General features: G+C 40.8%; 2 protein-coding genes and 3 long non-coding RNA genes across 8 annotated transcripts; 4 read left to right on the top strand and 1 right to left on the bottom strand.

The window, feature by feature from the left end:
- Positions 1-13,849: 13,849 nt before the first annotated feature.
- Positions 13,850-23,247, bottom strand: C10H10orf143 (chromosome 10 C10orf143 homolog). 2 transcript variants are annotated; one of them, XM_052799008.1, is made up of 5 exons: positions 23,043-23,247; positions 18,416-18,556; positions 18,221-18,286; positions 16,559-16,603; positions 13,850-14,504 (listed from the first exon to the last, which is right to left on the bottom strand). In XM_052799008.1, the coding sequence occupies exons 1-4, from the start codon at positions 23,124-23,126 to the stop codon at positions 16,592-16,594; spliced, it is 303 nt and encodes a 100-aa protein (XP_052654968.1). In that variant the 5' UTR covers positions 23,127-23,247; the 3' UTR covers positions 13,850-14,504; positions 16,559-16,591. The 2 variants fall into 2 exon arrangements, with proteins under 2 accessions (XP_052654968.1, XP_052654967.1); XM_052799007.1 differs by lacking the exon at positions 16,559-16,603 and having other exon boundaries at positions 23,043-23,221.
- A 158-nt stretch (positions 23,248-23,405) lies between these two features.
- On the top strand, positions 23,406-27,422 carry LOC128146961 (uncharacterized). Its single transcript, XR_008236899.1, has 2 exons — positions 23,406-23,567; positions 24,051-27,422. It is a non-coding gene; the product is annotated as an uncharacterized LOC128146961 (long non-coding RNA).
- A 4,676-nt stretch (positions 27,423-32,098) lies between these two features.
- Positions 32,099-56,527, top strand: GLRX3 (glutaredoxin 3). Of its 3 annotated transcripts, XM_052798949.1 has the most exons (11): positions 32,099-32,212; positions 37,810-37,918; positions 40,909-40,983; positions 41,660-41,861; positions 48,431-48,603; positions 48,698-48,759; positions 51,492-51,549; positions 53,431-53,483; positions 54,587-54,626; positions 54,709-54,801; positions 56,253-56,527. In XM_052798949.1, the coding sequence occupies exons 1-11, from the start codon at positions 32,139-32,141 to the stop codon at positions 56,301-56,303; spliced, it is 990 nt and encodes a 329-aa protein (XP_052654909.1). In that variant the 5' UTR covers positions 32,099-32,138; the 3' UTR covers positions 56,304-56,527. The 3 variants fall into 3 exon arrangements, 2 of the variants coding, with proteins under 2 accessions (XP_052654909.1, XP_052654910.1); XR_008236894.1 differs by lacking the exon at positions 54,587-54,626 and having other exon boundaries at positions 32,124-32,212; XM_052798950.1 differs by lacking the exons at positions 54,587-54,626; positions 56,253-56,527 and having other exon boundaries at positions 32,124-32,212; positions 54,709-54,802.
- A 7,214-nt stretch (positions 56,528-63,741) lies between these two features.
- On the top strand, positions 63,742-164,335 carry LOC128146936 (uncharacterized). Its single transcript, XR_008236895.1, has 4 exons — positions 63,742-64,027; positions 128,199-128,238; positions 131,877-131,978; positions 163,893-164,335. It is a non-coding gene; the product is annotated as an uncharacterized LOC128146936 (long non-coding RNA).
- Positions 164,336-217,084: 52,749 nt separating this feature from the next.
- LOC128147284 (uncharacterized) lies at positions 217,085-222,468 on the top strand. The gene is made up of 2 exons (XR_008236987.1): positions 217,085-217,278; positions 221,927-222,468. It is a non-coding gene; the product is annotated as an uncharacterized LOC128147284 (long non-coding RNA).
- The last annotated feature ends 65,890 nt before the right edge of the window (positions 222,469-288,358 follow it).

A 288,358-nucleotide genomic window follows, 5' to 3' on the forward strand; every position in this document is an offset into this window, starting at 1 on the left:
TTTGAGCACCTGAGTTTCTTTGGTAGGTCGCAGCACTTTTATGTCTTGGTTTGATAGATTCGTACAGGTTAGTAAGTTTAATAGATTACAGTGACTTTAAGCCTTAGCCCAGGTATTTGTACTTTCAAGTGATCCTGACCAGCCTATGATGTATATAATGTACATTTTCTAAATTTATTTCTTATCAGCTCTGGAGAAGGAATGCAACCTGAATATAAATGTATTACGTAAATTGTGAGAGGACAGTACTGTGTACCGGCTGGGAGTTAGTGCGAGCGGCTGGAAACCCTTTCATTACCGGGCAGGAGAGCAGCGATGCTCAGCTCCACCTTTGCCACCAGACCCACCAGGTGGGGAACGTTGCAGATTTTATTCCCTCGCATGTTCTGCTGAATATTTATATGCAGCTCATTGGAAAAAATGTTGAAACTCTGTGGACTTAATTCCTGGCAAGGATAGATGCACGCTGTCATTCCTGACTCGTAATCAGCGGGCTGCCGCTGTCTGGCTGAGGAAGCCAGCATCAAATTGAGGAAACGCAGGTGGAAAGAAAATCCAGGAAAGACAGAGGTTATGCTGCTGGGGAAGCAGGAGAGCTTCCCCACAAAACGCTCTCTCCATTCATAAATTATCAACTTGGACCACTTTCTGGTTGTTTTTCTACTCCAGGTGCTCATCTCCCACATAATTGCATATCCAGGAGGGGTGCAGCACCACTGGCCTGGGATTTATTCACTCCTGCTAATGATGCACCGACATCAAATTTATGTGCATTTGCTGCCGCCTCACTGGCTTACTGGTTTATTGTGTTCGGAAACATCGGCTCTTAAAGAAAGGGTAACTGGGACGGGTGCAGCAGTGTGATCTCCCCGGGATCCAGGACCGGGAGCACATCACTCCTCTGGGCTGCTTTTCCTGGTGTCACACACCCTTATGTTCAAAGCTCTGAATTTAGGGGGTCTGGAGGAGCGGAGGTGCTGTCTCAGCCCCGGTGCCTGCTCCCCTGCCCGGGAGGAGCAGAGCCCCTCCACCGGTGCCCACCCTTGCTGGGAACCCCCTTCACAAACCATCCTGCTCCTCTGTGCAGCATTCAGGCCCCCAAAAGAGGGCAAAATGGGAAACTGTGAGCGATGGGGAGGGCAAGCAGGGGGGGACACCTTTGTAGCACCCAGAGATTGTTAATTTATCCACCCAAGTGCTTTACTGCTACGGTTTTCCACCGAGGCACCTGCCCTTCTGAGAAGGTTGCTCTGCCCGAGCTGGTGCTGGGATGGGTTTGGGTGGGCATCGTGGGTTTTGGGGCAATGATAAAAAAAGCTGTGTCAGCTCCCCTGGCACCCAGCTGTGGGTCTGCCGGGGTGGGGGGGTCCCGGGCAAGTGAGGGGGCTCTTTGCACGGAGCCCTGGGGCTGCCAGGCGAGAGGGGCCACGGACATTTGCCTTTGAATATTTGCACTGGTGAGTGGGTGGCCGAGTTATTGGTATGGCCCAAGGGTTGTTGCTAACTCGCAGGGGTTAGAGCTCATTCGGATCACACCGGTGCTGCTGTGCCTTCTCCGGCTGGTCCTCTGCTCCCTCTCCCGTGGCAGAGGTGCGGTTCCCACCCAACAGCGTGCCGGTGCTGCCTGCCGCGCAGCATCTCACCAGATGTCGGAGGAGACCGGTGATCAGGAGCCCTCGCTAGTTTTATGAAGGGCTGATCAATATTTGAGCCTATCTTTTGTTGCAGCTGACAGCGCCCGGCAAAGGTTACACTTTGCACTTTCCCTCTAGATAAAACAGAACATAATGTCTTCTTTGAACTCTTTTCAGAATTGCAAATCGCCCGCTCCTGGAAGTGAGATACAGTGAGGTACTTGTAGGCGGCTTTGCCGGCATCAGGCAGGGCTGGTTTCCAGCAGAAACGAGACTCGTACAAACCAAGGTTCCTCCCCAGCGGTCCCGACATGCGGCCCCGTAGCTTCCCCTCGCTGGAGCGAGGAGAGGACGGAGCTCAGCGGGAACCCGCCGGCTTCCTCGAGGACCCTCAGCTATGGGCAGTGTCTGAACTCCAGAGAGGCAGCGCTCAGGAGAAGAATTAAAACGGAATGGAGAAAATAGAGCTGTATACGCACAGGAGAGCCCAGGTAGCGGGGAGCACAGAGAGCGATGCTCCACGAGCGGTGCTTGAGCTCCTTCCTGTGGTGGCAACGATGAGTTACTTGTCGTGTACCACCAGCCTTGTCTCGGGAGGAGATGGTGGGCCTGAGCGTACATCTGCCAGCCCTTCCACCCTCCATCTCCTCCAGCCAGCCGGTTGGGAGGAGAAGAGCAGCCCTGCGATGATGCCCGGGGCTCTGCAGTAGGGGGGCAGAGAGGCAGGGCAACCCGCCCGCGGCTCTCTGCTCTCTTGGGCTACGTAGGCTAACCGGAGTGGAGTTGCACGGTAGTACCAACCGCTCGCGCGGTGGAGAAGCGCTTGGCCGGCCGTACGGTCACCCACGGTACGGCCTTTTTATAAGGCGACTTTATTACCGCAGCCGCACGTGTTTTCCCAAGCAGGAAGGGTCGAGTAGTTCGTGTTGGGTATGTAAAAATGGAGCGAGGGGAAGACGAAGCGGCGTACGTACCCCAGGCGTGCCTGGTGCTCGCTCCAGGCAGCGGCGAGGAGTTCTGGCCGCGGGAGAGCCTGCCCACCCGGGCAGCCCCCGGCAGCGGGAGGCGAAGGGCAGAGCCGCCGGTCCTGCCTGCTCTTCTCGCCACATGGAAAGCGGCAGTAATTTGCAAGTTGTGCATGCGGATCTTCAAAAGAACAGAATTTGGCCCTTAATGTTCTTTTGATGTATTTTTTTGTATGCAAATAAGGTTTAATTTCTGAACTTTGAACAGTTTGCAGATTAGTTTATTAGAGTGTTGTATTATTAAGTTGTATACTCCTGGGGTCAGAGCGAGGCATTTGGAAACCTCAGTGAACATTATTTATATTGTTAAACAAAGTCAAGAAATTCAGACATCTGGTATTCACCACAAAAGCAGACAATCAAAACAAAGACATATTTGTAATCATACTCAGTAGTCTTTTTATGTGAAGTAATTACTAAAATAATCTAAAGACATGGATCAGATTATTAATGAAAATTATAGCCTGCAAACTACTGTAATATACATCTCTACCTTTCATAAAAGCCTGCAAACTACTGTAATATACATCTCTACCTTTCATAAAACAGACGGGAAACTGTATAATGTAATGAATAGCCCTGGGGTTGTGCAATGCCAGAATTCATACTTTGAAATCTGTTGTCTCAGCTGATGAGCTCTAAGGGGAGTATTAGCAGACCTACTGCTGATTGGGCTGTAGATGGTAATTTTGAACTCTACTCTTTCTATCTGATGTACTGATTTTGCTCTTTTTGTACTAAAGAAACCAAGTATGAGTTATTAATGAATTCCTTTTAATATAAGCATTTATATGCATATAGCTGGGTAAAGTTCCAAATAAAGTAGAAAACATACAGGGCTAATTTGCCTGTATTAACATAGGAATGGGAAGGCGAACAGGGCTACGAGCGCTCCGGGCTGCCACTGTGACACTTGTGGTCCGGGCCGTGGGTGAGAGTCACCTGTGCTACGCTGCTCCGCAGAGCACGGTCTTGCCTAGACCCGACTGCCAAATTTAATTGAAGTATATACATCCATCTAGACATACACCAGGTGGGAACCTGGCCCTCCGAACGCGTTCGGGGCTGTGCGTCGCGCCGAGAGCAGAGGGGTGACTGCAAAACTGCGTGGAGGTGGAAGCAAACCTCTCCTGCGCTCCCGGGACGAGAGCATGATAGCCGAGCGGTGGGAATGAAATGCCACTTATTTTCTTGCACTAATGAATATCTTGCAGGGCAGAAATAGCTCTGCACTGATATGAAGTCTGGATTTTCAGCTGCTGTTTAAGTTTCTCCTCTTCTAAAAGTGATGGTGAGGCTCAGTCCTGTCATCCACTTCCTCTTACAACTGCCACCGACTTCAAAGGAAATCCTGCTGGCAAAATAGCTACAGAATTGTGTCAGTAGTTTATTTGCTCCCAAGATTAGATAATTAATGAAGACAGAATATTAAAATTACATTTACATAAAGCTAAGGGTAATCTTAAAGTGTTCTATTATTTTGTAAATGACCCGAAGTTTGTAACGCATTTATAATCACGAATCAGGAGACAAGTCCTTTCAAATAAGGAAGTACAATTTATAATCTCAGTTTCTTTCATTATTTATTCATACTGCTGTTGAATCATCTGCTCTTCAAAACCTCTAAAGCCACAGAGCTTGCTTTACCTGCCGATGCTATTCTACCAGAAAGTTAGACTAAGCTCTGCGTTTGCGTCAGTCCAAATTACATCAAGAGGTGAACTCCAAACAGATCATTTTGCTTGGACCTAGTTATTCTGAAATTCTACAGGGCTTCTGCTGTTTGGCTTTCCCTTCAGGTTTAGATGTGCGCTACACCTGAATTACTGAAGACTTAGTGACAGCAAAAGCAGACATTCACTATTTTCAGCATAAAACCATGAAAATACTGATTCCTTTCCACTCTAGTGCCATATTTGTGGCAGTACCCTGAATGATTGCTATCATATGAACCCATTCTTTTGCTTGTTTTGAAAAAAGCATCTCTCTCATATCAGAGTTTTATTTAAAGCCAATTGCCTGTTCCCAGGTGCAGTTCTTTTCCCACCCCTACAACACTGAGTGGTGTTTTCATCGTGCTTGTATCTTGTGCATGCACGGCCCTCGGTGGGCCATAAGGCTTCAGAAAGATCCACCCAAGTAAATCAGGTCTTTAACCCACAAGCTATTCCAGGAGCATACCCTCCGCAGCTGTGCCCAACGCAGTAATAACAAAAATCCCAAATTCCTCATCATAATGGCCGGCACTAAAACCGAATCTCCCCACTGCTTTTCAACCTAGATAGCAACATTTTTTGTCAAGAAATGGGAGAGAAAAACTTTTAGTTCCTTTTCTAAAATAACTGTCACAGTCTCTGATCGGGGAAAGTGATTTGCTGCACATAAAGACTGAGAAAGTGTCAGCTTATAAAGAGCAGGATTTTGTGACTCAGCTTTTAACAGAATTGGAATGCCTTCAACGTGATCATCAACAAAATTGTCAAATGGATGTAACCCTGGCAATTAAAAGCAGACAGAAAATTCGGATGTTTACTAAATTCTGTTATTTACTAATGATTCTAAATTATCTGATCTTCAATGAAATAGCACCTCTTTACTAAATAACTCAAAAGATCTAGTTCCCTTTTCTTACAAACCCTTTTAAAAATTACTCTTTTGAATTCTTTTCCTTCTTGGTTTTTGCTCAGAAGTTAACATTTTAAAAGCTTCATAGACTCCTTCCTTTGCGAGCTTCTCGAATCATGGACCCAAAACATCTTTCACTTACTGGGCATTTTCTAGACAGAGGTATTGGGTTCAGATAACTTCCTTTTATTTAAAGGCTTACCGTATTACATTGATAAAAAATACCTTTGTTCAAGACTTGAACAAAGCAGCATCCAGCAGGGTGCTGGAGGCAGCCCTGGGTGCCGCGAGCGCTGAGGAACTGGGGATGGATTCCCGACTCCTCTCCTCGTGGGTGTGAAGATGAGGGTGGTGGGGACGAAGGCCGATGCTCGGGAAGGTGTCTGCAAGCAGAGGGAGCCTTTCGGTTCGGGCTGGGAGGCGCTCGGAGGATTTTAGCTGTGCTCTGCCTTGCAGAGAGGCTGCCGCTGTCAGCCTTGTAAAATGTGGTGTAATACCCGCATTCCACTAAACTTGTGTCTTGTTTTTCCCAGGGCATGGACAAGCCTGGCTTAGGACACGAGTGAGAAGCGGAGAGATGGTGTTGACATCTCTTTATTAATTAAGGCCTAATTCATAACAGGGGGTGTTTAACCAAGCAACTCGGTGGATCCAAATCTCACGCTTGGGAAGTAACTTGCAGAATCAAGGTCTTAACTATTAACATTTTGGGTGATCTTTTTTTAATAGTTTCAGTTGAGAGGGTTCTGCTTTCTCACACAGCCGGCATTTTGTCCTTTGTAGCTGTGGAAACCTGAAAGCCAGTCCTGCAGTTTTCATTTTTCCGCTTTGAGCACTCTCTCTCAAACTTTCCGCCTGTTTCCTTGTTTTCTTAGATTTTTTTTGCTGCTGTCCTGCGGAGCAGCTCTGAGCACTGCTATTTCAGTTCGGAAATAGGGAAGATTACATAGAGATTTTCTCCCTCCTTCCCTTCATTTGTGCTTGACCAAGGGCGAAGCTCTGAGGCTGCTGGGGGGTATCACACCTTGCTGGCGTAGATGTGGGTACGCAGCAGGCAGGATTTTCCCGTACACCCGAGGAAGCCCGGGACCGCGCCGTACGTTACCAGTTTGCTTTTACTGCTGCAGCAGCAGAGGTGGGAGCAAGGGGACCTCTGGTGAAGTGCGAGGATATGAGAGGAGAGGGATTATACACAGTGCAAAGCTTTAGTCGCTCCACGTGTGGGTGCTTATGTTAACGTAATTAAGAGGTAAACGTTAATAGCACGGTTTCAGTCCGGAGGGGGAACACTTTCAGAAGGAGCTGGACGGACTCCAGCGCAGACGGACTTGCAGACCTTGAACAACTGGAAAGGGAAAGTACAACACCAACTGCGTGCTGCTGTTTTAATGTTCCGAGATAGACGATTTCGTTGTAATCGCTCTTAATATTTAACCGTCGTGCCTACTTGGAACCATTACTGGCCATCACTAGGTGGCAACACAGCTGGTGGAGAGATATCCCATGCCGAACACGCGCGGAGGGAAACCTCAGGCTGATTTCGCATTGCTGGCTCCGTAGATTAGGAAAAATCTTCTTGCTTCTGCAGGTCTGTATTCCATCTGCAGCCTTCCTGAAACTTCACAGGCCTCTCACTGTGCAATTACAGGAGGATTTTAGTCTGATTATACATGAAAAACTCCCCTCTATAAAGAAATTCAAAGATCAGAGACATTTTCTTTTAAGTATTACATTGAAATTTGAACACTCCTGCTGCTTATTACAAAATGTTTCTACAAGGCACTATGGAACTCTTAGACTTTATATTTTCATTGTAAGAATTTTTTTCTGTTCTCTATTTAAACATTAAATCCGAGCATTTCACTTCCATCCATTTTTTTTACTGAAATGTATGTTATGGAAGTTTTAATTACAGCCTGAACAGAATGCATAGTCACAAGTCATTGTTATGGATAGCATTAACAGGACTAAGAGAATCGAAACCAAACAAAAAATAAATGACATTTTTGTCCTTCAGATATGTGAAAATGTGAATGCAAATTCTATAGTCTTATTTTTTCTGATCCCCACTACTCTCTAATCTTATCAAATATACATTCCCATATTCTGAGTCAGTCTGATAAAGCAGCTTGCTATAAACAAGTTGCATTAGATTCTGTAGAGCACATTTTCCTAGTAAATCCAATTTCACAATCTTTTTCTGGTGACATATTAGCCATTCCTTAGTATATAAAACGTTCTTTGAATATTTTAACTACTGTGTTCTACAACAACATGTAGCATAATGCAGTTGTACTGTACGCTATCTTTCTTTAGACACCGTTCTTTACTGGAAATGCAATATCGTTTTACAGTACACTCCTTGTTTACCCTTTCAGGGCAGAGGTAAGTAACGCTCCCCAGTAAACATCTCGATTACCAGTACCTGCCTTGATGCAGTGTATCTGCACAGTTAGCTTTTGATATAACTGTTTGTCTGTGAATGGAGGTGCCTCAAGGTTCATAAATCTGTATGCAGTAGTATGGGTTCTCTAACAGCAATTCATTTTAATTATGTGAGACATAAAAAGACCACCTACAGATGAGACAATACAGCTGTAAGATTCTCAAGGTTACTATGGGGAATACTTCATAACTGAAGTATGTTTTCCCAAAGGAATTATACTACCATTTGATTTAATTTTTAATTTTTACATTTTAATCAAAAATAGATCAAATGGTGGTGTTATCTCCTGGGAAACATACTTCAGATATGAAGCAGTCCATGTTCCTTTTAAATATGTAAAGCTGCCATTTATGTATAACTCATGAATGACACCCTGTGTTGCAAGCAAATATCATGCAGTGATTTCTATATTGTTTCAGTAACAACACTATAATCATGCACAAATATCACTACACCTGATTCTACAAAGCAAATGGCATTAAATAGTATGGACTTCAGGCGCTAACACAATATATACCTAGTGCTAAATAAGAGCCGCCATGTATTGAACATGTGCGCATTAGTATTAGCAGGGACCATATCCCATGGGGCAGCCAAACACCAGGCAAGTTGTTGTTTAGCTTTCTGAAAGCTATTGTTCGAAAACTCAGATTCAGAAACACAGTGCGGTACATTACAGCAAAGAACAAAGCGTGATGTGTTCAGATCTGGAGGTCACAATTTAAAGACCTTAACACGTACGTTGTCATGGAATGGCAAATGGATTTTTTGAAGTTGGTGAGGACATATTGTTTGACAGAGGATGAGGTTCAGATCGATGAATGCCTATTTGATCTGCCTGGGTTTTTTTTTTTTTTCTTTTTGTATGTGTTTAAAAAGAAAACAAGATGGCCAATGTTTTTCTTGCTTACTTGTGAAAGAGTTGGGAACAACTCGGGAAGACAGAGCAACGGACGAGTCTCAGTGCCCCTTGACGCGGGACATTTCCCACTCTACCTGTGGACTTTAGTTTTCAGTAACAGCCACTTTAGTAAAATATCTGTCCCCCAGCAATGGAAGCCCTTGGTGCTTCTCAGAGCAATATGTACATTTTTGCATACATGGTGTTTATGGGCAGTTATCCTGTGTGGAAGTTTCATGTGTGATAAAATGTCAAGGTGTAACTCTGAATTTTATACTTACTGCCAGTAATCAAGGCAAAAAAAGCATTATTAATGTGTGACTATTAATCTGCTAATACAGGATATCATATTATTTTCCCAGGAAGCACCGTATGGGGTTCTCAGGAGGGCTGCTGAGGTTTTAATATGTATACAGTTTTCCCAACTAATTTAGACATAACCACCACTAATTTTAAATATATTATTTTCAACATGTATGTTGTATAAATTTCTTGTCTTCGTGGTTAGTCATATACAGACTGCCTTTAAAACCCACATACTAAACTCAAAATTTTGTTTTTCTGTCTTTTTTTGGCAGTCAAGATGACAAGTCGACATGTAATTATCATCAAATGAATAGTTAAGCGAATGCTAGTACCATAGTCTAAAGCAACTAAACCTAGTACAAAAATTTTACGTAACATAGATAATATATTTATTATTTTCATCAATATTACATTTATCCAACCCCTTTCACATTCGCTCTTGTGCTTCTTCCTACTCCAGACATCAAACCAGGATTAATTCTCGTCTTGTGCTTCATCTGCTTACCTTTATACAAAATGTACGTACAATGCTAACCAGCCAAAATCCTGTTCATCTCTATATAGACAAAGTTACTTCACCCGCAATACATGTAAGAATAGGTGACAAAAGAAGAAAAAAAAAAAGTAAGCAAAAAATGACGCCTTTATCCTCCCCCCGTCCTTTGTTTCAATACTGCTGTTCCTGAGGTCCATCGTTCCTGCTCCAGGACCATTAGCCTGTCCTGCGTGGCCCAGGTTAGACTTTTCCAAGGCAGACAGTTAAAACCCATTTTCTCCAGAAAGAAATCAATACAAGCAAGCAAGCAAGTTAACGTGTACTTACTTATCAAACAAGTTTCACTTTATTTTTTGAAGATTTTTGCAGAAATGGCAAGTTAAGGCAAGGGCTTTGAAGGGCAGCATGCACCCTGTCTGTGGTTTACCAGCCGTCCTCAGTCTCAGGAAGGGTTCGGGCAGTGATCGTCCTGTACCCTGCAACAGCAGACCTTCAGAGCACGAGGCAACGGACCCTCTTTTGGGTTAAGAAGAGGAGAACAACTGAGCTTAGGAGCACACCAGCACGCAGTTGGATCCGGTAGGTGAGCAGTCTATCGCAGCAGCTCCTGTTAAGGCCCCTACACCTACGCCACACATAGTTTGGAGGTTTTACGCTGGACTAAACTTAGGCTGCTGCACTGAGCAGGAGCTGCCCAAGGTTCAGACTCCCATGGGGAGAACCTGACGTGCAGCTGGAGCGGAGGTCCCAGGGCAGACTCCTTTTGAAAGAAACCATTTCGTGTGCACTGAAACTGCGCGACCAACTGTAGGGACGCGCAGCAAGTGGCAGCGGTCGGGGGATTCGCTTCAAAACCACACTGCTATGAAGCAAAATGATAATCTAAATAAAGCAATAGTTTAAGGACCTCACAGTTTAGATTCAGGAAGGTATCTAGACACCTACGTTTCTACTGAAATCCACAGGAACTCAGGTCTGATCCTCAGGTGTTCCAACTAGGTGAGGAAAAACAAAATCTGGAGACACAGATGGAGAGGGATCAGTTGAAAAATATTAATGTTTAACTCTCTATTAAACCAAACCTGTAGAGGAATTACTTTGTTTCAAAATATTGATTCTGCATATCATTCATACATCTGGCCCATGAGGGGGAAACACTGTGTGGGCTATACTGCACAAATGAAACTGTATGTAATACAAACTACAAACAGTTTTTATTTACCTTTATACCTCAGTGTCTGCAGAATGCAATTCAATTATTAATGGAATAACAAAACCAGTCAGTTTCATACTGTAGCCACAGTGGTGTTTAATGCTTCTGCTTTTGTAAGTAACAATTTACAAAATACAAAGTTAAAAATATTAGATTATATCATTTTAACCTGAATTAAAAACAGACCATATGCCTATTTTACTATATACATGTAGATACAGTATCACTCAGGTGATTTTGTGTACAAACCACAGCATTAGGAAATATAAAGAGTATATAATTTTTATCAATAGAACAAAATTTCATAGTTATACAAGGTGAAGAAAAGTCTTACAAAAATAATTTTGTGGTTCCACTGCAGATTTGACACAAATCTGCTTTAAAGAAATATTCACTTGTCCCAACCCGTACAGCATTCATCTGTACCTTTCACAATAGCTTTATGATTCTGACTGACAAATCCTGAAAAAAATTACAAACACAGTACATCTATTTAAAAGAATACTATTGTTATAAGCCTTCAATATATTAAACTATTAAACTACAATTTGTTTTCATACTGGCTGATTTATAAATGCATTCCTTACCCCATGAGAAAGCATGGAGTAAGGAATCACATCCTAGCTGAAAGAGTCACTTGAAAGTTTATCCAGAAATGTACGCATTCTCACTTGTGAAAAAATCAGGGATAACAATGATGTTCCTAAACAGCTAAACACGTTTCTAGTCAGCTGGCGAGGTCAGCTACCACTTCAGAACGAGTAAGACCAGCAGCCGTTTAGCAGGGAAGCAGGACAGCCACCCGCAGCAGGTGCTGCTTTGCCCCGCAAAGCAATGAACCCTTGGACATAAACCCCGGCTCACAAAGTGAGCAACACCAGTTATTTCACTTTGAGATCCTTTAGACAGAATATAACTGAAATGTAGGTCTAGCCAGAATACTTTATTTATCAGCAGTAGCATTACCAGAAATGTAAGTAAAAATCTGTTCAAGTTTTTGTTAGGACTTAATGGCCTCCCGCAACACGGAGGAATGTAGAACACTAATAAAAAGGTACAGGGGCAGTTACCCTTCTGCCTCCTGCCTTGAACTACAGCTCCCAAAGGTTTCTGTTTTTTTTTATATTGTAAGCCAACTCAAGAAAAACAGAAAGGAGGGAGCTGCTATTTTTGACAAATAGTAGGAAGAGTATCCCTACACTGTGCAAATTAAGTGTGAGTATACACACACACTTGAATTCTAGTCATACAGGAACGACTTCTTAAATATTGAAGATTCCAATGCTTAATAAAAAGAGCAGAGTCAAGTTTAACATTCTCCTGATAGCCAATACATTTTTTATATCAACAAACAATAGCAAAGAAAAAAATACTGTGGGAAACTATTGATGTTTTCATAATTTCTGTGAAATTTGATGTTCAAAGCTTAGCTATGAGGCAAGAAAGGACGCCCACAACAAAACCTGATATAAAACACTGGTTCTGTATTTGTAAAAAGTCTTTCCATGCAGCACATGTCCTGTTTCTTGGACTCTTCCCATGCATCTGCCTGCTACTAGTCACTAGAGCATATAGGATATCGAACTAGGTGTTCCCATTTGACCCGGTCTGGTGCTTTTGCAGTTAAATAACTAGGGAAGATTATCCTGGACACTGAAATGTTAGGGATGCAAAAATTAAAACACTTATCAACTCTGAAGGAATAGAAAGATACAGATGGGTTTTCATAGAAATAAACTTGATAAAGCATAACAGGTTTTGAGTTATTTTGCAGTAACTAAACTTTCAGATACCTTTTAGCCTTTTACTTTATTTCAACTTTTACAGAACAGGGACTGATGCTTAGCCATCTTTTTTTTGACTGCCATTGTTAGCAGGATTTTTAAAAAACAAGGGTTGGAAAATGTTGTAAAAATGAACTGCCCACAAAATATGATCTAGTTATCTTGGTAACAAATATGTAATTTCAGTCTTTAGAAAACATTTTTGTTTTTTATTTTGCACTATTTGATAAACTCTGATATCAGTATGCAGGAATTTGCTCATCGTACTGTCATTTCAAGTGAGGATATGTTCCTTTCTAGCTTGGATAGATACTATTGCTTGCATCAACCTGCATTGGGAGTGGGAGGATTCAAGATGAGTTTCAGATCTTCAAGGTGACAGGGACAATACAATTTTTAAAACCTCTGTGTTTCTTGGAGATTTGATCTTTTAAGGGATTGTACTGTTCTTGTGATTGAAGAAAATTTTGAAGTGTCCGAAAAATTTCTCTTTGAAAATACTTATTTTTGATGTAACTAAAATTTATATTGGCTTGGAGGAAACTTATTCTTTCCTAACCAAACAGTCTGTATGCCAATTTAGTGCAGGTCTGCTTTATAGACTTATTTCCTTATCTATTACTTAATTGAATTCAGTATTTATATGATAGTCATATATTTAGGAAGAATCTCCTTAATAGCAGTCAACTCAGTGCCAGCTACAACTCCACACACAATATGGGAAGCATTTTAGGACTCTGAAAAACCTTTGTCTAAGGATTTTGCAGTCTGATAAACCCCACTGGGAAACTAACCTTTAAAAGCCTGTCACTAGATTTTTGCAACTTCGGAGCTACCATTTTAATTTAAACTGGCTACTGGCTGCTCTCAGAACAGGAGAGGCCAAATGCCGTTATGCCTGCCGTATCTGTTTTGGGTTGAACTCTGCCTGAGAGCTGAGTGGCAGCAGGGCACAGTTATAGCTCAGCAGTTCTCCAGACAGTGGAGATTGCTTGCTTTGTGAACTTTGGCAGGTCACAGCAATTTCCCTCCAGTGCAGAGGGTTAACATGCTGCCATTCAGTTCTGAGCTTTCAGGACCCTTCTGCCTAAACCAGAGCAGCCAGTGAAGTGTTACACCCAAATAGCACAACTCAGCTACCTAAGAGTCTAAAAATCTGAATGCGTTTAAAAATTATATAGTCCTACATACTGGCAAAATGTAGATGAAATTATTTGTGACAAACCAATAAAATTATGTTGGATGACAACTTCAAGACTTTTTAAACAGATTTGTTCTAATATCACAATAACTGGAAAGACAGAGTCAGGGAGTGTCAGATGGTATCTTAACAACTTTTTGAGGACTCCACAGAGCTGAATTACTATTCATCTTCGCTTTATAGAGGGTTGTTCAAATAATACTCTTTTTTCTATTAGATACTTAAGTGCCACATTCACAAACTGCTTGTTATAAACAAACTAGAAGTATAACGTGTAAGATACCCGAATTGGATGCATATTTTGGATTTAAACATAAGTTTCAACAGGATTTTTACTGGCCTTTACAGCTGCAAAGCTGAATAGCCATCTAAAAATGAAGACACTTCTGTCCTCCCATTTCTGCCTGCATGTATAGGGCTGAGCTAAAACTGCAGGCCCTGTACACATGTAAATGCAAGGACTGTTTTCCAAGAGTATCAGAGAAAGTGCCCAAGAGAGATAGGAAAATCTCTTGTATCAACATGACCTTTGGCCCAGTCCAAGGTGAAGACTGGGCCAAAGGCCAGATCAACTTAACTAGCCTAAAACATTAAATCAAAATTTTTTTTAAACATATATTGAGCTACCTTAAAAGCAGAAGCATTTTTTCAAGTGTAAAAACAATGATATCCATCATTGTGCACTAAAAGAGTAACACATACAGCAAACTGCTGTATGCTGAATACTACACACAAATCCACGCCGTGAGTGAATGTACAGATATCCAGCTGTACAGGGTTCACAGGTGCATGTTTAGAATGTAAACAGAAAAGCAGTGCTGCTGACTTGCCGTCTCTCAATTTCTAGAAGCCCAGGATATGACTGAAGTGTCCCTGAAATGACAAAATTTCATGTCACTAAAAATTATCTCATCAAACACTGAAGTCTTTTCCTCAGTATATGTTTTCAAACTTTATTTTAAAAGAAACTGTCAGTTCCACTAACCGCATCACAAATCTTCCCCTTTTTCTTCCTGAAGGACGAGTAGACAACTAAAAAGTTTGGACAGTAAAGGGACCATTCAGTGTAATCTATATAAGGAGCATGACTGAGTTATGATACTAGTTTTGCACATGAAGGTAAAATATACCAATAGAGAATATAGACAATTTTAGCATCATACTTGTATACCTTATTCTATTCTACCATTAAATGTTTAAAGATTTTGAGCATAGAACAGAAATATACTTTCTGGTTGGCAACTTTTATTTTAAACTCAAGTCTGCATTTATTTATATCACATTGTATTTTTTTAAAGAATGTATTCACAGTAATACTTTAGAACAAAAAAAGCATTACCTCTAGTTATCATGTAACACAGAAAAATCTCAAGAATGATGGTGGTGTTCTTCCTGCCCTGAAATCCTACCTAATTTCCTTCTAGTTAACACCACTTCTTCCTCTTCTTCTAAGCCCCTGCCTAAATAGTCAATAACATATTAGTCCAAAGAAAGCTTACAAAAAATGCAGCTATAGTAGTACTCTTTTCTCAAATTGTGGTTTAATACACATCTATTATTCCTTCTGAAACATGTGGTAGTCATTAAATGTATCAAAAGAGCTCTAAAAGTTAAGAGAGCAAACCTAATAGTGATACTGCCTTCAAATACAATTTGAAGTTCACAGCACTTACAGTAGTGACACAGAATTAAATGTGTTCAGGAAGGCTGATGTTAGTCAAGTTCCTCACATGACTGATTAGCTTAAGTATTAGGACTTCCTGATGCAAAATACAATCCTGATAAGACTACCCACAGCAACGAAAAATTTTCTCAGTCCAATATGCTTTGTGTTTGACTTGTTCCAGTTTGGATGTTTTAATTTATTTGAATTTCCCTACCATCAGTAGAATAAAGCTTCTTATAGGAATTTAACATTATTATTGATTATGAAAAAAATTACAACATTCTTTATCTTGCTATCTGTAGGCTCCTCCTCTCTGTTCATTTCAGCTGTTCTGAAGGACTTCCATGATGCATGTTAATCACTGTGACAGTCTGGTTTTCCTGAAGTGAAATTTTAACTGAAGAAAGTTTTCTGAGCTCTTACTGGCTTACTAGACATTATACTCTTAGTATAAGCTTTTTATTATTTTAAGAATGAAGAAAATTTACTAATATAATTCCTACCAAATTTATTGAAATATAACTGTATTATCTGTTATGTTACTGGGCACAAATAACTGATTATCCAAAGAGGACACAGTTAACAAATCTATACAATCAGTGCATCATTGACAGGTAGAGAGGTTACACATGAATCGTGCTGTGAATGCAAGGACACTCACACAAGCCCGTTTACATCAGGGTGATTATGCTAGCTTAACACAACATAAATTCAGCTATACCAGAACACAATTCTGGCTGCTCTAGTCCTGTATTTGTGTGGCATTATGTCCAAACTAGCAAGCTCTCCTAACAGGAACTGGGAGCAGAAGAGTCCCTCCTCTCTGCAAGAGCAAGATACCTGTGTAAGAGTAGCCATATTTTTCTTTCATCCAGATTGTTCCAGCCCCATGACTCAAATAATGGAGAACTGAATATATACGCTAACTTCATGATTCCATTACCAAACATCGTATGTTACTCCTTAAACTTTAATATATATTTGACATTTTGCAACACACGAGTAAACTTTTCCCTCCACTACAGGGTACATCATGGAAATCAGAATCATGCTTCAAATCAGTCATATTTAAAATCACCCTGCCTTGAGCAAAGCGTTTTCCATTTCACCTCAACAATATGAGGCTAATTTAGCAAGAAGCCTACTAAGTAGCTCTGCAAGGACTCCAGATTTTTATAACACTACCTTGAGTTTCTATATTGAAAGCACAGAGGGACAGTCAAGTAGAAAAATTCTTTAGTTTTGAGATTCCGGTTCTCACCGAGTAAAGTTAGCAAGTTGTTTTCATTGTTTCTTACAGCTGTAGCTGAAAAGCATTTAAAAGTGAATAGGTCATCCATTATAACCAAACTTCAATACATAAATGTTTGTGGAAGAAATGAATGTTGACTCCTCAAGTTATCTGGCTTTTATCAAGTTCATTACTAGGCCGTAGGAAAAAAACATCAGGCTAATTTGACTTAAAACAGAAATGGTGTTATTTGGAATTACGGTATTTGTACTCAGTCATAATTTTCCAAAATTAAGTGGTCACTGATATAGAAGATTTTTATAAACTCTAATGTTGTCACTGTAGTTCTGGAATACAACAAAATTGACTTCCTAATGTGCCAATTTGGGTTTTAATCACAAGATGTTCTTTTCATTTTTGGTTTTTAATACCCGAGATGTTCTCCATGCCGCCAAAGACGGTAACATATCTGGAAAGTTCAAACTTGGTAATCCACATATGTAGTCATACTGGTTTCTGTATTCCTAAAGGCAGCCCTGGATCTGGTTTCTATTTTATTTTTAAAGATGAGCAGCAATAAGTTAACACAGTAAATGTCTTTTCAGTCTCAGCTCCTGACTTACGACAGCAACCTCAGCCTCATAGCATTCAATGGAAACTTTGCCATTAATTCTGTCAAATCAAAGATTTTGCTATAAACACTCAGCCTTTCTGAAGAAATGCATGGCATTCCCCCACACCTCTCCTCATTTTTGGCTTTGTAAGGAATCCTGTATGATGGTTCAAAGGGATGCAGAGGATGCAAACAGAAGTCAAGAGTAGCTCCCATACATTTAAGAAACTTCCTAAACTTTGGTTAGACAATTTGCGTGAAAAACTAAACTGTAGGAATACCATAACCTCTTTCACTATTACTAGCCGTTATCTCTTGAGGGTTTTGGCCTTCTATCCAGGGCTAAAAAGAGAGTGGTTAAGATCACAGTCATCTGTTAGTGGGAGATTCTACTGCTACTGCTGCAATATTATGGCATACTACACGGTGCCAAGTCACAGCTGTGACTACAGCCTACATAAAAAAAAAATACGGGTTTTAAACAGCTTGCTTTGGACACCAACAGAAGCCTATCTGAGTCAGCTCAGAAGTCAGCATTATTCAGCTGTCCAAATACTTGCGCTGTTTTTCAGAAAAGTCAAGTTGTCTATGCCGAGCTCCGATTGCTCCTGGTTCTTTAGCTAGCTTATTTAAAACTAGCTCTCGTATGTCTACAGTGTAATGTTTTTAGGCTGTGTCTACTCGTTGGAAAGGAAGTATCCAATTAGAGGAAAAAAATAGGAGATAGAATGGGATTCCTGAATATTTTAGTATGATCCAGTAAATCAAGGACAATATAAAAATGGGGTAGAGGAAGTTGTATGTTAGTGTTTGCTTCAGTTACTTCCTAAACTCTGCTTTTTAGAGTGAATTTGAAAAATGTGTTCACAGTCTCCATATTTTCCAACTGCTGCTGGAAACATATTAGTTTGTGCTCTGCTGCATACCTCAGAAATGCTAAATCAATCTGCCTTCTTTTATTTACATGCTTTATTCCTGAGAAATGTAATTGCGGTTTTTATTAACTTTATGTTTTATGGATCTAATACTTAAGAACAAGTCTATCTTTTATGTCACAGAAAGAAGGTTAATATACTTACAGATTCTCCAGCAATACATCTTGGGCAAGGCTGGGCAGTACCTCTGCTTCCATGGTTTTCAAAAATCTAATGAACAAAACCATATACAACGCCATCAAAAAAAAAGGAGGGGGGCAATTATTTGCAATTTTATTATAAAATGTATTTTAAATGTGTTCTTCTAAAAGATAGATGTTGTTGACAGTGTAAACATACCATTGAATTTTGCTTTGTCTTTGTAGCCCAGGGATCACAGTCAGCAGAGATTTTCTGTTTAGAATCCAGCTCCATGGCACAGTCAATGAGGCGAGCATCGGCCTCATTTGGAATGGTTTCTAACAGCTTGCATGCTCGCTTCTGAAAGAATCAAAAGCAATATTTACAGGTCTTCGCAAGGCATAGGCCATTGAATACCAGTTTTCAGGATTTTATTGTTTATGACTAATAGGGATCTCACATTCATTTGGAAGAACAGTAAGTTAGTAAAATGTGGACTACCAGACATGAGGCCAGAACACCAGAATTTTGTTCTTAACGCTGCATCTCATGCTGGATGAGCATGGAAATCTGCAGATCTCACTAAATGTCTCTGTGCCTCAGTTGCACGAACTGGGGATAAAATGCCACTGGGAAGAGAGCATACTTCACCCTCCATTAATGTATAATTTAAGATGGCATTTATCAAAGGAGCGGATCATGGGAAGTTGTGTGAAATGACTAATTACATCAAGGAAACGGAAGGAAAACCCTGAAGCCAAGTCAGACAGCTATGAAGACATATTTTGTAATGATTTTTGTATCTCTCTCTGAATAGTGTCATGTTTTTGCAGCTTTCCATTGCTATATAATCAATTAACTTCACGCTTTGAAGCTCTAACCTGAGCTGTTATCTAGTACCGAATGACATTTGGATGTCCTCCGAATCAAAGGCATCCACCTCCAGAGACAGTGCTGGCCTAACCAGGGATGTCTTTCTCACAGTGCCCAGCGACCCAACACAAGATCAGCGGTCCCCAGAAACACTGCTTTACTACTCTGTGGGAACCAGGTTAGGAACTGGTAAGGTTAAGATGCAAGTCTGTGGAAGACACCGATTGAAAACTTTAAGAGTATCCTTGGCCTGTGACTGCTATCCCATGCAATGGGAGGACTACCTAAATCCCAGGGGCTCCTTGAAATTGTAACAGCAAATTAACAGAATAATGGGAAATTTCAAAACTGACACAGATGTTTCAGGGTCTGACTCTCCAAAGAGATACAGATGCTTTTGAAATTTTTTCTGATGCCTTTCTGAACAAACTTTGTTTAAGGAATAACAATACTCGATCTCTTTCACAAGCATATGATTTCACAGGCAGAAGATGTGTTGCCACAGAACTAACAGGCTATTGAAGCATGGAAACTAAATTTAAAATTTGAATATGTTATGCAAAAATGGATCAATACAACAGGAACCTCAGTGGAAAACAGTTGAAACGAGAACACTATCAAGGAATACAGGATATTTGGACGGGAAGTAAATCAAAAAGTGAAATATGTGTTGTACTAAGAAAGTGAATAATATAATAACAAAAAGTCTGGGAAGGTCCTCTAAAGATAGACCGCCTTCCACTGGGAAAACATTCTCTTCTCTTTGTTGCTGAAGAACTCGTCCTTTATTAAAAGGTACAGCATAGTGGTACAGCAGCGTAAGTGGCAAGATGTGTGAGATGAAGGAGAAAAGGGAAAAAAATTACTTACTGCCATACATCAGAAGAAATTTGGCTTATTAAAAATAAATTCAAGGTATTGTTTTTTTGGGGGGGTTAAGATACTTAGCATCAGTGACAGGAATTCAGCATACAGAGTAGATGGCTGACAAACTTATCATACCAATGCCAAGACAATTTGTCGAAGTTTCTAGCAGAGGCTGGGTTCAGGGAAGACTTCACTCTCTGGAATTTTCTCTCTTAGGAAAGAAACAATCAATACATCAATCCTGCCTGCACACAGAACACAGCACAGGATTCAAAGAGCCCGTGATTAATAAGGACCAACAAGCTAAAAGGGCAAGCAAGGTTTTCATCAAAATGACTACTTTTTTTAGGGAATGATCATGCTACATCCAGCTTGGAAACGTAGTTTAAGACAAGCAACAGCAAATCACATACTGTCCTACAACAGGTAGAAAACAGGTCTCTGTAGAGAAGATACTCTGTAACTTTCTTTTCCAGCTGGAAAGTCCTGGAAACACACATGCATTTTCACTGATGCTGAAAGGATAAAGGCCTCACAGATGCTGCTTTTCATAAACAGTGAAATTAAACTGGTGCAAAAAACTAGCTACATTGCAATAACTAACTTAAATGCAATGGAGTACCACTTGCTTTGTTTTATTATTATTTTTTTAAATTTAGCTGTCAGATTTGAAAGATCTCCTACAAATTTGTTAATTACAAGCAGTTTCTGTTTTGTTTACCACATTTTTAAAAGCCAGGCTAGCTTCTGTTTTGTGTTTCACAAACAGCTGTCCTACAGGTATAAAACAGGTCTCCAGCCAGGCCAGCTTTTCTGAGTTTAGCTCCACTGCATACCTTTACGGAAACGACAATGATGGCCTTGTGTAGATGCTCCCTGTTATTAGGACCCAGCTCCCTACTGAAAGAGGTGCAGATGGCTCAGTTTGGGAAAGCAGAAGGAATGTGAAGTCCACGCAGGTCCTTGTTCTGGGAAATGTTGCTTGCAGTCCAGTTCAAACCAGAACATGCCATGTGAATAGCTCTAGCCTTGAAAACTTGTTATTCTTTACTAGCCTTTAAATCCAAATGCCTTAAAACCAGTACGACATCAATGAGCTCCATCCCAAAGCAAGTTTCTGAAATATACGCAAATAACTACGTCAAGGTACAAAAGGCAAAAGGAAATCATATGTACATATATATAATGTACAGTAGGAACTGAGGGAGAGCAGAAAATAACGTAGGGAATCTTCCCTGGTTACAACAGCCACTAGCACAGGACACTGCATGATAGCAGCATCAAATAAGGGGATGATTAAGACTCCAAAATAGTTGTCTCCCCAAACCCAGGGATCAGTCTGGCCCTGCTTGCTTCAGTTAGTAGAGCCGAGTTCTGAGCTCCCCTCTCTGAGCAGCTGATTCAGCGGTAACAGCTCTGCAAAGGCCGGCTACAGCTTTCGTAATGACTTCAAGCCCCAGTACTGGCAACAGCTTAAAACCCAAAAGGACAGAAACACAAGAAGAGTGACAAATGTTCTGATATTAGACCTTAAATGCACAAAACTGTGTACAGCATGACAACTGTATGAGTTACAAAGGAAAGCACTCTGTATGCATTGTCACTTGGGCTTATGCTGTTAAGCCAAAGTTGAAAACAGAAAATAGTTGTCAGTTATTTAGCTAAGAAACCCCTGCACCACAGTGAGCAGGTACTAGAAGATGGAAAGCACAATTTGATCAGTATGCATCGCCTCAACAGTCAGAAAGGTTAAGCTTAGGTGTTTCACCTTGTATCTGTGATAAAGCACGTGACTGCAGCAGCTCAACTGTTCACTTAAACGCATTAAGCCATGGTGACTCAGTTGTAATCTGGACCATAACAACTGCTGTTATAGAAAAAACCCCACCCTCTAATGTCTTGCCTAGGCTACTCCGTGTAGAAAATGTTCTGAACTCTGATAAGGAAAGTTCTCTTTTAAAACTACCTTGCAGAGCTTGACTCCTGTATTCTGCTATCTACAGAGGCGGCGAGAGCAATTCTGAGTTGCTCTCCGTCATAGGAGTTTCAGAAGAATTTTATCTGGCCTCCAGACCACTGGCTCATTAATGCCTGCCTTAGTGGACAAACTGCAATTCATGAACCAGAAGAAAGCTATCGTTTGCCTCTCTACCCTCAAAAAGAGGAGGAAGAGAAATTCCTTCTTTACCATGCAACCTTGTCAGTCACAGTCAGAAAGTTCACTGAACAGACGTTCCTCCTCTTCTCTGCAAATGGTCTTTCTCTGATAAACGCGGTTAGCCCCTAACTACGCAAGTTTTCGCTCGCGTCCCACGTGAGCAGGGATGGTCAAGTAACGGTGGGGGAGAGTGTGAACACCAGGATAAGTTTTTCTTGGAACTCCTGTTAACTTTTGCAGCTTGGCACTTACCAGGATGAAATACACGCGCACGAGCTTAGCTGAAATGGAAAAACTATTCCAGAAGCCCAATGCATGAGTGCTCAACACGCCGTTCTTGCGAGGCACGTCCTGGAGCCAGGACGGCAGAAAACAGATAGCGCCAATCACGCCACCTGGCAAAGAGGGTATCGGCCAGAAAGAAATAATAAAAATATAAAAGCTCGCTCAGTGAAATTCCACTTGAAGCGACGAGACCGCGCCTCGCGGAGCCGCTGTCTCCAGGCAGACCCACAGCTCGATGGCGCTCCCCCACCACCAACCGCCAGCAGCGGTACTCGGCCGCGCCCGGCCCCGTTAACGACGGGACGGGCTGGGGGAGGCCAAGGGGCTCCGCCGCCGCCCTCCGCTCCCGCCCGGCCCCGCTCTCCCGCTTCTCCGCCCGCTCCCGGCACCGCCGCCGCGCTGCCGCCAGAGGGCACCGGCCGCCTCACGGCCCCGGGCCCGACGGCCGCCTCACAGGCCCGGGCCCGCCGCGCCGCCTCACGGCTGCCGGCCCCGCTCTCCCTCCTCACGGCCGCCGCGCCAAGGCGGAGGGCTGACGGCGGGGCCTAGCCGAGCCCGCTGCTCCCCGCGGCCGGCGCTGCCCTGCCCTGCCCGCCGCTCCCCCCCCCCCCCTTTCCCCCGCCGTGAGGCAGGCCGACCCGACCCGCCGGTTCCCGAACTCACGGGCTCCGGCTCCCCCGGCTCCGGCTCGTGTGGTGCCCGCAACGCTCCTCGCCGACCCCGGGCGGGCAAGGGCAGCGCCGTCATGGCGCCCGGCCCGACCTCCCGTCCCCCGGGCGAGCCCCGCGGCCGCTCCGGGCGCTGCTGCCCGCCCGTGTGGGGCGGGCCCGGGGCGGGAGGCCGTCCCTCAGCCGCGCGTTTGCCATCTTAGGGGCCCTGCGGCGGGCGAGGGAACAAGTCTTTAATGAGGCAGCTGCTCCGCGTTTATTGCGCCGGACGTTTAGCGGGGTCCCGGGCAGCGGCGGCGGTTTTGCTCCGTCAGCCTCGCCGCCTCTCGAGGTGACCTGAGCTCGCAGGGAGGGCCATGGCGGTGGTGGGTCATCCCGATCGGCTTTAGGAGTTTGAGTTTTCTTAACCGAGCGCTCCCTAAATTGGTAAGGAAAGCGTGAAAAGCGAGGCAACAGTTGGAAGCGGTCTTCAAACAGCCGGTAACCTTACCTGCTCCCTGCTCTCCACGTCCTGCACCAGGTAGGAAGCGTGTTGAATGCACGACAGGCTTTATTTCTCACTTCGAATTTCTCCGGGGTTTGGTGGCATTAAAGCCAAAAAGAAAATATGCGTTTGTGACTTCGTGTAATTTACAGTCTAACTTCCGTGCCTGCAGGCTGTAGGAATGCCAAAACGTCAAAGAACAAAAGCCACCTGAAAGTACGACTGAGGCTGCACTAGGGTGTGGGCTGGAAATAGAGAGCTTTAAAGTTGACAAAGTAGATGGGGGGGGGGGGGGGGGGGGAAGGTACTTCCTAGGGAAGAGTAAAAAGGCTTGCTCTCTCTGTGTGCCACCTAAAGCAAGTGTCGGAAAAACCACCTCCTGACCTGGTTTTGTCCGTGAAATGTGTCAGTAACCTTTTTGTGAACAGCAGGAGCAGTTCATCCATTTAGGTAACAATGTGACCAGGGCTGTTGCCATCAGTGATTTCAGCTTATTTTGTAATTAGATCTTTCCTACAGAACTAAACCTCCTCTAGAGTCCCAGGAAAGATCTGAAGCCACGTGGAAATTACAACCTGAAAATGACATGTGCCCAGCATCGTGTGCATTACGAAAGCCAGGGAATAAGAAGTTCACTCCTCAAATACGACCCGCTGCGCTGAGGAGTAAGGACTGAACACAGAATTGACAAGAACACCTTGGTGTGGCTCCTACCTTTTTTGCAGAAGTTGTCCCTCTCTAAAAGAAACATTTAAATGCCATGCGATGGTGCACCAAAGAACTCTGTATTAGGGAGCAGTTGCAAATTTGAGCAGCACTGAGAATAATGATTATGACTTTTAGATTCAGGGTACCTCAGTCTACCTACAGACATTCAGGCGAGTGATTGACCATTACAGGGACTTGCGCTGACCTGGTGTCCTCCTGCCCTGGCTGCTGTGTGTTGTTCTATTACTGCCTACTACAAGTCACCCTTCCTGCTGGGATGACAGGCAATGAGCTGCTCATCATTATTTCAGATTCAGTCACAGGAACGTACCTGAGTTTCAACATAGCAATATCCAATTGCCAAACAGAATAATTCAGAAGCTTCCAAGGATCATCTGCAAATTCCCATCCATGGCAGCAGAAGACCAAAATCATTAGCGCCAGCTTGGACCCAAGAGCTGGCTGTGCAAACTGCATGGCAATCCAGAACGGGCAGATACTCATTTCAGATTCATTCTGAAAATCATCAACTGAGGATTCTGTTCTAGAGGATGACTCCCTTCTTTAATGAAGCAAAGGTGTCTTCTGCACCCCCTATCTCCTACCAAAAGGGAGAAAACAAAATGCAAGGGAGGAGGTGTGACTGAGCAGAATTCAACAGTGCTCGTCACTCACTGGCGCTGTATGTCACAGAATGAATCAGAGTCCTTCATTTTACTTTTGCTGGGTCTTGAGGCCAGCATGGGACGATATCCTCAGTCAGGAGGGTGTAATATACTGCTTGTCTTTTCTGCTCTGCTAAATCAAGCTATTTTGCAGGAGAGAACACGTATTGTCAAGCTATCGCTGGCATTCATTCCTTCTAGAGCTTATTCTTCACTAGGGATCCAGTTGTACTTACAGTATATGCTCTGTCATATTCTTTGAGCCTGAGGGTGTATCACAAAAAAATAATCCACAGATTCTTCTTTTTTTTTTTTAATTTAGCTTTTGATATGCCTGATAGAAAAATAACCCTAAATCTGGGTAATCCAGTTTGCAGAACATCTGAAGCATAAGTCATTTCAGAGTTTGAACCAAACCCAAATCCATTCACATCAAATCAATTTATTTAATTATTTCAAAACCACCTTCCAGTTCCACCCCCAGAGCCTATTTATGTGCCTTGCCAGTATAGCTAGCATTGTGGACTGGCTTCCCATTTATATTCACATGTAGAACAATAGGATGCACTATAAAAAACATGCATTTTGTGACACATCCATCTAAATGTGTCAGCGTATGGCAGGGGATCCTTTCCTGCAGGTGCAAGCTTTGCAAATGGCAGTTGCATTAGAAAAGTCTCATCTGACATACAAACTGTGGAGTTGTGGTACCTGTGTGAACAGAATGAGTATCGGTTCTCTCCATCCATGGATATTTTTCTGAGTAAGAAAAAGCTTAGCTTTGTAAAGAGTACAATAAAGAGTAGGAAAGATCACTTCAGTAAGTTGCAAAGAATAGTCGTGCAAATCCAAAAGGGTAATTTTGTGAAGTGATTAATTGCTTATGCTGTGAAGGCTGCATGGCCTGAAGTAAAAATGCACATGCTATCATCCCCAGATTTTTTAAGAGTTCAGTAATAAAGGTAGAGGATATATAATTTACAAACCTTTTCAGGACATCTTGGGAACTAAGAGGCTAGAAATAAAAGACATGCTGATGTTTACATGAATACACCTCCAAATGCAATGTCTTATGTTTTCAATTAGGGATGCACCTTGTCTTCTGCAGGTGAGACCCGACCAAAAAAAAAAAAACCCTCCAGCAAAAGAATGGAGATTTACTTTGGCTGTCAGAGGTAGCTTGTTGCCATCCACAGACTATCAACTCTGCTTGCACTGGCTAAATTCATAGACCTTTGCCTTTTGGGACTTTTCTGACTTTTATCTGAAGTAGCTTGCCCTTTTTTTGCAGAGAAATTACTTTGTACTGCCCCAAAATCCCACTCTTAGATTTGGTGTTCTTGTATCCTGAGAAACCGAGGACTCACAAGTCTCCTCATTCTTCTCTCCGTTTGCTCAATTTTTTCCCTTTCCTCCATTAAGCTCATTTGCTAAATGTTTCTCCATGCTTCCTCTGCTGTTAACTCCATCATTTCATGGAGTACCAGGTAATTTAAAAGGAGGACAATTTCACAGAATCATTTGGGTTGGAAGGGACCTCTTGAGATGATCTAGTCCAAGCCCCTGCTCAAGCAGGGTCCCTAGAGGCGGTTACCCAGGACTGTGTCCTATTGGGTTTTGAGCATCTCCAAGGATGGAGACTCCACAGCCTCTCTGGGCAGCCTGCTCCAGAGTTTGGCCACCCTCACAGTAAAAAACCCGTTTTTTGCTGTGTTCGTGTTTACCCTTAGTAAAGAGGTTTAGAAGTCACAAACCTGTCACACCTTCCAACCTGTTTCTTCGCACACCTTGTTGACTGCTGTTAGGGAAAGACTCGTGACTGTGGGAACTCTGCAATTACAGACATGTTCGTTCTTTTTTACATCCTTGGTCCAAAGCTAACTGATATCTTTATCTTCAATTGGGACCTTAATTTTACCATTTTCCTAGACGAAAATGTCAGTATTTCCATGTTTGCTGTATGTGATTCCCTGTTAAATTCCCTCTCATTTTGTTTTATTCTGTGTATACAACTCTTACTGACATTTAATCAAGAAAACTAGTGACCTGTCATAGCCTTTTCCCACTGCTATTATACTAAGACCTGACATGTCTTAAAGTGAATTCCTGTCTTGTTTCAGAATATTTGCTCTTTGTTTTGCAGTGTTCATACTACACAATCTCTTCACCTCCCAAACCTATACATTCTTCCAGACCAAAGTGTTTTTCGTTTTATCTTGTGTCTTGCATCCAAAAGTCAAAATATAATGCTGGACCATGTTTTTGCTTACCACGAAAGGTTTTTTTCAGAACTCTATTATGCATTCTTACCACTGTCAGTGCCCTCTTCCTGGCTCCTACCCTCTAATTGTTAGGAGTTTTCTATGCTCATCTTCTGAATCTGTCATTTTCACCCTTTATAATCATATCACACATTCTTATCACACCCAAGATTTTTTTTTCTCTTCATGTTCAAGGCTCTCTGAGCCCCCTACAATAAAAGGGGACAATAAAGACTCCTTCTACTAACCAACAAGAATGGTGTGAACATGCGGTTGCACACATGTGCTGAATCCCATCTTTGCTTCAGTGAAAGCAGGTTGTCACCCCTGGATATCTCTGGCTACACAGCAAACAATTCTGCTTTGATTTACAAAATACAAGAATTTTATCAATAAAAGTAATCTGGTTTAATACAAATTTTAATTTGACTTTGAATGCAGCCATTTCTTTAACCAGAGTTTTTTTCTAGGATCACTCTTAATTTGTACACTTGAGTAAATTTCACCAGTTCAGACACCCAAGAAGCTGTTTTTGCAAGAATCAATAAAAACATGATATTCTTAATCACTTTGTATAAATAAGACAACAAATTAGTGCATAGTAAGAAGGCTTTTGTAGCAAAGGACAGACTAAACTCCCAAAAGTATAGCCTATGATATATTAGAATAAAGAAAGGATGTAACCAGATAAAACAAGAAGAGGTGCTGCTTAGGCATAGTCTAAACGTGTTAGTTTTTATTTTACACTGTAATAAATACTATTTCTGTATCAGAACATAGCTTATATATATCCTGAATGCTTAGCAACTTCCAGCTACTTTAATTTCTTCAAATTGGAATTACATAGTCTCTCTACTGTTACGTCTTTGCCTAAGCACGTCTCAGGAAAATAGTATTAAGCACCAGTAACTTTTCTGCCACATATAAAGTCATAGGTTCAGAGACTGGCTAGAAAGAGAATTACATTAAACCACATCAATATTTTACGGGGGTTTCCCAGCTTGAATATAGCAGAATAAAACCTGTATCTGTAAGGAATATGCATTTCAGTACTTCAGCAGGGCAGTACAATAAGGTAATTAGCAAATGTAAAACCAAGACACAATTCTTTCGTAAACTGACTTATTCAGGCAGGGCTGGAAAACCGGAATGGCACTCGGGAGTGACCGCCCATGCCACTGCGGTGTGCAGTGTCTTCAGGTTTTCTTTCATCCCGATGTGGGTATCGCCTCTGCAATCAAGTTCTTTGCAACTTGAGGTGAGCAGTAGATCAACTGGGCACTATGGGAGGCTTGCCAGATTAATTTGGCCTGCTGCCTGTTGTTCAATCTGGAGTCATTGAAGCCCCGGGTTTCCCTGGGACCGTGCTGCCAAATACTCCATATGGGATGCCCAGAAATATAGCCTAATGTTAGGGAGATTTAGTTCTCCTGCGTCTCAATGGGCCTATACATTTTTAACAGCAATCCTTGTTTTTACCTTCCAAATGAACCTTGAAAAGGTCTTGTGAACCTTATTAAAGAATGAGGTTTTAAATTATGTGACATAGCTGTAGTTGACATAGGCTACAGAGGAAGACATTTATTTCCAGAAGTTACATCTGTCCTACAGCTGAAGCAGGGCGAGTCATTCCTAAAGTGTAATCGTGTCATTGAGCTTTGGCCCGCAGACTAGAGAGTACTCACAACCTCTGTCCCGTATTGCGTTGACCCGAACAGCGTATAGGCCATGGTATCTTGCGCTGAATTCCTTCGCAGCGGAAAAGTAGCTCCATTTGTAGAAAATGGGTCAGGCAATGGGACCAACAATAGGGACAATAAATAATAAACCAAGAGTTAATCAGACTGTAACAGCATGTTTTCTTATTGCAAAAATTACAGTCTTTTCCACAAATGTAAGCCTGTCTTTAATACAGCAGAAATGCTTAGATCAATCAGAATGCACATTTTGTATGGTACTAGGGAATTTAAAAGGCAAAAGAATTTACCATTAGAAAATAGATTTGTTTGTGGAATTACATATTTTAGTCTTATTAATGGCACAGCGCTCTGTCCTATGGCACTCTACACAGTCTAATGCTTTTCATTACTCATGAAAGAGCTGCACGAGCAGGTTATATGCTATTTGCTCAATGTTCTAGGTTATTTAATATGGGATTTTTTTTTTAATGATCTGAAATACTTGGCAGAGTCGGTGGAAATCCAGTGCTGTTCAGGGCTTTACTTCAGTGTTAGTCTGCAAGAGCATCCTGCAGGGTGCATGTTTTGGGAAGGAACGGCGATATGGACTTGGCAGTGTTAGGTTTATGGTTGGACTCAATCATCTTAAAGGTCTTTTCCAACCTAAATCATTCTGTGATTCTATCTAAAATAAAATTGGGCCATCTGTGGGACTTATTTATCTAGCACAAGAATTTGGAATTTAAGCAAAATTATTTTCTTTGAAACAAGTATTTCATGGGGAAAAAAAAATCACTGTTTTTTCCTTGTTTTGTGACTGAAAGGAACAGTAATTTTTAAAAGCACTGAAACTCGGCAAAACATGGTATAAAATCCCAAATATGCTTTCCCTAAAGATTTTCTATTCTTACAAATTTCTGATTATGCCACTGGTTTTCTGTCAGGCTAAAATGTCAGTGAAAATATATAGAATTAGACTTTCTTCCCTCCACTCATCCTAAATCATCCAGGAGATGCAGCAGTCGGTAAACAGAGCTGAGGTTCTCATACTTCTTACGGTGCCTGTGAAATCTTTTTGAATTGCTCTTAAGACGAACCTATAACTGTTAAGATGAATAAAATGTGTGATCTTGCTTCACGATCATACACTTTGTTTAGAATTTTGTTAAAATACCTCTAATTTATTCCAAAAGTTTGTTTCTAAACTATTTTTGCCCTCTGATAATGTAGTCAATTAATAAGCATTGAACAGATAAAGAGTGAAGAAGACTTTATCAAAACCTTCAAATACATCCTCCACTTGCTGCTTTTCAAAAGTAATCGAAAAACAACCATATTGTTGAACAATGAAGATTTAGGGTGGTCTGAGAACAACCTTAAAGTTGAATCTCTTTTTAGTTGGCCTGTGACTCTATTATGGTGTCACACACTGCCTTCAGGTCTTTCCCTTGCGTGGCTATTTGTGCAACGTGGTAGCAATTTAATTTACGTCAACTGGAATTTGTTTATAGAAAGCATGTAGTTTTACATCGTACTTTTCCTTTGTTTTCTTCAAAAGTACTTACATGCTTTTGTTTTCTTAGAAATATTCTTTGAGAAAAGACAGTAACTCAATAGACATATTAATATTCTATTTTGGATTAATTTCTGTTTTGCTTTTTGCGATTTCAGATAAAATGTTTTTGATGATTAATGTGTCAATAAGAACAGTAAACATTCTTCAGGATGCTTTATGACCATCTTTTCAACAGCACAGAGATAAGACAGTATTTTGGATTAATTTTTTTTTCTCTTTCCGCATCAAAAGGATCTAAGTATTACCAGACAACACAAAATAAAATATTCACTCTTGTTATCCTGTTCCATTTCTTCACAATGCGATTCCCTGTCACCAGTGGTAATCCTGGTTCCAGTGGCATGAGTTGTAACAGCTGCTTATTTATGGGCAGTGAGCTTGAGAAGTGAAAATCTAATTTTAGGTTGACATTATACCTGACTCTTTTCAATAGACTATCTTGGCAAATGTGAAGGAAAATGGTAATCTGTCGGTCCTGAACAGCAACCTGATACGAATGGTAAGAACTACATAAAACCTGCCCTATCATACCTTTTGTTTCTTTTTTAAGAGTTTAAGTGACCTGCTGTTACTTTGGTGTGACCATTCCTGTGTCAAGCTCCTTGGAAAAACTACTGCCTTGATGCTGCTGTTGAAGCAAAAGATTACATCGCAAGGAGAGGGCACACTGCCTGCCTTCCCATTCCATACACCGAATCCATTCTAGCGCTGAGTGTGGGTGCAAGCCTTTGAGTCCTCTTACGTCCAGATCAGCCTTTTTTCCAGCTTTGTGTGCTAATATATAAACTCTTACAAACTTCTGGATTTCTTTCTTTATTGTGCGAATTACATTGGACTGTAATCTTTAAGCCTTTTCTTCATTAGAAACAGAACCTGCATTATTTTGGTAATGCAAATGTTAACAATGGTGAAGATAAACCTGAGGCCTTGTTTGAACTGGCAGATTCTAGAAAACTAACAAAATTATTCAGGATACAGATTTTCTGTATGACACTAAAACCTTTTATGGATATCTTCTCGCAGAATTCAAGTGGGTCTTTGGTAATTGCATCATGAACCAGGGCCTTTTCTGAGTATCGGAGTTACCTCCGTATTTAGGTAGAGCCCCAGCTAGCCTTTTTGATTTTACTTAAAAATATACCTGAGACACGCAAATTCGGGGCTGTTCTCCTCGTTCACAGACGACAAAGCAGTCGAAGGTTTTGCTTTCCGCCGATGCCACCAGCAACAGGTCACGGCCGCGTAGAGCCATTACCGAGTGCAGCAGGTGTGGATAATGGAACCACCGGCCTCATTAACAAAACGCCTTCATTACTGCATACGAGCCTATTAACTTCAGATTTACGTTCACGAACCCGCACCGTTATTTCTCAGTGGGACCGAAGGCTGCGACGGGGTGGGGGAAGAGGCCTCCACAGCCTACAAAACACCCTCCCCTCAGAGGGCTGAATAGCAACCAGATGGAGTAAAACCGAACAGCGATTCCCTTCTTGCCGCCTCCTGCGCTGACCGGGGATTGCCCGGCCCGGCCCGGCCCGGCCCGGCCCAGCATGGCTGCCGCTTCCCGCCCGCCGCTCCCGGACCGCCGTTGCGCCTGCGCGGGCGGGCTGCGCATGCGCTGGAGGCGCGGCCGCTGTGGCGCATGCGCGGGGGCCTCCCCCACGTGACCCGGCGCCTTTCCCCCCCCACCTTCCTGTGGTGGCGGCGGCGGTCCGGTCATGGCGGCGGTGGGGGAGGTAGCGGCGGCGGGTTCCGTCGAGCAGTTCCAGCAGCTGCTGCAGCAGAAGGACAGGTGAGGGTGGGTGGGAGTGGACGGGGTACGGCCCGCCGGGCGCTGAGGGAGCGGGGCCCGCCGCCGGAGAGGCTTTTCCTGACTGGAAAGGCTGGCCTCGCCGCCTGCAGCGACTGCCTTCCCACTGCCCTGCTCCCCGAGAGAGCGTGGGCTTCCCGCCGGGTGACTGCAGCGGGTCCCGAAACCTCAGGCCCTGCGGGAAAAAGGGCGCTTTTGGATTTTTGTCCCGGTCTTCCCCCACCCCTCCCGACCCCCCCGCGGTCGGCTTCGGGCGTTTGGCGCGAGTTTCGTGAAAGGCCGGTGTCTGCTGAGGGAAACGGGCCCGGTGCTGCCTCAGGGCTGGGTAAAACCTTCGCGGGGACATAAAAAAAAAAAAACCCAACCACCCCGCAGGCCGGAGAAGGACTTGGGGTTTGCTTCTTGAGAGACTGCTTTTTAAGCACCCGTTTCCTCAGGTGCAGCTTATGAGGCCGTAGGGGAGCTTGGGCGTTCGGACGGGGAGGACTGCTGCAGCTGCAAAACCTTCTGTAGGGGACGGGAGGCCTAAATGGGCAGATTGGCAGGAAAATTATGCAAAACAGAATTTGCATGCAACCTAAGGATTTTATGTTTCTCCCGAGCCCTAAGGTGTCAACAGAACAAACAATTAGTGTGCAACATTTCCAGTGAAAACAGCAGCTTTAGGTTGTTTATTGAGAAACAGTGCGAAACTAAGTGGTTCATCTTTCGTGCAACAGGGCTGGTTTCTCATTAATCTGGTTTTACACGCTGCTAACACGTAACAGGGCTCTCTTTCCATTGGTGTATCTCAGCATGGACCACTGATTCTCTGTAGCCACTGGGCTGTGGCTTTTGGTCTGGTGTTGGAAGCCTTGGGTGCTGGTCGTGCAGGGGAAAATTGTGCATGTGTTCTGCTTTGGTAGGAAAGAGTTGCAATAGCTACTACTGTAATTAAAGGTGAACAGGTACTCAAGTGCCTTACTGAAGAGAGAGAGATTTGGTTATGAAATTTGCTTGTTTGTCTTGTTGAATCAGAGGTGTAGTAACTATTATTCTATCTTTTAATCCACTAGTTGAGTGTGTGTTTAACTAGGTCTTGTAAGGCACATTAAAATAAGGGGCTGGGTCAAAGACATTTCCACATTGTTTAACTGTTGCATTAGCAAGTGGCCCTTAAGTGAATAAGGAGAGAAAACTGATTAAATGAGTGCTTTAAAAAGGATGATGAAACTACCAGCTTCACATTCGTAAAGACAACATAAGGAAACATGGAAAAATTTTGATTATAGGAAGAAAAAATTAGATTCTTTGAAACTTGCTCCATGACTTTCAGTTTTCTCTTCTGGAATTATTCTTCAACTGAATTGTTGTGTGAGGACATCCCAGAGGAAAGTCACACTCTCACACTCCCTGAGGCGTACTGAAATGAAAATGGCTTCAGGAACAAATACAATATTTTGAAGTTATTTTCAACAAAACCCTCAGTAATTCTCTCATTCCCTTTGTCCACAGAACGTGATTCGGTTTTCTCTTTAATGGACTTGATTGTTTTATGCGTATTTTTTTGGTCCCAAGATGAATTGATAGCACAGATAACTCCCTTCCTCTACTTCATTTCAAAATGTTTGGCTTTGGGTTTTGTTACTGCTAAGAAACCAAACAAACGTGCACTCACAGAGCATAACAAATCCCTCAAATAATAGATTTTTTTTTTTCTTTTTTAATGATCTCCCTGTTTCTGGATGGTTGTAGAAGTTTAAAAATACCCATTGGCTGACTTCAGGTACCTTCTATATTTAGATTATCAAATGTATTTGAAAATCAATGATGTAAAAAAAAAAAAAAGTAGTTTTAAACATTCACTTAGTAAAGTGGGAAAGGAGAAAGTTTCTTCAAGGAAGTATTTTTCTCTTGAAAGATAAACCTTAAGAAAAAAAAAGTGCTGAATTTTTAAGGCTAGGCCTAATGCTATTTTACTGCTAATTTTATTTTTTCAAATGGGCTTCCTGATTTTTCCACACAGAATTACCACTAGTCAGCTGCAACTGCCAGCATTTTATGCTGACACTTAATTTCATAGTTCTTGTTTCAGAAAATGAATCTTTCTGACACCAAGTTATTAGTAAGCTTTGTGTTATAGAACAAGTGTAAATTTCAAGTTGGTTTTTTTTTTCAAAATGAACCTAGATTGTACAGTTGCAAAAGATGAACTGAGCCAATATCTTCATGCTTACAAAATACTTGTGTCTTGGCCCAAATGGAGGGTCATCTACAGAGTAATTATTTTCTGCATATCTCTAGCAGAGAATGTCTTGCTATTTGGTTCTACAGTCAATAGACTCTTTGTTTTAAAGGTCTACTTTGTGAGTCTGTCTCAACCAATTTTTTTTTTTTTAATACACTATAGAAACAAGACCTTGGGCTTTTAGTATCTCTGCAGAAATTGTATGATATGGCCTTCTGATGTTTTTTCTGCTACTAAAGTTTAAAAAAGTTGTATTAAAGAAAGTTAATTTTATTTTTGGGCCCAGAGCTTTTCCTCCAAAATGTGAAATATGATACAGGAAGAGAAACTTTGGGACTTGTCATAAGCTTTTTGTCACAATCCTCATTTATAGATAATAGTAGAGATTTTAGAAATATATTGGTTGAATGTAAGAAATACTTTCTTTAGAATCACTTATGTGCTTCATTTTACTGACTCTCTATTTTCTTAATGTTTTGAATTACTCTTGCTATTTTTCAAGCCTAATTTGAAGTGCTCAGATACCAACAGGGCAGTCTAATTGCAAAATTAGACTTGTTCTGTGAATGAATTTGTCAACCCCCCAACCCCCAAACCCTTGGTGCAAATTAAAGTATGTTCTTCATGAAGATAAAAATTAAGTGCATCGCAGCTATATGTTGGTAAGGAAAGAACAGGCTCTGATGGAATGAGGATTAAATAACCATGTGCTTATTCCTCCTCTACTTGTCATGAGCTGACATTCATGTGATCAGATGTGTCCCGCTATGCACACTAAATTAAATTGAGCACTTGTGAAATGCTTCTTGGTAGCAGGGGAAGAGTATGCATTCCTGCGTTCAGTTAATGGAAGGAAAGTGTATCAAGTTAGTTGTTAGTGCTTTGGCCTGATGGGTAGCCACTATACTACTTTTATGTTCTCTGTTCTCTTTTCTTCCACTATTTGTTTTTAGCCAGTGGAAGCATTCTCTTGTCCTACTTGTAGTCTAACAGATGTAAAAAAATATTTTTTTAAATATACAGGCATTGTGCAGTTGCAATGACAGCTTGACAACTTCATTCTCTTTAATTGCAAAAGCTGTAATAGGTCAAAGTAGAGTAGCCTGTTTTGTGAAGACTAAGGTAACATCACAAAACTTGATTTACAAAAAAAAAAAAATTTTGTTCATCCTTGATCCATTTGTAACAACTTCTTTGAGCTCTTAACAGTGTCAGTAAACAGTGCATATATAAAGAATGATATTGGAGGAGGTCTCAAAATTGATATTTCATGTGTAGGATGTGATGAACAAGTACCGGAAAACCAATCCTGGAGCAAAACTCTTGATTACTCTCTGCATCAGAGCTTGGTCTGTTTTCTGAAATATTGAACTGCTGCTGTTTTTTTCATTTTAGAATTTTCTGTCTGTTGTGACTGGGTGTTCTCATACATATAAATGACTTCCACGTCTCCCAACCTACCTAATTATTTTCACCTCATTACTTTGTGGCAAAAAATGTTGGTTGCAGCATGATGTGAAGTGCTTGTCCCCGTTGGCTCAGAAGTCATAATTAAAATGTATCTGCGTGAGCTGACAGCTGTAGTAAAGTTCGGAAGACCTATCTGCTATGAGGGCAGATAAAGCTCCTGCACGAAGCTACCTGTGCTGTAATCTGCCTCTTCATTTGCCCTGTAGCTGGGCTCCACAAAGAGCATTGCTATGAAAGTTTACGTGCTGAAACAGAGTTTTGCCATGACACGTGGTCTCAGGTTTCTCAAGGAGTCCATATCAAATCCCATCTATACGTAAAGAGTAAATCACTTAAATGGGCCTTTACCGGGGTTTAAATGCTGGTGTCAATTGTGAGCAGTGAAATGAGTCCAAAGAAGCCTTACAGCTATTTTGTTGTAATTAGAGAGATGGTTTGCCTTTGGGATCATTGCTGTTGATGACTTGTGTACAGGAGCGTTGGAAGAATCTATACAGGTGACAGCCCTGGAGAAGATGTCTTGAACTGTTCCTGAGCTCAGGTCTAAATTTGCAAGGCTGGCACTTGCAGAGCAGAACTGCCTTGTTGTTCTGTAATTTAAGTTTTTACTAGCCTGTAAACTTTGCCAGTTTTAATCGGCTTTTGAAGCAGAACCACACTCTGACTGATGGCATGATGAAAAATAAAAAGAGGTTATCCTATTATATTTCTACCAAAGCTTCCTATAATTGCTTTGGAAAATCAGGTTTATGAATTTTAAAGTTCTGTGTCTGAATTGAGTTTAGTGCTGTATTCAGCGTATGTGGTCAGATAACACAGCTGTTAACTGTTCCAATAGGAATGTCGTACTGCCCGCATAGCTATTAAAATTTATAATGAACTTCCATTATTTAGTACTAAAAGACACTAAATGGCTTCTGTGGTATGGTTGACTTGATTTCTGTATCTCTAAGTAGACAAAAGTAGTACATTATATGTCTTTTATTCTTTATCCCCTATTATCTAGTGGTTTTGACTTCAGCAAACCTGAAAAATGGAATGGAAAATCAGATGCAAATATCTTGTCACTGTTGTCATCACAGTGTGTGTGTTTAAGCTCAGGAGAACTATCTCATGGTACCCAGCTTGATGGGATTTCTGTTCACGTATGTGACTTCTCATCTTTAAATACTGTGTATAATCAATACCAAACCTTCAAGGGAACCTTATTGAAGCTGGAAGAAGTTGAAGCTAATAAAAGCAGAAAATAACGTTTCAGCATAAGAATACTGTATTTTTAGAAAAGTCCCAGTAGACTTGCAAAGTTGCTACCTTATTTCCTGCATAAGTAGTAAAGAGGCAATAGTGGCACTGAGAGGAGAAAAGCAATGGTGCAGCTTCTAGCATGAAGCTGCTGAGCTCTGTTGCTCCCAGAGCTTCTGAAGATAGAAGGCTTGCCTGGGAAGAAATGCGGGATGCCCAGGAGCGATTCTGACTGCTTGGCCTACAGGTGCTGCGAAATCTGCATCCTGTATTGTATGACTTGATCTTTAGTGTTTCTGCTTGTTCTGCTTCCTGTCCGACATTCATATGGGATGACCTTTTACTATCAAAATACAGGATGACGTTTTTCTTTGTATTGCATTACCTTAACAGTGCTGGTTGGGTTTTGGAATGTTTCCTGAAAAAGCATTGAAGTACTCCTCTGTGCAAGTCATAAGAAAGTGTTCCTGGTTTCACTTGTTTGATTTTCTTTTTTCTCAGGAATGTGGTGTGGGTGGTGGTGGTGGTTTTTGCGTATGTTTTTGTTTGTGGGGTTTTTTTTGGCATGGCGTATCAAACTTTTATATTGCATGATTCTTTTTTAAAAGTAAATGCTGTTACTTTTTTTTGTTTTTAATAGGTCCCTTGTAGTTGTCCACTTCTGGGCACCATGGGCTCCTCAGTGTGCTCAAATGAATGAAGTTATGGCAGCACTAGCAAAGGAACACACGCAGGTTACATTTGTGAAGGTAAGTCAAGCAGTTGAGCTTGTTTTAAACAGAGAAGAGCCATTATTACAAAATATGGGTAAAGTTATTTTTGAAATTCCTTTATGGCTTCATGTTTGAAGATGTGAGTTGAACATATGCAAAAGAGGCATCAAAAGTCTGTGGAATGAAAGTTCTAGGTTCATCTTTCCAAACTTGGTATTGCAAGCTTAAATAATACTTTAATTTTATCATGCTGTTTAAAGGAAAAAAAAAAAAATCAGTCTCCTAAGATAACAATGAAGGATTTTTTTCCACTAGCTACTCCACCTAGCAAATAGTCTTTTAAAATTCTCTGTGCTTGCAGTGTCTCAGTCCTTCAGTTCTGTAGATAGCGATATTTTTAAAGCGTGATTTTTATCGCTGGATTTGAGATTAATTTGGCAACACTGTTATTTTCAAGTGTGCTGGAGATTTCATTTGTTCCCGTGATGTTGTTTGTTAACTAAATAGATCTCAGAATTCATAGAGATTTTCTGTCTGATCTTAAAGATGAACAGTAATCTTCATCAAGTTTAAAGGAAGGTAAATTTAAGTCTGTGCAACATTGTCACTCTAAGATGACAGTCATATAGTGCTGGATGGTATAAACACAAATGAGATGCTATATATTTGTGAGATCAGCTTCACATCCTAGTAAGGGAGCCAGTGTGGAGGGAAAAATGAATGCATTTCATCAATGTGCTGTTCATTTTAAAACAACTTTCTCTTGTTAATGAGACACCTCTGTGATTATGAGGGCAGGGAGTAATGGAGCAGCCAGCTGTGTGTGAGTGTTTTAATTTGATTTCTTAACAGCCTTTAGGTTTTGTGTTTGTTTTTTTTTCAATGATTCCTCTCTCAGTTGGTATTTCTGTTAAACATAAGGGCAGAACTATGTTAATGGTAGTATTTTATTGCTTAGAGCTTCAAAAGACCAATTTTCAACGTTTTGAAAATTCAAGATGCTTGTATTTATATAGAGTTGCTATAGCTTTTAGTACACCCAAGAAAGTTTGAAAACTCTCAGTTGCCTCTTTATTATTCGTATTCATATATTACTTATTTATAAGGTTTATTATTCAGCTGTAACTTATTTTTTAATAACAAGGTTCCAAAGTGATCAAGTGTTGCAGAACTAAGATAATGGCACCTCATTTGCCCCACCCCCTCCTCCCAATATTACTGGTGTACTTGTTTAGAGAAAATAAGCTACTGAAAGACTTGGGTGAATTTTCCTGATAGAATTTTTTTTGGGGGGGGGGGGGGGGAAGATCCTCATGGGGAATGTATTTGATTTTGGAAGCTTCTTTGTGGGATTTTGGTCTGTATTCCAGCATAGGCAGTCTGGCTTTTAATTGGGAAGAACCTGTTAACTCATCAGATGGTTACAGAGGACTGACCAAGAGTAGTGTACTGCCTTGCAAATCATAAAGTTACATTCTAGAATAGATCTAAGTAATAATGAAATGAACTTCAAAACTGTCAATAAATCTTGAAGTCTTTCTGAATGTAGTTTCTCATTTTAGTTGTTGCATAGCCTAACTCTAAGATCCTTGGCTTGGTTAAAATGTGTCTGTATCCAGAAACAGCTAGAAACAATGTTTTGGAAAGTTGTACCAATAAGAGCAAGTTACTGAAATATGAAATTAAATCTGTTCAGTATGTGTGAACCTCACCAGAGTGGAACTTAAGTATCCAAGTAAGTAGGAAATTTTAGTGGAAAAGAAAATTAATATTATAGGGAGAAGTCATTTAATCATTTGCCACTTGAAAGAGAATAGGTAATTGGAATCTATTTACAGTTTTCAATTTATAGCTTTAGTTTCTCAGTTGATCCTGTTGGAGCGTTGATTTACAGAAGTAGAGGTGAAGCTTGGACTCTCAGTTTTAACTTAGTCTGCTGGGCTGCTTCTGTATTTAGTGAGTTCATTAAGAGCCTATATAGCTGGAGCAAATCAAAACATGCTGTAATACTACAGTATTCAGAGGTTCACTACATTTTGGTTAATAGTGAGAACAATCACGGTATTTTCTAAAATGCATAAGGATGGCCAGACACGGGCAGGAGCAAACTGTTAAGTAGCTCTCTCGATGCTTGTTCATTCACTGTATAGTTTGTGGAATAAGAATTTGAAAGGCTTTTTCTTCTGTGCACTGGATTGCAGTTTTCTGTTTGAAACACTTAGATCTATTACCACTTTTTTAACCATTAACTGCAGTTGTTGCAGAGCTAGTGTCTTAAACAGCCTTGTACTAGATCTTCTGTCACTCAAGTAAGCTTTTAGCCTATGCACAGAAAATAACAAATTTGAGTTAATTAAAAGATATATTTTCTTGACAAATTACTACACTATATAATTTCAAGGTATGCATTTGAATGCTGAATAAAATTAGAACCAATAGTCTCAACAAGCTTTCCACTCAATACTTGGTAGCCTTGCAGGAGTTAAAAATAAAATTTAGTAGACATCAATAGCTTATTGAAGAAACACTCCTTTTTTCTTCATAATTTGCAGAAGGCTGCAAATGTCAGTCATGATGTACTGCCCCTTGAAATTAGTCAATAGAGCAAACAGCAAGAATTGCTGTGGGCAGAAAATAAGCACTGTAATCATGACATAACTGGGGTCAATGATTTATGGATTTCAATATAGTAGTAGCTGCATATGATTGAAAATTTACTAGGTCACTAGTGCACCAAAAATTTTATTCGCAGCCTCCGGGCATCTTTTGAAATGTGCAACAAAATAAAAACCTCTGAACCTGTTTTGACACTGTGTAGGCTCAGTGGATGACACGCCAACCCAGTGAGTCTCATTTAAATGCAAATGTGTCACAAACTTCTGCGTCAAATCCTTTTTAAATGTATAAAATGCCTAGAAGAACATTCTAGACAGGATTTACATCCACAGTCAAACTTTAAAGAAGATTATGAAAATAATCTTTTTCTCTGGGTTTTTTTTGTTTGGTTTTTTTTTTGTTTTTTTTAGCTGGAAGCTGAAGCTGTGCCTGAAGTATCTGAAAAATACGGAATTAGTTCTGTTCCAACGTTCTTATTCTTTAAGGTAAGAGAAAATGGATTTAAGAGAAAATGGATTCCATGTGGACTCTTAATACGTATACTTTTTTAATACTGCTACCAGAAGAGCAGAACCTTAAGTACTTTCTCAGTGAAGAAACACTTATGTATCTGATTTAAGTCTATCCAGTGGAACCTAAAAAAGTAGATAGAAATGGTTCTTACATTTAAGTCTATCCAGTGGAACCTGAAAAAGTAGATAGAAATGGTTCTTACACTTTATACGTAATATTTCAGAGCTTCCTTAATTGCTTTGGGATCCTTACATAGTTTATATTTTAGTTGTCCTACCTTGTATTGGGTCAAAAAAATTTCAGTAATGTTTCCTTGTCTAGCCATAGTTCTACAACATGGCAAAACCCCAAGTAAATAATCTTTTGGTGGAAATGACAAGTCCGTCTGGGTCACGTTTGCCTGTGATAATAAAATTCAAAATATTTTCTTTAATAAATTCTTCTAATAGCAAATTTGCTAGCATTAATGGTAGCCAGCCAACAGAATGGTATGAGTCTTGGAACTAAAGACTGGCCAAAAGATCAATACGCTAATCCACCCTGCATCTGAAAATCTATACTTTATATGGTGGTTTTACTATTTTTTTTATTACAGTACAAATTCTGAATTTAATCCTGTAACACGAGCCTGTGTTTTGGTTTTCTTAGAATTCTCAGAAAGTTGACAGATTAGATGGTGCCCATGCCCCAGAGCTGACCAAAAAAGTGCAGCGCCATGCGTCCAGCAGTTCCGTTTCTGCTGGCTCTAATGACAGCGTAAAAGAAGATCTTAATGTGCGTCTAAAGAAACTTGTCAATGCTGCCCCTTGCATGCTATTTATGAAAGGGTCTCCAAAAGAACCTCGCTGTGGTAAGCATTTTCTGAAGTTCATGTTCAATGTGACAGCACTTGCTTTGGGCTAGTTGTCAGATTTACGCAATTTTGGGAAGATACATCCCAACAGTATCTTGTATACCTGGAAGTATCAATGAAAGTATTTTCATATTGCTTATAAGCAGCTAGAGAATTGCTGTTCTCTTAGTTAAATTTTGGAAATGGAATTGCAGAGATTAGGGGCTTTCTAAAGAATATGTGATGTGCAATGTTATCCTTGAACTAGGACACTTTTCCCGAGGTAGCTCAGTGTTTATTCCTGACATATTTTGTGCATCAAGTTACACACATTGAAAATGTAAAATGGTCTGAAGAGAATGTTTCAATTCAAGGAATAACAAGAATTGCCTAACATCTGGGATCACTGTTGCCATTTGGAAAAAGAAAATAAAACTATCCCAGCTGGTAAAATTTAAAGACCAAGTAGCATGTGTTTCTGCTACAGTGGAAATGCCTTTTCTTAAACCTAGTTCTCTTAACTCTTGCTCACTGTTTAGAGTGGTTGGTTCATAACTAACTTGAAGTGATGATCTATATGGAAAGCACATGAACAAATATTAAAAGGCAAAATTTGTAAGTACTATGAAGCTGCCATCCTTCTGCTCCTGCAGTCTCAAGAAGTTGCACTGATTTCTTTGCTAAGCAAACATGTATCCTGTGGGGCAAATCATATCAGCTACATTACTGGGCCAAAGAGATGAAGGAATTGTGAAACATAACAGGAGAATAAGAAAAGAACTAGCAATAGCTAACTCCTTACAGCCAAGCTCCTGAAGAAAGGCCCGTGGCATATATTTATGCAACCAGTAAAGAGAGAACTGCTCAAAAAGTTAAATTGTGATGCAAAACGTCAGTTATTTGTGTCTAAAAACAAATAATGAAAATACTTGTTTTGTCCATCTGTGCATGAATTACAGTAGCATGCACAGGCTTGAAAGATTCCTCATAAATGTTTCTCTATCGTGACAGAGATGCATGTGAACTAAATGTGTTTAAAACACTTTGAGGAAGGAAATGAGGACTTGTGGAACTATTCTTTTTGACCCCTTCTGGTAAGGGCTCAGCAGGTGCATCCCAGAGACAGAGCAGTGCTTCTCGTGTCTAGTCAGGAGTCCACAAATGCTTGGTTTGAACTGTTGGGTGTGGTGTGGTGATTTATTGATGCTATATTCACATAATTGCCAAATATCCTTGTGGTGTGCATGCACTGCTGATCTTCCAGCCGTGGAAGATCTTGCCACGGTTTTAAGTATTAAATCCAGTTAACAGTTTCAAGGGCAGACATCCCCATGTAGCTGCTTTTTGTGCTTTCTATTGAACTGTGTCCAGGAAGTTTCCAAAAGTAACTGAGTGCAGAACTATGTAAAGGAAAATGGATGAAATATTATAAAAGGACCTAAAAAAACCTGATTTTATGTGTTTTGCCCCTTTATGTTAACCTGGAAGGATTCAAATTGTCATATCACCATGTGCTGTTAAAAGGGGGGAAAGGGAAGGATAAAGATATGGAACACATTGATTTGGTGACGTGAGAATAATGCAGATTTGTGGTATGTGACTTGCCAAACAGCCTCTGCTAATTTGCATTTTATCTGGGAAGGCATACTATTACAGGAGAGCTATTTACGCAGTTCTATATAGTTCTGGTTATTGAAATTGAGGATTTGGGTCCATAGGGTAAATAAGAGTGTTTTCATTAACTTCAGGTGGTTTTGTGTCAGGACCAATGCTTGATAAATGAGGGAGCTGAGTGGAGTGGTAACAGTGGTGAAGCTGCTGGGTGGGCCTGTCTGGATTGAATTACAAATAGCAGCTTTGGACTGATATTGTGTATATGGGGCAGGAAGGGAGGAGAGTCTGCTGTCAAGTGCTGTTAATTGGAGGGAGTTTAGTATGTGCTGCCCTTTTCGAGAAGGAAGGTTTATATGTAAAAGTCATGAAACAATATTTGAAAGAGAAGCAGTGGTTAAAGCATGTCAAACATATATGTCAATCTGGGCCATTTGCTGTAGAGGGTAATCCTGCCTTGGCAGAGTGAGAGGAGTCTTGTAACTTGGTCCAGGCTACTTCAGGTTGCACTTGCTTACAGCTTGTGTGCAGCTTTTCTTATTGCCTCTGCCTTCTGTACCTAAGTGTACTTTCAGCTGCTTTTAAAATATTTGCATGCCATTTTACAATCTGCTTTTTCAGGTGTTGCTGTGAAAGGGTTACAGAAATACGAGAGGAAGTGCAAGATCCTGTATGTACTGAGGCTTCACATACTGTATTGGGCTTCTACTGTGTTGGTACCTGCACACTCTATTTTTCTCCTTCTTTTTCCCTTTCTAATTTCGAGGTGGCTGTTTCATTTCAATGCACTAACAGGTCCCAGAATCACTTTGGTAGAAATGGTTTCAGAAATAACCACAGATTTCAGAACTTCCACATTCATTGTGCTGTTGTGTATTAGGTTGGGATTCTAGCAGTTTGTGCATAGGCATTTGCTCCTACAAAGAGCTGATGAAGTTCCATTTATTTATGTATAGATAATTCTGTATTTGTATTATGTAATAGTACAGTTATAGGTGTGTGAAAGTTACATACCATCATAGGAATTTATAGATAATTTTGCAGGAATGGAAATTTTGGCTTATTCAGAAGTAGACTCGGCAAGTCTACCTGTATGTAATAGAGCACCACTCTGATGAGCTCCTGATATTTATGAGTGCATTTGAAGTGTCTACAGTTTAGGTTATTCAGATACATGTGCTTTAAGTTTAATTGTGTTGGATGCTAATGTGGCACTATTGTTAGTGAACCTGCTGTGCTTGCGCTGTGAGTTGTTTGGCAGGTGTGTGGCAAGCTGTAGGAGCAGAGCATGGTTCTTGCTATGTCTGTGGTGAGCTCAAAGGTGTTGTGCAGGCAGTGGTGAGTCTCCCCTGCACTGCTTGTGTGCCCAGGTTCTCTGTTACACCCGAGTCAGTCTCTGTGTCGGCGTGATCAGTTTATGGCACTGGCACACCGTTTCTCCTTTGGATTTCTGCAGGTGTTCAGTAGAGAGCTGGCTTTCTAAAGGGCATTGGGCAGAACACTGGGCAGATTTTAAAGTTACGTAGAGAAAAGACCCTTTACTGTTTCTTATGTGTTTGAATTTTTGATGGGAGAGCATTGTGAGGCTATTTGGAAAAAACAAACAAACAAACAAAAAAAACCCACAAAAAACACAAACAAAAAAAGACATCGAGGCATCAAGGTTTAGGATAGTTAGGTACTTCATCATAAGTTGCTTTCCATATTGAGTTTAAAAGTATAATACAGGTTCATTTGCATGTCTTAATAGATAAAGTAGATACTTCTTCAAGCTTTCAGTTCTTACAGTTGATCCTTGGTACCCCATGAAAAATGCACAGGAGGTACTTACCTAAATAGAGGTACGTTGGAAGTATTGAAATGTAGTGCAACACATGAAATAATCTGAACTTACAGCTTTTAATTTTGCAGTTAAATACTGTGCCTGCTTTAGACTGCTGTGGTAGTTTCTGGCAATAGTTGGGTGATGTTAGTAAGTTGGGTCCATTAAATTTCCTAGAATAGACAGTCTTTTTCAAGGTAGAGGTAATTTTAACATTTTGTCAAAGATGATATGGATCTGTTATAACAGTAGTAGGAGTAATAGAAATAAAATTAACTAAAAGGAGCCATGCTTGTTTAAAGGTGAAGATACTTTTGAATTGTACCTATTTTGATACAAATAATAGTCTTGCACTCAAGACTTCAGTGCAGTTGGCAAGTAGAGGGAACCCTATCCAGCAGTGTATTTTGGGATAATCTTGTAGTTCGTAATTTCTTCATTGGAAAAGCTAGCTAAGCATGTGTAAAGTAAGGTTTGTGCCCTTGGCTATGTGTTTACTGGCAATTGTATGTGGGTACTATGTACATTGTATTATTTCAGTGAATTCATTTGGACTGTGGCAGTATTTGTTTATTTGCTTCATCAATACCGTAATTTATTTAGGGTGTTTTTATTGGTGTAGAATCTGGAGTGGCATTTGTGATCATCTAGATAACTGCTTAAAACATTTTGTTAGCAGTTTAATTATTCCTTGTAATGCATATATGGCATTTCTTCAGAAATTCAACCTAAATCTTTTGTTATGAAAGTAAAGCTGTTCTGGCACTTTATCCCTAAGCATAACACTTCCAGACTGCTACCATAACCCTTCAAAATGAAACACAACCAATCAATCTTTCTAGTTTGCATGTAATTGCCTACAGCTAAAATAAAGCTTTTTTTTCCCCAGTTCCTTACAGTAGAAATGAGTTAATATATTGGTGATGGAATAACCATCAGCAATCAGCCTTTAGCTGTTTACTAATGAACTCCCAGATGTATGAAAAATTTCAGAATCTGTGTTTTACTTCAGGCTGTACATGAACTTAACACTTCAGTTGTAGAAAGAAAAGCAACTTAGATGCTGTACATATAAATACTGCTACTTCATATCTCAATAAATTGCAGGTCATGAAAAGCGCAGAAAGCTGTAGTAAAAATCCATATTTCAAAAACTAATAGGTGGTCTTGCAAGCTGAAATCAAAGGTTATTCTTCTATGGCACTTTGATTCTTTTTCCCATTTAAAGCGTCTTTATTTTTCTATTCCTTTATTAAAGCCTTTAAGCATTGTCTTTCCTTTTTTTTTTTTTTTATTTTTAATATTTGTATAGAGGTTTTCATTTGTCTGCACAGCATTTGTTGGAATTCTTTGAGGGAATTGGTAGGATTGCAAGGGCATTTGAATCCAAAACAGAATGAGTTGGCAATGATATAAAACGCACGTTATTATCACACTGATTTATGGACAAATTCTCATGGATCATTTTTGCAAACCATATGATAGTGTTGTCTAGGAGGCTTCTACTTCCTTAGAAGGGATGTGCATGCAAACAACAGTGGCAGGTGTTGAAATACTGTAGGATAAAGACCATGTGTTAGAAATGAAGCAAAACTCCAAAATCTTTCAAGGTGTTGCAACGTACTTAGTGTTTTTTCCTGATGAGCATAATTTTCATAGCAGAGCAAATAGCTTATGGAGGGACAGTGGAGTTGTGAATCAAGATTTGATCATCAGTCCTAAAGGTCAAGGCATTGGCTCCCTTGTGTCATAAGGTGCAGCAGACCTCATCTGTTTTCTTACGGAGTAAATATCTGGAACACACTGTGAAACATCCAGTAGGCTGATGTCTTCTCTGGAGGACTGTTTGTGCTTCCGCATCAGTGGCAGTGTTAAGTGAATGAAGATGACTTTGAACATCAGTCTAAGGTTTCCTTTCAAGTTACTCCATAAAGAATGGACTTGTTGACATAAAGGGTACAGCCTAGGTGTGGGTGGTGTGTATGTGTGTGTTTTGGTTTTTAAAGTGATTTTGAAGAGTTTCTGTAGAGACTAATGATTTAAAAAAACAATTTATCTTCTTTAAAAAAAAAAAACCAATGTTTCACTTTAATGAGAATGGTGAATTTAAAATAGAGTTGAAGGAGAATTGTTTGAAAGTGAAATTTCATGTGGGTTTCCCTCTAGTGTAAGAAGATTCAGGTGATTATGGACTGTAAATTCTATAATGTTAACATTTTCATACACGCAACTTTTTACAAATAATGTGACTATTTTCTTAGGAAAAAGGTGCTTAGTTACAGAAGGGAGAAGCTTTTCTTCGCAGCTTGGCCACATAATATACTTAGAAAATCTGGATGTTTACATCATAATATTCAGTGCTTAATATCCTGCTGAGAGAGTGTTGTCAGAGTAGGACATAATGAAGATCTGTCATAAAGGAAAACAAAACATGGTATGAAAGTGTCACAAGGGTAGTAAAATAATATTAAGTACTTATGTGAACATAAAGATTTTAAAAAATAAAAAGGAGTCTGCCTTTTACCATGAAGTAGGAAAGTACGTGATCTTAAAGCAAAAGTAGTAGAAAACATTATAAAAGCCAAGTTTCTAAGTTAAACTAGTGGCACAGTAGTGTGTTTAAAACCTGGTTGCCACTTGGTGTGTCAACTTTATCCATATTTGGTGTAGGATAAGTTCAGTAGTAGCTGGAGGAAGAAATGACAGGGGTAGAGAAAGTGATGTGCAATTAGAGGAATAAAATGAAAGCTACTGAAGATGCTGTTATGGTCATTAAGAAGCTTTTATTCTTTGTGAATGCTCAGTGAAGAAGAGCTGGAAAAGGCAGAATAAGGGAATGCATTTAACTTTGCTTTAATTGTGTGTTGGAACAACAGACTCTTATGTGAAGGTTACTTGCTGTGTAGCTCTCTAAATAGAGAAGCACCAGACTTGCCAAGCTGTCCATATACTTTGGTTTTGTAATCGTAGTAATAAATATGTTTTTTGCCTGTTTATAATATTTGAGGATTTTTACAGAGTAAAGAATAACACACTAGAGCTGTTTTGAACTTACCATCTAGAAGAATTGCATTTTTAAAATGAATAAGGTTTCATACAGACATGGGAATGCTTTGTTTAAGATTATATGTAATTCCTCTTTTTGTGTTTGCAGGTTTCAGCAAACAAATGGTGGAGATACTGAACAAACATGGTATTTCATTTAGCAGTTTTGACATTTTTTCTGATGAAGAAGTTCGTCAGGGTCTGAAAACATATTCTAATTGGCCGACTTACCCTCAGCTGTATGTAGCTGGAGAGCTTATAGGTGGACTTGATATTGTCAAGGTTAGAAACTGAGACATTTTTAATCTTGTTAGTTGTCAGAAGCATGTTTTTCTTGCTTTTTACATCTGATTTTTCTTCTCCCCAATCTCCCTAGGAGCTTGAGGCATCTGGAGAGCTGGACACAGTCTGTCCGAAGGCACAGAAGTTGGAGGACAGGTGTGATGTATTATGTCATTATTTTAAGGGTGTCTATTTTTGAGGTTTCCTGTATGTTCATTTATATAGGGGGAACCCCTATATAAATTCCTGTTCTTTGACTTTATCAGAAGTGTGCCAAGATTTTCTTTAATTACAGAACAGCTGCAGTTGTTTAATATGGTCTGTTTTCTATACAGTAAGCATCACTTAATATAAAGCTATACTGTTCCAGTAGGCTTTACTCTTATTGTATTTGTAGTTTTTTAATTTTTAATTATAGCAGGAATATATAGATTCCTTCTTGCCTCTCTTTTAAGAATTTATTCTTTAAAGATAACTGGGAAAATCATCTTTTAAATATTAGTAGCTTTTGTTACCTTCATTTAGTGTAGACTTCATAACTATGATGTCACTGGAGAAAACATCTAGGCTTGTCTCCTCATTTTTCTTGATTACTCATGTCCTTCAGTTCCTGTTTTCTTTCACCTTGGCAAAATGAATATATGCTGCAGCAGTAGGAAGTGTGTTGCTTCCTGAATCAGATGTAATATCTAGAAACCAATTTGTCGTCCTTTAACCTTCCCATTTGAAGATTCACTTGTTTGAAATTCTGATGCGCCCCAGGCAGTCAAGCTCCAGATATCTGACAAGTCGTTCTGTTTGAGAAGTTGCTAGTAGATGTGACTTTTTTTCTAGTTTTTATGTGAATAGTGCCATTAAGACATGCAAAGGGGGGCTGGTTTACCAAGAAGGTGGCCTGTACCTTGAAGGCAAATATGTTAGCATAGATTCCCACTTGCTGTCTGAGGATGGTAAGCGCAAGTTTTACAGTGCTCTAGATGTGACTGGTTCTGGTTCTTTGGCCTTCTCAGCACAGTGGAGAAATAATTTAATGCAAGCCATTTCAATATAGTGATAAAGTAGACGTACTTCTACAGCTGTGTATTTACTAATTCCTTTTTAATTTGTTCTGTGGGCTGACATTTATTTTTTGTTACTCTAGTAGGGTAACTTGTAAATTGTTTCACCAAGGCCACAAAAAACAATCACTACCTTTTGCAATTTGAGATTAAATTATAGGTAAAGATGTGATTGTCTCAGTATGGCCTTTGAAAACCTTATTTTAGAAAGTTTCCTCTCGTCCTTCCTTTTTGCAAGCTTGCATAAGCTGCAAATTTATTCAATGTATACATAGTTTTTTTGCTTTGCTTAATTATTTTGGGGAAAGAAGGTAATGGGAAATGTCCTCTGCTTACCTAATCTGTTTTAATAGATTAAAATTGTTGGTATAGCTAAATGTCTTCCTAAAGGAGCATCATCATCATCTTTTGAACAGGTGTGTGAAGTTTTTATTAATTTTATCAAATTTTGATGTAGAAGTGGCCTGAAGGAAAACTGGCTAAAAATTTACCAGATAAGTCACAAGTAGCTTCTTGTTGCCTTGTTTGTTCTTCGTCTTTCAGTAGGTGTTTGTTTCTTGGGTTAACACATGATGTTTAGCTGAGGTCTGTCATGTTTTTTCTGGTGACAAGTGGGAAGTTCTTTTTCCATGATACAGATTAGTTTTTCTTTGTAGCTAACCTCATACTTAACTTCTGAGCAACTGACATCTTTCAAACTATATTCACTCTTACCAGTCACTTGTAAGAAAAACCCTATGTGGTAGTTAGTCAAACATGCTAAGACTTAATAGAATGAAGGGATATCAGTAGTAGAATCTATTTAATGCTAAATTATGTTCCTTTACTCAATGTTTGATCTCTTTCCACCAATTAGCTGTGCGTCTTCACTTGAAAATACCCTTGAAAATGAACTCTGGAAATCAGCTTGGTTTCATGAAACAGATCTGACAGCTGGGGAACCAGCTCACATTACTGTAGCTCACCCTTGCTGTAGCTGTTAGTTTTGCTGTTGCTTTTTGCCCTAAAGACAACTTGTTTGCAAAAATTCTTTTGAGGCTTACACATGCAAAGGCTGTAGGTCACCAACAAAACTTCATTTAGTTTTATTTTGCAAAGACCCTGGATTCTCCAGTCTAGAGTCTTTTTGCATTGTGCGAATCATTCAAAGTGACCTTTTACAGAAAATGACCACCTGTTATGCATTTTATAGAGGGTAGTTTGCCCTCAGCAGGCAACTGTTGGACGGGAGTCTTTGCTAACTTTTTCCATTAATTGTCACAGAAAGCCTTTCCTAAAAGGAGAGAGAAAGAGGGGGAGTGTCTGAGGGTCGTGTGGGTAGACCAGAAGTGGGCAGGGCACAGTGAGGCAAAACAGACCTATTCCTGAATTTCAGTAGTCGTTAGTCCTTAGTCCATAAGTCCATAGATCTTATGACTGATGGACAATAGGTATGGCTCTTACTCTGCAAAAGGCATTCTCACATGGAGAATAAGAAATGGCAAGTATTATATTCAGTATGGGAAAAAAGCAGTATGTCACTAAATATAGGCATGGTATTTAAAATATCCTAAAATGATGTTTCTCTTTAAACTTATTGCTGCTTGATACTTAGAGGTCAATCTAGAAAAGTAAATTGTTGCTCTAAAAGTAACAGGATGGTTCAAATTCCTTCACTAGAGTTACTGTAAGCAATTTAAATGAATAGACTTGCTTATAATAATGCTTTAAATGTATTTGGTAAAGCTGTAAGGTGCTATCTTTCCACTTTTGCATTTTGTTTTCCTGTCGAAACAAAGGTTGGGATAATAACTGAGCTGTTTTATGTCTGTCTCTTTATGCCTTCTGTAGGCTTAAAATCTTGATAAACAAAGCTCCTGTGATGCTTTTTATGAAGGGAAGCAAACAGGTAAGATTAAATGTTGCAGAATACGTTATATTTAAACAGTTTTTTAAACACTGACAATTACCTTTTTTTCCTTGCTTTCCCTGCTTAATGAAAATTAATGGTGCTGGGAAGATTTGTCTTTTTCTTTGGTGCTTCTAGAAGCCAGAGAAGAGCAGTCCCTATTTTACCTGATGGATATATATTGCTAAAATGCTAATAGCTGTGTTATGGTAAAAATCAGGGAATTTGATGCCCTGCAGTGACATCTGTCAATTGATCTACAATTCAGGAATGAATGGAAGAACTGTTCACGTCCTTTTGGTTTTAGTTATTGATTGTCTTTGCAGATAATGGATTTTCTTCTGATGTTCTGAGTGCTTGCCCCGATGGCTAGCCTACTTGAGGAGTACAGTTTGAGTGTTGCCCAAAACTTTATCTCTGGATACGTGTTGCTTGAAATTTCCCTCTGTTGACCTAATTGGATTGGGTGTCCTATCCTTTTTAATTTCTCTCACTTTATGCTTTCACAACTGCATTTAAAAAAAGCTGCTAGATGTTTTTAAGGCTAAAGTATAATGCCACATACCATAAATAATCCACTTTTTCTCATGTGCGTGGAATGGTCTATGCCTGGTGTCTTTAAGCTGCACTTAATTATCTTGCTTGCTGAAATGAAGGTAGTGACTGAAGACAGACAACTGCTAACAGTTAGGATTAAAATAATAACAAATGACTGTAAACGAAAAGGTCAGTCTATTGCTTTGTGTTGCATACTCAAACAGAGTAGCCAAGGGAGAAATTATTCCCTTCTGAACAGCAAGGCACTGCAGTTCTTCCCGTCAAAACCACTTGAATGGCACCTAACTCAGACTTTTCATTGGAGTGGTGTACCCTAAACAATAATTGTTGTTAGTGACTGCATGTTATGAGAGTTGTTTATATGGTATTTTTTTAAAGGGTACAGAGGTTGGGGACTGAGCTCATTCATGTGACTTGTCTTTCCATTTCATTTTCTCATTAGTTGCCTAAGCCTTCTCTGTGTATTAACAACAGATACTTTTAAGAGTGTTGTAGGCTGTTTTACTAAGCCGTTTCATAGCCACTGGAACCCTGTGGGTCATGCTGACTCACTGAAACAGTGGTGATGAGCTAGATGGGCTTAGTCTTCTAAAGAGATGCACTTTATCTCTAATAAAACCCTGTGTCTTGCCTATAAAAAGCAAGACTTTGGGCAGGTTGCTTAACACGCGTTGATTTTGCTTGAGCTACTGGTGGAGTGAAATCACCAATAAGAAGATTAAAAATTCAATATCTAAAAAATGATGGGTGTTCTGTGTCCTTACACTGTCAATATGAAGAGTTTGCAGTAGATACTTTCAATTACTAATTTCAGTTGGGAGTTGCCATACATGCAACCTATTTATCAGTTGACTATAGGTTGCTACTCTCTCCAGAATGGAAAGTAAAGGGTAGCGTGTGTCTGAAAACAAAACATGTCTATTTTACAAATGCATATAAGCTATTTATACCCATCATACCTATAGCTTTGGCTTTTCGAATGTTCAGAAAATAATCAAGCCTAACTAGTTTACAAGATAGCATTGCCAAACGTGGAAAACAGATTCACCTTGTATCATTTCATACCACAGCTGAGGAAAGTGTTTAATATTCTCAATGTTTTCATCTATTTCAGCAGAGTATGTAAAGAAAGAGACATTCAGTACTGTTTAAAGCTCAAAGAATATAAAGAAGAATGAAAAAGGGATTAGCAGTATTGCTCATCCAGTAAGGTCATCACTAGCAATAAATTGGTAATAGCTTTGGTGTAGCTTGAGGACTGGGAATTTTGTGGATTAAATATAGCAGATATATGTTTTAACATATGTGTGTTTTGCATTCTAGATGGCAAAATGTGGATTCAGCAAGCAAATTATAGAAATCATAAATAGTACTGGGTACGTAAGTGTTTTGGCTGTTTTTTTTTTTTTTTTGTTTTAAATTGAATCTGGGAAGCCAGTTCTGTTTTAAAAACTACATTTTATAAATAAAGAGTTTGGAAAATACTAGTGGAAGACTTCCCCAAATATAATTTTCTTTGTTCAAGAGTATTTTAAAATATCTTTATGTAAAAGCGTATAGTGTAAATCACTACTACGCTTATTTGATACCAAGTCAAATGTGGCATGTCACATATTAACACTGCTTTAGCACTACCATGTAGTGATTGTCTTGCTCGGATTGAGGAGTTTATTGCAACAGTGAATTTTTTCTTTTTTTCTGTGATTGTTGACATGAAAGAAATCCTTCCACTCTGATAAGCAGCATGTCTTAGAGAGATCCCTCTTGATCTGTTTCCTTAATCTTGGAGTCTCTCATGTTATCTAGCCTCAGTTTTCCTCTTCAAAGCAGTTCTTTCTGTAGTGAGAGAGATTAGTATTATCTTCCTTTGAATAAACTCCTGTTTTATTTGTACTGCTAGTTAGAGGTTAAGCAGTTGTCTTGATTACTAGATGTTAGAATGGGCTTTTTGAGATAACTATATATCAATACACAACTCGGAAATCAGTAGCAGTTAACTCAAATCGTTGTTCCTTGTCACTGGCCCTAGTTCACTTGCAGGAATCTACATACTTGCTGGTTATTGAAGAGTGCTAGTTCTTAGAATACTAGGAATTGCATACCAAAACTCATACATGAATCAACCAGAAATCAAATTTGGTTATGTGTTTTTACGCAAGTGGTATATGAAGATGGTGAAATAGCTGCAGCTGGTTGATTCCAAACTTCCGAAGTATGTGTGTGTGGTGGGGTTTTTTTTGGTGTGGGGTTTTTTAATGTTTAAGCTAATAGGGAATGGAATTACTTTGAACACATTTTTGCCAATCAGAGCCTAAGGTATACATTTTAAATATGTGCATTATAAGGAGTTTCCCATGAAACTAGACATTTTTTATATTACAGTTCTTGGTACATAAGGTGTTGATTTTTGAGGGTCTTAGATTGCAAAACTCCACAGTAGATGATTTTGTTGTGTGTGTTTTTTTTTTTTTTCCCCTAGCGTTGATTATGAGACATTTGACATACTGGAAGATGAAGAGGTAATTAAGCTTCTCCATCATTGCGGATTTCATTGTTGCTTTTACTGAAGTTGAAGTTTACATATAAGATTATTTTTCTTAGGTGCGGCAAGGATTAAAAACCTATTCAAACTGGCCAACGTATCCTCAATTATATGTGAAAGGTGAACTTGTTGGAGGGGTGGACATTGTTAAGGTAGGAATGGGAGAATCTTGTTTGAGATGTAAATTGACTGTAGAAATGTGTTCTGCCCATAACATACAGAAATTCCTGTGTAGCGGCCCTAGATCTTGAAACCAAATGACTTGGTTGCTTTTACTGTGACTTCTATTAGCTCAACATACAGTTGAAAGGAGCTCTAAATCTCTAGCATTCTCATATGCCAAGATTTAGCAGTGAAATGTATTTTCTTGACAGCAGTCAGTTACTGCTACTGTAAAGACCATTTTTACCCCATGGGTGCATTTTTACAGGTTTCTCTTCCTAGTTTTACTTCTGACATTGCTTTTCTCAAATAAGGTGGGTGAGACATTTCTTCCTAGCAAACAGTCTCATTCCTGGAAGAAAGTAAGGTTTATTGTAGTTGTTTGAACAGACCCCGAAGCAACAAAAATAGATCTGCATCTGTAACTGTGGTTTTTGATTTTTGTAACAGAGCAGGCACAGTGTTCTAAACCCCAAATACTCTTGAGCCCATTCTTGTCTGAATGTTTTATAGCCAATTCCTCAGACATTGTAACTCCTGGGAAGATACAATCAATAAATCTCATTTAGTTCTAAAAATACTGGTATTACTTAAATTATATAGATTACTTTAATTTTATTTATTTAACAAGTGTGTGGGTTATTCCAGTGATCAGTAAGTATAGTCTTGGGCATTGCAGAGATGCTGTGAAATACTTCTCTCACTGGTATTTAAATGTAATTTGTCTGTTTGCATTGTTGGACTGTATTCACTTCACACTGACTAATTTGTATGGGCAGATGAATGTTGTCAGTATTTTAAAATGCATTCCATGATATAGCATAACATGTAATAAAATTGAGACAGTTGTTTCTCTTGAGATGTGGGAAAAGAATATATACTCCACAACATGTTATTTTAAAACTATTTCCTGGTGTTATCTAGCTCTTGAGTAAGTTAACAGCCTTATAATTTGAATTTAAGTCACCAAGATAATATGGGCAAGCACGTCTTATTTAGAACTCCTACAACTCTCTTACTGTCTCATTTTAATGTGTGGTAGTAACAATCTTATCAATGGATGGTCATTTTTTCATTTAGTGGAAGGCATTTTGGATGTTGTAAAATTTTGTGTATGCCTACAATGTATCCTAAATTACATCTAGAAGGAGATATACCATGGGATTTGCCGGGTAAAGTTGACAACAACCAATTCTTTTGAAGGTGTATCTTTTAACTAAGTAAGTTTCCTCTCTTATTAAATAGACACAAAATAGAATTTAAATACAACATTATGAACTTCAGTGTCTTGGTCAAGAGGGACCTCTAGTGGGTCATCTAGTGCATTCCCTTAATAGCCAGTGAATTGATTTCCTTATCCCTAAACTGTCCCTGTTGAAATCTTGTTAGCATAATCACAAAATGTACATAAAGAATAATTGCTGTATATATTTCTTTACAGGAACTAAAGGAAAGTGGTGAATTGTTGCCTATTCTGAAGGGAGAAAATTAATGGAAAAGGACATCAATGGGAACAGAAATACTTTGAACAATTACTCATTTATAGATTGTATTGGAGCAATATACAACTTAGCCTTGTGGAACTGATCAGGAGTAAATAAAGACAGCTTATGTACTCTGTATTTTGCAAGACCATGCTACATATGAAAATGTGTTTCCACTGAAGATACAAAAATGTCAAGATCTTCAAATTCAATTAAAATGTAATGCTAAAGAGCTTTGGGTTTGTTATTACACTCTTTCTGTGTATTCATTGCATCTAGATGTTTAAGAATTAGTAATGACAGCACTATCTGTTGCAGTGCTATATAGGACTAAATTACATCTTTTGGGGGGGGCTCAGCTCTCATTAGGAGAATATTAATGGGTATACCTCTGTGGTATGGAATAATTTTCTGTCACTGTTAATAATTGTTTTCATGTCTAGTGAGTGAGAAAAACACTATTGAAACCTTAATCGAATGCACCATTAGGAAGTTTTTATTAATGAGTTTCAGCTGTATACTATGCATCTTCATTATCTAAGTAGGTACAGTAATTGTTAATTTCAGATGTTCAACCTATTTTAACATAGCTTTTTGGACATATTTAAATTATGGTGGAAAGGAGCCAATAAACACAGTGATTAGGCCAGTCTTTGGTGTATTGTCAGCGCTCCTTCAGTTAGATGGAAAGGTTTACTTTCTGGGCTATGACTTTGGCAATTTAAATCATGTTAATATATTGAATCTTTCACTTCTCTATTCAGAGGATTGAATTTGTTTTTAATTCTTCTTTCAATACCTGTAATGCTCTGAAATATAATGGGCTCTAATAATGGGCTGACCATCAAACCAGCTACAGGAGAGGTGTACTTGCAAGTATGTGCAGGAGGGTATTTCTCTTCAAGAGAAACATTTTTTTACTTTCAGGTCTTTTGAGGTCTTGGCATGAGTGCTGAGACTAATGAGGTTTTTATTTTGGAAGGTGTTTTTGTGTCTGTGAAATACTGAAATATTTCTGGTTAACTACGTATATACTGTGGTGTGTGACAGCAATACCAGCTGCTACTGACTTCTAGCTGTGAAATACTAGTTAAAACTGTTTTGAGTGCATTGGCTATGCACAGTAAAGAGGACAAGGACACCATATTCTTAGAGAGGTCTAGAACCTGAAGAGGAGCAAGCTCCCTTTATGGAACCCAGCAAATGAAGTACTGGTGAGGAGAAAAGTGCCTGAACCTTACCAGTAATACATTTTGAGCAGAGAGGTATTGCCGAAAGCCTTTTCCTTGCTAATTTCTGTGTTGGTTGTGCTTGCAGAGAAACACCTGTGTCTGCTCAAGATTCGTGGCCAGAAACTTCTGAGGAGTTGCTTTCTTGTTAGGAGGGGTCAGGACTGACCGTGTGCTCTTCAAAATGTCCCTGGAAGAAGAGATGCCTGATGAGTTAGGTGGTGCGAAGTTTTAGGCAGCAGCTGAGAAGTAAGGTTTTGGAAGCACGTTTGGGGCTTTGTTGCTTAAATTCTAAATACAATCTAAATACACTGGAACCTGAAGCAAGACTGTTATGGGAATTAGTCCCAAACTGGTAAAGGTTGAAGAAGGCACTTATACATGTTGCAGAATTCTTAAAGTGACTGATATTTAATTCAGTCCAAGAATCAATTTTCTAGGAATAATTTTAGTAATTACTATAAAATACTTTATAACTTTAATTTTAATTGCTATAAAAAAATCTTGTCCCTCTCATGAAAACAAGCCTTAATTAATCTCTCAAAGTGAATTGCAAATGCATCCAGGCAGTTGTCAGTAGTAATCGTAACCTACTTCATTTAAAGAAAAATAAAAAAAAATTATACCAAAAAGTAACATCCCTGTGGTCAAATTAGGCGTTAGAAGCTTTAATTAAAACCAGACTAAATACAAAATGCTATTTCTTCTGCAATAGTTTTCCTTCAAAATTCACTATAGTGGAATTTAACTGCTTGAGGCTTATAGAGTCCTGCTAATATGTTTATAGAAGTGCAACAGACCACCAGTAAATAACAGTTGTTTCTCTGACAATTTATGTTTTTATATTCCGTGTATTCCAGTGCTACACTTCTTAAACCAGTATGGAATTTATTCTTGAAGTGAAAGTACTTGTGCTGCTGTTCGTGTTTGGTGACTGTTTCTTAACTTTTCATGGTGCTCAACTGGGGGTCTCCAGCTTTGGTAATTAGCAACATTTGGTATATTTTGTACTCGTTCTTTTGTCAGAATTCATTGTAAACCCACTCTGTGTAACTTAAAATGGCACTTCGGCGTTTCTTTGGACAAAACCAGGCCTTCTGGAAACAAGTACTTTTAAAAGTGGTTTGTCTGAGGAGCGCTTTTCTAACCCGTTCTGCCTCTGGCTGTGGGCGCAGCCTGCGGCTGCATTCGGAGCGCTTGGGGAATGCCCAAGCAACGCCGGGGAGGACCGCTCCAGATTGGGGTGTTTAACATGGCAACCAGCACATCAACCTCCAGCAGTTTAATGGCGTGAAGGGGGTGTCACGTCCGAATTTCACACTGGTGCTGGTGAAATGCTTCTGAAAGTGGCATATCTCTGCGCAGGGCTTGCACTGCTGCATGGTGTGGGGACAGCCCTGCAGCTCTGTAATTTAAGAATTTGTACTGAGTCTGTGTATGGGCTTTACTGTCCCGTAGCTGTAATTTTGGTTAGGTGTGTTTGTGTTTAAGGAGCTGCAGAGCTGTTAGTGCCGAGCTGCCTTGGCAAAGGGAAGAATGTGTGGGTGGAGGCTGCCTCTCCGTGGCAGGAGAGCGTACATTCCACCAGCACGGCTGGCCTGCAGTCCCCTCCTGGCTCAACAAGGGAGAGTCGGGATATCTGCAGCTACATAAAATGCGCTTGGAAACAATTTCAGCCATATGGCCAAAACCTTAATTCAAGGGACCGCTGGGGAGCGTGGCTTGTATGCTGCCTTGCAGGGCTAACTCTCACCCTTCCATAGGAATACGTGATCCCTCTGCCTCTGGAATAGACTGCTGCTACTGGGGAAAAAAGTTTGGCTTTACATGGAATGGAAGAGAGAGTGTGTAGTTTATTAGTACTTGTAATGAGATGAAGATGAGGTAGATTAATTCATTGAGGGATAAGAAGTGCTGGTGGAAGTTATGTGGTTGATACCTGTAACCAGTGTAGGTGCTGGTTCTTGTTTCAGCTTTCCACATGCACGCTCACGCACAGATGTTGCCTTCTACAAATGCATTTCTTCGTACTCTTCCCAAAGTCACTCCTCTTACCTACCAATACAAAAGTGCAGACTGAGCTCCTGAACTGTTTTTCTGTAAATTAGAATGATTTGGACACTACAGTCAGATGGTGTTCCCAGGCCTCTAAAGTTGAATGGGGGGAGGCCTGGGGTGCTGTGTTGGGAGACACCCAAGGAAAAATGTGTGTTTTGCACAGAAGGGAGAAAAGGCAATAAAGTGTTGGAGCTACAGTCCTCCAGGTGAAGAGGTAAGTGAGGTCTTGAGCTTTTATGGCTGCTAAAGACAGCATGTTACTTTTTACCGGTGGAGAAGTATTTGACATTGGTGTTCAGGTACAATTAACAATGTAACTTATATTCTGCTTATTTGTATTTTTCTCTTTCTTTTGCTTTCTTTTCCTTGCTTGTCCCAAGATTTCAGTTAGATTGGGTTTTTTTCCTGTACTTTAATATTAGGGTATAAGGAAAAAAAAATTAACCATGAGGATGGGCAAAAGGGGAACAGGGTGCCTTGAGAGGCTGGGGCTCTGCCCTCAGAGCTGTTCAGGACTCAATTAGATTAATCTCAGAGAAATCTGATCTGATTTGATCCGCTTTTAGCAGCAGGTTGGACTAGATGACATGCAGAGGTCTGTCCCAACCTGAATTAGTGTCTGCTTTTGAATGGCATGGTAGTGAAGTGTTAGTGGATAGTGAAAAGTGTTGGTGAATAGAATGCAGAACGGCACCTACGGCTCCCTTTGAGTGGCCAAAATGAGAGTCCTGCTGCAGTGATTAACTGTTGTATGGTATTAACTATATTTAATAGCTTTGCATAACAGATAACTGCCACCTCCCATCACCTCCTCTGGGCTTGAATAAGAAACACTTTCAAAATGCCATGAAGTATTCCGTTTTTTAAAGGCAAGTGTCATATAGCTGAGATAGGTAATGCAATATAATTTTTAAATTACAAATTAATCTGGCAATATGTGAACATTGGTTAAAGGCTTCTGACAGTCCAAGGAGAAATTTGATGCAGTTAATAATTTTAATAAGGGGAGTATTTAATGGAAAGTATTCAGAAAGATACAGTATCTCATTTCATAGCACTGAGGCAGAAGGTGAGGAAAGCAGTGATATTTTTTTTTTCTTTTTTTTTTTTTTTTCAAGTTGTTGTTCCAGGCAGCTGATTCAGATGAGACCATGGAGCTATTCAAAGTACAGTCAATGAACATGGGTTTAAAAAGCCTGGTCACTGTCTTCCTTTTCTCCTGATGTGTATGGTCAGGGGGAGCAGAGTCCCTTTCCAAGCAAGGGGAACACTGGGAAGTAGGCTAATAAAATTAAGGGGAGAGGAGACAGAGATGTTGATACAGTCCTTGCCTCCTCCTTTGTAGGAAAACTTGCATCCCACTGTTAATTCAGGGTCTGTAAGTCCTTCGGCCATGTGGTAAGTGTTTACCATTCTCTGTTGCAGTGTAGTTGTGATCTGTGTGTGTGTGTGAAGTATTTCTTCCTGTACAAGAACTATTTATGCCCAGCCGTACCTGCAGTCATACTAGTATTTCTACTGACTTTATTGCTTGTGTACAGAAACGTTTAAAAACTTGATTAAAGGGGTTCCTGGTGTGTACTGGAGAAAGAAAAGACCTCTCCTTTCTGCATGTGCTGAAGACCTTGCATGTAACAGGACCGATGCTTTGGTGGGACTCTGAGGTCCAGCTGAGCTTCTGGTTTCCTAAAAGCCTGAACAGGGAGGGCTGGCATCCAGCATGCAAAACCGCCTTGGGCTTATTAAAAGAAATACTGGCAGTGCCCCCTCATGTTGGGTCCCAGCAGACACTGTCCCTGTAAGGGCTCTTTGAGTGCCCAGTGCCTCTGTGTACTGATGAGCATCCTGGGCTCAGGTGGGCTCCTGGGCCTTGGCACAGGTGGCTGACATGCAGAGCAAGCTTTGGCTGGTTGCTCTGGTCACAGTAGCCTCAGGCAAAAGTGAGGTGTGAGCGAGAGGTGAAGGAATTGCTAGTGCTCTTGATCCGAGACAAGCAGAGGCTGGTAGGACAAGGCTCATGGTTCATCAGAGCAGATAAGCAGGTTGCTGAGCTTCATAGCCTTTTACTCTCAAAATGCTTCTCCCGCTGACCAATTTCCCATCTTATTTCCTATCTTAAATTGAGATCTGTTTAAGCTCTGGTCTTCCTTAGAAGATGTGAAGGGAAGGAGGAAGGATGGATCATGGACTGTTGCAGCCTTCTCTCTTTAAATCCACAAATTCACATGGTGAACTCATCTGCAGGTCGACCAGTTCTAACTGGTTAGGTTCGCCCACACGAAAGAAAAACTTGTTTCCAAGGGAAGATGCTTCCTCCATGTCCTGCATGAACACTGAACGTAAGGCGAGGCAGCAGCGGGTCTGGTTGTGTGGTCAGTCAGCTTTCCACAGTCCCTAGGGTGGGCTATGCCAGCGTCCCCCAGCATGGCTTACGGTGGCACAAAATGCTAAAGCTGACCCCAGCGAGGTGTGAGGATGGGGAATGTGCTGTCCCTGGGGCAGGCAGAGCCATGGTCCCCACGGCTGCCCTGTGCTGGAGCGGAGGGTCAGGCCCAGACCCCTGCTGCGGGCTGGGGGGCTGCTTCATCATCCATCACCTTCGTGCTGGTCTCTTGTGCTGCTGTGTCCATGGTAAATGCGGTAACTTCCACAGGTACGAGATGGTTTCTTGAGACAAATTTTCAAAAAAGCCACAAACTTTTGCCTCTTCCAAATAATTTCATTGAAAAGAGGCTATGGAAGTACAGCACCTTTCCTTGCCAGTGCTGTGCCTAGCTTAGAATTAGTTTGCAGTGTTATTTTTAGCAATAGTCAAGACGTACCTTGAAGACAAAATCTTTAGAAGCAGCTGCCAACATTGCTGGTTTTGTGACCTGATGGGGGGTGCACCTTCAGTCAGCACGTTCTTCTGCAGCATAGTCATCGAGAGATGAATATTTAAAACTAGTAAAACAGTGAATGGTTAAATGTACTTCAGGCATCGATGTGCTTCCCCAGTGCTCTGGCTGGAAAGCCGCCTTGTCTGTCTCCAGTTAGACCACTTGATAAAGGCGAATCTTTAGCCATGAATGCAAATGCTGAGCAGCCTGGTCAGTATATTGAAAAGCATGGAATTTGGGTAAAAAACCCCAACCAAACAAAAAAAACCCAAACAAAAAACCAAACAAAAAAAAAAAAACCCAAACCCCAGCCCTAAGGTGTTCTCCTACCGCGGGGCGGCGGTGCGCACCGCGGAGCGGCACCGGGGGGGTTTTGGGGGGGGGAATATAACGAAGTGCTCCGTGATGGGCTGCTGAAGTGCAGCTTGAGGGCGCTTGTTGTTCGGGAGCTGGTGGTTGCTGGCGCTCGGGAGTTTGTTAGCTCAGCACATCGTCTGGTACAGCTACCAGGTTCACAGCGAGCTCTCTCAAATGTTGCTATATTGGTGTTTTGTTTTGTTTTTTTGTTGTTGTTTTTTTAAAGTTTAAAGCTAAAACGGTAGGAAGGTGTTTACAAAGGCAAACTTGGGCTCTTTTCAGCTTTTTTTTAAGCTTACATGTTGGGTAGTAATAACAATAAAAGCTGCCCACGGTGACTGGTAAATCCCCCAAATGGCTGTCCTCGGGGAGTGCTGCACAATGCCCAGTTATATTGGAAATAAAGATGTAAATGATTAATGAGACAGTCTTAGCTCGAGGGGTGGCAGCGGATGAAGCAGCGATGTGCGGCAGAGTATGGAGGAATGCAGGTGGGGAAAGCTGGGGACAAGGGGGACAGAAAGGGGCATCTGCAGGGCTGGGGCAGACGGCTGCGTGGCCAAGGGGGCCAGGGAGCAGATGCAATGGAAACCGAGGCAGGGAATGAAATTGGGGGCCTCCGCTGAGCCTCCTGAGGGGGGGCTTCCTAGACCCCAAGCGTGGCCTGGGTGAGTGGTGACACCAGCCCCTGTGCAAGAGGTGTCACAGCTAACGGAGTGGCTCTGAAAGCCTGGCAGCGTCATCTGTGCTTCTGAAGGAAGGATGGGCAGACAAGGTTTTCTTACAACTTGGAAGTTTCAGTTGAAACTAAGAATCCTAACAGTAGGCTGACTGAAGCTGTCATGAAGACTGAAACTCTTAAATAAACCGAGGGATGTTCAGGCTCCCAGCAGAATCAGTCTGGCATTTCTGCCTGCTCAGCGCCTGGGATAATCCATCAGCTGAGCTGGCTTAACCCCTGGCCATGTTTTTTCAGGATGCCAGTCTGCCTGCCCAGCACTGCAGTCCAAGAACTTGGCTTTGTACAGAAACCTATTGTATTCAAAAACACTGCTGGTTACAGTGCAACTTTCAGTTTAACTAAGTGATGGCAACAGTGTTAATGGCATTACGTGCGAGTCAGGATGGAAGACCTGGTCCTCAGCTGGTTTGGTTTGGGCTGGAGATGCTGTGTTGCATTTTATCCATGATGTGACTTCCAGGTTCAAGGTACAGTATCCACTGTTAGCTGTCTCTGGATGGAGACCTGTGATCCTTAACACCCCCACAGCCCTAATATGTGATGAGAGAGAGAGAGCAGCCACAGCATGGCCATGCTGCCAAAATGGGTGAAAATCCAATTCCTGGCACCATTCCCACTTGGTGTAAATTTTAGTTCCTTTCCTGTTATTGTATGATTAAATGCAATTGTTTGTACATGTGTGAGGGGTTTAGGTAGGGGGCTGAAGAGCTCTGTGTAGTAAAGTCTGCTCCCTATTCTAACTTGTTTTCATTGCTTTTCAGTCTAGACTCTAAGCCTCCAGGTGGATAGCAAAGCAAGCATGGGAAAGCATGGGCAGGAAAGTCCAGTTATTTTGCCAGGACAACTTAAAAATCTATATCAATTATTATCAGCTGGCTTTTTTCCTCTCTCCTCCTTTTCCCCAGGATTATGTGTTTGTAACACTAGATGGAGCCTTCTGTGCACTGGAGGAGCAGAGAGGAGTTAGAAGAGTTCAGAGCAGCATTCTTCACTTCCAGCAGTGTCTTGTAAAATGTGTTAATGCAAGTATTTGCTGGCAATAAGGATGCCATTTAACGGGAAAAACATGGTAGGAAATTCTTTCTTATACCTACAGAGGGCAAAAATCATGTGGTGTTTCCCTTTGCATGAAAAATACATCACAACTAAGAATTAGAATGGTTACAGCATTGAAGATTATGTACACATCATTTTTAAAGCAGTTTTTGAAGGATGTGTAGAGGAAGGATTATATTTGTGGCTTTAAGACCATGTGCCTGCATCTAGATATACGTAGAATTGTTCCTGTCCTTCAAATGTCTGGCTTTCCACAACCATTTGCAACTATCTTTCTTAGGAAAATTATTCAAAATATGATGGGTTTTGACACTTTAAAATAAGCTGATTATTATTTCATAATATGGCTTTGGTGGTAGTGCTGTAGCACACTGGCTGCTGATCTTTCTGAATGACGTGACGGTGGTGGTGGTTACATTGGGGAGCTCTTTCCAATGTTATTCTTACAGAAGCAGAGCGGTGTCAGCATTCTGTGCACATATGCAGCCTCTGAAAGCAACCAAGAAAGCAGATTACAGAATACTAGTTTCCAAGAAGACAAAATTGCAACATCATTATGAAACGAACCATGTCATCTTAATTATTCTTTGCAAATTTTAGACTGCGTATAAACAACTAGTACATCTTGCTGACATCCAGGATGATTATAGGATACTGAGAAAATGCAAATATAAAACAAATTTTGGGCAAATTACATATGTTTGTACTGAGAATGATAACTGAAAGAGAAGCTCTTGTAGAAAACTCTCTCCAGAGGCATGCACGGTGCCACACAAAGAATAGAGCCTCTGGACCAAAAGATTGCCAACAATTTTCAAACCTTGCAGAAAGGGATCCTTGATGGGTTAATGACCTAGTTCTGCAAGTATTTATGCATACTGCTTTAATTTTGTGCTCAGCTGAATAGTTCCCAATGAATTTACTAGAATCACTTCATCATAGCCTCTTTAGTGGAAAAATGGAAAGATAATTAAGTCTTTCATACTCCTACACATAAGGACATGCTTTTAAAATTCTTATGTTTAAGCAAATAGGCATGTGCTGCTTAATTGTTTAGGAAAAAAAATATTTGTATTTTTAGAATTAAAGTTCTTTCCTACCTTCATATGCTTTGCTCATGCATTGTGTAGGACACTAGTTTAATTGCATTATTGCAGTAAGGGATGGAACAGGAGAGGCTTCCAATGGCTTTCCAATCAGTCGATGAAATGGGCTGATAGTCTCTTATCAGTGAGAAATAATCACTGCCTGTAATCTGCCTACTCACCAACCAACCGAAAAAGACTTTATAAAGTTTTGGTTGATGGATTCAATCTAGTAAAGTAACAGGAATAAGTTGAAAACGATGGCAAAATCATCCACAGTATAATATTTTGTCTTGTAAATTAAATGCGGTACCAACAGGATATCAAAGTTTCAGTTAATTTCTATAAGTAATTCAGAACAATGATATTTCTCCTAAACCACCTGAATTAACCTGTGCCTTTCTAAGTTTGCGTTGCATGGTATAAGTCATCAGATATGCAGGCCCCTTGTGTTGAGTAGCTTTCCCTTAATTTTCAGGTGAACATGGCTTTCACATGCTGCTCAGAGTTTGTCAGTGGCCTTTTAGAAGATTACTACAACCAATTGAAAAAGTAATCTGTCAAAGCTGACATTCATCCTCTCTCCCCTAAATTGCTACCGCTTTCTACTTCAGCCACGTATCGGTGTGCTGTGTAGCAAAGTAAAGAGGTGTTAGTAGGGCCAGCTCAGAAAATGTACTTTATCTTTGTATTAAAAACACTGTTACCCGTGATTGTGGTAGTGGTATGGGGTGTGTTGTTAATAACGGAAATGTTGCTGTCTCGGTCTCGATGCTGATAATGCTCCGACGCACCGTGCAGGGAGAGCAAGGGAGCAGTCATAGAGCTGATACTTGGCTGTTCTCACCTGGGGCTGCAGTGAGAGCGGTTTTAAGCCACCTACAAGCTGCAGATGGGGAGTTCCTTGAGGCATCTTAATATGTCATTTTGGGGATCTTTGCTTGAAATCCCTTGTTGTTGGGGGGGCCGGGCTGTCAGTCCAAGGCAGTGCTTGGCCGGCTGCAGGCGGCTCCGAGGCAGCAGTCATTTGTTGTCGCTTTAGGGCACAGGGATGTATAGTGGGATGTGGGTAATCCCAGCCGGAGGGATATCAAAATGGAGTGGCATTGCTCTAAGGATAAAGCAGAGATCCGGCTACTTGACCCTCAGTACCCTGTACTGGCTTGTTCACAACCGGCTTGGACAGCTCTGTAAAGCACTGAATTGCGTGAGCTGCATGGCTTTTAACTCCTGTGTGTATTTGAGTATCCGACTCCTTTCTTTAGGCACCTACTTCCCAACAAAATCTGTGTCTCTCTCTTATCTGTGATGATCATGTTTTGTTCCTCCTGTGTGTACTGAGGTACTCTGATAATATATTGAAGGTGGGTATGCAAGTGTTTTGAAGACATCAGTCACCCTGTGGGGATTAATAACAATAGTTCATTGGTCTGGCCACGTGCATGCATATTTTTGCAATGTTTCTTTCTTAGGAATGAAGATTTATTGAGAATGAACTGACCTCCTTTGCCCCCAACACCTAAGAGGCTCTTGCTGCAAATTACCTCCCTGGGTGAATACCCATTCTTGTACTAATTCCCACTAGTTTCTTGGGATATTTTTGTTCCCACTGTTTGTCCTGGGGGGTAGCTTCTTCCCTTGATCTAAGGCTTGGTGAGCAGCAATGAATCTCGGATCAAACTATAGTATTTTATCATCAAATATTCCTTGCACTTTCTATGCCTATGAATAATGTTCTGCCTTTATTTAATCAGAGTGATGCTACTAATGCAGATAAAGGAGAAAATGCCATGAGCTCTAAATGCTGGAAATGTGGGTGATTTCCAAGGACAACTTTTGGATATGCTGTAAGATGCTTGTAAGGACCAGAGAGGACCAAGTGGGCAAAAAAGGTCGAAGAGATGTTGAAGGGGTGATGGACTATTCTAAGGATATTGTGATATTTCAAAATAGTTTTGTTTCTGCTAGCTTTATTTTGTCATCTTATTAAAAAAAAATCTTAATGATAATAGGTTGGGGAGATGTTTTGTATAATGTTTTTGTGTGTCTAGAGTTTTTTCTTTTCACTGTTCATTTTGATTATTCCTGGACCTTAGCAGATGTTTGGCATTATATCAGGTATAGCATTAGGTGAGTTCTTACAGGACTTTTGGCTGCTTTTCTTGGGTGTTTACAACTATCTGGCAATACCAGGCGCTCTGATGTCTCCGTGCCATTTCCCCACCGCTGCACTTGGGGAGCAGGGCCTGGGTTGTTCAGTGTGCATTTGTGCACTGCTGGTTGCTCCTTCCCAGCCTCCCCACCTTGTGACTGACCTAAAACAATTTTGTTAGGCACGCTTGCTGCCTTGCTATTCACCACCTCTTGCAGGCTGTTAATGAATATTTTGAAAAACACCAGCCCGAAGACCGATCCCTAGGACACTACACTATTAACCTTTCTCCATGCTGAGAATTGGCCATTTATTCTTTTTCCTATCTCTTAACTTGTTTTAATCCATGACAAGACTTTATTGTTCACCCGGTGGTAACAGTGTTTCCTCTACAGCCTCTAACTAGGCAGGAACTTTATCAAATGCCTTTGGAGTATATGAACAGGTCATACCTCCCAGTCCTCCTGTAGGTTACCTCTCTTTTGCCTTGTGAAAGGCACCTGACAAACAAAGGAGATGCAGATCCCCTTCATTGCTGGTTTTGGGGTATCGTTTGAGAATTCTGCATTCTGGAAGTGCTGGCAAGGTACTCCTTTTAAAGCATTGCTGGGAAATTCATAAATATGAAGAGACTGTGTGATCCTAAAAGTCAGCTTCTCACTTGTTCTCATTCTGAATGTCCATGTTTAAAGGTATCTCATGGCTTCTGACCATCCTTATTTTAATTTAAGCAGAGGAAACATAGACTAATCCTATGGGAATGACAAGCTTTCTGTCACTGGGTCTTGATGGCTGTGGTCATGGATGAGGAGTCTGTCGTGGCAGGCACAGAACAAAGTGACCTGCAGCTCATGTCTGAGCCTTCGCTGAGTCCGTCTCAGCAAAGCAAGAAACCAAAGTCGAGATAATTAACACTTCACATTCTACCTGTAAGTCAGCGTGTTATCAGAGTGACCAAGACCATGGTCTTTCCTACCTTTTTATTCAGTAAGAAATCACCTGCATGCTCCACGCAGCCTGTCTGCTAGGTTTATCTTCTCGTGCGTGCTTGGGCTGCGAGGAGATAAAAGGGGTTATGAGCTGGTGGTGATCTTGTGGCTGAAACCTCATCTGTGATGTGAACTGCATTCACAGGATGAAATACTGCATACGGCTTTCTTCCATCCTGGAGGCTGCATTATACTGTTTTCTTGGCTGGGTTAAGTTACACATGTAGAAATTCAGAGAGTGTTCTCCTGCCTCTTTTCTTTTTTTTTTTTTTTTTTCTTTAATTTCCAGCTTTTCACATGCTGTACCAGTTTATGTTATTGGTCCAGGGTTTTCGCTTAGTTCTAGTATCAAACAAAATCCTGCTGATTTATTAAGGATGCAGAGGAACTGAAGAAATCACATCCATTAATTGGTTCATATCTCTTGTGATTAAAAATACATGGGTTTTACTGGAATTATGAGTCATCTGTGTTGGGGCAACAATGGATGTGGAGACTGCTTACAAGAAAACTTGTGAAGGGGGAAGTGGCTTAGAATAAGATGGGTGAACAAGGGCTACTGTTCCCTGTTAAAATGCTGTGGAAATGGAAGCATAGGAAGCTTTTTCGTGACATGATGGATACAGGGAAAGGAAAAGAGGAGCAAGTATGGGAGTGTGTGCGTGGAGGTTATGCAGAGGGAGGTGATGGAAGTCCCGATTTACCTTAGTCATCAGGAGCGTGACAAAGCACTGCTGAAGTCGCTGAAGATTACAAACTGGTAGATCATTGTTTTCTTTCAAATGTCCAACATATTTGATAATAAAATTCCTTTATTTTATAAAATGCCTTAATTTGATTTCCAAGAATTCAAAGTGCAACTAAAGAGAAGTTGGCCTGTGGACAGGGAAGGATTACTGTAATGTCTCTTAGTCCAACAGATCAATTACTTTTCCGTATGAAACAAGTCATAAGTTTAGAGTGTGACAAAAGCTCCTTCACTACTTAGCAGGCAATTCAGGCTCATGAGTGGCAGGGCTTTGCAAAGTCCCATCTGAAACTCCCGAAATGTGGGAGGTGACCAAAAGAATTGAGTAGAAATTTTGGCAATATTCCTGGTTTTGAACTGTGCAGTAATCATCTAAAACTAATACATAATTTTGCATGGTGTGCCGGTGCTGTGCCTTACCTACCTGAGGGTGGGAGCATGAACATGTGATGCATTTTTTTGGTCTCTGGAGTGTTTCAAAGGTGCTAATAGAAAACAAAGCAGTAACACTGTGTGCGGAGGTGTTTGTTTCTGAGAGGAATGGCTTGCAAAGCTATTTCAGGCTTGCAGTGGCTGATGTGCCGTTAGGGTAAATATCTAGTATGACAAGCATCTACCTGGGTTTTGACATCTCTTTTGTCCTCATCTTTGCTACGATAATGTAGCTGTTCAGTGAAGACGGTGCAAAGACAGAACTTGGTGAATAAGCTGTTGGTTTTGTTCAGGAGGACAGCCAAGTAACTGAGCAGACCTCATTAGTTTCAGATCAAATGCAACACAATTTCATTCCCTGAAATGGTAATTTTCAGAAAATGTTTTTTCTTAAAAGGTGTCTTTTTTTCCTCACTTAACTTTTATCCAGAATTCATTTCCAGTCGCTCTGAGAACAACTAAAATTTTGTATTTCAGGAAATGTTTTTGAATTCTTTAGCTAGAAACTATTTGAAAACCTAATTTGAATTTTTAAACAGGTTTGCCTGCCCTAAATAACTTTTGCCAAATGAAAGATCTTCACCTGAAAAGTTTTTCCCAGCTCCAGGGAAGAACTGGATCTGTGTGTTGAAGCATCTGATGAGCAGTGTGCGTCTGAGAACTGTGGGATGTGGCTTTCTGAAGTAGAACGGGTAAATAAAAAAAGAAAAAACCACTGTGGGAGGGGAAAAATGTGGTTTCACATTAGTGAAACCTTCACCTTAATTTTAAAAACATAAATAAAACACAATAGGCATTTGGGAGAATCAAAATGTGAAATACGAACATCAGGTTTAAACACAGAGAATCACTGTCGTACATTACCAGAATTCTTATTTCTTCTGTTCTTCTGAAATCTCAGATTAAATCATGTTTTTCTATCTGTGCAAAGTGTGCATCTATTTAATGAGACACTTAGGTACTATAGACCCTAATGGGCAGTGGTAATTTCTGTATTACCTTCGATTTTTCAGTGCTTTTAGTTGGAAAGCTGGTATTTTAGTACCTTGATTTCTCAAGTAAAAAAGATGTTGCTCTGTGTTGTTTTTTCCACTGAGTAATAGAGATCTGGATTTCACTAACCCACCACTTGGCTGAAATTTGATGGTGTCAGCTGCACTTGCAGATGCATACAGCACTGCAGTCATATCTGGGACTTTCAGGTGAAGCACAGGAATGAATTCAGATTTTAGGTTATTTGGAATACTTTAAAAAAAATGGTGCACATGCAACAAAATAATTGTGAACTAATTACAGTGCTGGAGCCTGTGTCACTGTCTGGCAGTTTGAGCCTTGTGCAGGGAAAAGGGCTGGTTCTTTGGCATGGAGAGTCTTTGCATTTGGGTAGTAGATGTCAGTGCTTTGGCCAACCACAAAACCAAAATAGGCCAGTTTGTTCCTCAACTCGAGAGCTGGGAGTTGGCTTCACCCTCTTGGGCTGTTCACTGTGTCAAAACAGACAGGGAAGGCAAAGGATATTTTGTTTGCATTTTTGAAACCTGATATTACTGTTGTTCATTAAGCAAAGTCAAAGTCTTTATTTCTGTGCTCCAAGCAAACACAGTAGGAAGAATTTATGAAAGGCCCAATTTAAATGTATTAAAAGAGTAGAAAGCTCGCACCCAGTGAAGTCCAGATCATGGGCAATGCGCTGTCTGCATCTCGCATAAGGATGGCATCCTCTGTCTGTCCCTTTCCACCTCAGCCTTTGTGGTTTCACCCTTTTCCTGAATTTCATGCCCAGACAGAACGTAATTTTGTGGCGACAGTTTTTAGCTTTTCATCTGAAAGCAAAATCTAGAGATTTCTGTGGAATTTATGAAACTGTATTTAATAGCTTTAAACAGGACAAAAAAATCCTCTATTTACTGGCTATTTGCTGCATTTAGCCCTAAACATTAAAAAGAATTGAACCAGAGAATTTAATGAAAATCCTATTTTAGATTGAACTATGTTTTTCCCAGTGCATCTTGATAAAAACAATAAAAATAATAAGAAAATTACTTAGGCAAAAAACCCACTTCCCAGTTGTTGCATTTGGTGTCATTATTACCCTCAATTTGTGGGTAAGGATATTTTGCATGCAAAACCCCAAGCCTTTTACTACCTAACCTCATGGTCCTGATGACTCCTCCTGATCTGAAGTCAGTTTAGTGCTTTTTTTTTTTTTTTTTTTTTTTTGACACAAACTGTTGCTGTGAAGCTTGCTGGGCCACAAGGAGATGGACACTCCTCTTTCACTAAATATTCTGTACTCTAACGAATAGCCCTGGTGATAGGAGCTGACACGGACATGTACCACAGCAATTGCCCCCTTTTAATTCAACCTCTAAATTTTATGAGACACAACTGATATTCCCCCCCCCCCCCCAAGTTTTAAGATCTCCTTTCCTATTACTTCCTTGCATCAAAATGAAAATTTTGTTTCTGTAATTCAGATAATTCTGTTTCTTTGTGAGGCATGTTGAACTTCTCAATAGTAGAAGATTATCTGTCATTAAATGCTGGCTTTGCGGGTGCCACGCGCATCCCACACCTCTGGTTGCACAAATAGCACTTGGCCCCTGGCAGGGACTTCCTGATGGGTTGCTGCTGGGGGGGCAGGTTCCCTGCAGCCGGAGGAAGGGGGGAAAGCTCTGGGAAGTTTTCTGGCTAAAGAGGTTTAAGTGGCTGGGAGCAGGGAACAGCATCGAGTTCTGCTGCTGGAAATGTGGTCAAATCCCATTTGTTTTGGAAAACTGTCTTTTATGAGTACTATGTAAAGACCTGATTTTTCAATAAATGAATTTCCCCCCCAAAGTGTTATCTTACCAAGGAGACGTAGAAGTACCAAAATGGGAAGGTGGGGATATATGTCCCACCCTGCTGGACCAGACTCGTGGGGCCTTTATCCTTCCCACAGCAGCAGCCATTGCCAGATGTTTCAGAGGAAAATGTAACTAACTTCTGGACTTGTCCTTGCTCACTTTTCTAAAATTGACTACGTGTTCTGAGAACAAAAGTTGTTTATTACATCTAACTTTTTATTTACCTACTTTCCTCAAAAGGATAAACTGTTATTAGGATGTATCCTTGTGTCACAAAAGGGTTTTTTTTCCCCCCTCTTATGAACGGCATTTTAAGTTACAGCATCTACCAGCCTTTTTCTTCCCAAGAGCTTTGCAAAATCCTGGTCACTATCTCTGTAATAAGATTTCTGGCCCTTTAGTCATCCAGAATGGGATGTGTCAGTCTGGACTGATCTTAGTGGTGAGAAGAAAATATCATTTTTAGACCTGGGGGTTTCTTTGTGTCTCTTGTGGTCTACAAGGATAAAGACACTTGTTTTTACTACAAGACTTTACAGGACCGCATGAATAAATTGGTACAGTAACCCCTTCTGTCCTTCTGTGCCATATTCTACCTCATTCTTCCTTTTCTTTGGAAAATGCTCTCTGAGAATGAGTTAAATGAGAGAGTATCTTTTCATCCTCAGCAGGCCAATGTCATCTCATCTTCCATCTCTTTTGAGGTTCCTCAGTCAAAGAGGTCTTTTATGCTACTTAACATAAATGGCAATGCTTTCAAACGCTCCTTGTCTTTACGTTTCTACGGGTTTTTAATTGATCAGTTTATTGTAGATTATAAAATGTTACTGGGCTGTTTACAGCAGAGTCATCTACAGGAATTTTTTTTATCTGCAGTGAATCAGTTTGAAATAGCCTGAGAGCAAATCCTAATGGCTGTCTCACTAACGCTTATCTACTGAGATTTTTATCTTCTTCTACTTGAAGCTCCTAGTGTCGGCTCGCTCATGCTTTGTGCCCATGTTGGGCAGTGTCCCCTCATCACCTGTTGGCACTTACTGGATCTGACTTGTTTCTGCCCTGTGCTCCTGCAAAATAGCATGTGATAGTTCTACTTCTCTGGATTTCATTTTACGCTTGTTAGTTCTTACAACATGCTTGAAGCTGACGTTTTTGGAAGCCCTAGACCTTCTCAAGTGAGATCTGTGTTGCATTTCAACTACAACAGGGTGTGATGTACTCTTCCAGCATCACTGCCCCATTGGTCATCCATGCCCAGCAAACACAGCCAGGTTGCTGTGCTGGTATGCTCCTCTTCTTAGGATTAAATGAACATTTCTTCCTAAAGGAAGATGCCATTGTTCCTTCTGCTGTCTTTCTAATTCATGTTACTGTTTAGATTTTTTTCACCCCTCTGCTGAGAAGTGATGATTTGGGCAGCCTGTGCATGTGGTCTGGCCTTGGTGTGCTTCAGGGTGGGGAAATGTCCACTTGGAGCATTTAGTGGCTGTTAAGTCATATCTCTTTCTTTCTGTTTTGTTTGACTTGTGTTAAAGGAGCTCCTGACAAGTGATGAGACCTAAAGGAAACTCTAAAACTGAGTGAGGTACCTGTGTTAAAACTGCATTAACCCTACAAGGGATGGGCACTAGTCACTTTTTTCATTGACACAGCCTGGCTTCCTCTCTGTCCTAATGAACAGTGACATTTTTCTTTATTCCTAAGCCAAAAAAAGGCTTCATATTAAGCCATGAACCTTGCCATGAAATGTAGATATGTAGTAGAGCAGATTGCTTAGAAGAAATAAACACTGAAGCCAGACAGGCTTGTGTCTCTGGTACCTGAGGCTGGGGGAGCTCTCTTTTCTAGTTCTAGACTTGGATTTTTAGACTTGGATCTTCACTGAGCATATGGGTGTGTGTGTCTGTGTATACATGTATATAGTGCACTATATAGTCCATAGCATATACGTGTAGATATAGTGTGAAGCAGATGCTAACTTGGACAAAATCAATTGCCATTGGTTATAATCAACTTGAGCACATTATATTAATTATATGTAATTCCAAACTTGGTAATAAAACCCTGAGGCTTATTTTTTCTTGCTTGGTTTGACAGTAAATGTTGTTAAACTAAAGCAGTTTGACTTAACATCCTCTTCCCCCACTGCAAAAGTAATAGTAGATAGTGAGTAATCATGATTATTTGTGAATCAAATCTCTGTCTGCTCTACTTCTCTTTAAGATTGCTGAGGATCTCTTACACCTGGCTCACCTACAGGCTAGCCTTATCTATTATTACTATTTTTAAGTTCATGCAAAAAAATTGTGACAGCTCTCCTTTTCATAGCAGCCTGCAGGACAAAATAGCAGAGTTCAAAGGGTGGGAAAACCGCCTCTACCTGTGCTATATCTTGCTTATTTATAGTAGCCTAGGGTTTCCTCATCCTGCAGCGGTCCAGGTGTAGCAGAAGTTTCACAGTGAGCCACCACAGTGAAATATTTCACTTTCTGTATTCAGCCATTCTGGTATTTATGTATTGAAGCCAGTCACTTCTGAGGCATTGGAGTACTGCGAACAGGTGACTGAGACATGATGCTCGTTAATAATTTAAAGCTGGCATGAATGACTAGACAATCAGTTAAAATTGAATCCTACTAACTTCTGGCATAAAATCAATAGTCAACAAAAATAAACAGCAGCCTGGGAAATGGAGGCTTTGATGCCGCTTTTGCCGGGATTGCACATGAGCAGAGACCTGCTCCTGAATGTGTCATGGAGCTGCCCGCTGTCCCAGGCATCTGAGCAAGCTCCTACCAGCTGTATTAGTCACCGGCAGCGTGTGGTACCCACTGTCCATCCACGTGGCTTTGCTGGTGGTCCCTGGGGCTGGGGGTCACCTTTGGTCCCATCACCGAACCCGTACCCAAGGTGCAGAGCATGCAGCCAACGAGGGCACATCTTCCCTCTGTGCCTGAAATGGAGCTGAGCAGTTTCAGATGATTGAAAAACACATAACTGTAGTAATTAGCTCATTATTTGCAAATGTGTTGTAAACATGTTAATAATTAAGCAGTATCTACATTGTATAGTGTGCCTATGGTTAATGTGGCAGTGGTTATTAAAATACATTAATGATTCCAAGAAAGCTCATGTAGATACTGCAAATCCTTTTTCCAAGTATAGCATATTTTTTGTGTATACACAGCAACTGCATGTTTTACAAAAAAAACTTATAAAGATAATTTTTCTGTAAACTACATTTTTAATGTGTCACTGTGCACTTTCTTAAAATCATTTTTTGGGACTAAAGATGTCTGGTAGCTAAATTATTTGTTATCAGACTCTACACTATGAAAAGTCTGATTAGACCTGCAGGTAATAAAATGAAAAATAAAATATTTAAAGCACACACTAACAGAATAGTCTGCTTCTATAAATGATCTTTATGGGATGTCTACAGCAAAAAAAACAAAAACAAAAAATCAAAAAACAATTGGGATGACAGTTTAAATATATTTTCACTTTACCCTGTGGTATGAGGAATAAAATAAAAAAATATATCACTATATTATGACTGTCTGTATATGCCAAAATTCTGCAAACAGCTGTGCATATTTTAAGCTATGTTCTTCTAAACAAGTGAACAAACTACAGATTTAATTTGGGCTTTTCACAAGTATGTCTGAATACCATGGAAAGATGTATAGGAAGAGGTTTATTTGGTTCAAATATTTGAGATTATGACCCTAGAAACTCATTCAGATGTGTAACTTTGTGATGAGGAATAACCACCCAAATCAATAGAGGTGTTTATTTGACTGAAGTTGCACATGTGCTTTAAAATTTATGTAATGAGATCAAAATTCAGATAAAAGAAGGGAAGAAAACACATGTACAACCTGATCTTGGCTGCAGTTAGGTGACCACATGTCTTCAAGTATTTGAGCTAACCACTGAGTTAAACAGGACTATTTGTGTTTATGGGTAGTTTATGGCCAGACTTCAGTGGTGGGAAGGTGATGCTTTGATCTGTGGCTGAACCTTTTTTTGTTGTTGTTTCTTTAGGATTTAGTTACAGTTTATATTATTTTTCTTCTTGTGTTTATTAATTTCCAGTACATGCCACTTTCTGGAGGGCATTGCTTGCTGGTGAACAATGTGGCTTATCTTCCCAGTTCGCTACGGATTTGTTTTAGCACTGGTTATTTATGTTTCAGTTTGCGTGAGGGCAAACACTGTTGTTTATGGATACAGCCCAGCTATTAACATCTCCCATTAAGTGATTTGCCCTGGAAGAGATAAACCTGATTTCCTACTACCTAAGCAAAATAAACCTGCATTTGTTTCCTTTGCCACCAAAAGGATAGGGGCAGTAGGAGCCACAGCAACATAATCTACAGGCTGTGTTCGTAGTCGGGGGGGGGTGGCCAGAGTCACCAGGTCCTCAGGGTCTTGCCTTGTTGAACTAGGGATGTCTTCAAGCATGGGGATTTCACAGGGTGTTGCAAGGGGAAGCCTGGTCCAGTGTTTATCCAGCCTCCCTGTGATGGGTTTTTTTCCCCTTCGGCCTCGGTGGAGCTTGCCTCATTGCACCTTGGCATTGCTACCACCTGCTCTTTTGCTGAGCACCTTTGGATGACTTTTCTCCATGACCGTCTTTTATAGGTAGCTGTTAGATCCCTCCTTCACCTCCTTTTCCCCAGGCTGTTTTAAAAGTGCTGGTGTAATTGAAATGAATGACATCCCTTGCTTATACCTTGCCACAGATCCTGTCATCTCATCCCAGCAGCTGATCAGCATTGGGCACAGTCTGTCCTTGGTAAAGTGATCCCAGTTCCCTTCTTGCCTTTCACAGATGCTGTTTCCAGGCATGTGAAGGTTTGAAGATCTACAGTCTTCCCAGAGGCTGGGGTGGTGTTTGCCCTGTTTGGGGTTGAAGCAATATCTGCTTTTCTCCAGCCACGGGGAACCTCCCCTGATCTCCGTGAGCTTGGAAAGACTGCTGAAAGCAGCCTCACAACAGTATCTCCTGCCTCCTTCAGCATCCTCGGAGTCCTCCTGTCCTCTGGTCCCACAGTGGTGGTAAGTCCCTTCTGGACAACAGTAAGCGTATCCGTTGATAAACGAATATACATTTATCCTACTTTCAGAGGACAGTCTTTCGTTGCGTTCTCCCCTTTCCAGTTCAGAGCCCGCTGGTTTGCATGGCTTTGCTCTGGGCTCTTGCTGGTGGCTTTGCCTCCTGGGGACAAAGCCCGATGTGTTTTCCTGTGAGAAAGAAGTACAGACTTGCTGGCACGCAGACCCTTTTGTTTCAGGGGTAGATTGAGGAGGTGAATGTGTAGTTTTTGCCTTTGTCTTTGACCATGGGCAGTATTGGTTGGACTGCTGTTCAGGTGAGTAACCCCAAATGTTTGTTCTTAGCACAATCAAAGTGGACATTTGCTTGTTCTGGCCTGGGTATAGAAACGACTGAGGGAGCAGTGTTTTTCTGTCCTCTGGGAATACCATACATGAGTTGTGGTGGGTTTGGGTTTGTTTGTTTGTTTGTTCGTTTGTTTTTTTCAATACAGAGCAGCATTATTTGTTAGGTACCTGATCCTGACCCATAAACCAGCCTTCCCATCCTTTGGTTTGCTGAAATTTTGTAAGGCTTAAACCATAAAACCCCAATCACTTAATAAGAGGATTATTATGAAGCACACAAGTACTGTAATTAAACATATGTCATAATACCTGATTAGACTATGGATTTAGAGTTGGAGCAGCATTATGCAAAGATACAATGTAACTGGGTTAATAACAATCAACTGATTAATGTAGAACATCTCATTCAAGCCTAAAGGAGAATAGACTGAGATGATTAGTGCAGTTGCAAATATGCAGAAGTGCACAAAGCAGAATGTATGCGACATGACTGAACAAATGAAAGGGAGTTTTATCAGTGTACCAAAATATAAAGATGTTTAAAGGAGAAACAATGTTGTTAGGCAACTCACTGAAACTAGCCTGGAAGATGCAATGATTCTTGGCATATTTGTGTTACTGTGTATTTATGTTTGCAGTGAGCTAATATTCATAATGGAAGTAAACAGAAGATACTGTACTGAAATAATATTGGGCATTAGGGTTTTTTTATCTGCAGAAGGAAACTGAACTGAGTGGATACCCTGTTCTTAATGCTTGCCTAGGTAAAAATCTTACTGAAAAGCAAAATCCAACAGAATCCTTTAAAGGCGGCAAGCACTTGGCTTTACTTGCCATGTCCAAGGTGAGCAGAGAGGAGCTGTGAGCCTTTCTAAAGGCCAATGTTAACACGTTTTCCATCTGTAGGTGTGGGTGCATCACAAATGCACTAGGATCCTAGAAGAGGTTAAGGCTGTCTTAAGTTTCTTGCAATGTTCAAGTTTTTTGTATATTCTTAGTTCTAGAAGTTCTGTTGAAATAAATGAAATAGTAATAAAGAAGTAATCCTTCATTGACAGCAATAGGATCAATAGAAAGCTTTTTTTGCATTTGGCAAGAATCACCTCCAAGATTAAACTTCCTTATTTTGAGAAACTCTTCTGTTTCCAAGAAACAAAGCCAGTTGCCTACCATTTGAATAACCAAGACACAAAATCTCCCTAAAAATGAGGTAGGAGAGATAAGGTCCCCCTTGTAAGCTTGCTGTGTGTTTTCTGTTTTGCAGTAATGCGTGATTCCTTTCTCCTTTCAGCACTGAGCGGTGAGGGTTGTGGCAAGCCTGGCTGCAGGGCTCTGGATCTGGTAATTGTTGAGATCAGGCCACAAGAAACTGAACACTAGTACTTTTGGAAAACCAGAGCTAAGTATAAGCAGTTTTTTTTCCTTCCTCAGAAATGTAGAGGCAGCTGGAGTCAGATGTAACATTTGGGACTATGGAGAGCATTTCTCAGCTTGTTTTACTTTTTTGGACAACTGCTGTCAAACCTTTAGATGGGGTAGTTCCTATGTAGATCACCTCCTTGAGAAAGAGCCATTTTATTTGCTTTAGGCCTGCACTGGTGCTGATCAGGGAGGGCCAACCCCCATGAAAGTGCTTGGCCCCAATGGCAGGCAGCAGATGCAGCCATTCGTGCAGGAGGGGTTAGAAACCATGGTCTGATCATCGCAGTCCAATGCTGCTGCTTTCGGAGCTGACGGCTGCTACAGTCAGCAAGAATTAACTGTCATTGTGTGGGGACTGAAGGTGCACTGCCAAAAAAGATTTGTGTTGTTTCTGGATGCAGAATTCTCTTCCGTGGTTCAATGATTTGTTTTACTGGCATGAAAATTGACATATTGCGAGGCAGTGCTCTAGAGATAAGCAATGTATAAACAGCCGGAGTTCTCCCTGGTCTTTCTAGTGGTAAAACACCACATTAATGCGGGATAGGGATTATGGCATCGGCTGTAATCCATTTACCTCCGGGACTCCCCAGCACACCTGCGTGGCATAAAAAAGGATCTGTCATCTCGTGTGATGCCATTCTGCAAATGGAGCTGAAGATGCTGCGGAAGTTATCCCAAATTCTGGACTTTGATATCGGAATACTGCCCATCTACTCTCTGTGATTAAAGACATTTGAGGAAGCTCACTAAAATGCAGTTTTCTAAAACATGATTGGGGAGGGAAAAGTTACTAAATACAATGGCATAATCAAAACTTTATTAAATAGATGAATATAGGATGTATATGAGAAGGCTTCACCTGCAACAATAAATGAACAACAAAGCACAGTCAATGAAAGGAAGGAGACAGTTAAAAGAAGTGTATAGGTTTTAAAACTATAAATAGAACTTAGGATGTTAAATTGCCATAGCAAACATCACTCCAATCACCTATAGGGAACAAGTAAAGAAGAGTCAGCTTGTGCCCGAATTGGGGGTAGAGGGAGGGAAACCATCAGTTTGCAGTTATGGTCCAAAACTGGAAGTGTTATTATAAGGGAAAGAGAAAATACATGTTTACCTGAGATGTAGAAAAAAATATTACTGTGATGCTGTGATTTGGACTAGGTGATCTCCGCAAGTCCCTTTCAACCTCATCCGCTCTGTGGTTTGAGCACGGGCAGCCCCGTTTCTCATTTCCACTGTCACTTCCTATCTTTAAAGGCATTAGAAAGAAATTTGAGCAAACTATTTTTAGTCAGGCTTGAAAGCCACCTATTCTTTTCCATTCCATACTATATATACAGCCCGTTGAGGCCAGATTCTTGAGAGGCAGCTTTGATTCTGTTTCCTTTTATTTTTGCTCTCAATTGTTGCTCCCTTGATATGCAGCCTTACTTTGACCAGTAATGTCCTGCTCATGCCTTCCCCTATGCAGAGGGACCCTTGCCTTGGCACGGACCCCTGCTGGTATTTGCAGTTTCAGGCACAGATGGGATTCAAAGGTATTTTTTACCTTGCAGGAACAGGCATAGGCAATAGTTTGTTTTCAACTGCAAGCAAAATGGTAGAATAAAGGACAAACTATAGCAAAAAAAAAAGAAAAAAAAATCTAAAAAGAATCCTAATCTCATAAATTCTGAACAGAATACAAATGTTGGTTAGTTACTAGAAGGAGTAGTTTTACCTCTGGCTTTTGAAGGGCCCTGAGTTCACCTTCTTTGATTGGATTCATGCTGTATAGGTGGGTGAATAAAGGCATCTAGGCATGTGAGTGCCAACCTTGCTCTGCCTGTGCTTGTAACTGGTACCACTGGTTGAACTGGGTGTTCCCTATGGAGCAGGTGATCTCTTGTCACTGAGTGCTTGATCCTGGTCTGTTTGGATTTCATCTCTCTCTTTCTGTTTTGCATTTTATTCCCATCCTTTTTTCTTAGATGGTGGGACATGTCATCCATATCAAAGACTCTTTAGGTATTCCCAATCATTAGAGGACAGGAAAATTAAATTAAATTCATCCTAACTAGACGTGTCTTCATTTCATGGCTTAACTTTCTTCTTTTGCCTTACAGTCGTATCATTTTATAAATCATGAAGTCTCTTTATAATTCTTTTCAACTTGGTGAACCTACTCCACGTGTTCTTTGGTTATATATAGCTCTGTTCATTTCACATCTCCCAGGGCTTTTGTAATAGGATACAAGACACCATTATGAGTAATCTGTCGTCTTTCTCCAATAGAGAGAGAAGTAGATCTGATTTTAGAGGTAGACTGATGAACAGTTTCTTATTTAGAAGAAAGATGTATTGTGGGAACAACATAGATTATCTATGGTAGCTCTGATTCGTAAAGCTGACAAATGTATAATTTCTCATTTGGGTTGAAAACATGTGAATAGACCTCATGGTAGAGTACAGAAGTCCTAGGAATATTGCAAGCTAGACCTAACCAGCCTAACTGCCCAGCTTCGCCTCTCTGTTGCTTCAGGTTCATTCTGAGCAGTGGGGACTTTGCATCAGGTATGCAAGGTGTGCTGCTGTATTTAACAGTACTTGATGAAAGGCCAGAAAAGCTGACAGCAGAGAAAGAATTTTCATTTGTCTAATAGTCTGAGAGATTTAATTCCAATTCTATTTATTCTTCATTTCTGCTCAGAGGGACTAAGTCCTCTAACTTCAAGAAAACACAAAAATACTTCATGCACTGCTGTCCATTAATTGATTTTAATTTCTAGTGAACAATTACATAGCTTCTGTGTTGAGGAAAAGTGACATACGGAGCTACTGCAATTCCTGAGATCCATGCACATTTGCACTTAATTCCTGATATAAGGCTTGGAATAGAGAAGTGAAGGAATTGAGTGTCAGGTACGGACGATGACCAAATCATGTAGCAGTGAGTTCAGAGCTTTTTGGTATTTGATCCCTGCTCATTTATTACTGCTCTGTGTGTCTCCCTTGGAGACTTCTGAAGACCCTCAGGGGCTTTAGGGATAAGGCATTTTACTTACCTGGATGGAGAAGGGCAGAGTAACAAGAAACACAGTTGTCCTTACGTGCACATATATCCTCATCATTCTCACCAGGGGAGTTCAGAAGGGGCTGTAGGAGGAGAGAGTAGCTTTAAGTTGTCCACAGGGCCAGGCAGGAGGGGCTGGTGACTTGTCAGAAAGGGTTTGCCTCTTCTGCATCAATTCTGCTCAGAAACACTCAGCAAAGAGCAGAGGGAAACGTATGTGCAGGGGAATACCTGCTGGACTGTAAATCCTTGGGTGGGAGCTGACTAGCTCTTAGCAATTCTAAGCCCTGGGATGGCAACAGCGATACAGAGGCGATATCCCTCCTGTCAGCCTGAGATCTGGGGCTCTTCAGTGGCCTCTGATGTGCTGCACAGCAGCAGGAAAGACTCGGGAAAAAAATGGAAATGGGAGAGAAATAGAAACAGAAACAGGAGGAAAGTCCTGAGAAACCGTAATGAAAAAGCTGTATCAGATCAAGTTAATTGGCAAGATGTTGTGTTAGTATGTAAAGAAGATGGGACTTTAATGCATGGTTGCTAATTGTCATTCAAAAAGCCAACATTTTGGTGATGTGGGTACCCTTTTTTTCCCCCACAATTAGATTTTATGAACTTTATAGGAGCAAAATTATTACTCTTGAAGCAAGAAAACAGGGAAGCGAGCTGAGCTGATTTATGTGCATTTCAAAGGGCCGCAGGGAGTCACTGTGGGTGTAGTGTAAATCATGCCACATGCACCAATTTCTAGAAAAAGGGCTGCACGCAAGGAGGAGATTCAGAGCTCGTTGGTTATGATGGGCGGAGAGAGAGCTTGCTTTGGAGCAGTGTATGTAATTAGGTTTCCTACAGAGCACAGAGTGAATTGCTAATGGCATGATTTTTTTCTGTAGTCTCTCTGAAGGGTAGGTTGATCAGAAGTGCAGATAGTCTGGTTGATCCTTTATACAACACTTTTTTTTTTTTTCTTCCTAAAACTACCACAAAGGAAATCTGATCAGTCACTTCCCTCAGTTTCTCTCTCACGTGGCCTTCACTCTTCTCTCACCTCTTCTTTTACCTTTCTAACTTATTTTTCTTCACTACTTCTGTTTGTGGGGTTTTTTTGGTGGTTTGTTGTTTCTTTGCTGCCTTTTGTGGTTTTTATCTTTTTCTTTTAGATACTTACTACATAGTAACCAGAGATTAGAACATCAAACAAGAAAGGCAATGGGAAAGCAGCAGAAGAAAATCTTACCATTTTCTGATTTTTTTGCAATTATCTGCAAGCTTTTCAGTGTCTTCCAGAACCTCAATATTGTCCCAAACTAGAGGATCTGCTTTTGCTGTATGTTGTGTCTTGGTACTCATACCGTGTCCTAGTTGACAGTAGACTTGCTCTCATCAAAGAGCTTTGCAAGTAATTTCCTGATTTGGCACATGTACCTAATATTCAATTTCCTGCTTTGTTAATGTACATAGTAATTCTGCAAAATACCACAATAATAAAGCTATCTTTGACCATGTTGCTAAGCACCCATCAAAATATCCAGCATGTGATACATTTTTTGCCACAGTGCTGATAAGCGAGTTGCCTGAACAAAACTTTAGCACTGTGGTGTCCTAGGAATGCTCTGATGTACATTAAAAAAGGATTTAAAAAAGCTGCAAAGATGAAAAATGAGTCATTTCCTATCAATTATTTACCTCTCTAAGGGTCTGGAATACATTGCATCATGCAGATGCTGAAGTGCTTGTATGATAATGCAGTCTCCAACGAGATCACTTTATATTGGTATTTAATATAGTGGAATAATTCCTGAGCACATAATAAATCTAACTTTTCCTACGTCAGATTCTGTAGCGTGGGAGGCTGTGAAGTAATAAACTGAAAAGCACCTGTTTCTTTTTAGAATAAAAGCTAATTATACTTGATTCATAGGTCTATGGATAGTGTCAAGATGTGTGGAACAAAAAGCTTTGGTAAGTAATACTGCTATGAAAGGCAGATGTGATTTGGGGACTGTGTTACTTTAAAAATGGGGTTTACATATTTTTTTTAAAACATTTCAAAGGATTATTTAAAAAAAAAAAAACACCCATAGAAAAGCTGATAGAGAGGAGTATGGTACTTGCCAGCTGGCACCTGACCGAGGTTAGTGTCCTCAAAATAAAAGGGGAACTGCTGTGGTTGGGATCAGGCACTTTTCCATGTGCTGTCATTCTAATGCATTGATAATATCAACATGAACTACACATGCAGGTCTTGCTGCCACTGAGCCTGCTTGCAGAAAAGAGGTGTTATTACTACTGAGCAGGATGTCTTCTCGGTGAGGAGAGGCCAGATGCCACATCTCTTACTGTTTCACCTCAATCCTTATTTTATACATTACTGAATTCTGTATGACCACAGTATCTTGGTTCTTTTAATGATTATCTGTATATGCAGGTGTAAGACATAACCATCCTCAGAACATGCTGTGCCCAAGTATGTAAAATCACTTTTAATTTGCTTTAGACTTTGTAGGTTCTGGAGTACCTCCAGGGACTATTGAGTCATCTTTGAATGCTTTTCTTTCCTATTAAACTGAGTAAAACTGTAGAAATTCTGGTGAAGTACTACAGAGTACATGTCTGCTGACATCTGATCATTTTTATTGTTCCTACCATAAAGACAGTTGGGAAAGATGCATCACTCAGCTGGACAGATTTACTTGAGAAGGAAGGTTTGAATCGAGAAGAATTTGGTTTGAATTGACAGTGCTTCTGACCAGCAGCTTCACTTGAATCTCTGGGGAAAAAGTATCTGTAGAGAAAGCAGCAATTAAATGAATTTGCTAAAAAGTAGAGGACTGTGATTGAGGCACTCTTCTCCCAGTAGATGTGAGCAAGGGACTGAAATTGTGTTGCTAGTGCTCTACTGCTGGGGGACACCTTCAGCCATAAAACTGCTGCCATGTTGGCAAATGCTTAACGTTGGCCTTGATAGGGTTGATCAGGCACTTTGAGGTGTCTGTGGTTTGTGATTGGTTATCTAGAGTCTCTTTGTAATGACTTGAATTTACCTTAGAGAACTGAAAGGCTATTTATGTGCAGAATATATCTTGTTTCTCAGGGCACATGAGGTCAACAGGACATGTATAATTGTCAGGAGCAATTGTCAGTAACATGAGTAAGTCACAGAGAGAATTAAGGACTTTAATGAGGAGTTTGTGCAAAAAAGATACACGTCTGATCCCTTCTGTGAGATATTTACACTGTGAAGAAGAGGAACGTGTCAGGCTGTGGGCAGTAATTGCCAATATTGATATCCCAGATCTATCACTTGTTGACTGAACAACAGAAGTTTGGAAATTGGTCCTCTCCTAAAAGAAGGTGAGGTGACTTTGGGGAATTTCCATTAGAGGTTTAGTCTGGACAGTTTTCTACTTTAAAAGCCAAGCAAGGGTGTTTTTAAAAATCTAATCTTTGTAGCTGATTCTGCAGTTCTTGCTAAGATGGGTAGTACTTAGGCAAGTATTCAACTTATCATTGCTTCATAATTGCCAATAAGATTTACTGAAGGGATCTTTGAATGTTGTAGTACTTCATTCTTTAACCTAGATTTTTTTAAAACCAAGATGTGTATCACAGGGAGTTGTGATAACACAGGTGCTATGATAAAAAGAAAGAAAAAAGTACAAAAGACAAGTAGAAAGATGAAAACACCCCACTGAATGAATAGACCGAGAAGATGCTTTGGATCATTGTGCATTCCGTTATTGCAGCAGCAATTAAATGTGTTTCCTCCCTGTCGAGTCCATTTCATGTGATACTCTTTCTTCCTTTGTATCTCCTTAAATGCTTTATAGCTAGTCTTTATAAACATTTTTCTGCATACCATTTCAAAAACGTAGCATCATTTCGTTAAGGTATTTAAATGACACTGTTTCTTGTGTCTTGGCCTTTTATTTTCTGTGGCACGTCAGCTGCTTCTGGGATGTCTGTTTGTCTTGTTCCCTGCAAAAACAGGTTTTGGAATATGCTGTTGGTTTTTCACAAAGCTCACTGATGGCCTTCTGACATTTTGCTTTTTCTAACATTGGCCTCTACCATCGAGTTTCATGGAAGTGCATTGCATCATTAGCATTGCAAGGCTGGGAAGGTGCTGGATGAGAAGACCAGATTGGTGGATCATGTGTTGACCTAGCTGTGTCCTAACAGACTGTAGTAGTAGTAAAAGGGAAAGTAAGTTTTCATGTAGTGCAAAAAGTTAGCGTCTTTTAAGCTATTTCGTTAGTGTTTAGTAATGGATGTGTGCAAGAGTGGACCTCTGCTCTACTCCACAATCAAGCCCTTTAAGGTGATAATACACAATAAGTCTGAGTGGCAGGTCTTCAGGCATTGCAAGCTGCCAGTGATATGGGTATGAATCCAAAAAAACCAAGGAATAAGTTACTGACTCAGAGCCAACCAAAGTATTACCAGAAGGCTCGTCCTGTTCATCCACCTTTAACTCATGGCAACTTTTTTCATCAGAGCTAACGGTGCCTAGCTAAGTTCTGTTTCCTTTGTACTGCTCCAACTTCAACTTTTGGGCTTCGAGCTAGTTTTAAGTTATCAAAGATACTATCAATAGTGGCTCTATATGCTCTTGGGCAAAGATGCTTGGGGAACGCTTAGTTTTTAACAAGTCTTTGGTAAGTGGATAAGATGACAGTAGTATTAAGAAACTTGCTTTCAGTCGTCTTCTGTTAGTGCTTTTGGAGAAGAGCATTTACTTCAGCTGAGGAAAGCTGTAAGATAATAGAAAATGCTGGGAGTAAGGAAGCAATGGCCCTGCCACTCATGCCTTGAAATACAAGTAGTAAATTTGTCACTTGTCTCTCGTGCACTTCTAAGTCACTCAGCAAATAATGTAGCCTTAGTTGTTCCACATTGTTGATCTGGCCTTTTCAGCTCGCCAGTGCTGCTGTGCCTTTTTGTGGAATCAAACACTGCGGCATAATTGTTCCCAGTGAGTAACTTCCCCTTTGAGGCCTGGTTTTATTGAAATTTGCAAGAAAGTCAGCTCTACCTTTCATGCTATTTCTCCAAGTGTTTGGCTTTCTCTGAAGTCAGGGGTGATTACTTTGGTTAGCAGGAATTTATTTCAGACTGCTGAGGGATAGTCTCTGTATCAGCTGGCGTTTGTGCTATTTAATTATGGAGATACCACCTTCTTTCTTCATATTCTGCAAGGGTTAGAAACTTTCTATCACAAAGGAATTAGTTCTTCCCAGCCTAGCCCATGAAAAAGTAACATCATCTTTATGTTCCTGTTGGCCTCTTTGGAGAATTGATTTCATGCAATGCTCTCTGAGGCTGTTTAAAAAATCATGATGCACTGGATATCAAGAAAAAGCTATGACTGTTTTCTGATGGAACATGCTAACTAGACTCTGGGTTCAAAAGTTGATGGCAAATTTAGATCACGTTGCTCTGCTAGCATTTATCTCGAGTAGCTCTATTTAAATAGTAAGGTGAAAACCAATGCAGGGGAAGGCAATGAGATACAGCAAGAAGGTGACTATGATAGTACACCTCTAATGAAGACACAGTGAGCTGAGCATTGGGGACAGCAGAAGAACGGACAGTGGTTCACACGAAGTCATCTCTTTGCCTTAAGTGACAGGGCTTAAAAAGATGGAAGGCAATTGATAATTTCTCTGTGTTGCAATGAAATGCCTTAAGTGTACTCAAGAAAGAGGAGTGCAGGGCCTGTATTGCCATTCTGAATTTAAAACAAAAATATTTATAAACTAACTGTTTAAAAAAAAAAAAAAGAGGAAGATATGAAACACAGTATCTTAACATGTCCAGTTCTGAAAGGTGGTAAAATGAGGTGGCATCAAACTAAAAAGATGACCAAAAAAAGTGCTTCTGGTCTGGTACACTGTTCACCTTTAAAAAATGATGTTGAGTAGCTATGGGCTGAGCAAAGTTGATCAAAGGGTCAGCACAGCTCTGGATTCTTACTGTCCATTTGAAATTCTGTTTCTTGTATCTACTCAAACCCAGCATATAGAAATACCTAATGAAGCACACTAAGCAGCAAGTGGAGCATTCTGAACATTCACTCAACCATGTCTTTTTCTCTTGGTTGCAAACTTAAATTGCTGTTATTGATTTTTCTGTTTCTGGTTAACATATTAAAGTACGATTCATTTTTAACCATATATATATTTTATCACAGTGTGCCCTTTGAGACACTTTTCTACATAATTTTGAAATGCTTTCCTTCTGGTCAAGTAGTGTATTTTATATTAATGCCTCTGTTATTTTCCCTGAGTGAGATGCTGGGGTTGCTAGAGAATGAAAACATTAATTTCAAGAGTAGCAGGGGTTTTCTCCTTGTTGACGCTGGAACAATCTTGGAGTGCTAAAAATCTAATTTCATTCTTTCTGTTTTGGAAGGTTTTGATGTAGATTAAGAAAATAAATTGCTACTGATATTTCTTACTCTGATGGCAGCACTAACTGAGAGATTAGCTCCAAAGGAGCTGCAGCACAGGGTAGCGTAACTTCTGTCCTGCCCCATGGTGAAAGGTGTTAACGTGGCAGAGAATGGGGCTATTACCTTTAGGGAGCACCAAAGAAATACAGGCTAAAACCCCTCCAGTGACTGCCTACCTGGAATTATTGTGTAGATTATCTAACCAGTTGATTAGAAAAAGTACGTAAGTAATAATTATTACTTGGCATAGAGTGACTTGGGAAAACCAAAACAAATTTGAGAAATACATCAATATTCTAAACCATAGTTTCTTTTAATTTAAAAACAAATTACCAGAGCGTAGGGAATCTCTAGCATCAGTAAGAACAAGTATTGGTTTCTCGCAAGGGCAAGTTTCCTTCTATCTAAAACAGCAAAATCACAGAAAATGGGGGTATAAGGACAAGATGTGCTTGATCACTGAAAGATCTGACTATATCTTAGGAATCTAGAAATCTTGGTGAAAATCTGTGTGAGACGGAAGAATGTCAGGGACCTTCTCCTGTGATGGAGGACTCAGGAAAACATGGGACAGGAAAGACCAGACTTTTTGGCTTTCTTCGCTCTCCCTTGGTCTTTTTACATTATTAGGATAGACTGCTCACCTATGGGCCAAACTAGCTGAAGAAGTTTGAACCAAAATTAGATTTGATGGGTTTGGCCATTAAATATTTGCGTTTTAAACTATGCGCTAGTACCAACGTATGGAAAAATGGCCTCACCAAAATGCAGTCCTCGGCAGCATGCAGCAGGAGGGATGGGTCCCACGAGGCAGGAACCCCGAAGCTGGGGGTCCGTATCGGCTGCCCAGGGTAGGTCTGCAGACGATGCAGTCTCCGGAGGAGGTCCAGTTCATAACTCTGCAGATGATGTGGCCTCCAGATGAGGGTTCGGCTCCCTTGTGTCTGCCAAGGTTCCTGGTATACCCTAAGTGCAGATAATGAGACAAAGCTAAATGGTTGTTTTATGTTACTTGATGTTTCCTCTGGCCTGTGCTGTTCTAATGGCTCACTTGTGAACAAGTGTTTTTTCATTAACAGAGCCCTTCCTAGCAGTTTCTCTTTCCATACTAATTTTTATGTGCTAAATGTTGCCATTGTGATGCTGTCTTGGTCCTTTTTATTCATTAAATTTACTGTGTCCAATTAAATGCTGAGACTGATCTGCAATTTTAGTCCCGCCGGTTTGGTTCCATACAGCATGTAAATACATTTCATGCCATGTAATTGTAGCCTGCAAAAATGTTGACAAATTATAATTTGCATACTAACCATCTTGATGATAGAATGGAAAATTCAGAAAATGCTTTGCCATCCAGGGCAAATTTTGATTTTCCTGTATTTAAGGCTAGTGGCTTACACTGCTCCTGCGCTGCATACTGTGCCTGGAAAAGCAACTGAGGCCAGTGCCCTGTGATGCAGTTGGCTATAATAAAAATAAATAATGGTTTGACATTCTTTAATGTTAAAGTGGATAAAAGCTGTTATTCTCTGCAGGAAGTATTTTGAGGAGATTTCTTTTGTACAGCCAAGGAATCGGGTTGGACCTGATGACCTGTAGTGTTCCCTTCCAACTTCAACCAGCCTGTGAGTCTGTGACAAGTGATGCTCCTTCAGTGTTCAGGCTGACTGCTGCATTCCCGGGTGGTAACCTGGCCTGTGGTCGATGCTTTCTTACTCATTCCGATAAGACTTGTAGAGGGAGGAGAGAATCAGCTCCACTGTGGCTGGGAGTTTAAAAAGCTGAAAGTTAGTGGCAAGCAATTCCTTCTCAGATCACGTGAAAATCCAAAATCTGGAAGTCAGAATGCTTTTCAGGAAAAGGGTTTTTCAGGAGGTTTGCCTGTTCCACCTTAGGTTGCAACTGGAATGATGTTAGATGTGACTTCTTACCTAGACTTTTCTTCCAAAGGGATAGGAGGAAAAAAATGGAATTATTGCAAAGTCTTGAAGAGAAAACAGAACTGAGATGTGAACTGGAGAGGAGCTTGCCTGGGGCTGCCCTTCCCAAAGCCATTTTCTCTTCAGGATACTGAAGGAAATGCTTATTATAGGGTTGGTTGTCTTTTGGTTTTGTTTTGTTTTGTTTTTAATCCTTTGGACAAACTCTTCCATGTCTTCTAGAGGTTCTCCCAGGGAGCTGCCCATGCCGTCAAACCAGCCCTCAAACTCGTGTGGGTTTAACATAGCACTCGCAGTGCAACCGCTCAAGTATCTGAGATGTTTCCAAATTTTGCATTTTGCAGAGGGAGCCGAGAGCTTGCCTTCTTCCTTAAGTCTAGGTGCTGGGAAGGAGGGAGAAATATGGGCTGAACTTGCTGTCAACTCTCTTAAAAGCTTTTTATTGTAGCTAAAATGTGTGATAATGGTACCCAGAACTATCATTGCAGTTAATTAAAGGTCTGTTTCTTTTTATAATGTGAAGGTTTTATTTTCTGGAGTTGATAACAAGGCAATAAAACCTTGCTTCAGGCAAAATCTTGGTATTCAAGGTCACAATTTAGAAGTAATTTTAAAATTGAAGGGAAAACCCTAAACCAGCATATGGTTCCTGTTATTTCCGAGTTGTGGAAGTATGGAGGGAATGATATAGATTTTTAAAAAAAAAAAAAAAAAAAAAAGGAACACCAGTGCCTGTGCACTGATGAAATGTTCAGTATCGATCACTGGAAAGAGATGCATGGAGGACAGACAGGTTGGGGTAAGCATCTACTGAGCAGAGGGAGCCATGCTCCGGGAGCCAAGTACTTGTCAAATCTTTGTTTAGTTTGGGTTGAAAATGCAAAGCCTGGTTCCAGGGACAGGACAAAGGCTGGGTGTAGGCACAGAAATGTGAGGATTTCCAAATACTATTTCCAAAAATGGAGATTTGCAATCTATTAGGAATGGAGCTTAATGCACCGCTGATGTGGGAGTGTGATATCCTGGGGCAGTGCCACATCCCACTATTTGCTCTTTAGGGTGAATCCATTCAGTACTTGGAAACACCTGTGATTTCTTTGAGGATCTTCAGCTCTCAGAACAGGGATGGGTATTGAGAGATTGTGGGGTCTCCATCCATGGAGATGCTCAAACCCGCCTGGGCATGTCCCTGAGTGACCAGTTGTGGGGACCTGCTGGGAGCTGGGTGGGACAGAGCCCCCTGAGCTCCTGCCAGCCCCAGCCCCCCTGGGGGTCTGTGCCTTGTTCCAATGTTTTGCTAAAACTTGTAGTGATTTATGTCTTTGTGCTTACAGGAGAAGATAAATAAAAAGAATAAAATATTGCTTAAATACTTTAATCAGTATAGCACTGCTGATCATGACCATTTGGTAAGTTTTTTAAAATTGTGATTCTGCTTGCTGTTTTTATAATTCTGATGTATATATTTTTTCAGTATTACTAAATTTGAAAAATACAATCTCAGTAAATAATCAACGTAGTTTATAGTTTATTACTTTATCATTTAAACAGTATTTGTTCACTTTCATTATAGGGCCATCTGATAAGACAGCAGGTGCTGTATTGGTCAAAAAAGACATTTCCTTAGGTAAGAAATGTAAAATAAGTGCCAGTGTTAAGAGATTTAATTGCTGCAAATCTGTTGAGTAAAAGCTGAGCTTTCCGTTATCAAAAATAATCTCTATTGAGATGACATGGGGTGCTGTTGGCATGAAAGTATAAATTAATAACAGAAGAATATTTAAATTGTAATGTCTTTGGGCACTGCCATGCCATCTGCTTTCACGCACGTAAAGTGTATGTGTTGGGCACCCTGTCTCTTGTGTGTGGTTGGGTGGGGGGGGTTAACTAGCCAAATATCCTTGTATCCCTCCTGCATCTGCGCATCGGGGTCCAGAGCTTGTAGGCGTGGAGGAGGGCATGGCTGAGGGGAAGGGACAGCCCTCCCGTGGAGGTTTCGTCAGCCGGGTGCCTTCTCCCCACGAGGGACTGGTGGTGGGAGGTGGGCATGTCCAGGCTTCTGACCAGCGGGTCTCTGGTTTAGGTGCCTTCAGGTTTTTAGCAAATTAACTGGTGAATATGTTAATCATCTGGATAATCATGGCTGAGATGTTCTGTTACTCGTATTTTCTGCGGCTGGTATGGAGTACTAATGCACCTCACCCCAAAACTACAAGGACCTAAGGAAAACGAATCTTACAGTGAGCTTATGCTGTGTTAAAGTTCATGCGCTTAAAAACCTGCATGAGATGAGAATTTCCATTTAGCCAACAGGAGGTCTGAAAGGATGAAAGCAGATGTAGATTTGGGGCTGGAGAAGTGAAAAGCATGAGATGGGAAGGGTTTGCTCTGACGTGGTGGCCCACAGCGGTGGAAGGGGCGAGAGACATGGACTGGTGCCACAGTGGTGCAAGGGGCGCACCCATGGTGCACCCCAAAATGTGTGATATTACACTGCCACTCTAAATGCCATGAGAAACTAATCCTGGAAAACACCAACAAAAAGAAAAAAAAGCATAGAAATGTGTGTCATCTGGTGATAGAAAAAAATGTAATAGCAATTAATAGTGAATCATATTAAAATTTCAAATGGCTTTTTGAATTCATAAAGCAAGAGTAAACAAAAATATAGGCAAATCCCCAGAACATAATCCTTACAAGCAGAGCTCTACATCTGTATGAGACGTTGCCAGTGAGGCTGGACCCTGGGCCAGGACTGGAAAACAAACTCCCCACCCGCCTTCTGCAGAGCAGGGTGCTGTAAAAGCTTCCTCTGTGCCACTAATGAATCTCCCAGGACCACGTCTGTATGGCTTTGAACGAAAAGCAAAATTAAATTCCGAAGCTCTTTGAAGAAAGTAAGTGTATATAAACAAGATGTGTTTCTGGGATACTGGCTCAGTTGTGTGTCTTTGAGCAGGTGTTGAGAAATGTAGACGAAAATCCTAGTTCCTGGGGAACTGAAGATATGTTGGGTGGTAATGTCAGAGACTTTGCTGTCTCTGAAACCTGGCGTGTCAGGGGCTGCTGGCATCACTTACCAGCCCTGGCTGGTCCGTTCAATGTGCAGCAGCATCTCTGGGCTGCTGCAGATGCCCTCATCCTGCACTGCGGCATTGGGTCCAGGGCGTCTGGGTGGGATTGTGGGAAAAGGGACCCTGGCACAAATCTCTCCGTACCTCTGCCAGGGACACCCCTTCTGCTCTGCCCCTGAACCGGGGCTCCCTGACCGCTTGGGTGGCTCCAGCAACGGGTACTTAATAAAAGGATCACAGCAGTGATTTGGAAAAAGAGAGGGCTTTGTTCTGTAGTTGTGTGGTGTACACTGACCTCCTTCGCTGTCTGTTGTGGGAAGCAGGGACCGAGTTTGCCTCTTATCTGCAGTGCTGTCTTTGCAGTGATTACTAAAGCTGTGCTAGTTAACGAGCTAGTGTAGGGCAGAGTCTTGAAAGTACAAGGAAAAGTACTCCTCATTGTACAAATGAAAGTTCTTAGCTATGTATTCCTAATTACTATCAGCTGCAAAAGTGAGAAAAACCCTTTCAGGGAAATCTTTGTCAGAGAAATTCAGCTGAGTGAATACGTGGCTTGCCAATACATTTCTACACTGCTTTTTTTCTCTTTATTGTGATGATGCAGGCTAGAATTCAGACCTCTCTCAAAGGATTCATGCAGATACTCTTACTACGTTGGAAAATTAGATACTGGAGAAATAAATGAATAAACTGTGCATCTTTGGCTATAAAAGGATGCTCCTGTACTTCTAAGGAAACCTTGTTGCTCTTCAATTCTTTAGGGTGATCAAAATGTAATTCTTTTGCAGAAGATGGTGCCCTGGTATTTCATCAGGAGCCTTTACAAAAAGAAGTGTGTAATAATTATGAGATAACAACAGGAATGATCATCTTTCCAATTACTCCTTACAAATCACAAAGCTGTTTATATGCACAAAAGGAAAATGCAAGTTATACACACTTGCATGGCAGACTGCACAATCAGAAGTGGAATATTTCTGCTCCTAGTACAGGACAAAATAAGAGGATTGTTATATACACGTTAGGTCAAAAAAACCAGTGCTGTGAGTCAATACAAGTTGAATCTTAAAGAAACAGGACTTCTGGCAGAAATGTTCTTAGCTCTGTAGCTGTTCCAGGGAAGTGAAATCAGCAGAAAGAAGCTTCTTGTTGTAATTGGAAAAATTACTTTTGGGTTAAGGATAAGCCAACTGGAAAATTGTTTTTCTGTCTTTTTTTTTTTTTTTTAACAATTGTTAGCTTTTACATTGCTTAAATTAATACATAATAAAAGATGGTAACTCCTGAATCTTTTAAATACTAGTTATTTTGGATCATCTTCAAAAAGGTAAATTAACTACCTACTGTACTGAAGTCCTTCTTGGAGAAGAAACCCCACTATGCTTTAGTCTTCAGCATCCTCTCATCTCTAAAGGTTTACTGTGCATGCAAAGGTGGATGGATTCAGTCTAACATGGCTTACTACAAATGACATTGAAACCAAGGCATATTTAAACCTATCCAACTAGCACAAATAGAAACAGTATAACTAATACATGCATTTTATGATGAATATATGATGAAATATATGATGAATATATGATGAAACTATAGCAGGATTCACATTAAAAAAATCAAGTGTAACCTTGATACTGCTATCTGCACCAAAACCCAGTCCCATATCTCCAAATTTCTATTGCAAGACCTTTCCTGCTAAAATTTTGTGTCTATCTTGAAGCCATACCAACCCTGAATAGAATTGACTATTCCTTTTTGATATAGAGGTTCATAAGAGAATGTAAGATGTAGAGGTAATTGTGTAAGTTTCTGACCTCAAGGGTGATTTTAAAATGCAGGAGTTCTGGGACTGTATGGCCAGTTTAATGTGATATTTATCTCCCTTAGAGAACTTTTTGATAGAAATCTCGAAGTTATAATAGCCTGCAATAATAAGATTGCTTCCCTATCCATGAAAAGATAAAGTTCTTATTTTTTTGCTTACTTTTTCTATAAAGGAATCTGTTTACTTAGGGCAGAGTGGTCCTAATTTCAGGAAAATTTATAGAAAAAGTTATTAGCTTTCCAACAACAGAAGTCCAGTTCGAGCCCATTTTTGCTATAAGATCTCACGCAGTCCCTGCCAGGCCAGCCCCTGGTGATGTCCCCCCATGGCACCCACACCTGGGATGTGCCCACGCTGGCCCTGCTCCGTGAGTGTCAGGGGAATTTGGTGTGAGATCAGAGATTCCCGCAGCCTTACGCAGGGTCTCTGTCTCGACGCTTATGTTTAGGTGGAAAGCCCAGGAGAGCCGAAGGGCGTCCAGCGGGGGAATGGCCGTCCCAGTGGAGAAGCCTTGTCCTTGGATGTGTTGAAGGGCAGCTGGGTGACACAGTGGACTGTGAGTGTTCAAATCCCTTGAAAAACATAGGGGATCATTTGGGTTTTCTTCTATTTTTATCCCCCTCCTGTAACTATTAATTAATTTTTTTTCCAACCCGCTGCGCTAATTCATTTTCCTGGTTGTACCTTCTGCTCACGCTGGGTGTTCTCTCAAGGGCAGCGGTACAGCCGGAGCAGGGAAGGTTACCAGGGGTGTACGTGTGCTCTCGCACGCTTCTCAGCTGCCTCCTGGAGCCAGGCTCAAAATCATATCCCCCAGGCTGGCATCGGTGACGATGCGCTCCCAGCACTGTGCTGGGACATCAGAGGGACAGATTCTAGCCCAAACCCTCTGCCTGGTGCAGATGCAGCTAGGACACCCGCTTTGCTTCCTGCAGAGGAAGGTTGTCTCGTGGCTGTGTGTCATTGATACTGAAAAAGATCAGCCATGGATCTGCAGATGTGGCACAGGATGCGGTTCTTCCATTGCCCCACAGAGATTTGAATTTTTTTTCTTTTTTCAATGAGAACAAGCCCAACATTTTACTCTTTGCTGTCCCTCAGCTTCTAAGATGTCATTAGATTTGACACTGTTGACAGAAAATTTTGAAAATTGTTTGCATGACGAGATAATAGCATTTATGTTCCTCCTCTAGGTGTGAGATTTATTTTTAATAAACTGTCACACAGCACATTCACAGCAGTGGCTCTTCCTGCTGTGCCAGACGGTAGAGGAAGGCTACTGGTTTCTCAGGGCTGACTTACCCAGCATGTCATGCTCTGTAGCAAAATACGTTATAAAGCTACATAATTCTTAGTGTTTGTGGCTACTTAAGCCATTAAACAGAGAATATCCAGAAAAATCTCTCAGTGTCTTCCCACTGAAGTGCTGCAGCCGTTGGAGTATCGATGCTGATGGACTTCTTGCATGTGGTTGCTTTAGAGGAGTAATTAATCTTGACTTTCTGACAAGCAGCAAAACTGTATGAGCATCTACACTAACCTCCCTAGTAAAAGCATCACATAAGAAATCCGCATTAGGATCACAACAGCATTTTTCGGGTTTTTTGGAACTGGGGAAAAAAAAAAAGTCTAGAAACTTTACCAGTGACACTAAAAAAAGTTACGGCAACAATTTTCTTTCTGTCTTAAGCCACCCTGCTTTGGAGGGTGCTATGAAAAGAGCAGGCTTTTAAAATGAGTTATCTCTATAGTTTGCGTTAGGTGAGATAAGTGATCACTTAAATTCAGGGATCATTGCATGAAGCACAACTGGACTTAAAGTGTATACAGAGTAAATCAGGAGATGCGAGTGAAATATAAAATTGCTCTCTGGAAAAGAAAGAGTATAAGCTTAGGGAAAGGATTTCCTGGGTCAGGATAAGCTGTTTGGGCAGGAACTGGCATGTAGAAGCAAAAAAATGTGCTTGGAAGTCAGTTTGGAAAAGAGTGAAGAGGGGGAGAGCTCACTTTAACCCAAGGTTTAAATGGGAGAGACTGCTGTTTTCATAGTCCTTGTGCTCCAGAGCCATCTCATGGTCCAAAATCTCTTGGCTGCCAAGTAACCTGCTACATCTGAGCCTGTCAGAGGGCATAGCTCTGGAAGCTATGCTTTCTGGAAGCTACCGTGAATTGCTGCAGAGCTTGCCACTCATCAGCAAATACTTCATCTTCTTTCTAGCAAAGAAACCTGAGCAGGAGCTGAGAATTGGTGAAGGACTGCCAGAGGTGCTGGTTACTCCTGTTTCCACTGAAACCAGTAAGAAGATACCTCACAGGAGAAGGGTATGTAAGAGCAGTGGCTCCCTCTGTGTTGGGCAGGCAGCATTTCCCAGGGTGTTAGGTTTAGTGGTAGTCCTAAAAGTTTTTACTGCCATGAAAACAGGTGAAAACCAGGCTTCATGTTGCATATGATATATGAATAATTAATAAAATGTAGGAAAACAAACAGTATTTAATAAAGATGCTCTCAAGGGTGCAGACTTTGATGGGTTTGGGAATGGGAAGGACTATTTATTTGTTGAAAACTTCTTAGTTCTCAACATTACAAAATTGTATCAGTGACCCTAAAATAGTTCTGCCACAAACCAAAATACATTTCCTTCTCCTATGGAATATCTTTCTCTTTAAGTAAATCATCTTTTGATGAGATTATTTGTCTTTAACACTCAAAGCTGTCATAGATAACATAGCTACTATTAGTGCCTCTTGTATATAAGATACAGAAGCATCTGATCTGAGGCAGGCTGGGCATGCGTTCAACTCTCCTGCCGCCTTTATCACTTCAAAAATAGATTTGCACATGGATGCCCACCTGCAGCACAACTTGGGCTCAGTGGGAGAGGTTCAGCTGGTTCCTTGGTGCACAAGCAGTGGAAAGGCAGCAGCAAAGGTGACCCACCTATAAAGCGAGGTGAAAAATATATCAAAGGTAATGCAAGGTCTGTACAAGTGCTCTGGAGCTGTTGAGAAATGTAGGGCTTGTTTAGTAGCAAGCAAAATTATCCATTCTTGTGTGTTTGTAACAAAACTGTAACTGAAGCGGAGAGTCTTTTCTCAGTCTGCCTGTTTGTTTCCCTCTGTAAGGGATTTCCAGCACAGCTTGGATGAGTATCTTTTAGGAGTGATCTAGGTGTAGGAACCGTCTGGTCCATCCTTCTACACTCCACAACAGTTTGTGATTTCTGTGCCCGTACTGACAGTGGTGAGCAAATTGTGTGGTGCTGAAATTCCCCAGGACGTTCGCAATTCTGAGATTTTCTTGTGAATTTATGAAACCTAAGTAAAAGGGTAAAAAAGGGAGAGACCTCTCCCCTGTTGTACCATAAAATGCTGCGGCCCAGGTTGTAGAGGAGCCCTCGTACCCCATTTTTAGCCAGGAGGGGCTGGTTTTTGGCTTTCTGCACATGAAACATTTAATAGCTAGGGAATAAAAAAATCCCTCAGTGCTTGTTTCAGTATTGCTTGCCATGTGCTGCTTTTTCCTCCTTCACAGAGTGGGGTGAAGGCTTCGCTGTTCTTGCTCTTGCCTTTGGACGGGAGGGGGTGGCCGGAGCAGCTCCTCGGTCCCTGCCCTGTGGCCGGTGCTGGCTGGGCTGGGCAAACAGGGACGCTTTGTGTTAGCCGAAAGGTTCAGACGTTGTTCGTATTCAGTAGGTGGAAAACACCCTTGTGCTAAACATTAGTTATTCAGGTAAGCCAGGCCCGACAAGGCTGAGCTGTAGCTTGTGCTGATTTAACTGAGGTAACTCGGGAGCTGCAGGGAAGGACTTGAGGCTCTGCAGGGTGGGCTGCAGTAGCAGCGTGAGACCCGCCGGTGATGGGGGGAGCACATCACGCTGATGCAGTTGTACAAAATCATTTCAGTTTATTTTTCTAATAGAGAACTTAAGTTTGGTTGGCTTGGGGGTTTTGTAGCACAGTAGCTGAGGGACAGGTGGTACAGGGTTTATTTTGGTTATGAGTGACAATAAAGTGTTTTAATACTTAACATTTCAGAAAGTATCATGCATGCAATAACCTGTTTACTGACCAGTTGTTGATCCCACGTATGTCCCTCTGTGCTGTGGCTGAAGAGGACTTGCTGGGCTCGTGGCTCCCGGGGAAGCTGCGGAGGAGGGAGGTTTGGCCACTGCACCGCAGCGTGCTTTGCTGCTGCCTGTGTGTGGCAGCTCACGGGCTGAGAATTTCAGTTTATGCCCATGGAAACCCCTTCAGAAATGCAAAGTTCAGATGAAAAAAAAAAAAAAAAGGTACCTTTTCCTTGATGAGAGCCTCACTACCTATGACTTGTATGTGTATGTATACATATATAGACTCACACACACTACATATATTTAATCATAGTATTTTAAGTAAATATAAACTCACCAGTGATAAAACAAATAGATGACAAGAGTTTGGTGAGCAGTAAATAATGATGAGAGGGCAGTCAGGAGGAGCAGTTATAATCCCTTGGTGCACGCAAACAAAATATTTGGCCATTGTGACAATGTACTACAGCATGTGGTGACAGCAAGAAAGGACTACACCCGCCGAGCGGGTCTGCATCCTGGCAAGGATCTGTGCTAAAACAACCTGGAGGTGCTGGGGAAGGAGACTGCAGGAGAGCTCCCAGCATGATAAATAACAAGGGCTGGTGTCTTCCCATAAAAGGCTGGTGAAGAGTAAGTAAAATTTTTGTTAGGGAGTTTGAGACGGAAAATGAGATGGCTTACAAGTGCCACAATGTTTTTTTCAGGGCTAGATTAATGCTTTGGCAGAAGAAAAGTGTGTATGTGTGGGTGTATATATGCACATAAAAAAGTGTAGGTGTGTATATATATTACAAAAAATATATGCTAATTTGTGCTAAAAACTCATAGGTGTTTCTGAGTATCAAGACATAAGGTGGCTTTGTTAAAACCCTTTAGGCACCCCTAATTTTGTGTATGAGATGAGAGGATCGTTACCGTCGAGAGCTGCTGACGGCGCTGCAGGACGCCCCAGTGCGCGTCTGATGTTTCTCAGCTGGGCATCTCCAGGAGGGCAGAGAAGCAGGCGTGTGCTCTCATGCTGTAAGGAGGTACGAAGCTCTTTGGTGACAAGGATGACATTCACCATCTGCTGTTACAGCCATGGCTGGCCGGACGCTGCCAAGGACCGATTGCGGTGCCTAACCCGCCTTGTCAAGCGGTAACGGCTGCAGCTTTACTGGGACTGGCATGCCCAGGGCATGATGATGTGCTGCAGCAAAACAGCGTGGACCCTTTCTTTCAGCGCTGCAAGACTCAAAGCCCACCCTGCAGCTGGGTTTCAGCACTAGATTTGATAGTTGAAGATTGTAGTAGGGTGGCAGAAGGTGGGAGAAGGGACAGCAAAGCCCTGATGGTGTGGTGGAGGCTGCGGATGGGTAGCCAGAAGTCCCTGAGGAGGGACAGCATCCACCACAGACTCCGTTGCTTTGCAGGTTATTGATAACAACCTGTGACAGGGATGCAGAGAGCACAGGGATAAGAAGGGAATTGGTGTAAAACAGCAGCGTTTCCATAGCATCGTGGTATCTGTGTGCATTATGGAGGCGCTCCAAAGCGCTCACTGCCCATCAGAGGACCAGCGGTGCCACACCGGCACCTTCATCCCAAATTCCCACGGTGTGTGCAATAGAGCAACCACAAGCTCCTTCCCCAGCAAACAGCTTGAGTGGATGCACAGGTATAAACAAATAGTGATTATGGTGCTTTGTAACCCAATTGACTGTTTTGCCTCAGTCGTTAAATTTTTCTCCTTTGGCCTTTAGAATTTTGTGTTATTAGTAATAACTTTATTTTAGTGCATTAGGGGCCTGAAATGTGCAGGAGGTGCATTTGTCTGTAAAGCATCCCATGCACTCTTTCTGCTGTGTGTATCCTTGATCCGCGGGCATCCCCCAGGGGAGCCGGGACTCCAGTGGGTAAGGAAAGCTGTTTTTCCCAGAGGAATTAATTTCTTAAGCAACAGGTTCATTTTTAGCAGGTAGCATTCATTCATAAAATGCATACATCTACCTAAAATTATAAGTGCATATATGTACATACCACCATAGATATTAAATTATGTTGGTTGCTGCTTAAGATAATATACTCTAGCCAGAACAATAACTTGTAAATCACAGAGATATCTCTGAAATGAGAACTCAGTAATAACAAAATTATTAGAAAGACATAAAAAATAAAGTTGTTTTGTTGGGATCATTTGCTCCCTGATCACAGAGATGATAGAAAGTGGCTCTGTGTTTAAATGATAGATGAGAGCCATTAATATAATTGGAGACCTTCCTGGATTGTTTGTAGTCAAAATTAAAAGGGAAACTTTAGCAGTCTTAGATGTTTTTGAAGCCTAGAGAGTAGTCAGATGTTGGAGCCTTGGTATAAAATACAACCTCTTACATTTATGAATTTCAGTATTATTTTGTGCAGTGTATTACTGGGGAGAAAATCCCCTCTTACCTCCTCTACTCAGCTGTGAATATCTCTTTGCTCCTTCAAAGGCTATTTGAAAAAAATCCTGAAATAACTTCCTCACAACCTAAAAATTGCTTTTATCTCTATGGCACTCGTGCATTTGGCATCTTACTGGAGTAAAAAGCCCCATTACAAAAGGCACAAATCCTTCGTTTCCATAAAACTTTCCTCTGTGAAATCCGGGACGTTCATGGGCAGGGCATTGCTGTGCCCACGGAAATGGTTGTGCTGAGGGCTTACCTCCAAAACTGACAACAGAGGAACCGTAGTCTTCAATTCCATCTTTGCATTAGAACTGACATGTAGGCACATGGAGACACAACTGAAATGGACTTTTTTAAAACGGTGGTTATGGATGTGGCAGCTCATCTGGCAGCCCGTTGCATCTGCTGCACGTAAGGAGAGGTTGCATGAAGCATGTTGCAGAATAGAAATGATGGGGAAGAGGCTGTGAAGGTGCGTAGTAGTCTACCATGCAAATTTTATGGTGGAAGAGTTGCCATTAATTTTTTGGGCAGATAATGTTTTCCTGATTTTGTGCCAGCTGCCAATTCTGTCTCTTTGCTTACGCAGTAATGTGTGTATTATAAGTACTACTATATGTATAAGCACACTGTCGATAATACAATAATATTATAAAACTATTATAATAATTATAGTTATACATTAATTATTGTAGTAATACATTATTAATAGTAATATATATTATCTTATATACTATATATTCTATCTTCATGTCATCTTTGCCAGTTTTATGTGTTTTGTGGGTTTGTTTTCTTCCTTTTTTTTTCAGATGCAGGATCTCTACACCTATGTTTTGCCAGTCAGGAGGTAAGAGCAATGCATTTATCAGTTAACTTATGGCATGGTCTTTGTGGTGCGTGGCACAGGGAGCATCTCTCCCCCCAAGGAATGGCACAGTGCAGAGACAAAGCCTCTGGGAGAAATGAATGCAGAAAGAATTTGCGACTGGGTTTGCGTGAGCAGATGTGAGTGAGTTTGGGAATGGCTGGTGGCTGCTTGCAACCTTCCTGACATTGCTTTGCTTTTTGTTTGAAGTGCTTTTTTGTTTCTCACACATGCAGTTTGACTTCTCTCTCTGTATTTATCACTTTAACATGAAAACGAACATCTCCAGCTCCAAATGCTTTTTTGGATAATCTACGGAGTATTTAAATCTGCTCTACAAAGCTCCACTCAGCTATTACTGAACATGCAAATCTGTTCCTATAAGTATAATGAAAATAATTAAATAATAAATTTGTACCATGAAACAAATTTTCATTAAGAGGCTATGGCACCTTAAAATCTGAGGTTATAACTTCTGATCAAGTTGACCATTAATGTGTCATGTGTGAACATCAGCTGCTGCATCCATAACATTGCTAACTTTCTAGAAGAAAAATCAATGTTTTTAACATCAAAGTATTAGTCCAAATGCTTTCAACCTAATGTGAAAGAGCTTTAATGCTTCTGTGCTAGAAAAACGATCAAACAGTTTGTTTTGCTTTAAAAGCTTTGGAATATCCTGTCACCAAGCTGAACAATATTTATTGCAAAATGTAAAAAAAAAGTGGCAAAGCTGAGAAACTGGGAAATTTATGGAACTGTTTTTTCCAGTTAGAAGTGGAAGTACCTGTAGGCATTATATTTTCACTGTTGTGATATACATATATCATTACTGCAGTATGTTTTGTTAGTCTGTGATTGAGACCAGTACCACTCCATATGGAAACAACCTGTGGTTTTTAGCCTGTATTAGTGTTAACGAAGTCTTGCAATCAGTGAAGTCTTTAGGAAAATGGAAGGTACGTTCAAGCAAGAGAAAACACTTCCCTGTGGTTTTGCTGCAGTTCTAAATAGAGGGCAGAACTTTGGGGAGAGGGAAGAATTATTTTCCCCCTGCTGCCATCTCTCTCCTGAGGCTTGTCCTCTTCCCATTGACATGGGTTTTCATTTCACATAAAGTCTAAGCAAAGATTTCGGAGAGAGGCATAATTAATCAGATGTAACAGGAAGGGAAAATACATGACAAGACATATGTTAATGCCCTGGCTTCCCGCTGAGAATGAGAGTGATATTTAATCCAAAGTTAAATACCATGTGGCTTTGACCTATTGCTAATGAGCTGATGTTTGGTTGAAGGTTGAAAGGCTTCTCAGGAGAAGTTTCAAACCAAAGTGATTATGTGTTTTTACTGCTCTGCCGTGGACATGTGCAGTTTACCTGGGCCGTGGCTGTGGGCTGAGGACACGTCCCTTCTCCCACCAGTCACCCTGTTTTAGTGCCTAAGCTGAAGGACAGCTCTGCTTGGGCTTTCGGCTTGTTTTGCTTTCTTCAATGCAGCTCCAATCTTAGATCGAGCTTTCAGAGAGTCGCACTGAAGTCCACGTTCAAACGTACAAGATCTGAGCAAGTTTTCTTTCCACTTTCTCTCTGTTATGTAAATGGCACAAACCTACGTTTTGTTTGTTTTAAGCTTCACAGTAGCTGTGCTTTGACCGTTAGATCTGTGAAATTATGGACCGGTGCTTTTGAAGCCGATGCTCTGTGTTCTCACTGGGGACAGGCACAGGTAAACCTGGCTGCATGTGAATTGCAAGGAATAATTGTAGTCTTCCCCGCAGAGGGTCACTGGAAGTCTCGTATGTGCTATTCTGGGCACAAGAGTTTTGATGAATTGAGGACATCCAGATCTAAAATGTAGATGACAAATTCCAATGACAAGTATTTGAAATGACTGTCAAGTAAATATCAAGGCACTTCCTAAGTGAGTCAGAGCTAAAATGGGATCTACCCGGGGCCTTGCTGCCATCTAGCACTTCCATTTGGCCATGTGTAAAATGTGCAGAATAAGCCGTGCATATCACTTAAAAGTGATTTTTGTAGTTTGCTGCAGGAAACCAGCCAGCCTCTACAATAGATATTCATTCCTCAGCTAGCAGGTTGGTTTTTGTATGGACAGAAAGAAAAGGTCCTGTTGTACCTTTCTCGCAAGCGCTGAAAAGCAGAAGTGAGATCTGAGAGCTTTCATGGCATCTGCGGTGGGAAGGCTCTTGCAGCTCTCTGTCCTTCACCTTCCTCGGCAGCCTGAAGCCACCAGGGACCGGTGTGCAGCACAACAAGGAGTGGGGTTGGTTTGCATTACTGGAGTGACTTTTGTCTCTGCCGTCAGGGTAACACGTGTCTTGATGGTACTAGTCTGTGGGGGGAAAAAGGGAACAAAAAAAAAATCTTTTTTCCTGTTAGGTTGATACAGGTCAGGCATAAGTTTTCTGAAAAAGAGGTGTGGGGGGAAGAAAATTAAAGAAAAAGAATACACCAAGCATGGACAGCATCGTGTTGCTGTCCCATCCCCACGGCACCTGCTCAGCAGAACAGCTTTCCCCGTTGCTCAAGAGCAGCACGGCGGACGCCCAGCTCGGTGGGGCTGGTTTGTTACCTCTGCCGCCTCAATCAGGCGGAGGAGTTGTGTTCTGGAGGCAGGGGGAGGATGCCAGGAGAAGGTATCGCCACTGGGCTGTTTCCAAACGTGATGAAAGCATCTGCTGAGCAGGCTGGGGAGCTTTCCCGGGCTGAGGTGAGAACGGCTTCGCCTGTCCTAAAGCCCGCACTGCTGGGGCAGTGGGGCTGAAGGGCAGCCCTCCAGCTGCTGGTGGAGTTATTTTGGGTTCCTTCTTCATAATTTCTGGAGATTTCAGTTTGTTACCTCCATCTAATCGCTTGCACAGAGGTCTTTTCTGTTCTTCCACTTTTTGGGGGGGGTCTGCTTTGTGGTGGTCTGATTCTCGCTGGGTTTAGCCTCAGCTGTGGGAGGTTCAGAAGCCCCTCTGCTGTATCTCTTCATAGCCCCCAAATACTACCTGTCATTATAAAACCTGATGCAAACATTCCACATCCGTGTGATTTTCACTCAATATACTGTGTGCCTGTGATTTCCTGAACATCCTCTAGGTGCTTCTCTAATTTTTTATTTTCCCTTCCTCTCTGTTTCACTGCAGATGCCTGGGGATATAGTGATGATTCAGCCTCCAATTTACCTGATTCATCACGCTAAAGCCACTGACAAAGTCTGCTTGTTTTAAATCCTATAATACTGTGAAGACAATTTGTTTTCTAGCCAGAATGTATTATGGCTTTTAGGACTTCTCACAATTTTGAAAATGCATCCTCAATAACATTACTTTTTTTTTTTTTTTCTTTTTTTGTCCTGTAGGAACAAAAGTCCTAGGAAGTATTTTTATCTTTTTCTTTTCTTCTTCTCCCCACTCCCCCCCCCAGGATTAAGACCTTTAAGTCTCAAAGTCTCTATTTCAGTGAGTAGCATTCCTACCCCTTCTGAAGATCCATGTTTTTTCCCCACAGGCTTTAGCATCAATCAAATTCTTCTAAATGTCAGTTGTGTTGCTTCTTGTATTATTATTATTTTTACCATTTTAGATGCCGCAAACTGAACTTGCATTGTGACAAACTGCATGACGAGATCCCTGCTTGGCTGATTTTTTTTCCATGAAACAGATTAATTATATTTTGGGGAGATTGGTGAGAAAGGGTCAGCATTTTAGGACTAAAGTGCATTGACTCTAGATAGTCTGGGATGAAAATATCAGGGAAATCCTTTCAATTCTTGGCACACAAGAGTTGGGTCTAGAACTGGCTGTAAACTGCTGTGAGTATTTACTGGGTAGGAACAGAGCAAGGACAGGAACCACCTCCTTGACATCACCACTTACTCTACTTGGAGAAATGGTGGTGGTTTTGCTTTTTGTGTGTCTATGGTGATGTCATCTCCTTCTGATGAGCACACAACTGCCAGGCTGGGCTGGAGAGGCTGCGGCTCCCGAGGGACTTGCTGGGCAATAGCACAGACACTGCAGAGGGGATGCTAATGCCCAACAGACCAAGTTCTCCTGGTGGTTGGAAGTGCTTCTCCTTTTTTCCTAGTCCAGATCTGCTCTTGGATTACAGCGGCTGTGGCTGTAACAACTTGCTTTTAAGTGAAATTATGAATGTGCACTGCAAAACTGCCTATCTTGAACCCTTACTTGCATGACAAATGTCTCTGAGAAATCATTCCTTGAGTGTTAAGACACGTACATAACTCACTGAAACTAGTTATCAAAATTGTTTAAGAGCTAGAAATACAAGGGAAGTTAAAAAGTGAAACTATAAGCCCTTCTTTTTGCTTTTGTTCTCTTTACTAACACAGTGAGTTCAGAATGTGTTTGCAGGTGATTGGACTAAGTTCAAAAGCTGTATGCCTTTAGTCTTTTAAAAAATTCTAAACCCAAACCCCTACCCTTCATGAAACAAGAGATACCATTTGGCAGTTGTAAATTCATGGCCAATTTTAATATGATACTCTGCACTGCCTTATAGCAATTTTCATTTGGCAGTAGCGATGGCTTGCTCATTAGCCATGATTCTTCCTAGTGCTTTGCTGATCTCAACACCTTAGAAAATCACTTCAGTAATAATTTGTTAACTTAAGTAGCACAAAGTCAGGAAGTAACTATGTGTCTTGGTATCGATAGGGCAAAAGGCAGGTTGTGCAGATCATTGAAAGGTGTGGGTGATGTCTCCTTGCTGTCCATCTTGCCACTGCAGAGCCTGGCACTGTCACAGTTCAGTAGATGGGGATTAATGAGTCTCTTCAGAAGAGACCTTGTCATTGCTTTACACAGCAATTCTCACTGTGGTACTGGTTCCTTTCATCTTCGGGAAAATGTTTAGGGGGTGATGCTGTGAGATTCTGTTTTCCTAATGCTTTTGGCGTGCTGTTTGCTTGGTAGCAGTTGGTCATTAGATTTGCCATTTTTCTTTGGGGTCTGTAATAAGTTTTCACCTGTGAGCATGGATGGATGTCTTCCTGCCCAGTCTATGGTGTCCTGCAGCTGGCCTTACCAACCAGCACCATCTCCTTACACCAAAGGTGGCAGTGGAAAGAGAAGCAAACAGCTGAAGTAGTTTGTTAAAGGCCTGCAGAAGGGATATGTGGCAGAGCAAAAAAAACCTCAGTTCAGGTCTCCTAATTCTCTGGAGCAGCATCATTTCTGTTCTATTTTCTTTTCAGTCTTTTGAAATCAGAAGTCATCCATGGGAATTTTGAGAAATTAGGATTAGATGAGCGTGTTGGTTTGTACAAACCCCGCAAGGCATGGCTGGTCTAGAGGTGTCTGCAAGGTGAACTTAGATCAGCTGGTAGCTCTAATGGAGAGGAGGCGGAGAAAGAGGATGACAACAGGTCCTACAGAAGTGTCAGCTTGCTGGAAGAGGTTTTCCATGTAGCTGTTGCTGAAGTGCCAAACCTTGAGCATGCTCAAAACAGAATCTCTGATGAGATGCGTGGGAATTAAAGCTCAGGAAGGACTCAGTTTTCAGGGCTATGCCTGATAAGTCCTAGGACATCAGGACTTTTAAAAAAAATGTATATAAAGAAAAACCTGTTCTAGATGAAACCTGGGACTCTAAGATATACTCGTGCACACATACATACATGCATGCATACACCCCAAAAATTCCTGGTAAGGGTTTCTTTGTACAGTACCTTCTGCGCAGGGTAGGTCTCAAAGACACAAGTAAAGCAGAAAATGCAGCAGCTGCAAAACCAGACAGAAGTGAAACATTGCAATATGAGGTCTGAAGTGTCTATATTTTGTTTTATTTCATTTTCCCAGAATTAAAAAAGTGATGACGTATGTGGGAGCACGGCACTCCTGAAAGTCAGTCCTATGACACTTACCAGATTTTTCATGTGGCTGAGTAAATATATGTCTGGTGGAATGAAGCTGGGTTGTGATAGTGAGTCTGTAACAGGAGAAAATTCCAATGTTCACACAGAAAAAATAACCTATTCAGGAGCTTGCTATTATTTGAAATATTGCCCCACAGTAGAGCAAGATAGTACACTAATTTCTTGTTTCAGATAATAGTTCTGCACGGGTAATCTTTGCCCTGTTGAAGACAGAGGTTTCAAATGTGCCTTCCAGGTCTAAATTTCATTTTGATCCTAAAGGAGTATTTTATCTGATGAGTTATGACTTACAGGACAAGCTCCTTTCTCAGGTTTGAACATGTCATTGATTCACTAGACAGGACTGGTAATACGGTGCTGCTTCTCTTTTGAAACTTGAAAAAACTAACTGATGTCAGATGTCTCCCAGGTTGCTTCTATCAAATGATATCTAAAAACCTTCTAAGAGCTAAATTTTCCCTGCTTACCTTACCTACTCAAAAATTTGAGGAGAAGGGTACAAGTGATGCAGAGAGTGCCATGAATCTGCCTGGGCTGGTGGTGTTCAGGTATTAATTATTAGACTTGCTCTCTTCTTTAAAAAGCCTTTTTTTATCACTAGCACGTTGTGAGGTTTACCTTGACAAAAAAGTATACTATTTTGAGAGTAACAGAGAAAAGAATGGTTTCTCCAACTGAAACAGCACACAATTTTTAGTTGGAACTGGCTCAAATGTCAGTCAAGAGCTCTCCTGCTAAAAGCTGTTATTAATAGCTTAATAAACACTGGCCACAAAGTTCTCTCCAATGAGAAAAATACACGGGAAAACAGAAGTGTGCCATGGCCCTTTGCCCAGTGCTAACTCAAAGAGCAGATTGCTTCCTACTGTGTCGCTGATGTTATTTCCCTGAGCCAACTTCGGTGTTTTTCTGGAGGTTGAACATTTACTTTACATCTGGTTTATTTATCACAACCTGAAGGCGTCATTGCAGCAAATTAGTCTCGTGTGGTCATCCTGTGAAGACGGCTCTTAGCAGGACTGACAACCTGGTGACTACTGAGAAACCCCTGTGCAAATTTTTACTAAACAACAAGGATACTTGGATTATTTTTATTATTTTTTAAATGCTCTCCTATTCCACAACATGTGAAGTAGCAAAGGGACAGAGCCACAGCAAACTGTATTTTGTTGCAATAGGAGCACCTCTTATGCAGTCACCCTTCCAGCTCTTGCAATGAGCAGTCTCTTTTTGCTCTTGCCTTCTTGCTTTTTTTGCCTGTAGCTGTGAGAGGAGAATATTTTTGAGAAAACTGAGAGAGAATAGGGAAGGGGATGAAAGTGCGGTGCAAGAAAGCAGATAAGGAAAAGTAAAAGCAGAGAAGGTAGAAAAGAGAGGAAAAAAATCAACAAAGAGAACAAGAAATATAGCCATGCATAGCCATAGGGAAATTATGTAAATAATGTATATATGTGTGTATATCTATCTATAAACAATCTTAAGACTACAAATGAAAGAGGCAAAAGGTAACCTAAACAGACCATATTGCAGCTAGGAAACAAAAGGAAGATGAAGTGTGAAATGGATGTCTGGTGACACAAGGCAATGGCCTCAGGAGAGTCCTGGAGTGGAAAAGGTTTGATTCGTGCAAATGATTTTATAATAATATGGTTGTTGCTAGCAGATGAGATGGTGGTAAGTTCTGCATGCTTATACGTAAAAATTTTGTTCTCTAAAAATGTTAAGAACTGTAATTCAGAAGAAACTTTAAAGTTGAAAGACTGGGAGGTTTTCTGTGAAGACTCCAGCATGCCCTGCCCAGTTCAAGGCATATAGGCAAGGAGGCACTTGCAACAGGGCAGGACAAGGATGAAGTAAAGGCTTTTTAAATTGAAAAAGCACTTTGAGGATGATATGGTATTTCTGGATGAAAAGGACATGCTCTGGTTTTGGCTTGGTATAACCATGTTTTGATCTGGCCACTGAAGGGTCATTCTGCAGTAGGTTTCTTCACCCTGAGGTTGATCATCGCAGACTCTGCAAGAAATGTTGGCCACGCAGTTGTAATGAGCTATCCCACTGTTGATGCCTTTTCTGCTGAAGTATTAGGCTATAGGTTGTCAAGAACCTGGCAAAAGAGCAGAGGAATGGGCTGAGATAAGTCAGCTAGAAGCAAGAGGCAGTCACCTGAGGTCATCTTAGTGCAGCACGCTAAGGAGGCTTTGAGAATATTACCTCTTTTGACCTAAGCAATGAGCCAGTAGGTGAGAACGTGTTTTGTTTCAACAGTATCCAATGTGTTTCAGTGAATTGTCTCAAACTAAGCAGAACCAGTAAAATGCTTCCTTTTCTGAAGAATTCCAGGTCTGTTTTCATCGGTTGCTCTTTCATGTCTACTTTTTAACTGTTGGAGGCAAAAATGTAAATGCCCCTGTTTGAACCTCTTGCCTTTGTACTTCCAGTTAGCTATGCTTGATTCTTCCCTTCTTCTTTTGAATACTACCCTGGCATGCATGTGCCCTCAGTTTGAAGAATACAGCTGTCTGCCTTCAACTCTTAGCTCTGCCTCTGTGTGGGCAGTAGATCTTGCAGTTTCAGCTATTTCATGAATCGGTTGACAGTAATTTATTATAAACTGTTGGTTTTCTTTTGGCCCTTATGCTTGAAGCGCAAGAGGTGGTGATCCTTTAAGTTTATCTTACCTTTGAAACAAGTAGAAAGCCAGCCTGTGCATGTGACTGTTCTCCTCTCACTAGTTACCTTGGAAATAATTCTCGAGAGAGAGATCAGAATAATCATAACCATAAAGAATAAAGAAAGTAATGACATTTATTAGGTGCTTTTTAAATGTCTTGGTCATAGATTGTAGCCTCAAGTAGTACTGCATGTTTTTCTTACAAGAAATGGACTAGTCATAGCGTGTTTTCCCGTAACACTTCTATGCTGTTTTTCTCTGAACAGTTGGACTGTTCCAGTGTGGCCTTTCTGCTGAGGCTTGGAATTAACAAATGAAAATGTGCTACGGTGTGTTAGCTGCCTGCAGTCACATAGGCAACTGGTCTAGTTTGTTGGTTTTTTTTTTTTCTGTCTTACATACTAATATAAAAAAAGGAAAACTTTGAAAAAGTATGCTTTCTTCTCTCTTTCAGTGGTCAAAAAAGTGAAAGACTTTTCTTCATCACATATGAGCAGAGAAAGTTCATGTATGATGTGTCAATTTGACAAGGAAAATAGATATCTTACTTCTGCTCAGATATGCATTTATTTCTAAAGTGTTTCTCCAAACCAATTGTATGTTAGATGCAAGTACTTGTTCTGGAAAACATCTCTGCTTGCCTTGTTGAATATCAGCTGTGTTCACTCCTACTCATTTTTTTGTCTTAACTGGATTCTAACCATAGTATAGCTTCATTTTGCCCTCTGAAAATTTGTTTTTATGGTGCCTTCTCATAATGGTCTGTAAAAGAGGCTTGGAAGTCTAAATCATATTGTCTGATTCTCCCTTCTTATTTCAAAGACTTCTAACAAATCTCTTCTTTTCAGAATCTGCATAATTTTCACTATTTAAATCAAGGTTTCAACTGTTTTCCTAAACTAAATTTGTTAAGTTCTAATTCCTAAAGCGGCATTAGACCTTTTTTTTTTTCTTTTTTTCTCCAAGAAAGGGCCATGGTGACTGTGAACCTGCTACTTCATTTCTGATCCTGTGTATGAAGGGGAAACTGCAAATCTGTCATAGTAACCTCCCATGCTTTTCTTCATTAACCCATTGCTTGCCCAAGATATGGATCCCCCAAAGAATATTATTTACACATCTGTTTGTAAAAAATACCCTTTGTCTGGGTACTTCACAGTACGATTTAACCTGCCTGGTATTTTGTTTAACATTGTCTGGTAATATCATGGCCCTGTTGATAGTGTAGGATTTCTTTGGATTACATTGGAAAAAGAAATTTTAAACAAAGCTGTGCTACTTTGTTATTCTCTTCCTTTGAACAATATGAACAGTGCTAGAATATTCTTTATGGCTTGATATTTTCATTTATAATAATTACATGACTTACAGCTCCTTGGGTATTTCTTTCTCCTAGGAAGCACTCAATATGAACGGATGAAGCTTTCAAGATCTTTTATAAACAATGTGTCAGGCATAGAGTTAATAGAGTTCAGATCTGTTGCTTCACAGGTAACCCTGAAAAACAAGAAATTGTCTTAAAAGGCAAAGAAATATTGCTGTAGAGAGGACTAGCTGAGTGACAAGCCAGTCTGTTTTCAACACTTTCAGCTGCCACTCCCAGCCAGCATGACTAGCCGCACCATTGTGCATTTAGCAGTGTCACTAATGTGATTATCTGTTAGCGTTGCCCTGGTTCTTGCTGTAATTAATTTACCTCAAATGATTAGCTTATTAGAAGTGAGAGGATGATAATGTGGTAGTAGAAAGTAACAATTTGCCAGTGCTGTTTGGCAAACACCGTGGGTGCCAACAAGGCAAAACTGTTGTTTCCCGTCCTGGCTCCTGGCCACCTCTCCTCGTCCCCCAGGGTCTCGGTGATGCTCCCGTGAAGATGAATTGGACAATCCATCTTCAAGGCAGGAGCTCTGATGATTTGTAGAAAGACTATCATCACTGATAGGACAGCCAATCTATCACATTGGGCCATCTCCTTTATCCTTCATTTCATCCCTCTTTATTGCAATACTTTCGCGCTCACCCTCTTGACTCTTCTCTCCCTCACTCAAACTCTGCCGCTCTGTAGATTGCCTCAAAAATTGGGAAAATGGAAACATAACATCATTTAAAGCACAAAAAATGCAACTCTGCCTGCACGGGTAGGCGTGCAGACGATGTGCTATTTTGCTTGCTTGGTGTGGATGGGCAGTGTGCCCCTCTGCCAGCCCCACAGCTGATCAGAGCACGCAAGCCCTGGGCTGTCCTGCTGTCAAGTGCAGACCTTTTCTTCGGGTCCGCGGGTACGGCCCTTGCGGAACAGCCAGGCATGCGAATGGCAGGAGGCTGCTGGATGGTCACCGGCTTGCTCCTCGACGCGTCCGGGAGAGCCTCAGCAACCCGGGGGACCGTGTACACGGGTCTACCCGAGGTGACGCAACAGTCCTGCTTGCTAGTGCAGCTGGTTCTGTCATCTGTGAGGCCAAAGATAATTGGAAATCCGTATGCTGGTGCGTCCTGAGGAACCAAAGAATGTCACCTTTTGCACTGAAGGTAACTTGTGGTGACTCATCTAAGGGTGGTGTAAAATGAGCTGTATAAAACAATGAACACTTGCAGCAAATCACGGCATCCTGATGGGCTTTTAGGAGCATCCCCTGCCCTGAATCCCATTTTGAGAAAACACGAATAGTACTATGGCAAGAAATAAATAATGCATTGACTTAATTCTGGAAAGAAATGTTTCCTCTTTAGAGGGAATAGTCACTCACACGATTCTTTTAATTTGCTAATCTTCAGAATAGAGGGAACCGCTGTCAGTTAAGACCTTTCTGTGGGTATCTAACTGAATCTCGTGTGTGGAGTTTAAATGAGAAGGCTGACATGCAGTTGAAGACCTGGATGATGGTACATCAGCTGCCAGAAACACGTAGCTGACATAATGGGAATTATTCACAGCTGCTCTGATTTAAACTACTACGGCCCCACTTCATTGCTTTGTTATATAGTCTGCAGACCTTAATCGTCTGCTGTGCTGATAGAGGATACCAAATTCAGGGTATAGTATAAAGAAATTTATATAAATCACTTACATGCTAATTTTACACCTACCTGATAAGATGTGGTGTATGACTGCTTCTTTGGGCAAAGGGTGCTTTTTGAATTTAGATCAAGTTCATATATAAGCATTTTTCATCTTAAATAACAGTTTTGTTATGGCCAGTGTGATTTTTCTTGTGTATAATGTGAAAATGTTGGCTTCTCCATACCAGTTTTGCCTTCTACCATCAATAATAGCCTTTGGCAGAGTTTTTGAAAACTGACAAGTTGTTGGATATAAAACAGATTTGCCCATGGATGAAATATATTTTTGGTCAAAACCTTCCTCATATAAATCAGGAGCACCACTGCTTGTTTAATTTACAAATTTTAGAACTCATCAGTCGGCTATTTAATTTTTCCCTGATGGCAAGTTGCTTGTTCATTTGCTTTTTATTATATAAATGGCATGCAGATAATGAGCGGCTGAAACGGCCAACCAACTTTTGATTAATATATTTGATACAGTTGCTCAGAAGGGAAAACATATTTTGAATAATTTGTTGTTGTTTGTAATGAGCACATGATATGACAGTAGTGATTACCTTAATGAATCAATTAAGTGGAATGCAATTTGAGTTGGATAGAGCTGGTGATGGCCAATTGTGCAATGGCCACTGGGAGAGTTACTAGCAAACCGTATCAGAGCTCAGCCAGCCTGCCATTTGTGCAGTAGAGGTGGTTTTGGAAGGTGGAGAAGACAAGGAAGCAGGTGGTGGAAGAGGAGCATACTTTGGCAACCTGTGTGTTTCTGAACACGGTAATTATCTTTGTTACTTAGTTTGGATCAGATCTGGTCCCTGACCTTCTGGAAAGAGCAGAGACAGATTCTGAGGCACAGAAATTTGTCACCAGATGCTTCTCTCTGAATCTGTTTAGAAAGGAGTAATATGGCTCCTGTACCAGCGGCAAGAAAGTTTGCCTACTTGCTGGCTCTTTGCACTGTTAGCCATAATGAGATTTTCAATGGAAATACTCTATACCTGGAGTGTTTGTGTGTACTTTCTAACAATTTATGAAAAAAACACGAGTGCGAATTTGTTTTTTGTTTTGTGTTGAGGTCCATCAAAGTTGGGAACCCTGTGCACGACATAGGCTGTGGGATTTCTCTGAGCTAATTCAGGTCCAATAACTCAGGTTGAACTGGAACGTTTCTTGTAGAGAAACACTCAGTCTTGTGTTAAAGAGCTCTGCAATAGAGCGTCCATGAGAACCTTTGGTAATTTTCTTCAGTCATTAATTATTCACACCATTACTTCAAGAGTTTCTTTTTTCCTGTGTGTTCTGGCACTTTTCAACTTGTAACCCCTGGAAATTGATATACGCTCATCTCTAGATTGAAGTGCTTGCTGTAGCAGATTTTTGTTATCCTTTTACATTCTTAAACTGTGATAAAAGTTCCCCTTTCACCTCCTCTTTGATAAACTAAGTAGTATGACCTCTGCAGATCTTTCTCTGTGGTCCTACTTTCTAATCCCTTAATATGTTTTTGTAGCTTTTCCCTTAACACTCTCCAGTTTTGAATTGTGGAGTACTGCTCAGATAAATCTTTTAAATGGTTGTTTTTTAAGACTTGAGAACTGTCCAGACCCTTCACTGTTTTCAGCAATGGAAGGTGAAGAATCGGTCATTCTGTTTTTCGGTTCTGGACCTGTCCTTCATTTGCTGAAGGACTTTCTCTTCATCAAAACTCATGACTTGCTCATACTTTTACTGAGAACAACCACTTCCTTGTACCTCAGACATACGTCATTCAACTTACAGTTAATTTAAGTTTGGATATTTTAAAAGTATTTGTGTCAAAACTCTAATGTTTAGATGAAATACTTTTGTCTCTGTCACAGATTAAATTAGTTACACATTTTGACCTGAGTTTGTGGATGGTTTTCATGTATATAAACTGCTTTAAATGCAGCCTGACTAGCTTCTGAAAAGGCTTATTCCAGTCTGAGCTGAATGCCTCCAAAGCACATCCCAGCTGGTGGGAGATTGGTGTAGCACTTGCATCTCCTCTAAGGTTGCTGTGGAGCTTCGCCAAATCATTTTTAGTAGTTTGAGATGTACTTTAACTAGTCTGTACAAACAGGGCATCCAAGCAATTGTGTATGCAGCTATTTTATAGTTACTGACGTGTCTGTGTGCAAACTGTTGATGTTACTGGATATCTATCTATGACATCTGGGGCTTTCAGAGCCTGAAGTAGATGTCCAGCGGCTCACTTAGGCATAGGCTAATTCTACAGTATCTTCTCCTCAGGCATTTTGCTATCGTGATCCAAATTGCTCCTGTGAGAAGCTTTCTATCTTGCACAGAGCAGGAAGGCAACTACTGTATGCCAAGTGCAATGCTTGTAGCAGTTTTTTTTATTCGTTTGGGAGATGAAGGATGATCCCATCAGAAAAAGGATTTCAGTTTGGACGTCTGTAGCTTGGCTTTACACTTCTCCTTTATTCCTTCCTGGTGGTTGTGTGACTCTCTTTTTGACTCTTTTTTTCCTTCAGCAGATCACTATTTTCTCAGATCTAGTGTCCAGTCCCTCCTATTTTTTTTTATTTATTTTTTTTTTTTTAAGAGAACCCCGCATGCACACAGATGAGATGCTGGAGTACTTTAATTAAAGCCATGTTTCAGACAAGTTGTTTGGTCTGCTGTGCAAAAATTAAACATCTTATGTGAAACTTAATTTGAGAGACTTGAAAACTGTACAGGAAAAAATTCAAGTAATGGATTGCTTGCTAGCTCAGTAAACTATAAACACTTCTCTTGCTCCTGCTGTTGTGTACAGAGGCATAATATGCTGTGCTAATGCTTGATTCGACATGGAACACGCCAGATATTTTGTGCATAATGTGGAGTAATTTAACAGTGTAGTAGGATAGAAGAGGGTGAGGTTTAACAATAAAAGGCAGTACTTTTTCATGCAGTTCATACTTAACTTGGGGAAATTGTAACCATTGCACAGTGCAAAAACTACAGATGGGTTCAGAAAAAGGGTAACCTTTAAAATGCAAAAATAAAAAGGTACACCCAGGCAAAATAACATTGCATGTGTTTCTTGTTCTTATAGTTATGAGGTATCAGCTAATGGCCACTTTCAAAGAAAGGATACCATTCTAGAAAAACCTTAGGTTTATCAGAAACTGTTTCTAGACAGCTCTTCCATGAAATTAAGCTTCTATTTACATGTATGCTTTTATTTGTTTGGCCTCAATTACTGAGTCTCTTCCCTGAAAATGTCAGTTGTGTCTGAACAACTGAGGGTAGACTTACATACTTATGTATGTGTTTAAGAAGAGAATTTTGCTAAAGCATGAATATTTAAAGATTTATTTATCTTAAGAAGCAAAAAATACTGTGTTTTTACTGGCTGCAGGGGGATTGATGAAGATCATTCCTGCTTCAATGCTGAAACTGTCTTTTTGTCATGTTTGAATAAAAGTTACTGCAGTGGCACTCAGGTTTCTAGGTGCTATAGGAACACATATGATAGCAATAGCAATACACATCTTTGCTTATTTTTCATTAAGTAACTATTAGGAAGCATAGAAAGAGATTTACAATAGTCAAAGTAGATATGCTGTAATGTAGCATTAAATTAGCTTTACTGTAATGATACTTCACTATGTTATTTACTCTTTGACATTCCTACAAGACTGCTCTTCTTAAAAAAAGAGAAATTTGAATGCCTTACAGCTAGCTCCTACAAATCCTTTAATTTTCTCATTAATGCTTTTGATTTGTTTTGCCCCTGACATAAATTTATTTTTCAGAGTAATTCTGATTGCTGTTACATTCACATGGAAAGTTTAGATTTTCATTCCGTGAATCTGATTACCAGCATCCTAGAGTTTCCATTCTCAGTGTTGAGAGCTGAAGACAGTATTATCCTTCATTAGTGTCACAGTCTTTCTAATTTAAGTCTTTGTCTTTCTATTGATCTTTGAGTTACATCTAATTTTCCTACCTCCAAAGTCATCTTTCTTGCCTTTATTTCTTTGTAAGCACAGGAGTAGGCAGTTATTTTTCAATGCCTTCTAATGACTATACTTACTGTAAATATCAATACTTTTATACTTCTCCCATGGACAACATATTTCTAAGTTGGTTATCAGTCATAACCCTTATGATGTAATATGGTCTGGTATAATTCGATAGATATATACGCCATATTTATGAACAAACCACTTGAGTTCTGTAGGGCTCTACACTGGAACTGTAGGAATTGTGTTACAGTGATGCTCTCTGCACTGTGTGATATCAAAATATCGTGCCATAGCTGGATTTTACTATGTGGGTCTTGATCAATATAAGTTTTAGAAAGCATGAGTGCTGTTATGAGAATACTACACTTTGGGGAGTGCAATATTGGTTTTGTCTAGCACGGAAAGTTGCTCCACAGTTTCTATTCAAGTGAAAGTTAAATATCTCCATGTTGCATACCAAGCTTCTGACTTCACAAAAGCTTGCTGGTCTTCTGAGAGAAGGAAGATATTGTAATCAAAAGGACATCCTTGCCTGATAAATCTGTGTGATTTCTAGAAAGTGACAGACATCAGTCGTTGGCTGGTAAATACTTCACAGGTTTTAAGATGCTCTGATGACAAAGCTGGACAGACCATATACATCTATCAGTCACAGAGAGCTGGTGAGTGCTGTACCTTCAGCCTCGTCCAGTTCCAAAAGCATCACGTCCAGCAGTTATTCTAGTTTTAACAGGGAATTAGGAACTACGGGTACACTAATGAAGCCGTATCTGCCACCTGAGAAAACCTGTAGCACTCCGATGTTTGCTTTTTCTGATAGCTCATTGCAAAGTGATTGAACTAAAAAATGGTAATTTCACAATCTCTTTTCATGAGGTTCTTCTCTGTCTTAAGCTACAAATCTTAATTTTTGTATATCAAGATACATAAAGGGGAGACTAAAAAAAGCAATGTGAGTGTTGGCCAATGCCTGAAGAGTTTTCATCAGTGTTCGCAAATTCAAAGCCTGAATGAAATGGAAGCTTTCAGGGCTTTTTCTTGTATAGAATTTCTCATGTGTATTGAAATGTAAGTATGCATATGGTGCTTTTTACTCTTCATGCACTCTGTTTGCTTTAATTAATCACATAGTATTGCATATGAGAGGCATATGGAAAAATTTCAAAACTACTCTTTAGAAATAATGAACATTTCAAGTAGATCTCATTTCCATGTTTCTCCCTTTTTTTGGACATATATTGTTTCATTTCAAAATACTGAATGGATGGCTTGATGTGTATGAGAGGTTGAATTTCCAGCTGCTGCTGAGTTGAGGAACGGTAGAATCTGGGACAACGATATTAACAAGTCTCTCTTTCCCCTCCCTCCCCTCTTCTCGTAACTTTTGCCCTCTTGATCTTTCCAATACCACTTAGTGAATCACAGGGTGTTTGCACCAAATGGTCTACCCAGCAGATGATGATAGAAATGCTATACCTGTAGAAAGAAACCATTTCAAAGAGATCATGAGAAAAACAGCTTGAACGTGGGTGGTCAAACTGCTGATAAAAGTGCAAAATTATAGGTGTAGTAGTAAAATAGGTCTTCTGAAGTCATTGAAGCTGACTTAAGACATGGGGAATAATTTTACTACAATGTAAAACAGGAAGGAAAGGAGGGAGGGAGGGAGGAGGGAGACTTGGTTCATCTGAAAAACTTGGTGCTTCCCTGGATTTGCTAACTTCCTTGAGCATTCAACAGAAGGTGGTAGGAAGCGCCATTAGCAGTGGAAGATATCAGAGTACAGCCTAAATATCTGAATAAGGAAGACTGCAGCGAGCTCTAAGAAGGGAGACTTTGGTTATTGTCCAACCCAGGCTTGCCGTTGCCATAAAGCACTTCTCAAGCTTGTCTAGCAGGAGCGAGGTCAGCCCTGTCACGCGACGGGACTCCCAGCAGTGACGAGCATCTCGGGATGGTGGGAGCTCCCATCTGCTGCATCACCGCTGCTTTACTACCCCGGGAGCCAACAGCACTTGCGCTTCGCTTCCTCCGTGCAAGCTTATGGCATTTGCTTAGGTAGTATGTGCGCTGTGGTCACTGCAGTCACTTAGGCACACGTTTAATTCCGGCAGGTTGGCTCCCATGGCAGTGTCCTGGACAGCAGCATTGGCTGTACAACCCACCAGGGAAGATGGGATAACGTTTGGAGCAGTAGTGCTGCAATGTTGTCAAGAGCGTTCATGTTAGCTGTTTTTTTAAATAACCTTACCTGCTTTGGGTGCGTAGGAGAGCTGAGCTGGACGCAAAGTTTTGAGTTACATCCTTAGTTAACACTGAGGCAAAGACTAGCTATAAATGACTGCTTCGCAGAGCTTATCTATTAATGTGTTAGGAGCAAAGACTAGGCTTTGGAGCCATTAGAAGTCCCTGGAGTAAGCTTGGCAAGAATGCTCAACTTCTGAATACTAATACCCAAAGCATAAACAAGGCTTTGAGGAGGAAATTGGAAAGAAACTGTTCTGAGCTCAGTGCAATTGCAATGTATTGCAGTTACGTTCATGTAGTGTTAAGACCAATCTGGTAAGAGTGCTGCCAGGCAGAATAGCAGAGCAAGATAATTCTCCAAATAGTAAAGGATGAGAACTGGTCAAACTTACTTATTTCAGATATGTTTAAAATAAAGAACGTGGTATATTTTTGCTTTCAGACACCTCAGTTGCATAAATTAGTAGAATACTTGTCCCAGTCTTTGCCCACTGTAGACATTTTCTGTAAAGAAAAAGGTTTTGTGTCATCAGAAGTGTCACTCAAGTGCGCTTTTAAAGTGCTGTAACTAATTGTGGATAGATATAATTATAAGAGTGCTGAAGCAAGCCTGAATTATTTTCAAACACAAGAAGTGCTTGGGGGCAGTCAGAGAGGGCCACAGATTCAGTGACTATTGTCTGTTACCCTCCACCTCCTCTTAACCCAACACCCCCCTGAAGTTAAGAAGTTAAGGAGAAGCCAAGCGTTTTTATTACAAGAATTCTTGCTGTATGTTGCTCATTCTGCAGCGAAAGAATCGCTCTCTTTCACGTGCCGATGCTGAATAATGCTTCTGTTTAAGGCACTTGAGCGGGAGGTGAGCGAGCCCCCCCACCGCTGCCCCGGCAGAGCTGCTGTGCCGTGCTCCGCTCCCTGTCACTGCTGCGGGGGGGTCTGCGCACCCGAGCTTTGACTGCAGCTGATGAAGCATCGCCTGGCTTGCTTAGGGCACGCTTGCTTGTGGGATGAGGTCTCGATGGCATAGGCTTCAGCGTGCAACAGGCACCGAAGTCTGCAGCTGTACCTGCCCTGCTCTTTCTGCTCTAGCTGGCAACATTAAAATTAATGTCGGTGTGCCGCTGAGCTGCTATCGCCCTGCCTAATTGCAGTGGAGACATGCGCTGAGTTTAACTTCACAAGTCAAATTATCCATACAGTTCATATTTGCTGTAAGGCAATAGTGATCAACATCTAACTTCTCTTTAAGAAAAGTGTGATGTGTAACATACACTGTAAAAAGTTCTGTGTATGTCTTCCTAAGTGACCAGTTGATATATCTACAAAATCTGTCTGTGCCTTGTATAAAAGATGAGTCTTGTGCCATTGAAAGCAAACATTAAAGGAAAACAAAATTAAGTCAGTCCTAATAATTAAGGTAGAATTTCTTTTACATAAAATTATTTTTAGGATAAACCAGATGTTGAGGATAGTAATTGTCATACACAGTACAGTTTTCCTGTTTATCTGTCCATGATGTGAATGCAGAAGTTGTAAATCACCTCTAAATATCTGAAAGTCATGCAAATAGCTTTCAGTCACAGGGAAACAAACTCATTTTATTCCCAGTCAACCATACGTGCAATAAAGAAATGCTTTGCATTTCGGATGAAATACACCTTGGGATGTATAGATAATCCTGGTTAACAGCTGTGGATGTCTATATATAAAACAAAGGTCACAATTTTACAGGCAATACTCTCATTTGAATGCAAGAGTTGGCATTTGTTTTTCAGTATTACAGAGTTTGCAAACAAATCTGGAAAGCATTTTCACAATGAGACTATATTAAACATATGGGGCTTATATTACAGTATGTACATAAAATTGCAATTTGTAGAGGGCTGTAGTGGTGAAGTACTCAGGAGACTGGGTCTCTGGGAAGGACGGCAGAGCACTTGGTATTAACTGAAATGGCACTTGCTGGTTTTTACTTATAGGACAGGCTGTTTCTTCTAGGTTTGTTTAGCTTACACCTGTAATAACATTATAGCATAAGTCTAACAATGAAAAATTAATTTGAAAATATGTAAAGGTTTTCGCTGACCAAAACCAGTGAGGAGCTTTAGATCCCCAGTGGCTGGTGCCTCTCCTGTGCAGTTTGTCACTGGTTTGCAACAGCTTTTTCTTAGACTCCTTCCCCGACGGCACAGAAACCACATGCATCTTGTCCCATTTGATTGCACTCTGCCTTCAGACAGGAAAAATGTTTTTGCTGTAGCCTGAAGAGTAAACCCAACAGTGTGTCCCGATGCCTGCCCAAGGAAGGTTGAGGCACTGGCAGGCGGGATGTGAAATGAGATTGTCCTGTCCTAGACCAACCTATGGTAAACCTGTCAGTAGGGTAAAATGATATTTCATGCATGCGTGTCAGCTGTATTGGCAGCATTTTCCACCGGTGTCATCATTTCTACAGCCAGTTAGCTTCAATACTCTTACCAGTTAGTGGCCAGGACCCCTCAGAAATACGACCATTCCTTTTCCTCATGGCATGGTTGTCTAGTAAGGAGAGTCTTCAAATTAATGGAGATAAATAACACACACAAAATAGATAGTTATTTGTTTATCTGTACTTGGACTGAGATCATTTGTATCTGGAGTATGTGTGGGAGGTTTTATTAAGTGTTAGCTATGCTCGCACAATCATACTGAGGACTGCGGATTGTGCTAGGCACGGAAAGGTCCCCTCCTCAGGCCCCATTTGCTTAAAGAGCTGCTGAAGTTTGACCATAGATACTTCAGGAACGAAGGTGGAAAAGCTTTTAGAGGCTCAGGAGTGCTGCCAGAGGCAGAAAGGCTTCCCCTGGTGAGTGGCACAGAGCTGGGGGATGCACAGAGGCAGGCATGGAGGAAGGAGCACATCGATTTGTGTTGGAAAAAAACAAAAAAACAACAGCAGAACAGAAACTTGTTACTTGCTGCTTCCTATTTTCATTGCTTTAAGGAGAGGTAAAAGGTGGTCAAGCAAAATAATTGAGAATACCCATGGGTAAATTCTCACCCCCCTGTTTAGAGAAGCTATTAGGCACCTGTCAGAGCAATTAGCATGTAATGTAATTTCATTATAATTGCAGAATAATTGCAAATATGTCAATGCTTTTTTGTTGTTGTTAAAGCTAATATAAGTTAATATGCTACTGATGTTTCTTATGTATCCGCAAAACACACTTTAATATACAATTAAAATGTATAAACGTGCATTAATCTGAGTTAAGTTTCCCATGTCATTTAACAGGAAGGTGAGCATAAAACCTGAGGTTCATTTCAGATACTCCAAGCTACAAGTCCATACCCAGGCAGCATTTTAAGTAGAGTAACATGCTCGTGAGCTGCCAGAGCACGGTGTCTGTCAGTCTGTTGCATAGCCCGCTCATTATGAAATTCAGCAGGAGTTAGTTTTAGGCTTCTAAAGTCATGTTTCAAAACTTAAATAAAGGGGGAATTTTCCACAGCTGCATTTGTTATAATGCAGCAGTGTTCCTGATAATTTCAGGCTTATGTAAAAGCTTGTTTTGTGGTGGTATTTAAAAAAATGCATGTATAAAATGATGGGAAGTCCTTGTTTATTTGCTGGAGGCTGCACTTCTGCCCCTTAGGAGCTGTATCAGAAAGAAACCCTGCTTAGTCAGGGCTGGTACTTGCACTGGTTGATCTTATCAGCATCTGTGTTGCAGTTACAGCTGGGTTGCATGGTACCAAAAAATTCTTGGTAGTTCCTGAGGAAGAGCTCTATGTTTTTTTGTGGCAGGAAGAATAGGACAGAGGCAGCAGGGTTTTTTGAATAAAGATCAGGCTGATGAGGTGAAGGTGTCTGACTAGTTAATGGCAGTCTGCATCCTGCAGAAAGCAAGTCCTTCTTAGCTGAACAGGTTTTAGAGAAATTCATCATGGGGGAAAAAGAAGTAAGGAAATCTCAGAGCTCCCAGGGAAGTGTGGATGTGATGGGAAGAGTCTTTAACGTTGCACGTGACGAAGTTTGGAACTGTCCTCTCTCAGTTAGAACATAAGAGTATGGGCCCAATGAAATGGGAACAAATGGCAGACTATTGATGTTGATGCATGTGTTGTACGGGAACAACAAGGATTTATTTGTGAAAGTAATACCATTAAGGCCCAAGACATTTGTCTTGACACTGAACAAAACATTTGTCATTTTGAAATACATCCTGATGAAACTCCTGAGACTGTACTTGTATATGTTGGAAAGGGGTGTATTTATATGAGAACCCTTTGTGATTCTGTATAGACAATCTATATACAATCAAATATCTGTATTCTTAATATTACCAAAATTATGGGATTCTACTTTAACTGTTCAGCTCCTGTCACAACCCACCAACTGCTACAATCTAACTATACATTGTATCAAGTTTTATTGCCTATCCCTGTTGGAATAAATCTCACTTTGGTAAGAAAACTGTTGCAACTTGATGACCTGAGTCAATTGCCAAACGAATTCACAACAGTCAAAGAACCCCGATTACCACCTATCATGGTGCAGAGAAGATACAACATGTCCTACAAAGAGTGAAGAAAGGTGGAGGATATCCCTGGTGGGAAATTCTTTTTGGATGGTTACCAACAGCAACTGGAATTTCAAATTTGATGCTGCATCCAATTATAGTTTTGTTAGTTTTGACTTTATGTTTATTACTTAGAATCATTCTATATATAAAGTTTTGGTACATAACAAAGAAAATACTCCTTGTTCATCACATGAAATCACCCAATAATGTAATTCATTGTAATATTTTGTACTAAAAGCTGTTTGCTTACCATGGATCTGCATGCGTGCCAACATAGTATATCATTAACATTAATTATGACACTTAAACAGCTTAACAAATAATTGGACTCTTACCACTAAGCTGCAATATGCTGCATATTTATGACATAGAGGCAAGAGGTAACTCTACTACCACTCTACGAGTCAATAAAGTGGATTGACTGTAGTTACAGGGTGGAGTGTGATGGATGCACTAGACCCCTTAACCAAACCAGCAGCAGTTTGGTACAGGCTCCAAAGGAGGTAAAAGCCTAAGCTGTAGCCAGGCCAAGAACTCCTCTAGAAAACCCACAAAGGAGCAGAGCGACACAGTGAGCATCGGCGCATGTGAGCGTGGAACACCCATCGTGCCATTAACGCATGAATACCGGGTGGCTTTTCCAAGACTCATTTATCAAGGAGCAAAGAAAGTAGCGGGTACAAGGAGTCTCATGCATACCTTTCCCTTGTATGCAGTTTGACTATGAGCCAACCACTTAATTTCATAAATATGACAGCCTAAGTGAGCTGCCTTTGAGCTCTCCCTGCTAGGCAGCGTGGCTGCATGGCGGTGATCTCCCCTTGGGCTGGGACGCCTCTCAAGGTTGCTCCTTGAGGCAGAGAGACCTTTGGCCAATGATGGGTCTTTGGACGAGCCCGATTTGAGTTCTCCCTGGATTGCAGCTGGACTGCGCAGCAGGTGATCTCCCCTTGAGCAGGGACTCCTCTCAAGGTCTGAGATTCCTTACCTGAGACGAAGATCCTTCCTTACCCAAGGCAGAGAGACCCCTTACCCGCGACACATCCTTGGTAAGTGACTGATAGCATGCTGAATTAATACTAATGAAACATTACTAATCTATATAGCTACTCAATTATTATAAACTTTGTATAGATTATTCCATTAGACATAAACCATTGTCCAAGTCTGAGACTAAGATTGGACCTAGCTGCACCTGGGCTCTGTCAGGAGTTTAGAAAGCAAGGGCATCCATTCTGAACCTCATGACTCAAAGGGATGCTCCTTTTGCACCTCTGGTCTCTGTGCAAGTCATTCTAGCTCAATTCTAACTTGGTTTTCCTTTCTATGTTTCTTCCATGTAGTAAGTAATAGAATGAACCTTGCCATTGAACTTCGTTAAGTTGCACTTTTACAGCATCGTATTAAAATCACTTTTGCTAATACCTTTGATGGTGATTCTTTAAGTGATTTAAAACACTCATCCTCAATGCTCTTAGCAGATATATTATGAAATAGTTAATCTTTATTTTCTGGTGGAAAAGCCTTTTTACTAAGGAAAAAGTAAGTGACCTTCTGTCACTGTGCACCCCTTAGCACATAGCAGTGCTGCATTGCTTTGCAGTCTAGAAAATGCCTTCCCGGGCTGGACCCTACAGTAAGGGAAAAGGAGGATGAGCCAGAAAGAGAAAAATATAGGGAGAGTTTCTTTTTTCTTCACCAGCTTAATATGGATGCAATTATATCTCTGGAAGTTCTGCTTTCAGTATTCATTTTACCTGAATATTGGTAGGGAATCTACAGAAAAATGACTACTGTATCTATTCCTCAAATCAATATTTTCTGCAACTAATTTCTCAGTTAGATACTAAACCAGAAAAACTTTGCAAAAGGCAATGTTTGTTCATCTGTGACAAAGTTAAGCACAAAACTCAAACTAAGTATCTTTCTGATTTTTCCACACTTGCTAGTTCTTTACTCTTTCATACGTTTTATAACATTTTAGCTCACCATTGGATTACACTTGCACAATTAAAAATGTTTTGCTCTTGAGCTCATGGCTAAAAGTCTGTTAGAGGGGTTATGAGAAACAGAACTAATTAAATGTAATTGTTTGTTTTTACAACGTAAAACAAAATACTTTGGGAATGGGGAAATGATTGGAGCTTTCAGTAGTGCTGGGTATAGAAATCTGCCCACCTACTGCCTAACTGATAGGGTTCATTACTAACTCCTTGGGGAGGGCTGCAAAAAAACCCCAGTCATACCCTTGTATTTGTATCATGCTTTAGCATACACATCTTTGCAATAAAGTTAGATCGTACATAATGATTCTCACTGAATTTTGTCCTTTCAGATTTGGAGGGTCACATGAAAAATGTTGGTTTGCCATTAAGGTATGTATTTGATTTGATTTAAGCAAGAGATAACCACATTGAAAATAGTGCTATCAATTGCAGGACTATAATTTACAAAATGGAAGCATTTTCTTTATTGAAGCTCTGAAAAATAAAGTAGTACTGTGGCTGGCTATTTAAGGTAAGTAGGCAGATAGTAATCAATTCAAATAACATAAAATCAACAAGAATACTCTTCCATCCTCCTGCGTAACCCCACAGATCAATGCGGTTTGAAGAGCTGAAGTTTTATTGTCGTTAACATTGTTTTTGGATTGAGCTAAACTCGCAACAGTTGAAAATCCCCGGAACTCTTCATCTAGAAGAAGAAAGCTCTTTTTGTGTCCTGATAACTGTGGTGGTCTGAACTTGGGAGATGTTAAATGAGTACATTTGTAGGCTTTCCTGCTTTATTTTGCAGAGTACTGTCTGAACTTGCATCTTCCTGCTTCAGTACCCTTGTGACTGTTTCTGTTCATTTTATTTTTAACGCAGTCACTGAAGCAGCTCGCTTTGTCTGTAGTTTACCTTCATCTTCCACCATCATCCTGGCATCCCTTAGGAAAGAACAAAGCTGCGATCACAGTGATTTAGCACAAGAAATCTTTGCTTCTCTCCACACCACTACTGCAAGTCATCAGCAAGTCTAAGCTGCCGTTCCTACTCGTTTTGAGGAAGGTATTGGTCATCTTTTGCTTTCCTGCATCTTCCTCCTCCTCTTTGCAGAACAAGTCTATGCTAACCCCGGCTCTCTGGATTCAGGATGGCTGCCACATGGGCAAGGCAGAAATTACGGGTTTTGTCTCACAATTCTGTGGCTGTTTCAAAGCCACGTGGGCTGCTGTAAGGTGTTGGAAATTAATTTTCAGGAAAAACTTCTATGGGGGGTGACAGTCTTTGCTAGTGGATTAGTTAGCATGAAAATAGCCAAGAACTGTCTTTGAGAAAGAGATGTCTCCACCTGTTGCTGGAGTTGGTACTTTTATATTCTGCTCCTCTGTTGAAGTGATTCATTATTAATCCCCGAAGCTGTCCTGTGGTCAGCGCTCCAAATGTCAACTGCTGTCCTGCCTGTTTCTGTGAGAAGTGCATACATTTCTTCATTTAGACTCCAAACAGAGCCGTCAAATTTGTTGGATTCACTGGTAAAGTCGACATTTCAGATTTCGGCAATATACTGTTCCGCAGGCAGAAAATTATTTTTCAATGAATTTTTACATAACTTGAAGTAATTGAATGCTTAATATTAACAATATTTTTGCATTTGCTTTCTACAAGTATTTAAATATTTGAACATAAAATATGTTCTTTCACAATGCTAATAAAATCTGAGGACCTAATAGTCACATTCATTATAAGAGGCAGTAAGTCATCTTTGGTGAGTTTACTTTTCTTCCAATATAAATACAGATTTATGAACATTCCTGTTATGTGAATTATTTGCCTTTTTTTTTCCCCCCAAGAAGACCATCTCTCTCTTCCTAAACATCCAGTATACTAAAAAAGGGATTAAAGTAGTGAGAAATTGTTAAATAAATAAATAAATAAATCAGGTCACTGTTTCTTCCACTGGAGAGCTCAGGTAAAAAGTTTAAGCTGATTTTTTGATGGCATTTTTGTGTAGAAGAGAATAGTGGATTGTGGAATAAGAAGAGACACTTGCCAGAGTAATGTAGAGTTTGAATACAGACATGACTTTCTGCACTGTAGATGGATAAACAAAAATGTTGTAACTCTTCAAGAAGGCATACAAAAGTGGCAAAACATGCCTTTTATTTACCTTGCCCCCATATACGTGTGTGCTGCTGCTTTTACTGCTTGGTTATTGACTTCATATTGTCTTTCAAGCAGTCTTGTATTTGCAGCAGTAAAACACTTTCCATTAGCAAACAATTGTATTTAACAAATTGTATTTTATGGAAGCAGAAGCCTGTATTTACCGATAGTTTTCTGTGGAATGATGAAGAATCCCACAGGTTCAAGAAAACAATCTCAAAGCTTTTAGTTTTCAAGTAAGATCAGCCGTTCTCATTTTTCTGAGGCTCTGGAAAGATGTACATGGGAAAATCTCTGACATAGGAGACTCTTAGGAAATATTGTAAAGGAGAGAAATACAGTTATAGGAATGGAAGGAGGAAAAGAACAGTGTTAAAATCCTACTACTAATGCACTGTATGGCATCTACCACTTCCATGAGTTTTTAACAGCCTTTGTGATTTAGCAAAGAAACGGGCACCTAGCTTTAATACATCTAAGTTAGGCTGTTGAGTGAGGACAACTCCTCAAATCAAGAACTTATTTACCAATCCAGTAATGCTGCATACACTTTACTACATACATTGCAGTATTCTGACTTGCAGATTGTAGCTCTTAATCTGAAATAATTAAGCTTGTTTTTTTATAGTATTTCAGTTCACAGTGTCTTTGATTTACATGCAAAGATATATACACTTCCATTTTAATGGCATTTTGTTTGCTTGAGTGCTTCTAATGTCTTGAGATGAGTCTACCTATTTCATTATATACATTTTTCACTACCCTATATGCCTTCTTTTTTAGGAAGGGGGAGGTAAAATGGGTGTGTGAATATGAAATTACTTCTCTATTTTAACTTCAAAGGCTATTTGGACTGCTTCAAAGGATTTCTTTGCCAAAGAGAAATCATGTTTTTTGAAAATACTTAAAAAAAAAAAAAAAAAAAAAAAAAGACTTTGTACATGTCTATACTGAAAAAATTCATCCTCAGATGACTTGAGCAATTCTGGGCAGTGGTGATTTCGGTGTACTTGTAAGACTTGTTCATTATGTAAGCTTTGATTGGCAATGGTTGATGCCTCCAGGCTCTTCATCTATATAACTACATTTAAATTAAAAATAAGGCAAAACATTTTGCTATAACACGTCCCTTACGCTCTCTATTTAGTATTCTCCTGTTGTCACAGAGATTGCTAAGGGAAAACTTAATTTATCTATTTGCCCTTGTGGAATGTCTGTTTAAACATCCTTCAGTGGAATTCTTTTAAGAGTCTTGATTTCTCCAGTAATTCCAACCCTGGTACTTCTACTTAATATTATTTAATTATTACAGTATAGCCACGGGTGAAATACAGTGTCATCTGCTGGTGTTCATTACCTAAGAGAGTCAGATGACACCGTTATTAATAAACAATGCCTGCGTTTCTGAAAAAAAGGCCTCATGCAACACATGCTTAGATGTATGGTTAACATTCCTCTTGATTTAATGAGGTTTGAATCAAGCGAGAAGAGAATTATAAAAAAGAATAATACTTTTCATCTTGATGCTATCTCTAGTAGGTCACCGCGCTGACATGAATAGATATTCCTTGGAGTAATGTGTTTCTCTGTTGTGTCTGTGGGCGGCAGAGGCAGATGCTCTGTGGTTCCTGAATAGAAAAACAAGGAATAACTGAATGTTATTTACAGAAAATAGATGGAGTTTTTATTTTGAAAAAGTTTGTGTGTGGTGTTTTTTTTTGTTTTGTTTTGTTTTGTTTTTTTCCAGGAAGCTTGCTACCATGTTTTCTTTTTCAGTATTAAACCAAACTGGTTTTTGCACTAGCAATCCACATATCAAAAATTACTTTTAATTTATTTTTATTTTTTGTTTCCAAATACAGGTTGTCCTGGATTATTTCAGTAGAGATGGTGCCACCTAAAAGTGAAAACCTGATCTCCTGGCTTCTGAAGTAGGATGCTTTTGTTCAAATTAGTTGAGTATGGTAAGTCTATGAAATTTTGGAGATGTACACTGGGTCAGTGTATGTATACACATGTATCTATATGTGAAAGTGCATATGCAGACATTTGTATATATGTACAGACACCCCGCACTTGTCCCCTTGCATCTCCAAGGGGTCCATAGTGATGCTGTAGATGAATGCTGAACTATACTTCAGCAGACAGATTTCCAGACTGGACTAGAAAAATGCAAATGTTTTTATTTTTCGATGTCAGTCTTTTGTTCTGTTGATTTCCAGCTGATCGTATTCTTCTTAGGCTATTGGGTCTGTGAACAGCAGTGTACCTGAGGCTATAAAACCAAGCCAACATTTCTTTGTAACAGTAACCATTCCGTAAGTCAGAACAGAAGTAAAATTGCTTCAAGCTACGTTTATGGCATACATTCAGTCCTGAAACATGAAAAGAGTGTTGATCAAAAATGTGGACCTTTGGAATGGCAAGATATTTTTGTCTTCTGAGGTTTCTCCTTCCAGTGAATCTGTGTATAGTCCAGAATAAGTAATTAAAACAGTGAAGGTAAATTTAGGAAGAAGGCAGGTGGCTCTCAGATAACGTGCCAAAGTTGTTATTGTTCTTGGTGGTTTTCTTCCATGATGTAATTTGGAGGAAAAAAAAAAAAAAAGAGAAACTCACAAAACGCCTCTTCCTTTCTTCCTTTTGCTCACATTCACCTTTCCAGGGAAGCACCCAAGCATTTAATTTTGGGTTGGATAACATCCACTTTTGACTTTGTGTGGGAAAATGGAAACATAAACTTGTTGGGGTTTCTAAATATTCCTGAAATCTGGTACGTCCCATATGAATATTCCTGAAATACTGGGTGTCTGGGAGAAAAAGAGCAGGGTTGTCTGAGACAGAGGGTTCACTTTCATGAGGAAAAACATTTTCATCTGCCTCCCTTGTTCTCTGCATGCCCATTGTTTCAGGTGCTGAAGAGCTATTTAAGGGAGAGGAGATTTGTTTCTTACATTTCCTTTTGCTGATCTCCCCTCTTATATCAAAATGACTTGATGACACATGAGAAAATGAAGTGCACTTGCTGAGCCTTTATGGAAGGAAAAACCTGTATACCGTTAAATGCTGTCTATAGTGATAAATAGCCAGTTGGCAAGTGGCTGCTCTGCTTTTCCAGTGTGTTTTTCTTGGAGAACCTGCAGCAGATTGGCTATAATTGCTCATTGCTCTCCATTAGTAGATCTCCCTCCTGGCAACTCTTTAATAGTTTACATCTCTTGGGGCTGAAAATTACTATTTTAATTAAAACAATTTGTTTCAAATGGGGCTCCCAAATCCCCATATGATGTTTTAGGAGCCTTGGGCAAAGAACTGAAAATGGAGAGTAGCAATTGTTTCTAGGGTTTAGAGTGAGGCTGAAAGTAGGAATTGGGATTTTCACACAACTTCCGAGGCCTGGACTTGCAGCAGGGGAGACTAACCCTCAAAGTACTGAAATTGAGTAGGACTGAGATTTTGGTTTCCAAATATTACATTAATTCACTGGGGTGGAGAAAACTTCCCTGAGTTTCAGTTTAGCCTTGTTGTTTTCTTTGTTCTCATGCAGATAGAGAGAAATAATGATTTTCTGGTGAAGGAAAGGTGAGGGCCAAGAAAAGGGACCTTGGACACCTAAATGCTACAAAAATGCGCTTTGGAAGTGGGATTGCGTAGTAAACAGCCACGTAAGTGGTGTGTACATTGTGAGAGCTAAAGCCAGCTGTGCAAGGCAGGACTATCGCTTTGCAGATCAAGCCTAGACCTACACTGGGTTGTTCTCCCTCCGCACCCAGGGAGGCAGGAGACTCCGAGGGGCTGCGTGATTTCTCAGCTCTCGAGGGTTTAACGTCAGGCTGCTGGATGGGCCTAGAGCTCCTGCTGTGTGGTCGAGCAAATGTTTTGCCCGCATCAAAGTGCAGGACTTGTGGAAATTCTAATTTCTGAGGTTGAGCCCTGTCCCGGTGCGGTGAATTCGCTGCACCCCAGCAGCTTTCAGAACTGCACAAAGCTTCATTCCAAGCAGTGTTTAATTTCTATATAAACATGTATATATAATATGTATATTTATTTTCTATTCATTTGTTTAGAATTATGTAATTTAGGTATGCATCTAATATATGAAAATATACGTTCACGTGCTGTTATTCTGCAACAGCCTAGTGGTGAGAGCACCTACCGTGGAAATAGAAGATGTGGGTTCAGTGTTGTCCCTGGACGGGGGGTATCAGCCTCCCACCCCACCTCGCGGGGAGCGCTCCAGCCAGCTTCCCCATCCCTGAGGCCTGTGCAACCAAGCTATGGAGCCAGGCTCCCTCCTTCTGTCTCTTCAGTCTCATAAATATTACATTTCTCCTTCAGCATTGTCTCAGCTTTATTTTATGGTCCCTCTTCCCCAGCAACCACTCTCACCATTAGCCTGTTATACTACACAACAGAAAAGGCAGCTCCCCCCAGGAAAGGAGACCCTGGCTGCTGGCACGCAGGGCTGTGATTTAAGCACCTCTTTGCAGAGAGTGGTTTCAGGCTCTCCAACTGTATCAAACAGGCTTGTAATTCATGTCTGCCAATAATGTCTGTTTCCCGGATCTCTCTTACTTGCTCCTAACTCTTCTCCTCCTGGCTGAGATGTTAGGCTCTGTAACCCTGTCCCACAGCATGCATTACGAGTGCTGAACGGTTGCATGGGTTTTAATGAGTATGAATTCATACAAGATGAGACATTTGTGGTAAGGTTCTTCAGCAATGCTCCTCTGTAGGGGGATAGAGCAGATGAAGCCCTGGGGCATGGGCTTGCCAGGGGTGCAGAGGCGTGGGAAGATCCTCAGCATCTCCCCACGCAGGGCTCGCTAGCACCCATAAAACAGAATCATAGAATCGTTTAGGTTGGAAAAGACTTTTAAGATCGTCGAGTCCGACCGTCACCCCATCCCTGCCACCGCTGCCGTGCCCCACCGGGAGCTGGGGGTGCTAAAACCGAGGCTCTGATGCAGCACACAGCTGCTGGGAACATCTGCGACGGGGTTTGGCAGTCTGCAGCAGCCCGGGAAGCCAGATTAGGCAAAAGCTATCGATTCATAGCAGGTTTGTCTTGAAATGTCTTGTTAACTGCTATTCGGCTGAAAACTCTGCTTGTGCCTGGGCACGGAGCCTGGGTGAGGCTGGAGCTGCTTTCTGAAGACGTAATACCCGAAGCTCCTACCTTCCCTGGCTGCAACTGTCTGAAATGATAATGCAAGCGGTCTCTCCGTACTGTACGCACAGCAAAAGAATAAAAAACTCAAAGGCTAGGATTACCAAGGGCTCAAGATAAGAAGTATGACACCATGCAGAACGTGCGAGAAAGTCTCAGGTTGGGGGAAAAAAAAAATAATAATCCGGTGTGCAGTCAGAACCTAATCAAAGGAGACACCGAGCGTGGCCGCTCTGTTGCGTTGCCGTGGCTTAGGGTGGTGGGAGCACGTGGTGACTTACCTCTCGCCTAGCAAGCTCTCAGCTTTGATATTCTTTAGGCTTGTGAAGAAAATTAAGCTGCTAAGGCAAGAACATATATTTTGCCTTCTGTAAAACTGCTAACACTTATTACTGTTCCAATGTTGACGTTGTTTTATCTCCAGACTGGGCGCTTGGTCTAATTTCCTCCTACTCCATGCACTTTCTGGTGTGCTCATTTTGCTCTTCCTTCTTTCCACCGTTGCTTTACGCATTTCTGTCCAGAGTGGTTATTTCTGACTGCTTTACTTAAATGACCATGAACCTGTATGCATTATTTTAAAAACCTGCTGGATTATTAGGAATGCTTGGCTTTATTCTGCCTTTGTAATGAGCTTTATATGCATATTATTTATGCTGCTTTTGTTCTTGTTTCCCCACTGCTGTCAAAACTGTGGGGTCTGAACAGTTTCTGGTATGTGCTTAGATCAGATTATTTGCTTGTGAAAATTTACCTGTATGCCTAGAGTCCAAAAAGACTTCACTTTCAAGGATTTTGATAATTTAAGATCTAATTAGCTGCTCTGCAAATGTATTTGAATGTTCAGACCTCTCCTATCCATTATGCAGTGCCATTTTTATCTTTTTGCCACAGATCCTGTACCAGTGGGTAGTGTGTCAGGCCTGCCAGGTTATTGTGAAATTGCTGACCATCTGTTATCCACGGGTTGTTGGTCTCTGCCAAGTAGTGCACCGAAGGGAGAGACAGGTTTCTTCATGAAAATGTGCTTCTGTTTTCTTGAGCTGTCCCCAAATAAGTCTCTGTCTTGCCTGCTACAACATAGCTACCATAATGGCAGGGTATACCCACTATGAAATAATTTTAACTTTAAGAAAAACAAGAAAAAAAGTACATTCTGTATTGGAAAGGCAGATTCCCTTACAGGCTATAGGAGTGATATTTTTTACCTTCGTACTTGCAGAAGTGGCCTTCTTTCCCCCTAAGCTTGTGCTCCCACCCCTTGTGCAGCTGAGCAAGGTGGAGGAGGGAGATGTTCCCGGCTGCGGTGGCGTGTGGCAGGTTGGGAGCAGCCTCGGGGCTGCAGTGTGTGCTGCTGCAGCTCGGGATGGTTTAGGGCTGCAGTGCCAGGCTCGAGGCTGGAAGCCTGTGCTGGCTCCCCTGCACCTCTCTGCAAGTGCACCTCGGTTTGTTCCTAGAGCTGATGTCTGTTAATCAACCTGGATGTGAACACACGGTTTCTCCAGTACGCTTCTGGTCTGTATTTTTGCACCACTGCAAGTTCAGTATTCAATGCTGGAGCCTAGCCTCTTGCTCCTTGCACACTCAGTCTTGACGTGGATGTGCACAGGGTGCCTTCTGCAGGCTGGCTGGGTGCAGGCTCAGGTCTTGCTGAGCTTTCCCATCCTTCCTACTCGTGTCCTTGCAATGTTGAAGTTACAGAAGTAGAAAAATGCCAAGGGATTACCAAATAATCCTACAGTATCTGAACAGCCCAGAGAGATTGCTAAGGTTTAAAGTTTACAAAGTAATCTAATTGCTCTGAAAGCTGTTTTCCTGGAAGAGGTCCAGCAGCAGCCTTGCCTGCGAGTTCATTACCAGCTCAGGGCAGAGCATCGCGTCGCCCTGCGGGAGCCGGCGCTGCCGGCGGAGGCTGGGATGTGCCGGGGTCGTCACATCGCGGGCTCTGCTTTTGGGGCTTATTTCCCTCCGCCAGACCAGCCTCTGCTCGGGTCGTCGCTGTCTGACCAAAGTAAGAACCCCGTGTCCAGCTGTAGAGAAGTCCTCACTCCCCCTGGTTCCCTAAGAGCAACGCTATTGCCTGGTAGGGCGTGAATTTCAGAAGTCATGAGACTTAACCATTCCCTATAATTTTTTTTTGTTGTTGTTGTTCAACAAAAAAATCAGTATATATGCTTTGGTTCAAAGAAAAACACATCCTATGATTCATAGCACCTAATTACAGGTGACAAGCCGTGTTGTTTTTGTTACCTGTGCTATTAGATGGTTTTCCTGATACATGATGCTGCCACTTTCCTGCAGTCTTGAACAAGTTTCCCTTTCATTACACCTGGAGATGTTAGTTTATTATCGGTATTTGTCATACGCTTCCAGCATATTTAGCAGGAAAAAAACAAATGCAAGGCATTTGCATTTTTTTCTTGTTAGCTTTTTTTACAAGCAAATACATACAATCCACTTACAGATGTTTTAAATGAAACTTGGTTTCGTAGCATATTGTGTATTATGATTTTCTTCAGATAGTCATAGACAGGTTCTGGAGGCAGCCTGGAAAAAAGGCCTAGAGAAAGACAGGCTGGAGAATGGGTTTGTTCTGTTGGATGTATAATGATTTTTTGCCATGATTTATGCTATCTTTATGAAGACACGAGGAATTCTTTTGACAATTTAAATACCTACACTGAAGTAAGGCTTGTTTTTTGTGCTGTCGGTAATATAGCACACATATTACAGTATGCACAAAATACCAAGATTTTAAAGTCTGGCTAAGTAAACTGTATTGTGTGATGGGTTTTGCATGGATTTTTGTGAAAATAGTGAATGATATCCAAGGAAAAGCTATACCTTCAGTTGTAGTCCTGAATTTTTATGGTGTCTGATGAACTCAAAGAAAGAATATTTTTGAAACACACAAATATCTGGTAACACCCCCCCCCACACACACATTGCCTCTTATCATATAAGGCTCTTGCACCTTTCTACTTGTGAAAATGTTCTTTTAACAGTTATACCATACCACTCAATATAACTTCTGTATGTGTGAAAACATATTTATAAATTACAAGTAACTATTTAATTGAACAAAAAGTCTGGATTATTTGCTTATCAAGTTGAAATGAGCACTAATGAATGCACTGAGCCTAGTAAATCTGACAAGCAATGAAAAACGAGGAGAAATCATGAAACCAAATACCTGTTTTTCCTTTAGGATGTTTTAATTGATCTTGAATTCTTGAGTGCTGATAAAGATTGAGATAAAATATGATGTCCAAGTTAGAGTAGTTGCTGCAAAAAATCAAACCAAGTCAGGATATAAGAGGTTTAGAAAACTTGACCTGCAAGGTAGAATAACACATGGATATACCTCCTACGACCTCATATATTATTTTCTAAGAGTTGATGTGCCTTTGGTCAGTATCCTTTGGAATCACATTGAGCTTGAGGAAGCATACAAATTTTCAGATGATGACTCTGATTTAGTGACTGGCCATGTTGGAGACAATATCTTTGCTTTGGAGCTGAATGTGTCTGTGTAAGATAACACAGCAACCTAGAGGATGGTGGGGGTTTTCAGGTAGCAAAAGCGATTAATGTTAAAGGACTAATAAATCTTATGCTTAAATTCAGCTTTTAAAGTAAATAAAACCATTTATAAGAAAAATTAAGGGATCCATATTGATTTTTTTTTTTCCTCCTGAGTGTAATGCAGTGGCAGAAGTGAATATTTTTTGAATGTTTGGAGCCTACAATCTTAGACTAGATATACAAATGCCAGCTGGAAAGAGCTATTATTCCAAAGTTATAAGAAGCTGAAAATACTTTTCATCTGATTGTCATATTAACCTCAAACTCCAATGTAGCTCCCTCAGTAGACCTATAATAAAATGAATAATTATTTCATGTCCTGCATAGCATAATATATAGCAGGCAAGTACTATGCTATCAATTGCTGTCACTGCTGTGAAAATATATATGAGAAAAGCAAATCAAGCTTTCTATGCAGCAAGAAATGTTTTGTGTTCTTCAGTGTTGGTTATTGTAAAAAAACATACTTTGAAGCTCAAAATTTAATTTCCATTCAAGAAAGCTGCTTTCTTTAGAGGTTGAACAAGCAAGCAATCCTGTAAAATTAATGGGATTAATTAAAATGTACAAGTATTTGGGAAGTATCCATAAGCATAACAGAGATTTACTCTTTCATACCATACTGAATAAATTTTCATGAATTTCCTGCGAGATTTTTAAGGCATTTTATGACCTTGTTTATAAAAGGAAACTAGGGATTTCTAACTCAATTAGTTTTAAGAAAATACTGGAATGAACATATTCAAGCATTTTGTAAAGCATTTCTATTTATTAGATAATTATCTTTCTAAATAAATATATTATAAAGAAGAATTTACATTTCTTGCATTTCTAATTCAAAACAGACATCATTTTTATTCTGTAGTTTTTAATCTTTACTATTTACAGTTAAACAATGTGCCTAGCTTCCAACTAAGGGCAGTCACTTCAATTGCCTGTCTATCTGACTTCAGCAAGAAAAAGCCATTCCCTTTTAATGGTACCTTCGTGCTGTTTTTTACCAGTCTGCCTGCCTACAAAATGTACTCGCCCTGCATTGTTGCCAGCCTGTGCAATTGTTCCCGGGAAGCTGATGCTCACACGCGTGCCAGGGACTGGCTGGTGACTCTGTAAACAGAGTTCCCTTCTGGACCAAAGCACCAAAGGCTTGGGTTTGTTGCAGCTCCAGCTGTAGAGGTACAATTTAAGCTCTAGTGTGTTGGCTCGTCTTCCAAAACCTGGAAAATGGGGCTGTTGGTTTCCTGGAAGTAATCAGAAATCTTGGTCAAATTTTAAAGTGTTTTGATTTGGGGTTTTTTTTTCAGTGGCTAGACTCAAAGTTCAGGAGGGGAAGGATGCCCACTTAGCTGATGGCTAATGGCAAGTTTGCAAACTGTTAAGGCATTCTGAAATAGTTAAAACATTGGAAAAAGTATCCATAGAAGGCTACTAAATAAGGATTGAACCGTGTTTGGCAATTGCTGCAGTCTGGGGGAGTATTCCTGAGAAATATAAGTATGTGCTTTCCCTGTTCTTACACTTTTCTGTAGGCATCCATTGCTGGCCTCAGCTCCAGACAAGAGAAGCCCACGTTTTCATTTGGGAAACAGAGGTTCAGTGTATAGGGATTTGAAACTCTTCCTCCACTCTCAGGGGAACATCCCGGCCGTTGTATATGTGGTCATCTGCAGTAGACAGCTCTCCTGTGACACTTCACTTGATACAAGGCGCTTGAGTGCCAAGAGTAATTCAATTATCTGGTATTTGGGACACCTCTCTTGTGTTGGTGGGAGGATTCCTGGTTTTCTCTTTTAATGGTTGGTGAAATAGCCTATGGAAACAAGAATAGTGAGAGAACAAGAGCAACCTCCTTCCAAATATGTTGTAAGGTGATGATAAGAGCCCTTCTTTCAGAGGGGCAGAGGAATCAAAGGGTTCAATCCAGGTCACCTACGTGTTGGCTGAAAAAAACCTTATGGCCAGGCTGTTGGGTGAAGGAGAAGTACCATATCCTCACCCTGTGTTTCACTTTAATGAGAAAAACAACAAAAAGCATTTTGGGAAATTTCAAAATATTTACTTTTCCAATTCAGCTACTGAGCTGAAAAATCAATTATTCCTACAGCTCTGCTGGAGATCTTGGGTTGAGTTCTTGGTTCGTCTGCCAAGGTTGTAGTGAAAAGCATTTATAAGGCTGTATTAGTAAATCAGACGCCACTGCTTTTATATGCTGCACTCCTAGGCTTTGGACCTCATTGCACTGTTTTGCTGGTCCTTGCTGTGACAAAATATCCACAGACAAGGAGATTTGAATTCTGGGAACTGGATGCTGGATGAAGGAACCAATGGAAGAGAACATGAACTTTGAAGATTCCAGTTTGTCTTGAAATTATTTATGAGACATCAGCTGACAACATGTAAGGTCAGTCAAACTAAACCAGTTTTTTTGCATGAGATGATTCATAAGAACTATTGTAAATAGGTACAAACTCTTCTGATTGACTTTTCTGAGTCCACATTCTCTAGAAGCAGTTTACTGAGGCCTTTCTTGCACCTTTCTGCCAAGTTACAGACAGCAAATTGGGTGAGATGAAATACCGGTCTGAGATATTATGATAAATACCAGGAATGCTCTGAATGTTCATAGGGCTACATGGGCTCTTGGAAACCCTCTGAAAACTACAGAAGCTATTGGAGAGAGCATTTGTCACCCCTGTTTTCTATTTTTCTGATATTCCTTTGTATTTGTGTTGTGGAACTGGCAGATTCTGAACACTTAAGCAATTGCATATGTAGTCTTACAGTATCCAGAAGCAGCCCTGAAATAACCTGGTTTGTTCCCACAGATAACTGCAACTGGAGTTTTCTCTATTTAGGGCAATGGTGAAATGTTGTATAAAGAAGTAATTGAGGTTCAGGAGTTTATTAAAAGAGCAAAAAAAAAATATCCCCCAAACAAATCAGGAATATGTTAAGATACAGCTCCATAGTACACGTTTGCTATTGGAATAAAAACCAAACAGGGAAGCCAGAGGTAAGATTAGAGATCCGTCAGTGTGCTGAAATCAAAGAGGTTCAGCTCTTTGGTTTTACACTTGAGGACTTCCCATGGGGAGTCATGGGTTTTGGGGGGGCCTGTGCCATTTGTTTTTTCCATGATTGCCATTTCTGAAGTATTATGGTGGCATTCTGCTTCCATCGACTTTTGAAGCTATCAAGTTAGAAGATATGTGTATGGGATGGGGCTGACCGAGGTAAACGTCTGATTTAACTGAACCTTTTCGTCTGGAAATATGGATGGAAGTTTCACAAGAACTTTCACCAGAGGGGTCTTGGTTCACTCTGGTGTCAGCTATGGAAAGCGTATCTGTTCTCAGGAGGGGTTCTGGGAGCTTCTCTTTTGGTCTGTGGCGAAGAGGGTAATCAGACGCAATGGCTTCTGATTTACTAATACAGCCTTATAAATGCTTTTCACTGCAACCTTGGCAGACAAACCAAGAACTCCAGGGATCTCTACCTGCTCTATTAGATTTTTATTTGTTAGCCAAGGAGCGATTGCTGGCAAGTGCACCGTTCATTGGGAAGGTAGAAAATTCATGAGCTCAACTAGTCTCGAATGATTCTTATCTTTTTTGTATTTTGGACCATAAACTCAGCACTATACATATCCTTCTGAGCTTAGAATATTTTTGTCTTTAAATATATATTAGAAAAATACATCTTTGGGATCTATATTGGCTAATCTATTTTTAACTTTTTTAAAAGTCCTTTTTTTGGAAATCTCTCATTTCAGAAACTACCATAGTTTCATTTAGGAGTCTTAGTACATTTGCTCCCTACCAAAAAAAAATTGAATTCCAGTGTGTTTTTTTTAACTGAAATGTGTCTTTGCAATATCCAGATAATGTTGCATAAGAGAAAGAATTCAATTCTGGAGCAGAAATTCTCTTAACTGCACTTGATCTATACTCACAAGTATGGGCTTAGGGAATTGTGCCGGTTAAGATCTTCCTAGATGCTTGTACACATGCATCACAGTTATCTCTAACCAACTTATTCAATCCCATATTCAACTAAATTCTTAAATAAATTAAATTATTTGCTATCTACTTAAACTCTTCAGCTATAAACAAGGATGAACTGCAAATTCTTGTTAAAATTAAGCTTTTTGATTTAGAGTGATTCAGCTTGGAGTTAGAGATATTACTCAAATTTCTTCAAGGTTACAGGTGTCACTTTACCTGTGCTGCTTACTAAAATGGAAATTGTCTGTACGTGGAAGTAATTTATGCAGCCTGGCTCCTCCTGTAATGCCTGTTAGATCCCATGAAATTGTTAAAGGTTTTAAAGCCAGGGGAAAGAGCATAATAATAGGGGATAACCCAGCTTGGTGTTCCTGTGAAGTTGTAATGAGGGAGATCTTAAACCATTCACCTGTAGCCTTGCTTGTGGGTTTGAATAAATCACTGTGATCTGGTATCAAGACTCTGAATCCAGACCTGGCCTGCCCATCACTGACCTGCTTGGAGCCACTTCTCAGCACTGTGAGGGTAAACTCAGTGTACAGTCATGGGTTTGCATTAGCATTGTGTAGTTGCTTTTGGAACAGACTCATTTTTCTTGGAAAAGTTGTTAGGAGAAAGCAATAAATGTCAGGTGTCTTTTGATATATTGTTTACATACTTACAGTGATATAGTCAAATAATTGTATAATGACACTTAAGGCTATTTAGCACATGCCTCTTCATTGTTCTGTTAAACTGTTTCATTTATTTTTCTATTAACCTGCATTTCATGCACTGTATTTCGTACCTCAGCTCCCTGTGGGTTGGGACAACAGAGAGCAGGACTCTCTAGTCTTCTACTACCGCAGTCTATCAAAAATGTTATTATTGATCACTATGAATTGAGATTAGGGGCTGTTTACCAAGTTTCCATCTATCTATCTAAAACAGATTTCACAAAGGAGAGAAATTATTAGTAGAGCCTCAGAAGTTTGCAAAAGGACCTCAGTGATGAGGTGATAAATATATCACGACATAAAAAGGTGAAACTCTGGGATAATGCAAATGGAAACACAGATTTCTAGCCCTGCCTATGCCAGGTAATCTCCAAGCTACTGCTCAGGAGAGAGATCTTGGGGTTGGCGACAACAGCTCCGTGAATCACCAACTTTCAGGACAGAATAGGCTTGGACTCAGGCTGGTAAAGAGATGGTTCGAGAGGGTAGTAATGCAAATAAATAACATCATCGATAGCTGTAAGAAGGTGGATTGGGAATGACAATGGGCTGTCTCTCATAGCAGGAATCTTACAGGGATGCTATGTTTTGTAAAATGAAATCCCCAAGAAAAAAACTGAAGAAAAAAAGCAACCCACCACTCCCCCCATAGTAAAGCAATTAGAGTGCTTAACTGAATTGCAGAACTGTTAAAGGATACCTGAAATGGAAGAGTAAAGAGTTAATCAGTTAAAGTTATGGAAATAAGGTCATCAATGGCTGTTAAAGCACACAGAGATGCTGTTGATATAATCTCCATCAAACTCTGAACTTGCAAGTTGCTGAAATTCAGCAGGGTGTTTCTGAGGGAAGTTTTCCTGTGCTGCAATGTTGGTTTTTTTTTTTCTGACTCACCAGTTATTTGCCAGCTTGAGATAAAATGTTGGGTTAGATAAACCTTAGAGATAGCCTTCCTTTGGGACTGTGAGGAAAGTATTTGGCTTGTAGGTAAATTGGAGAAGAGACAGATAATAATAACAGCTGATCCAGCCCGAAAGGAGTCAGTGATACATAATAAAACACACATGAATTATAATACACTACCCAAATCTACCAACCCTAAACATTTCAAAACAAAACACCACCAGGCATGCTGTCTGCTAAGGGGGATTTAGTGTTTAATGTCATTTAACGTCAGTCACTTCACAGAAATGTTTCTGCTAAAAATGGTCTCTTAGGCTGGTGAAATCACAGGCTTGTACTTTGCCTGATTCACTTTTGAGCAGAATAATCAACGTTTTCCCTAGAAACAGGTCAACTCATTGTCGTAGCAGAGCTGAAGCCAAATCAAATTAGGCAGATGTTTACATTTTCTGAGATAATACTAACTATGTTTGGAGTGTTATGAGTAAGAAATGTATATAGAGTAAGAAAATTCAGAGAGTAATATTTCTACAGTGCTATCAATAGAGCCAGACTTGGTTGTATTTTTAAAAAAAAGTCACTTCATTTGCAGTTATTTTTGCATGGTTTCCAAACTGTATGCTTAATGTGTACGCTGAGTGAACCACATAATTTATTATAGACTTTGCAGAGTGGCTAACGAGGTGTATTGTGTGACTTTGTTCAGACAGAGAGATTTCCTGGTTGCCAGTAGCATTAACTTTAGAGAATAAAATACAGAAAAGGAATAGAGAAAAAAAGAAAAGAAAAAAAAAAGAAAGAGAGTCCATCAACTTTCCTGTGGAAAACAGTCCCTCTGCAAAATAAACAACCTCCTGTCATGCCAGCACAAGATAAAACAGTAAGGTGTAGGGTAAATTAGAAACTTGTCAAGGCAGGCTTTTGCATGAAGATTACACGATTGGTCTTGCAAGCAACACAAACTTATCAATTGATGTATACATGCTATACTGAGTCACTATTTTTTTTTCTCTTTATATGAAGGATGAATGAAGGTAAGATGAAAGGGGATGTCCACATTACAAAAAACTTTCTAGAAATTGCTTATTTTGGTTAATGCTTATTAATTTACGATCACAGCTGGCACTGAGCCCCCATCAATAATAAAAGCTGGTGATAAAAGAGAGAACAAAATTCTCTGTAAGCACAACGTCTGCTTCCCTGCAGACCTAGCAGAAGTGGTAGGATCCATGATTTTGCCAGCAATTTTGTCTTAGTTTTACATGCTTCGTCAGTAGTGCTGGCCCGTGGCAGAGCTGTGTTTCTGTGCTCCTCCAAATAGCCGGGAGAAAGGACTGGAGCTGGGACTGACCTCTTAATAAATGCAAAAGTGGCACAAAGATCTCCCTTGGGTTCAGAGCTTCCATGGAGATAAGGCACCTGTGACGTTGTAGACTTCTGTCGTGTTCCTCATCAACCGCCTGGTTTCCTGGCAAAAGGACCCTTGCCTGCAGTGTCCATCCTGACAGAGAAGCTGCTGTACATGTTGTTGTACATCTGGAATGACTTTGCTATCACAGCAAGATATAATTTTACCAATCTCTCTTTCAGACGATGGCAGACGCATAGCTCCGATTGCGAGAACAGGCAGTTTGTTCCTGCCTTCATCGTGTTTAACCATTCCTGCTTGGTTTCTTTAAAAGCCTCCCTCTGATGAAGGACTTCAGGAAGAATTCTCCTGGTCATCCAGATAGAGTCCATTACCTGGATCAGCCTTTTCCACGTGCATGTTGGCAGCTGCAGGTTTGCAAAGGAGGTTTTTCCCTTTCCAAAACTCAACCAGATCATTCTTATGCAGGTGTTCACTTCTGTTTTTCACTGTACTTTCTGCTAATCCTAGTCAATAGGACACTGAGGGTTATCTATATACCCTTTAAATTCATTGGAGAGTGATCACAAATGACTAATTATTTGAACTTTCTTTTCTGTCCAGAGAGAGCAAGTTAGTACTTCATATACATATTCATATACAGTGTAAGACCTTGTGAAGTAAATAGGAAAGATGTCAGAGTAGTATTTAGGTAATCTCAGCAGTCTGGGGAATGGCTTTCTTTGGACACTGTGAGCTTTGAACAGGACCCTTTGAACCAGAAAAGAATTGCAATTTGTTCCTCTCCTCTGGGTTACAGGAGTTTTAGCCAAAGAATTTATGGAGTTTACACCAGTTTTGTGGCTATATTTCTATAAAAAGCCAGTTTATAACCTGCTATGTCATGAGCCATGGTAATGTCTCAGGAGCTGCTTATTCATTTGTAGGTGGGCTGCTGATATTCAAAGTATTCAGTTTGATTTCAAAAATTGTTCCAGAAAAAATGCACTGCTCTCACATATAACTCAGCTTTATTCTGGGGATCACCCCAGCAGTTAAGCAGTAGAAGCAGAAAGTGCCCTCCAATAGCCCAACCCCATTTAGAAAATAACCGTACAAGATCATTTGCTCTTGTTATTTTCTCTTGGCCACCTGTTCTTCTATAGAAATCAACCCTAGGTTTTCCGAGTGTCTTAAGCATAAAACAAATTTTCTACATTCCTAAACCTTCTCCGAGAGAGACTGCCACATTGTTTTCCAGCTTCCTGGGATTTTGGGGGTCATTTTTACCAGGAATCTGGATTGTGCTTGAGTCTGGGCCTGGACCTTTCACTGCAGGGATTTGATTTTCCAAGTGAAAACGTTGGATATGGGTCCAGTGACCGGGAATATGGGAGGGAGTGCATGAGGGGAAACACATTTGTGCAGAGAGAGAAATGAAATGAAAAGGAGGTTCTCTTTAGAATTTGGATGGTATGTGCATTCATGCTTTTCCCTCACTGCTATAATTCCCCCTGCAGTTCCACGTTCAGCTGTGGTGTCTCCCTAAGACGGGAAAGGAGCAAACACTAATAATTTTGCTCATCTAGACAATGCATTCCCAGGACATGAAACTGGAGCTGAGGAATCTGAGAAGGTGAAGGGTCCTGCAGTTGAAGTTTTGGGGTGTGATGGACAACGTGCTGCACCTCTTCCTGCTCCAGGCAGCGCAGCCCACTGCCCTCAGAGCGCTGCCTTGCTGTGAGTATTCTCCTCTGCTCCATCCTGGAGCTGGCCTTAATTGCAAGAAAAACAAAGTGGAAGGCTGGCTATAATGATACTTCCCACAGCTCAGTAATATTAAAAAAAGAAAACAACCCAAACAAACAGAAAAGTGATTTTGCCCGAAGGCGGCTCTGAACAATATTCTTGGTAAATTACTTTAAACCTAAAGCCATCCCATCTTCAAAACCCATGGGGATTAGCTTCCCTTAAAAACAATTAAAAGCTACACACCAGCTGTGTTTCAGCTGTGATTTGTATTCTGTAAGGTTTTCTCCTTGTGTCTTTCCTTTAGGTTTATTAAGGCCTCCTTTGATTCCCTTTTTTTTTTTCTCTTCTGCTCACCTGGTTTACGTGAATGGTGAGGACTGTAAGTGGCAGCCACTGACAGTGATGTATTTTTAACTTATTTCTGATTCAAAACCTTTCAGTCATTCTTTCCCTGAATTTTTGTGCAATTTCCAACCAGATGTACAGAATCAGTTCCTGAAGCGTTAACTCTGATACTCTGCAGAGGCTTGTAGATGGGACGCAGAGAACAAATTTTGACCGAGGAGGAATCTTTCTTTCTGTCTGTATATCTAACTGTGCGAGCCAGTGGAGCATCACCTGGCTGCAAGGAGAGCAATAATTGACCCCACTGTGCTCCATGGCATGCTCATATATGTGAGCTAGGAAGCATAAAGTTTGCTTTTGCATAGTAACGTTTTGGCATACAAATATATTATGAAAAATCATCTCACAACCGCCAGAACTGTGGTCAAGTGAGTTAGTTAAAATCTGCACAAATGTTTCTAACAGTAATTTTCCCATTCAAGAGAAAGGCTTCCAGTGTTTGCAGAGTGTCAGATAACCTTGACAACACTCCTGATTTTTCTGGTAGGGTTATATTTAAGATAATTCAATTCCTGAAAGGGAACATCCTAAGCCTTGTCAAATTAAAGAAGGCACAATCACAGATTTTTCTTTCTCCTCAGTGTGACAGAGAAGAAAACCCCCAGTAATTTTATTGTTTATCTTTTTTCAAAATGATAGGTGTTTGAAGCTGACATAGCTACAAATACCATTTTGTGTTTCTCCATCTGCATGTAAAATCCATCTGTTTGCAGAAATTGTATTTACACAGACTGTAATCCTATTGAGTCTCAGATATTAGAGATTGTGGCTATAATGACATAGGAAACCATTTTTATTAAGAATCAGAAATTGAATTAGATAATTAGATTTATTGATGGGAAATTAAATTTAACAACTGAGAATTGCCTTAAGTTAGTGTAGCAAGATTTTCATTACTCTAAATGTAAAAAGTTTCTGCTTTAGTAGATGCTTTTAAGATAGAGAGATACAAGCTGGCGTGCTTGCCTGGAAAACGTGATTCTTTGATCAAAACAGTTCGGTTCATACCAGCTGGCTAGATTTTTCTTCATGAATGAAACAAATATATTTTCTATTTTAGCAGCCTTCCAGATATTCAAAATCATGAAACAGAACTGGAAAACAGAAATGTTTTGTGTATATGACACTTGTCTCTGAGGCAGGGCTGATGCACCGTTACTGGTACGTCTGTGATATGTTTCATATTCATAAGAATTTTTTTTTTTCCATCCATGTATTCCTTAGCCAAATCTTAAGTCATTTGGGCTGGAATTTTCTACGTAAGTTGTCTTTCTTGCTCTGACATCTAATTATAGAAGGAAAAAATTCCTGCCTCACTTTCACATAGAGACAAGGTGAGCTGGGGTGGGAAGGATGCTGAGACCACACGGTTAGCTGGGAAATGCAGAGTCGGTTTAAGAGGGAACCCATGAGGTGTGAGAATGGAGGTTGCTGAGCCTCTGTTGGAGGGATCAACCTCGTGTTTAGGGCTGGGACTTGCCCCTGGACATGGGGAATGGAGATAACCAAGATTGTTTCATGAACAGCTCAGTGGACAGGAGACAGAATAGTGTGACAGGTCCTCCTTCATTCCTCTGGGGTGTAACCCACGGTCCTGATCCCTCCCCTGCAGAGAAATGCCTGTAAAACACGCTGGCCAGGCTTCGGTAGTGTTTGGGAGGTGATAGCCAGCATTGCTGCCTGTACTTGTTAGCTCCAATGGAGAGGTGTGTTGTGGACCTAATGGTCCTACTCCTGCTGCCCTAGGTTAAAAAACCCCAAGCACAAACATCAAACAACCCTCCCCCAAAATGACATTAACAACATTTCTGGCATTTTCCAGCTTTTTAAAACATCAAAGTTACATATGAGCTGTGACACGTGTGCAGTATATATACAAGAAGCTATGGTATAATTTCTTGCAAATTTCTTGAGACCTTATGGAATGAAAGCATTGATGCTGACACCTGAAGGAGACTAGAGAAGCGATCACTTGAGAACCGTGTGCTCTGATGTCCTGCATAGGAGGGACTGTGCTGGTGTTTGCTGGTGAGCGGCAACGGAGGGAAGTGAAACTTGCAGTTAGCAGCAAGGAAAAAGGAGTAAGCAGAAAAATAGTTTGCTGGGACAGATGTCAGAAAAATGTGGTCAGCTTCCTACCAAAAGCACTGCTGCAGGAAAAAGTGTGATCCCGTCCTCATCTCTTGTGGGAAGCCTAATGCAGAACCGTACCAGATGGCTGCCTGGGAAAGATGTGTGGACCATGCTGGTAGGTTGGCAATCAGAAGGGCCTTCTTAAAATCAATTTACTCTTTTGCAGACAGCCCCTGTGAATGGTGCTGCATAGACATTATATGATTACAGTTGCTTAAAATCTCAGCAGAAAGCAGGAGCTGTGTTCCGTCAGGAAGCCCCGAAGCTCCCGCTGCCAGGGAGAGGGATGCAGCCACCGCTCGTGCTCGTGGCCGGGTGTTATTCTACCGAAATGCCGGGCTGGCCAGGGCACGGCTGCTGCACATTGCTTACGGGTAAATGTTTCATACGTTTTTTCTTGTGCAGCATTGGACAGCCAAAGTGTGGTAAAAAAATCATGACAACCGCTTCCTAAAATTCCCCCAGCAGATGAAGATAAAGGGAAAATGGCTCGCTCTTTCACTGACAATTCGTGGCTGCCAGAGGAGGATTTCCAGGTTGTCAGAAGCTGCATTTTATCCTCAGACCCATGGATCTTTTTAGATTCCATGTGGAACTCTTATGGTTTGAGGGCAGGAGCCGTACTTGTACGGGGCATCAGCTCCTTGCCTGTGTTGCATCAGCTCGTGGCTGGAGGTGATGCCGTTACAGCCCCAAAGCAGTGGCTCCAAACACCAGCACGGGGATCACTGGTGACACGAAGCCCACTCTTTTAACAGGGGCTGTGTGTGTTGTCTGAAGAGATAAATGCTTCCTTTGCCTCAGTTGTGTAGCTTGATGCCATACCATGCCCTGCTGCTTCTCTGCTGGTTACGGTACCTGAGCAAACCTGTGCAGGACCCCAGATATATGCACATTTTAAATACTGGTGCAAAAACTGGGAAAATACATCCTAACAGCTGCAGCCGGTCGTATAAACAGCTCCTGAGGATCCTCTGTCAAGTACAGTGAGGTTGTGCTCATATTAAATCAGCAGATGAACTTTTATGACCATACCCAGATTGGCTACACTTGAGAAAGAAGATGTAGTCAATCTGAGATTTTACTGGCATTCAGGGGAATTCAGTACCTAAATGCAGTACTTCTGCAGGGTCAGTCCTAGGCAATGGGCTGACTTAATGAACTTGATTATCTGTTCCCTTCCTACACATCTTTACTAAATTACAGCAGTGAAACGTGCAATAGATCATTTGAAGCTTCATTAATTGCACAAGAAAAACCAGTTGTTTTACTGAAGTGCCCACCATACAGAAAGCAGCATTCCTAGCCAGAGCACTCTGCAGGAGAGCAAATTTTCTTAACTTTGTACAAAAGCTAAGTAAAAAAGAGAATTTGCCTGGTGCAATGGAGCTAAGGTAATACCTGCACATCTGAAAAGTGTCTCTATTTCCCTTATCAATATTCAAAGTTTCTGAGTAAATTTTATGTGCCTGAGATGAAGTGTTTGCAAGTTTGTGCCTCCTAACTCTGACTTGGAAGTCAGTCTTTTCAGACTCCTCATAACATTTAATTTTGCAGCATTCTCCAGAAACTACTTCACTGCACTGGAGTAAGTTGTGACCAAGAAACGCATCTTTCCTGCTTTTAGCATTGATTCCTGTTTAGGTACTGCTCAAGCCATCCTGTCAGCAATCAATGGGGGGGAAATCCTTTGAGTGTAAAACCCAGAGAGGAAGAAGAAGAAATACTGAAGATTGACTGAAAAACATGGAAAGCCAGATTTGTGCCAATAAATGCTCAGTGGGGCAGCATCACCTGGGAAGAAGGAATTACAGGTCCTCTGTAAAAATTTTCAATTTTTCCATTCCTGCAAATTTTCCTGCATATTAGAATATTGTTATCTTCTAAAGTAATGGTGAACAATTAAACTTCTGTTAATTCTTTTTAATTTCCAATCCATCTTATAACTTAACCTGTCCTTTCCTTTTTTTCTCTTCATGCTTAAAGCTACTTTACATCAGGTACCCCTTCCATTCACATGCTAACAATATTCTTTTCAAATCCATAATAATCTCCTTATTATTTCACTGCCAGCCTTTTTCTTTTTGCACTTTTTTTTTCTTCAGAAGATGTTCCTGCAAAAATCCAGTTATTCAGGTATACTGAACTCATTCATAAACTGTTCAGTTCTAACATTGTAATTACTTTTCAATTGTGTTGTCTTTATCGAGCTTACTTCCTTAGTTGTTCGTTCAGCTTTGACTATTTTAATACTTCAGTACCTGTTTTTCACAGCTTGTGGATTGTTCAGTGATCTTTTATTGCATAATTGAATTATATTTTTCTGTCTTCTTTCAGACTTCTGAATTGGTGGGCATACTTGCTTGGCTTTTCTTATATTCTCTTCAAGGCTTTTTGATTGATTCTGGCAAGGATCTATCTTTTATTTTTCTTGATGGTTCCTTTTATTATCTCTATAAAAACTCCCATGTCAGCTCAATTGAACTAACTGTATTTGTACCTATGAAAATGCAGCCATCCAGTTTATGATAAAAGGCATTTTTTGTAAAGAATGGCGCTAACTTTCCATTCTTGTGGATTTGGAAAGTTTTCTTTATTTTTTCCAGCTGACGTTGGCACCCTTATTCTATTTGAAGACACATGAATTTTTAGAGTTTCATTTGAAACTCAGTGTTTTTCATATGAGATGGAGCATCCTCAGGAAGCTGTGATACTCTTCAGAAGAGATGCTGCTGCTCCCTCTCTTGGGCCACCTTCAGTGAAGGGTGGCATTGGTCACTCTGTGAGACTAAGATATCTTTTCTGCGGTGATTAGTTCCTTACAGCTTTTGCACTGGTACATTGATCTGGGAAGACTTTTTTTTTTTTAAGTTGCTGTCCCTTAGACACATGTAGAATATTGACAATTTTTTTGAGAGATTTTTTTAGTTCCAGTGTAACCACCCAGCTGCACCTTGTTTTTTACTTGTCAACTCTCTTTAATTCACTACTTGAGAAAATTTATGATTAGAACAGTGATATAAAATAATCTAATCAAGCAAATAGGATACCTAGCTTTCAGATTGTTTTTAAACAGTAAATCTCAAAGGATTTTATGGAGCAGACATTATCATTATCTCCACTAACCTGATGGGGAGAACAGAGGTGCAGTGATTTATTTAACTAAGTTGATGAGCGCAGGATAATAGCATCCACATCTCCTGGGTGCCAGCCCTGTCCTGCTTACGGCATGTTGCACTGCTGGCTGGCTATGTGGGCTTTTCTTTGATGTGTTTCAACTCATTTTCACTCTGGATAATTATCTTCAGGAAAATTAAACAGTAATTGTTTTAACACTGTGTTTCCCAATACACATAAAACCAATATTGGATATAATGTAAAATGGGTTGGAGAAGTGGGCTGTGACCACGAGTAGGAAGATACAGAATTTCTATTTGAGTTTTCCTGTAGCAATATGTCCACCAGAAAGCTGATTAGCAGTGTCTGGGGACAGGCAGTGGTAGGATACTTTTGCCACTTAAATTTTAATGGCACGTGAGTCAAGGTTTCTCCCAAGTCTGAAGTCCTTTTCTACCATATTTCTTTTCTTCTGGGGGAAGAAAACCCAGATATCAGAAGTAATCTTACCCTTTAGTTTGCTGACCTGTATATCTGTTTTAGAGGGAAGAAGCAGCAGATGGAATATTTGGCCTTCAAAGGATTTGTTTCGCTTCAGGTATAAATAGGGATATTAGGAAAGACATAGGCAGAAGGCACGCAATCCCAAAATACTGCTTGAAATAATATAGGTCAATGTACATTAACTGATTAGGTTTAAAAAGTGAGGCTAGTCAGAGACCGTCACCTGATACGCATTTTGAGACTGTCTAATTGTTTGTAATAGGGAAAGAATTGCACAATATTTGCTGAATATTTTGTGCTGGAAAACCAATTAGCTGAATTTTTTTAAATGGCCTGTACCCTGCCTTGTGATTTGCAAGGAACAAAAGCTTTTGCATTATTTAAAATAATACTTAAGAGAAAAAATGTATTAGCAGCCAAGAGTTCAGTGACTTTTGAGTTCAGGGCTACTTACAAATACAAACACAGTATCACAGTTAAGAGTGTTTTCTGTCTGTGTATGATTTAACTTCCCATTCCGTGATACGAGCTGGTGCACTAGCCATTGTATATACATTTTAATTCCTCCTGAGTTCTTTTTCCAAGCAGGGAAATGCCACTTTGTGCATATCCAAGATTGGGAACAGTGAAGTCTCTGTTATCATCAAGCTTAGCTACAGCCATCTGAAACCCCATGTGAACTGCAAATGTCTGCAGTCTTGGGGTGAAAAATGTCCACTTACGCTAAGGAAAATCGGTGCTTGCTTTAGTAAATGTTCCTTTATGAGTATCCATATCAGCTGCTGAAAGTCAGGGAAATACTGTAGAATGGTGGGACAAATGTGCCATGGTAACTTCTCATTTCCCTTAGAAATGCATCCAGTATAAAATATGCAAGTGATGCAAATAAGCAGAAATGTGAAAGGTATCCGAAGTGTGGCTGGTTTTACTAATGGGACAATGATTACGGTAGTTGTTTGCAATGTGAACGTTTTCTCAAGCAATCCAGGTAGCAGGTACCTTCTGAGACAGGCACCTTTTATGTCCAGCCAGGAGTTTTTGATGGTTATCAGACTTGCAGGTGATGTTGAGCTGTCACGGCTTCCATGCAGTTGGCGTTCAGGTGGCTGTGGTGGGACTGGCAGTGCTGGGAAAGAGCATCCCCTCTAACAAAAGCCCCACCACATACCGTGTGTGCTGCCTTTGGGGTGCTGGCTCTGCTGGCTGCTGTAGACATGAATGAGACTTCATTACTGCAGGTATTGGTGAACCCTGATGATGCTGTTAGTCCTACTGCAAATCTCCCATGGACCTTGTGGGAAGGAGAGCTTCCCGCTGGGTTTGCAGAGATGTCCTGTTGTCTGTAAGTTCTGAAATTGTTTCTGGACCCTGGTAGGGGAATAGACAGGAGGAAAACATGTTTTTCTTTTCTTTTTTTTTTTTCTTCATTCTATTCCTGTTCCTGTTTCAAGAAATGTTCCCCAAGAATTGCTGTATTTTTCTTATGGAGGGATAAGTGCTAAAAGCCTGCTCAGCCTCAGTGCAATCTAAATAAGTAATGACAGATATCTTGTGATGAGCCTCACTGTATAATAGAGACCTTCTGAAGGACTGTCTTTGCCCCTAAAAATGTGCCATTTCACATCTGAGACCATAAAAAAAAGGGTTCTCAATCTCTTTTGGAGTGTCTAATTTAGGTATTTTTGAGTCCATCTCCCTATTTTGCCAGAGGCTTTTAGAGAATTGAGGCTCCTCATACTGCAAGCAACACTGAAATTGTACCTGGATTGTACCTCGAGTACCTGGAGTGGTATTGCTGGATCTTCTTGGTATCTGCATATCACTCAGAGAGGGACTACTCTTCCCCTTTGTTTCTCAAGGCACTTCCATATAGGGTTTTATTGGCAAATTTTTTTCTTTGGATTTGTCAGTAACATTTGACAATTGTAGTGATGAACTTCCTGTGTCTTTGCAAGTCATATTCACACTATAATTCCATCCATTTCAGTGTTTACTGGTTAACATGGCCTAGTGTACTGTTTGGTTTCAGAAGGTATAAATGTTTAGAGGTGAAATATGTTCCTTCTCATGTGCATGAAGAGAATATATTGCTTATTTGGCAGAGTGCTGGTAAAATCTCAAACAAAACTGTGCATTAAAAGGAAAGAATTATTTTCTGGTTTTACAGCCTCACTGTTTAGTTAGTTTGCTAATGTTCAATAACGATTATGTTTTGGTTTTCTATATAATGTACTTTCTAGCATGCTTTAGGGGAAAAGCGTGTATGGGTATGGACAGATAGGATTCCTTCTCTAGGGCTGTATTTGCACTATGCTTTTAATCTGATAATGGGCAAAATTAATGTGTGATGAAAAACATATTCTGAGGAATATTTTGGCATCAAAAAAGTGCTGTGTGTATTTATTCTGTTAGGTCCCATCCATCATTCATCCTATATGAAGTAACTGACCTTTTTAGAGAGAACTTCGATTTCTTTCTTAAAAATATGTTCTTACTCAGTTATAAATTATAGTCTACATGCTGGAATCACTTGGTGAAGCTTATAGCCTGTGTGATGCAGGAGTTCGAATAGACCATAATGGTCTCTTCTGGCTCCAAAATCTATGAATCTTTGAAAATCTCGTCTAATTTAATAAGCGCAAAAGTACCATGAGGATTTCACTTGGGTTCCCTGCTGCTATAGGGATAAGTAAGAACAAAACAGATACGTTGGGTCAGACCAGCATAAAGAACTGTGTTTCCAGCAGTGGTTGAAGGTGGTTACTTTGAGGAGACTTATCTTATTTTTAAGTTGTCCTCAAAATATTTCTACTTATTTCCTTCCGGTTGGGCAGAGCATACAGCTGGGGAGACCCTACCTGTTGGGGTGCTTTTGGAATGCACCAGAACCATTCTCGGGTTTGTCTTCATTAGCAACGATGGACTGTACAAATGGGATTGTTCCTTGTCCATTTGGTCAGAGTCCCCCAAACCTGCTGGTCTGGAGCAAGACATTTCTAACTGTCCTTCCCTCACTCAAAATCAATTTTTCACATGAGGAGAGGAACCCCAAAATAAGCTGTACATCTTTGTCACCCTGCTGCATATGTGAGAAAAGGGCAGGTTTTCTTTGCTTATTTTTATTTCTATGGTGGAATGGTATTTTTAAGTACTGTGAACAAACCTATTTAATGCTGAAGGAAATTCGATTCACAGAATCACTGAAGCAAAGGTCAAGTGATCTACTAATGATGCTCTTTAATGTGACCTTCATGATACAGACATTTTTGTCCTTTATTGATACCTTCCTCAAACTGAAAGAGTTCTATTTCTGTTTTTATACACCCAGATCAATCCCGCCCCAAATATCTAAACTATAGTTATAGCGTATAAGTACCATATATTTCCTAAAAGACTAAATTCCTGTATTATCATTCCCTTGCAGGTCTGCTAATGGAAATAATTTCTTCAAATTTATCTCTGTGTGGCCATTCAGTACTTGCTTCACTGCTGCATGACTGATAATAGAAATATTTAAAGAAACTGGTGTTTAAAGAGAAGGCGCTTTGGTTATAATTCATCCAAGGAAATCAGCAGAACAGCCAACACATTTGTAATAAATTCTTTGATTATTTTATAGAAGTTAATTGTCCTTCCTACCCCATCTTACTCCTTCCCCTCCCTTATTTACCGCAAAGCATGTTTTACCTGGAAAAGCAGCAGTTGTCACTGTTCAGGATGCAGCTATAAGGCCAAAGGTGCCTATAAAATGTAAGTGATGTAGACAGCATATCAAATTTGCCTGATGTAATTATTCTTCCTTCTAACCCCCTATGTCCACTGGATTAATCAGTGACACCTCAGGCTGAACAGCCAGGGATGATTTTGACAGAGGGAGGCAAAATGGAACGTGAAATGACAAAAGAAAAAAGAATTAAATATTATGCCTTGCTCCTGCAGGTTTATATGTCTTACCCATTTCCAAAGAGCAAACAGTAATCATCCCAGCTTCATTTCCTTTGCGTCTTATTCTAGCCTGAAACAGCTTTGTCTGTGAGCATATGGTTATAACCTGAAAAAAACTTCCTAGAAAATTTAAGTGGGGGGAAAAAAAGGAACTTCAGCTTTTTGAGATATTTCTCTTGATGTCTCAAGAAAACGAGTGATGTTTGGTGACACACTGTGCATGCGCTGCTCAGGTCATGCTGGATGCCTCCAACACGACCGTCGGCAGAGAAAGGGAGGAGTGATGTACGTTCTGTGGCAGGTACCGCTGCCTGGAAATCACTCCGGGTGCGCCTACACTGGCGTTTCGGTTGGGAAGCACTTTTGAAGCAAATCTCCTGATTTTCTCCACTGACAACGCTCTAGGTTGCAACATGAAGTGCCCAGGCTGCAGCCCCGTGCAGCTTGGGGTGAGCCGGAAGATTGCCCCAAGAGCAAATGTTGCGGTCCAGCTTCAAATCAGTCCAGCTAGTCCAAAATCAAATAAAATAAAGAAATCCCAACCCTGAACTGGGAGGGGAGCAGCTGTCAGGACCGCAGCAGCACCTTTGTCCTCCAGCTCTGCTGCTCCTGCTCCGCGGTGTAACATGGGCAAAGGCAGGCACGGGCTGCAGCGCTTAAATGCAGCGTAGGCTGGGAATGCAGAACTGTTTTCAGTGTGGCAATTCACAAGGTCAAGTGTAAGTATGATTTAAACACTTGGATTAATCTGAATTTTCCCTTTTGGGATTACAAATGCAATTTTTTTTTTTTTTTTTTTTTTGGACTATGCTAGTTATCCTGACCCTATGCATCTCTGAATTTTGGCACAACTCCAGTCCAGTTAAGATCACTTAGCTGGAGCCTGACCTTTAAAGGACTATAGTTTTTAGAGTCATGACCAACTAACACACATAATCTCCAGTAGAAATAAGGTCAGGTGTAACCAAGTTAATTTTTTAACCAAAGCCTTTAAAAAGAACCCCAAAATTAAAATTAAATTTTAATTTGTTATTCATTCCCATAGTTTAATTATGCAGTGTTCCTCCAGCAATAAATGTTTTAGTCTAGAGTGATTGTTAATTTATGAATGTATTCTGTATTGATTTTTGAGCAAAGCTATTTAAGCAGCACCACCTTTCTTTCAGCATTTTATCTTTAGCAGGCTTAGGGTATTTGAATTTCTTATCTTCCAGTTCTGGTTCAAGGATTTATTAGAGCAAAGGCCAAACATAATTACATTAAAATATGAAATAAGCCTAATAATTGCAAGCAGATTTCTATAATACAACAGATGAAATGGTCCCATTACAGTGCATAAGGTTTCTTTAAGGAAAAGATGTCAGGCTTTTCAAAATGTTTTCCCTTTTCTTTTTTATAGTAAATTGATATTAGTGCACTGTATCAGAAATGTGAGGGTTTGGGGTAAAGAAGTCTGGGTTTTAACTGGTGGAAGAGCAAAAAATTTTGGAATTTACTTGTTTTGGTTTTTTTGGTGTTTTTTTTTGTTTTAGTGTTTTGGTTTTCATTTTTTTTGTGTAGGTTTTTTTTGTTGTTGTTTTTCTTTTGTTTTTTTTAAATAAATGATAGTATTTAGGATTGTGGAACAGGAATTCCAGCTTTCATAGCTGAATGTGCACTGTGGGCTTGCTTACTCAGATATAGCCATGAAAAGACTTCTCCGACAACCTGGATAAGAGTTGCTGGTTCTTGGCTGTAAGATTTTCTTGGCCTGAAGCTACTGCACTGTCCAGACTGTATTTAGTTCAGCTTAAAGTGACTTCTGTCCACCATTTTTAGAGAGTAAAAAATTAAGTGATAAACTTAACACTGCTGCTTCCAGAAAGTAATCTAGACTATAAAAGGGATAAAGGCTCTTTCTGGGACCAGGGATAGCTGTAGCTATGAATTTAATATGTTTCTCCTCTTGGGAGGCAGAGTAGAGAAAGGCAGATGTCAGATCAGGAAGGTAAGGGGAGAGCTTACAGAGTTCAATGATCAGGTGTGATTTTTAAAAAAAATATTAAATTTTTGCCAGGCCAATGCCATTTTATAAGGCTCTGTAAGCTCTCCCTTCACTCTCAAACAGCCCTGTATTGAGGAGGATGACAAAAAGAAGACAGGAAAGAAAGATGCCTGGCATTGAAGAAACAGGACAAACACTAATGCAATAGTTGTGTTTTTTTCTTGTTTCTGTAACCCTGCAAAGAATAATGGTTTGTGGAGAAGCTGGCAAAACAAAGTGAAACAACCCTGCCAAAAAGGCAGAGGTTGTGTTTTGTTTAGCATCGGTTCATTCCAAGAGATGCCCCAAAAACCTAACTTATGGGAGGAGGGTTCGCTGCAATATCTGCAGAAAATTAAATTCACACAGAGGTAATTTTCTATGACAGAGTGACCTTGGTAACCAATGAAAAACAGTTCACCCCAATTTCTTATTATTTTCAAAATGTAGACAAAATATCATACCTGGGTGGAATTTCACATTAATATAAAGGCAGTCAGTCCTTCCTTGCAGGGAGGAGAACCTTTGAGCTCGACAGCTGCAGGCATTTGTGGGTGTATGTTAATGTAGCTGTATCCTTCTTGTACTAGTCCTAGGTTTGCATTACATTCTTTGGTGCATTTTTTTATATTATAATTTCCCGAATCAGTATTGCTATTTGTTTTGTTATATTTAACAGCTTGTCTAGAAAACAGCTCAGTTTGATTACAGTGCAGCAATAAACAGGATAAGTAATTAACTCAAGGCACATTTCTTAGACCATTAATTAGCTGCAGCTATCCCTCGTCTCAAAAAAAAAAAAAAAAAATGGTAATCTTGTTTCCCAGATCATCTGGGGCACTTTCCTGAGCAGCCTCCATGGTATTTTTGTCCTTTCTCCATCCTCTGTTATCTCCTGCTTCCCCAGTCTTTGTTCCAGGTGTGAGCAGGGAGGGGGCACAGCTCTGCACAGGGACTTCCAGGGACGAGTTTAATCCTTCCAAAGCCAGGGGTACCACGAGGCTGGGACCGTGCTATTTTACCCATGTCGGTTTGCCGTGTTCAGTGCAACTCCTCTTCCAGGTCCTGGTGGGATCTGGTAGCTCGGAAGTAGCGTCTTATTGCTTCTGGTCTGGAGCCAGTTTAACTGGGGACATCTTGCAGATGTCTTGGCTTAGGTATTGTGCCTTTTGCAAGCAGGCTCCCATCCCACGTGCTCTGCGGTGATGTGTCGGTACAGTATCCCATGGTGGATATGCTAACCAGGGCGATGGGTAGGACCTAGGAGGTCCTAACTTGTCTTAAAAGGAAATGAAATTTCATCTTTTTATCATGAGATCATGTATTTATCAGAAATCAGTATTGTAAATTAAATTCATCCTGATGCGTGACCGCACCCAGTAATACAGATTGGTATTTTTGAGTGAGATTTATTTCCTCCATAGTGAAATACAGGACAAGGTCTGAGACAATGAATAAAACAGCTTATACTGTTAGAAGATATACCAAAGACCAGGCCTGACTGTGACTGTAATAACGCATGTTTTCTGTGTGATTATTATACAAACATAGAAACATTAAACTTAGGAAAAATAGAGAACAGTTCTGCATTAAGAGGAAAAATATTTTTCACGTGTAGCCAATGTCATCTGCCCGTTGGTCCCCGTGTGCCAAGGGCCGCTCGGGAAGCAGGTGGGTAACGGCCCGTTCATACCAGCTTTGGAGATGGCCTGTTATCTGCAATGACCTCTCCTGCCTGTATTTAATATTTTTGGCACTTGTGCTTTCCATAGCAATTTGAGATTTATGAAGACTAGCAGCAAAGTCAATGGCTTTGGAGTATCAAAGGTTGAAATGAAGAGGGTTTTGTAGACAGGTGGCAAGACTTGCTTCATTTTACAGAATGGGAATAATTCCAGGGAAATGTGTGAAAAATCCTGCAGTCATTTCAGCTTCTTACTGTGATCACCCTCCTCCCCATTATATTATATATTTTTATGTTATAAACCAAACAAATCTACCTGGCTGTAAAGTTTTATGTAGTCAAACTGTTTCATAGTGAGAACAATCATAGTGTGATCTTAAATGGGGCAAGTGAGATAAGCCTAATTGCTCATTTGAGAGGACTCTTTTATAGAATTCTTGAAAAAGAAGAAATAAAACCTCCAGGTATGACAGAGAGAACAAAGTTTCATAGCATAGAAAAAAATTCGTTTGTTGCAATATTTATTTTGCCATCCAGCATATAAATAGTACATGAGTGAGGGAGAGTGCTACATGTCTTTTAACCATGTGATCCAGACAACAATGCTTTTGTTGGGTTTTGGGTTTTGCAATTCCCAGAGCTGTTACATCATTTATTACTATGTTGTTACTTGTCACACCTGGTTACTGCAGTTTTTATCAGCTGCATAGTGTGATGCATCATGGAAATTGGCTATGGCTGGGGAAATGTTAAATAAATACAGACTAATACTGTTAATGGCCATATTTCAAAGCCTGTGGAATTGGATATTCCACTTGCTCCCTTCCCACAATAGGTGGGGGCTGAGCGGAGGAGTTCCCATGGCAGCTCACCTGGAGGCAGGTGGGGGGGACCGTGCTGTTCCCAGCACCCTTGGGAGATGCCTGGGGATGTGGGCTGGGCTTTTCTGGAGCGTGATGAATGGAAATATGTCTTGTCTGGAGACTGGCAATGCTGCAGGAGCTCAGGGCTGGAGGATGCGGTATCCTGCTGTATCAGCTACATCAGTAAAAAAAAAAAACCCCATAATGCACAAAACCCCCAAACCAACCCCAAATGACCCCAAACCAAACCAGAAAGTATGTTTCAAGCAAACATCTAAGAATCTAAACACGTGTGGTGCAGTGCGGTTTAGGAAAGGCCAGGTTTCTATAGGTATTTATATGTGCACATAAATCTTGCAGAAGGAAAGCCTGTGTACTTACAAATAAAAGATTCCCGTAGTTACGTATTTTTATTGTGATCCTGATTTGCCTTCAGAAATGAGCTCTTCTGCAAGTCTTATTCCTTTCTGTTCTCCCACCCTCAGTTTTAGTTCTGGTTCTCCACCGTGTGGGTTTCTCTTCCCTCTTTACCACAGGTTAGTTCACATATTGCAGCAGGTGACTTTTGGCGGTGCCGTCTCCCCGCGGTGGTGCAGTTTCTTGGTGGGGGCAGTGGGATGGTGCTGAGATCTCCCCCGCTGCGTGGTGGACGCCCATCACACCAGCCCTGGCCCCAGCACACCGCTCCGTGCCATTACACAGCCCAATGGCACTCGCTTTTGTCATCATTGCAAAAAAGGTAGATGCTCCAAATCTGACGATAATTCGTCAAAAGCCAACGTTAACCTTAGCGATTTACTTTGTTCTGCTTCCTAGGCAATTAAATTTTAAACAAATCCATTTTTCTCAATGTTGACCCTGCTATTTGACTGTTAGAAGAAACATTGATACAAATAAAACTATACTGAGAACATAATGAAGCTGGTCTAAAATTCATTGCAAATTCAGATGATAAAAGGTCACCTATTAAGCAACTTAATCCTTTTTTTTTGCATGCCTCTATGAAAAACTGTATATTTCTGCCATGAGATTCCTGTCTAACCTAACCTGTAATCTAGTGTTTTGGGATTTTTCCACTGTTATTCCAGAGCAGTTGAATGTGTTCAAACATGAAGTTTAATCTAAGGAAGCCAAATTTCTCCACCCTCCACATACCTGCAATGATGCTTGAGCATGCCAGCCTTCCCATCAAGTCTTAGGTGCAACTTAGTTATTTTCAATAGTAATCTACACTTAAACCATTACTTGTGCTATAGCGTGGCACCTACTGCAAGTCAGGCTGCATGATCTATCACGAGGGTAACAATCCACATAGATAAAATGGATGGAGATGCTGGAAGTGGCTTTCAGGTGACAAAGACCCCTGCCAGCCCAGGGACTGTGATGGGATTGCCAACCCGGGGACTGCACAAAGTGTTCACACCCCTTTTCCTCCCTTTTTCTTTGTGAGAACAGATGTGCGTATCTCTGGTACAGGGAGTTGTTCTTTACAGCTCTGAAATTTTCCTCTTGTGGTTATCCATGGCTTTTGAGAACATACCTTTCCTTTGAATTTGGATGTGGTTCTTCTCAGGTAAAAATAACTTGTTACAGAATTTAATGTGGCAGGGAGTTATTCAGAAGCCAGCTTTAGCTGTATGGCAAATCAACTTGGGCACATCCCTCCCATAACAGCCCTTATTTCAAAACTCAGCTTTTTTTTTTTTTTTTTTTTTTTTTTTGCTAGCATTGCTGAAAGTTCCCCAGACGCAGACCCTGCATTTAAGGTGTCCATGTCTTGCTGCTGAGGAGTCATCGCTAAATCAGTGTCTGCAGTTCAATGCAGATACATCAGGAGTGAGCAAGGCTGTCCCCCAACCACCATGAGTTTCCTCTGCATAGGGAGAATGGACACCTACACCCACCTTCTTCAGGTAACAGTCATCTCTGGAAATAATCCTGGACAAAGTCCCCATATGGAAAAAACACATTTTATCCTCCCAAAAGGCAGGAGCACGCACAGTGCCAGTGAGGCAAAGAGCTAAGGACTGGGGTTTGTGGAGCTCCAGGCAGAGATTTGCTTGCACACCTCGGCTCCTTGCTTTTTGGACTTGGACTTGAGGTAGGATCTGTGCTCAGAAAACTTGCAGATTCTTTGATCTGAATCATGGGTTTGTGGATTAAGGCACTTTGTTTTGCTCTGAACAACACCACGACTGAAGATAACACCCCAGTTTCCTCGTAAAGCTTTCTGCCATTTTTCATCTTGAGTTTAATATTGGATCAACACGATTTTTTTTTATATCAAGAGTGGATGTTGCTCCTAACACTTTTTCATTGTTTTTCATTAACTATGTATGCAAATTCAGGTTGTTTCTAGGTCACTAGGAACCTTAGGCTTTCCATTACGTGCTGTTTGGAGAGCCAAGCACATGCACCTCGGGAGTCAGCATGATTCTGCTATTTACACTTCTGTACAACACAGCGGTAGAAAAAACCCTCCAACAACTTTATTAGCATTAATATGAAATACTATGTCTAACGTAATTATTTCTTTTTTTTTTTTAATCCAAAACCAAACTTGATACATCTCCCTTAAAGCTTCAAATCAATAACCGAAAGAAATTGCTTCTCATAAAGAGGTTTCTGGATGGATGCTGATATTTCAAAGTGTGACTCTTCTTGTCTTGCCAAATAAAGTAATGCTAATGTTATAGCAAAACCAATTACAAGCAGGGTGTAAGCCTCTGCGAGTTCCTTTTTAAGGTAGAAGACTAGGGACTGGGGCTTGTATGTTCTGTTTCAGATGATATAAATTATTTGCATAACAATGGAAAAGTTTCATTTCTCTTTTTTACTTAAATTTAACTCTTCATTGAAGATGCACAGTAATGTTTGCCTTTCCTGTGAGCTGAAATATTTGCTTAATGGTTACAAATGGCTTTGAAAATTCAGCATTAAAAGCTTTGATCATGCAACTTCGTAATTGCTGGTTGCTTCTGTAACAGTGACTACTGCTAGTCATGAGTCTTCAGGAGTTTCTCCCTCCTTGCTTGTTCAGCCACGAGTGAATTTAAAAATCCTATGATTTATATACTCTCTCTATATATAGTTAAGTCACAGGATTTTTATATATATTTTTATCTATCTATCTAAGTAATTTTCTCCTTTTAGTCTTGAGCTGATGTGAAAGCCTGACAGAATAACAAAAGTGCACAGAAAACCGAATCCCGGCGGAGGCTGGGGCTGGCTATACTTCCCCTCCCTCCCCTCTGCAGCAGTTACAGGGGGTGGGAGTCCAGAGCTGCCACTCGGACTCACCCTGACACTGCCCGTGATCCTGTCGGACCCGCGTCCCCGAGGACCGCGGTGCTGCCTGAGGCGATAGCAGCCGCTGCAGAGCTCATCTATTAACATTTCTATTAATATTCCCTGCGTTATTTTTACTGCAATCAGTCTTGCAGGTTTGTCGGCCGCTGAACAAGGAGACCTGGCGACGCTGATGCGACTGTGCCGCGCCGGCTCTTTCCCCAGTCCCACCGCATGGCGCGTGCCCTGTACTGGTCTGTGCAAGGGGAGGGGGGTTGTACAGCTCCTCTGCTCCCCCCCATAACCTACCCCCCGTGACGGGACCACCCTCTGCTGATGTCAGGCCTTGGCCGTCAGCGTGCCGGGTGGCTTTAGGATTTTTTGCTTTGTCTGGTGGTAAAGGTACTGGCTCTACATGGAGACTTGGAGGATGTTTTAGGTGGAAATCCTTATTCCTGAATGCACACTCCAACACAGCTTGCTCCTAGTGGATCCCTGAGTAGATCCAAAAATACTTATCTGTAATCAAATATTTTATCATTAGTTATATCCAGTACAGCTTGCTTGTCTGATGGACTTCAATAAGGTGGTCACCAGGGGTATCGTCATGCACCGATCCCTTGTACGAGTAATTTTCAGAAGGAGCAAGGGGATGAAGCACCTCTCTTTGCTTGCAGCAACCAAGAACAAATTCTGCATGCCAGTTGCCTCTTGGTACATGCAGCAGATTTTGGTACTTCATTGAATTCCACTTTAATGATAGGTTCATCAAAGTATTTTTCGGTTAAAGGGAAGCATGTAATTAAAACACAGAAAATATTTTTTTGTATTCGAGGCACACAGTTTTCTGATTCTCAGGGTTCCTTTTTTTTTGTTTGCATTTTTAATGGACCTTGTTTTAGTTAATTATTTATGTTGAGTTCCATGTATTTTTAGGTTAGGAAATTAATCTTCACATTTTGATGTCAAAATTCATTATTTCTAAGTGATATCAACAAGGCCATATCCAGAATTTGACCTTGCTGATTAACTAAAGTTTGAGAAATATTTTTTTGTTTGCTGTTGAGAGTTTTTGTTCACCTTTCCAACACCTAGAAGTTACATGTCTGAAGTCCATTAAGCTTCCCAGTATATGGAAATGAACAGAAATATTTTAGGTTTTAAATATTGGAGTGGTAATGAAGCAGAACCCCTTGTTTTCAGTGAGTGAAGCTGCTCATAAATGCTGAGATATATGTTTTCTAAAGTCTCAATTCAATAACTTTTCTCATTTGTCACTACAACATGAAACAGGCGAGTTTTGTCTGTATCTCTGAAACAACACCTTCCCCTTCAGTGAAGCTTATACTTCAGTATTTATACAGCATGTCTAGACCCTATTTTCAGGACTGTCTCTTCTAAAGTACTTTTATACATTGGATAAAAGGTACCCAAGATCCAAGAGGAGGGAGTTGAACCTATTGTCTTTTTTCTGAGATGTGGGTTTGTAGCATCATTTAAATCTGGTACTGGCACTGATAGGGAGTGGATACCCGTGAAAACAGGGTAGATGATATAGCCATAGGACTTTTTTCCAGCGCAGAAAAACTTCCTTGCTAAAAGAGCTTGTGATCGAGTTGCCCAGGTTGGTGTCACTGAAAAATAGTTACCATTGAATGTAGCTTTCTGGATACGGGGAGCGCTTCTGCAGAGATCTGATGAGGAGTTTCATTGTCACCAGCTGGGATGAGTGACATCCCTGTAGGTACTTAGCTATGGTCTTGGGTACTCCAGAGTAAACTTAAGGTGTGCTCTTAATCTCCTGTCCAAAAGAGAGCCCAGGCATTGCTCCTCACCCTTCCTGAGATCCTTTCCTAAAAGCTGAGACCTGGTGTTGCAGTTGCCTCCCCCAGGCAGATTCCTCTGGTTTTTGCTCTTTTCTCTGTAATGGTCCCTTTATATCTCAATGGCAGGTGACAACGGAGGCAAACAGGCTTGGGCTTTGTAGAGGGACTTTAGGACAAGTACTGCTTAGGTGACAGAAAGAAATGCACGTATAAGGAGAATGTAAAACTTTTCTTTGCTATTTCTTGCCTCAATTTTTTTTAGCACGCTTGAACGTTCGTTGCTGTTTGGTTGGAGTTCCTATGGCAGGAGGTCTCACCCCCCTGCCTCACACGCTTTTAGGCAGGTAATACAAGATGAGGCAAAGGAACAAATATCAGAAAGTTTCAAAGCAGGTAGCCTTTTTTGACTCTTAATTTATTTTCCTTATAGATGGATGAAGAACTAATTTGTAAATAGATGTGTCACTTCTGCCAGCTGAAAAAACAGTACAAAAAAAATTTCCCCTCTAACACAGGCTTTGTGCTGCAGAGCTGTTCATGCTCACATAATTAATATTATGGCACATTTTATTTTCTTTTAAGCTCTGCCTAAATAGTCAGGAATCAGGATTCATTTTTCTAGGTAGCCTGTGAAGTACAGTGCGATGTGTTAATGGTCTGACCCCTCGGGTAATTTAATTATCTATCAAGTCCATTCCTCTGTACAGCTAATTGACCGTCTCAGCGGTCTGCATGCAGACAACTTTGGCAGAAATATCTCATGCTGCTACCTGAGGTCCTCTTCGTTATGCCTGGTGTATTCTGGGTCTCTAATCTATCCTGGGAGCCCAAATCTGTCTGACAAGAACCAGGAGCACGGGGAAAGTTGAGGTGGGGTGAACGCCTGTAAATTCAAACGCTGCCCTACAGACATGATGTGCTTTCACCTCCAGAGAGGCTGCAGGTCATCAATCAGGAGACTGCCCTATTTGAAAAGGTGTAAGGGACAAACTGCTTTCCATGTCATTTGTAAAATACCACCCTACCTTTCATGAACAACCATTACTGGGGTTCGTAGCAAACAGAACAAAGAGAAGCGAGCTAAATAGTGGGTCTTTAATTTGGATGGCTCTCTGAACCATGAAAACTGCGTCATTTGGTTACACATTTGTAGTCTTCATCAGCTGAAATTATGTTCCTTACTGTCTTTTAAAAACCTTATTCAGTCAGTAAACATTAAGCTTCCAGCACTCCAGCCTTATATCATCACCAGTGCACAGTGTTATCATTAATCTTGAAAAATATAGTTTGACTCCTTTAATCTATGCAAGAAAGCTGCTTCAGCATCAAATGCCTTCACAAGGCATTAAAGTATTTCACGCCCAACACATTAACACCACAGAGATATTTGCATTACATAAGCAATTGCTTTCATTAGTCCCTTAGCAGAGATGATGTACCCTGTCTTATACTAAATAGCATATATTAGCACACACATGTACATGATATATGTGATTAACTATTTATTTCATGGATATCCAAGTCTGTTGCAGGGACTAACACAACTCTTAGCTGGGCTAACTGCTTCCTGCCTCAAAAGAGAAAGAAAGAAAGAGGATAAGAATGGTTATACACTGTGCTTATTCTCCACTGAGACTTTTCTTTGGTAAAAAATAGTTTATAGTAAAATATTCCAGTGTTGACACCCTGTCTTCAGAAACAGGTGTATACTGCATTTGATACATCCATGCTGCATGTGTAATCATCACATGGCATTTATATATGCATGCATGTATATTGTTTCTAGACTATCATTAGTAGGCTGCTGAATATTAAAACTGCTTTTGCCCTTTTCGATTTTCACATTTTAAAACATCATTATGTAAATATCTGACAATGCAACAACAATCAGACGTTTCTGAAAGGTGCAGCTGGAACCTTCTAAGTTGGATAATGTCTGGAGGATAAGTCTCCACAATTATCTTTTTAATGAACTGTATATACAGAGCACAGTCATTTAAAAAATTAGAGCTGGAATGAATATTCTTCATAACTGTATCCCACTGTTAGAGAAATTTCCTTTGATCCTCATTTTAATTTGGCGGTACATCATCAAGTGTGATCCATACACCCTGCCGTTTCTCAACTTCAGGATTGTTTTCATTTCCTTGATTTAAATTGGAATTGCTTTGAACTGTATTTCCCAAGTAGGATATTACAGAAAGTCTTGTATACCTCTTGCTCAGTGGTCTGGTTTGTGCTGCAGTAATTTAAACTTGTCGTGTTCTATGCTATGTTCTTTTCCTGGAGAAATCCCATTAAATTACTGTAGTTCAGGGTGCGTTAAATGTGATTCCTTTCATGGTCTGTGGAAAAGCAGTGAGCCTGGCACTCCAGGAAGCTTCCTCCATAGAAGCTTTTCTTGAGTCTGTTGGTGAGAATCAGATTTAATGTGTATATTCCTCAGTTCATTAATAAACCTATGTAATGATTCAATCCAGCATTAAAGCCACTGGAATGACTTTTTATTAGCCGTTGTAGCATATTCAATGTTTCCTCTTATAACTCTGCCATTTGGGTTTTTTTTTTTCCTTAACCACCTTAAGACAATTTTAGCGTGCATGTTCTATGAGGTCAAGTGAATTTCAAAAGTACCTGATAATCAACAAAAATGCTGTCTTTACACCCCTCTTTTCATTCGCTTCTTTAGCTCTGCAATCGTCAACCTTTATTTTGAAGTTTTCTATCCATTTTGTTTTAGAACTGATCTGCTGTTAAAGAATATAATTGCTGACCTTGTTCTGATCAAAGTAGTGTTATAGTTCGCATGCTGCATTGGTTTAACAAATGTGAAAATGCTTAATTATTCTACCGGTGGAAAATGAAAATAGCTAACATTATAGGTCTGCATTTTGAATGACCTAAACTTTTTTTCCCACTTTAAAAAAAATTATTCTAGCAGAGAGTTTTGAAAAAAATCGATGCATAAACACATTAAAAATGAAGATGAGGTTTGCTGTTTTGTTATGAATTTCTCTATAGGTTTTTTTTTTTTGGGCGGGGGGAGTATTATTAGTTTAAATAAAACCAATTGTTGTGTAAACCTAACATTTCACTTGGTACTTGAAATCTTGTGTTATTGACTACTTTTTCCATTTCATTTCTTTTTGAGATTAAGTCTTTAATCATTAAAAGAGGATGTGGTTTTGCTTTGACTATACCTAGGAATGGGTCAGATACGGACGATGCAGGGAAGCAGCCCAAGGAGTCTCTCGTCCAACGTCCTGCCCAAAGCATGGTCAGCTCTGCAGTCAGAGCTCCGCGGGGGCCGGAGCCTGCACAGCCCCTCTGAGCAGCCTCTCCCACTGCTCCGCTGCCCTTCTGCTAGTGACAAATTTAGCAAATCAAACATAATACACTGATCAAATGGACCTTTAGTCTTTATTTCGTTATGTAACTATATTGTGTGCTAGATTAAACAGAGCCATTGTTTGCTTCCTAATGCTTTGAGGAAAATTTGAGGAATGAAAATATGTTCAGAAAGATACATTTATATTTTATTCTCTTGATTTTTGTCACAGTTTCAAACTCGTGTATTAAAAAAACCTGTTTATTTAAAAGTGTATTTTGTAACCTCAGGGATGAAAGCTGAGTTTGCAGGATGCTGTAATTAAGCCTGCATTGTAAATAACTGCACAAAAGAGCTTGTGGAAACACCAGAATGCGGGATGCTTTCAGACCTGAATAAGCCCTTAATTCATCAAAAATACAGAAAGATATTCCACAGGTGGTATAAATTTTATATGTTCTTGATATGACTTCATTAAAAAAGATACAAAAATTTGAATCATTAAGTTTTTAGCAGCAGTCCCAAGACACCCTTTTACCAAAGAAATTCTTTCATGAGAGATTAGTGGTTCTGATTGAGATGGTTTATATCCAGCATATGACAGATTAAGAGCTTTTTTTAGTTAGAAAAGCTTTTAGGATGTTAGAAAATGGTGGAACTTCAATAAAGTTAAGCCAAATTGCCCTTCCTTTAAATGAACATCTATATTGCCTATTACTGCTATAGAGACTTGCCAACATAATGTTTCTTTTTACTGTATGGCGTCCACTTTTTCTCTCTTTATATATAAAAAGTTCTTGGCGGGATAGTTTTAAATGTCACTGCAGTACCACACTAGTTACTGCTAAATCAAATCTTAGTTTTGTTATTGGTTAGGTAGTGTCTTTTTTACTGTTCTACCACTTGCTATATTTTTAGGAGATAAGTTATATGAAATAGAGATGTGTTGAACTCCTTATTCACGGACTCTCACATAATGACATATATTTTCCAGAGGGAAAGTAATATGCTCTAATTACCATCTTGTGCCTGGTATAGGGGAAGGGAAGAGTAATCAGCTAAAAATGCTAGGCAAAATTCCAAGCTTATTGCAAATTCTCTTTAATGCTCAAAGCCTTTTAGAAATCTTTAGAAACTTCTGATGAAAATCCATTTCGTCATTAAATCTATGCCTGTATTACAAATGAAGAGCTTTTCACCCTCCTTAAGTAAATGGATTACTTAAGACCTTCTTTATAAAATGTAGTTCTGTGCTTCTGCCTAGTATACTCCAGCAAAGATGTGGTAAGTATCTTAAGCAGGATAACATAAGCTCGTGTCCCTTTCCTGTGACATAGGAATTCACCTAGTGAATATGACGTTATCTGCAGCAGTGTATTTAGGGTTATTCTTGGCTTTACCACTGGCTGCCTGAGTAATCTGGGTAACTCTGACTCTGTCTTGAGCATTCGTCAAATGGCTTCAATAGATTTTGTTCCTAAGGTGCTCTTACATCTGTGCATTTAAAAGAGAATGTATTCTAAATATTAATTATACTAGAGTTTTATGTGCTTTCCAGTATGTGGTACCAGAGCGTTTCTCAAAAAACCAGCTCATTAGGGGCTGGCCGGGAGCCAGAGGGGAGAAGTGAGCACATGGTGGTATCAACAGACAGCAGTGGTTGCATCCTCCGTTGTATTCAGCCTCTCTCTTATTTTCACATTTGGCTTCAGATCAGATAAAATACAAGTACTTTTTCACATAAAATACAATGCAAAACTCATTGCCAAAAAATTCTGTGGAGGCCTAAAGTAAGAGTTAGAGTAATGAAGGATGTGTTTACCTGTGGTTATTGAACATGATAGCCTCAACACAGGATTGCTGGGACCTATGGTGTTGCTAACAGCCAAGGACCCCTCTGCATGGGTTTTCTTTCTTCTTTCCGTAAATATCTGCTGCTGTGCTACTGGCCACCCCTGAGGAAAGGTTGCTGGGACTGCTGGACCTTGGCTGAGGGAGGATATCACCAGAGTAATCGAATGAGACTACCTGGGCTGGTCTGAAGTGGCCTGTCCCCAGGATCTGAGGAGAAGTGCAATATTATGTCCTCTGAGCACACACATATATTTTATTCTCCTCCAGAAAGCATCTCAAGCACATAAAGTAATTAACAGAAATTCTAAACGATATCCGTGCAACACGTACTTGTATCATACAGCTTTGCCACTGTGGAAATCTTTACTTTTATTACAGAATAAGTTTAAGAGAAAGCTTAGTAGAGCTTGAGATTGTGGTCTTGGCCATGGCAACGCACACGTCCCTGACTATCCACCAGAACTCAGCCAGGGGTAGATGAGAGGCAGTCAAATAACGCTGCTTGTCTGTTAGCTGCTGCCTGACAGATTAAATGTGGTGCGGGAGAGCTGCTGGTCCATCTGACTGTGCGGTCAGGTTGGCTGGTCAAAGCCAACACTGACGTTACACGCCCCATCTCAGCTCAAATCATCCATTTCTTTACTCATGTCAGACGTCGTGCTGCTTGTCCTCCTTAGCACTGAGCACCGGGGGATGTTCAGATATCTGCTGTGTGCACGCAGGACGTATTGAAATGCTGCTGTCTACGCACTAAGTGGCGGTGCGGACATAGCCTTTCTTATTAACCCACCTTCTAGAAATCTGCATGCATTTAAGGCTCAGCAGATTTTGACTGTGAACTTTTGTAGGCAATTTGAGGGGCTTTTAACTAATGTAAATGTCTACTGTAGCAGTCCTGCCTTGCTCTCAGATTCCTTCCTTGAAGCAAAAAGACTTTTATTTTGATTCATAGTATCAGTTTAATTAGGAAAGAGATATGAGACCAAAAAAACCAAAGCAGAAAAAATGATACTGAGTGTTTTCTGTGGAAGACCAAGTCCCTTCTGACTGAACGCATGCTAAGATAATCAGGTAAGCAAAATGATTTCAACATCCCGCTCCCCACGTAAGCAGCATTCGGTCAAATTTCCCCCGGTTTTCCTGAGCCGGGGAAGCCCCAAGGGAGCGCAGAGACCTGCCAGGAGCCGGCAGCTCTCCTGAGGGAGAGGCCAGCAGTAATGGCGGCCGTTCCCGCTCCCACAAAGGGCCGCCCCGGTTTGCCAAACACGCGCGGGGGAGAATCCCTTTGAAGGAGAGACATTCCGCTGGCCCAGCGGAGAGGCTTGAAGCCCACAAAACCCAGGAACCGGGCACCCTTCTGTCACCGCCTGCGTGGGCCAAGGGCGCTCATCCTACCGGACCCTCAAGGCAAAATGGCGGGCACTCGCCTGAGGGCAAAGGCTGCTGCTCCGGCTGGGGGGTCTGCGCCATCTACCCCCCCAGACGGAGCTGCTGAAGGGAGAGGCTGCGGTGCAAGGTGTCTTGTAGGTGACTCTCTTCTGAGCGGCACGGAGGCCCCCGTTTGCCGCCATGACACGCTCTCTGGAGAGGCGTGCTGCTTGTCAGGGCTGTCGCCGAGAGACTGCCAAGCCTCGTCCAGGTGGCCGACCGTTATCCGCTGCTGTTGTTTCGGGTGCGCGCCAGTGATACGGCCGGCAGCAGTGCGAGGAGTATCGAGAAGGATTACGGAGCCCTGGGAGCAGCGGTAAGTCCCTACTCTGGAGCACAGGTCGTTTTTTTCGTCAGTCCTCCCGGTCAAAGTTATTTTTTTCGTCAGTCCTCCCGGTCAAGGGGCAGGGGTTTGAAAGGGCCAGCTGAATCTGGCGAGTCAACAAATGGTTACGGGAGCGGTGCCACAGCCGGCGGTTTGGCTACTTAGACCATGGGACTAGTTGGAACTAGATGATCTTTAAGGTCCCTTCCAACCCAAACCATTCTATGATTGTACAGGGATGCATTGCTAATAGGACTTAATATAAGCCTTTTAAATCCAGAGTGTATTGTTAGAAAACCACGTTCCAGGTACTGCATTTGTAGACAAAATTCCTTTTGATGTCAAGTAGTCAAAGGAGATAATTTGGTGCCGCTTGGTTCTGTAGTCAGTATTTCACTTGATTACAAAGTTTTGCCCAAAACCCATCAAGTTCAATGAGATCCTTGCTATGAATTTAGAATTATGTTGTCCAAGGAATTTTGTTAAAGATCGCATAATGACTGATGCAATTCAGCTCGTTTCAAAACAGCAACATTAAGAATGAGGTGAAAAACTGCAAAACTCTTAATATCTTCACAGATGCTTTGCAAAAAGTCTTAATACACTAGACAGAAATACGCTTGCCCATTCACAAGAGTTTGCACATGGTTTCCTGTGTTTAAAGTCTGCCAAATTAGGAAAGACGTGTTTATTAAGACTCACCATGTGCCTGTGCTACCTTTGCATTTATATGTGTAAGGAGTTGGGCATTTGAGTTCATATCTAATTGTGACACCAATTGATAGAGGGATATTGGAAGCAAATTTTTATGTTGTGTGCAACAAAGAATAAACAACTTGGAAAGATAATTTGATCAAATTTTGAGGACTGGTTGAATCAAGAAAATCCTGTAGATCTTGACAGCTGATACTATACAACAGGCTGTGATGAATTGTGCTTCAGAGGAGCGAGCGATCATGGCCATTACGTCGTTTTCTGTAGTAGTAGAAATTCACAGATATGAGAATATATAAAAAGGAAATGCCAAAACTTTATAATTCTGGTCTTTTCAGTGATAGCCACTGTTTCTGAAGGATGTTAGGTTATGGTCGCAGGTGGGACGGGAGGTCTTGCTCGGCCAAGGGGCACAGCCAGCAGGACTTTTCTGCTGGAGCTTGATGCCATTTGCTGTGACAAGTTGGCGCTTGGTCCTCTGCGGTTGTAACCTCCACCGAAACCAAGAAACTCCATAAGGAAAGGGAGTTTCTTTTCTGTTTCCTTGTGACACGCCTAAATTTATCCTTTATTTTAAAAGATATGGGTCTATATGTAAATCTTTTAAAAGTTTTAAAAAAAACTAAACAAACTTTGAAAGCTCAGCCTATGTGCCAGAATGTCACTTATAACTGACCCTGGACTGTTGCTGCCCGTTTTCTCTTAGATTGAGCAGAATAGGTACAAACAAAGGAAAAACAGAGACAGGAAAGCACAGCTTCAGCTGCTTTTCTGGGCTTCGCATGCCATTTTACCTGCACACTAGACACTGAGAAATTATAGGCATGATACATCTTCTTAGGATTTTGGCTCCGTAAGTTTCTTTTTCTTTTTTTTTCCCCAGTATATAATTGTGAAAGCCAAAACATGACCTAGCCGGTAGCTTTTATGAAGACTGACAGCTTGAGTTCCTGCATGCAAATGAATGTTTGGTCTTCAGAAGACGTGCTATGTTTTGTTATTTATACATGCCCCTTTTGGGACAGAGGGTGTGTAAGAGAGAATTTTTTCTTGTGCTTAGTCTCAGGTAGAGAGGGATCTTGAGCGAAAGCTCCCCGCGGAGCTGGGCGCTGGGCTAGAGCTCTCCAGGGCCGGTGACTGACAGCCGGTGCCTACAGCACCGCATCACCAGCGTCGCCTCTGCCGATGAGCTGCCCTGCAATGCTGTGTCTTGCCTTGGTCGGTGGAGGGGCAATAAAGCTGCAGGGACTGGAAAATCAAATGAATATGTGCTCTAGTTATTTCAGCCCATTATCTTCTAACGTAAAAAAAGGTAAAGTAACCGTAGTGTTGAAAAGCATCAGGTTCCTTGACCCTCAAGTCATCTTCTTTTCTCGCACCTGCAAAACCTGCTGAGATCCCACTGCTGAATTCCAGTGTACACACATGCAGAAGTGTTCGCTGTTCTGTACATTATTCATCAAAATGGAAATTAGATTATCTTTGACATTTCGCGAGTGCCAGGATCAGGGCAGTGCGTGGCTGTTGGCTTCGTGAACTCAAAGGTTAGCTCCGATTTCCTGACAGCCGACAGGAGCCGAATTTTCTGCTAGGCACAAAGAGCAGATGTCTATTACCAGAGATCTGTTTTTCTTGGAGTTTTGGTTTGGGTTTTTTTGTTTTCTTTTTTTTTTTTTCCCCTGCTTGCAAACTCTATATTTGAATGACCATGAAACAAATGCTTTTTATCCCCATGTTGTTAGAAAGACTGATCCAGCTAGTTTGTTAGAGTAGTGCAGGGTTTTATTAGACTGTTCAGGGTGAATTTTCTTGATCATATCACAATGTCAAAAGTGAAGAGAAAGATGCACCTAAAGATAATGAACACTGAGACAATATAAATATGAACTTCTGTAAGTAGGTTGCTAGCAGCTATTATATTAAGATGTTATAATGTATCTGAGAGGAGTTTAGACTAGTGGTCAAGGCTGGATAAAATGTTTGTGATAGGATTTGATGAAAAGATTTGTTTTCAAGGTCACTACCTATTTTTGAATGAATAAGAATAGCAACCAACAGCACTAGCAGAATAACTCAACTAGCTAACAGTTATAGGCTTACAGCGCACGCAACTAAAACTCTAGAGGGAGAGCAAATCTCACTTTCTGAGCCAAGCAGCCCATCTTGCTTAGTAATACGTTATTTCTTTGGGATTGGCATGCAGTGGGTTTTGTGTTTTAATTTTTTAACTTGAAGTTTACTAGTGCTTTAAGACTTGAATTTAGAAATTCTGGTAGAAAACAAAAAACCTGCAGCCATGCTATAGTTGTGTATGACTATATAGCTTAACTCCTCATATTAAAAGTTCCTCTTTGAACATGAAGAGTTTGAGTCTCAGGGGAATAAATTGATGTGTAAAAAGTATCCTAAATGGTCCTTTTCTTAACCATGGTGAGAGAGATGCAAATCTGTTTGGTTTTGTATGTTAGCTTAGTAAGTATGCAGTACTTGCTCTGGAAGGGCTATTCTATGATGATCTGTTTGAAAATGGTGATTTGGGAAAGTAGAAAAAATCATGTGAATTCTGGCAGGCAATCTCTGTCATTTTCATAGATATTTGGAATGCCCTGCCTTTAAAGATGTGTTATACTGTGTGATGCATAAAACAAAAAATGAAAGGGGTGCATTTCACCAGTTTTAACTATTCTGGATCTGAGAACAATGGAACCGAGATGTGAGGAAGATGTTGTTTAGTAACATTGAATTCAAGTGAAAAAATTTGCACTGACATAAAAAAAATGGTCAAGTATTTAATTTCTCACTCACTTAAAAAAAATAATCATGCTTTGATAGTGAAGTGCATTAAACATAACAGAACCCAAACTGTTTAAAGCTGTTCTATATGCAGCAATGAAACTTGTATAATGCATTATTTGAATTAAATAGGACTTACTGCAGTCCCTTGTGGGCACAGGTAAGAGAAGTGCCTTACATACTACTGTGTCTGCACCCTCCAAGAAGGGTGCGTTATACCCTGCAAACCACTTTTTCTTTGGTCTTTTCTCCTGAGGAATTAGGCAATATATTTAGAAGGCAAGTCCTCTGGCGTAGAGGAGGAGCTTTCCTTATAGTTATACGTAAAAGGAGTGTTGGAGAGCCACAGCACGGCATCATATTATAAGTGCAAGAATTAATCAACAATGTTAGTGGATTAACAATCGACTCTTAGCTCCTGTGCTTCACCTAACACAGCCCGATTTTTCGGTATTGTTTGGCAGGTTAGCTTTGCACCTAATCACACAGGATTTAGGGTTTCTCGTCGTACCAACTGACAACTTCTACTACAGGACAAGGGGAGGGCTGTGCTTTAAATCCTTCACTCTCTGGTCTCACAGCACAGTTGGGCATTTGGCCACAGTAATTGTTGCCACTGTAAGTGGGACTATGGCTTTCCCCAGCTACATTACCACTTCCCCAGTTTTTATTACTTTCTATGGTTATTGCACAGTGGTATGCTCCTTCCCTCTGTAAACACAGCATGTAATACATCGGGAGTAAAGCTTTGCAAATACAAAGTCTCTGATATTGCACTCAGTTCTGCCTGAGAGTATTACTAACCCAAGTACTGCCTAGTAAAATTGTGCTTCCCTTCAATCTCTCGTATTCCCTCCCGGAGCTGGCGCGAGTGCTGCCGTGTCTGTTCTGCACCGCGGTGCACTGCCAGTGCTCGGTTCTGAGCAGAGGAGTGGGCGCATCAGCTGAGCAGCACTAAAATGTTGTCCCCTGATGCAGTCTGACCTCTTGCAATTTTTACAGTCTTCATTCAGCTCGGAATCCCTGTAAACAGAGCTGGAGGCACACTCAGTAACATATAAAAACACAGTCCTTATCAAGGAACAAATGTTGGTCCCGCTGGCAGTAAGGAATTTTTATTCCAATTAATAGCAACAAACGAAGCACTTGTGACAGACAGACAGAGGTTCAGGCCAGAGGAGAAGGGATGAGTCCACCCGTGCCGTTCCTCAGCAGTGGCACAGATCCTGTGAAATGGAAAGAGACCTTTTGCGGTGAAGGGTGCTGCAAAAAGTGCCGTGAAACAGAGAACTTAGAAAATTATTTTGATTCAACTCTATAACAACTTTTTAGTATGTCTCAGCTCCTGCATTTGCAAATGAGGTTGGCTTTGGAATAACACAATCTAACCATATATTGTAAAAAAGGCAGGGAAAAGAAGTTTGATATTTAAGATTTTTTGCATTTTTGCCTTGATCCGATTCTGTAAGTTTTATGATGCAGTCTTCTTGTAAAAGCATTCTGTTCAATGATACGTTGCGCCTATGGAAACAATATTGTTTTTAACTTCAAGCATATATTCAACATGTCAAAAAGGGAGCATCTATATTCATAACCTACAGAACTGAGTCTTAAATTTTATTGCTTGCTTTTCAATAGGCCCATTTAATTGTGTGAATTCCTTTTCTCTTTCTACTTTCCTAGAAATCCGTGCAAGTTTAGCAGTCATCACTTGATGCAATTGTATTTAACTCAAACTAATTTGTAAGTTAACCTAGCTGACAGAAGCACATCAGGTTACCAGTGGTTTGTATGAGTTATTTATTCAACTGGAGATGCTGATGATCTAGATAGGTTTTGATAATCTGGGAAACAAACTACTTACCTTGTTTTAATGTTAAAAAAAAAAAAAAAAGAAAAGTAGCTCTGATAACCTTTCTGTGATTAAATTTGATTACAGAGATGATGGTCAATGCACTAAAAGCAAGTGTGTGTACTCAGGTGTAGATTTGTTGGGAGGGAGGGAAGATTGAGAGGCAGCAGTGATGACTGAACAGCTTCATAACCCCTCTGCTCTCGTTACACCATCAGTTTCTGATCATGTATATCAAACATGGTTTAAACTATTAAGCATATATGTGTTAAACCTTTGCATTGCAAATGCGTATTTGGTTGGACTGAGGCTGAAGAAATTCCTGATTTTCAGGGCTTGACTTTGCTACATTTGTAACATCATTTTGGAATAACTTCTATTTTGAGGATAGACAATATAAGTACACCTACACAATGTTGGTTTGGGTTAAATTCTGTATTCTGTTATACACACCATGTCATATAATACAATATAGCTGAGCTGAAATTTGGAGGAAAAGGTTTTTTTTTTATTTTCGATTGGTGAATCAGAAGAAAATGAACAGTTAAAGAACAGACTAGTCCTCCAAAATACTTACAAATATTTCATCTCTTTGCATAAAAAATATGTAAATACTAATTTTTCATGCCAGCAATTCTAAACGATGTATGTGTTTGCATGTGGGTTAAGTCTGTAGGTTCACATACTGCTGTTCTTATTTTAAACTATGTTATGGGAACAAAGTACTAGGGAACAGTTGGTCCCATGAAAATTTCAGTGTACTTATTTAACCTCTTCCACAGATCTGTTGAATTCATGAGGTTACAAAAGCCACAACCCAAAACTGTATTTCTCAAACAATTTTTGATTCATAAAGTTCTTAATTGCATAGTTATTTTGTGCTAATGTTCATGACATTGGTGTAATTGAAGCAGTAATAGGTTTCTCTTCATTTAGTGCCAAAACAAAGATGAAACACTAAACCCCTGTGGGTGCAGATTATTGCAAGCACAGACAGATGGTGTAGAAATTGTTGAAAGACGAGATTTATGATATCCAGCATTGTTTCAGTGGTCAAAAAATCTTGAATATGAAATTAATCCTTTTTCATAATTGACATGATACTTTTTAGATAGTGTGCAATGCCTTTTATATATATATATGTATAACTAATCTGCCAATATTGTTTAAACTTCACATTGTTTCTGGGATTTCAATTTTCTAATGCCTAAACACTTGATTGCTGATGTTCCTTACATCATTTCCAGATTTTGAGACTCCAGATGCTTTTTTTTTTTTTTTTTCTTTACTGATAGTTTAAGAAGTACCATTTTCCAAGACAAATATTTTGGAAAAACTGCTCAGGCTTGCCTGTCTGAGCTTTCAGAGTTTTTTGAGGAAGGTTGCTATTATGGAGATATCTAGAAAAGCAGTAGTTTGCAAAAGATGGATCCAGCCTGACTGTGTGCTTTCTTGCAGCTTTTCAATTTGACTGCAAGTCCGTAAAACATAACTATTCCTGTAAGAATTTTACAAAATGAAATTACTTTCTAGTTTATTTTATTAAAATCATTGGGACTAAAATGTTGATGAGTAATCTTTGAATAGTTTTGAAAGATAATTCTCTGTAATCTTTTATAAAACAAATGTTGGTGTTGATTGCCATGTGAGCTACAGCCTGAATCTGACTTTAGCAACAAAATTGATCTTGAGACAATGTTGTACTCATAATATCTGTATAGAGAAGTCATAAGTCCTTTCCTTCAAACTTAATTACTTCCCATGTCTGATTATTATTTATTTTTTTCAGTGGTACCCATTTAATGTTTTTTATGCATAATTTAAAATAATTTTTCATTTACATAGTAAAAAATAATCTGCTTCTTGCACTAGAAATTACTGAGTATGCAGCCTTAACATCTTGATTACTATTGTTACACCTGACAATTTAATAGAATAGTTTATTTTGTACATGGCAGTTTATTGTCCAAGCTGTAGAAGCAGCTTTTTCTTCTGTCATCTTTATTAATAAGAGAAAGTACCTTACATTCTCCCCAGATTTTGAACGCTTCCATTGATAATTAATAGCCAACATTTAGGTTGCATAATTGGATATTATTTCTTTTAAAAGTGTTAATGCAAGTTCAACACATTTTAAATTTCACTGGGTAATTTTGTAGCATTTTTCCTTCTCTTTAGCAACTAAAAGAAGTTTGCACGGTGCTACTAAATGAAAACTAATGCTTGATATTTATCATTTGATACTTGCCTATGCCCATACAGACGTAAGGTGAGTCCATGACACTTGAGATCTCCTGTGAAATGTTGTCCTTGCCTGGATAGTCCGACTAACAGTTGGTGGAGGGGCTGCATCCCAGACTGGCAAACGAGCCTGATGTAGAAGATGCACACCAGTGAGGACAATATGAGAAGCTGCTCGTCCTTCATCTCCTAGACTTCTAGGTTCTTGGGACGGTGGGCCCAGTTTGCCCAACGGGGAACAGTGGGACACGTGTGATTGTTGGTGTATGGGATGTGCTCCTGCAGGCTCCCAGGCTCCTGCACTGATAAACCATACCAGTTTGTGCCATGGCAACATTTCTGGCTTGGTTTTTTTGAAGTTCCTTTAAAGAGTTGTAGTTTTCTAAGATGGGAAAATAAAATTTTGTAACCAGCACTATCCATGAATTCTAGAGCAGCACAGGGTGGGAAAATGAGCTGCAGGCTGGTTTTAGAACAAAGTGATTTGATCACATAGTATAGTGATTACAGTATAATTGACAAAAAATAGATAAGGTATCCTGTGGTGATAATCTAGTCCTGAATCTTTAAGCAAAATGATAAACTTTTAAATAAATAGCACATCCATTGATTAATAACGGATGTCTATGTTGCAACTTCCTAAATTATCTCTTCTTCCCGTGACTTGAACCACATTTCTTCCTTGTGGTCCTTGCTTCATCCTTCCAGGAATGTTAGTCTCTCTCTGCCTTTTTTCTTTGACTCTTCTATCGATAGTGTTTGAACTGATGAAGGCACAGCCAAAGTTAAAAGACAGGCTCTTGCAACATCAAATAAAATTCCAAAAAAGTTCCCAGACTACTGAGATTCAGGATTACATTAATTAAAACCTGAAATAAATGGTTATTGCAATATGTCCCAATTGCTTTGAATTTTAGGGCAAAAAGTGTTCATTTCCTTGAAATATTGTTATATAGATGGGTTTAGAAAAGTCGGGATGTTTAGTAAGGAATGGGAACAATGTTCTTCTGCTTCAGTCTGTCAGGGAAAGGAAAGGTTTCCAAAGCATCTTGTTCTACAGAATTTGTGGGGTGTTGATCGGGCAGGCTTCTCAGCTGGGCCAAACTTTAGTCAGTTTTCTGTCCTACAGAACCACATGGTGTGTCAGATCCAAAGTACAATGTCATTTTCAGTAATTTCACACCTTTAAAGATGAGAAATGCATCAGCAATACCCAGAAAACAGACTTGTATCCTGTTTTGTTCCACTAAGTGAAGATGGAGACTGCTTGGACAGACTGGAAAATGAACTGTTTTGGAAAAAAGAGGATGCAAAATTCCTGCTTTCCTAATTTCCCTTATTGTTCACAAAACAGCGTTGTAACAGAAAACAATTGCTCCTTCTGATGGTTGTTAGCACCAAAATAACAGTCCGTGTTCATAATGGCTGGATCATTGTTAGCAACATTAACAAGGTTTTGAGTCTTCTAGCACTCTTTCTATGCTTTACTCCTAAAAGGCAGTAGAAAAAGCTCTTTTTTTTTTTTTTTTTTTTTTTTTTTTTTTTTCCCCCAGAGCAAAGATATTTCCCGGTATCTTGTTATTAATAGTGTGGTAGTGTGGGTGTGCCAGGAAAGTAGCTAAACAGCCCAGAGACTTGTATTTAAAAGGCAGTACCTCTCATAACACACTTCAAACTTCCAATCTGCAGTTGTGAATACCTCAAAAGTTAGGTTGGTAATATCTTTTAGCTGTTGAATGCCAAGATAAAAAACAGGAAGTGATTTTAAATTGACCTCTCAAGAAGACTTTTACCCAGAAAAAAATCTCCATCATCAAGAAATCTGGCAATAGTTTTCCAGCGCTGTGCTCTACCATAAATGTTGTGTTTCAAAGATGTTTGGTTTGGACATCAGTCACAAAGATTTTTTTGTACTTTATACAGAATACAGATTTGCTGATAAGTGGGAAACACTTCAATTTCACCTTTTTTTTTTTTTTTTTCCCCTGGAATTTATGGGAAATTACAAAAGCACATGAAGCCTGGTTTGTATGAAAAAGTTATGTGCTAATCCATTTTTGATGGGCAAGTTCTAATATCTGTTTGTGTAAACCACTGCGGGATGCACCCATTGAGACATGCATTTGTGTGGACTGTGCCTTGAAAGTTTGTCTTTAAATGTCCTTGAAAATCTGATTCACACTGAGTGCAAGATTTGCAAACTTCTCAGTGTGGAAAAAAATTTAACTTTGCAGTAATTTATTCATTGTTTCATAAACTTTTTATTATGAATACATTTAAAATATGTAGGATAACACATGAAATATCTTTTGCACATTAAGAAGGTGAGTAATCTGCCTTGATGCTTCAAGCAAATGCTCTATCCATGAGCAGCCTGAGCAGGAATCTGCCCTTGGGCAACCTCACAAGGAGCCATTGCTCTGCTGCGAGGGATGTGCAATGGACATGGAGGAGAGCTCTGCTCTTCCTAAGATGTTCTTGCTTAGCTTCATTTATGCCATAGGGTGGCATAGGATTTGCTGGAAAGAACAAGCCAAATTCCTCCAGGATTTGCGTAGAAAAGTCCTAGCAACAGACTTGGGCCAGCTATAGCCAATTCTGAACTGATGCTATCAGTGAATAGGCAGGGTGAATCCAACTGAGGATTGCCAGGAGAAGCAGGGGCTGTAGCTTAGATGGGTGGGCTGGAAAGCCTGTACTCTGACCGAGGTTTTAAGTGCAGAAGTGAATTGAAAAAAAACCAAATAGGTTCATGGGTTTCAACACATTAATTTTCGATGTTCATATACTTCATCTATGCCACACGGATGCCAGAGATTTAAAATAATTGTGGAACGGATGCCTAGAAGCAGAAGGCATGTCACATTGAGTTCCTTTGGTGGGACTGAATCATTATTCTTCTTTATTGTACTTTCCTGTTACATCAAATGTAAATGGACATGAAAGGTATAATTTCCCTGGAGACCAAAACAATACTTTTGTCAAGTTTGGCCCCGCATCCTGTCATTCTGTTTCCCTCTCTGCCTGATTTTGTCATGTATCTGAGCTTTCCATTGATAGTTACATAATTGCCTGAAGCTCTAGTAATTAATAATTAGCATTCACTTTTCTCTTCTGCTTCTTGAACCAGTTTTATTTTTGTGGGCTCTGGCAGAGCTGCTGCCTGTAAGGGTGCTGAGCTGGGTTTCTTGTGGAGCAGAACTGTCACCATTTGTTAAAGGATGCTCCATTGGGCCATCTTCGAAACAAAGTTGGCGCCTTGGCTTCTCTGTGCAAGAGATCCCACCAACAATGGCCCCACGAGATCGTTTTCCTAATGAGGGTAAAGTGTGTGACCCAGGATATCACTCTGATTTCCTTAGTAAGGTTAAGCACAGTTACTCAATATGTTATTTAGGTATCTCATTTTGTTGGCTTGTTCAGGTGTAACCTCAAAGAATTCTGTGTCATTGAAGTCTGTCACAATAAAATGTATTTTATAAAGTAGTTATGGTTATATTTTCAAAGCAAAGGACTGAATATCAAGGGTCTACAGTCAGAGAAATTCTAAATCTTTGCTGAAACTGCTTTGGGGCAGGTTTTAGCACATAATTTGTGTTGAATTGAGGCTATTTTTATTTTCCATGTGAGAGACATTCCGTTAGGAATGCTAATGAAATATTAAAATAATATGAGCTGAATGATTTTCTCTTTCCCAAGTAGTTCTGTTGGTGAATCTCTGCTAAGTATGATTCCTGTTCATTAAACATAATGACACAACATTAGAAGATAAAATAAATGTTATGCAGTGGGCCTCGAGAGACCTGGGCTCTGAATTAACTTCCTGCCTTTCACTTAAGTACATTTAAATTCCAACTATTTGTTTGATTTGCATTTTCTTACTCTGTTCAAGAGAGGTGTATAGAGCCTTCTGAAGTTAATATAAAGGTCCTGTTGGCTTCAGAATATTTTGGAATAGACCCTAAATAACAAAGCACTAATCCTAAACTGCAGGTCTGCATTACAACTATGAAAGGATGTTATTTATTTATTTACTTATAAGGTTTTTATTTACCATTGCCTAAGGTGTCACTAATTATAATTTTCTACAAAAGTATACTTTTTTTTAACTATACACTCACTTCAGTTATAAAATTTGCATTATGATTTCTTAGTGAAAAGGTTCAGAGAGTCCATTGTCATTAAACTAAGCTGAAAATCCTTGTAATGACAAAGCTTCTCTGACACTAAGGCTATGCAATCCTATTTAATTCCCCACCTTGGGATTTATTCTGCTCTGTCAACGGAGTAGCTGATGTCTTTAGTCACTTAGCAGCAAGCTATGTCAGGAGCATTGTGGAAATAAGAGCAAGAAGAATGTCTGGGTTTTTGAGAGTTGACTGTGTTTGGAAGGAAGACTTCCAAAAGTTCAATTTCTTGGTGTAGTTGAGGCTCTGTAGATGTTAGTTATGGCCAAGAGGGAAAGTCCTTCTCTATTAGCAGTGGCACCATCCGTTTCTTGCCTTGCAACAATGCTACAATTTGTCTGATGACCCAAAAATCTAATTCAAGGAGCTTAGCTGGCAAAAAAATGTCTGCTGGCTTTGGAGGGCAATTTTTTCTGAACCAGGTAGTGGTGGGATCAGACAAGCACCAGTGCTGGTAGCCTGCAGTTGGATTGGCTCAGCTGCACTGTAAAGCCATTCCTTAAGGAAAGTCTAAGCCATAGCTCAGGGCATTGAGTCATGAATATTTTGCCTTCAAAAAAATGAGCTTGAGAGATAAAATGCTCCTGAAAGTGTGCTTTTTAGTAACCAAGACCAAGCTGTGAGGAGCAAACAGTTCACAGCCTCTGGAGGTGCAAAGGCAGGGAGCCTTGTCAGAAGTTCTCACTGCTGTCATTACACTTACCTCACTCTTCCATGGTGATGAGATGCATAACACAGTAATTTTATCTCTGGAAAGAAGGACTAGTTTTCTTCTGTGTTATGAAATGTTCCATTTTACAGCAGGAACAACTGTAAAAGATGTAGTGGGGAAAATGATCTCGATATGAAGCTTGTGCAGTCTGTAGAATTCATCAGATGTTTTGCAAACTACTCACATGGAAAAGACATTATAAGTTTTATTTATATATACATAAATATATATATATGTGTCATTATCACCATAATATATATTATATAAAAAGTGTGTTAAAATGTTTTTCAAAGCCTGTCAGAAATTCAGTACTTTCCATTTTTCTGACATATCCTGGATGTCTGTCTGCAAATTTTTATTTTTAGTTATCTGCAGCCATTCCCTGCTCTTGGATTATTTCATCTTTAAGAAGGATGTTTCAGTTAAGGTATGGAGGAATTATTTTGGGAACATAGGTAGTCACTTCTGCAGGTGGGGGAAAAATATGCTTTAAAGATTTTTTTTATTCACAAGGATTATGTTTCCTTTTCTGGAGAATTGGTCATTTCAGTCTTCTGGCTAAAACAAAACTGCTTTATTTTCTGTTTTATTTAGGAGATGTTTAGAAGGTATCATAACAAGAAACAACCGAGGCAGCAGCATCCATGCTCTGCAGTGTGCGACTTTTGTTTTGTGGTGTTGCACTGTTGACTGCAGGTCACAGTCACCATAACCTTCCCAGCATGAGGAAGGGGTGGTTAATGTCTGAATTTCCCAAGTTGCCAAGGGCAACAGCTGCAATTTACTGATCCGGAATTTGAGAGTGAGCTCAAATAGGTAACTTTTATTACTGAAATCATATTCTTCCTGGGCCACCATTGTATGCATGCAGATAATACCTCTGTGTAACAAAAGGTAGTGCAGGTTGCCATGGGCCTGGCAAATATTCAAGTTGCTCCAAACCCAGGGTAGTAATCTTCAGAGGAACTTGTGCAATGCATCACACTGCTACTATTTATCTACATAGCAGAAAGTGATATATGAATATTTTTCCATTTCCCTTAATAAGAATCAGAACACAGAATATTTAAAAATATTTTTACCATTTTATTTTAAATTGTATATTATTAAATACTATTAAAACTTTTATAACTTTTATAATTTATAAAAACTTTTTTTTGTTTTCAGGCCTTAAAAAAATACCCCCAGGTAGACAACAATTTGTAATGCTTTTTCTTTTTTTTCCAACTATTTCTAAATTTTCCATAAAATGCATTCTAGCTTCAAATACTTGTCCTCATATTCTGTAACGTTTTAAAAATATTGAAGCCATCTATGTTAAAGGTATCCATCAAACTTTTTGCTTGCAAGAAATTCATATATGGCTATTACTTTTGTGCTTCACTCCACATACAAATAAGATGTCACTGTCAGCAGAAAATATCTATTTAGTACACTAAAATACCTTTCACTTTTGAGCATTTCTGTAAGGCTTGTCTGTTTGCAGTGATGATGTAAATATGGTAGATATATTTAAGTAAAGAGTGAGCCTGTAGGTACAGAGTAAGGCAAATGGTGTGAGTGTTAGATCCCTGTTCATCAGTGTGGACGGCATTGAAATTAATGTTTTTAAAGAAAAAAAAAAATATTTCTTGTAAGGTGCATTTTTAGGCTCCAGTCCAGTTTGTGCTTTGTCCCCCATTGACCTGGCTGTGCCCAGAGCCCTGTCTTTGGCAAATGGTGATGGGAAACCAACCTCTGCTGTTCTGGCTATGCTATGCTCTGATCCTCTGGCTCTCCCCCACCACTCTTTTTGGCTCAGAGCTGGCACAAAGAAACATTGTCCGCAGCTACTAACCAGGGGAAGGAGAGTCACAGGGGAATAAGTAGCTGGGAGCTGCCCCTGCGGCTGCGTCACTCTCTGAGCTTGTTTTCGCCCTGTGCTGTGGGAGTCTCCGGTTTTGGTGGTTCCATGAGTCAGTGGCTCATCAGCTACTGCAGAATACAGACTTGGAAAGAAGTCTCTTATCCTCACTTCTGTTCATGTTTCCAAGTTTTCTTCAGTGCTTCCTGAAGGATGAGTGTGGAACAATAAAGGAGATTTCTGTACAGAGGTGAAAGTATCAATTGCACTGACAGAAAGGATTTTTTTGATGGTTTACTGGCAGCACGAAAAGCGGAAGATGAGGTTGTGTCCCTCAACCAAAGCCCAAAGGCGTTTCACAAACATGTAGGGTGTTGGTTGGACTCCTGCTCTGTTTGAAATACCGGTATGGACCACATGGCAGAATCAGGTCCTGGCAATGTAAGTTCTTAGAAAATGAAAGTTTTCTATACCTCTTATGTCTTCCAAAGGTGAAGCCATATACCAGGTGCCAGGGTGAGTGAGAACTTGCTGCTTTTCTTTTCCATTTCTGTTTGTTTCACATTGTTTCTTGTTTTCTCAGATCTTTTCTATCTTTTCCAACTCCCTCCTTTCCTCCAAATACTTTACATTTAGTGCCAATTGAAATTGAAGTACCTTTTGCCTTTAATAGGAATAGGATCGATCCTCTGTTGCCTTTCCTGTGCCTCTGTCTCCCTGATTTCTGCTCTTTATTAATTTGCATCCACAGTTTTAGTATAAGAATTGGAGATGGCCAAGCTGGAATGGGACTGGCTTGAAGTCCAGAGGCAATCAGGTCCAGTCTGGTTTAGACTCACTGCTGACAATTTAGTTCTCTTCACAGTCTTGGTGTCCTCCGCAATCTCAGCGTCTATCTATTATCCATCTTTTACAATTAAACGGCTCAGACCTTTGCACTGTACTGGAAACCCCACTTATAGCCTTTACAGATGTTATTAATCATGGGCAGCACCTTTCTGATGGTCCCATATGCTGTTTATGGGTTTACACACCCATCACTACTTTTTAGTGGTTGCTCAAATGGTATGGCTTGTCTTTATTTTTAAATGAATTAGATGCGTTCACCCAATCGCTCCCAATTGAGAGTAGTAACTTTTAATTGAGCTGTGATTAGCTTCTTAAACTACCTGAATCTGATGGCAGAAATACATTACACCTTTTGTTAATTAGGAAATTGATTGCTTGGTTGTGCATCCCTGGTGGTAAATATGATAACCTTTAACATGACAGTGGATCAATAGTTCATGGGTTTGATTTCTTTGTTCTAAAGCAATCAGACCTGAGTATACCTTCCTCCTCCCTCCCCTCCCTCCCCCCAAAAAAAGAAAAAAAGGGTTTGAGGAGGTCCAGGAGTTTTACACAGGCAATGTTGCATTGCATCCGTTCTTGGTGCTTCTGAGTGTATATTTGGACTTGGGATGCCAAAAATCAAAATATGAAGCAGAAATGATAACTTCTGCCTATAAACTTATTTTTTATTACCTTAGGGATGCCTCCACCTCAGCATTTTTATCTTCTTTTTGCCTTCAGGAGATGTTGACAGCTGTATATGTCTTTAGAAACACCAGAATTTGATACCTATGGAGTAATTACCCCAGGCAGCTGTAAATGACCCCTCTACCTACCCCTCCCATAGGCATTTCAACTTAGTGAGTTGTGTTATTTGTGTTTTCACTGAAACTGAACTTACTTGTCTGAAATGCAACAAGCTGTGTTGCCTCAATTTGTACCAGAATATTTTATGTGCCTTTGCATTGAGAGCAGATTAAGAAAGCAAAGGGAACATGCTTGCCGTTGAAAAGCCAATCACCCTGTGCCTTAATTGGCAGTCTCAGGTCCAACCCTTCTTGCACCAACTCTAATGCTTTCCCAGTACTTGACTGTAACTTATTTTGGGTGGCATTCTGATAAATCTTCCTACGTCATGGATCGAAGCTATGCAAGGCTGATGCCTTTCCAAATGATTGCCAAGTCTTTATAAGGAAATGGTTAAATCACGTGAAATCAATCACCAATCTGTTTTAAGTACACATTCAGTCCCATGTTCTTTTGAGTTGCTTCATTGATATACATTTCCATGTATTTTGCCTAATTTTTCAGAAAAAAAAATATATAAAGGGTGATTATGCACATGGTTTAGATGCTTCCTTTCTCAGTGTGAAGCTTCTGAAGGTAAAATATCCCTAAATTAGCTTACCAGCAACTCAGTGACTTGCCAAATAGTCATTGTCAGAAACTTGTGCCCAATGGCAGAAGGTTGTTGGTTATTAGGTAAAATTAACTTACATAGCTCCTTTTTAAAAACCACGCTCATTCTAGTTCCTCAGAGGACCTGGTACAGTGGGTTTGAGCAATGTGGACATGTGGCTGGTTCTTCCTATTAAGTCTGTGCTCCTCACAGTGGCTTGAGGTCTCTTCAATATTTCACATGGTGAAATCCCCCAAAGACTTGCCCTCTTGAAAGAGCAGGTTGAATTTGAGGGCAAGGAGCACAGTAATACAAACTCGAGTGACCTCTTTCTAGCAAATTTGAACTTTCCAGTTCAAGTGGAAGTATGTTTCTGCTGAGACTGGTAATGTTTTGTCCTTCCTATAACTCAGCCCTGAATTATGCAGCAGGATGTTCAGGAATCTCAATGCCCGAAATGGGTAAGAATAACAGGGACCAATTACTGTTAAACTATCAGCTGTAAAAAACCTGTCTATATTCTGCTTTTTTACAGACCAAAGCCATTACTGTTTTATAGCTGGCCAAAACCTTTAACGTCCATTGCAGAAAAACAGTTCCAGTCCTATTCTTAGGTATATGCAGTAGACCTATCACATTAACAGCCTTATGCATGGATGGGAGCATGCTAACTCAAACGAGCCCAGAAGATGCATACTGCTCATCATTTCTTGTGAAAGCCTGCTGCTCTGATTCACCTGAATACCTCAAATCCCAACTTTGACTATTATTTATGTTCCACTGTATGTACATATGCTATCATTTCTACTTCAGTTTGAGCATTAGAGTCACTTATGGAACGACAAAGTTTGATTCAATAGGTATTGGTTTGGAAAAAATCCCAGGTGGAGAGCTAAATGTCTGACAAAGCAGAATAAAACCTGCCTCCTCTCTGCAGTCTTTTAAGGTGGGATGAGCTTCCTTCACTGAAGTGAGCATATTAAAAACTTTTTACATGTTGTAGATTTTTAAATCTTCTCAGCTGCAAACAATTAAGTCATAACACTTGAAATGGACTGAGCAGTCTGCAAAATATATGAAACCTAAGTTTATACATAGGAAGTGATCTCTGGTGGGATGCCTGCCAGGGGAGCTGGAGTTCTGCAATATTTACTGACCTGTTTGAGACCAAAGCAATTAGTGAATGTAGGACTTTTTCATGTGACTTTTCTCTCTTGCATCTGCTAGTATTGGCAGGGATGTCATCTACTTCTAGTAAAAGTATTCTATTGATACAGGGGAAACAGTCTATCTTTCAGAAAAATCATAGACAACCATCAGCAACATCTCTGTCGTGTATAGGATCTACAGAGTCATTCACCACTGAAAGAATATATAACAAAATGTTTTTCTAACACAACCCAGTTTCTAAAAGTTTCTTTAACGTTATGCTCCTAAAGATCCATTTCAGTGGTCATTTATTGCTTGTAATTACAGGTCTATAATAAGATACAATAATTCCCTGTCGTTGGAGGCGTAGTTCTGATGATGAAAGGGTAGAAGACTTTGAAGTAAAATAAACAGTGAAAATATGATTAGGAGGAAGATAAATGAGATCCCATAGGAGAGGAAAAATTACTGTCACATTATATTTTTAACTCTTAAAGTCCTGTAGGCTGAGTGATCAGCAGTGAAGGAAAGATTTCATTTGAGGCTAAAGTTCAGGATAATGGGTCAAAATGGACCGTTACAGATGCTGTTAGACTTTATGCTAGCTAGACATCGTAGTGGTTAGACATCACTAGCGGATTGAGTCTGGGTATGTCTTTGCGCAGCTTTTATAAAATAGGATCTTGGTCCATGTGACACACAGTCTTTTTTATATATAACTGCTAAGCCTCATTTAGTTGATGTTTTTAAAATTACTTATTATTTGTTATAGTTGAGTAACTTTTCAGATCTGATGCCTTACAGATATTAACAGTTTTATCTGCACTCAGGGCCATTCAAGGAGCACTGCAGTTTGAAATAGTTTCATACATATCTTCTCCAAAGACTTAGATGAGACTCAAAGCTAAAATAAATGTGCAGAAACAACATCAGCATTTTGAAACTCAACATAATTTAGAGCATATTGCGTGATTGAATTACAACCTAATATCTCATAATTTTTCCCACTTGTCAGAAAAGGTCATGCAATGCTGTAAACAATCAATAGTTTTCATGTCTAAAACGAAGAAGTTCGAACAGTTTTTCATGAGCTGTGAAGGTTAAATGAGGCACTTGCCAAGATCTATTGAGAGTCATCCAGGCTTTACATATTTTATAGTATGCTTAGTGGCATACTCATTACCATTACCATTAATAGCTTATGATTAATCAAAAGAATTTGGTTTAGATCCCGCACATGGAAATCATATCATTTATCTCATCTTCTGGGTATTATCCTGAAGAAACTGCTATATGAATGATCTTAATGTACGCTGGAGTTTATATGGTATGTTACGTGCAGCTATGCCAAACATTACAATCTGAGAATGAAAAATATGCTCTTTGTGTATAATATCACAGCACTTACATTTGCACAAAGCTTTGGTTAAGTAATTCTTGGCATGTCTCATAAACCACCATCGTTACAGGCATACAGCTGGCCATATAGAAAACACCATAGACTGAAACTTGGCAATTGGCTTGTCATGACTGGGGAGCAAATTAGACTTTGCCAGTCTGGGGAGATACTTGTGTGGTTGTGTGCTTGTATAAACACATATATATGTGCGCAATGCATGCTTACAAAAGAGGCTTGGATGTTTGATGTAGGAAATGGCAGATGGGGATCTTGCTTCAGAGGCAGCTGGTTCAAAATGGGTTGTACAGTAAGTAGGTCTTCAGAAGCGTCAATGAGTATATTTGTGGTCTCACAGGAAGGAACAAAAACCCATGCACGGAAATAGTGGATGCATTCAGAGTACTCCACATCGGACCCTTTTGACAAGTTCAGGGCTCAGTGGGAACTGGGAAAGCAGTGCCACCTTTCACCAGGGAGAGTGCAAAGTCAGGGTGCAAGGAGAAAGGCTCTGACAGAGGCAGATGACAGCTCTGCCAGCAGCAGCTGCCCCGGGCTGCCAGCAACTCCTGCCTTTCTGAGGGGCACCGGCCTCTGGCGTTTCCCAGACTGGGGTTCTGGCAGGAGAAAAGAGCCAGGAGCTGCTGTGCCCTGGGAGAGACGCTGTCAGGCAGCAGCTCAGGAGCTCCTGCCTCTCGGGGAGGAGATGGGTCTTGATGGTCCCATGCTGCACTGAGCGTGGGCTTTGCTGAGTGCCCAGAGGTGTGCTGGGTACAGGCATTTCCACCCCAAATTTCAGCGTGGCGGTGCTTAGAAAGTGGAAAAATGACACGTTGTCATGTGCTACTTCATTCCAGAGTGGGCAGCAGTAGGAAAGGAGACAGTCGCAGGGTACGTGAAAAGTGCTGCATCTCAGCTTTTAAGTAGAGCAGGTTTAGTCATTGCGTTTGATAGATATCACCCAAGAATGCTTTAAGATGCGTTTCTGTCAGCCCTGCAGTGCTGGAGGTGCCTGGAGATGCCTGAGACAATCCAATCACTGGGCTCAGGACTGCGCCGCTGCCCTCCTTGTGCTGCAACCTGCCTTTCAGCCATTTATCCAGACAGTTTTTCCTATTGAGAGAAGTTAATGCCCGCTCCGGTGATAGCAATAGCTGTTCCACAGCTCTGTACCTGCCTTTTAAAATAAGGCTTAAAATATTGTTGTCAACCTCAATCTTAGACAGAGCACAGATGAGAAAGGATTTGTGAATAAAGCAGGGCATCGGTTTGGCCACTGGGTCAGCTTATTGTCTAATCCTTGCTATCTCAGTTTCACTCTCCATCGACAGAAAAGCTAATATCTATTTACGGATCTCCTGGGATCCTTGGGAGGATTAATCACTGAGTGTTCATAACCTTCACTGAGTGTTCATAACCTATTTTTTAAGTGCTAAGTATTATGAGCAATTTGTGGGGACAGCACAAAGTAATGTGTCATGGCAAAGCTGCAGAGTCTGATACGTTCACTCTCTGTTTTCTTCAGAGGGGTTCGAGAAATTAGGTTGGATGAACTTTATTATGCTGCTTAGGATTTGAATGGTGACCAAGCAGCAGCACAAAGTTATAGATAACCAAACCATTGATTTACTCTGGGTCTGCTGACCTGAATTGGTACATGTCTAGTTTCTGGTTTCCAGTCCTGAAAACTCCTGCTGCAGCTGTTGATAGCACAGGTCTCTATCCAGATCGGGCAGTTCCTATCTGCTTCTTACACACAGAGGTATGAAATGCCCAAGTGCCCTATAACAAGTTACCAGGGGCTAGTATTTCTCTAATTCCAAAAAAAGAAATAAATAATTGAGGAAATGCAAATCATTCAATACTTGTAGAAACTCTCTCCCAGCCTCCACCCCAGTAAATAACTTTGAAATGCTCTTTGAGCTTTAGAGATTGCAGAAAGCCCAGGGACACACCTGAGCCTGAGCTCTTGAGGAACATCAGCTCAACTCTGTTCTCAAATTGTCATTGCGCAGGAATGGTCTTTATTCTTAAATGCCCAGGAATTAGCTACTTGCAGCAGTTAATTTTAATATCAAAGGCTTGCAATAATATAATGTGTTTGAAGGTTATAACCTTATGAGGCCTTTGTAGTGCTATGCAGAGAAGTGACTATGAAAGATTTTTTTAGGAAAAAGGCACTTCCTCTTACTTTAAAAATCACAAAGAAGATGCCAAGGAAAAGATAAACCAATCTTGACCTGGAGCATCAGTGTCAGTTTTCCCTGTTTGCTCTGCACACCAAGTTTACGGGACACTCACCAGCCTTGGGTAGCTCGGCTATAAGGCACTGTACATGCAGGCAGCACTCTGCCATAAATCAAGCAGCACTGTGCTCCATGCTGCAATATTTCCATAGTCTATTGAGAGTGACCCTGTCTGAGCACCGTGCAGCCTTCAGTGCCAGCTTACTATGTACAGCACTTCAGGGGAAATCCAGAAACCAGTGAAGCCACTGCCATGGTGGGGCTGGGGTTTCATCCTTAGGGTGAGAAGTCCCTGGTCAGGGATTTGGGCTTTGCACAGTGCCTAACCAAACAATGGGTTGTCTTACCATGATGCAAAGAATACCGTGTTTTGCTTATAAATGAGATGAAGAGTGGGTTTTTTTTTTTCATGAGAGAGAAGCAGTTTAGCAAGCAAAGAGAAGATGAGTGGGAAGGCAGAAAGTTAATATAGCAAAATCGGCACTGTTCAGATGTGAGACAATGGTCTTAAAGGAGGTTCACAAGTTGCTAAATTTGCTGATCCTATTTTTCAGTGAGGAAGAAATGTTGATTAATAACGTTGGGATTCATAAATAACCACTGAAGTTATAAAAGCTTGACATGGAGTTAACAGGAAGAGTCCATGTGAGTAACAAGCCTATGCCTTTTTAACCGCGTTGGGCAGCAATGTAAACAGTCTGTGAACCGCTGTTAAAGGCATGCAACATCTCTTTCCTTAAAACCAGGAGTAATTGATTTTTCTCATTACCCAGATTATTCACTGTGACAAAAAGCAGAGATTTTTCTTTGCCAATCGGCTGAAGGCTGCAGTTTGATGTCCTTGTTGGCACAGGAGCTGTGCATGCTGGCTGGATGAGGAGCAGTCCCATAGCCCTTTCAGACACCTCTTGGAAATGAAGTCAGTGGAAACCTTCCCACAAGCAGGTACTCTGACTTTACCATGAGCTCAAAATACTGTGAACTTTGAGACTTGTATGTGGTTTGGGGTTTTTTTTGTTATTCTTTTGTTTGTTTTCTTTCTCTGCAAGTTTGCAATGGCAAAGGAGGTGGCTGAGCAGGCATTAGGTGAAGTGAATGACTTTATTGGACTACTTGCATATTGTAATGTTATTCTGCTACCAAGGATGGCAATGTAAATCTCGGAGAAAACAAATTCCTTTCAGAAAGGTTATATATATGTAGATTATTTGCATTCTAACCCCTGTGTGTGCCTCCCCCGCACCAATAAACAAACAGCTTTTTTGTACTACTGCAGTCTCTAAGGTTATTTGCAGAGATAAACATGTGCTGAAGTCCTTGCAGGATGGAGTATTGAATGGGCAGCAAAACAAAACAGGCATAGTGCCACCATCTTTCTTATTTAAAAGGAATAGCTACTAAACTCTCTTGTTGAGTCAGAAATACCCTCCTGGACCAGGTCTTGGCTCTGCACTGTCTAGTTTGTCCTACTCAGGAGCAGAACACATTTCTGGGGGGCTTTAAGGCAAAATCAGAGTGACTGTGCTTGGAAAAAAATGCAGAACCTTCCCTTTTGAAAATGTCTACCACAACAGCTGTGAGCATTGTTTTTAGAATAGATGCTTCACCTCCTCTTCAGATGGGGGAAAAAAATCCCCTGCCTCAAATCCCAAGCTGGTAGTGTGTCATATCGACTAACAAAAGCCCGAAAAAACATTGACAGAATTATTCCCAGCAGTAGCTCCACTATTGAAACAGGAGCTCCAAGGAGGCCCTTAGAGATTTTATTTTATTCTACTTTATGAGGCAGGAGATCAGGCAAGGTGATGAAGAATACCAGCTTGAAAGTCTCTAAAATAAATGATAAGGATTTACTTTCCCAATTTAAACCCTGGGCAGCTGGGTAGGGTTGGCCATAGATTGGAAACGCAAAGTGGGGAATAACCTGTGAGTCCCAGGGAGCCTGTGAATGTGTTTTTGAAATTCATTGCATGCCCTGGGGAACATGGGTCGTGCGCCAGCACGATGGGGGTCCCCTGACCCCCAGTGAGGCAGAGGAAGGCGTGGACCTAAGGGCCATTGACTCCTGTCTTGGACACATGAGGCTGCGGTTTGCCGTTGTCCTTTAAGGCACAGATTTCAGTGTCTTCTCTTCTGTTACAATATACCATGTTATTAACAACAACTAGATATAAATATTGTTATGGAGCAGTAGTGCAAAGTTAGATGTAATGAATTTATTTAGCAAGAACCTGTGCTCTGTGTCTACAGTTTTGCCATCCTCATCCTTTTTCCTGTTGTAAACTGCAAATCTGGCCAACTTTTGCATGTCGTTTCACCAAAATTAAAGCCCCTTGTTAGGCTATTTCTCTTAGGAGAAAGTGATGTTGTGACTTGGTATTTCTTTGACAGTCATGCTTGTTTATGAAATATTTTACCCTCTTAGGACAAAAGAAACAGGAGCTATTTTATGTGTTTGGAAATGTATGGCCAATGAATGCAACTTGACAAGCAAAGGCTCATATTTGTCCTTTCAGATTGTCTCCAATCTCCTTGCAGACAAGGTTTTTCCTTTTTTGCCCCTCATTGCCAGCCTTGTGCAGCTGCATTCCATCAAATCCTGCCCTCCTGTTGCATTTGCTGAAAGAGCACCCGGCCTCGCGTGGCTGAGGCGATGCCCAGCCCCTGCCGCTGAGCTCCCTGTTTGGAGTATCAGCTTTGGTGGCTTCCTCCACCACATCAGCAATGGGGAAAAAAAATCACTTTATCCATTATACTAAAAAGGAAGATGGATCAGGCAGTAATGTGTAGCTGATGGCAAACTTTGATACGTCCCATTATAACAGTACTGTGATGAGATTCAGTTATGGATTCATTAAGTTTCTCCATCTTCTTTTTAAAAAGATCATTTTCCATTGGTGGGTGGCAGACCTTCCATGTCCTGTAATATAATCCGTCTTTTCCTAGCTCAGCTTCCAAGGCTGTCTCACTGCTGAAGGCTGATGTCTGAAAAGATTTGAGAGATGTGCACATCGGGTTTCTGCTGTCATGATTGAATTGTCTGCTGTTACATGTATTGCTGTGAGTCAGGAAGGAATTTACTGTGAATGCAGTCCTTTTGGGAATGAACTTTCAGTACCAGGAGCTAATTAACTAATGCAGTAGCCTTGGTTTTTATAACAAATCTCTGGTGTTTCTGCCAAAAATGAGTCACATCTTCGGCTATGCAGACATATGTGGCTACGCTTAGCTCATCAAATCTGTGCTTAGTCACCTGAATCTGGCTTTTAGGGGTGTTCATTTCCCATGGCACAAGTGAAATGAAAGTAATAGATACTTAGCACCCCTGAAAATATAGGTTTTTCTTCTTTCTAGGGAACCCATGTATCTGTATGAATTTAGAGGAATGATTGCTGGAACATTTTTTGAGAATATAGTCCTCTCAAGTACAGACTGGGTTAGATTTCTCCGCTTTCATCTAGACCTTGCCTGAGAAGCTCCCCAAGAAATCGTTTGGCATTCAGTGTCTCATGATTTAAAAATGCTTCTGATTTCCAGAAACAATAAAATAATAATAAATAAGATACTAGCAGGAAAGGGATGTTGGACGCAGAGGAGGTCAGCTCTCGCTGAATGAGCCCATCGTGCCGTAGCTGGTGTCAGAGGCTCTCGGGCTGCAGACGACTTCATCGCTTTGCACGCCAGGCTGGGCTGCTCAACGCGCCGAGATTGACTTTTCCAAGTAGCGGTGGGAGCAATAAACAAATAAAGACTCGGATAACTCAGATAGGACACTTCCAATCTTCTATTTATTTTTCTACAGCAGAACAGGGAGAGATTTAAAATGGATACTACATCTGATAAATGTAAAGGTGATTCCTCCAGATGAGCTTTGTACCAAGCAGTGCTGCTGGTGTGGAAGCAGAGTGATGTGCTGGCCGTGCTGCCCGCCGCGGCTGCCTCTTGCAGGCTGTACAGAGCCGCAGGCAGTGCCTCCTGCCCGGAGGGAAAGCAAGAATATTTATGGAGCTGCAGTAGCAACTGCTTCTCTTTTAGTAATAAATAGGTGATCTCAAAAGGTCATGATCATATATAATATCATTCTTCTAGTAATGAATACACAATAAACACATACAGTTTGCTGTTGCAGAATTTATCAATGCAGGACTCTGGTCTTGCGCAGGAACTCGTGAGATCAGGCACTAATACTGTGTGAGGAAGGATTTTTTTTGGTCTGCTGCTAGAGCAGCTCTTGATGGTCATTGAGGGGTGCTCGTGTGAATCTGAAGTCAGTTGCTAAAATACCCAACAGCTTCTGCCAACAGATTACACGAAGAGACTCTTTAAAATGACCACTGCTGTAAAAGTTTGTCGGCAGTTGTTACTGTGGAAATCTTTAGAAAATTTCTATGCTTACAGCTGCGTCTTCCAGACATCCTCATACATAGCGACATAACACAAGAAATGAAGAAATTTAACTTATTTTTAGCAGAGAAAATGTGCTCTTGTAATTGGATTAGTTGGGGTTTCATTTGCACTTTTTTCCTTTATTTCCTCTCTCCAATAGCTAATATCCGTGCTGCTGGTTTACCCCAGCAAATAATTTTTAGCTTTTTTTATAATAATTATGAGTTCACAAACACGTCTGAGCAGGTATATAGCTTACTGTATAGTTAATTCCTACATACAGCATGCGTTTATGTGAACAAGCAGAATCTTAACAACAATTAACTGTTTGAACTATTTAAAATGAGATAGAAAGAATGAAGGGCTTTGTTTTACACACTTAACCAAGGTTTTTAATTGCCAGTGCTCTTGAAGCAGCACTCAAAACGTGCTCTGCCTTGCTGACTGCTCACACAGATTTCTGGGAGAAACACGTAGTGTCCCTAATCTAGTTTTATTTTATTTCCAAACAGCCATCCTGGCAGGCAGGGGCCAGCAACCACTGTCGCTCCTCTCCGTCCTGCCTTTGGCTGCTGCTCCCTCCTGGGGTTTTGCTCGTGGTGCTGCTCCTGGGCAGGGGCACGCTGGCTTTTCGGAGCTGGGCTGGGGCATCCTCCCCACGGCTGGGACCAAGGTCCCATGCATTGCTGCGGGGACCACTATGAGCTCTAGTGCCACCTCTTCTTATTAAAAAGAGAGTCCTCGTAGATGGTGCTACCTGTTTTTTCCTAATTGCTACTCATTACCAGGGATGTGCATTCTTCACCGCACCACTCCGGGGAGTTTGCAATTGGCTGTAATAAAATAAATAGCCATTAAAGCCACAATAAACATTTATTTCTTTTGCTTTGCCTTCCACGAGGAGTAACATGGGAGTTCTGAGAAAATGTCTGTGACTCTAACCCGAGCAAAGGCAGAAAGTCCTGGCGAAGCAGGCACCTCACGGCATCAGCGATTGCCGGGTGAGGGAGCGGTTGGGCTGGACGGGGGGTGAAAATGTGGGTGAAAACGGCTTCACATCACCCCTTGTGGCCTCCTTCCCCTCACACGTGGAGAGGTGCCTTTTCAAACCCGAATTTTATAAGGCCACAGGACTGTGAGTGAATAAGGTAAGGCTGGGTAAGGGATTTGGGGAAAAGCCCAAGGAAGCCTCTGTGTGACTGCTGCTGGGATGAGCACTGGCACCCTGGTGTCTGCGGTGGGAGAGGAACGATGCTGCAGAGGCCACCGCCCCAACCTCCATCGCAGGAGGGGTTGTCTGCTCGCAAACAGTCTTTGGTTGTGTTTTCCTTTTCTCAATGTGAGCCTCTCACTTTTATTATCGACTTTTTTTTGGTCACACTTACATAAAAAAATGATTAAATTTAATCTAGATTTAATGAATACAATATGGGAACTAATACAATAATTAAAGGGACTTAGGTTCTGTTTTTATCTGTCAGCGTTAAGAACTCTGGGCATCCACAGGTTCCATCTATGGAGTAACTCCAATGTTTTCTGCTTAGGAAAGCCACCATCAACATAGTTGCTATTTTTTTTAATTGTAGTGGTCCAAACAACATGTGCATCTGTTCTGCCAGTAAACTGAATTTCACTGAGGTAGGAAAAATGATAAGACATCATCATGAATGATATTTAGTACCGTTAACCCTTTTAGGTCGGTGTGTGTAAAATGTCACTTGTCTTAAATACATTTTTGCAGAAAATTGTGTTTCCTTGCCCTGGCTTTTAAAATGCAAAGGATCTCTAATGTTTTCAAATGACAGTGCTCTACTTGTGATTCAGTGACTGCTATTGCCGATTTCATCCTCATGCCATGTTGCTGTTCTCCTCTCATAGTTAGGAACAGATCCCACGGAAGAGAGACCTTCCCTTGATCCTCCACAGAAATGAACCCTCTTCCTGCTTTTTTGTCCCAGAAGTTAGAATGCTAGCATGGACCACTTGTGGAAATAGCAATTTCTGTCTAATAGCTTTGTTATAGACATGAAGCTATGCAGTCTAATGAGCTGTACGCTTTAATGATGTCCTGATAATGGCAGAATAGAAGAGATTATATATATATTTTTTTTTTAAATGTACAAAAGGCTGAGAGTAATGAAGCGTGGAAGGATGAACTGTTTGGGTGGAGTATCATGAACTCCTGATTCAGGCAGCTGGGCTACTTAAAACAAAATCAGATATTCTCCATAGTGACATTCCCTGTGATTTAAGAAGCTCATTATACTCTCTCTTAATTTTAACCCATGTGATTATAGTTAATACATATCTTAAATAACATCTGTCCCAGGTGTTTTGTGATAAGTTAGATCTAGTGGCACAAAGTAATTCCAAGCCTCCTAATGACATCCAGATGATAATAACTATTTTATTTATCGATTATTTTACTCACCTAACTGTATACTGAATCTGAGAGAGAAGGAAAACACAGTCTGCATGGAGCTAATGTTGAGAGGATTGAAACAGTGGACTGAAAAACTGAGTTTAAAGCAAAATGACTTGCTCAGTTCTAAGGAAAACACGAAGATTTTTTTTCTTTTCCTTTGTGTTCTCAGAGCTTGGTGCTCACAGACGTTTGGATTAGAACTGTTTTGCATAAGTAATATACATTTATATGAACAAAACCAAATTGTCCCCCACAACTCCCCACCTCCACTCCCAGTACCTTTAGGTGAATGGCAGTGGCCAGACACTCAGACAAGATCTCACAGGATTCTACAGAGCAGACAGTTTTTGCTGATGTGATTGTTTTGTTAATGACATTTCTAAGGTAAAACTTGATTTTTTTTGTTCAGACATATATTCAGATCTTTGTTTTCAGAGGAGTTGGGTACTTCGGTGTTGTGTTTTCCCCCGTATTTCTTCCCTGTACAGGGGGCTAAAAAGGCTGCGGGCAGCCCCTTGGCATGGTCACCCCATCATGGGGTCCCTGGGCAGCCAGGGAACAGACCAGACCACTACACCACATTCAAGTATTTTGGCTTTCCCTTTTTTTTTTTTTTTTTTTTAATTTTTTTTATTGCATGCAGATTTCCTAATAGGAAAAGAGCTCAGAGGACAGCGCGCTCTTACGCTGCCACATGACACTGTGACACTTTGCAGTGGTTTTCATTGCTGTTAGAAATGCACCATAAAACTCAAGTGAAAGGTAAGGAACAAACTACCAAATTATTCTGTTGGACTGAAGATATTCGAATTCATTGTCTAAACTTCTAGATCCCATAGAAATTTATCAGGTGTTAGTATAAATTACTATTATTATTATTTTTCTGGCAAACAGATTTGGTTTTCCAGAAACCTGCAAATGCTTTCACCAAATTGCTTCAACTGGCAATTTTTAAGATACTGATGTTCACAGAACCACTGCCGGCTCCTTAACAGCTCGGACAGGCAGAGCCGCCACTCGGTGTGTGCGTGGACAGAGGAAGGCAGAGCAACGAGTGCTGGACCTGTGATGTCCTCACCCCCCTTCTAGACCCCAAAGCCTTCCCACGCCTGTGGGAGCTTCGGCCGGGCAGTGTCTGCTCCCGGGGGACCTGACCCTCTCCTGCGTTACCCTAAATTGCAAGGATGCCTCTGTCATTTGGTAGATGCGGGACTTTAATTTGGAGAAGTGGGAGGAGAAGGTGTGGAGGAAAAAAGGGAATATTAGCACTGGGGCACGCTTGTGTTTGCAGTGTGCTCTGGAGCTAATTGTGCAGCCACCCAAGTGTGCTGCCAGGCGGGCATGCAAATAGAAGAGAAAAGGTTTGTGGGATGCCTCCATTTCTGCTGCAAAACCAAATGCTAATGTCCACATAGCAGAGTTCTGCCTAAATTCCCTGTGGGTTGGATTTGTTGGTAGCCCATGTAACTGGCCTTCAAACTCCTTTTGCAGAAGATGAGCTTTGGAGAGAAACGTTCCCCAAAAATGTTGTCCCAGGGGCCACAGAACCCTTTCCAAGCACTCAGACCAGGACAAGGTGATTCAAGCCCTCCTAATTCAGCCTTGTATTAAGTAAATTATTTTCTGTAAGAGAGCTGAACTTGCTGAGGCAATGTTTTCTTGCTCTTTTTATGTTGGTAGAGAAGCATCGTGTGTGTAAGGACCTGCTGGGAGGGCAGAGGAGGGACAGAGAAGACCCGTAGAGCACAGTAGGATGGAAATACTTAACACACCTCTTTAACCCGGACCTTTATTCCTTCTCTAGTATCTCTTATAATGACTTATACAAGTGTGGTACAGCAGTGCCAGATCTGCACAAATGCTTCTAGGATTAGGAAAAAAAGTTCCCATGTGCTTGTCACAAAGCACATGTCATTTTTTTTAACTGTTTTGAAAAGTATTTTATTTATGCAGTACTGTGTATTTTTTGTAGGTTTTACATAAATATTTATAAACTCCTGCATATCTTTTATACGACAGTAATTTCTCTTATGATTCTCGTTCAAGAAATTACAGCCTTCTCAGCAGACATTAGGGAAACCCTTGCTCCTCGTACCCCTTCTTCCCCCTGGCCTTGTGTAGAGGAATCATTACTTTCATCCCTTCCGAGGGTGACAAAGTGCAGGTACAGCCTAATTGTCATTAGCACTAAAAGATGTGTTAGGTCTCATGAATTTTGAGCACATCTTGACTTACTATTAGCATCTCAAAATCACTATGTAACGTAACCAAAGGGCCAGCCTTTGCTCGGGGAAGTGCTGGCGCTCCATGTTGAGGAGGCTGGGAGTTTGCTGCCAGGGCATCTCACCACCCGTGTCCCTGTGGGACAGGCAGAGCCTCCGTGAGATGTTCCTGAACTTCATGGAGCGGCACCCGGCTCAGATTTGTCTCCTTGCAATTAGTCCCTCACCCTCACAGGCAGGTACCTTAAATTGTTGAGCCACCTATTTACTTCACCCGATAATTGTTTTAGGAATTATTCATACTGTGTGCTTGGCAAGATTCATAGAGGTTTCCTTGGGAAACTGCAGATCTTCAGGGACTCTACTAGTTTATATTCACAGAGCTTATTTTTCAGAAATATCCAATTTTTAAACTATTCTTTAAAAAATGAAGCATTCTTTCCTCATCTGAGCTAGAAACACATTTCTCATGCAGAAAACATGTTTTCTTTTATATTTTGGCAACTGCACTGTAAAGCAGAACAACAACATACCAGGGCTAACAGGGCTTGGGACCACTGGCTGTCTTCTCAGCTCTTGGTGCTTTGAACCTGGGTCTGATACATCCATGACGAGTTCCTCCCTTGAGCAGAAAAGGCAAAACACGGTGGCCTTGTGGGTCTATACTTCTTGTACAAAGCTGACGTATGGTTAATGCAGTATGTTTCCTGTGCTGTGTCCTTGTTAACTGGAGGGAGAGACAGACTTCAGGGAAGTTGTGGGTGTTTGCACAAGCTGAAAACCTCACCCCAAAATCTGTCCAGAGCTGCTGCATGGGCTTCTTGGTACATGGTGCTGTTTACTATGATGGGTCATGTGGATCGGAAACTGGCTTGAGGATTTAAGCTTTATTATGGGTCTTGGAGATTCTTGTAAGCAAAGTACAGCAGATGCCGCCAGGACCAAACATTGATGAGATGTTGAAAGCCCAGGTAAGCTGCATTGTATCTGCTGGCAGTCATGCTTTGTGGGCCCGCTCAACACTCACATTTCATTTTGACTTCAGTTATTGTGATGACATATGAGTTTTTGGGAAAAAAGCTGTCTGTCCCCAGACTGACAGCATCTCTGTGAGTGTGAAATATCACAGTTTCTTTCAAAGGAGCTTCTGACAGCTCATCCCAGCTGAGGATCTGACCGTGTGTGATGCAAATCTTTTCCACCTAACATTGATAACCAACTGGGCCAGGACTTAGCAATGAAAGGTTGGTGGTCCTCCCACCATGACCTGCTCCAGGAGCCACAGGTGGATAAATTTCCACTGGCACAAGCAGTGTTTGTAGTACAGCCTGTGCTTCAACAAGCATTTTGTCCCAGGGCACTCCTTGCTCACTTGATGTTTTCAGACAGCTTTAAAAACACATAATGAGTTTTCAAATTGGTATTTAATTTTGTGGGAACAGACACGCAAGTTTGCTTTGCCATTGCTGTGACCTCCTGCAGATAGGGTTCCTCATGGTGTGCCCAGGGTGGGCTGGTGCCTACAGCAGTGCTCATGCCCTGAGAGTTACTTACTAATTCACTAAATTGGCTTCTACTTTTTTGCAGATTACACAATTGCTACTCAAAACCAGTTATCAACATGAGGTTAAGCTTACGAGTGTATTATTAACAAAAATTATCCTCTAAATTTCCTCTGTCTCCTGTATGAACTACAATATTTGAAAGAAATATGAAAAAAAGGTAAGCAACAGAGGACACAGAGCAATGGTCTAAAATTGCTCTTTCTGAGGGTGCATTTTTCAGTCTCAGCAACTTGGAGCAGGACAGGGTAGGATGTGAGATCGATCTCCCAAGCTGACATAAGCCATGATTCAAGGCCTGAAATGATTTTGAGGGTAGTTGTATTAGTCCCTCCATAGCTGTTCTCTTTTTTATATTTTTCTGTCTCCTCCTTTTGTCCCTATGAAGACACAAGTGAATTATCACAGAAATGCTGTTTGTGGTCTTCATAGGCAGGAAAAGCCAGCTGAAGGCACAAAATCCTAGCAATGAATTTGATGAGATTGCTCCATAGAGTGTTCACCCAAGCGTATTTTCTAACCACAATGATAAGGATGTGGATGTGATCGATTTTTTATGTCATTTGGTTTTTTTAGGGCAGGTACTATTCTCCAGCTTGACATGGTTTAGCCAGGAAACAGCCAGTATGTCTGTGATCGTATTCAAATATACCCAGTCTTGGATGTCATCAAAACTTCCTTTGGGAAGTTAAATAAGACATGAGGTCAAGAGTTTTGTTATGACCGATAGTTGAGTTGGATTACTTGGTCACCACTGAGTGAAAAATTTTTTTCACTTTACCCTTGACCAATGTCAGTGTTGTTCTGTTCAGATGCTTTTTCTCTATAAATCACTCTGCCTCAGTGTAGGGTAGCTGATGCCACCAGCTGCTCTTGGGCTTTTGTTAGTATTTGAAGCTGTACCAAGAAAGTGGAGAGAAATCCTCATTAGCAACCTTTATTTTTTGTTTTGGTGACTTCCATACTAATGAAGACAATCTTAGCTACTGAGAATTAGCAAAATTCTGGTGTTTACAGGTGAGCAGCCAAAGGCTGCAGTCACTGAACAGCCCCCCAAATGGTCTCCTGGGGTCAGAGCCACCATAAAGGGCCGGGTGTGGATGCTCTGCGGGTGGCAAAGATGATCTTGAGCTTCCAAGCTTCCCCACCCAAATTCAAATGCTAATAAGCAAGTTGCTGTAAATTGCTTGTCAGTAGGTTTTTCTTTCCTTTTAGGCTCAGCTAGTTTTCTCTTGGCATAATTACACCTAATATACTAATGGGTAAGTCAGTGGGGATCTATGCTGGTATAATGAAAAGGGTTTAACTACGTACAACTTATCATATACATCTCTTTGATTTAGCTCACATCTCTGACTCTTTGGGATGCAAATTGTGTCTCTTTAGTCTCCTTCACATATTGATAGAGTGGAAGTGGCTGCACATGAGGGATGCTACAAAATAGGCTTAATTTAAAGAGGATACTTCATGCTTCATGTGAAGTTTCGTACGTTGTGGATGGAGAAGGTAATTTGATTCACTGATGCTTCCATGAAACAAGGATATATGTAGGAGGGAGCCCAGCCAAAGGTACAGGGATGGGGTTGCTATCTGCACATAAAATCTATCATCCTAAGTAATACAAAACAGTGTGAAAGGAGGAGGACAGAGCTGGTACATTGCACTCCAAGACCTTTGATTTGTCACTTTCGCAGGTGTTATTTTAATTTGAATGTATTTTCCTCAAGAAAATGTAGTCAGTGATCTGGGTATTGAAATAGGAACGTACATTGTGAAATGTCAAAAGATGCATCACCTTTCTTTGCGAAGAACGGTCCAGGATTCTGCGACCAAGCCTGCCAGTTAAAGTCAACCAAGAGCTGAGGCAGGGAGTACCTGATGGGCAATTTTTGTAAGTGGAGCTTTTGTCAAAACTGCGGAGCAAAGAAAAAACCATATTTTTAAGACTTCAGTTGCTGCATCTTAAGCTGATGCATCCTGTCAGATTGGATCTCTCGTGTCAAGTTACTATCTGACTTCAGATGTCACAACCCAGCACAGCAGCCACAAATCTGCCAACCTTGGTCTTCATGTGAGAGTTGTTCAAAGAAGCAGCTTATGGGAAGAGCTTTTATTTTTGGATCCACTTCTCACAGAATGGTTCAGACCAGGTACTTCTAAAAGCTTTCCTAGGTGAAAATAAGTGTGGCGTGTATATACCTGCACCTTGCAAGGCTGTTTCAAGACTAATGTTTGATAGCTTTTAGGTCTTGTTTGCCTCCAGTTGTCATTTTCTCCTGTGCCAACTATCAGGGGCCCGATCACTCCTGTGTCCCCTACGCAAGACCATGTTTATGCTTGTGGGACACATTGGCTTGAAAAGATCTGCAGGTGTGAATATCAGGTTTTCTTTTTGAATAAAAGAAATTGGCCTGTCCTTTCCAGACCATATCTTCAATGTGAGTAAACCCACCACTGTCAGTCCAGTGAGGCTGCTTTTATTGCCCAAGGACCTGTCCCAAAGCTCTTCTTGAAGCCGAGCTGTCTGCTATTTCTGTAAATAATGCACTTGGGCAAGTTTATGCCAGGGAAAAATGCTGATTTGGCAAGCAAAGTGAGCCTTACTGGCAAAGAATTTTTATGCTGCAATACACAACTGGAGGATATGTTGGCCTTGTCTCAACACAGAAATGTCTCCTCCTGACTGTACTGGAAAGTCTGTAGTGCAATTTAGGCTCAGCGGTTATCTGGGCTCTGCTTTGCAGTGATAAAGCACATCTCTCGCCTTATGTTGTATTAGCTTTGTGATGTGCATTCACATCACATTAAATAAAAAAAAATTAGCTTTAATTGTACTTGAATGACAGAGCAGGTTTGTGCTGCCACTTGGATTTTGGTTCTTACAGATGCTAAAATAAAGATTCTATGCTAATTACGTATGCATATATTAGATAAGTACCCAATAATTTATCTTTTTAGTTAAAAGGTAAGTCAACTAAAAGTTAGTCTATAGTTGAACTCTTAGTGGCTACCCTGCTATTCAGTGGGCATGAAGGCACAAATGGGAGAGCCAAATTCTGCATTTACACTTTCTAACAGCGATCTGTCTTACAATGAAATCCCACGCTGGTTAAAAGTCTCCTCCTCATCTTTCTCCTTCTCTTACATTATTCAATGTCCTTTCACTATCTTTGAGACTCACATGATAGGTCCCAAAATGGGCCCCGGGAGGAGGTAGAGAGTCACTGTAGAGGGCTGCAGCCACAGAGAATGCCAAAGGCTGCATATCTGGTGCAACCTGCTCCCTCATATCTGGTTGATGCAACCTGTTTCATCTCATCTGGTTGAACAAAAAAGGCTAATTTCATCCCTGGGAATCATGGGCATGGGAAAAATAGGATAGCAGTTACATAGGATGCATTTTCAGAGCACTGCTGACTGTAGGTCTCTGCTGTCCCACTTCTGTCACCAAGGATCAGACCCTTCCAGAGGTGAAAATGTCTTTAAAAAACTCTTTCTCTTTACACTTTATACTTGTGACTGTCCCCAGTGACAAGTCCGTAATGTGTTCCCATTATGTCGTCAGGCCAGAGATCAGAGCCTGTATGGGTAACGGAAAAGTATGTCCTCTTTGTCAAGCACCAGCATCTGCCCTAATAGCAAATATGATGTTGGTTGAAAGTAACACTTTTTACAACCTATCTCCTGCACAGTTAATTAACCTCCAAAACCAGAGGCTTAAGTAGTTCGCTAAGCAGAAGTAGTCTTTTAGGATTATGATTTAATTAACTCGACTAAAGGGAGGTGGTTGGCAGAGCAAGGTGTTTGCATAGGCATTGTCTGACCAGCTCTGGGCATGTGGAGTTTAACATGAGTAAATAATTGTATTTGGCATCTGCTTAGTATTGCACTTCATCTGCTGTTTCTCCAGACCCGCTTCTAAGAATTAAAATCATCACGTTATGTTTTACAATATTTTTTATGTATTATTGATGGCACCTTATAAAATTAAATTGCATCACATTCATAGTAATCCAATTGAAAATTTTCAATCTATTAACGTTTTATTGCTGGAGGGACAGTAGCTGGTTCTTTGAGCTACACAATATATCCCAAAGGGCACAAGAACTTGCTGAAAATATGGAAAATTTAGCTTTCAATAAACGTATTAAATTGTTACAACTTGTTCATGATAGTGGTTCTTTTGCACTATAATATTATTTTCTTTAACGTTTTGGAGACAGTGGTGCCTCTTGTGGTTTTCGCTGTGTGCTGCAGAGATACCACAATACAACAAGAAGACAACTTTTATTTAAGCCTCTTAATATTTCTCAATCAGCAGTGTGGGATGTTTTCTTGAGAGAAAGACCTATTCTTACACTGTATCTCTATGTTAAAATATCCACAGGATAGGGAGCCTTAATCTTCTTGAAGCTTGTTAGGAGCCCTTCCTAGCCAAATGCAAAAACCGCATCCTTTTTACCACAAGCGCTGCTTCTGATGATAAATTCCCCGCTTGTTTTTAGAGATTTGCCAGGCATAAGTTACTCATGCTGTTTTCCCTTAACATTCAATTGAGATACAGTGGTAGGGGTGCAGACTGATGCTGCTGTTTAAGGAACATGTTCTCACAGTTGCTTTCTCCACTCTCCTTGCAGGAATAAAACACTTCCCAACCCTCTGCTTTTCCGGAATGATGACCCCCAAATCTCCTACTGACACCCCCGCTGAGAGCCAGCGGGAAGCTGGATGTGGGCTGCTGGCTGAGTGAACTACATCTGCCTGGTGAGAGATGTTTCTTAAGTGCGATGAGGAGTCCATGTAGCAAAAAACCTGCTCCCAGATAGGAAAAAGGGCTGTTTAATTGAGAAGTAAGACTCAAACCCAACTTTATTGCCGATGTAGCTGCTTGCTTAGCTAGCGACATTACTACTACTCACAAACGCGATAAACAAAAATCAAAACTCTTTGTTTTGAGCTAAATGGGAATTTTTAAGTTAAAATGAGAAAAATAAATTTAAAATTAAGTAAATTCAGTTAAAAAGGGAGTTTTCTTATCCAAAACTAGTGGAAAGTTAAAAAGGGAGTTTTCTTATCCAAAACTAGTGGAAAGCCACTGCAGAACTTTAATGTCACTAAGAGGAGAATGGATTAATATTAAAGTGATGCTGTTACACGTACGAAATACAGCTAAATAAATATATATTTATACCAATATAAATAAGAAAGTACTTGTGGAAGGGCAATGTATGAACAAAATGGAACACATCAGAGAAGTGGATGGTGCATTGTGGGTCAGCACTGCACACATCTTTCATCATTTCTGTCTGTCACAAGCTTTTTTGATTTCTGAATGAGTCAGAAGTTGAGCTGTACAGCATAAAACCTAAACTGTGGGATAAAATAGCCAGTGACCTTGTATGACAAATATCTGTGTTATTTCTTTTGCTAGAACAAGTGCATCTTTAAAACTGTCAGGCAAATGGGGAAAGCTGCTGTTGCATAGATGTTTTTAAGCAGTTTTTAAGACCATATTTCAGACTCTTTTCTCTCTGAGTTTACATTATAAAACACTGATGATCTCAAAGTACCCATTTCTGCTACTTTGAAGCATTGGTTGTTCCTCTTTCAGGACTGCAGTTATCTTGCTTAAGCGAAAATTTAGATGTGCAATGGAAGCAGGGATTTTCACATCTTTAATAAATAAAATCATTTCTCGGCTAACTGCGGGCATGCCAAGCATTGATTTAGAGGGTGATTTCTATTCACTCTGTTTTTTACTCTTCTTCCCAAGCAAACAAAGCAACAGTGAGCCCCAGAGTAAAAATGCTGTGAGGAAGCAGAAATAAAGACTACTCACTTGAACTCAGCCTAAAGTTAAGCTTCAAAAGGCCTAGAGAAAAGTATAGATTATAAAGGAATCCCACTAGATTTCTGTATTCAAAGGAGAAAGTATTCCCCTTCTGGTGCTTGAAATCCAGTCTGCAATACTGAATGAGTGCCTGAAAGTTTTCAGATGAAATCATCCTCAGGTCTGTGCAGTGGTGGTTTTAGTCCTGGCCTCCAATTTGAGGGAAGGGCAGCTTTCTTCGGTGAAGTTTCCTCATTCAAGTAAAGATCAAATACTTACAATTTATGACATTGTCCAAGTATGAAAATGTGGTTCCTTTTCTTCTTTTTTTTTTTTCTTTTCAGAAAGAAGCAAACCCAATTTGCTTGGCTTTCTGCTTTTTTCTTGCGGGCTGCTGACTGTGCCCATGAGTGCTCAGCAGAGATTTCCCTCGCAGAAGAGGACTTTTAGCTGGAGGGAGCCTATTCTGCACAGCTGCAGCCCCACACCCCACAGGCAACTGGTCCCAGGCCATTTTCTTCTTGTCCCTTGCTGCAAGAGGGTTTGTGCTGCTGTGTTTCTGCACACAGCGTGGCCCTGGGCTTCCCTGGAGCAACCCTAAATGCAAATAATAACGAGGTACTTGGGCCGAGAGGAGCTGTGATATAGCTCTGCATCGCTGAGTTTCCATAGATAATATATTCCCACAAGGATCCTCGAATAGCAGAATAAATTACAGCAGCCTTGAAACTGTTGTAATTCATGCTCAAGCTGGCAGAGAGTACCCATTAGACCTGGGAACAGTGAGTAACCCCAGCGGTCTCTGCCAAGGAGAGCCCAGAATCAGGACGTGTTCGGCAGACGCTCTCTGCTTTTCAGCTCTGTGTGAATGTAGAAAAGAAGATATAAGCTTTTCTGGTTTGGCTTTTTTCCCCCTTTGTATGTAGGTGCTTCTTGTTTTTTTTCTGGTGCAATTGTGCTGGTTTAATTGAAGGCAACACGTAGCCCTTCTGCTGGTGCAAGTGTGTAGAAAAGTAAGAACCCACTCAGGTTTTTGTTCTCAAGTTTGCGGGCTTAACAATAAAGTGGAGGGAGGGGGCTGTTCCATTTATTCTGGAGGAATAAATCTTTGAAAATCTCTCACTGGAGAGAGATCAGAGTGAAAAAGGTAAGAAGAAGAGGTAAAAGCAAAAGTAAGAAGGGGCCACATGTAGAAGACCATAGACTTTTACTTTGGTTAGTAATTTTAGAGACAAATAGAATGAGATATTACTTCAAGTAACCTTCACTCACAAATCATTAAATAAGTAATTCTATTATAAAATTCTCACTTCCTGTTTATGCGATGAAAAGTCCTCTGTATGTCTTTAGAAAGTCTAATGTTCGTGTTTAAGAACACAAGAAAAATCTCTTAATGTCAAAGAAAATGAGTTTATCGGGTCCTTCTTCATGTCCCTGCAAAAATTCCTGTCAACTTCTGGCTTCATTTTTCCAAAATTCAAACTGCTTGATGTTGTTATCAAAATGGATTCTGAAAAAACACAAGTGTTTTAGGTATTACTTAAGTACAAGTTTCTTCTAAAGGTCTGATTACGGTAATGATGTGCTTTAAATCTAGTAGAAATCAGTGGAGTTGGAGAATTAATCACATTTGCAGCAAAAGACTTTGCTTTCCATCCAAGATGGCTCCAGAGCACTTTTACCACCAGTGTGGAAAGGTTTACAGAAATGATTGAGTTTCTTTACTTTGTTATAAAATTATAAAGTTTTGAAAACAAATTCAGAAAAGCAGTTGTGAACCAAAATCCTGCTGCAACATGAATGAGAACTAACAAAACCCTTTAGTTTACAGTTTTAATATTTAATTTATATAATTTACATGCTGGCATCAGACTTTCGGAGTGCTCAATCCCTCTGGCAGCAAGAGTGGGGTGATCTGGGAGCGGTGGTGGGATCCCCATCACGGCAGGGGGATGAGTTGGGCAGGAGCCTGGTGGAAATCCAGTCGGGCCAGCGGGTCCTGCCCGTGGGCGAGGTCCCTCCGGCTGTGTTTTCCCGTACCCGCATCTGCAGCTCTCTGCTCTCCTCCACCACCGTTCTGGCACGGGCTTTAGGAAGAACATCTGCAACCAACAAATCTTTCCTGGGTTTGTAGTCCAATTTGCCAATGACATAAAGATTCTCTCTTCAGCAAGAAATATATTTATAAAGTTTGAAAGGATTAGGTAGGCATCTTTTAGCAATTCAATAAGTATTTTATGATCAATTTTAGCTAACACCAGCATTTCTGCAGGCAATTGGTCTCTGGTTTTGACAGGACTTTTGCTGGATTTCACTGATGTGAATGGGAGCTGAAGGGTCTCACCACCTGACGGGGATTAGATTGCTGAAAACAGCAATCAATTTCTGAAAACTACAACTTCTGATAAAATTCCCAAAGCATAAACAGCAATATTCAGCTGGTATAAATCAGGGAAGTTCCACTAGGTTTAGTAAAGCCAGCTTACATCACTGGAAGGTGTCATCTTTTTTTCAGATGCTTTTGAGAAAACAGCAAAAGCTGTCGTGCGTGTGTTTCTGAGCCTTTTGAATTACCAGCAAAACAGGCCAACCACGAAGAAAAATGCAAAATTATCCTGAAAGTCTCTCTAATTCATTCTGGTGAAAACTAGCTTTTATCAACATTGTAATTAAACATATTTGCAAACTCCCATCTAATTTAAATAGGCTTCACTTCTTACAGTTCAGGGGTGCCTGTGAAGATTCCTCATGTTGGCTTTTTTTTTTTTTTTTTTTGTTTTTAAATAAATCACTGCTTGGTTGTATTTTAAGGTGTAGCTCTTGCTCCCTATAGTCTATAAGATGATGCTAATGTTTAGCTTCAGTGGGAACTGGCAGTGGTTGCTCACTCCTAAAGCTTCAGCCACTCATAGCTCAAAGGCTGGGACTGTAGTATGCAGAAATAAAATTTAATCAATGAATTAAAACCAAATGGAGCAGTTTTAGTGACATAAAGAGAAATATACATTACTACATCAGTGCCTGTGGTATTGCCTCCTTAACCTATGGATAAACCACTGCATGGAGTGCGTATGCTTTCTCTTCTGGAGATTCCTGAGTCGGTCCCTGGTGTTTTGGTTGCGATGGCAGCCGTTGCCAACGACTACAGGGAATTTTTCGTCTGAGTCAGGTGTGAGATACCTAACACTGCATCACATGGGAGCAGATATGCACTGGCCTGGGCATTTGTAGCTGGATAAAGATGGACTTTTAAAATGTTCTGCCTTTTATTTCCCTACAAATATTTCATATTTCAGGCAGTATCAAAGATGTTCTTTCGGCTTTTGAATTTTTTTTGGCTTTTTGGCTTTTTGGATATTTGAATAGTGTGAGTGTGTCTGTGTGTTGCATTGGTAGTTCAGTTTCCTCTCTGAAGAAACAGTGTTTCAGCAACATGAACGTACTGAAAAACTTAACTATTCCTTTTGTAGCTGTCAGAGTCTGCATGGTACACGGTGTCCAAACCAAAGAGCTTATTTCATTTATGGAAGGCTCTTTAGGAAGTAATTCTGATGGGTTATTCAACAAAGTACTTTTTGTTACTGTAGGTGATGTTTCCTCCTTTGCACAGTGAGTCTTTCTGAAAAGCAAAATATATGAACTGCTCAAGGTATAGTTTCTTTTAAGAAAAAAATAAAACAACAGCAACAAGAAAAAGTAAAAACAAGAAGGTTATATTGCAGCAGAAGAAACAGACACTGTTAGCTCATCTTAAGCATTTTTGTTCATGAGATATAACACAGTTCAACTTTTAAATCAAGTCAGCTCATACAATTTCATGGTGGCCAAATAGGAGAGTCTTTCCTACAGTGTGGAGGATTAAGAGTGGGTAAATGACAGTCTGTCCCCTTCCAGAAAAAAGAGGAAAAAATAAAGTGGATTGTTTTTCCAGTAAGGGCCAGATCTGTGGTTTTGTTTTGCTCTTCCTATTTTTTCCCTGAGGGAAATAGCAGATGGTTTGAAAAAGCAAGAGGAGGTTTGGCTCAGGTTTGAGTGCTCTTTCTGGTTGGGGAGTTTGGCAGGCTCCTTGGTCGTGTGCTCTGTCTGGGAAGTCTCTTAAGAAATTCATTACTTTGGGAGGGGGGAAAAAAGCCTATTTACCTCCACGGCACAGCTTGTACCCTTGTGAGGAACGGCACTGATTTATGAGCACTGCTGTGCTGCAGAGGCAGGAGGAGTGAGGCATGTCAGGACCAGGGAGCTGACGTTTCCCTTGCTCCTTGAATACTCTCTGGTTTTGCATTTGGATTGTTTTCTGTCAGAAACCAAAGAATAAGTAATTCTTGCAAGGACAAGTCCAATAAATGTAAAATACCAGCTTCCTTTCCAGCCTTGAACAGATACTTAGAGACTAACTTCAGTCAAGCCAGAGTGGGAAAGCATCTTTTCAAAGACACAGACAATATTAAAGTATATTTTCTGAATGACAAAGTTTTTATGATAGTGGCGATTACTGTTCAACCTAAGGGCTAGTTTGAATTTAACTCCTGGTTTTGATACACAGAAGTACAATGCTTTGTGTGATGAGATGTAGAGAATCCTGATTTTTACCTCCTGGTTTTCTGGCTTGTTTCTTGGCTGGCAGGGGTATTCACCGGCATTTCCCAGCCTGGGGGACAACATCTCTGCCCGCTTCCCTACCACTACGTTTGGCAGATGAGATGTTGTGTTCACCTCGCTCCTGCTACCAGTGCAATAATCTCCCAGAAATAGCTGATTTGATTTTGGGGGGAATTTTAGTGCTTCTTCCTACCACTACGAATGCAGGCTCTGGGTTCAGTGGCAGCTCAGGCTTCTCCTCGGTTCATCCCCCTCTGCTCCCGGCTGGTGTCCCAGCTCAGCCCCACGAGCCCCAGGCTTGTTTTCTTGGTTCATTATCTCTAACATTCAGATTCCCATCAGTTAAAAGCTCATGAAGTATCTCTTTTGAAACTTTAACCTGAATGTGTTCACATTACCATACCGACAGCTTAACCATCCCTTGATAACATAAAGGTGTGAATGCTGATGTTGCTTCTTAACAGGTGCTACGCCGGGTTCACCCTGACGTTGGGCATGACAGCACAGCTTGGCCAGTGATGCTGGAGGCAGCAGAGGAGCTTGTTAATGAGCCTGTGCTAATGGTGGCAGGGCAGGAGACGTCTGCCTTCCAGGCACGAGGGAAACCAACTGCTCTTAGATTAACGCAAGAGTTTTTCTCTTAGCGTGGTTTCAAAGACGTCTTGGATTTCCTCAGGTAATGTATTTGGAGTTGGTTCTCTGATTGTGTGTCATTTTAATGTCTTCAGTGAATAATATTTTTTCTTCCCTGTTAAACAAAAATGTTTCAGATACTAAGATACTCTTGGTATTCAGGAGAAAACAGCTTGTCTGTACAGTAGATAAGAATGCGTCTTCCTGTGTTGCCTCAAATTCCCTTACACATTAAGAAAAGGGATCGGAAAAGGATGCTTTGAGAATATTTCCTAAAAACCCTGGTTATAAGGGTGAACGTTGTTTGTACCACATTCTTTTGTTTTTAGTAAGGATGGAAAATGGTTCACAGATCACAAAATAGCATAACTGGGTTGTGAGAGTAGGCATTAAAGCCAGAGTCATGCAGAGACCTACAGACACATTTATTTTACATATCTAAGTAATTTCTCTTTCTAGAGCCATTTTTTAAAGAGAGAAAACTGTTACAACACATGACAACAGCATGGCTCGAGGTACAGAGTGCCAACAGCCCACCCAAACCGTTGTGATGCTCTCAGTGGCTGCTGGTACAAAAGGTTGGCGAAAATCTTTCAGCACTGTGTTTTGCTGGTAACACATGCTCTGTTTATGCAGCTGTATCTAGGATTTGTTAAACTTCGTGATAATGCTGCTTTAATTTTATTTTTCTGGACAGGCAGAATTTGTTCTCATGTTTTATGGAAATGTTTTTTACACTTCAGTGTTATTATGTATTAAGATCAGTTATGTATTTTAATCCATGTGTGGTGCCTGTAATTAATTCTGCTGCGGAATTTGTGTTGTTTATCCAACAAACAGTTGAAATTTGAGGGCTGTGGATGTGGGCCTCAGTAGTAGCAATGATTTAATTTCCTATTCCGATATGATGTCTTGATCCAGTGCAGCAGAAGTACTTGTTATTGTGATTAAAACAGGGGAAGATAGTGGGAAGAAAGGATACTAGATCATAATGCTCTGACCATTTTCCTGCTGGTCTGAGGTGAGAACATTCCTAAGCAAGAGCCCTGCAGGTCTGCCTGACAAAATGAAGTATCTGTGGTCATTCCAGCTTTTGAATGTGCTCCTGATTTTGACTGTATTGTTACCCACTTTTGTACATCACCCTATTCATTCCTTCCTTTTTAAGTGTATTTGTTACTATGGAGACAGGAAAATAGTTCATGAGAGGGGAACTTCACAGTGTGGGTGGGTCATAGCAACAAATTGGTTTATAGAGTGGTTGGAAAATTATATATTGGCTAGTGGATAAACAGGTATTTTACGTAAGAGTTATATATTTGCAATATAATAGGATGCCTGTTTCGTTTCTTCTTTCGGAGATTTATTAGTGACTGAAGAAGAGAGAAACAAGCAGCCTTAACTGAAGACCTTAAAGGATAACAGCATTAGAAATGGTCCTTCCAAATATTGCACTTTTTACAGAAAATAATATTTTATGGTTTTGTGAGATTTTATTGATATCAGTTGTGTTTATTGTAATCCTTGTAATACATTCATTTACTGGTGTATGTGCTTGGAGAAAGAGAAATGTCCCTGAAATTGGAAAAGTTTCATGCAAGATAAAAAATGAACACAAATAAAATGGTCCTTATCAGAATACAGAGAATTAGACAGAGGAGCATGAGGGATCTCATCAGAACCCAAATCTGTGTTTTGATTTCTGAGTCTGCTTTGGTCACAGGGTTTCTGTCCGTGGAAGTGATAATGCAGGGGATCAGGCTCACAGAGTCAGGCACACATTCATGTGCCATTATTAAACTGAATTCAAATTTTAATTACAGTGGCTAAAAGGAGGTATGATTATATTTAAAAAAAAAAAAAGTTCTACATCTTTTAGCTCAAAGAAAATGTGTTTACTCAAACCCAGCCTTTTTTATTTCCTGTTGTTCCATAACTCAAAACTGCTTACTGTGTTTTATTCTTTGTCTTTTGCACTGATAGGATTATCAGTGTTATGTCGGTTTGATGATGGATAAAGAGGAGCAAGACTGAGGTGATGTATTTTGAATTGTTCTATATTTTATTAGTATTGATCTTGGGGTATGTGATGGCTGTACTCCATTTGACCTTTCCTTGTCAGGTTATTTTTAGGACAGGTTGTTTATAGAATTGCTAAGGAAAAGCTAACCTGAGATAAGCATTTTAGAATGTTTGATGTTTTGCAGATGTTAGCTCTTCAGTGTGAACTCTGAATTCCTAACAGTAAAAGTTTTCTGGACAATCTCCAAATATTGGACTTTCAGTTTCAGCATAGCAGGTCTGTATGTTTGCCGAGTGAGCTGTGTGTGTAACAGCAAGTCACACATGAGAAAATCATCCGCTCCAGCACTGGACATCACTTGAATTCCCAGCACCCTCCCTGGCACAGCTTTGGCTGGTACCAACCGATGCCTTCCCACACTACATCCCATGGGTTTCAGTCCCAAATAATGCCGAGGTTCAGGAGACAGCACACACCTGGGGCTGTTAATAAACACAGTAGGGGTGAGAACAACCTATTTTGGAAGAGAACGGGGAGGACAGCCAGGTGTGTATGAGCTGTGTCACTTGCCAGAAAGCTCAAACAGGAGACCATGGCCTGTTTAGTTACTAGTATAGCCATAGCTTTATAGCTTGCTTCTGGTGTTATAAAATATTTATTCATAAATATGTTCACAACACATTATTGTAATTAACAACACTCTGTTTTTGTCTAGTATCACTGTGAGACCGGGACTGTAATGAGGATGCTACCAACAGGCACTGACCCTATGATACACTCATTTTTCCTCCACCCTGAATAGGACCTCACAGCCCTGAGCTTTCCACAGCCTTGGATGGGAATCATAGAATGGCTTGGGTTGGAAACGACCACAAAAATCATCTAGTTCCCCTCCCGCCCCCCACCATGGGCAGGGACACCTTCCACTAGACCAGGTTATATCATTTTTCTGGCTTTCCCTGTTCTTTCTTCTCTGATACCTCAGGGCAAAGCAGTGGAAAAAAGACATTTTTTTTTTCCTGCAAAGACAAACATTTTTCCTGCATCCTCGGAGCATTTCTAGGGCTATTTCTGGGCAGGAGCCCTGCAGCATGGGTTGCAGCTGCCACCCCAGGAAGGGACCAACAAGTTGCACATAAATAGGCAAACAAATCCTCAAAAGCAGGAGTAGGTCATGATGAGCCCCACAAATTCTTGCAGGGAAGCCTCTAAGTGGCACTGTCTGTTTGGCAGGCTCATGTTGTTAAGCGTTAGAAAGGAAAACACCTAAAATAGTGACCACTTGTAAAAATATCGGCCTGAAGGCACATTATGTCATGCATGAGGAGAATACTTGATCTCAAACATATATACGGTTTTGATTTGTGCAGAGGAGACCCCCAGAAGGCATGGTTTGCAATGACAAATATCAAGAGCAAGGGAAAATATCAGCATTAACTCTACATAAGATCTGGGGGTTTTCTTGCAGTGGGAAGATGAATGCTTGTGAGCAGTGATGTTGTGAGATGGGGGTGAAATTGCCTGGAAGGAACCCATGTAAAGTATTCAGAAAGTTGGCTTTTTCTGCTGGTAACCAGGGTGATTAGAGAGCTTCATGTGCTGGTGGATGGAGCTCCAGATGACGTAAGCAGTGACTAAGCTGGCCAGCACTTTGGTGCAAAGCATGGTGAACCATGTTGCTCCTCTGAGCATAAAGGCTTGATGATGTTGGCAGTGAGTCTTCTACAGCTTCTTGATGGATCAAGTCTCCATTAAATTTAATGAGAATTCGCCATCCAAAGCCTTTTTCTAGTTTTGCAAATCCCACCCCAGCTCGCTGTGAAAACTCCAGCACGTCCGATGGGCTCTGGGGACTGGCAAAGGTCAGGGTGCTGCAGGGGGTTTAGTTGAGGTTCACCTCAACTCTGGACAGCCTTCTTTAATTTGACACAGCATAATATACAGGATTTCTAATTATGGGGCCAATCTTGCTTCTTGTACGGTGAAGGGTATCAAACGATGTCTTTACACTGAATTCTGTCCTACGTGGTGGTGGTTTTTTTTGTTTTTTTTTTGGCTGCAATCTCGTTTCTTTGCATCAATTTAAAATTAGTAAAGAAAGGAGTGTTTTTCTTACCTTTTTCTTTATTTTGTAACAATAGTTCAATTGAGAAAACTGAGCTCTGCTTCCCCGGTGTGTAATTATGTGACCACATATTGTGCTCTTGAGAGTCCTTCCCTCCTTTGGAAGCAGTGAGAAAAGGCTGGAAGTGATAAAACCTGGAATTGTTTATGTATGTGTGTTACTGGGGTGGGGTGCGGAGTGCTGGAGCCTGCGCGTGGCTCTGCCCCAGCTCCCACACTGAGCACATGGGATGGATGCTGTTGCTCTAAATCTCCAAGGGAAGAAACAAAACATCAGAGACAATTTTGGTTCTGGCATATTTGGGTTTTCATGGGTTCTTGTTTCCCGGAGGCCTGGTAAGTGGGGTCATGCACTTGGTTTCTTTTTCCTGTGAAAATTCCTTTTTCTGTGGCCAGAAAAGAGTGATTCATACAAAAATTTCTGCATATAAATCTGAAAATCCTTTTCTCTGCAGCTGAAGGTGCTACAAATCTGTGCAAAGATCTAGACATTGAGAGTCTAGCTATGTTCTTCATCCCTGCATTGATCTATTTTGTCTTTCAGAAAGATGATCGATCACACCAGAAAATCACAAGGTGGATTTGAGAGGGAAGAAGCTGGCGGTCTCAGACTAGAGTGATATTGCAAGAATCAGTTTGACTCTGTGGTGCTTCATATGAGGCATTATGAAAGGACTGCAATTACATTGGAAAAATGATGAATTTGAATTTTTCAGGCACAGTCCTGACTCCTTCAAGAAAGCAGGAGCCCTAAGGAAGAAGGGTGCAAAGCAGTCTGCCTGCTTAAGAGGCTGGACACAGCTTGTTGGCTTGCGAAGGTGTGCAGCTCCTCGTGCACCCCAAAAAACCAGCAAGGGCTTTCTAAATCTTTCCTTGCAGAGACACTGACTTAGCCCAGGGCTGTTCCGTGCTGTTCAGTTGATTGAGGAAAACAGCAAGTATTTACAAACAAAAGCTACAAGGGCATTATCCGGGGGCTATTAAAATGTGTGTATTTCTAATATGCTGCAGACTGTAGATTTCTTGCAATTTCTTGTTTTCTAATGAATGCTTGTAGCCCAAAGCAGCAGTAAAAAAATTACGTGATCCATTCTTTAACCATGAGCCACTTCTGTGCAATAAAACCGATCCAACGTTAAAAACGTTGTCAGCCTTTCGTAGGGCATACGTGTCTCTGGCTGTGCCAGCGGTGCAAGGGGCAGGGGGGACAGGGCTCCACGGTGTCCTGTCGGCTGCTCGGCTTTGCTGTGCGGAGGACACACTCCGAGGAGGTCAGGAACGGCCGGGAAGCGTGCTTGTGGGGCTGAGCTGTCCTGGGCTCCTTAGGAGGCAGGAGGACCAAGGGCTTCGAATATCGGTGGGTTACAGGTTACAGGTGCTCTCCTCCAGCGGTCCCCGCTGCCTCCAGCGAAGCCGACTTTCAGTGCGGACCCTGCTGCAGATTTGTGCGAGAAGAGAGGCGTTGAAGGGACAAAGACCCATCCAAACCCGTCCCACGTCCCGGTGAGCGCTGCAGCAGCGTGCGGGTCATGTAAACCGCCCTCGCAGCAGACCCCTGCGGTTTCAGAGCCAAAGGCACTGCTCCTCAGCTCCCTATCCATTCCCGCTGAAACACTGCCCTGGTAACCGTGCTTTTCATCTGCCTTTTATGAATTGACTGTTTTAGCATCCCGGAGTTTCTTGACCTTAACAAATGGAAGGGATGACTCCTTGTTTTCAGAGGTAATAGTAAATAGGATTCAAGGCTGTTATTCAATTGTCTGCAGCTCTGTGCACAGCTGTAGCAGAGTTTTGTGAAATCCAGGATGAGTCCTGGTGCTTTAATTAGAGTAGAAGTGTTTTTAATGCACATCAATATTGAGACTTCATGACGCTGGGCAGAACAGCTGTTGGACAGTGGTTTGCCAAAATACCTACATTTAATTTGGACAGTTGGTGAACTGTAGTATTTGCCAAATCGTGAACAAGACAGACACTTATTCCAATTATACGGTCTTATTTGCTACAGCAATCAGTGTGGGGCCAAAGAGCTACGATGTAAATAGAAAGTAAAACACTGTGGCTAAGTGACTTAAACTGCACAGCTCCACTGCAGGACGTGTTGAATGTAAGCACCAAAAGAAAAATGATGTGAAATGGTAACACTGCTTGAGCAGGATAGTACCTAAAATATTAAGAAATGTTTATTCATGACTTTCAGTGCAACAAAGGTCATATAATTGAAACGATTGACGGGTCACCAAATTCATACAAAGCATCGTGCCTTCAGAGTGTCTTTTCTGTAGAAACAGATCAGTGCAATTTACAGTAGAGTAATAGGGATGAAGGAAAGGCAATTACTCTGGATAACTTAACATTCATTTTTTATTAACTGGTGGGGAGTAGTTAACAAATTATCATCTATTTTTTCGTACCAGGAGACCATCAGGTCCAGCTCTGCAGGAGCATTTGCTCTGGCCCCAAAGGGAAGGTACATGGCTGGGTGGAGAGACCGAGGCAGTGGGACCGGGCTCTGCTGTGCTGGTACTGGGTCTGTTGGAACCGATAATGGAAAAAATATTGAGGAAAACCAGTGAGAAGCCCAGAGCAGCAGCAGATGGGTTTTTTAAAAAAAAAAAAGTACTTTTTGGACTCTCTTGTAATTCTTCCTCCTTCTCAGCAGCTCTCACCCATTCACTTCCATTTCAGCTTCTGCCACCCGGGCAAACAAGGCAGCTTGTAAATAAGCCAAGATCTCTGATTTCTTGTGAATACCTGGCTTGGAGACATCTGCTGCTCGTGCTCTCAGTAGGTTGTTATAAAGCTACTTGCAGAATTAGGGAACTTAGCAATAGCATCAGAAATGAAGGTTTCCAAGTCCTTTGTAAATTTTTTTCCTGGATCAAGGTTTTCCCCAGGCTTGAGAAAATCTGATTGGGAGAGGGGGTGAAGCGCTTTATTTTCCATGAGGATTGTTTTGGTCTTGCCTTTAAAGCACAATTACAAAGTAAGAGGGTTTGGTTTTTTTTTTTTTTGCAATGTTCGTCCTAATGAATTGCAAGCATGCTGTGTTTGCAAGCTACAAATTGCTAAATAAACTGCCAGATAATAGAATTTAGTGCATGTTTTTAATTTGGTACCACTGCCCACAGCGTTGCAAAATGTTATTGTGACAGAGTGCTTATAGCAGTGTGCTTCCATCGTTATGTACCTTCATTTAGAGATTTCAAAGAGAGCATTATTAGTGATAATATTGTTCCAGTCTGTACCATGGCAGTCCATGCAACGTTTTATCCAGAGCGCTGATAATGGGCTGCATGGGATTTACTCTTGTGTTAAAGTGATACATGGGTTTTAAGACTTGTGAACACTGTAAATTTCCCTGTAAAATATACTAAGAAAATTAAAAATTGATCTTATTTTCATGGGAGGAAAATATTTACTCAAACATTTACCTAAAAATAGCAATATTAATTCCTTCGTGTCACAGGAGGATACATGCAGTTTTGTTTGTATATAACTAAAATTCTCTGAGCAGAAGATTTTTCAGAAAGGCATTAAAGCTTTAAATAGCTTGTTTTCACTATTGCTAATACAAGACTGGGAAGAAATTGTTTCAAAACAGAAAAATCCTGTGGCTAGATATCCAACATCCAGAGCTGAAGGTGGGTTTTGAAAGGGCTCACTGTGCCTTAGTCATTACAAAAAGCTCAGCAGGAAGCAGTGGGCTGTGCAAACCCCAGGCCAGATGTTTCATCTTCTGTAGACATCCGCTGACTGGTGAGTAGTATCCCAGGTCCCTCAAATTCGGGGCTAAATAATAACATTTAACACTGTGATTGAAGAAAAGACTTCATCTGTAACAGGTATGACTGGGCCTGGGTTGAGCACGGAGGATAAAGGCTGATTTAGTTTTATCCTCGAATGAGGTAGATGTTATATATGTATTGCCATGGATTCTGTAATACGTTTTGAGGACAATATCTGCCTAAATATAAAAAGTTAAACAGCTTGATAAAAGCACCTGCATTTTGAAAACTGTTGAAAAATTATCTCCGGCTTCCACAAATATCCTTCATATTTAGTTTAGGTTTGAAATGCTGCAGGTAATGACCTGGAGCTTGAGAAATATCCCTGTGCTTTCACCCACCCCCTCCGAGCTGTGCACAAGCGCATCCTTCAGTGCCCGGCTGTAAAGCAGGAGGCTCATCCATCCTCCTGCTCCAGAAAAATGGGAATCGCTTTTCTCCCCTCTCCTTTGTAAATAATCTTGTAATGAAGGGAAACAGTGAATGTTGGTCTTGAAAGAGAAAGGTGCCAGTGTTTTCCTAAAACAGCAATGTTCTCGATGCCTGCCAGTGGGAGCAGGGCTGCAGCCACCCTGCCCGGTCCCGTTATCAGCCCATGGGTCAGGGCACGGAAGGACGGGGGCAAATAAGTACAAAATCCTACCCCATGCCCTGCTTAGGGTTTGTCCCCTCTGGGGGAGGTGGCCTGGGGGATTATACTGCACGTTGGGCTGCTAAATTTGGGGACGTGAGTTGGGCTGTTTTGAGAGCGAGGGATACACGGGGCTGAGCATAGTGGTCTGGGGAATAAAACCTTGCTTCAAGCCCAGTGTCAGAAGCATGAAAGGTATCAGTTTATGAAGGAATCTTTAAATACAAAGTAATGCCTACAGGTTGTGGGATCAAAGGCTATATGACCAGCAAAGAGGAAATATGGAACATCTTAAAATACCTCTTGCTTCAAAATTTCATCTGAGAGCACTTAGTTCAAAAGTTTTAAAAGCAGCAACTAGAATGAGCAGCTCAGCCAAAGGAATCAACATTTAAACCAGCTGAGGATAACTGCTGCTGTGCTTCTCTAAAATTTCAAGTATTGACTTAAAATATCTTTAGTTTGGGTTCAGTGAAAATTGGTGCTGAAGCTTGGTTGGAAAAAAAAATGTTTAGCACGCCCAAGAAGGCAGGCATTTATGGTTACAGACCAGCTTCCATTGTACTTTAACTTGTTCAGCAGGATTTTCTGTAGCTCTCATAAATACTTGCTAAATAAAAGTCTTTATTATTTAGAGTCCGTGATAGGATGGGCAAGCAGTGCAGGGTGGAAGCATCATGGGCAATCCCACCAGCCCCATGCTTGGTGGCAGGGGGAATTCCCACAGATGCTTCCCAAGATCATCTTCCAACAACCGGGACGGAGAGAGTGGAGGTGGCTGAAAGATGGCCATTATGTTGGAGTGGGAGCTTTATGCTGTGCTTACTAAAGATGCAATGGGGCATTACTTTGTGGATGCAGGATTTTGTGAATCTATGTTGTGAATTCTGTGAATTTTGCATTTGGAGCTTCGTCGCCCCTTTAACGAAAGTGCTGTTAATTATGTCAGGTCAGGAAGTACATGCCAATTTTAGGGTTGTGTTGGCGCCCATGGCCAACCCCAGCAGGAGATGCTCGTGTCCAGGCAGCACGCATCATATCGAGGATCTCTCACAGTACAACACATTTTCCCCATTGCAGATGAGCTCTGACAAAAGCACCTGCTGCTGAAAGCAGGTGCCGATAACACAACTGGTGAGCTGAGCTGCTTGTGATCTAGATGTAAGTTTCCCAAGAATAAACTTGGTTCAAAATCTTTGCAAAATCTGGCTCAACAAGTGCGCACCAAGAGCATCTTCAAGTCATTCTGCATAGGAGTGCTTCCTTCAGGGATGGACAGGGTGAGGCTGTGACTGGAGAGAGAGTGAGCAGGGTTTCATTTGCCTTAGCTGTAATAAGCTATCACTTCTGTGCTCTGCTTCAAGCTTCCCTGGGATTAACCGTGTGGAAAGGATCTACGTTCCCTTAAAGTGATCATAGTTACAACGACGACTGTAGAAAAATGCTATTTCCTCATTGAGCAGACTTGCTCAGCTGAGCGCTCCGCTTGTTTGGACTTACCTCAGTGCATTCTATTTTGCTTTTTTCTTTCCCTGCATTTTATTCCGTAGGTTCTGCAGAGTATTTTATAGAGACTTGGGCAGGGAGTAGCAGACCTGCAGTTTCCAGAGGAACAGATGGTCTTGTAATGCCTCTGGTCTCAACAATCACAACATCCTTTGAAACACCACAAAGATCCTTTGAAAAAATCTTCTCTTTAAGTATCTCAACACCATGAAGTGAGGAATCACTCCTGAAAACCCAGGCACAGAGTTTTTGTATTTTTAATAAGAACTGTCCTGCAAGCGAAGCTGGACGTTGGCACGTTCCCATTTTGGTAAGACTTCAACAGCTGCAGTGAAGACCAACAGCTAACTTCTTACCCACTGCAATAAACTAAAATTACTTTTCTGCAGGAAACGTTGCAAAGCTTGCAGGTTTCCGGACGGCGTTATGAGACATCATTGCAAGAAACTGTAAGGGTTATCAGCTCTGCCACTCTCCAAATAATGGTGAGTGAGTCTGGGTAGGATGTGATGCTCTTGGAGGTTGTGGGGAAGAAGGGACCAGGATTTTGGCATGGTGCAAGGGGCAGCTGGGGGGCCACAAAGCTCCCGTGAGTGCAGGACAGGGGCTAGAGGGAGCCCAGCTCTGGGCATGGCTACTAAGGAGGAGTAAAAACCTCTCACGTCTGTTGGCAGCAAGCTCTCCTCTTGCCTCGAGCTCTCGCACACACTATGGAGTGCAAGAAAGGTGGTGGCACGTTCCCCAGGCTCCCTAGGACCAAGCTGGGCTGGTTTTGCAGTGCTGCAGGCTGGGATTTCATGGTTCCTAATGACTGCTGGAAATCCTCACCGAAAGTGCAGCTAAACAGCTTTCTACGATACACAGCACACAGGAAAACGTGGTAGGAGCTGGAGCTAACAAGGCACTTGGACTTTCCCTGGTGTGGGAAAGGCTAGTATCTGCTAGAGGTGACCGGAGACCTCGCTTCCTCACAACCAACAAAACTCCCGATTTGTATCTGCATTGGCAGGTCTACTGTATGCAATGACACGTTAATCAAAGTACTCCCTGAAACACAATCTGAGTGAAAAATATATTTAAAGTTTGCTGAAACTGACGTTTCTGCAAAGCATTTATTTTCAGCCGTGTCAGAATATTTCATGTTCATTGCTATTTTTTCATTTCACCTTCAATATTAACATGTTCCACACAACCTGCTTTATTACAGAGAATTTTCTTGAATGCATTCAGATTGCAATCCAACGGATACTTGAAAAAGTCACCCTCCTCTACAAATTACTGAGGGCTTTAAAACTGAATTTTTGGGGTTGTAAGGAAATGGTTTCTATGAAAAAATGTTGAGATTGGTATAAATTTCACCACCTCTCTTATTAAACATTTATAAATCCATTGGCTGTGTGTGGCTGCTGCATGGAAATTACAACGATCTCACAGTGACCCAGGTAAGGAAGGGATTTTTCCATCCCTGCTGTGGATGTTGTGGTGTTGGGTTTCTTCATGCTTCATTGTTTTTTTCTGTAGTTAGGGGAGACTCTGCCTGGAAGGTTTCTTCTTTCATTATTGTTTGACAGTGCACCTCTGCTGGAGTCATAGGATGTTACTAAAACAACTGCAGGAGGCAAAACATCACTTGAAAATATATTTTAAGTTTATTCTTAGTCTATCTTTGTTTTGTCCATCCTCACAAAGTGAGCATCTCTGCCAGGCAGCCCTGTGCGCTCTGACTGGTCTTGGAACAGAAAGGGTTTAGAGCTGGAAAAGGGCCTCAGTAATAAAATTTTCACCCAGATTTGGATCCTAAGCTTATTTCTCTTTAGAAGTTTGAAGGCATATGCTCATTAGTTGATTCGAATCCACCCCTATTTAGCTGAAAAAAAAAGTGTGGTTAACTGTAAGTCACCTATTGCTCAGATAAATCAGAAATTTTGTCAGATGACAATTGTTTTTTTTCCTAAAGGACCGGTTCTTCCCCAGGCTGTAAACACTCAACTCCTTGCGAAGCTGAGAGGGTGCTGCTCCTGGTTGGGTTCCCACCACCTGCTGCTCAGCTCGGCAGTGCCATGGGATGCTGTAAAGCTGCAGCAAACTGCCCCAGTTCAGTACTGGGACTCTGCATGCAGTCGTCTTGGAAACTTCTACTGACACTGTAAGAAATCTTTTTAATTTTTTTTTTTCCTGTTGAAGCAATTGTTGTAAAAATTTGCCAGTGATGCTGCAAGAAGACCTTTATTGAAAGAAAAGGTAATGTATTAGTGTTGCAGTGTATGAGCTATGTGGTCAGAGAATTCTGTATCTTAGAGGGGGATTTTTGGTAACCAGCTTTGTTGAAGTAAATTTGATCGACATGGCGCTGTTGACTAAATGGGAGGTGGAGAAAGTCAGCGGTGTCATATACTGAACCCTACCAAGGATGCAGATTCATTGCACCGTGCCCTATCTGACCTGTCTTTGGTCCATTTTCCTATTGCCCCGAAGGAAAGGAAGAACCATGGAAGGGGAGCTTGCAGTGGTTTGTGGTGAAAGTCTCCTCACCAGGGCTGTTACTCCAGTGCTTCTCAAAGTCTAAGTTTACTGTAATTCTAAGGTTCTCCCGGGTGTCAGAGCAATGACTTTATTGTCTGATTAAAATGGTTTATATTACAAGCAAACCTTGCTGTTTTAATGGAAGAAGAAACAGAATGATGTATCATATCACCTCTTTAAATTATTTTGTTTAGTGTCTCTGTTAGATATTAAACATTATGTCATAAAATGGGTGGCTATAGAGAATTTCAATTGGCTTGATATCAAGGTAAGGGAAAAATAACAAAAACATCCTAGTCTCTTTTATAACACAGACCTGTGTAACCAGGAACACTAAAGCTAAAATGACTTTTTGCCAATAATTGTCTTTCGGTTCTTTAAAGCAATATAGTCAAACCTCTGTAGACTTAATACTACCGGTTATGGGATTTGTATCTCTGCTAAATTCAAAATTTAATTCAGTGTTCAGTTGTTTAAAATTTAAAATCTATACTTTAGTATGTCATAAAAATTGGACTGCTTCTCGAACTTATTAGTGTGAGAAAAAAAATCTGTCTAATTTAATAGAATTCATGGGCATTGATACTACATTGGGTTTTATTAAAGAGAAAACGTTGTTTTAATATATAAACTATGAAAAGGCTGCAACATCAAGCAAATTATGCAAATTCAATTGTGTAAAAAAAGGTATCATATCTGCATTACATGAAAACTTAGAAAGGCTGTCCCTTACCAGGTTTTAACTGTGAAGGTTATTGTGGCTTGCATAGCGTTACAGATATGTGCACAGTCAAATTGGATTGCACGTCTCTTTCTCCTGTTGGCAGCAGAGGCCCAATATGCTAACGCATTATGGAAATGAAAAATAATAGATTTTGGAGGCCCCAGCAGAATTTGAAGCTTCATTATGCTAGGCACTGAGTCTATATATATAACTTCGTCATCCATGGTGGTACGGTCTGCAGTGTGCAGTTGATGTGTGGACCTACATCCACGTGATGCAATTTTTTTGTGCGTATTCACTGCCAAGAAACCATGGTGTGCAAGACTGCTTTGAAGGACAGTGAGTTCCCGAGCGTGGTGTGGGGGATTGCAGATGAACCGTTGCAGGGGCGTAGGGCTCTCTCCTCGCACCCTCCGGGTGCTGTTTGTGCTATTGGAGTAAGGGTAGGAAACCATCTGAAGTGTTGGTTTGGTGAGAACGGAGAGGTTCTCCACAAACCCCCAAAGATATGCCCCTTTCTTCTCCCTTTCAAAAAATAGCTCTGTCCTAAGTTTGAGCAGTGTAACAGCAGTCTGTGTTTAAATTAAATTGTCTCCAGCTTGATCAATGCCCTGCTTGAGGCCATCATTTTCATAGCGCTGGATAGTGCAGCATCTCATAGCTCTGTAAAGTACACTTGCAGCTGAGATGCAGTCCCCAGTCTTTTATCATGGCAACTTTGAAAGAGGTTTTGTAGTACCCGGGCATCTTCCTGCTGGTGAAAAAAATTCCCGTAAAATTTAACAATGCCGTTGGCAATGGCCGTAGCAGGTCAGATGCAATCGCTCACCCTCTTTGTACAGTCCTGCTGCTGGTGGCCACTGAAACCTCTGCCTGCCCAGCTGCTCCAGCAGCCGGGAAGGGAATCCGTGACCATCTTTTTCCTTTGCTCACCCATTACAAATATCTGCCCAGCTACCACGTAGGTTCAGACTCGTGCATTTGAAGCATGAGTAGAGAAAGCAGACATGCTTGAAAAATTCCTGGTGTTATTATGAAATGATTGTAGATGGACCACAAATGGATCTTATCTCTGAATTTTGGTGGGCCAGTGAAGATTTAGTGAGTCAAGGCAGTGGACATCATCTCCCCCCTCAAACAGAGGCTTTTTGTGATATAGACTATTAACCCCCAAATTACAGATGAACAGGCAGAGAGAGAAGTAATTAGAGTCATACAGGGTATTTTGTACTTTGAAAATCCCATATGTGAATTTTCATAAAAGCTTAACATAAGTTCCATTTTAAAAAGTTACTAAACCATGAAAATGCTGTCTTTGCATTTCATGTACTAAAATAGTAATGAAACATTCTGAGATAATTTCAGAGATTTTCATGAGAATATTCATAAAAGATTGAAAAAAAAAATTTCTAAAAGTACCCATAATTCCAGTAAAAGTCTACTAATAAGTATATCCTCCTTGCAGCATCACGCAGACTTTTATGGAGAAAAAATGACATATTATATCAATACTACTGCATGTTAAAAAGGCATTAGAATTTCTCAGAACTGAAAATAAAATTTTAAAAAATTGCATGAGAGTAAACTTCACGCATCTCAGAAAAGTTCTATTAAAAATGCAGTTTCTAAACATAAAACCGTGGTCTAAATACTTACGTTTTCGTAACACTACATAAAACCAAGCATGGAATATTTCACTTCAGACTGGAGAAAATCTCCCTGAAATTCTAATGAAGTATTCATAAAATATACATGAAAAATGTGCAGAAGAGTAAAGAGGACACAGCCAAAAATTCACTGAAATTTAAGTTTTGAGTATAAATGCCTCTTCTTCCAGAGAACAAAGATCTCTTTCAGTTGCTCATAATTGTCTGAAAGTCTCCGAGTCACCACTTGACAGCTCAGGCCCTTCTCCCTCAGCCCTTTGCATAATATTTCCATGCTGTGCAGCAGAAGTTTGTAGCACAAGGCTGTGGTGCCTCAGCAGCCCTGTTGTGAAACAGTCTCCTTAATAAATACTGCTGAAAAAATGTGAAAACTGATTAGGTGGGAAAAAAGGGTCTCTTTCCTGCAGTGCCTTGGTCCATTAATTATTTTTCCTTGTATAGGACAGTAGAGATGTGCTGCGTCTCCTGAAATGGGCTCATTGTATCGGTGCCATTCATGAAAGCGAGATGGTGAAACGGAGGTTGGGGCAGTCCTGGTCGCTGCCAAGACCGACGCAGTCACATCTACTTGTTCTTAAAACTCATGCAGACAGTCTTTTTCCTAAAACCGGTTAATAACTACCTACCACTTGGTAGGTCTTCCATGCTTGAGAGACCGTAAGCCACCGGGCGATGCCGTTGTGCAGCTGCTGGTGGCTTCAGGTCCGTGACTGCGGAGGGACACTGGTGCTGGGGTCCTGCCTTGGTGGCCACGAACCCCATTCTCCCCTTCCTCAGCTCAGTCCAGCACCCAATACAGCGCATGACCGCCTCATTCATCCTTCGACAAGAGAGGTGATGCAGGGAAAATAGGAAATATACTGTAGGAAACAATTTTCCGGTTAAATTTAGTGCAGACTTGGTGCTGCTCTCTTCTGTCCCAGTGTAGCTCAATTCCTTTGGCACTAAGAGGAGAACTAGGGACTTTATCACGGCCTTCAACTGTTATCCCAGTCCGGCACAAACGGAAAGGTCCCTGCATCCAGCACCCTCCTGTGCAGGACATCAACCTCAGCCTCTGTGTAAAGGTCGAAGGAAATTATTTTTTTGGGGGGGTGTGTTTCTGTCTCCCTCAGCCTGTGGAAATTTCAGAGTCCGCATTAGCCCAGTGCACACAGTTTTACAATAATTTGCCCCCCCCCGGGAGGAGAGCTGCCAAGTGTCCCAGCTTCAATGCCCAGGCTTGCTCTATGTGGAAGCTCTTCTGCACTTCTGCAGATGCCAGCTGAGCAGGTCTACACTGAGCATATAGAATAGGGCACACAAGGAATAATGAGACTTTTTAACCTTGAAACTTAAGCTAAACCTGAGCCTAAAGGTATCTGAAGAAATCCTTGTCTGCAGTTTAAAGTGTTCTTAAAAAAAGCAGTGATATTCTTAATACTTTCTCCTTATAAATATAAAGATTCACCCTTTCCCCTTAAAAATACACCTGGAATTCCTGGGCATGAAGTTGCCCTGATGATGATGATGTTTGGGATTTTACTGGTTTCCATTTTCAGCAATTTTTCCAATGTAAATGTAGGATTTATAGTCTCCTGTCAGACACTGTGTAAAGGGAATAATAGTCACATACTAACATCTTTTTGCATTACAGCTTAATGTAAATCTTTATTAGAGTTTGCAAGCGGCAAAATAACCTTTGGCGTGGGGCACTGAGGAGGAGACGTAAGAGCCTCCCAGCCGAGGGGAAGGCTGCGGCTGGGTTCAGCAGACACTCAGCCAGGCTCTTCAGTTTCCCTCGACTCTCTTTGCAGATGTTGGTCGTCCATCACTTTATTTAAATTCCCTTTTCTCTTTACAAACTTGCTGCTGGTTCATCCTTGTTCATCCGGATAGTCAGTGGGAGAAAAAAGAAAAGCTGGTACATCAAGAAACTGGGAAATTCCTGTGAGGCAGAGGTGAGGCTGGAGTATGTCATCCTTTAGCGTGAAGACCGCAAGGTAAATGCTGTTGTAGATGCCTACCTTTAACATATTGTGTTATATGCATGTTACGTAGCAACTTTGATTATTTATCAGCCCTAGAGTTGTGTCAAAACATATGTATAATCCACAATGGTCTGTTAATTTGTTGTAGTTCAGCACTCCTGTATCTATATAAAATAAAAAAAAGAGTTTTTCAGCCTTGTTTGATGAATTAGCAACAGCTCTGGGAATTTTGGCAATCAACGCTTGCTGCAATTCCCAGTGTTGTAGCTAATTTGAATATAAGTTAATATGTTTATTAAAGGAAATAACAAACTCATTCTTTAAAAAAAAAAATCATTTCATTCTTTGCCAGCAGATTTTCATTTGCGTTGCAAATTATTTCATGAATTTTCTCAAAATGCTTATAATTTGTTCATTAAGAATTTCTTTTGTGCTTAGGATAACGTCCAATAAACTCCAAAGGAGAAGAGTGGTAATTTCCTTCAGAGGAATAAGTATATCAGTGTGGATTTCCACAGAACGATGTTTGCAAAACTGCTTTATGCTGAAGTTAAGCAACTTTGTAAACTCTCTAACAGTGAAAAGTTATTGTTGGCAGCTTTGAGAGATGGATAGGCCTTCGCTGGCATTTGGGCTTGTGTCAGATTTGTTCTCACCTGGCAATTACTGAGAGAGCACGGCTCATGACCATCCTATTGATTCATCACTCAACCCTTGAACCATGATTTTCAGCCCGTGCTAAGCGGTAGCATTCTCATTAGCTATCGAACAAATTGTAGACCTCATTTTGCTGATTGCTTTGGAGTCGGTATTTCCAGTTAAAAAAAAAAAAAAAGAATTCCTATAATGCAAATGTACTTAGGTTATAGAAAACCTCTTAAAAATGTTGGCAACTCCTAAGATGTCGAGGAATATTCTTCTTGTAATGCTTCAAGGTACCTTAGATGTTTGTCTTCCATAATGCATTGATCCTGAAAAGAAAAGAAAAGGAGCCAAGAGGATGAAATCCTCGCTTAGCTGTGGGGTCCTGCTCATTTGAAGCAATGCTGAGAGACTTTTTCCCATGGGGTAATGGTTGGATAAATTCAGATTCACCTAGGCTAGCTTCCCAGGTCTTAACTTGGCTGTTTCCTTTTTTCCTTTCTGAATTAAAAGGAAAGCGAAGCTGCCATCAGGACCAAGGCACACCCTCGGATTTGTGCGTTTAACAGTGATGTCGTTTTGTTCTTACAGCTGATAGAAACATGTGAAGGAAACTTTCCCTCCACTGTCCTTTGCTCCTGGGTGGCTTTACTCCAAGCTAGGAGGTTTTTCCGAATTCTTACTTGCCCTTTCCAAGCACTGGATGGGAGCTGGAGGCCAAACACGATTGCTCTGCTGAGGGCCAGGCAACGGGGATTTTGAAAGGCTTTTTCTCCTCAGCATCCCTGGAGCAGATGAGAACTGTCTCCACGGAAAGTTTAGGCTTTGGCAAAACACAAACATGGAAAAACTTAAATTCTCACCTGAAGTACATGGGCGCAGCAAAGAGAAAATCCAAAAAACTTAGGAAAGAAGGAGGAAAAACTTAATAGTAAACATCATAGGAGGATTAAGTTTTGCTAGTAGGGCAGGTGGGAGGTGAATTACGTGGGTAGCAATTTGCAGGACAAATTCATGTGAATGCATGGGCCATTTTCCTCTCTTCATGGTCAAATACGGTGAAAGCAATTTCTGCTGCTTTAAAACAAACAGCTGACAAATCTGGTAATTTGTTCCTGCAACGTGAAGTGTTTCGATGCTGATTGTGTATCACAGGGCTTGTCGCACAGCCCATGCACCCGGCTGGGACAGGAGCACTGTCACACCGTGCTCCTTCGTGACTACAGGAGAGATGAAATGAGGGATGCAGCAGTCTGGGAGAAAATACTAACCCCGCTGTGCTGCCTGCTCTTACCTGGCTTGCGTTCATGCTATGGAAGAGGGAAAAAGAGCGCACAGCTACATTAACACTCTGCTCGGTGTTACTAAGCAGGGAGCTGGCAGGCAGCATGCTAGTGCAGGGAAAGGACTAAAAGGAGGCAGGGTTTAGAAAAATAAATGAAGTATAACCAGGGAATCTGGGAATATCATGGGTTTGATGGACAACATTATGGTTCGCCTGCATGTCTTCCCAGCTTAATGCCATCCCCCAATTTAAAATAATTCCAATTCTCAGTCCACTTTTGCCCCCGCGTTGGTCAAGTAATCCAGACTGTGTTTCCCTGGCCTGTTCCTGAGAAGTGGGGCAGTGTCAAAAATCTTCCTGGAGTCAAAGCACGGAGACCTGCTGTCTCCTTCCCACCTACAAGAGCTTTTGCTTTGTCATAGGAAAAAACTAGGCTGATTGGATGGAATTTATTGATGACAAACTCATTTTGGTTGTTTCTCGTTTCCTTGTTGGGTTGTTGGTGCTTGCAAAGGGTTGTTCCAGCATTTGGGAAGGAACTGAAGTTAAACTGACTGGCCCAAAGACTAAAAAGCAAAACTTGCATACTATTACATAGACTTAAAACTCAGTCATGCATGCAATGTCTGATTTCAGGCTGTCTCTCTGCTGCAATGACCACTCCTGAACTGGATGTAGCCACCCCATGACAGGGATGAGAGGAAGGAGATGCCTGCTTGGTGCATACACACGTACTTGGGAGCGTGACTTTCCTCACATTGTAGATACTTCTCCCAACCATTCACGTGAAATACAAATCCTAACAGCAGACACGAGATGGAGGAGGAGCATGGTGCAACAGTAGTAAAATCCCAGCAAAGAAGATTTAGAGTGAAAGGGACGTACCCATGTGTGATGGGGTGAAAAAAGGGGAAGGTTTAGGCAAAAGCTGAAATTTTGTAGAACAGAGCCTGGGGAGAAGCTGTTGGAGACCTGTGTTTACAACAGAAAGCAACAGGGAAAAACACTCCAAGAAAATATCCACCCCCAGTAGCGAGGCCGAAGGCTGTCCCGGGGGCCCTGCCCATGGCTGCTCACATCCCTGCTGTGGTTCCTGCGGCTCTCGCGCGGTGGTGGCAGAAAGGGCTGCTTTGCTGTTGAACTGGTTCGACAGGTGAAAAACGTTTATTGCCTTGGAGTTTCTCTTCTGTGTTGCAATTCTTGCTTAATGAAAACACTGATAGCCCATATGAGATAATTTACTATATTTCTGTGGTCAGCCCTGTAACGGTCTACTCATATCTGTTTAAACTGAATGTTATGCTTTGCATTGAGGTTTTTATTTAGAAAAGAAAGGTACAACTTTGTTGTGCTGCATTGTAAAATAACGTGCTTAACACAGAAACTCCAATCAATAGGATATAGATTTTGTGTTTTTTCTTGCCCTGTATTTCGTACCCACACTGCACATGCTTAGTGTTGGCTCTGACTTTGCTCCGAACATCAGATGTAGTCATTTAAAATTCACAAAGCCATACAGGATTCACACCTGCCTGTGAATAGCTGGTTGCTATTAAAAGTATGTTCATGGCGAAACATTCCTTGGGTGTTTTAAAACTGCCAGAAACCATTTATGCCTGCTATTGTGTGATAGTGATAATGTTGGAAATGACATTTTATGATATCTACTGCTTTAAAGATGCTGCAGTCTATCTGTCTTTGTGCCTGTCCTTTGATTTAATTCAAATATATTTATTATAAATACTTATAAATGTCAGTGGCTGCCGTTAGTCATCTATCTCGGATGTCATGTTGAAAGGTAAGAGATTCCACCCACAGGACATTTGCGAGGGGTGGAAGTAAAGTCTCATAATGAAGGGGGGAACTGGGGAGAGTAAGGAAGCAAGTAAACACCTTAGGCAAAGCCATGTGTATATGTAATTAGATTAAATTTAAGGGCCTGCTTAATTTTAGAGCTGTTCTCAACCTGGGGAGGGAGCAAAACTGGGATAAACAAAAATAAATAGCCAAGTATAACTGAAAACAGTACTTGGTCTAATTACCATAAAACATATTTCCTGTTGGAAAATAACATAATTAGTGGTATATTGAATTTAAAACCTCTTCTGTAGTAGTTATTAAATTCCATGACATTTCAGCTTGATTAACTTTTTAGCAGATATGACTCAGGGCCGTTACATGGAACCTTCTGAGGTGGATGGGAGATCTGATGACCTATCCCACTGACAGTCCCAATTCTTCAAATTGAAGAAAATGTATTATAAAACCTCATTAGTAGAAAGGAAATTGATAAACCTGTTGCCTGATCTTTTTCTCTTTTAATGTTGGCTGAGATGAAGGAATGGGCTGTGGAAGAAAGCATCCTCCTGCCCCAGCGGGTAACAGGAGAGCAACGAGAGGTTTCCTGAGCTCCAGTTCTACCTCTGCCTTGATGATGATATTTTGCAGGAGTTAATTACGACTTTTGTATAGGATATTTATTTATCGAGGGTTATTCTGTTCTTGGGAGTACCCCAGCACTACAGCTGCATTTGGGAGGCCCTTTGCTCATCTCTCCTCTAACCTATAGCTGTTCAGCAGCACGGAAAAAGCTGTACAGCAGCTTGGCAGTTGTTGCTGCCTCCTTTCAGCTTCTCTCCATTCGATAAGGATGACAACCTTGGGTATAATAAAGGGAACGAGGCTTCAAGTAGGTGGAGAGTAATTGGTGGCACTTCTCAGAAAAACAGTAATAGAAAATGTGCTCTGGTGCCAGGGGATCTCTAAGTGCTGCCCTGGTCCTGTGCTCTCTCCAAACCGCTGCCTCGTGCTTTGCCAGGTTTTTGGGCTGAGACCCTGGGGGGAAGGACGCGGCGTTACCATTGCCATTCACGCTGGCAGTCGGGGATTTGAGATGGGCATGTGGTGTGAAGCAGACCAGCCTCTCCTCCTGTGGTTTGTCAAGCTCACAGCAAAAGGGCAGGAAGAAATGGATACACAACTGTTAGTATTTCCCTGCTTGTTATTGGAAATGTTATCTATTTTGAGTGAAATGCGTGGAAAGCCATGCTCATCTCAGCATTGCCCAGGCTGATCTCCGATGGCATTTGCCTACACTTTCTAGGTTTTAGAACAGCAATATCAAAATTATAAATTCTTCCTAAAAAAAGGAAAAGCATGGTATTATTTTATGGATTTATTTCAGGTTTTTTTGGTTTAAACTTGTACCTCTGCAGAACAAACCCACGTGGTGTAACACCTATAAATAACTGCTGTTGAGGTAATGTTTCCTGACTCTGTTACATTTGGCTATTGCAGGTCTGGGGCTTGATCCTGCTGGTGCCGGGCTGTGGGGCAGGTGCTCACTGCCACGCTTCCCCGTGTCCTCCCAGGTCCAATGCTGCGAACTTCCAAAAATTTATCCATTTACAAGGCTTAACACGGAAATAAAAGAAGAAATGTAACTATAACCTGAGGGCCTTTCCTGGAAAACAATTACAAACCATGCTATTTATATCACATACTTGGGGAATTTGTATGTAATTTCCTTTAGGTGGGATATTGTCCCTTGATTCTTTAGGAGTTTTCTGCAAAAGGGATCTCAGATATAAATCTAGCTGCTTCTAATATCGTTGGTTGCTTTACCATACAGTACATAGGGAAAAGTAAAATAATCCAGGTAAAAAAGTTAATTTTTGAAAAATTTTTACAAAATACCGAACCCTAATGTGAAACAAACCCAAAGAAATAAAGCTCCAAACCAAAGTGAAATTGGCTGAGTTTTTGAATAATGGTCAGGGACATGATGAAATTCATTTCAAATTGCTCTGTGCTCCAAAAATACTGAAAGTGAATATAATGAAGGATTAATGGAATTTGCTTTTGTCTTTCTGTAAAGAAGAAAAAAAAGGCTACTTAAATCAGTAGTGTGCTTGTTATGCATATGAAGACACAAAGGTTATGAAAATATGGCACAATCTCCTCAATTCTGTGATTTAATTAAGATACGCCTCTGAGGAAAAGAAGTAAAAGGGTTGCTCGCTGTAACTGTAATTGATAAACTCGTGTTCCATTTCTTGAAGGTGCGAAACAACAGCAGTAATAAATGACTGCTTAATAGTATAAAATGTCAGGAGAGGAGCAGCTGAAATCAGTTTGGAGGAAAAAAGGATAATGTTAATTTTACCGGATCTGGGAGCGTACTAGTTGAACAGCGTAACTGGAAGCCCCCAGTACTTTACAAAGACACACCAGGGCTGAGCTCTCCGGAGGTTTCTGACTGACCTCCGAGTGCAAACAGAGGACTTTTCCTGACAGCATTTTTTCCTCTAAGTTCTTCTTGAGAGGTGGAAGTGTGTCGCAACACCCCTATCACCTGTATCTGTAGAGAGTATAAAAAAATAAATTGCCATGCTTTAAACCAGATCCTCAGGGAACATGGTAATTCTAAGTACGTCACTGGTCTTTCTTGCCATGAGCGTCCTTTTCCCAGTTTGATTAATATTAAGTTTTTAATAGGAAAAAAGTGTGTGGCAAGGCAAGTTTTTAGCTGTTCTGACTTTTGTCTCAGCTGAGAGACTTGCCAAATTTTGTAGGCTGCTCCAAAAGTTTCCTTAACTGCTTAGTAACCCTTTGCTGCCATTACATGGGGATACAAGTGTAACTTTTTTTTTTATTTTTAAATGAAGCTAAAGAAATTCATTGTCGTCCATTTAAAATAGAAAATGTTCATATTTGTTCCCACTGGAGCACACCTTTGGGCTCATACTAGAAATACAGCCTCAGAGAGCCCGAGGCTTTGCCATTGGAAGAAGTATCGGGTCTCATTCGGGCTGTGAGCCCTTGGCCGAGCTTAAAGCTCAGCCTTACACACCAGTTCCCTACATCAAATGGAAATTGTTTGTAGTGAGGGAGCAGAGGTAAGCACACATGGTTTGTTAGAGTTTACTTTCTCTTCTTCTAATAATAATAATAAAAAAGAGCTCTTCTAACAACTACTTTTTTTTTTTTTCAGTTAAAATGATCATTTCTTACTATCAATACCTTATTGCCAGTCTGAACTGCTGAGAGATGATCTAACCATAATGTGCAAATCAGTCTTACTGTTGCAGGATCTCAGGTACAGGCTGAAGAGTTGGAAGATAATTAGTATTTAACCAATTAAGCTTGTTGCAAGTTCATGAACACAGGTCTTAGATGTTTTTTTTCCCTGGCAAATTCAGAGTGAATGCAGTAATTTAACAGCATTTTCTGAAATAAGCAGAGGAGCTGGTCAAAGAGATTTTTTTTTATTATTATTTTAACAGCAGCTATGGAAATTCACCTTTCTCTCCCAGCTGTCTCCCAAGCTCCTTCTAATTTCTCATTAGATATCAGTAGATTATAGTTGTTAGATTATGGCTGTGACCTTATGTAACCCCACAGTATTTGTTTCCGCATATCCTTAATGTAAAAAAGTAGAAATACTAGTGTGTGAATTATAAAGATCAATGTGGTTTTCCTTCCCTTTTGTTTCACAGACCATGGCCATGTCCCAGCTGAGCAATTCCCGGAGTTGCCGTGGCACCTTGGGTTGGGTCCTCCATGACAAAGTTTAGAGGTGCTCACCTTTCTGGAAGAAGAAAATGGTTAACAAATGATTCATGAGTGTCTGAGGGGGGAAAAAGCCTTTGTGGCTGAACAACCCCTCCTGTGCTTCTGAAGGCAGAGTCTTGTATGATGAGAAATCTAAAATAGCTTAATGTTTGTGTTGATTACTAATTGACATACTAATTGCTACTAATTTTTTTTTTGCACAAATTGCATAGCCTTCAGGTGCATGTTAACCTTCTTGTCTAGCAATCATTTCTTGCCATTGACACAGTGGCTAACTGGTAGGGTTGCCTGGATGGTCTGTTTTAGCGACGGCTTGGAGTGTGCAATGACAATTCAAACAATCGTGGGGGACCTCAGGTTTTTTCTTCCACCCCGTTTGGCTGAATCCCTCACGTGGGTGAACCAGAGGGACAGGGCTTGTCTGGTGGTGGGTGAGGGTCAGCATCAGCTTCAGCATCACCTGTGCATGGGAGTGCTTTCCGACGGCACGAGGGACGTGCTATACCTCATTATATGCATCAAACAGACTGATTTGATGGTCAGGTATGGTCCTATGAGTTGAATTCTTTAAATATCGGCTTCTTGTGTGTTAAGGTTTTCCTTCCAAATTTCTCAACTCCTGATTTTTGTTATCTTCATTTAGGATTTTACCTTAGCAAATCACTATGGAAGTGCTAACTTAGTCACAGCACTTTAAAGCCAGCTAGAAATGAGAGGTTCTTGTCCTGCGACTCGTGTGGTGTCAGTCAGACCTGATGTACCGAGAGACAACACCTGAGAGCTGAGGGAACAGCCTGGGCAGCGCCGGGCTCAGCAGTGATGCGTGGATCTCGGCGCTGCTGGGGACGTGCAAAGCCTTTTACCTTGGCTGATGCTCGAGGATCTACAGTAACTGTGCTTATAAATGAGCCTAGGGAAAAAATTAATGACCATGTTTACGAAAACTTAAAGCATTTATAAAAATGTTATCTCAGAAAAAAAGACTGACGAGAAATTATAGGTAAATTCACGGCCAGCTCAAACTGCTCTGTCTACGGTTGTACATTTGCAAGTGTCCCATCTGAAGGACTGCACAAGGAAGCCCAAGGTAGGAGCTTTTTCTTTTTGTGTTAGTTAATTGCCTTGTTTCTGCAGAAACTGCACTGGTTTATCTCTCGTGAGAGCAAACTACTCTTTCATCTGCTATTCCACTTGCTGTAAACTCCTTTTCTGCATGCGAGCTGAGGGAAGAATACCAAGAGACTGCTCTAATTAAGATATGCTGGAACAAAGTTAATTTTCAGGGTTTCTTTCAGATACTGACAGGAACACACTATAATTATTATACAGTTAGGGTAATTGACTTTCATTTAATGTGGTACTTGCTTACAAACAGCTAGTCAAACGTACCAACATAAGCAATGAAGAAATTGTTCAGAAACATTATCGCTTATTCTTGAAATAAGTAACGTTGAGTACATTAATGTTTACACTCCTATTACTTTGGCTAAGAGGAATGCAGATGATGAATTCACTGTGTTTTCTCTCAGTACAATGAACAGGCTGTAAATGACTTAGGAATTTGAGGAAACAAAGTATTCAGTGTATTCTTCTATTTTTTCAAGCCAGCTGTATGTTATAATTTTATGTGAACATTTTATTCGTCTGTATTTTTTACTGGGTTTGGTAGTTTTACCGAGCTTGCCTTGAGGAGCTGTGGCCAGGGCAGAGCAGGATTCTCTTGCCCTGCATGCAATGTTAAGGGGATAATAGCAAAAACTTGGTTTACGGTTCAGAGAACAATGTAAATATGTTGGCAGTGGAGATCATCTAATAGAAATATTTCACGTTAAGATTTTTAGTCTTTCTTCAACCAGGTTTTATATATTTAAATATAGTTTAGAAATCACATGTTTTCTTTAACTTGTATTGATTTTAGAATATTTCATGGGCAACATAGAGAGGCTGTCATGCATTCACAGCTTCTCAGGGTGATCGCAGTGGGGATAAAAGAACACTGAGGAGAGAAGATGGAAAATATATAGCATGTATATGGATTTTCCCTGGTTGTGACAGAGCTCTTATTATTATTTTATTTCTATGAATCTCATAGATGCTGGAGAAGCTGATCCTCTCACCGAGGTGGACTAGTTAGCAATTTAGGAGGAAATTTGCTCCTATCATGAGGGATAAATATGGTAATTCTTTCTGAGAGCTTGGCAATTACTGGGGAATGATGAGCAACTATAATTCACTGGAAATTAAATATGTCTATTGAGGGAGATATGTGCCGTGCCAGTCTAAGTGCAGGCAGAGCTGTCCTGGCAGGGGAAAGCCACCGCTCCTGCTGTGCCCTGGTCCAGCCCCGCTCCCCGTGGCAGGGTACCGGTGATGGGGAGAGGCTCTTTGTCATGACGTGCATTGCCTCCAGACCCTGCTCTTGTGAAAAGCAGCTGAAGAAAGGTGTTTCTCAAATAGATTTGATTAAAAAAAGCAAAAAACCAAAGCAATACCCCATGATGAATCAGTGCAGCCTTTGGAGCTGAGGGGGTCCATCAGCCTGCACGATGAGGAGAGAGCCCTGACAAATCCTCAGCAGGACCCCCTGCAGCTCCCACAAGAGCAGGTCCCCCCCGAACGGGTCTGTAACTCCTCCCGTGTTCAGGATTCACAAGCCACATCTTGTGAAGATAAACAGATAAACTGTTATTGCATTTAAAAAGTCAGGCTGTAGCAGAGCTGGGAGTTTGCTTCTGAGGCGGACGATGGGAAGAGAAGCCCTGTCATGCACGTGACACACAAGCGTTTCTGCCTCATAAGCAAGAGACAGCCAAAGCTATAGATTTTGTAGACAAGCAAAAGAACCCTGACAAGCTATTTGTAGGCAAAACATACTAGGGGTATATTTTTTAAAAATAATATTCTAGCTTTTGTTCATATATACTTTCTGAGTGACCTGTATTAATTCTTCCTACAACACTGAATAATTAATTCGTACTCAGAAAGCTGGAATTACAGACTGCGAGCTTCAAGCATCAGTGCAATCTGAAATGAACCTTCTAATATTTATCCTGTATTTATTTCTGCCTTCAGCATTCAAGTAATGCAGTAGATAATTCAGAAGAATATATGATCAAATGCAGCTTTTGAGCAAAGAGGGCAGCTAGTGATAACAACTCCTCTGCTGAAATAACCTTTCGTGATGTCTTTCCCAGGCTGTTGTCTGTCTTTTCCTTTAACTCTACTTTTAATTTGACTCTAAGCTATAAAAATACCAACCTTATCTGCTTTACACTTGTACAGAAATCCACATCTTCAAAGTGTTGTAGAAAAATTAATTAATCCGTTCTTGCTGCATGTTGAAGAGCAGGAGTATCCTGGCCCTGTTTTAGAGACAAGAGACCTGAAAAAGCAGAAATTGGGGCCTCGATCCCAGAAGTCCTGAGCCAAGGCAGTTGTTTATGCCCCATAAATGTGCTGGAAATCTCTTTTTCCAGCACCCAGCTCGTCTTGTGTAGTGGATGGGCAACCGATGCACCCGTGGTGGAAATGCTCCAGCATTGCCCATGGCATCGCAGTGAGGAGCAAATTCTGTTGTGGTTTGGGACTTGGCAGCACCCTCGGGCTTGTTCAGAGCCTGAGCTAGAGCTGGATCCAAGGTCTGTGCCTCATGGGAGAATATTTACTGAGGGTTTGTTCTGTTCAGAGCTCAGCATCTGCATGTGTATCTCGCTGGGTAAGTGAGACAGAATAACTGGCCCCTGCCCAAGCTGTGGCGTGCCATGCACAGACCATCATCTTCATGGCGTGGCAGCTGGTGGATTGGGTTAAAATCTGTAATTTCCAGCTTTAGGGAGAAAGGTGCTGTTGGAAAAAAAAGTATCAGAATTCATGAAGGGACTGTTTCAGTCCGGAGCTCCTGGTGGTTAAGGTGATTAAGGTACCCCCTTTAAGAGGACCTTGTGTTGCACTGCACTTCTGTTTCAAAATTAAAATAATTAGGGCTCAAAGTGCCAGCCCTTTGTGGACACCAGAGAGCTGAAGGCTGAGCGAGGGTCTCATCCAAAAAGTTGAACTGAACATTGTGCAGAGTGGAGTATAAATGGATTCCAGGGTTTATGTGGTTATTTAGGATTTTGCAATGTGGCAGCTGAAGCAAAATCTGAACTTCTTTTTAAATGAGAAAACAGTGAGTTAAAGAGTAGAGCAAAGGAGCGTGACGTTAAGATCCCCCTATATTTGCCTTTTTCTGGTGACAAAAGTCCTCTAGCACCTGTGGCACCAGTGTCCCATCTGCAGAAACCTCACCTGATGGATGGAACTCTCCATCAGGAAGATGCTGGCACTTTCCAAATGCTGGTACAGAAAAGGATGTCACAAAAATTGTATTTCTGACACAGGTTTCTGTAACATGCCGATACTAAACAAAGATACTCTGTCAAAATCAAATGCTTGTCAAGTTTATATGTAATCTTCCCTGTGACCTCTCTATCTCATTTGCTGGGACATCACTCGAGCGTGGTGGCAGGTGGCTGTCACTGCGATGAGCGACGTGTGCTCCGTAACCTGTGAGCTCTCCGTGGCACGTAGCATTGGTCTTGTCGCACTCCCGCGTGTCACAGCATTAGGATTTGATATGTCATCCTAATAGCACAGCATGAACACGTCAGCTGGATTTGTTGAAGTGTCAGGTAGGAAAAGAAGAGCAATGATACCAGGAGCATGGTAAGTATGTAAAGAGCATAAGAAAAACATATGCATTATTTATCTACTAATCTCCAAGTGAAGTAAGAGTAGAACCGAAAATGTCTTTCATCTAACAAGGAAAGGCATATCCTCTTCCTGGGAACATTGTCCCTTATTTCTTTCTTGGCTGTTTCTAGCTCTTTTTAATGATGGTGTTTCAGGAAAGCACATACGCACAGGCTGCCTTAAACATGGGTTTAAAATTTAACCAAGTGATGAAACAGAGCCTGTATGTTCCAGAGCAATATTAAGTGCCACAAATAAACATTTCCAAGTACTGTCTTGAGGGCTTGATCCTGTGAACACCTGAGGGACACTATTTTTTTTAAGAGGAAATAATATCACAGTGCTAAAAATCACTGCACATCAGAGCTGTTCAAATCACTGTGGGGGAAGTTCATGTCAGCAGTTACCTGTTATATTCAAGGGCTTGTGAGTTGGGTATAAAAATCATCTCTATGATGAAGCTTTAAAATCTTAGTCCAAACAAATTTCTTAGCTATGCAAATTAGAAGTAAAGAGAAATTATATTGTAGAGGTGCCAAAAGTGTTTGAAAGTGAATGTTTCAAAGAGCGATTTCATCAACTTAATCTGACCATGCACAAACAGTTTGACGATCTGGTACAGTATGTTGAGCTGTTAGCACGCAGTATAGAAATGTAAACTGCTTATATCTGTCATTGACAGATGGTTCATTTCATAGAATACCACCAGGAAGTGTATTAAAAAAAAAAAAAAAAAAGAAAAAAATAAATCCAGAAAGTTCCTTGAGGGGCTATGGGTTATGGGTTTGAGTTGCAGAGACCATGAATCTATGTAGAGTGATCAAAATGACAGCTGGTAATTCATGCTTCTCTCTAATTGCAGAGCTTCAGATGAGTTGTGCCTGTCTTACTTGTGACTCTTCCTTTTTCTATATATTGCTAACATTATTATTTACACTGCTCTGTTGGATTTAAATTATTATTCGTATGCAAGAGTGAACAATTCCTGTGGTGGAGAGGTTGAGAGAAAGTCAATGTGGTGATGTACCTTTGTATTATGCTACAACAGCTTAGTGAAGCAAGAAAGCACTGAGCTGTGTGCAGCCTTAAATATCAAGGCTGTAAGAACGAAACTGTGTCAGAGGCAGTATCATATATCTTTTAAGAAAGTTACAAAATTTGGTTTCTTTTTTTGTATGTTGGAACTCTGGAGTTTCTGAGTTGGGATAATGTTTGTATTCGCTCACCTATTGATGAGCATAATGTCCCAGCCAGGAGTCTGAAAGGCAATTTTTTTCAGTGTTGATCTCGTAAACTTGTTAATTAACAGGTTTGATACAAACCATATAATTTGAGACATCTTATCCCATGTGTATTGTCCTTCTGTTGAACACCTAATGTGTTAGTGATGCTGGGGAGACTTATCAGAAACAACAGGAGGGGAAACCCCAAATTCGAATATGAGGGACGTGGAGTGTTTTTATGGTAAAAGCTCTTGAGGGTTAATCTGTGATGAAAACAGCTTGTTCTCTGGACTCTTGCACTGGAGGTAACAGAAACAGCTACTCTATCCTATGGTGAAAGAGGTCTTAATTCTCTGATTTCTTTTTTTCCTTCCATACAGAAGCTGGTTTGTTACACTAGAGGAGCTAAGAATATAGCTATTTATGAGCTCTGCGGAGGCTGAAAGGAAGAGATGAGCTTCAAAAAAGTCATCTTACCATCTTAGCGGTTGGTGACATAAAAAAATTGAAAATTAGTGTGTAGCTGCAGCTAATAGGCCTCACAACATCTCGAATTCTCCTGCTGGGAACTGGAGACACTTTGCGGAGGGTGGATGAGCTATTAATATTCGCACTAAATTTAATTCTTACAGTTGTAGTCTAAAGAAAATGTCGGTGTCGTTCCAACCTTTCCCCTCACAAACAGAACTGCAAGGGAAACCCAACACTGAAGTAAATGATAGATTAGATATTCACTTTCTTAATATTCAGTTATGGTGCCTGATCACCTCTGGAAACATTTTCTTTGAAGTTTCACAGCAATGCAGATAATTTCCATCAGGGGTGTTGTCAAAACTCAGTGCCAGCAGGCGGAAAATTGGACAGAAAGATTTAAATCCACTCACTTATAGCAGAACTGTGAAAAAGAAACTGAAAACTAAGTTTACCCTGGAATGATGTGCTTCACAAAACTCTGCAGCCCTGATGCACCTCAGGGTTGATTAGCCACTGCTGCATGATGACTGACAAATCATCAACTTTTCATCGTCAAATTCATTCAAGGGAATGAATTATGTGATAAATGACTACAACCACCTTACCAGAAAAAGTTGTTTTTAAATGCAGGCAAGGGTCAATTCAAACATGTATCCTTAGTTTTATGGGAGGAGAGTCTTCAAAACAAAGGATATTCCAAATTTGTAAGCCAATACTCTGGCACAAACTTCTTCAGTTGACCTGTATGCTCTTGTTTTTCTCCCAACAAGAATCCAGGATTTCATCAGTCATTCAGGTTTTCTGTTTATAAAAATCTTTTAGCACTCAGTGCTGCAAAACTTCAGTTTCAAAGTCAAGAAATTAATACAAACTTGAAAATGTGAGCTAAAGAGAACAATAACTCATCGGGGACCTGAACCAAGCTAACCAAAGGTGTCAAGAACAAATGTTAGTGGTTCCCTGAGCTTGCAGAAATCCCCTGGGCGGAACAGGAGTGGGTGCTTCAGCTGCCAGTGCAATAAGAGTTACTGAGGCTGGGTGCTAGAACCAAAACCGGTAACGGTGGTTAAAAATATAAAAGCACAGAAAAGGTATTCTATTTATTGCCTTTTTTTTTTCCCCACTTGCAATGGGAAAAAAAAAAAACAAACCCCACAAATTGATATTCTGATTAAACCCAAGGACACCTGCCTCTGGTAATGATGGAATTAAGCAAATGATCCTTTTATTGCTTTGTTCTCAAGTCTTTATATAATTCTCCTCATATTTTTCTTGTCATTGCAGTATCTGAAAACCTTCCATTTAAACAGTGTGACTGATTTCTCTTGTACGTTTCTTTCCTTCTTTTTAGAGGGAGACATATAAGCTGTAATTGCCTTGGTTGATGTTTCTAGTTTTATTATCTCTTCAGTTTTTAAATAAGGCCTAATTATTAACTGAGTATTTGTTAGGGAAAAAATGTAGTTAAAAGACTTCAGCAAGTCCAGAAGCAGAGGTAGTTTTGTAAGTGATGTGGCATAAAGTTATCCCTATAGAAGTTTCTTGCTGGATGGGCACAGTAATTGAAAAGGCATGAGATGGTGGAAGGAAGGGCACAGTATCGTTAGAAAGGTCCGTGTTACTGGGAAATAGCAATACAACACCGTGAACCGGCTGAAATTGTATGAAGAGTGAAGATCCAGTGTGGCTGCCGTCACAAAGTTTGGGTCAAACTCTTTAGCCTTGGTGGATTGTCTCCAGGCAAGGCAGAGCTTGGCAGCGTTGCTGCGACGGGCATCAAGAGCTTTCATTGATTAGCAGCCTCTGCCAGATCTGTGTGAGCTATGATATCGATGTGTCCGAAATCTGGTATATGGTATCTTTATTTATATTTCATTACACAGGTCTTCCCAGCTCCAGCTGAAATAGCTGTTGTGGGTACAACTTCATTAGATGTTGCAAGTCACTTACTCAGCTTTGCTTGCTTTTCCAAATATGTGTTTTGATTCAGCTGCATTAGGATTTTTTGGTGAATAACAGACTTTTGATATGCAGTTTTTTTCCACAGAAATGGCAAACCTTTAGGCTTCCCTTAAATGGCTTTCAAAGTAAGGTACTTGCAAAAAACAACATATGAATGACTTAAAAATAAAATATTTGCTCATTTTTAGAGTTACCTGAATTTCCAGGGAACTGTCATGTAGTGGAAAGAATGTGCATGGAAAGATTGTTTCCCTGACACCATCAGTTCTTGGAAGTTAAGTTCTCAAAACGGTTTCTTATAATATTAAATGTATTAGAGCAAATTTGGATGCTTGTGCGATGAGCTCTGAGGTTGTGGATCTCTGACCCAGAGATCCTGAGGGCAGCCCTGAGCGCCCTGTGTGAAGGTGACCCTGCGTGGAGCGGACCCGAAACCTCCTGAAATCCCTTCCAGCTTAAAACGCTTTATGACTCTGTGTCCAAAAACTATGACAGAAGTGTTACTGTAGTGCTGAAGTTCAAATGGACTAATTAGATTCGGAAAACGTATGTGTTATTTTGGGTTGTCAGACTGCTGAGAAATGGGAGCTTGACGGCAGGAAAAACAGCCCCTTAAATACCAAAATAATAATGCAAAACAAGCAAAGCAGTTGGTAACAGTAAGTTTGTTGTAGAACATGACGTCCTAATAGCAGAAGCAGAAAACAAAAATCAAGCGGCCGCGTCTCCCTTGACGCAGCGAGGTTTCCATCGTTAACTCGGTTACATGGAACTGCCCGCTTCCCACGTGAGCCCTTTCCCTCCGATGAGGCCGGTCCGCACCTTCGCAGCCTGTGCCTCCGTCTTTTCCCCCTTTTTCTCCCGCACGTAGGCGTGCGTCCGCGTGGCGTCCGCGGTGCCTGCTCCTGGGTTTGGCAGGACGTCACCGGCTGATGGTGAATGTCGCGGCATGTCTGCAACGACTGATTGACTCTCTCGGGGAGGGGGAAGCATGCATGGAAAAGCAGGGGGTTTGTTAGCAATGCGATGGGATGTTTTCCTGTCTAAGTAATACAATATTGGTATTTTGCTATGGATAAGTATTTTTTGGGATATGATGATTCTGGGAGGGACAGTATGTTTCCTGCTGCAGATTGCTTTTTTCCTTTTTATGAATTTTTTCCCACTGCTTTTTTTGGTTTTATGTTTTTTTTGTTTTGTTTTGTTTTTTACCTACTGCTTTTTATATATTCTATATAAGAATTCATGCTTCAGGTGATGTGCACACCTGGGACTGAGTTGGAATTGCTTCAGTAACAGATAAGAGGAAATGCAGGAAATAATTGTCTTCTTTTGATACCTCTCCTTCTTCATCCCCCCCTCTCCCAAAGAGAAAGCAGCAAAGGCTTGGAAGGAAAAACACAGACTGCCCCAATCTGCAGCAGAGACGACAGAGAAAACAGCCTCTTCTGAGTGTGTTTGCCATTTCCAAGAGGGATTCCCGCTGGTATGTGACTGGAGTAGAGGGCTGCAGAGCCTTGTCACTCCCCTGCTGCCAGCAGTTCCCTGTGATCTCGTTGCCAAGTTTTACTTCTCTTCTTCTGCATTAATGACTGCAGTAATTACTGCGCGGTGGTGCTGGTCCATGTGATGAATCTGGAAGTTCTACATTTGGTGCTGACCCGCCTGTGTATATGTGTGTGTGTGTGCACGTGTGGAGACATCAGGACTAATGAGATATTTGCATACACACATCCCTACATACACATATATGTGTGCATGTACATATATGTGTAGTATGTACGTGCACATCTCACCTACAGGATGGAATTTCTGTGGATTTTTAACAGCTTAAAAGAAACCCAATCAATAACAAATGACTCGGCTTGCAAAGTCAAAACAATAAGGAATAAAACATGTCAGCACTGGATTTCATTCCTCTTTTAGGTGTTCTCTGTGGTGATGAAGCCTGGATGAAGCACTTGGTCTCCAGAAGAGTGGAAACCCCCAGGAGACCCGTCCCCAAAAGCCTGACTCACCCCTGCCCAGGGAGCCTGGGCTGTTTGCTCAGGAAGATTTTTGTGCAGATTGCCTCCTTCATCGTGAACGATGCTTCCTCTCCACTAAAATCTTTTTTTGGTGTTGCGTTTTGTTTTGTTTTGGTTTTCCTTGGGAGAGATGCGAGATCAGCAGGGAAGGGCAGGTGGCAATAAGGGCTGCAAAGTTTCACTCGTAGCGTGCCCTCTGTCCGGCCATGTCCTCGGGAGGGAATTGAAGAGACCAAAAGGAAACTTTAGAGCAGGGCCACCTCTGCTGAGTGCGTTGGAAGGAAGCGGTTCAGCATGGCTCTTCTGCATCACCCCAGCTCAAGCTACACAAGTGATTGGGCTGGAGGCTCCCTGGAAGTACTTGTGCACTTGATGGAGTCTGGCTGGTGCTTAAGTACTTGGTCAAGTAGGGGCCTGATACACAATTTCCCTGAGGGCAAGAGCTGTATATTAAAAAAATGCCCTGAGGTAAATAAAATTATTCCTCATGGGCCTTTTAGCTGTTGTATGATTCCAGTGAATAAAACCACTAAAATGACGATAAAGATTTTCTTCCCTTAGGTGATATTTTACGTCAGTTCCTCTGATAGCCATTCATTCATTTTATATATAGTTTTTACTAAACTCATTTTCTTTTAAGTGATAGTTTCAGTGCAATGTAGTATGTTCTGAATATGTCAATGTGGGGTGGTTTTTTGGTTGTTTTCTTTTTTTTTTTTTTTTATTAAGCACAGAAATGGCCTTTATTTTCTCTGAACGAAATGGCCTTTATTTTCTCTGAATGAGGTGATCGTTTTTGTGCTCATGAAGATGAAGGGTCAGAAGTGCTGTGGTGTGAAGCTCTGTGTTTATATCCACAGGTCAGATATCACACCAGTTCATCATATCGCTCTGCTTAACGTGGACTTAGAGGTAATTCATTGAATATTATGGCCGAGTCCTGGGGTCTGCTGAGCAGAGGTTAAGTTTGCTACGTGGTGATAAACTGTGCCCCATGGTTGCGTGACAGAATAACTGCTCTGTCTTCTGGAGTTGAGGAGAGGCTAAGTTTGGTCTGCTTGATGCTCATGAACAAACTCAAAGTTTAGTTTCCATGGTATAACCATTTATATTCTGCCATGCGACCCTCTTAAAACAGTCCGTTAAACTGATTTTGCTCCCAGCTGTACCGACTGCGTGCAGCCGCAGGTGTAACGCCTGCCAGCCAGCCCCAGCCGCCTCTTGCTGTCCTTGGGCAGACCTCGTCCCGCGGGGGAAAGCAGTTGTGTAAGAGGAACGTCCAAAGATACGTCAGAGAGGATAAAACTTTAAACCCTGAATCTCTATTAGCGTGATCAGCTAGGGAATGTCTTTTGCTAGAATAATCTTCCCTTCTGTACTAGTTATTTCATATTAGAATATATGTTGGGTTTTTTACAGCACCTTTGCAGTTGCCGGTGTTTTCCCATTGGCTCACCCTGTTTACCTCCTCCTGTTTCCAGATCTCCACACAAAGCAAGAGTTTTCCATATGAGAATTATTACAGCTGCAACTTTCTCTAGAAGTTTTAATTTCTTCAGTGGAAATCAGCCCTGGTTGCCCAGCCTGATGGACCACAGAGGCAGAGCAATACAATGCGATACTCTCTTACAGGGTGGGGAGGCAGAAAGAAAAAGGAGCTTCGGACAATCTTGTCTCCTGAAAAGGTGGGGAAAAAAAATCCTATAGCAAACAGCTTTTAGTCTTGAGAACATTTCACTATATCAAGAGCTTCACCACTGCAAGGTTCAGCAATTGTCACAGATATTTACAACCTTGCGAGGAAGGAAACTGTCACAGATGGAGGGTGGAAAAAAAGTACAGATGCATAAATTTAGTGAATGTATATCTGACTAACTTCAGGTGCAACTGCAAAACACGCTGCTCTGAAAGAAAAGAAAAAAGTAGTCAGGAAGAAATATGGGTAGCATTAGTCTCTCACGATAGATGCAGTGACATCACCTTTCTAACACAATTGCTTTTTATTTCATTTTAAGAGACCTTGGCTTGGCTGCTAATAGGAAAAATGAGGTTTTTAGGAAAAAGATTGTGAAGACATTGTGATTAATCTTGAGGCAAATCTCAGACTTTTCTGAAGAAGTCTCTATTAAGCAAGATCCTAATTTTATCCTTTCCCCTCTTTTCCACATTTTCCCTTGGGATATAGTTAGAAATTCTGAGCGTTAAATGATGCCAGTCCCTTGGGTTTCCAGCTAAAGGGAGCAAACGGGACTGCCCAGGATGGATCAACTTTTGTTCGATTCTTCATGAGTCACTGTGAGCATGAACTCCATTTAAGTAACACTGTCAGAGACTTAATTTATTATCTAATTGATAAGAAATATAGCACAGGAAGCTGAGACAATGAAAGCAACTTCTACAGGAAATATTTTACCAAGAGGAAGCTACGTGGGAATGTACCAGGGGCAGAAAATTGAGTTACAAATTGAAAAGGTAAAAAATATTTCTTCCTATATAACAAAATTCTATTTTTTTTTTTTTTTTTTAATGCAGCTTGGGAGGGGCTGGCATTATTTATTTGTAGATGGGGAAAAAACAGGGGAGTGACTTAAGCAGAGAGGGTTGGAGAGGGAGAATAAAGAGGGAGGTGGAAGCTAAAGGGGAAGGGAAAAGAGCTGGGAGGGGTTGGGGGAATTAAGGAATGAAGAAATAGGTGGAAAGATGGAGAGTGGTGAGGGAAAGAGGGAGCACAAGGCAATGGTGTTTCTGAGCTCTGGGGGCATCTTGAGGTACGAAAAGCTGGAAGGTACTTCATGCTGGGCTCTCAGAGACACATCACCTGCCCGAGGGCAGAGCCCAGCGTTATCAGGGATGCATTTGTGTCTCCGCAAAAGGTGTTTCTGCTGCAGTGGAGGGTTGTTTCAATTTCATTCGTATGCGTCTTTTTAGGAGTTTGAGATCATCTAATAGATGCTGCTCTGTGGAAGTGTTACTGCTGAGTGCATGATGATTTCTCACTTCTGTACGTGCTTTGTAAATATAAGAAATCTGTTGCTAGATGAATTTCTGTTTCTTGCATGCTGTGACCAGGGAGAGGTTTGATTTACCAGCTGCTCTTTTGCAATTTGTCCTTTGCTATCGTTACCCCTGGGGATAACAACATTTCTCTTCCCCTGTCCTCCTCCAAGAGGCAAATGCGGTAGCAAAACCTGCTCTAATTTAAGGTGGGCAGAACAAGACGACATGATTTAAACTGTCAAATATTCCATGCTTTTACAGTTTTGCCCTTGTAAACTGTAAACAGGAGAGGTGATTTCTCTGTAAAACCCCCAGGCAGTCACATCAGACCGTCCACCTCTGTTATCCTTGCTCCTCTAGCTCTTCCCAGCATGTCCCTCCGCGCAGACCTGCTGCGCTGCGCATCCCTCCCACGCGCACGCCGCAGCTCTCTCCTCATGTGTTTAACATCCTTAACATGCGTTTAAATCAGTCCCTTCCTTTGCCCTGTAACTTCAATATTTACACTTGGCCTACGGAAATTAAGGTGAAAGCCTGAAATGAGGGAAAGAAAAACGAAAGGGGAAAAACCCATCAAACCCTAGACAAGTTGCCAAGGCGACTTCAGGAAGATGATGGCTCAAGCTTGGAATTAAACAGCAGGTATCACGAAAGATGCTGCAGGCTGAGGAGCGGGTAAGAGCACTGTGCTGAGCCAGCGTAAGGTCCAACAGCTTGCAATTAATTCAAAGTACCTATAAACGAAATAAACAAGGGGGAAACTTGAAATGTTTTCTACCTCGTAGGGTTTTCAACATTCTTTAAAACAAAAACCTCACCCCCAGTTTCAAGGCTAGTTTCCAAAACTAGCTTTTTTCCCCCCTCGGATAGACCTTTGCTCTATTCTGTATCTAATACTACAAAATATGGAAGATAGTAACATTTCTAATTAAGTTTTTGAACTCTATGCCAAACCTCTCTCTCAGGGATGAGAGAACACAAATCACTTGGTGATTATTTCTAACAGTGGTCAGCCAATCGGTTTGAGAAATACAGATCAAAAGGTTGATTCTCAAATATTTATTATAATAAGCTGAACAAGCAGCAGGCCATAATTCATACGGTAGAATGAAATCCTTGCTAAATCATCATATCATAAAGAAAATTGCTTTTTTAATTTAATATTTCTTTTTCAGCTGTTTCTATAGAGACATGCTAATTTAGGAGCTTAATTTATTATCTGGAAGAATATTATACTAGATACAAATTTTCCCCAAATCACTTTCAAGTGAAACCAAAGGCTCACGTAAGCGAAGCATGTGAGCAAAAGCACAAATTGCCTCCTTCATTATGGCATAATAGGAAATCATGTAATGGCACATTGTTCCCTCAGCAGCAAAGGAGTGGATAACAATGCTCTTTGCTGCTAGTTTGGTCACTGAAATACTGTAAACTCAGCGGTGAAAAACCAGCAGCCTTTTTGCTAGAGATGTGACATGGCAGCGTGGCAAAAAAAGGTTTCTTCCTTGAGATAATGTTAGTCCTATTTAACAGTTGACCCAGCACCTGCTGAAAATTGATAACAACAACTAATCGCTTTGCTACAAATCTGCCACTGGAGCCACATTAGCTTTTCAACAATTAGATGAAAACCTTTGGTATACGTTTTCTCTATAATTTACCCAGCACGAGAGGGCTTCGGTCTGCAGACAGTAAGGTGAAGAGGAAACATCTGCATTGCCAAGAGAGACGAGTGCCCCTTCGCATCCCCTGTCTCACTGGGATGCTGCGTGGCCACGTGCCATCCCTGTTCCTCCCTGGTGTGACAAGGGCCAGGACAAAGCACGGAGCATTCGGAGAAGTTCAGCTCCTCAGGTTTACCCTGGCCCTCTCAATCTCACGTCCGTGCTCCTCAGCTGCGGTGCAGCTCTTGGCGTGAAAACCAGAAGCTCCCACTGGTTTTCCCAGATAACCAGTTAGTCCTGCAAGGGTGTGGGGAGTGGGATTAGCCGCTGGTCAGGGATGTGAAATGGACACTCTGCAGACCCCGGGGTACCTAATTTACAAAAACTGCCTGGTAAAGGACCAAAACTAGCATGGTGGCTTTGTGAAGTTTCTTCTGTGACCTCAAGCTATCACTTCGCTCTTTTCAGAAGTATTTTATTGAACCCATCACAAATAGAGGACAGCTCGACCAAGTTGATTAGCTTTAGTTTGAGTGACCTGGTTTTTACCACATTATTTTGTTCTGTGAATCAGTCTACATTAGAAGTGATCATATATTCCCAAGTGATACATATTTCATAAAGCATGTGAATGAAGGGATGATAATTCTGTTCAGTTCAAATAGAGATGTCTCTCGATTAAGAAACTGCCAGCCAATTGCCATCTTTGTTGAATCACAGAAATAAGTGATTTCTTTATGTACTTTAAATGTGGTTTATGCAGAGCATAAACTATGTAACAGACTCTACATTAGAAAAAAAGAAAAAAAGGTTACTGTCCTGGTTTCAGCTGGGATAGAGTTAACTGTCTTCCTAGTAGCTGGTACAGTGCTATGTTTTGAGTTCAGTATGCGGTTAAACCACAACAGATGCTCTGCTGGTCTAGTGCAGTAAATAAACTCTGAAAGATTAGCAATACTAACCAAAAAAATCCATTCCTTGTATCTATAGTATACACGACATATAATTAAAAAATGTAGATATGAGAAAAGACTGTTGGTTTCTTGGTGCCATGTTGGTATTTAGAAGTTTTCTTATGTGGTAAGGGAAAGCTAGCAGGTTAGGAAATGCCATGGAGAGGCTACTGCAATAAGTGAAATTATTTTTACTTCCAATCACTTGCAGCTGTACAGAGATTCACTCGGTGCTCGGGTTTCTGCGTTTCCAGTGGTGTCAGGTGAGCAGACCAGTGTGGATCTGTTTGATGCAGTCTGCTGCAATCTTCATGCTTTAGTGCTGCACAGTGGTTTCCTATGGCCTTGCACATCCCCCTAGCTCCGGTAAAACCCCCAACGCCGTCTGACTCAGACCGAGGAAATCTCGTGTCCTCCATCTCTCGTGCTTCTTACCCGATTCTGGACCCACCTGGGAGCCCAGCTCTACAGGACGCCTGACGTTCTAATGGACAATGTCAAATGTTTTTAAAGTTTTTTAGAATTTCCTATTTTGTTTTTTTTTTCCTTTTATGCTGCAGACGTACCCTGGTTTTATATGGGGAGTGTTGCTCTTTTGCTACTTAGAGGCATTTCTACGGCACAAAGGTATAAAGATGAACTTTGAGACCATTATCTCATTACTTTACCACAACCAGTTGTCACTTGCTGTTTGCAATTGATTTCCCTTTATAATAAAACATTTTGTTTAATATCCCAAAGATTGATCCTCAGCCTACCGAAGGTTAAAAATTTGTTTTTTCTCAAGAGTTTTTGTGCTCCCAGCCTGTGAGCCTGGAGGATATCACTGTTACTCTCCCTTTGTGCTCTGCTCATGGGGTTCCATGCTAAAGAAAGACACCAGCTTCTGGCATGGAGATAAAAAAAGCACCCCAAACCTGAATACAAATAATTTTTACCCAGCAGCGCCTGGGGAGGTAACTGTCCTACACAACCCCCAACTGCAGGGTTTGCTGTTGCTGCGTCCCCACATTTGTGTCTCCCTTGGGGTGATGCTAACCTCCATTCCTGCCCTCAGTGCTCACCAGTGGCCAACCTGCTGGGGTTGCTTCTTTCTTTCTTTATTTGTTATTATTTTTTATTGCTATGGCTTATCTGTAGAATTCTTTGGAATGGTTTTTTAATATATACTTTGGAATTTGTCAAACTGTTGGTATTTCATCAATCTACAAATACAAGCATCCAGGGTAGTTGCCTAAAACACATATAGGACACTAGCACATTATACAAGGGAAACATTTTGAAAACATCACAATAAAAGGATTATGTGCGTTCGATGTGTGGCTTTCAGCAGGGACAAAGCCGTGTTGGTGGTCTGTTTCTTAAAGATAAGCTTGGGGCAGTAAATTTATTGCTAATGGTTTTATTTTTATTTTCTGGCATGGTACTTGGATGCTATTAATTTAAGGAATTGTGTTATTTTCATAAGATAGATCTATAAAAAAGAAAAGATTTCTTGGCTTCTTCTGGCTCAGAGGTGGAACGGTGGCTGTGGGCTGGGAAAATACCATTCATTTGAGCCTTGGAGAAAAGAGTTGTCTTCCTACCACTTCTCTAGGAGTTAGGAAGGCAAGATTTTGGAATTTTTCTGAGAGGGAAGCTGAGAATTAGTCATTTTTCAAAGGGCTGTAACTGAGTCCCATATTGGAGCTGCATCACCGATGGAGCTGCTGCTGAGTGGCACCAGAAAAGTGTTGAGAAAATGTAGTAAATGCTCAGAACTATTTAAGTTACTGAATATAAATATCTCAGCATTTTCACCTCTTTTGAAGAATTTGATATGATTTCATACTGGCGTATGTAACTGCAAAATTGAGGACTTCTCAATGAATTATAATGAGTGGCTGTGTTTTTGCCAAATAGCTGTTCTATTTCTGAGCAACCTGTGGCAAGTTACTTGAACTGATTGCATGGGATAATTTGGATTAGATGTCTGGGTATTTTTGGCAGTTTCTCTAAGAATTGTCAAGTTCTTACTGTAGCACTGAGTGATACTATTTTTATGATGCTTCTTTGGAATGACATGAAGCTTGAGGTCATTATGGAGAAGGTAAGGCCAAAATCATCTTCTGGGGCTATGAATTTTGTTGCTCAGCTGGAGGTTTTTTTAGGTCTTACCTGCTTTATCATTTTCTCCAATCTGAGTGCTGGTCCAGTAGACACTTTTGCAAGCTTACAGGAGGATATAGCAGTTCTGAAAATCTGGCTCGTGCTCCAGAGAAGATGTTGCAATTAAGTTAACCATGAGATGCTGAGTTTAAGCAATGAGCCCATCATCAAAGAGAATTCTGTTCCAGGGCAGGATCAGGAGTTTTATAGCAAAGGAAATGCCTCCCCCCCGACACGAACATCCTCTCTTCTTGGAGTGCCCCGATGTACTCACCGATGCTGCTCCCTTGGACCAGGGTTGGCTATGCCACTCTTATTCACCCTGGCATAACTGGGCAGACACTGAGGCAACCGTCTGCTGGGGAAAACGGTGACGTCTGGAGCATTAGAAATGCCTCCGTGGGTCTGATCGAAGGTCCAAAAGCATCCTGGTTGTTACCACAAAGGTGTTAAGCCTTCTTGCCTAAAGATGTGATCAACAGCTCTGAAAAAAAGAGTGAATTTCTGTCAATCTGCATATGCGTAAAGGTATGTTTGCTTGTTTGTTTTCTTGTGGTGTGCTATTTCTAATATACTTCACAAAATCTACTTACATGTATTACCACCCTAGCTTCTGGCCTTTTCAGGAGAAAACAAAAGGGAAAATGCAGTGTTTCCCAGTATTTGGGCATAGCTCTTTCATGAAGTGGGAAGATCACAAGGTGATAAAAGCATCTTCAAAGGGAATGGCAGTTTTTAGCAATGAGCACTTTTCATGTGCCTCCAAACCACACATCAACCCTTCCTACAAGAGTGTAGCTGCTGTGTGTGTGTGCACATTAGCTGTAGAACAAATGTACTTGTGGTACTTCCCAGTTTGGTGCAGACTTAATTGAACAGCCAAGCACATGACTGTAATTGATTTTTCCATAGTCTGAAGGTAGAGGGCAGTGGTTGGAGGAGCAATGCAATCCTTGCCTGAGGAAGGATTACTCAATCTATGTTAGACTGACATGAAAAAACAAGAGTTAACCAGCATAAAATCGAAATTCAGCATACAGATTTTGTAATCGCCATGTATTAAATATTTTTTATGATGTCCACAAGTGTATCCAGAAAAAGACTAACGAAAAAAAGTTGCGATGGTTTACCAATGGTAGTATATAGACTCTAGCGAGGTTTTCATTCAAATGAATAATTCTTTTCGGTGTAAGCAGGACAGGTCCCATACAACAATGAAGTCATCGGATCAAACACTTCACACTACGGGGTTACATGGCAATTTGCAAACAGGGTTTCTTATTCTTGCAAATGCAATAAGTCATGGTAGAGGCTTAACAAGTCTATGGTTTTGTCTGATAAGGAAGTTATTGATGAGTGGAGGAAAGAAAGAAGTGAATGAAGGAGTAGAGGCTAAAAGTGACTGAAAGAAGGAGGGCAATAAAAGTAATATATCTACATGAAAAAGAGGAAGCATGATAGGATGACTGGTCAAATGATGGAAAACACAGAAATGAAACTGGAGAAAGAACCACATGACAGAGTTAGGAACATTTTAGGGAAAGAAGAGGAGGATTTGAAAAAATGTCAACCTAGCATGCGAGGCATGTGGCGAGAAGAGAGATCTTGGGTGGTCTGGAGGTAGGAGGTAGAGTAGCAATGGTGGAGCAGTGGATGTGGTTAATGGTGGGGTCCTTGGTGCCCCATGGAAACCACCACCACCATGGTGGGAAGGTCCCATGTTGCTCCAACTGCTTCTTGCTAAAGCCCTTGGTGCTTTCAAACCCTGCTCTTGGGGGTTTGTGTTCCACACAACCAAGCAACCTTTCTGCTCTCCTCCAGGCTCTCCAAATGGTCCACTGGTTTAAGTGCTGTGCCAAAAGCTGTACCCAGTAGTCACTGCTGGGATTTCCACTCCTGGAATGAGCATATCCACCTACTGCACAGAGCTCCAGTAGGTTCAGAGACCCTTGATGAATCCCACTTCACAGAAAGTGAATGATTTTGTTCACCAAAACTTGAATTATCTTCTTCGTGACATTGCTATTGCCTTCTTCAGTATTTCAGTAGACCCATTAGCACACACTAAAAATAATTAAAGATATTTGTGCTTCCTTTTCTGCTATAATTTCCACTGTATTTCTAGATCAAGGATAATTTTATTATTTCTGATTGGTTGTATTTAAGTAGTATTGAGGAGGAAAACATGGTGCTTGGGCTCTTGTACATGAGTTTCCAACACTGAGCCTATGAACTAAATATTTTTCTGTCATGACAAGCCATTTAAAGCTGCTGTATTTTATTAGAATGGACTAAAAAAAAAAAAAAAAGAAAATCCCTGCTGATAAAGTTTTTGTATCCCTTTAATTGGTCTTAAAATCAGACTTTGATTTCTGTTTTTGTTTGGTTTTTTTTGTTGGCATCATAAAATAGATCTTTGGAAGTAATTACATATTGACTGCTGATGTGCATTTACTGCTGAATGTATTTTGAGAAAGATACAGCTTTATTAAAAGTGGGGAAAGTAAGTGCAACAGGCTTGGTGGAAACTTTGCTATATACAGCCAGCTTCTGCAGGAAAGGATGGCAGAGCTTGGTTTGGGACTAGGAAAACATAACTTTTCATTTATTTTTCTGAACTATTATTTTTGCAAACAAAGCTGAGTATTGCTTTGCAGAAAGGCAGTATTCAATGCCCTGAAAACATCCCTTAGTGTTTAAGGACTGGCCACAAATGAGACATTTTTGCAGACTTTTATTGCGTGTTTTCCTTGACTGGGATGAACATGAGCTGCAGGTCTCCAGGGAGGCTTTTCTGTGACCATGACCGCTCTGGTGATTCTGCAGAAATCTCTGCGGCTGTGGGGAGCAGCCTCCCTGAAGCTGTTTTCCTGCGCCACAGTTTGCTTTGCAGCTCAGCCATCCTTTGCTGCACGTGCTGCGGTATATTAATATTCCAAATATTAAACCATTAAAGTCTACCAGTGAGTTAATTACATTAGAGGTTACTTTTAAAACCTGCCTGTGATTCTCTCCTGAGGACTCTCCCGGGGAGCCGCGTTTCAAAGGCGCTGCTCCTCAGCAGCCCCTCTCAAGAGAGAGTTCCTTGACTAAACTGAGAGCAAAGAGGATTGAATGTTTCCAGCACTTCTTTAAATTGACGTCTCTGAGAGTAGCTCTGGTGCCAGGTACTTTAAAAAAACCCACAGAGATGCTGGAGATGAAATCTGAATAACCAATTTTAGCTGACGTTCAGGTTTCGACTTTGCGGAGTCCTTAAGCACACATTGCTTCTCGCCAACTTAAACATGATTTTCTCATGTGGCTGGCAGCAGTGAGTGCTGCGTCAGCATGGCAGCAGTGCCGTACTTCTAAATTTATGGATTCAAAGGGATAGAAGACTAACCAAGAGGCAGGATCCCACCTGTTACTTCTTTTGCACGTCCCTGCAGCTCGGCTTCATCCCTTCTGCCTCCGCCTGGCAAAGCGCACGGGCATGGGCACAGCTTGCCGGGGGGACGTGCGTTGCACAGATGCTGTTTGCAAGGGCTGTGTTACAAACACGGGTAGCACTAGGGTTGGGTGAATCGAAATAGCTTCTGACTCTGGGTCCTCCCCAAACCCAGTCTGGATTGAACTACCAAAAGAAAAAACAAATCCAACTTTTGAGGTTTTTTTTTCTTCCAAAGAAGGTAGTGAGTGGGTAGTGAAGCTCCTCTGGCCGTTCCTGCTGAATAGAAAAATGAAGACCAACTAGTCTAATTCCAGACAATTAATACACCCCTTCATTTCTTGTATAAGCCATAGTTAGCCCATGCAGGTCAGCGATACCAACGTTACTGAGTTTAACGATTTAAGGAGATTTGAAAAGGATTAAATGTTTAGCTGGGTAATAAGAATATGCAGTTATTCCTTAAGCAGGGTGAATATACTGAAGGGACCCAAAATGCTTTTGGTTTGGAGTAGAAACATACCACTGAAGGCTGAAATTAGGAAGATTTTTACTGTGATCTATTGAATGTTTGTTCACGGTGAGGTTTTGTTATCCAGAACCAGTGAAGGTGGGAGATGGTCGCAGGGGAGCAGCGCACTGACTGGGTACAGGCTGTGGGCGAGTTGTGCAAACACTGAAATAGATGTACGGCTGTCTGAATATCTCAGAGAACCGGGTCATTCCAGGCAGGAGTAGCTTGCAATCAGGAATGCATTTATTAATTGTTCTGCTCCTATGAAATAAGGAGATTTGGATGGGAAAGGGGAAATTATCTATGGAAAGCCTGAGAGCAAAACTCAGTCACCTCCAGGCATCATAAAACCCAAGCGAAACCTTTGTATAGAGACTGGAAAGGATTCTTGTATAGATATGATAGTCCATGAAGCGCTAACTAAAAAGAATATGCATCAAATATCCTGATGTATTTAAATTAACAGGCAAGCCTTTTTACCTAATTGCTTAATTATGAAGTGGCAGGCTGCATTGGGTAAATTAATTATGGAGAAGAAAAGACAGAAGAAAGTGAAATACTGTCACTGTTGTAGCAGTATTAATTGTTCTCCATCTGCCTGTGGAAATGAAAGCGAAATGGGAGAGACCAGATCTCCTGGAACAAAAAAATGAGAGCTCAAAAGGTTGGTTCTTAATATCAGAAATAATCATTAAAATTTTGAAGGTTCCCTGAAGTTCAGAAAAACATGCTACTGCTAATAAGGTATAGAAAACAGATTTGAAGCAAGTCAAAATGGTAAAGCCATAATTCCCTAGGATTTTGGTAGGAGAGGGAAATTTCCCCGGAGGGGACAGTGTTAACCCAGCTCTGTGATGGCCATTAATCGCTCAAGCTCCTCACGGGAGGGATCTAGAGACCATGAGGAGTGATGCTGAGCTCTGCAGAACTGGCTCCCCACAGCCAGCCTCCCTCGGGCTCCCGGCTTGGCAAGCAGGTGTTTTTCCCTTGGATCTACGAAAGATAATATTCAAAACGGGAGCAAAACTTAAACTGATAGCTAGCTTAGACACCAATAGAGTTTGCATTCATGCTTAATTAAAAAATAAAAGTACAAAAGTCTCTTTCATTTTACTAAGGGACTTGGGTCAGAAACTCACTGAGATAACTCAGCGTTAGCTTTGTTAACTTTTTCACTGTTGACCAAAATGTAAAAACAAAAAGTAGATGAGACTTCTTGGCTGTATAATGCCTTAACCAGATAGCCTCATTAACAGAGATTATCCTGTTTCTTCCTAATTGCTTCTATTGATTTAAATGGTGTGTCTTTAGAGACAGAAATTTTATTTAATCTGAGAACTGAGGGGCAAAACCCTGACTGTAATGAAACTGTGTTTAATCTTCTCTTTTATCATGATGGCATTATGAGTAGATGGAGTTTGGCATGTGGCTACAGCTTGCGGTAAAAAGTAGATCACAACTTGTTCACAATTTTTTTGGTTCACATGTTATGAGGATATGCTTTTTATAAATGCAAAGCAGCCCAGCGTGGTGTTCAGCAGCCATGCCTCCTCTGTGTGTGCAGAGAGTGTGGCTCCCGTTCAAGGTGAGCTGGGGATGCTCCTGCTTTTATACTGTCACGTGGGCCAAACTTGCAAAAGGGGTTTCTGATTTAGAATTTACAAATGTGTACTTCATTTCCAAATTTTATTCCTAGAACTCATAGGGAGCTAAAGGCAGTCTTTACTTATCTTTAGGAATGCAATTATTGTATGGGATTCCAAGGTTTCAGTTGGTGCTAGACCCCTCGTTGCCTTTTGGGCCCCTATCCTGATTTTCCATGGCTTTTCCATTTCAGAACCACTAGTAAGCCATGCTCGTCACCTTGAAAAATCCTCGGTGCAAAATAAATCTTCTGATTACGGAGATTTATGAGAACATATCTTTAGATGGTTTTCTTTTTCTTTCCCCTAGATCTGGGATATCACTCCTGCTCTTACTCTTCAGTCATTTTTTTTAATGCTGAGCACTCTCTTTCTAACAGTGAAAATCCCAGACCCTTGTTGGTGGTGTTGATATTTAAGCACTGGGTCGGAGGAGAAGGGCCCTGGGAAGTTTCCCTGGGACTGAAGCGTGCCTGCAGGCATGGGTGTGGGACAAAGAGCTTTTCTCTCCTACTAGATTAAAGGAAAAAAATTAAAATTTTAAAATAAGTTTATGGATTTTTACTGGCTAATCCTTACATCTATATACCTAGGAGAGAGCTGCTTAGCAAAAACTCTTAAACCTCTGTTCCAGGGTTCCATTTTGCTGATGTGTTCACATAGATCATATATAGTCTTTCCTAAGTAGCATAGTGAGGGAACCTAAACAGCATCCCAAAAGATTAGATTTGGGTTTTGTATTCAAGAAAAAACCCTTTATCTGGGATATATTTCCTGGCCCCATAATTTTGTGGCAAAACCATTAGTGCTATGAGTAAAAAATTGCAAGTGCTCTATATGATGGAGAAAGTAAGAGAAAAAATGGAACAGCAGAAGAACTTAAAATCAAAACAGCCAGGAGACAAGACAGATGCAGATGTGTTCCCCAGCTGTGTTAATTTACAAACTGGCCACTAGCCTCTGGCCCACTATTCCACAGCGATCACCAGAATATACAAGTCAGAAAATTATTTTTCCTAAGGTATGAGAAGAGATGCAAGGCATGTCATCCTTCTGAAGTGAGCTAAGGAAAAGACTACATTCCCCAGCCAGCGCAGCTCAGCTGTATTTCAGCAATAGCAATTGCGCAGAGCTATTCTGTCCATTAGAGTCTGTTGCTTTGCCTTTATTACATCCAAAACGGAAACCTGAAGTGCTCTAGCATATCCTCTTAGCGTAGGATCTAGTGTTCTGCCCAGTGGGTGCTACCATGGGGTACTTTGACCTAAATTTCTGCATTCAGGAAAGGAAATGTCAGTTAAACTAATACATACATGTTGCTATTTAAAAAGAAATAAGAATTCTGCTTTATAATACTCATGATCTCCAGAAGAACATCAGAAGAGATTATGGCCCAACTTGTTATGCCTTATTCTTTCAGTTTCTGCAGTTACACGGAGGGGAACGATTGAAAGAGAGAGAGGAGAAAATGTGAAAACCCTCTAGGACTCATAAGACACCAGTCCTGATGGTTATAGTTTTAATTTTCTTTTGGACAGAGATGCAGGATGAAAAAGATGCATGTTGGTTAAAGGCAAGGAGTTATGATATAAACAGATGTGCGGTATAACTCATAGTGGTCAGTTCGGTTAAATTGCTATAAAATTCTCATATAAACAACAGAAGGCAGGCAATTTACTTATAATTTCAGTCAGAGCAAAAGTTCCCTTAAAATCAGAATTCTTCTAAACATTGAAACGGCATTTGTTTTCTAAACAGTGTCGCCGTGTTCAACGTGTTCACACCAAGAGGTTTTCTTGGGGCACGTGTGTGCACATGTAAGTTTGGTGGCCTTTAATATGGTTGTGCTCAAGATTACAGCAAATAGCACAGTTCAAAAGTGACTGAAAAAGCACGGTCTGCAATTTCTCTCTGCAGTGGCTGAACAGGGGTTTTTTCATTTCATACATCATTTACAAGTTGCTGCAGTGATTCTACAAAGTCAGTACACATCCTCCAGACAAAGCAAAGAGCAGAAGTAAATAGATTTTTTTTTTTTTTTTGATCGCTGTCGTCATCATTATGCATGTTTGGCACCAATTTTATTTTACTGTATCTCGCCAAATTGCCCAGAGCACTGTTTGGCACCTGAATATAGAATTCAGCTAATTTAATTTCTAAAGTCAGTCTTGTAACTGCATCTTTTCCCATCGCTTGTGTACGTACCTGCCAGCCTGCCCTGAGGGGCCGGGGAAGGCTGGCAGGTCTGTCCGTCCGTCCGAAGCCCCTTGTCTCCCACCTCGAACATGCACAGCAAACCTGCTTCTGTCTAATGTGCCTTCCCTCCCCTCCTGTTTTGGCCTGACCACCTCCTCCCCTTCCTTGGAGGGATGCTGGTTCCTGCCTTCTCCCCCTTTGTGCCTGGGATGCTGCAAGGTGGTAGAGTCATTAACAATTTGATAGGTTTTATTTTACTGACTTTGGGGGCAGTGAGAAAACTGGAGAAAATTCCTGGGTTTACTTGTGAGGAAGTTTTCTTCAAAAACTGTTCATCCTTCTAAAACCCCACTTGAGATTTGTTTTGCAGCTGTGTCTCTTTGTATTGAGCTTTCAGCAAACTCTGTCCTAAAGCACCTAAAATAGGCACCGTAATATTTTGCTACCATTAATTTGCATGTTGGAACAACAGAGCTCAAAGGCTATCTACATTTGGGGCTTTGGTTTAGGAGATTTCTGTAATTATGAAGTTACGATGCTTGACAATCCATCTTAACCTTTGATTTGCAAAATGAGTCTGGATGTTTTAAAAGAATTGTCTCTTAAGATTTTCTCTTGACAGTGGCAAGAGAATCATGGAATCATTTACATTGGAAAAGATCTTTAAGTTCATTGAGTCCAACTGAGAAAGAAGCAGTGTCAATCTCTTGGTGTCTCAGAACTGCTTTTCCTCAATGGAGACCGAAGGAAAAATAATAACAGTGTACAGTTTCAACAGTTTTAAAATTTAAAGTATTCCTATCCTGTTTGCTGTTGCAGCCCTGTGCTCCCCCTTTTCCCCCAGTTTGTGGCTGGTTCTTTGCCTGCTCCCAGGAGTGCCTTTGGTTTCCTCTTTCTTGTTATTGGGGAGACCAGAGTCTGTCAGTTCTCAGATGAAACAGCATTATTATTATTAACATCAACTCTGATTCCATTCAACACATCTAGATACCACGTACTGTCAAATTATACATATTTTAATAAGTTGGCCAGTTTTCAACGTTCCCTTCATCAGATTTAATTGAACTTTAACTTCAGTCATTTAAGACGTTATCATTACTTTTAGAGCATGTTAAAGTGGGTAGTAATTATATCTATATAGTATAATATAAGAATCCTGATGGGTTTTTAAGACACTTTCTAAGTTTCTCCACTTTAATTAAAGAATTACTTTAAAACTATCTAAGAGGCTATTATTTTTGAACAGTGATTTAGTATTTTGACCCTTCTTCATGCAAACAATAAATTATTTGGAAGGCAAGGAAGTGAAGCAGGTTGAATCACTGTTCAGAAATGGAGCAGAAATTAAAAACATTGTGAACTGATTGCAGTGAAATTGTCTGCCTGATTGCCTTTCTCCTGTGTGGCTGAGAATTGCAATAAAACTGGGAATACAGCAAAGATTAACGGTTTTGCAATGTTAGCTTTCTCGTAAAAGCAGATGAGTCCTTGGACAGACAGACTCATTCATGTTTTCATTTGAGGAGAACTTTACTGAAAGGTTATCTACAGAAGGGACAGAAATTAATAAAGCTGTAACATAGCCTATACTATACACTCGATAAAACGAAAGCCAAGGCTGGTCTGAGTCTAGCTGTGGCTGCGGCTCGTATAGAGGTACCAAACCCACTGTCGGCCACGCTGGTTTAGCTTGATGCTTGGTAGGTAGGGGTCTGGCTCTGTGTTGTCTTGAACCCATCCTTGCAGACGGGCATGGGTTTGCCACCAGCAAACTTCCACTAGCTCCATCCAGGAACGTTTTGGGGTCCCATTTTCTGCTGGACACTTAGAAAACTACTGGGATCTGGCAATGTCTGCCTTGTGGGACTGGGCTGTGTGCTGTCCTGCTGTGTCCTGCCCTTACCTGAACTGCGGAGGTACGCATGGGTATATAGGGATATACAACACATTAGTTAGTAGTACTTGACTGTGTTATTTTCCTATTTTTCTGTCTTCACGTGATTGTTCAAGTTCATCTGTAGCCCAAATGATTTGCAGAATGACCAAAATAAAACTGGATAGAAATCAGTAAGGAAAGCCATGCCTGCAGTTCAGTAAAATAAGGTATGGGGTCTCAGACATCTCACTACAAATTTGGATGGAGTTTGGAACAACTTAGAGTAGGAGGACAGAGTGAATAAATCAAAAGATTGCAGTACCTCAGTGTTTCCATGATCTTTCAACCCTGACAGCACTTAATAGACTCCATTAAAGCTGGGATGATGATGATGGTATTGTAGACTGCGTTATTTATTCACAGGCTAGCAAACCCAGACTTATTTATTCAGTTCATAGGCCATTAATTCATGAACATTCCCAGAATATAACCAGAATTAGGATTGAAGTGAATTTTGCAGCCCGTGTAAGAAAACACATTCATTGCTATAGCTCAGTGGAAGGTTTCCTATTGAACAAATACATTTCTGCTGCTAATTAAATGTTATATGCAGAATTTTAAGAATAGATCCACACTGATTCTAATGCTAGAATAAGGGTTTAAAAATAATACATTTTCAACAAAATCCTATACTTCTATTTAATATCAAATCAGAGTGTAGAAGTAGTAGAAGCTCTAGAAGTTGTGATAATATTTATTAAGTGTTGCTAAAACTTGGGCAATTTTGAAACAGACTTTACTCACACATGTTGGCCTGTGAGATCCAGAGGGATGGATATATGAGTAGCAGACAGTGCATTAGCTGCAAAAATGTGTGTTTGGTTTTTAAATATACTATCTTTTTAATAGGAAAACAAACAAAAAATTCTACATGTTCAGATTTGTATCCCCTTTTTGTATCTCAGGGATCAATGAATGCCTCAGAAATGGGAGAATTTGTCCAATGAAGTTATTTCTCCTCATTTGAAAAAGCTAATCTGGAGAAAATTCAATGAATAGAAAACTTTTTCAAAGCTTTCTTAAAAAAAATTTTTTTTCACATGTTTGTCTGTGAGGCTGCATGATATGATGCATTTTATTCATCTTCCATCTGCATTAGAAATGCAGATCTTAAAGTGTTTGGACCCATTGGGTTTTAACAAACTTAAGAATTGAGGAGAACACTGAGTAAAGGATGTATAGAATATTAGTAGATTACATCATCTTTCCATTTCTTTGCCTTGAGAAGAAGGACCTCTTTTCCTTCATTTCCTAGTCTTCTGTTCTACTCTTTACACACAATAAGTAGAAACCTTACTTTGCCTTTAAGCTTGACCATTATGGTTCCCAGAACATTACTGGTTGTCAGAACGATTTTAGGCTTTTCAGCTTCATTTGGTCTGAAAATTATTATGTAATATCTGTGTTTTAGGGGAAATTATGGAACAGACATATGGCCCTCCTGCCAGGATGAATGACACACACCAGGAATACCTCAGGAAATTAAAGAAAATAAGGTATTTTTTTCCAGTTAATCTATGTCAGGTGTCTGGAGATAGGACAAGAGGAAATGGCCTCAAGTTGGGGCAAGGGAGATTTAGGTTAGATATTAGGAAAAATTTTTTTACTGAGAGGGTTGTCAAACATTGGAATGGGCTGCCCAGGGAAGTGCTTGAGTCACCATCCCTGGAGGTATTCAAAAAGCGAGTGGACAGGGTACTCCAGGGCATGGTTTAGGGGGCATGGTTAATGGTTGGACTCGATGATCTTGAAGGTCTTTTCCAACCAAAATGATTCTATGATTCTATATAAATTTATCATGATGTTATCTTTGGGAAACTGTTGTTTTGCTGACCTAAGTGATAAAACAGACAAGAGGAAAAAAATTACTTATTGTTTGGTATTGAATACCTTCACTATGTCTCCTAACTCTGCTCTCTCCAAATTTCTATATTTAATCCCAGCTTTTGCAATTTTTCTTAAAGATATGAACTGTGATGACTACTGAATTTTGAAGCTGTCTTTACCACAGAGAACTCTGTGTCCAGCTGGATTTCTGGCAAATAATAGAGACCAATATTATCATTAAAGCATCCTTATATTAATTATTTTAAAGTATGCAATAAACAGGCTAAGAACGATGACTCATTGTCAGTTTTTCATGCATAACACAACTACCTCATCACTGAAAAAGTCCAGATATCTTTTGTCTGTATCACATCTCAAAAAGCAGAACAGAGCCATGAGTTTCTTGTGACTAATGACAGCATTTGCTATTAACCACATTTAAAATTAGCAGCCCCCAAAATTTTAGGATTAGCTTCCATAAGGTCTTAGTACTGTCAAAGGGGGAATCTTAATAAGCGTATTGCTACAGGTCTGGGAAACAATGTGATACAGAACTTGCTAACGTGTTTGAATGGATGATCCCTAGAGTATTTAAATAGGCATTTATGAGCAAAGAGAATCAGAAGAGATAAATTATGCAGCTTTTCCAGTAGTGTTCATTTGCAGTAAGCGTGCATTGGCACTGGCATGAAAAAAACCGATACACTGTAATGTAAAGTATCAGAAACACTAAAGAAAATGGACTGCATCGGGTACTTATCACCCGGTCGTCCAGCGGCTGTTCGAGATATAATTTACATGTCCTGCTCTCTGCATTGATTTGTTAGGAGGAAAGTTATAATCATGAAGAACCCACAGTTCCTGTTCACTGAAAAGAAAATTAATCAAGTAAAATCTTCATTGCTTAAGTGAGTAACAGCTTTTCTTAATATCTGAAACAATGAAGAATACAGGTTTTGAACTGTTTTACTGTTTTAAATTAATAACTTCACATCTGCTTAAAAAGATAACACTGTCCTGAATAAAGCATGACTTTCTAGCTTTGTATAATGACTCTCTTTCGGATGATATTACAGAGCCATAGAATATGAGATGAACCTTAATTAATATTCTTTCAATTACAATATATTTCACTGTCATATTCTTCTAATATTCATGAACTAGTGAGGAGCTGGTAATAAATCTAATGACTAGGAAACTAAAGGAATATGAGAGTGCAACTTCTCCTCCTAGAGAAGACAACTATTTAATTCCTACCTTCCATACATTATTCAAATCTTTGCTTTTAAAAGTATAGACAGCAATCCAAATTCTGCCATCACTTATATGCAGAAAATACATAACTATTAAAATTTCATTGAAAGTTCATTTCAGTTTTGTTCAAGTTTCTTAACGGGAAACGTAGCCTTGTGTGGATTACTTTCTGGGACAGTATACAGCTTGTTTTGGCCATTTCTTTTCAAAGTTGCTGTAATGACTTTTATAGCGGCTTTAGTGATGGTGTGTTTTAAGCTCTTTTAGAGCCAGAGCTTATGCTGCTAATATTGCCATCGGCAGGAGCGGGAGAGCTGGTGGTACCAGGCTGTGGTGTTTGCTGTCAGATAATGCTCGTGCTTGTTTAAATTGAAAAAATGAAGTCAAAAAAGCAATAGAATTAGGTTTTTTACCCAGCACATTGGAAGGGATCAGTGCCACACACTCTTGCTTTTGAGGCATATTCCTGATAATTTAGCTTTTTTTGTGTGCGTAACCTGTTGACGTCCACTCACAAAGCCTTGCCTGCTGTCTCTGACCCTGTTCCGAGTAGCTTGCAGCTGATCCTGGTGGAACCCAAAACAGGCCGTGCTCGATCCTGAAGTAAGAGATGGATTACTGGGTTTGAGACAGCCAAAGAAAGCTTTGCTTTAGACTGCGGACAGGATGAAATAAAAAGATGTTCTTTTCTCAGAACACTGCCGCAGTGACTTAGCAAGACATAAATTTGATTTTTACTTTTTTTTTTTTTCCCTGCCCAAGGCCGGTTGCATTTAGTCGATGTAGCTGGCTCCGTACAGCCCGTGTTGAGGACACTTGACCTCAGACCGTGGCGTGTGGCCCTCGAAGGCCAGTGCGGCTGGCTGGGCTCTCGCCGCCGTCACTGCCAGCCCCCGGTGGGTGCAATCCTTCTTTTGGGATAACTCGCGGGGTAATAGCCATTTCCCTGGAAAGGCTGCTCACACATAAGCGTGTTTTCAGGTTCATGCATTTGAGATAAAAACCACATTTAATACAAGCTGGCAAGGCAAACAACAACATATACAGTTTTTGTAATTAGAATCCAGCTTTCCTTTGCTACCGCGTTCGAGATATAAGATAGGACAGTGTAGTCATAAAAAAAAAAATACCTTTTGAAAATCAGCTGCATTGTGAGGAAAAAATAATCATTTTTAACAATAAATAAATCAAAAATCATGACAGCTCTTGTAGTTTAGAAATAACAGCTGACAAAGGAAATAAAAGCTTCATAGTAACATATAAGTGTGAAAGAAACCACTTTTCAGTTGACCTACTCTAAAAGTCATTAACTAGCAATGTGATGACAACACAGGAAAAATAACCTCTCAGAGGCTTTTATTAGTTTTCCTACTGAGTTTCAAGCAATGTCAGAGTCAGTTTAGGAATTTAATGCAACAATTATACAGCATATCCTTAATTATTTCATATTGCATTATTTGGGTGGGTTTTGTTGACTAGTTCATAAAATGTAAAACTCACTGTTTACTTCAAACATTGTGTCAACTACCTTCATAATGAAAATTGATCCTACTTGTAATTTAAGATCAAACCAATTACCATGCTCCTGAGGTAACGGGATTTTTGATACTATTAATAGACACTATAGTCTGAATTCTTTCCTCACTTCCAAATTTACTTAAACAGTCTATTCTTAGAACTACCACATGCAAAAAAATACTTTCTCAGCAAAGGTTGCCTGACCCCGTGATTAAATCAGCACCACCTACCATTGCCTGGATTGGCAAGCAGCAGTCAATACCTGCTCCAAGCGGACAGTGACGCACTTTGATGGAGCTGAAGTGATGCGACAAAGTGGAAGCTGATTAATTATCTCTCTATCTATCTAGATAAGCTTTTAGTCAGCACATTTTATCTATGCCTATATATGAGGAGGACAATGAATAGTAAAAAACACTACTGTTTATTTGTAGTGTTTTGGGACAACGCTGTAAGGATTGGAGCATGAATGAGTGATGCTCCATCATCTCAAGATGATACAAACAAGACGGGCAATTCCCTTCCCTCTGGCTACTTTGTAATAACGCTAGCTGTGCATTACCTAGAATAAATAATATTTTTTTATCAAGAAGGGAATATTTTTCAGCAAAGGAAGCACTGAACTCCTCAAATCAATTTTACGTAGTTTTGTTTTTAATAAAAGCATCTCTAACCCTTTTTCAGGATTAAAGCACACTTGTACTTGAGCACTTAGGGGCTCAGACCTTCAATATCCAGCGTGTTGCATCTTTCATAAGTCAGTGACGATGGGGTTTGAGTAAAATTCTCATATCATTTTTTACTATTTCAAGTGTTCCAGTTATTAAAGGACACAATCATTAATTCTGGCACTCTCTCTGATCCTTCCAAAGAAAGACAATGTTAAATTTGATAAGATTTAAGTCCAAGATGCGACTAGACAATAATAGATGATCTTTTCTAGGTTTTCTTTCCCAGAAAAGGCTGGACCAACTGATCTTTCAAGGTCCCTTCCAACCGGGCTGTTCAGTGATTTTGTGAAGATCATAGTGTGTCCAGACCTTTTTGGTGCATCAGCCAAACATAAATGTGCAAAGAGTACTTAAGTAAACAAAGTACTCAAATATTTTTAAAGCCACCCCTGGGTTTAGAAGTGCCTGCCATACAGGCACACTAGTTGTCAGAAAGGAAAAAAATCCCATTAAACTCAGCAGTCAGCACAACCAAATCCCACGGGTAATGTTCCTGCAGAAGACGGGCAGTGCTGCGAGGCTGTGCCAAGGGATGCGTGTGGGAGCGAGGGTCTGAGGCGATGCTGCCCAAAAAAGTTCCTCTACTTTTTGCAGTTTTTTCCTTAATGCTTATGGTCATGCAAGCTTTAAAAGGGGGAAAAAGTACATCTGGACATAGGATTAATATGTGGTACAGCTTTCTCTTCTGTGGTGAGGTCCACTTTCTTGTGCTGCTTAACCTCATAGCGATGGTTCCCAGTAGAGACTTCTCAAACACAAGGGAATCCAGGATTTGTCAGATTTACCCCATTTGGGGTTCCCAGGGCTTGGCTGACAGGTGAGAGCACTGAGGTGCCGCTGCTGCGCTCCCAGGTGCGAGGCACTCAACGGGCCCTCTGCAGAGCCCTTGAATTTCAAATGTGTTTCCCCCTCGGTTTGAAGTAACGTAGATTTCCTGATTTTTAAAAATTTTTATTTTGGAAAAAGCTTATTTTTCCACCTCAGAGGGATGAGCCAAAAAATAGCTCTCCTGGAGGAACGAGCCAAAATATCTCGCTCCGGTATGCTTAAAGTGACTTCTTCTACAGTCGTAACTTGTGCTGCAATAAGTGTATTTTCCTCCTTTGTTGGGATTTATAATTATTGTTAAAGAATATGGTTAAGATGATTATGCCAGGCTATATAAAGCACTTAGCAATAAAGAAAAATAGTTTGCTTATTTAAATACAATACTTGACATTTTTTCTAATTTTTTTAAAAATGTAGTTTAACACATATGTTTACAGTGATGCTGTTTCTTTTATTTAAAGATAGAAATGCATTTTAAAATGTTATAGTTATTCCAGCTGTCTTCCCTCCTGCCAAAACCCCTCACCACCATCCAACAGAGGTTTGATTCTTTTCATGTCACTAACTTGGAGGCAATCTTTGAGCTTTTATTGGAGATATGATAATTTAGCTTCTACAAAGCTAACTGAATTAACTGTTATACATTCCCTACAACTCTTATTATGTACAAAGCGGGGCATTCAGTGAATAAAGGCACTTAGGCAAAGGTAGACCTTTTTGCGAGAGACAGTTCTTTAATTTGTTTTAATGAGTGAAAGTCACCACTGAATACACCATATATTACAAGGATGTCAGTGATAATATAACGCCCTATCTCCAGTAAATTGTAAATTAAACCTCTGAAATCCACTGGTTCCCTGTGACACAGATATCGGTGTTTTGTAATTGCAGTACAAATTGCTTTCCAAGGAGATCGTGTTAAGCTCTTGATTTCTTCCATGACATTCCTGGAGAGGTGAAGTACTTTATACTTATCATTAAAACCCAGCGATCTATACAAATCACTTCCCAATGTGGCACTCACCCTGTTACTCCGAGACAGATAACCGGCGCATCCCGGATGAGCTTCAGCTTGCATCTGGGTGACAGATAAGAAATTTCGTTGGACAGGTTTCCGCTGTGATAGACAGAAGTAATAACTCTGGCAGCAGGAGTACTCTACCACTTCAGTCTCTATAAAGTTAATGCTTTTGGAGTAAACAGTTTTTATGCAAAAGGAGATTTATGGAACGTCTCAGGAAATACTCCACTGCCCGTGCTCCCATGTGGAGTTAACGTCTCAGGTGCAGGCAGAAAGCCACTGCAGATTAGCTGATGCTTAAACACTGACCCAGAAACGTAGATGTGACTGCAATTTTTTGGCTGAACTTTTAGGGAGGGAAGCTGATTAATTCAAAATCAGAGTTTTCAAAGGGAAAGTTCTGTATTGGTAAAATTGTCCACCTGCATTTGGCAGAGGAGGGGAGACAGGGGAAGGCAGGTCCAATAGCTCCCCGGGTAGAGCTGCTCTTCAGAATCAGTTACCTGGAAAGTTAAGACTGAAAATTGTTCTGATTGGCCCAGACTTCTCTTTTTCGTGTAGTCTTTGAGATATGGCAGTGGAAAACAGTGAAATAAAGACAATAAGCAACATGGGAAAATGTAATCCACCTCTACTCTCATGGGGTGCTTTTCATCTTTTATACCCGCAGTTGCACTCTGTATACAGAGGAGCCAGAGCCAGACAAGAGGTTCGAGCTGCCAAGCGCGTCCCTTCCTGATGCCTTCCTTGTTGTGTGTGTTCAGCTGAACACAGAGGATATTTTGGGTTCTTGGGGTAATTTTGAGGGTTGGTGGCCATCTTTCCCATGGTATGTAGATAACTCCTACATGTTCAGTAGGCGTTGGTATTTTCACCTGGAAAATAAGCTAGGTGTAATAAAAATGAAATGTCAAGCCCTTCTTCTCTTTACGCACTGGCCAGTATGTTAATGTTTAAATATGGAGGCAGTGCAGGTAGGGAATATAATTTTAGGGCTGAAGGGTCAAAACTTTAAAAGTGAATTCAAGACCTTATAATTAATGAAAGTACTAATCTAGCACATCATTGCTGCATTTGAATTTAAAGCAATTTAAGACATTGTGTTCTCATGGGGAAACACATCCCTCAGAGAGGAAAAACCTTTAGGAGCTGGGAAAATAGCCTGTGGAATTTCAGCTCTCGAGCCACATTAGGATGTTTGTTGTATCTCCTCTGGGTAGGGAAATTATTTCTAGATTTGTCTTGCAAAAAGCATTTTGTGCCCATATCATCAGGAGAGGCTTTAGAAAAACAACAAGAAGCTAGAATTCAAGCCCTCCTGACTCAGGGCTCAGTTTTTAGGGCTACCCAAAGGGAAGGTCCCTGTGCACCAGGGGCGCAGGCGGAACAGTTCAGAAAAATATTTCTTTGTATTTGCATCATAGTTCATAGGTACCTAAAAAGCTTCTGCATAGCCATGATGTTTCCTCATATGATCAAATTTTAGAGAGAATTTCTTAGTTGTTAAAGAAGGTAGTTACTGTGGTTTTTTTCTTTTTATAAAGTGTAGTTTTTTTGAACTTTTGGCACTTAATCTTTTATGTTGTCAGGAGTGTGGTTGTTCTTATATAATGAGGTAGAGCAAAATGGCAGAAACTGTCTCTGCTAATAATAATGGTATTTGTTCTGTCCCTCTCTGCATATAAAATGACTGCAAAATTAAATGCGATATAGGCAGGAAGCAGAACTGGCTTTGCTGTTGATCTAGTTATAAAATAACATGTTCTTCCCTTTAGAAAACACAAGCCGCCATGGGTAAAATATTTTATTTTTTAATTTTTTCTATGACAAGCATAAGAGGGGACTTGAACGCAGACACTGCTTGGAAACAAGTCTGTGGACAATGCGCCAGTGCTGATGACAAATGCCGTTATGCCAAAATAACATTGTACTGCAGTTTGCAGGGTGATGAAGAGTTGGAATTCGGTACTTAGATGACATTCCAGATCATGTTGATATCAGGGAATAAATCCAGGTCAATACTATCTGATTTACTGCTGGAATACCTCACTGCATTATGGAGTACCTAAAGTTTCTTTCACAAGGATGCAACATCCGAAATGTAAGATATGCACTTTCCATCCTCCCACTAAGAGAGAAATTCCTGTCAAATGCTTTCCACCCTCAGAAATGTTTTCTATACTCAGGAGCTTTGAAAAAGATCAACAGGTATCACTGAAAGGATGAAATTAGGGAAGGGTGGCACAAGACAAGACATGCCATCAGCATTGTGGCCAGCAGCACAGGCTGCCAGTGCTCCTGCGCAGGCAGGAACAGAGACCCAGGGACAGGGAGCTGGGGTGAAACACCTTAAATGAAGTATAATTACATCTGGTAGGAGAATAAGGAAAGAGAGACAGAGTGCTCGATGATTTAGCATTTATACTGTCTTTATTACAACCTTAGTGGTAATTTGGAGTTTGTAGGGAAGGGTAGGGTATGTATCTCCAAAGTCATATAAAGAGTGGAAAAATATAAGCAGTCTAATTTACTCAGGCAAAGTTCAGAAACCAATGGGCACAGATTTTTTGGATTCATCTCTGTAAGGAACAGCAGGGGCCCAGGCTGAAAGCCCCTCTGCCTCCTCCCTGGGGAGGAGCACGAAGCAGGAGGGTGCAGGTTCAATATCAGGCTCGCTCCTCGCATCCCAGGGATGGCTGAGAAACAGGTTTTTAGTGTTCCTCAGAAATGATCTTAGGAAGAAAACAAATCAAATAAACAGATGAGACCCAGTCTCTTGCTTTCCCTTCCTGTCCCTTCTAAAGTACTCTATCTTTCCCAACTCACCTTCTAACATTAATTTTCTGACGGAAGGAGGAAAAGGGAACAGAGAGAAGTCTCTTGTTGAGAGTAGATGGCTTGCATGAAGAGCATGGGAAATCCATGGGAAATCCAACACTCCCCTCCCTGCCTCCCCCCAAAAAAGAAGAGAAAGCCATGCATCCTCTGAAAGGACAATCCCAAGTACTATCTCACAACAGAGATAAAATAACGGAGTTTGATGTGTATTATCTGAGGCGGGGAGGTTTGGTACATTAGTATTTTGCCCCCGTTTCGCTCGTCTCCCACAGGCTGTGGTGTTTGAGGTTGTGGCAAGCTGAGAACTCTAGACACTATGGTTTAAAACACAAATAAGTAAAATATAATTTCCTATACAAATAAAATTATAGTAACAAATTACTCATATTCTATGCTAAAGTATTTTTATGAATTCAAAAGGTATGAAAGTATAGAATATGTCTCTCTGAAGACGTTTTAGAATATTTATGAAAACAATTCATAAAATTAAATCCCATTAGTTCTAGATTAGCAGTTGACATTTGTCAGACTAATAACTTTTCTTAGCTAGAGGGGACACCCTGACTTTCAATAATCTTTAATGGGTTTTCCTCCTGATATCTATTTGGCAGTGTTATTCTTATCCTTACTTATACAAATGGCACTGATCTGACAGGATTGCATTTTTATCTGGGATGCAATCTTTAATTTGCCCTTTTCTGCCAGCTATTTATACGCACATGTACAGTTGGCATATCCAGCTAAACCACTTCTCATATTTTTTGTGTGCTTAACAATCAGCTTAAACATGACAATTCGCACCCATTAATAACAGCTAAATCATATATTTTTATGTCAATGCTGACAAAGTTGTTTATATAGTTACCTGCATGTTTGGAGGGAAGATTGTCTTGGTTTGATTAATACATCACAAATGTTTATGAACCATGTCCACTTGGCTGTCATACTCTATACCAGAGACAATTTTTATAGAGGTTTCTTAAGATACATATCTTACTTCCCTGGGCAAATAAAATTCAGGGAGTAATAACAACTACATCAGAGAGGTATGTTTTCTCACCTGATTTAAATATTGTAATAGAGCAAGCTTCATGCTTTGCAGATGGAAAAAACCTTGATGTCTATGAGTGTAACATCAGTACAATATATTCTTTAAAATTACTCTAAGTTGTCTTAGAAAGCTGGAAATGAGAATCTGAGAAGGGTATCTTCAACAAAGCCTGTTATACGCCTGTGTTGCCACCCTGCATGTTCCTGATTGCAGTGATTGCGTGGTACCCAATGATTAGGAAGCAACAGCTAATAAGAATTTCCTTATTAGACACTTAAATCCTGCTATCTTAATTACTATAGTGTTTCTCCCTTACTATAATCTCCTCCTCTACCTTCAGGCTTCTACCTAGTCACCTAGGCTAAATCTACAGGCAGAAAGCACTGCCATCATACATGACTTACACATATTTTCATAAGTTATCATTGATAGAAAATGGAATTATGTTATTTACTTTGTCTTCCAGCTCTGTCTGCTTAGTCATTGAAAAAATGCGTGTTTTCACCTGGGAGCACATTATTTATATGAGTGATTGCGCTGACTTTGGCCACGAAGGTAAGAAAATGCATCCAAGCTCCCACAAAAGGGCTGGAAACCATAAAGGTGGACTAGCAGTAAGCAAAAGCTTGCACTCAAGGCAGTAAAAGATGTGCCTCTGTGTACACGCTCCAGTATGAGAATTTTGTCCTCTGGCTTAAAATCAGCTCTAAAATCCAGAACCAAATGCCTTCCCAGGGAGAAGGGTGTCTGCTTGATGCCTTGGCTGCATTTCCCTCCAGGTAACAGAGAAGGGAATCAGGTTTGAAGTGTCTGATCTACCAAAAATGCAAGTTGGGTTTATTTTGGGACCTAACTATAATAGATATGTACTAAACATTGATGAATTTATAGCACGTAAATAAATAGTAAACTAACCTGTCATGAATTACCTTTAAAATAATGCAATTCACTCTGAACATGGTCTGCTGAATCTTTCCCATAGCTCTTTAAAACCATTTGAACTTGAACTTTGGAACTTATTCTGTGGCCTTAAAACATTTTCATTTAAGCAAAATACAGGCTTAGTTAGCAACAAAACATCACGGTAAGAATTTGTGTGAATCCTGGAGATCCCATGTGACCTCTCTGGGTGTGAATAGGGTATCAGAGATCCCTGCTGCTAGAGCTGCTTACAGTCAATATGAGAAATTGGTCACAGCATCAGGTATTTCTGGTAGAAATGTGTGTTTATAGAATCATTTAGGCTGGAAAAGACCTTTAAGATCATCGAGTCCAACTGTAGACTTAACACTGTCAAGTCCACCACTAAACCATGTCCCTAAGCACCACATCTATGTGTCTTTTAAATACCTCCAGGGATGGTGACTCCACCACTTCCCTGGGCAGCCTGTTCCAATGCTTCACAACACTTTCAGTGAAGAATAATATCCAATCTAAACCTCCCCTGGTGCAACATGAGGCCATTTCCTCTTTTCCTATCTCTTGTTACTTGGGAGAAGAGACTGACCCCCACCTCGCTACACCCTCCTTTCAGGTAGTTGTAGAGAGCGATAAGGTCTCCCCTCAGCTTCTTCTTCTCCAGGCTAAACAGCCCCAGTTCCCTCAGCCGCTCCTCATAAGACTTGTGCTCCAGACCCTTCACCACCTTCGTTGCCCTTCTCTGGACACGCTCCAGCACCTCCATGTCTTTCCTGCAGTGAGGGGCCCAAAACTGAACACAGGACTCGAGGTGCGGCCTCACCAATGCCCAGTACAGGGAGGCGATCACTGCCCTAGTCCTGCTGGCCACACTATTTCTGATACAAGCCAGGGTGCCGTTGGCCGCCTTGGCCACCTGGGCACACTGCTGGCTCATATTCAGGTGGTTGTTGGCCAGCACCCCCAGGTCTTTCTCTGCCGGGCAGCTTTCCAGCCGCTCTTCCCCAAGCCTGTAGCGCTGCATGGGGTTGCCGTGACCGAAGTGCAGGACCCGGCACTTGGCCGTGTTAAACTTCATACGATTGGCCTCAGCTCATCGATCCAGCCTGTCCAGATCCCTCTGTAGAGCCTTCCTACCCTCCAGCAGATCAACCCTCCCGCCCAACCTGGTGTCATCAGCAAACTTGCTGAGGGTGCACTTGATCCCCTCGTCCAGATCATTGATAAAGAGATTAAAGAGAACAGAGGACTTTCCCACACCTTTTGGGGCTGTATATGAACTGCTGGTGGTGTGGGTAGCCACTCTTCATTATGAAAATACTGAGCCCTGGGGAACACCTCTCATGACCGGCCACCAACTGGATTTAACTCCATTCACCACCACTCTTTGGGCCCAGTCAGCCGGCCAGTTTTTTACCCAGTGAAGTGTACACTTGTCCAAGCCATGAGTAGCCAGTTTCTCCAGGAGAATGCTGTGGGAAATGGGATCAAAGACTTTACTAAAGTCCGGGTAGACAACATCCACAGTCTTTCCCTCATCCACCAAGCAGGTCACCTTGCCATAGAAGGAGATCAGGTTGGTCAAGCAGGACCTGCCTTTCATAAACCCACGCTGACTGGGCCTGACAACCTGGTTGTCCTGCACATGCCGTGTGATGGCACTGAAGATGATCTGCCCCATAACCTTCCCCAGCACTGAGGTCAGGCTGACAGGCCCATAGTTCCCCGGATCCTCCTTCCAGCCCTTCTTGTAGATGGATGTCACATTTGCTAACCTCCAGTCAACTGGGACCTCTCCAGTTAGCCAGGACTGCTGATAAATGATTGAATGATTGAGTGAAGATTATTACAGAAAACATAAAAGTCTTATTTTTCTTGAAGAATTAAAAAAGAAATAGTGTCTTATCTCCCACTTCTGTAGCCTCCTTGGGTCAAGGCTTAGTTCAAAAGCTCTTTTGTGGAGATTTTCCTGTGATTCCAGTATTTTTCCCTTTTCTTTTTTTCTGTCTCCAACTTCAAAACCAGCAGCTTTCACATGTGCTTTCTACATACCTTTCTTTTTCGGGGGTAAATATATTTATCTTTAGACTGGAAAATATGACTAGCACCACTATCTTGTTCCATAATGGAACATAATGAATTAAGCAAGTGATTTAAAGGTAAAACAACAGTAATTTTAGTGAGTATGAAGTTTTTCAGTAGGTTAGAAAAAAAGCTACAAAAGAACAAAAAGGATAAATTGTAGTAGATAAATTAAAATGATCAGCTTTTACGCAAAATAATCATTGTGTACATCATAAATGTTTTCTTTTTTATATAGTACCTACCACTAAAAATCCACTGCTAGCTATAAGAACATTTTTAATAGAGGCTATTAAAATTCATAGCTGTGATATACACTCTTAAGTGTAAAAAAGTACTGGAATCATTTATAGGGCTTATGACCATTTCTGGAATAATCCTTTAAGGTCTCTGACAGGTATTTCTTCTTCTTTGGGATGCTTTTGTTGGAAAACAGTGTTTCCTTGAGCCTTTTGTGAGAAAAGGAGCTGGGGGTCTTATTAAACAGGGAGGTACTTTGTGAGTTTAGATGCCTTAAACTGGGGCAGATGTTGCATGAGACGGATCTGTGTGCTTCACTTGCACGTTCACCCTCCTGCTTCAGGAGGGTGTTATGTCCTGGCCCTGCAAAACATGAGGAGCATCTATAGTGGAACATATAGAGTATGAAATTAGTAGGCTAATCTAGAGCATATTCACTAACTTCCCATTGGACTGTGGGACGTTAATGGAGCGCATTTCACCCACTGTTTCTCTGCGCAGCACATGTTAATGACCATTTAGTAGAGAAGCAGCTTTGGCTTCAAGTGTGAACACTGCTTAATGAGGTGATCTGGTGAGAAATCACACAGGAGCTCCCATTAAGTGCGCTATTTATTTCCCTTGTCATTGTGGCGGTTACTGTCATCTCTGTCATACGCATTTTATTCCAAATACTGATACCCGCGGGTAGTACTTCTCTAGGTGGGAGTGCTGTGACTCCATGGGATCTCCATCTGTGGCACAAACCACCTGGAGAGATGCAGCAAACTGGGAATGGGGTTAGAGTTAATTAATGCCTGCAGACAATGAGACAAAGGGCAATTTGAGTTAAATATTGCCCTCTTTGTGGTTGAGAGACCCCATTGTCATGGCAAGGAATTGAGGACTGAAGAGGGCATTGTCTGGCACACAGCATGCTTGCTGGCTTTAGCACAAAGATTTTGAAGAATTTTATAAACGTGTTTATTGTTCAGTTACTTCTCCATCTTTTAATGTTTTCTCGCGTATTCCTCGTACGGAAAAAGCACGTTATTTAGTTCCAGTACTACACAAAATTAGCCATATCTCAGGAAAAACATCTAGGGGTCATTGCAGCTAGATTGATAAATATTGTATGGCTGCTGAACGTTCAGTAGCTGTAATTAAAGCTAATGGCAAGCTTGCAATTAGTAACGGGGAGAGGTGAATCATAAAAACTAAAGCTACTCAAGTTATTTATTGCAGACGTTTAGACCTTGATCATCCAGAGACCCTCATGTTTAACAGGTGTGTACTAACTAGCTGGTTTTGGTTTGGCTGTCGTCTGCAAAATGTATCTTTTTTTTTTTTTTAGAAATGCATTGTCTATGAGCAAATGAGGATTTTCCCACACCTTTTGGGGGCTGTATATGAACTGCTGGTGGTGTGGGAAGCCACACTTCATGCTGTAACTGGACCCTGTTGCACCACAGCTGTTGCTTGATAGGAAGATCAAAACCTTGCTAATTATTTCTACATCAAGTAGAGTGTGTCTTTTATTCAGTTGGTGTGTTTTTTTGATGTATCTAGCAAATGTAGTGCATTTTGCTTACTAAAGAGAGTTCTTTGAACTGAAGTTTTTAAATGTTTATGAAATGTGACTGTATATGGGACTGCCAGGGCAGCACTTGCAGGAGCCGCAGGGCAGGAGCAGCCCTATAGCCTGAGAGGCTGGGGCAGCTGGCAGCAAGGACAGTACACCAAAAGACCAGTTGACTTGGCAGGGGATGAATAAGACAAAAGACAACAAAGATGGAATACTATTAATTGCTATGAAATAACAATTTGTTTCCTGAACTTGTCCAAAAGCATTTTTTTCTAACTTTCCAATTAATTTCTGATGAGTTAGAGGCCAACCTGTGACTTTATTGCTTCATTCCCTCATAAACAGATATTAATTTACTTTTAAGGGTGTTTTAAAGGCATCACCTGAGTTAGGAGCTTTTCTACTTGACAAGTTAGGGGATTTTTAAGCAGTTTTCAGTCCACATTTTGCTTTACATGCTGGAGAAGAGTTACCAGACTCTGTACGGAGCAGGTGAGAGGACTGCAGTCCTTTGCTGTTCATGATAAGTTTTATTAAAGAAAGAGCTTAAGACAACTGCGATGCATTCAGCTGAGTTGAAGCCAGAATGAAATCCCAGGCCGGGCTCTAAGGGTTCTTGGAAGAGCTGGGTCCTGAGAAGTTGACTGAGCCCATGGGCTGATCAGGATGGACAAGTGCTGAAGAAGGGGATGAAGGGTCTGCACTACATGTCCATGCTGATCTGTGAAGAACCTGCCTTTGGCTTCTCTCACTCTTCTGTTTACCACTCTGCTTTTGGAAATGTCCATCCTGAGTGACTGTATTGGTTCTGATTTAATTATTTATTCATTTCTGTAGACAAAGAGCAGCCATTCTGCTGCAGGTCACCTGAACATTTGCTGTAGCCACGGGTGGCTCACAAAGCCAGCCTGACACCGCAGCCTGCTCTGGGAAGGATTTCATGGGTGGAGGTTTTGCTCTCGGGAGTGGTTTCCATCTCTGGAGTAACAGCTTTCTGTTGTGAAATAATGCTCTGCTTCTCTTACACACGGCAGAAACGCTGAGCGTGTTGATCATGCCTGCCGCTGTGCAGTGCTAATTGTGTTCAGTTTTGGGACCCTCACTACAAGAAGGTCATTGAGGTGCTGGAGCATGTCCAGAGAAGGGCAACAAAGATGGCAATGGGTCTGGAGCACAAGTCTTATGAGGAGCAGCTGAGGGAACTGGGGTTGTTTAGCCTGGAGAAGAAGAAGCTGAGAGGAGACCTTATTGCTCTCTACAACTATCTGAAAGGAGGTTGTAGCGAGGTGGGTGCTGGTCTCTTCTCCCAAGTGACAAGTGATAGAATGAGTATTGTGGCAGGGGAGGTTTAGATTGGATATTAGGAGAAATTTCTTCACCGAAAGGATTGTCAGGCATTGGAACAGGCTGCCCAGGGAAGTGGTGGAGTCACCATCCCTGGAGATATCTAAAAGTCGTGTAGATGTGGTGCTTAGGGACATGGTTTAGTGGTGTACTTGGCGGTGTTAGGCTTTACATTTGGGCTCGATGATCTCAAAGGACTTTTCCATCCTAAATGATTCTGTGATTCTATGATTCTATAATTACAGGATGTGGTAGCACCGTGAACCTGCCCTGATATGGGCTTGAGTGGGGATTTGGGAGTTCTGTTGTGGAAAATCCATGGGTGACACAAGTGCACTGTGCCTCACGAGAGCCCAGCACGGGGACAGGACCAGCTTTGCCCAGTTCTCCCCATGCCCACTGAGCGATTTCACCAGCAGCTTGTGAAGCTTGGTCTTACCCAGCAGCTCTGCTTTTGAGGTATTTGCAGTTCCAACAATAATCCTGGTTGTTAATTCGGGGAGAGCAATTTTTCTGGGATAAATCTAATATTGTGCAACCTGAGCATCTGCCACCATAACAGCTTCAACAGCCTCTGCCAAACCCTCTTACAGGTGCAGCACGGCTTTGTCAGCGTTACCTGTGTTGCCCTTTGGCTAATTTTATATCCAGATGAGTACCAGACACACCTGCAAACCAGATTCCAAATCTGAAGTTAGGCACACACAGAAAATGAGCAAAAATATCAATTATTATCATTCCGAATTTTAATCTTCTCTAATAAGCATCACAATTCTGGCAATATGAATCGAGCTTTATGTTGATATTTAATACACCCATCTGCCACAGCAGTCCAGAAGGAGAAATAATTATGGATGTAGGTGAGAGATCTTGTTATGTGTTGGAAAGATGCCATAACAAACAAAAGGATGGTTTTTTAGTCTTGAGATCTTGGCTTCTGTAATCTGAAAGGCCCTCGTGTTTGTTAAGCAATACAAGATTTCCATCAGTTCATTTTTTCTCATCCAGTGCACAAATCTCAGATTCACTGGGCAGAAAAATAGCACTGAGTGCTGAAGTTCAGTATGGAATCAGATGATTTACAAGAGTGAAAAACAGAGGAAGGAAATGTAAATTCATACTGGCATACCACCAGCAGGCTGGATCAAAAAATACTGATCAAAACTACTTTTATTTTAATTTTTTTTTTTCAAAATAAAAACAGGTTTGTTACATTAGATTGAGTTTAGACAGGACACAATATTCATTCTTTCCCTTAAATTTAACATCCACACTGAGATTATCACAGAAAGTCACAGCTTTATTTCAGTAAAATTCAAATTAACAGTATGTGGTAAAAGGATGATGTTGGAAAAAATCATAAGAACATTTCTAAAGAACCACTCTCCCACCTGCCTTTGATACCATATTTTTGTCTGGTTTACTTTCCCAAACTTTTCTCCACTACTAGACACTTTATACTATCAATAAATATTACTCGTATTGACTATACTAATTGCTAATTTATATTTTTGTCAGGCTCTCATCAACACATGCTAGTTTATTACCATAG

Source organism: Harpia harpyja, chromosome 10, assembly GCF_026419915.1.
Source record: "Harpia harpyja isolate bHarHar1 chromosome 10, bHarHar1 primary haplotype, whole genome shotgun sequence".
NCBI classification, from domain to species: Eukaryota; Metazoa; Chordata; class Aves; order Accipitriformes; family Accipitridae; genus Harpia; species Harpia harpyja.

Bases quoted from the DNA above. Each gene is read 5' to 3' on its own strand.
- C10H10orf143 (XM_052799007.1), bottom strand. From the start codon at position 23,126: ATGACGGCGCTGCCCTTGCCCGCCCGGGGTCGGCGAGGAGCGTTGCGG. The intron at 18,557-23,042 runs GTGAGTTCGGGA...TGATTCTTTCAG, and splicing joins AGCCGGGGGAGCCGGAGCCC to AAGCGAGCATGCAAGCTGTT. The intron at 18,287-18,415 runs GTATGTTTACAC...TTTGTTCATTAG, and splicing joins AGACAAAGCAAAATTCAATG to ATTTTTGAAAACCATGGAAG.
- GLRX3 (XM_052798949.1), top strand. From the start codon at position 32,139: ATGGCGGCGGTGGGGGAGGTAGCGGCGGCGGGTTCCGTCGAGCAGTTC. The intron at 32,213-37,809 runs GTGAGGGTGGGT...TGTTTTTAATAG, and splicing joins CTGCTGCAGCAGAAGGACAG to GTCCCTTGTAGTTGTCCACT. The intron at 53,484-54,586 runs GTACGTAAGTGT...TTTTTCCCCTAG, and splicing joins GAAATCATAAATAGTACTGG to CGTTGATTATGAGACATTTG.